The sequence below is a fragment of the Onychostoma macrolepis genome, chromosome 12 (genome assembly GCF_012432095.1).
Source record: "Onychostoma macrolepis isolate SWU-2019 chromosome 12, ASM1243209v1, whole genome shotgun sequence".
Taxonomy (NCBI): domain Eukaryota; kingdom Metazoa; phylum Chordata; class Actinopteri; order Cypriniformes; family Cyprinidae; genus Onychostoma; species Onychostoma macrolepis.
This window is the reverse complement of record NC_081166.1, coordinates 14,661,864-14,910,524: the sequence shown is the minus strand read 5'-3', so window position 1 is coordinate 14,910,524 and position 248,661 is coordinate 14,661,864. Positions and strand designations below refer to the sequence as shown.

The 248,661-nt window shown below is 37.4% G+C and overlaps 3 protein-coding genes across 4 annotated transcripts; 2 read left to right on the top strand and 1 right to left on the bottom strand.

The window, feature by feature from the left end:
• Positions 1–13,980: 13,980 nt before the first annotated feature.
• Positions 13,981–155,658, bottom strand: mpp7a (MAGUK p55 scaffold protein 7a). Of its 2 annotated transcripts, XM_058793296.1 has the most exons (17): positions 155,426–155,658; positions 103,520–103,679; positions 93,235–93,353; positions 84,158–84,235; positions 79,797–79,877; positions 73,934–74,065; positions 57,640–57,721; positions 57,384–57,469; positions 55,613–55,687; positions 53,552–53,748; positions 52,496–52,560; positions 34,597–34,767; positions 30,468–30,548; positions 24,128–24,221; positions 21,068–21,176; positions 19,233–19,376; positions 13,981–14,677 (listed from the first exon to the last, which is right to left on the bottom strand). In XM_058793296.1, exons 2-17 carry the CDS (start codon positions 103,554–103,556, stop codon positions 14,498–14,500), a joined length of 1,731 nt encoding a protein of 576 aa, XP_058649279.1. In that variant the 5' UTR covers positions 103,557–103,679; positions 155,426–155,658; the 3' UTR covers positions 13,981–14,497. The 2 variants fall into 2 exon arrangements, with proteins under 2 accessions (XP_058649279.1, XP_058649280.1); XM_058793297.1 differs by lacking the exon at positions 73,934–74,065.
• Positions 155,659–159,858: 4,200 nt separating this feature from the next.
• Positions 159,859–196,507, top strand: waca (WW domain containing adaptor with coiled-coil a). The gene is made up of 13 exons (XM_058793292.1): positions 159,859–160,094; positions 160,274–160,307; positions 161,102–161,288; positions 169,399–169,490; positions 176,462–176,577; positions 178,897–179,012; positions 182,787–183,038; positions 187,702–187,824; positions 191,566–191,714; positions 191,794–191,909; positions 193,438–193,678; positions 194,785–194,912; positions 195,012–196,507. Exons 1-13 carry the CDS (start codon positions 160,054–160,056, stop codon positions 195,079–195,081), a joined length of 1,665 nt encoding a protein of 554 aa, XP_058649275.1. The 5' UTR covers positions 159,859–160,053; the 3' UTR covers positions 195,082–196,507.
• Positions 196,508–201,813: 5,306 nt separating this feature from the next.
• bambia (BMP and activin membrane-bound inhibitor (Xenopus laevis) homolog a) lies at positions 201,814–207,249 on the top strand. The gene is made up of 3 exons (XM_058793643.1): positions 201,814–202,332; positions 204,135–204,416; positions 205,335–207,249. Exons 1-3 carry the CDS (start codon positions 202,257–202,259, stop codon positions 205,760–205,762), a joined length of 786 nt encoding a protein of 261 aa, XP_058649626.1. The 5' UTR covers positions 201,814–202,256; the 3' UTR covers positions 205,763–207,249.
• The last annotated feature ends 41,412 nt before the right edge of the window (positions 207,250–248,661 follow it).

Genomic DNA, 248,661 nt, shown 5'->3' with positions numbered 1-248,661 from the left:
TTAGATCAAAAGGGTGCTTCTACTAAATACTGAGCAAAGGGTCTGAATACTTAGGACCATGTGATATTTCAGTTTTTCTTTTTTTAAAAATCTGCAAAAATGTCAACAATTGTGTTTTTCTGTCAATATGGGGTGCTGTGTGTACATTGAGGAAAAAAAAAAAAATTAACAAATGATTTTAGCAAATGACTGCAATATAACAAAGAGTGAAAAATTTAAGGGGGTCTGAATACTTTCCGTACCCACTGTATAAAGCTCAGAACCACACAGTATTAGTGAATGTTTTAGTGAGCAATACATCAGCTTGTTAAGGTTGACAAGGTTCAGTATATCATTTTGATCTTTAATATAGACAAATTATGAAAGAAATACAATCAATTCTAAAATGATAGTGTACATCATTTACACATACACTGCTATTCAAAATTTTGGGGTTGGTGTGATTTTCTTTTTTAAAGAAGTCTCTTTGCTCACCAAGGCTGCATTTATTTGATTAAAAACAGCAATATTGTGAAATATTATTACAATTTAAAAAAAATTATATTTTAATATATTTCAAAATGTTATTTATACTAGTGATGGCAAAGCTGAATTTCCATTAAACATTACTCCAGCTTTGTCACATAATGCTTCAGAAATCATTCTAATATGTTGAAAACATTTGTGTTGCTTAACTTTGTGGAAATTGTGATGCATTTTTTTCCCCAGGATTTTTTGATGAATAGAAAGTTCAAAAGAACAGCATGTGTGTGAAATAGAAATCTTCTGGAACAATGTCTTTGCGCCTTAATTATGTCTTTACTGTCACTTTTGATCAATTTAATGTGTCCTTGCGGATTAAAATGATTAATTTAAGAAATATTAGTTATAATAATCTGATTCATAAAAGGAGAATCGGTGTCCAACATATACTGGTCAAGAGCTAAGTGAGCTAAAAGTCACTCTTGAATAAACACCCACACAACCACACACACACACACCTGGGCCAAAAACGAACCCACACAACCCACTGAAATTCTCCTATGAGGCTACAGTGGCCAATTTAGGCAAAGTGTATGTTATGTCAAAACTGAGGAGCCTGCTTAATCACAAGTTTGTACATAAGCTTGCTGAGTGTGTCAGTTTGTATGTGCGCACATAAGCTGCAGGGGAATATTTGTTGGTTGATGATGATTGCGACTGTCACAGTTTCCTTCAGCGCTGCCATGTCAGAATCTGAGGATAGACAGTCTCAGCCAGTGAACACTGTACCTAATGAGTGTGTGTGTTTTAGTCTGGAGACCAATCTTGAATCATTGTCTTCTCACTCAAGCTGAGAAAACACAGTCCTACAGTCTCATCAAGCTTATAAACACTTCCATTGTACAAATTCTTCCTTCTCCTACGTGGAAAAAAACAGAAATGAAAATGGTTAGTAAAAACTATACAGTATATTCTGTTCACAGGTTTGGAGTCAGTAAGACTGTAAGTAAGTCTCTTATGCTCACCAAGACTGTTATTTATGATCACAAATATAGTAAAATAGCAATATTGTGAAATATTCAAATTTAAAAGAACTGTTTTCTATTTGAATGTATTTTAAAATGTAATTTATTCCTGTGATGGCAAAACTCAATTTTCAGAAACCATTACTCCAGGCTTCAATGTCACACGATCCTTTAGAAATCATTCTAATATGCCGATTTGCAGCCAGATTTATAAAGAACAGGGCAAACTAGCAATTAAAGTGCAAATGGAAGCGGAAAGTTATGCAGGAGATCTACTGACAAGACGCAGATTATAGAATACACACAGCCAGCTCATTTCTATTAATGATCAACGCAATCTACCAAGAGCAGTGCAAATTAGAAAATATCACAGCCATGTCAAATGCAGAGTGGGGTAAGATGTGCTTTTTTTGGCTGTTAAAGGGATAGTTGACCCAAAAAGGAAAATTCTGTCATTAATTACTCGCCCTCATGTTGTTCCACACCCATAAGACCTTCGATCATCTTCAGAACATAAATTAAGATATTCATAATGAAATCAGAGAGCTTTCTGACCCTGCATAGACAGCAACACAACGGACACGTTCAAGACCCAGAAAGGTAGTAAGGACATGGTTAAAATAGTCCATGTGACATCAATGGTTCAACCGTAATTTTATGAAGCTACTAGAGCTACTTTTTGTATGCAAAGAAAACAAAAATAACAACTTCATTCAACAATTTCGTCAGTCTTCGATGCACGTTCACAAGAGCACCATGACACATGCGTGTGGTGCTGCTGACACAGGAGCCGGCGTTGTGATATAGAACATCCATCTCTCTTAGTTCATCATCTGTATACTCTGGTTAAAAAAAAATTGCAAGTCATCCTCTCCGTCAGAATCTTCAGATGTATTTACAAAGACTGTTTTATGTACAGCATGCATCTTCTTCTGCCGCCTTCTGCCTGCGTCAGCAGCACCACACGCATACATTGTGGTACTTTCATGAACACGTGGCAAAGACTGAGACAGAATAGAAGAAACTGATGAATGAAGCCTTTATTTTTGTTTTCTTTGTGCACAAAAAGTGTTCTCGTAGCTTTCATAAAATTACACTGATGTCACATGGACTATTTTAATGATGTCCTTGCTACCTTTCTGGCCCTTGAATATCTATGCAGGGTCAGAAAGCTCTCGGATTTCATTATGAATATCTTAATTTATGTTCTGAAGATGATCGAAGGTCTTATGAGTTTGGAACAACATGAGAGTGAGTAATTAATGATAGAATGTTAATTTTTGGGTGAATATCCCTTTAAACTCTGGCACAAGTACAATTAAATTGACTATCGCGATGCATATGCAAAAAGGTGGTGTACAGATACATTTCTAATTATTCCTAATATTTTTGTGGAAACCATGATACATTTTTTTCAGATTCTTTGATGAATACAAAGTACAAATGAACAGCATTTATCTGAAACCAGACTTTTGTAACATTATTGTGTCTTAGTTACTGAAAACAGAGTAATTTCTTGAATGAATGAATGAATGAATGAATGCATAAAATAAACGACCATCAAACTAATATAAAATATATAAAAATAAGCTTTAGCATTCCTAATAATATAAATATAAAATAAAAATATAATACAATAAATGATTTGATGACAAAACACATTAAATATACAGGTACATCTCAAATTAGAACGTCGTGGAAAAGTTCGTTTATTTCAGTAATTCAACAAATTGTGAAACTCGTGTATTAAATAAATTCAATGCACACAGACTGAAGTAGTTTAAGTCTTTGGTTCTTTTAATTGTGATGATTTTGGCTCACATTTAACAAAAAACCACCAATTCACTATCTCAACAAATTAGAATACTTCATAAGACCAATAAAAAAACATTTTTAGTGAATTGTTGGCCTTCTGGAAAGTATGTTCATTTACTGTATATGTACTCAATACTTGGTAGGGGCTCCTTTTGCTTTAATTACTGCCTCAATTCGGCGTGGCATGGAGGTGATCAGTTTGTGGCACTGCTGAGGTGGTATGGAAGCCCAGGTTTCTTTGACAGTGGCCTTCAGCTCATCTGCATTTTTTGGTCTCTTGTTTCTCATTTTCCTCTTGACAATACCAGTTTGCTGGCCAGTCAAGCACACCAACACCATGGTCATTTAACCAACTTTTGGTGCTTTTGGCAGTGTGGGGAGGTGCCAAATCCTGCTGGAAAATGAAATCAGCATCTTTAAAAAGCTGGTCAGCAGAAGGAAGCATGAAGTGCTCCAAAATTTCTTGGTAAATGGGTGCAGTGACTTTGGTTTTCAAAAAACACAATGGACCAACACCAGCAGATGACATTGCACCCCAAATCATCACAGACTGTGGAAACTTAACACTGGACTTCAAGCAACTTGGGCTATGAGCTTCTCCACCCTTCCTCCAGACTAGGACCTTGGTTTCCAAATGAAATACAAAACTTGCTCTCATCTGAAAAGAGGACTTTGGACCACTGGGCAACAGTCCAGTTCTTCTTCTCCTTAGCCCAGGTAAGACGCCTCTGACGTTGTCTGTGGTTCAGGAGTGGCTTAACAAGAGGAATACAAGAGGAATACGACGTCTGTCTGTGTGTGGTGGCTCTTGATGCCTTGACCCCAGCCTCAGTCCATTCCTTGTGAAGTTCACCCAAATTCTTGAATCGATTTTGCTTGATAATCCTCATAAGGCTGTGGTTCTCTCGGTTGGTTGTGCATCTTTTCTTCCACACTTTTCCTTCCACTCAACTTTCTGTTAACATGCTTGGATACAGCACTCTGTGAACAGCCAGCTTCTTTGGCAATGAATGTTTGTGGCTTACCCTCCTTGTGAAGGGTGCCAATGATTGTCTTCTGGACAACTGTCAGATCAGCAGTCTTCCCCATGATTGTGTAGCCTAGTGAACCAAACTGAGAGACCATTTTGAAGGCTCAGGAAACCTTTGCAGGTGTTTTGAGTTGATTAGCTGATTGGCATGTCACCATATTCTAATTTGTTGAGATTGGTGGGTTTTTGTTAAATGTGAGCCAAAATCATCACAATTAAAAGAACCAAAGACTTAAACTACTTCAGTCTGTGTGCATTGAATTTATTTAATACACGAGTTTCACAATTTGAGTTGAATTACTGAAATAAATGAACTTTTCCACGACATTCTAATTTATTGATATGCACCTGTATATAATAATAAAAAAAAAATATATATAAAATAAACAGTAACTTCCCCCATGCATGCACTTTTTTTCCCATTTCACAATTCATTCAGATGATTTAGCTCCTGACACCCACTCAACTCTCTGTTAACTATGAGTGTGGTTGTTCTGGTCATGTAATTAGTATAATGTTAGGACTGAAGGGGCTTCACTGAGAACAGTGAGGGGGAGTTTAAGAAAACAAGGGGGGCCTTTTCTTAGTAGCCTATGGGTTACCCCGACATTCTCAAGACTCAGCCAAATTGTTCTGCAAACACTGTCGATACATTCCCTAAACATTTTCATTGATTTCCCTAAACAGCCCATGTGTAGCCGTAGAAGTCAATGCATTCCATCAGTCCGCCTTTACACCGTCAGTGGTCCCTCTGCATATTGTCTACACATTGTCAGCATAATGCCTCAAAATTACTCATTTGTTCCTGTTGTCATTATGTTTTTAGCAGACAGGTTCCTGAACTGAGTTTCAACTCTGCATACATCAGTTGGATTGCAACAGTGCTCAAATCAAATGAAGTACATTAACCTTCGACCTCCAAACTGCTTTTAGATTGCATGATTATGCACATAGTGGTGACTTCACTGTTACACATTAAATTCATATCTGCATATTTTGATTAAGAGGAGCAACTCAAGGTTACGCAGACCTGCAAGAGTCTATTGATCTCAGACGTGAAGTAATGTACAGTTAATACAAGAGAAAGCCCATTCTTCACTTCTGTACCCACTCCACCACCATTTGTCTTGTATGGCTTTCCTCTTTGTCTCCTGTTACCCTTTTCTCTGTCTCTCTAAGGTCAGATGAGAAAACCAGAGTGGACTGAGAGCCAAAGCAGACAAACAGCATGAGGACAAAGTATTAACAAGCCAGACAGTAAAGTGTCACATCGCAAGGACTTATGTGTTCAAATCCAGCCAGGATGGGGACAGAAAGAGGAGATATGTACTGTTGTGAGTGAAAAAGCGAGTGATAATGCTTGAATTATGGGTCAAAGAAGACAAGAGGAAAGTGTGGAGAGATTAAAGTTTGGGAATAGTGAGAATCTAAGCACGAGAGAGATTGCTTCTCCCTCCAGAGTGTCTTTTTGGACGAATATCAAACTTCAGTAGTAGTAGTAGAGAGACCCCCTAACCCCAGTGACCCACCCACGCATCCACCTCCACTTCTGCTCTGTGTAACTCATCCAGTCCAGTGAAGAATACTAAGGCTTACACCACATCCACAGGAGAGAGGGGTCAGGATCAGGAAGAAGGGGCCAGACAACCTCACATTGGCCTTTAAATCAAAATGATTGGAGTGTATATCAGGAAGGAGGCCTCGTCACTTACCTCTAATAGTCTACACAGCAGGAGGGAAACACTGCAGAAACGTTTCAGACACCAGGATTGGATGGCTTGCTCTGTGGTTCTCACTCCACGACTCTGTGGTCCCTGGACAAAGAGCCTGATTAATAGAGTGCTGCAGGATTACTTATTTTTGTAGAAACAAGTCAATATTTTAGAACTTCCGTTTGCATCATTCTGAAGTCAATGGGTTTTTGGTTGAATGCGTGAAATAAGGTCAATGTATTATTCTACAACATAAAATACACAATACCCTTTTGTGATTTAAAAAAAAACAAAAAAAAACGTACTAGTAAATTTTTACAATTAAGTTACAAAGACATGGTAAGACATTAACCGTGAATTAATTGGACGACTGAAATAGTATTTGCTTGTAAGGATTACAACTTCAAAAAATGATTTTTTACAGTGTACAGAGGTTGTTGGGGTCATTAAACATTATGCTGAACAGGTAAACTTATCTACTCAGTTTATTAAATCGCACTCCTGCAAACTATTCTTACAAACTTTAAGGGATTTAAAAAAAAAAATTCTCATTCTTTTAATAAAGACTGAAAGTTGTTGGAAGCTTAATGGTGGTGACACTGAAGTCATATGGCTGTGGCATAATTTGTTTATAGGCCACATTTAGATATTTATTTCTCGATTGTATTTCAGCTTTAAATTTGATAAAAGTTGTGTTCATATTTGTGATGATCATGATGAGCAGAAAATGTAAGAATCAAACTTTTGTTGGCCACAGAGCTTATTTTCTGCAATACTCCAAAAGCCAATGGAAAACAAGGGAACCAGGGTGATGTTAACCTGTGGGTTGGCCTACAAAAATACGTCATCACCACAACACTCTACAGAGATTTATGTAGAGGAGAGGCATGAAAATTTGGATAAAAGAAAGAGACCTTTAAGGATTTACTAAACGGTTCACTTTAAAACAAAGTGGAAAATGGAGCTTTCATTTTAGCCTTGCTCTTCTGACTCCCCCACCTTCATATTGAGTCACGTTGTGGTTCAGAGAAGTTTAGGATGATTTCATTCCCTGGAGAGGGCATGCAGAATGGAAAGATAATGTATATAATCTTCAATCAACATCATTGACATTTAGTGAATATAACCGTCTGCAAAAGAGTTGTGGTGGGAAATAACAGAACAAGAGGGAGAGACTGACTGAAACGGGGAACTTGGTCCTTTCATTCAAATGAAGATGTGTCAGTGGTAATGGTCGCGTTCCTCTCCGGAGCTGCTTGATTATTAATGACAGTGTGGCAGAAACCTAATCTGACTACATGCTTTCCTGTCTGCTCTGATCTCAGCTACGGGAGAACACCAAACAGGCTGATGCAAGACTGAAAGCGTAGAAAGGAACACGCACAAAGGGTTTGTCAAACATACTGAACACTGATTCTTCATCTGATATCCTCATGCTTGAGGAGCTGAAGTTGGTGCAAGCAGAAGAGTCATGCCTTATTAAACTGATGGATCAAGCATACCCTCAGATTTCAGAGCCAAGTGGATTTTAAAAGAAACTTACAAAAAAATTATAACTGTAGGTAAAAATAAATACAAATTACACACGCACACATGTTGCTCAAACTTTTTCCTCATGAAACACTAAAGTGTTAAATGTTAAAAGTTTTTGTTTGCATAATATGTGTGTTCTGTGTATATTTATGTATATATAAATACACACAGAGTATATATTTTGAAAATATTTACATGTCTATATTTATACTCATAATTTATTTTATAAATAAATATTTCATATAAGCATAACATTTTTCTGAAATATATACATGCATGTACAGTGGGGCAAAAAAGTATTTAGTCAGCCACCAATTGTGCAAGTTCTCCCACTTAAAAAGATGAGAGAGGCCTGTAATTTTCATCATAGGTATACCTCAACTATGAGAGACAAAATGAGAAAAAAAAATCCAGAAAATCACATTGTAGGATTTTTTAAGAATTAATTGGTAAATTCCTCGGTAAAATAAGTATTTGTCACCTACAAACAAGCAAGATTTCTGGCTCTCACAGACCTGTAACTTCTTTAAGAGGCTCCTCTGTCCTCCACTCGTTGCCTGTATTAATGGCATCTGTTTGAACTCGTTATCAGTATAAAAGACACCTGTCCACAACCTCAAACAGTCCAACTCCAAACTCCACCATGGCCAAGACCAAAGAGCTGTCAAAGGACACCAGAAACAAAATTGTAGACCTGCACCAGGCTGTGAAGACTGAATCTGCAATAGGTAAGCAGCTTGGTGTGAAGAAATCAACTGTGGGAGCAATTATTAGAAAATGGAAGACATACAAGACCACTGATAGTCTCCCTCGATCTGGGGCTCCACGCAAGATCTCACCCCGTGGGGTCAAAATGATCACAAGAACTGTGAGCAAAAATCCCAGAACCACACGGGGGGACCTAGTGAATGACCTGCAGAGAGCTGGGACCAAAGAAACAAAGGCTACCATCAGTAACACACTGCGCCGCCAGGGACTCAATGCCAGACGTATCCCCCTGCTTAAGCCAGTACATGTCCGGGCCCGTCTGAAGTTTGCTAGAGAGCATTTGGATGATCCAGAAGAGGATTGGGAGAATGTCATATGGTCAGATGAAACCAAAATAGAACTTTTTGGTAAAAACTCAACTTTTCGTGTTTGGAGGAGAAAGAATGCTGAGTTGCATCCAAAGAACACCATACCTACTGTGAAGCATGGGGGTGGAAACATCATGCTTTGGGGCTGTTTTTCTGCAAAGGGACCAGGACGACTGATCCGTGTAAACAAAAGAATGAATGGGGACATGTATCGTGAGATTTTGAGTGAAAACCTCCTTCCATCAGCAAGGGCATTGAAGATGAAACGTGGCGGAGTCTTTCAGCATGACAATGATCCCAAACACACCGCCCGGGCAACGGAGGAGGAGTGACTTCGTAAGAAGCATTTCAAGGTCCTGGAGTGGCCTAGCCAGTCTCTAGAGCTCAACCCCATCGAAAAGCTTTAGAGGGAGTTGAAAGTCCGTGTTGCCCAGCGACAGCCCCAAAACATTACTGCTCTAGAGGAGATCTGCATGGAGGAATGGGCCAAAATACCAGCAACAGTGTGTGAAAACCTTGTGAAGACTTACAGAAAACGTTTGACCTCTGTCATTGCCAACAAAGGGTATATAACGAAGTATTGAGATGAAATTTTGTTATTGACCAAATACTTATTTTCCACCATAATTTGCAAATAAATTCTTTAAAAATCCTACAATGTGATTTTCTGGATTTTTTTTTCTCATTTTGTCTCTCATAGTTGAGGTATACCTATGATGAAAATTACAGGCCTCTCTCATCTTTTTAAGTGGGAGAACTTGCACAATTGGTGGCTGACTAAATACTTTTTTGCCTCACTGTATGTGTATTTATATATACATAAATATACACAACACGCATACATCTATTATGTAAATAAACACTTATTTTGGATGTGATTAATTGTTTGACAGCACTAGTTTATTTATTAAATAATGATAATATTAATAAATGATAAGATATAACATCAAAAGTAGCATCAAATACTTTTAAATAGATAGATAAATAAATAAATGGAATAAAATAAATGCTGTTCTTTTAAACTTTATTTATCAAAGAATCCTGAAAACAGGTATCATATTTTCCCCAAAAATATTAAGCAGCACAACTGTTTTAACATTTTAATAATAGCAATAAAAAATGTTTGAGCACCAAATCAGCATATTAGAATGATTTCTGAAGTACTATATGACACCGAAGACTCGAAAAGTAAGCTTGGCCATCACAGAAATAAATTACATTTTAAAATATATTAAAATGGAAATCTGTTTATTTAAAATTACTAATATTTTACAATCAATATTTATTTGATAAATTTGATCAGCCTTGAGGATCCTTTCAACAATATTTAAAAAAAAAAAAAAAAAAAAAATAAAAACTCACAGACCTCAAAGTTGTGAACAATATATATATATATATATATATATATATATATATATATATATATATATATATATATATATATATATATATATATATATATATATATATATATATATATATATATATATATATATATATATATATATATATATATATATATATATATATATAAAAAAAGTATAAACTATACTGCAATTTAAAAAAAAGTAACAAAAATATGTCCTTGATGCCACTGGATGCATGAGTTTCTCTCAAAAACAAACGCCACACATTAGTTTGTTTGATGGACACCTCATGAACACGACCTTGAGACATAAAGACGCTCATTCCTCCCTCCTCCTGAGAGCGTCTCGCTTACATACTACACACAACCTTTCCTAATGAAACAGACCATCATTCATCCACACCGTTTGCACGGTTTAACTAAGAATGAAAAGCCAAGCATGGCACCATCTCAAGAGCCCTGGGAACTCAGAGAATCCTGAGAACCTCTGACACATGGAGAAAACAAACAAAAATGGAGGTACCTAAATTAATCTCCACAAAGACTAAACGAATAGAGAACAGACAAACTAAGTGGGGCTGCTGGACTTTTCACCCCAGGATCTGCCTCAAAGAGATCAGGAGGTGTGCTAAGTGAGCAAGGCATCAAAACGTTTCCAACACAATGGCCACAGCTTCAGACAGACAAGTGCTAAGGCGCGGCGGCACCAGTGCTGATTAAGTTTAAAGTAGACGGTCTGTTTTTTCCCCCTCCGGCCCGGCTCGCTCTCTCATTTCCTCATTTTACTCCTGCCAAACCTGCTGAGCTCCGTCATGGCTGTAAGTGGCACTGGCTTTCTGACAGGCCTGTTGCGACAAAGATGGTAATCAGAGGAGGTTGGTATAATGGTCTCTACCTGACACACACAAACACATCCTTATTATTATTATAACAGCATTACAACATCTCAGCATTCCCACGCTTCACCAGATCAGCAGTCCTGTGACACACTTCCTGTGTTTGACAGTCTAAAGGAAAAGAAGCGAGGGGGGAAATGGATGGAAAAGAGTAAGGACATGCTCAAGCATGTTTTAACACTGACATTTTGCACTCTTTCCTCTGTCCAGTTTTTTTTTTCTGGTTCTTGATTTTATTCATAATTTAGAAAAAAAATATATATATATATATTTTAACATTGTATGTTGAAAGGAATAGTTCAATTTAGTCATCATTTACTCACCTTGTCATCACAAATCCATGACTTAATTTTTTCACGTAATGAAAAAAAAAAAATTTGATTACTGTACTCTTTGCCTTTTTTCCAATTTAAATAAATGGACACTACACTTCAAAAAGACACAAAAGCATGACCTGTGCACTATATTGCAAGTCTGTGAGAAACTTCAAATTTAAAGGCAAAATTCAAATCAAAATGTCAACGTTTACTCATCCGCATGTCATTCCAAATCTGCAAGATTTACCATACTTTCTTCTGCTGAACAAAAACGATATTTCGAGAAAAGTGACAGAATTTAAATTTTTTGGTGAACTATCCCTTTAAATTTTTATTCACCAATTACCTTCTTCAGCCAGTTGTTAACTGCTGTGTAACTTTGAGTCATTGAACTTGAACTCGATTCATGAACAAATGATTCAAACCTGTTTTGTGAATCTGGTGAACAGATTCATTAAAAAGATTCAACTCAAAAGAATGGTTCATTTATGAATCCGAGATTGCCATTTCTCTCAAAAAATATTGATGTCAAGATCTTTAAATTTCACAAATCGATCTATTGTATGACTTTAGAACACTTGGTAAACATTGCACAAAAATCATATAGACCACTTTTATGGTTATGTTGTTCTGGAGCCAAAATAAAACTTTAAATAATTCACGTTTTGTGTTCCACAGAAGAAATGGAGTAGTTTGGGTGAACTCTCCCTTTACTAATACTAAGAACAAGGGTGAAAACAAAGAAAATAGTGACACATGAAGTGGGCTTCTATCAATCTTGAAAAACATGGTTACCTCTTTCCTGGCCAGCTACACTCAACCCCTGTTCATCTTCCTGTCTCATGTCATCAGTCACATTCAATCAGCTCACTATCAGCTCTGAGCGGCAGCGGCAGGACTGTGTGATGGAGAGGGAGCTGGAGGATTATGGGTCGCTGTGTTGGCTGCTGGTTTGTTTTGGCATTTCATCAGACAGCGAGATCTCAGTAGTGAACGAGTCCTGAGCGATGAGTCTGTCCCACTGGCCCTTTGTGTCTGAATGTGAATGAACTATTAAAGGAAACACTGGTTATTAATTATGGGACTCTCCTCACAACCCTGCTGAATAAAAAGTGTACAGAACATAACTGATTGACAGATTTAATGTCCATTTGGAGGAGATGTTTTATAACAGCACAGGTTGTAAACTCACGATCATTGACAGAACGAAACAATACAGGTAAATGAATTGTTGTTCAGATGAGGCTTCCACAAAATTCATCTGAGACCACTTGGCAGAGGACAGACAACCAGATACAGAGGTATATCACTAAAATACAGGATCCAATATTCACTTTGCATATTTCATTTAAGAAAGACTTTGAAGCTTGACAAAAGGTTTGAATCTGTTTTGTATGAAAATAAAAACAGAAATATATGGAAAAACAAGGCAAGGACAAACATAACAGTGAAGCAAATGAACAAACGTCAGTGCACCTTGAGTTTGATTTGCGTTTATGTGGACTGCAGGACTAAACTAAATACACTAACAGTACAGAGTGAGAGATTGACACTGTTTGATTGCAAACCAATGTATTAAAAGAAGAAAATGACAACAAAAACATATTGAGTGACATATCTTTATCCCTTTAATGTCTGAAAAGACTTCACCTAGTTCTCCCAATAAATTACGATTCTGTCGACATTTACGCACCCTCATGTTGTTACTAGTTTTTTAACAATAAGACTGAAAAATTAAAAATTAAATTTGTCATTTAGTTGAAATTTTAAATTTTAGAGCACCACTAGTGGTTACAAATCCATATGACATTCTTTCTATGTACGTGTTACACACAAGTTCAATTGGAAGGGGACTGTTGAGCACCAAAAATAATAAAGTACCATTGAAGTCCTCTAAGTTATACAATAGAACTGAATTACGACAGAATGTTCATTTTTGGGTGAACTAATCCTGTCTGAAATGCCTTGTAACATTCAAGGTTACCATTTCACATCAATTTGACTGAGATTCAATTGTGGAAGTGCTGCTGTTAGGCTTCCAAGACTCTTGACTAATCAGCTCAGACTGAGTACATTCCCTCATATGTCCTTTCCAAATGCCTGCCCCTCAACAACAGCTAGTCCTTGTGGACGGGGCAATAAAGGAAAATCAAAATGGAAAGAAAAGAGAATAGAGAAAAACAGATAGATGGAACTGAAAGAAAGAAGTCAGCTTCTGCACACATCGGGTTATACTGTACATTAATAAAAGCTCTGTCTACAGGGACCCTGAGGCATTGATCAGCCATGAGCACTTACTAAAAAGGCTAAATAAATTCTCACAGCTCTGATTTTAATTTAAAAATCTCAACAGGGAACGGGCTAAAAAAGTAAAAGTCCAAAAAATATCAAAATATATTAATTTTCTATTTAAATAAAACCACTTTGGGCCCACTGATGCCTCACTTGATGCCGCAAACCCCCCTTCCCTCCCCCTCTAGGGCTGGACGATATATCGCAGTTGTCATGCGCATCTCATCAGTAAAGCCGGTTCCGTGATTAGCGGTAAACCTCCATCACCTGCTTTCAAATGGGGCGGCATTTAATACACAGAGCCGTAGTTCACTGACAAGCTACACAATATCGCGTTCATTATCGAAGGCGATTCATCTGCGATAATGCGTAGCTTGTCAGTGATCTACGGCTCGGTGTATTAAATGCCACTCCATTTGAAAGCAGGTGATGGAGGTTTACCGCTAATCACGGAACCGGCTTTACTGATGAGATGCGCATGACAACTGCGATATATCGCAAAGCCCCCCCCATATATATTGTTAATGCTGTGTTGATTAAACTAGCTGCTTGAGTAACAGGCCAATGGACTACAAGTTCAGAAATAGAAAAATGTGTACTTTGAGCACAGAAAAATAATAATCATCCCTTTGGTTTCTATAAACTAATGTTAAAAATACACTAAGGAGTGGCCAACGCCACCAGACCACTTGATTGGCAGTCTGAGACACTCTCAGCGGCGGCTAAACAATCAGGCGTTTGCTGACTTTCTGAGTGCAGTTACACCCGTTCAGCTATATCCGCCACGATTTCCACTTTAGTCTCCAAAAACAGATAAACCACTTCAGATGTGTTAAGACAACTAAAATATTTCCCTGTCACCATCTACAGCCAAAAATAAAAATCTTTCACAGTTCTTAAAGTCCTTCCCTTAGTTCCCTCCAAATTTGATGCCTTGTTCCCTTGTTCTTTTTGTCCTGTTTTGTGCTGACACTCAGGAATGAGTCCAGCTGACGGGCACCCAGTGAGCTTCTGTCTCCACTTTCCTGAGCGCCTGCTTGAGCTCGTTGAAGGCAATCGTGAGGTCATCGTTCACAATGACCTTTTCAAAGAGGTGACCGTACTGGTTTTCCATCATCTGAGCGGTACTGAACATCTCCTGGAAGTCGTCCTCCTAAACAACAAACAAATTCAGTCAAAGTTATTTTTAAAGACATAAAAAATGCCCCCCAAAAAGTCCAAAACACACTTTCCCACAGTATTAAAAAAAAACAGCTTCCAAAAATTACTTTCATAGATGCCCTCAACATTGACTTAATTAAAAAGTACTTTTTTTTTTTTTTTTTTTTTGGTTTACAATAAAACTGCTTTTGATGCAGAAATGCAAAAATATCAACATGTGATAAAAGATAAAACTATAAACCGATATTTAATGTTCTACACAGAGTTATAGTTTGAGGTCTGGATCTCCAGTGGTTTTGAGCACAGGAACAGTGGAGTGAATAAACAGACCACAATTTTATACCCTGGCATGTGTTACACACTGGTGCTTAAAAGCCCAAGAAAATGATGAAGAGTCATTATTCATTAAATATTTTTACCGTTCAAAACAAACTGACAAGCTAAAATCAGACCTACTTTATAACAAACACATCAACCACCACTAAGAACTCTTTTCATGACATTACAGTCCCGGTATAGGCTAGTTATGGACTTTCTAGCATAGCCTTTGACCTTTCTGGGCTTGTGGGTCCTAAATAAGTGTTTATGTGGGCAATCTTGGCATTTGGTGCCAGTCTCAAAGAACATGGCAGGGTTTGAGTGGCTTTACTAATATAGACTCAACTTTTACAACACATAAATATGGAACCCATACTGAGAGTGATATGACGCTATAAAACATATTGCCACTCTAAATCAGAAGCTTTTGACCAGATTTAAAACATTTTACATTTTGCTGAGAAGCTAATTAAGCACATAGTAAGTATAGAAATGTTGGAATTTGGCATTAGCATACAAGACAGTGGCAAGCTTAAAGCCATGGCGCATGGCCATTGTCAGACGGCAACTTCCCCTCCCACTCTCTGTTGAAGCCTTCCCATCTTTCCTGATCAAGAGTTGAGATTTAGTCAACATTTCTGTTTCATTTGGGTCACAGAGCTGCTGGCGTTCTGAAAATTACAGCAGTCTCTCAATCTGACAGTTATTGGCAGAACGCATCAACAGTCGCAGTTCATTGACTTAGTCATGGCTTTAATAAAGCTCTAGTTCAACGTGGTGGATTAGCTTGTATTTGGCCTAAATAGTCAAAGGTTTGGCCCAAGGTCTGAAGATATTTTTTCTTCATTCTGTCATCAAATAAAAACCTCATGCTAATTGAGGTATAACAGATGTTGTGCCTCCAGGGGAGTGTTATTACCAAATCTGATCAGTTTCAAGGGTTTAAATCTATTTTTCCTCTGCATTTCTTTCCGATTGTTTATTTCCCAAAGGTTCTAATGCGCTCTCTCACTTAAAATGCAGGTCTTCCCTCTTCAAAAACTGAAGAATTTCTTCAGTATTAAGCTGCCTCTCGCTCTCCCCCTCCACAGTCAGCGTAAGGTCTGCTTATCTCTCAATCCTTGCCGGAAAATCGATTTTTATTGGATCATATAAAGTGCACCTGCCCTTATCATTAAACCAGTTCAAAAAGGACATCTCTGGGTCGTCAAGAGGTCCCTGTTTTTATATTCCCAAAGTAAAGGCACTTCATCTGTGGACTGGGCTAACTTTCACTGAGCACAGGACAAAAAAAAAGAAAAAAAAAAGAAAAAACCATCCTCCAATTTTAGCTTATGTTTCCATTCCTCATTATGACGATTTAACGGCAGACAATGAAACCCTCTGCTCTTCCACCTCTGATGACATTTTTATGAAATTCCAAGGTTTTTTTTTTTTGCTACTCCTAAAAAGAGAATGAGTGATATTTTGATCTTCTACACATTAATGTTATACAAGCGATACTAAAAGGGAGAACAATAGAGTGGAAGACTGGATTCACAGAAACAAAGGGATGCCTGTTTTCTTGCACAGAGCCGACAGAGCTCAAGTTCATGGTTCTAACAGACGCAGCGTCTCTCTCTGGGAAAGAAATACTGCAAAGTCCTGGATAAAATATGTCTGTGACATTTCATCAAACACAATTTTTCTTACGTACCTATAATAGGCTGAATCTGGGTGCCTTTAACACTGTCAGGGTCTATAATGCACTTTTGCTAAGTTTTGCCAGCTATGAAGGCTTTCTTTTTCCCTTTACTAGTACCCACAGTGACCTGTTGAAAGCAGGCAGACGTTGCTGAGGATTGTGTGGACAGCCTTTGGTACAGTTCCTCTTATAACAGAGATAGCCAGGGCAACATTCCCACTGACAACGGCATAATCCTTGAGCTTTCGGGGAATTTAAAACTTTGGGGAGTACGGTGTGGTCTAATCACACATTCAGTGGTTTGAATTAATGTTACCAGCATCTATTCAGCTTCAAAGTTGCTGAAATAAGAATAATGAAATACGCTTCTAGTATAAATTTGTGAGCATGTGTATTAGTGCTGCACAATGTCAAAATAAAATGGATATCGGGATATGGTTTAACGTGATGGCAAATCGTGAAGGCTGTGATTTATTTAAATAAACGTGCACTGCTGATATCAAGAGTGAAGCTCGGCATTGTTCATGTACACGCAAGCAGCTCATGATACAGAGTTTCAGCGTCTCAAAGTTAAGCAATTATTATTATAAATACTTCATTTTACAGTACAACAGTACTCTTGCAATATATTTCTTATACTTCAAAGTCATATAGTCATAATGAAAATAATCATATCCCACCGTCAAAAACAGTGGAAACATGGCCTCTTAAAGCTCAAGTGGAAAGAAATCTTTTTTTTCTTTCTTTTTTCCATTTATGGTTACTGAAAGAGGTTTCTGTTGGTTCCTGTAAAAATTTTCTCATGTTTTTCCAATTTGTTAAACCCTAAAATGATGATTTGCACTCAAATAAAAATCAATTTCACAGCTTTTATTTATTTATTACCATTTTATATGCATACCCCAACAAAATCGCCACCAATAAAATTCCTCCCAAATGTAGCTATTCAAGTTATCTGGTGAAAATTCCTGTAACTCTTTATACAGGGTCCTATGATTTCCGCGATGAGGAAAACATGGACAGAATCGTAGAATACAGTCAAAAAAAAAAAGTGAATGAATGGCGAGTGAATAAATTTTGTTTTCTACACACATTCTGAAGCGTGTGCGACACTCGCAGTGTTTTTAGCCTCGCCTTAAAACACGAGGACATGAATTAATACATAAACATAATCTGTAGAACTGCTCTGAGAGTCACTTCATGAGCATTTTACCATTTCTTTTGAAAAAAACTATCGTCATACAAACAGACACTTAAAAGGTCTTCCCTGCAAGCTGCCAAAATGAAAGTTTATTTTAACTTGAAGAAACTATGACAGAAATGCATCACTTAATGTAATGATAGTTCTACTACTAATAATAAAATCATTATTAATAAAACTAAATCACAATATTTACCGGAAAAAATTATTTACCAGAAAAATGTATTTCTGGTTTAATTTAACCAATAACACACACTAGAAAAATTAAAATGGGAAAAAAACATAATCCAGAAAAAAAAACAAAGAAAGAAGAAAAAAAATACGGATTTGCAAAATAATCACAATGTCATTTTTTGACATTGAACAGCCCTACCATGTATCCATGTATCACACTGCAGCCTAGATGAACTGTGGGCACACGTATGACTGGAAGAAGTTGCTTCTATGAAATCAAAATGTAGAAACAGACCAAAGCTGATGTGTTAAAATGATTAGTGTTGGCACCGATACTGTCTCACTACTGTCCTATCCTAATAAAAGGCATAAAAAAGCCCATAAAAATAACTTTAAAATGATTAGCATCCAGTTGAACCCTTGTGCAAAATTGCCATGAGTGACTGTTGCTGGTCTGTGTTGTGCAAAAGATGGAAAAATAGTATGTATTGCATTTGAACACTTGTTGGGTCAACAGGTTGACAGGTGAGCACGTGTTTGGAGCTCCTAACTGCATTTGACATAGAAAGTTTCCGCGGTAACAATCGGCATCAAGCCATCTCTGCGTGTGGTGGAGTCAGGTTCCTGGGGTCACTTATCCTGTAGCAAGCACGCTTGGCCCCGGTGCAGACACACAGCGAGATACACAGGCAAGAGCTGAACTCTGGGAAAGTCATTATATACCCCGCGTATTCAACACTATATCGCACACACACATAGCACAAACTAACGGCAGGACAGGGTAAGGGTCTGGTGTACGTGTTAATTTATTTCATGTGTTTTCTTTGAGTGCAGTCATACAGGTGTAGTGTGAGCTCATGGGTCTCATATCAGGTTGATGCTCAGGGGAGCGGTTACACAAACACATACACGCGAGGTGCACACACACACTTTAAAGCACTAAACCAGGATTTGTTTGCAAGGTCCAAAAGGAAAATGACTATAATAAATGATGTGGATGTTGCCAGGAAGTGATGAAATCTATTTCTTATTTCACCAAGAACTATGTGAGATAGTGGAATGAAAACTCGGTGAACATGACCTAAAACCCACAATGACCTATTGAGAGAGAGAAAAGAGATCCAATCAGGATGAGAGAGGATGATAGAAGCTGTGTGTGGTGAATATTACCGAGAAGGGTTTGGACGAGTTCTTATCATCTTTGCATGAGATGACTTTTGCGCTCTTCCTGGTCTCTCTCAAACGCTCGATGGATGGAGGCTTCACAAACACCACATAGGGCTTGAACTCAGCTGTGCGAAGATGCTTTAGCGTCTGATGGAGAGAGAATGTGGAAAAAAGGGGAGAAAGATAAAGAGAGCAGGGTGAACCGCAGTCATTAAAGCAGCATCACTCATGCCATCATGATTTAGTTTGACATTGATACTTCTGTACATTATTACTGTTAGTCACAGTTACATTTTGACAGAAAACAGAGCAGCTGATTCACACTGAGCTCAACTGATCTGACTCCATGTGTGAAAATAAAGCTCTTTGGTCAGACACATTACACTTCAGGTAGTCGAGATCCTGATGAAATCTTCAAAACAATCAGACCGCTGAACTTTACCACATTTTTTGTTTGGAGATTTTTCAACTGACTGAATTAATCATTGGCTTTCAGGCATATTGTAAAGTTCTATAGCATTTTTGCACAATGGCTGTGATCTAGTTTTGAAAATCACCATCATTTCCTAGTCCTATAATTAAACAGCCTGTTTTTGCCACTGGGGATCATTCGTTCAAAATTTAAACATGTCAACATCATTTACTGTAGCAAAAAGTGACCAAGGGCTGTTAAGCTGTATAATGGCAAAAAAGCAACATAAATTTAATCAAAGTATTCCACACTTTTTGAAATCATATCATACAGCATATTTGAATTGGCTGTTGTTGTATTTAAGATTATTGCCACATCAGATTTATGCTTCAACTTGGAGAAAAAAATAATTTTCTATATAAATTACCCTGAATTCTTAAAATTGTAAATTTGTCTGGTTCCATCTTCCAACTGAGATTAGAGAGCTATGCTGGATATAGATTTGGTAAATTTAGTCTCTTCTTCAAACAAAGCTATCATAAGGTTTCATAAGAATAATAAGATTATAAATGTACACACAGTCTATGAATTGTATAGGCAAAATATAATACTTTTAAAATTTTATTTATTTATTTATTTTTTGTTTGATAGCCATGGTCACTTAGAAATGTTTCTGTAGAGGAGCACGGACCTTTTTTAAAATTCTCTTTGTATTCCGTGGGCTAAAATAACAGCATAAGGATTTGAAACGACATCTCTGGAAAGAGTAAATAATAATTTTAATTTTCACAAATATCTTACTCCATTGAAGGTGTCTGTGCCATTGAGATGAATGGGAATGCTAACAGATACAGCTCTCTCCTGGTTTTACAGACTTGCCACACTGTGTGAAATATATGTAAGAGATAAAATATATAGAAAAACAAGAACCAGAGGCCAAGGAGAGGTTCTTCACACTAAGAATGTGTTTCATAATACAGATAACCATGTCCTTGGCTTATTCTCTCTCTCTCTCACTACTCCAAGAGAGAAGCCAGGCTCAGAGCACCAAGGTAAGATGTCTGAGGCAGAGGTGATGGAGGTCTTTCGCTGACTTCAATGTGGACACTGATACAGTTCTACCAACTAAATAATTTTCCCCTACACTACTCTCTCAGAATAACATAAAGCCTGAGGAAATCTTCAAATGTGGGACAATTAGTAGAGATAACATTAGATCTCCTGCCCGACCTGAAGACCAAAAGGATGAGTGCAAACTCAAACACACAAACACACCACACTGATCTCAGAAGATCCAGGTGGAATAGTGTGGAATGTCACACCTGTGAAAGGGGGGAAAATAAATCTGGAACAGAGACTGAAGAATGGAGTGACGCAGAGGGAGGTAAAATGGAGAGGTAGAATGTGTATCTGAGGAGTTACTCACATGTGGCTGTATGTCTAGAAGGCACACCTTGTTCTTGGACAGGACTGAACGTACAGAGTCGAAGCTCGTCCCATAGTAGTTTCCCTTATACTCTCCATGTTCAATGAACCTGGAAAAGACAGAAAAAACAGGAGAGGTTTGATGTAATGATTGATGGCTCTAAATGCAAAAGCAATGCCCATGGGTCTACGTGACCCCACCCTAGAATACAAAGAAAAGCCAATGGACAGGATAATGGCAGGAAACTCATAACCCATTATTTACTCCCAGCCTGTCCTGATGCTTTCAGTGTAAAAGGCTGCTTAGACATGCACGGTGTGTTCACCATCACTCGCATTCTTCCCCACATGGCGATTCCAGACAGTCTGACACAAGGCTCTTTTATATAATCTTCTATGTTACAGTTTAAATCAGTAACACCTGTTTCCTTGCAGCACAGTCAGGCTTGAATGCCAACAGCAAGAGTAACTTGACTTCCTGAGAAGACAAAGACAAACAAACACTTTTCCAGTATTTAATCTGCCTCTCGTTCAATCCAATCCATTGATTTTTTCCCCCCTGATCAGCGTCACAGAACACCGGTGTGTATTTTTAGGACATCCATCTTAGCAAGAAATGTGGAAGAATATGGAAAGTATTCCAGAAGAACGAAAGAGTCTTACGACAGCACGGTGTTGTAATATTCCGTGAATATATTTGGTTATGCAACTCAGGCCACTAAAATTACCACTACTGGAACTACTGGTGAAATGTTCTTTACACTGTATGTACAGGCTTATTTATTGTTCCCTAAGTATCAATCCAAATGTCAACAAGTCTTTGAAGTAAAAACTATAAACGCGCTCACAGTTTTGGGCCCATGCTGTCTAACAGCAACCTGTGATTGGGCGATCATTTTTAGAAGCTAACGTGACTACCTGCCACTCTTCTCCTGCTAGACATGTTTTAAAAGCCTGCACACTCTTTCATTGAAGGCATTTTGCTGGTGAGCCAAGTTGATTTAGTTGGGTGCTAAGAGGTGGTTTGCTGGTGTTAATGTGACATGTAGGGTTACCAGGAATTCCTAAAGTGACTACATTTTAATTTAAAGGCAGATGTGCTCAAACAGGGCTTATGTGTCATGGTATTTGTTGTCATGATGTGGTGCATGTTTTGGATGGCGGGGTGGAGGCTGCTTCTGTGGTTTTTGGGTTCATTTAAATGCTGTTTTTAGGCCCGAGTAGGGTTTTCCAAGGGAACACCAATGTCGTGTTTACACATGAGAATGGGCATTTTCTCACTGGAAGGCAGAATAATGAACAACTGGTCAAATACAACTGTCTGGTTTAAAATGTTCTTAGAAATGTACTCTTCATATTCATATTGGTTTCATATGGTTTTCGAAAACATTTAAATCATTTTCAGGAAATGTAATGACTGTCAAAATGTTACATTGAGTGTAATCAATTTAAAAACAATTATTTTCACATGTTGGTTCCACATGGTTTTTCCATAACATTTTCATGTATTGGTTTCATATAGGTTTCATAATCATTCATACCATTTTCAAGAAAAGTTCAAATTGAATGACTTTCAAAATGTCATATGGCATAACCAAACAGAATATATTTTCCTTGAATTTTGAACGCACGTGAGTGTACAAATCTTACAGTCAATAAACAAAAATCGGCACACTGCCAGTACTGCTCTCAAAAATTTATTAAAATCACGTTTCAACCCTAAGGTCTTTGAAGACCTTAGGGTCGAAACGTTGTGTTTATTGACTGTGAAGTGTTTCATATGATTGAGTACCTGCCCAAAGTTTTTGGACGTGTGCACATTTAAAAAAAAAAAAAACAGAAAGTATTTTAACATTTCACAAAGCAGTTTTGCGAAGATATTGTTTCCCCAAGTAATGATAACATATGCCAACTACGTAATAATGACTTGTATTTTACATAATAACATATAGCATGATATTATGTGTGTGTAATGTGTATGTATACACACACACACACGTATACATATAACACCTAACATAATCAAAATGAATGATTATTTACTAAAAATGACAACAAATGATGATAATATAAGTCTTTGTATTTGTGAGTTGCACATTTAATGTATTTTTAAATAAATGAATAGATCCGGACAGATTTAAAAAGAAGAAAAAATGCTGACAGAAGGGGGAAAAAAAAGAAGAAAAAAAGTCTTTCCAGCCCTGTTGCAGTTCCTCGTGCCCACCTGCTTGAGCTCGCTCGTTCTCAACATTGATAATTGTGGTTTACTCAATTTGATGTTCATTTCACCACAGAACAAGCCACTACTTGTTTTTTCCACCACAAGGCAGTTAAAATCCCCAGTTTGCTGGCGAGGTGACATTCTATACGCGTTCCTGTTGTGTTGTTTTATCCTCTGATGAGGGGCTGCAGAAAAACATCTATCACCAGGCCATCCATACAAATCTGAGCTTATGAACCACTGGGTAAAAAGAGTCTGATCCCCCTCTCTCGTTCACACACACACAGAAACAGACCACCTGTCAACACCCTCTCACTCTCGCTTACAGAGACGGGATCTGAGCCCACATCATGCTGCTACACAAGTAGCACACACTCACACACACACAATTCGCTTGAAGGAAATGGAGTGGAAAAATGAAAGAATAGTGGGCAGCTGAAAGGCAGAGCTGGTGAATGTTTGCCATAGCATCTGAGACAGACGACATCAGTGAAAATTGTTGTTCAGTGTTTTGACTGGGGTGCTGATTTACTTAAGTTCAGGCAGGACTCTGGACGATGTGTTGAATACTAACTGGCCACGGAGGCTCCGTCTCTCAGATTTATATCTCTCCCACTGTGGAGTGTTTGTGTCAGGGTTACGGTTGACATAATTACAATCCTGAGAATAAAGGAAGCGGTCCACTAAACTTCAATGATTAATACTGACTATTTGATCTCCACGGTAAACTTTCACATCCCAAATCCAAATCACAGAAGAAACGTTCATATGCTTGTTCCAAATAATACACACTAGCAGTGTGTTTCAATCTAAGCGAGACTGTGTCGGATGGTAACTTACTTGTTGTTCTGAACGTCTGCCTCAAAAAGGTGTTTGGAGATAAAATGATACTCCACTCCATCGCTTTCCTGATGTCGCTTCGATCGAGATGTGTCTGGGAAAGATAAGGGAAAGTAATTAAGGCAAAGTATTTTGTATAGTTTCACACTTAAAGATCGAATAGAAAATGCTACATGACTTTTCAAATCTGAAAAGATTTTAAAACAGGACATCATGCACTTGCCGATTTTGCAAATGGTTACAGAAAAAAAACTGCACTACGTGTTCTAAAATCCCCTCTTAAAATTGAATTGGCAATTGAAATTGGGGCAAAAATCTGGGCAAAAGCTGTAGTGAATTCTAGCTTTTACGAAACACAAGCCCATCCACATAAAATTGTAGCACATCCACATTACTGGAGAAAAAACAACAACTCTACTACAGCTTCAGAAAACTTAAATATATAATGGCATTAGGGCTGGATATCTTAAATCGATTGTGAGTAACCAGCTCATGATTCAGAAGAGTAAAAGATATTTACAAGAACTGGCTCAAGAGAGTCAATTGTTTTGGGAATTGGGCTAAACTGGTCACAGTGCATGTTTTGGATTCACTAAACAGAACTGGTTCACAAGAGTCAACTGTTCTTGAATTGAACTACACTGGTAACACTATACAGTATCTTCTGCATGAACAATGAGGAAAGTACAGGTACAGGACAGGAGGTGCTTTACAAATTTTCACATAGCCACTAAAAATAGGTATTAATGTAAAAGCTCAATCATAAGATTTTTACAATCTATACTGGGATTATTCACAGAGTATGATTAAGAAGATTACAATTAATCTGAAAAACAATATTCTACCCAGCCCTAAGTGGCATTAGATACTGTTTCCCTGAAAGAAAACAGTGGATTCCCAGCAGGGTTTCGTAGAGCACTGTGGTGGAATAACTTAATGGTTAAAGGTGCTTCAAGAAGAACATGTGAAGAAATGTTCATTACAGACATTTCTTTGATTAAAGGGAGTTTCCCCGTGGGCACTTTATTTCCCACTTTATTTTATTTAAAGTAAACCACCTCTCCAAGGTCTGACGCCACACCCACCGCGTCTGTCTTGGCTCACCTCACCACAAGGCTTCTAAAGGGCAGTGTGAGTGTAACGCTGCTTGTAAAGCCCCAGGAGCACACTGTATAGTACCAGCACTGAGTTTACTCTGTCCCTCATTAGCCTCGTTCCTGCTTTCAGCTGCTTATAAACTCCTGTCTTTAAATCAGTCGGCGCGTGCCAGTCCAGCCAGCACGGCTCCGCCGGGTACAGCCAGGGTCAGAGTTTGCCGTGTGGAGAGACACAGCGGTGTGCTTAACGAGTGTCGGGGAGGTCAAAGGTCACTGTAGAACACACCTCCGACAAATCGTCTGCAAGCCGCCAGCAGCTCCAAAACAAACTATTAAACTTTATCACCATTCCAACTCGCCTTGTTCCAGGTTTTTTCTTCCACTGCTTTTTTCCTTCTGCTTTTTCAAGGCCCCTATTGAATGGTCTCTATCGCTCTATCTATTTATCCTGACATGTATGGGTAATTTTCCAGTATTTTTAAAATATATATATATATATATATATATATATATACACATACATGCATTACATGTCAGAATTATTTTTTTTTTTAAGAAACTAATACTTTCATTCAGCAGGAATGAATTAAGTTGATCAAAATCGATGGTCAAGTGTAAAGACATTTATAATATTATGAAAAAAATGCTCATCTTTGAACTTTCTATTTAACGAATCCTGAAAAAAGGTTTTCAACATAATTTCAAGCAGAACAATCATTCTCAACTATCATAAACCCTGTTTCTTGAGCACCAAATCAGCATATTAGAATAATTTTTGAATGACCACGCGACACTTGCAATATTATTTTTCCATTATTACTATTTGCTGTATTTTTGATCAAATAAATGCATCCTTGGTAAGCATTAGAGACTCCTTTAAAAAAAATGCAGACAAAAATCTTTCAGCAGTAGTGTACGATTGGTCATAAAATGAATGGACAAGCGGCAGTCTAATTTGCTCATTTTAGTTTTGTCAGTGGACACCTATTCCTACAGATAAAAACAGAGGGAGAGAGACAAGAGAGAAAGTATGGTTTGGGTGGGATGGGAGTAAATTATTAGTTGCCCTCAACCCATCACATATTTGATGAAGAGGCATCCCCCTTTCATGATGACAGCCCACCACAGACATAAGATAACATGTTATTATACCTCCAACTGCTGGTGCTCACAAAACAAAGAAAAAAGTTATTCCCTTGTACTGCTGAAAGAAATAGAATATATTTCATCTGGCATTAGCTCTGTGGCATAGGAAATGTTTTTGGTGTGGCAAAAGAATTAGAATTTCATTCTAAGATCATGGAAAATAGCAGTAAAAGTTGGAGAGGAGACAAAATGTTCAAGTGCTCCCAACTAATCGTATTCTACAATCTCGCTAGCGTTGCTGCCATGACTGGTTTGCATTTTAAAAGACCCAGTTGTTGGAAATGTGAAGCAATCGTTCACGTTGGTCGTCTTTAGAGAAATGAAACAGAAATATTCAATGTTTAATCACTCCATATTAACAATGAGAGTTAGAGCTGGCAGGATTGAAATAAAAGGGGAAAGATGACCAAAAAGCACTTTCAAAAAAGTCACTTTCCAAGAATCCATCCCTTTAATCTAAATCCTTCGTAAGGTCTGAGAGGAGCCAGGCTACATAATACAGACTAATGCAGGGGTCACATTTGTGAGCAATTAGGCAGCATTAAGGCAAAAAGCTTTGGATGGAATTTTAATACCAGTGGCATTTCAAAGTGTCAGAGCCTGAATCAGACACATCTATTAAAGCCAAACTCAAATGTAACAAACATCCAACTGTTATATCAACAGTCATGGGTTTTCTGGCCACCGTCTCCAACTCCTTCAAACTTTCAAGCTCTGTTTCTCACTTTCCTGCCTCTAAATATGCAATTTCTCCACAGCGTCTGCCTGTTTAAATACATAAATCACAGGCTTATATGTCCCAAAAATATCTGCTCTGGTGTATTTCCCTGGATTGTGTGTTTCTGGATGCTGGAGGGAGGGAAGGAGCGCTGCTGCTGGGGACAGAGGAATGTGTCAAGTAGAGCTTAGGGCTGTGCGATTAATTGAAATCGAACCGCAATCGCAATTCGAGACGTTGCGATTTACTAATCGCAAAGCCTGCGATGTGGACGCGATATTCTCTGTTCCAGAGCAAACACAAATGCATGACTGCCAGCCTTGAGTGGCAGTCTTACTAACCAACTGAGTGAGCGCACCTCCGTTTTCCCCAATCACCACTGCTTTAGCCAACTGCATAACGCATAAAAAAACAAAAACAAAAAAAACAAATAGAAAGCGCACACGAGAGCGAGCGGGATCATGGCATCTACTACAGAAAAATGTATGTAATATGAGATTACTTCGGCTTCGAAATGACAGACACCGAACAAAAAAGGTAATTTGCAAGAGCTGTGCCACAATGCATAAGAGCTCCCTTATCGGTTCTGCTTTTAGTACTGGAGAATAAAAGATACATTCTTAGATGTTTTTATTAGTACAGTGGGTACGGAAAGTATTCAGACCCCCTTAAATTTTTCACTCTTTGTTATATTGCAGCCATTTGCTAAGATCATTTAAGTTAATTTTTTTCCTCAATGTACACACAGCACCCCATATTGACAGAAAAACACAGAATTGCTGACATTTTTGCAGATTTATTAAAAAAGAAAAACTGAAATATCACATGGTCCTAAGTATTCAGACCCTTTGCTGTGACACTCATATATTTAACTCAGGTGCTGTCCATTTCTTCTGATCATCCTTGAGATGGTTCTACACCTTCATTTGAGTCCAGCTGTGTTTGATTATACTGAATGGACTTGATTAGGAAAGCCACACACCTGTCTATGTAAGACCTTACAGCTCACAGTGCATGTCAGAGCAAATGAGAATCATGAGGTCAAAGGAACTGAAAATTTCTGCTGCACTTAAGGTTCCTAAGAGCACAGTGGCCTCCATAATCCATAAATGGAAGATGTTTGGGACGACCAGAACCCTTCCTAGAGCTGGCCGTCCGACCAATCTGAGCTATCGGGGGAGAAGAGCCTTGGTGAGAGAGGTAAAGAAGAACCCAAAGATCACTGTGGTTGAGCTCCAGAGATGCAGTCGGGAGATGGGAGAAAGTTGTAGAAAGTCAACCATCACTGCAGCCCTCCACCAGTCGGGGCTTTATGGCAGAGTGGCCCGACGGAAGCCTCTCCTCAGTGCAAGACACATGAAAGCCTGCATGGAGTTTTCTAAAAAACACCTGAATAAGATTCTCTGGTCTGATGAGACCAAGATAGAACTTTTTGGCCTTAATTCTAAGCTGTATGTGTGGAGAAAACCAGGCACTGCTCATCACCTGTCCAATACAGTCCCAACAGTGAAGCATGGTGGTGGCAGCATCATGCTGTGGGGTGTTTTTCAGCTGCAGGTACAGGACCACTGGTTACAATCGAGGGAAAGATGAATGCGGCCAAGTACAGGGATATCCTGGACGAAAACCTTCTCCAGAGTGCTCAGGACCTCGGACTGGGCCGAGGGTTTACCTTCCAACAAGACAATGACCCTAAGCACACAGCTAAAATAAAGAAGGAGTGGCTTCACAACAACTCCGTGACTGTTCTTGAATGGCCCAGCCAGAGCCCTGACTTAAACCCAATTGAGCATCTCTGGAGAGACCTAAAATGGCTGTCCACCAACGCTACCATCCAACCTGACAGAACTGGAGAGGATCTGCAAGGAGGAATGTCAGAGGATCCCCAAATCCAGGTGTGAAAAACTTGTTGCGTCTTTCCCAAAAAGACTCATGGCTGTATTAGATCAAAAGGGTGCTTCTACTAAATACTGAGCAAAGGGTCTGAATACTTAGGACCATGTGATATTTCAGTTTTTCTTTTTTAATAAATCTGCAAAATGTCAACAATTCTGTGTTTTTCTATCAATATGGGGTGCTGTGTGTACATTGAGGAAAAAAAAAAAAAATGATTTTAGCAAATGGCTACAATATAACAAAGAGTGAAAAATTTAAGGGGGTCTGAATACTTTCCGTACCCACTGTACATGAACGTTATCTTACACATTTTATCTTCCCAACAGATTTTAATTTGAAATAAGTTTATAATGCATGTTCGCTATTCCCAATTCAGAAGACTGCACACACAGCCCGTGTCTCTGAAGGCTTCTCATACTCCTCTCTGCCCCACACTGCACGTATCCTGAGTCTCACGGATGAGCCGTTTACACTTGTCGCACACACGCAGCCTGTTTCATGATGCTCGTTTATACTAGCGCCCGGATCCACTCCGCAAGTGTCTAAAAGCGCATCTGGCAGTATGTACGAGGCTTGACGCAAGCACGCAACCTGTGTCAACTCGCGCCTGGCTCTGCGTTTAAATAAATGTAAATTCAGTCTAACTGCTTGCTAATTTCACTCGGATGAAATGAAACATTCAGCACATTTTCCACTTGATCTTAAAATCCAAAATACTTAAAAATGAACAAATCAGCCTTTGTAACCTAAGTAATACTTTAATAATTGACTAAAGTAATACAGTTCTTTAATTTACACAAAACAAACAAATCTTTCTGGTGAAGTTTAGTTAAGTAAATTCTGTAATAGTAGTAATACCATTATAATCTTCCCTGCTGAAAAAAGCAATAGAACCCCCTCCCAAAACGCATTCAAATTTAATGGATTTAAGAGTTATAATGGGAATTATATCGGTTTTAATATAATGGTTTCTACTGGAATTTGATGGATTCTATTGGTGGGATGTAATCTGGCAGATGGGAACCAATAGAACATCAGTAATTCCTATTGAAATAATGCCCAAAACACACTATAAAAAGGAATTTTGTAATGGTTTTGATGGAAACCATAAGAATTTCTGTGATGGTTTCTATTGTTTTTTTCAGCAGGGTAACGATGTCCATACTGTGCTGCACAATATTGAGCTGAAGCTTGACTTGCAAAATGTAAAAAAAACAACAACAAAATCTCAAAATCTGTTCCAAAAAAAATAAAATAAAATAAAATAAAATAATAATAATAATAATAATAATAATAATAATAATTCGCAATTAGATATTTTCCCCAAACCGCACAGCCCTACTAGAGCTGTCACTGATGAAGTGAGAGAATCATTGTCACAAAGGTAACCTACAGTATTGTGAAGGGTATGATACACACGCACACAAAAAATCAGTCTCATACTCTCACACAAACGGAAACACACACATAAGCAAGGACTTACGTGGGATTGTGACACTAAAATGTTGTGGATCGGATATCAACAACTTCCTTTTGAGCTCATTCAAACCAACACCAGTAGGACCTAGATGAGCAAAACAGAGAGAGACACAGAAACAGAAAGTCCATTAATATCTTGCTAAACTTTTATTTTAGCATGTTGCTTTTTTTTCTTCTATTGTATCATTTCTATTTTTGTCAAAAAACACAGGCAAAAAAAGGATACTTTTTATGAATTAAATGTTTTATTAAAAACACACTACTGTCCAAAAGTTTGAGGCAAGACATTAATACTTATAAAGACTTTAACATTGTTACAAAACATTTCTGTCAAATAAATGCTGTTCTTTTGAACTTCATATTAAAGATTCCTGAAAAAAAATGTATCAAATTTTCCACAAAAATATTAATCAATACAAGTGTTTTAAATACCGATAAGAATACATTTTTCTTGAGCACCAATGTTACATTTTTCTTTTCTTTTTTCTTTGATCAAATAGATGCTGCCTTGGTGAGAATAAGCTGATCTGACCCCAAACCTTTGACAGGCCGTGTAGACAAAAAGTGTAAAGTACAAAATTAAATTGGATTACAAATTTAATTTACTGTAGTAAAAAAAGAGTTTACAAAAATTACAGCTAATTAAAACAGGATTTTGCACTGTTAGATTGATTATTTTATTGACTTTATATTTAGATTTTACTTTATGCACTATATTCAAACATTCAAATATAATACATTAAACATAATATATAAATAAACAAATATTACTTTAAAAAAATGTTTTTCACTGTACAATCACAGTCCAAGCATAGTGAACACAGTGAAAACTTCAAGTCATCCATTTCTCCTCCTTGCATCTCTTTTTCACTACAAGCCCCATGTTGTTCTTTCTACAGAGTCTGAGCCACATTTGCAGCAAAAATACACAGCAACAGAGATTTGATCCCTCCATGCATGTCAAAGCCCTGTTAAAGACAGGCCAAGATTCAGACTGTATAATGCAGAGAGTCAAGCGAGGTTTTTCTATTAGCCATTAATGATTGCTGAGACATGCACAGATCAAAATCTATATGTTAGAGAACACAAAACAGATGTTTTTCCTACTAGCTGAGAGAATACACATTTTCATTTGATGCATCATACATTTTCCAACACACACATGACATCATGAGAAGCCCATGACGATGCAAAACGTGCTATCCTTATTCCACTGTGATAGAGGAGACGAGCAAGATGCTGATTTATTACAGTGAGGAAACAGGAGATTATTTCTTGTGTTTCAGGGTCACTGAGTAATGTGGAGCTCCTGTTTGAGAGCCATATGTAAAAACTGTTTATGCGTGTGTGTATACATATATATATATATATACATATACATACACATACACATATATATACATATACATACGCATATATATATATATATATATAGGTGGAAAAGGAAAAAAGTACACTGCAATACATGTTTCCAACCAGCCATATTTCATACACAAATGCTCCTTCCCCTTAAAAGGACCCACAAACTCAAACAGTCTTTATTTTCAGGGGATGTTAATCTCCAGACCCCACTAGGCCCTGTCTGCCTGCCACTTTAGAAACCTTGTCAAAGGGAAGACGGATGGTCCATAGTCCCTTGGCCATTCTATTCACTCATCATGTGCACTAAATGAGTTTAAAGCCCTCAGTCACTCATCTCTGCAGTGGCTCGCCCTATCTCTGATGTATAGCCGCTTGTGTGCAAAAAGCCACAAACAGTATTAAAACATGCAGTCTGAGTTCAAGCACTGAGCAGCCAGCCAGCCAGCCTTCAAAATGGGACAGTGGTGTATCAGAGAGCTTAACTGACTTGCCTTTGTGTATTTTTTTCCTGATTATTCTGTTCATTGTCATACGCTTTATTGACCCAAACAAAAACTAGCCCTTTACTCGTCAACAGCCCCAATAAAATAACACATTTGAGTAATTGTTTTTCAATCCAAGTGTATGCACGCACTCACTGGGGCAGGTTGCAGCGGTCGTAAAAGTGTCAGTAGTCATTAGGGCGCTCATTAGGGGAGAAGGCTAATACGAAAGGCTTAATAACTTCCAGGCCAAGCACGGAGCAGATGCAGTTAACCTAGAGGAGCTGCTAGGCTGGCTGAACGTGGGGGGCCGCTGTCCAACCTTCTCTCAACGCTCCTTAAAACACTGTCATCATGTCCTCATATTATCAGCATCAACATATTCCACCAAGTGTGTCCGATAAATAACCTTTCTTCACAGTTCTATATACGATTAGTTCACAATTAAAGCTTTTTTGGCGAGATTTTAAGCTGGGCACTATGCTACTTGTACAGCACCCTGCCAACTGCTCAGATGTGTAAAAATTATACTTGATAGTTCTAGGAAGAAACAACACAATGCAGCCCAAACTGTAATGTTCAATTACAAAAGCCCAGACAGAGATGTTTGGAAAGAGAAGCAAAATTCTGATATAAAAGGAAATAAAGAATCTGATCCGTCGTTTGAACCGACAGCTCTTTTAGATCATCATTTTCCTCAATGGCCATTCTTCTGTTCCACCGTTATTCTGTCTGGGTCTATATAAACTCAAACATGTAGAAAAAAACAGATCATTTGCTATGTTAAATAATCAGGTTTCAGTTAAAACACTACGGTGGGCTTGCAAAGCTGCGCATATGTTAAATATGTTGACTTTGGCCGCTCGATTAATATGTATCCAAACAGATAAGATCTTGATTCGTCTGGAAAGTCGTTTGAAACCCAACCGCAAATCGTGGGTCAGTTGTGTTAGAGAAAGCAAAGGGAAATAAGACCATTTTGTTCTGGGGTGATTTTGCTTGACCCTGTTGTCCGCAGACAGGGGTAAACACCTAATGGGAGTGTAAAAGTTTAATGTGCTTTCAAATGAATCACTTTCATTCACAATAGCAAGAAAACACAAATCAAAGAGTACAAAGAGCGACGTGTGGGGAAAAAGATTCAAATGGCATCATTAATGGCAGCATTATTAAATACAATAAAACAACTGGCAATGAGCATGACAAAGACAGACAAGAAAAAAAAAAAATAATAAAAAGTGCAGGCCAGGAAAAGTTAATGACCTCAAGGGACAGAATAACAGTTCAGAGAAAAAACACAGCAGACCCTTTTTCTACATTCTTGGGTTTGTCACAACTGATACATCCATGAAGCTGGCCCTCCACCTTATGAGACAAAACTGAAAATATATGTGTTAGTTTCACTGTATGAGTTGCAAATTACCAGAGGGGCATCCTGACAGTAGGAAAATCTTGATTAATTAAACAGACCACCTTATGCACTCGGTCACACAGGCATGTGAACACACACCCCATTAATTACATGCACCAACAAAACTGTGATAGAATCCATATGCCGTGTTGCGTTCACAAACACACGGCCTAGTCTAATGCGGTGAACCGTGACCCTGTGCTACCTCTCACAGGTTTGTATGTGAAATATTTTATACACCTGGTCAACATTACTTGTCGGTATATGAGGACATTTTCACAACAACCACCCTTTACACTGGGAAAAACAAATTATGAACTTGATTTAGAGTGGAGGAGGTCAATGAGAAGTGGTTAATGCAGCATTTCAACATTATAAAAAACTAAAAGAAAAGAAAGGAACCTGAAACCCACAAGCTATCTGTCATACAAATCTAAATGACTTTTTATTCACACTTTTATGAAACACTTAATTCATTGTTCGGGCCTCTATATCCTCTGTCCAGAATTTCTGGCAAACAAACATCAAATCTGACATTCGAAAATCTAATATCATTTCAAGGTTTTTTCACTTTGTAAAGCTGACGTCTCACTGCGGTTTTGCCCTCGCTGTTCCCTTGAAAATAAGTGTTAACAATTCTTTGGTGAATAATATTAAGAAGGAATAAAATGTTCCAACAGAACACCAGCGCTGCGAATGAAGTGTCACAAAGATGAATTAATCCTCAACCGGTCCCGTCAGCTCTAGGGGTCTTCAGAGGGCCGGGTTGAGTGAGAGTCCCATAGCAGAACAAGATTTATAGGTTACAGTCAAGTGCAGCAAAAAAACAAAAACAAAAAACAAACACACATTTTATATTCCAAAGCTGTTACACTTACCAACCAACACGACAAGTCTGTGCCTGTCTCCGTGTTTTCTGCGGTAGGCCGTCACCTCTTCATAAGTGGGCACATCAGCTGTGTCGTACTGCTCACTTCTCTTACATTCATACATGGACTTATTTGTCTTCTTATCCCTTCTGCTGAGACGAAAACTCCTCCGTAGACCCGCTGGAGAGGAAGAGAGAAACAAATAAAGACACAAGAACAACAAGCTTGTCTTAATTTCTTGTGTGAATTTGAGAATGAGGATATAAGTTGGATCTTAACACACTCCTACATTTACTCATTCTTTCTTAAGACATTCACAAGCCTTTCACCCTGCCTCCGGCACCTGTAATGGTTTGAGGTTGTGGTCAGTGCTTAATTAGTCTCGTTTGGCGTCACAGCATCTTCGTTTACAGGTGGAACGTTAAAGAACGCGACACACACGTCTCCCGGAAATCCTGTATAATTCAACCAATCCGACGACGACTTCAAAACTCCTGAAGTGTTTCCACTTTTGTGTGCCATATGCATCAGATGTTTAGCCTACGTTCCATGGTCGTGACGTCTGAGGCTGAGACTAGTGCTTAACATGCTTTTCGGAAGAAGGCCTGATATAAAAAAAAAAAAACGTATTTGGGGAACAATATTTCTCACTTAAATGTTGAAAACAGTTACCTAATCTTTTTTGGGGGGTGGGCCATGCTCTACATATCATTCGTTCTCTATGTGTTCATTCATCAGATATTTTGGTGCATTGGTTTCTCTTTCATCTGTCAAGTGTTTAGGTCTATTAGTTCCATATACCACATTTTACCATATCTAAACCCATTCCACTGATTTTCCCCAAAAAAACAGCATGGAAAATACGAAAAACGTCCGCAGATTCTGTCTGGGCCCGATCATAACAAATTTTCCTGTGCACCATCATATGAACCGACTTGTGGTTCTTTCATCCGCGTCCAGGTAACAAAACGACCAGACCGAAATATCTGAGGCTACGAATTTCATGGGGACACGGTAGGAGGTGGGCTATTTCAGGACACGGTCATAGCTACGGGTGGTTTTTTCATGCCCTAAAAGGTTGTTAAGAACCTCACCACAAAACTTCCTGTCTGATTACTCTGGACAGCACCAGTCTGTCTTTAATGACCCCAGACTGTATCAAAACTCAAAATGTACCCCTCATTTAAGCAGCACGGTTTTATATTCATGACAGATGCTAGTTAGACTAGCACAGCCCCAAACCAGAGACACCTAATACCCCATCTCTGCACAAGGCATTTTCCCCTCCCGCCTCTACGGCGTTTTGTTTTTTTAAACTGTGATTAATGAACGCAGGGATATGATGCAAGATGCCCAAGCAAGATTACGGCAGTAAGAAAATTATGGACTGAGAAGGGGAATGAAAAAAAAAGCCCTGATCCAGTCCCCCTTTAATACTTTCCACAGCACCGAGAGACCGCGGAGCGCAGATGTGCGGCCGTGGACAGATCCTGCATTCTTTACAGCTTGTTCTTTTCCACACAGTCACCTAATAAGGGCTGGTGGGGACCTACGCTGGGATACAAATGAAACACACCGTAAGTCAAGCGCCCGCTGTACCACAACACAAGTGTTTGTGTGGTTCCACAGTGAGGATTTGGTTACAAGCTTTTAGGACAGAGCATTCTTCCACTCAGGCTAACCTGTGGTCTCTGCTGCTCGTGCCACTTGACGTGTTGCCATCACGCTAAAACTCAACCCTGACTGGAGCAAAAACATCAAGAACTGCATTATTACAACCAGGTAAGCATACAAATATGATTATCTGACAAATATCAACATTATTCGATGGGGAAAATGTACCAGGTGCCAAATCATTCCTTTCGAGAGGATATGAGGGTGACCTTTAGTAAGCTGAAACACTGAGTGGCTTGTTCCATTCAATTTTCGTACCCTTCAGTTTCGATAGTCGATTAGCTCTGGCATCAGGAATCTCCATTTTCCCAAACACAGAGCAGGTGCAAAGCTTTTATTACGGCTGCTCGGCTGTGGCTAGTCAGTGCAAATTGCGGTTTACTGTCTGAAGAGGATTCGTAATCGGGACCCTTCAAAATCACTAAAACAGGATAGACAGCCCCATCCAAATAGCTGAAATATTGCTTTCCATCTCAATGAGGATAAATAAATCAAGGCTCAGAAAGCAAGCAACTCTACCCGCCTCTTGAACCCCAGTCTCCGTAACTGATTGAGGCCGAATAAGAAAAAGAAAAAAAAAACACAATGAAAATTAATCCATTCCATTCTGAGCAGAAATGTTGGGCTTGCTTCTCCTTAATTCTCTCTTTTTCCAAAGGATGCAGCTTTGTGAGACAAATCTATATGTGGGGTGACAGAAGGCAGCTTGAGTATATTAGAAATGCTCAGCCAAGGACCTTCTGGTTTGGGGACGAAGATAAATATAAAAAGAGAAAGCCAGCCAGCCATGGACGGTCATAAAATTCCTTCCATTTCCCTTCCAGTATGACAGTACAGGCTAGAAGACCGACACGTGCCCGCTGTAGAGGCCCAAACATGCACCTCTACTAATGGCGTGCACTGTGGCGTGACGAGTTAATTGGACCTCAGAGCTACGCAACCTACCATCACCAACTAGCAGTTCACAAATCAAACCTGTTCTTCCACAGAGACATGGAAGGAAAAACAATGAAAAGGTCCAAATTCAGTGTAAACACAGAAAGACACGCGCTGCCGCCGCACACACAATCGCCTGAGAGCTGCTGTGGCTCCCGAATGCCCATTTTCCACAGCAATAATATCTTACAGCCGTGGAATAAATTTAGTAGATGTGTGAGGTGAAAGCCCTGAGGGATTCAAAAACGTCAAGGATGATGAGGGTTGTAACCTTCAAAACACATTAACTCCCTGTATGGATATGGAATGATGCACATTCACATTTATCAAAAAGATAAGGGAACCAGAAAAAGGTCAAAAAGGGGAATCATAACACACTGTAGAGTGATCAATCAAACAGAAAATGATTTCATAGAAAGAGCTACCCTAGTTTTCCATCATCTTTTGGTTTACAACCTGCGACTAATTCTTTTATCCATTATTTTGGAATGGATAATCCTTGTCCTGTGCTTGTAAGTCATAGTTAATCATGTATTATATTTTCCCAAGAATGCTGCTTTTTACAGATTGAGAGAGTTAAGGTGGATACGGTTGAACAAAGTAAGCTGTAGTTTTTCAAGGCTTCCTGAAAATAGGAAATGAACTCAAATAAAGTTCTCTCTTGTGAAATGCCTCAGCCTACACCTTCCACCCCAAACAAGGTTAATGGAGAGCTGCCTGTCGAGCATGTGAATGATCCATTCAGATGGACAGGCATATGGCCTTCACTCCCTCCCACCCTCTTTTACGGTCATCTGCGGAAAGGTTTAGCGGTATTGTACAGGCCCCTTGGGTGGTGTCAGGGAGACCCCCAGCATCAAACATTGAGAAGTTTCCGGTGCAAATCGCACGTACCAGAATCGTCTGATCTCATCTCATGTGCACACTAACTATATTCCATCGCTTGTAGGGGAAAATGTGTCTTTCTGTGCACTCAGACAAACGGTTTACCAACTCCAGTTATTGCTCAGCATTCCCACAGATAAGCACGAACCGGCTGCCTGGATCCAGGGGAGAAGATGGATAACCATCACAGGCAACGATTAAAGAAAAACAAGTATTTAGTAGTGCTATTTGAAATATGTATTGGGCACTGCTTTGAATCATGTTGAACTCGTTAAGAATGGCTGTCTAGGGGAAACACGCTGTAGGAGTGGATTCCATTGTGCTGCCTAAGTGGAAAGTCGTGTTCTGCCCAAGTGTTACAGGCTTGTGCTGAATACCGACTCTTCGTTCCTGTTGGCCGGAGGAGAATAGACTTGAATCAAGGAGTGATATTTTTTCTCTGTCCTATTCAAAATTCCAAATTTAGAGAAAGGATTGTTAAGATGTCTTTGAGCCACTATACAGTATATATCATTTTAGAATTATATTTTTTAACACAAAAATGTTTGCGTTAATGCATAAAGTGCTGTTCATGTTAGAAAGAAAATCAAAGGAACCAAACATTCAAACAATAATAATTATTATAATATTTAATAAATGATATAACTTAAATTAATATAGACCTAATTTCAACTCTGAAAATATTATAAATATATATTTTACTCTGTAACGAACTCCTCCTAGAGATTTAATGACATGAACATTATATTTAGCAAGTCTAGTCTAAAGGCCTTTGCAATGTTAAATTGTGAAGATCTTGAGTTTTCATTAAAGGGCGTGTCCGTGGCAGCCTCATAAAGTTCGATGTTTCGCCATGGGAATAGAAGTTGATGTATCTCAGCTATACAATGTCCGATCTGCCTCAAACTTCACACGTTTGATAAGAGACCAGGCCAGAACACATCTAAACACTAATATTCCATAATAATCATAGCGCCACCTGCTGGCAACAGGAAATTACTTGTTTTACACCAACTTAAACATGCAATGTACAATCTGCACCAAACTTCATATGTTTGGTAAGAGTCCTAGCCTGAAGACATCTAAAGGCCAATATTCGGTTATAGACTCAGACGAACACCAAATTTGGTCAGTCTAATCTAAAGGCCTTTGCGATGTTAAATTGCGAAGATCTAGAGTTTTCGTTGAAGGTTTGTGGTGGCATGACGAATTTCGATGTTTAGCCATGAAACAGGAAGTTATAACTCAGGCATGCAATGTCTGACCTGCTCCAAACTTCACATGTTTGATAAGACTCCTGACCTGAAGAGATCTCTGTGACCATATTCAGTTAAAGCCATAGCACCACCTGCTGGTAACAGGAAGTGACATGTTTTACTCTGTAACGAACACATACACACATATACATATATAGTGCTGGGCAACAATTACATTTTTTTTTTTTAATCGCGATTAAATCGCATTATGCACAATATTCAATAATGAATTTAAAAAGTAGTGTATTGTGCACTTTTTCATTTAAAAGTACTGCTATATGAACAAAAGTGCAATAACATTTGGTTTGCAAACACTTTAAACAAATAAGGTGCTTTTTTTTTTACAGCAGTATTCCTTTTACATAGTAGCAGTTAAAACATTTCTTGTAAATCTCAACTTATTACATTAATGTAATCAAATTAAATATAAAACCAAAGCTATTTGCCACTGCCAGGGCATTAACATTTTTATAGGAAATATTTTGTTATAGAAAAACAAGTTATGCTCAGAGTCCAGAGCCTCGATCATAACATTATAGCAGGCACGTTCTGAGTAGAGAGCTGCACTATTGCGGGACCCAACGCAACAAGTGCGGCACGGGATAACACTTGATAGGTGAGTGCAAGAGCGGGCGGGTAGAGACTCGTGTGTGCAGGATGTGGGAGAATAAGGGTGTACTCACACTAGTCAATCTTAACCGTGCCCAAGCAGTTGGTTTAGCCGGGCCTGGCTCGGTTGGAGGAGGTGGGCCAGAGCAGCAGTTTGGCTCGGGTGCACAACGCATGTAGTTCCGGAGCGCGGAACTTATGATACGTGCAGCATTATTGCGTGTATATATATATATATATATATATATATATATATATAGTGAGAGGGCCGTGTGTCACTGCGTCCCAAGCAACTAAAAACAATAAACCACAAAGTTAACAAAATGATGCACTCCACTGTGCTGAGCAAGAGTGCTTCTTTGCTGTCTTCACGTGCCATCAGAAACTTTCCCACTAATGAAGTCATGATTATGGGCACGTTGCATCCTTTTCTGTTAAAATTAACAATGAACAGTTTATTAAAAATCCTACAATGTGATTTTCTATTTTTTTTTATATAAATAAAAATAAGTGCTGTCAAACAATTAATGGCATCCAAAATAAGTTTTGGTTTATATAATATATGTACTGTGTGTGTGTGTGTGTGTGTGTGTGTGTGTGTGTGTGTGTATATATATAAAAATTATATAAATATATATACAAATACACATACATGCACATTTATATTTAAGAAAAAAATTATGAAAATATTAAATGTTTTTATATTAAATTATATGAATATAAATATAAACACGTAAATATGTAAATATTTTCAAAATATATACTGAATGTGTTTGTATTTATATACAGGTGTATCTCAAATTAGAATGTCGTGGAAAAGTTCATTTATTTCCTGTACATAATAAATATACAGTACAAACACATGTAAACAAAAACTTTTATTTTGGATTCAATTAATCGTTTGACGGCACTAATATATACAGGTGCATCTCAAATTAGAATGTCGTGGAAAAGTTTATTTCAGTAATTCAACTCAAATTGTGAAATTCGTATTAAATAAATTCAGTGCACACAGACTGAAGTAGTTTAAGTCTTTGGTTCTTTTAATTGTGGTGATTTTGGCTCACATTTAAGAAAAAACCACCAATTCACTATCTCAACAAATTAGAATACTTCATAAGACCAAAAAAACATTTTTAGTGAATTATTGGCCTTCTGGAAAGTATGTTAATTTACTGTATATGTACTCAATACTTGGTAGGGGCTCCTTTTGTTTTAATTACTGCCTCAATTCGGCGTGGCATGGAGGTGATCAGTTTGTGGCACTGCTGAGGTGGTATGGAAGCCCAGGTTTCTTTGACAGTGGCCTTCAGCTCATCTGCATTTTTTGGTCTCTTGTTTCTCATTCAAAACCGCAACCCACGGCTCTGTAATTTTTCCCACGACTGTATTTTCAAAATAGCCCACTTGTGCCGTGACCCTGGCAACACTGGTTCGCTGCTGTACGTTACCCTACGTTTACATGCAACCAAATAATCCGTTTGCAATCGGATTGACGGCTCAATCGGACAGAAAAGGCTTCATGTAAACACCTTAATCGATCCGATTGAGCTCGATTGGAATGAAATTTCGATCGGATTGAAGGGGGTGGTTTATTCCTTTTCTAATCCAATTGAGAGTGCATGTAAACACTTGATCCGATTGAAAACCGAAACTGAAAGGACTGCACATGTGCAATGACGTGGAAATAGCATAATGACATATGACGCGCAGAACGAGCTGGTCATTCTTTTGAATAAAATGTTGTATAAATGCGTGTCCTGACATTATAAAACTCTCCTTTCACTCAGCAACTGTGAAGTGGAGCAGGACAAACTCCCACCAGTCCTTGTTTCAGACTCTCATCCACAGGCAACCCGTTTTGTGCACGGGGAGGGGCATTTTTCGGCATGATAAATATGAGCAGCACGGCACTGCGGTTTATATGTATATTTGTCCAGAAATGGAAAAATATTAATTCTGCTGTTAAAAACAAATAAATAAAGAAACCGAGAGTAGTTATTATGTGCAAACAGTGTGAGAAACTCTATATTTGTGCAGTGTGCGCATGTCCAAAAAAACCAAAACAAAAAACAAAAACACAATTACGATTTGAAGCTTGTGACATAAACGCGCACATCAACCCGGTCTCTTTATTTCAATCGGAATGAATTCAGTCCGATTGAACCAAAAATTGTGCATGTAAACGTAGCCATTTAGATAACCTTCCGCGCTGAGATGACGGGAAGAAGTTGGGGTCAAACCTTATCAAACGATTAATTTGCGTAAAAAAAAAAAATATTAAACGCGTTAACATTTTTAGATTAATCACATGCGTTAACACGTTACCGTTGACACCCCTAATATATATAGTTAGATGCAAAAGCCTCTAAGTGCCATCTGAAATTTAATCTAAAATGAGCATTTTTATCAGGCTCCTATGTTTAGGTTCAGTAATTGTACTCTAATGGCAATGCATAGGTCCATTTCTATGCAATTAAAGTGGAAATATTTTAAATACAGGAGCCTGATAAAATGCTCATTTTAGAAGAAAATTTCAGACAGCACTTAGAGGCTTTTGCATCTGAACTCTTCATATGTATATATATGTATATATATGTATATATATATATATATGTATATATATATATATATATATATATATATATATATATATATATATATATATATATATATATATATATATATATATATATATATATATATATATATATATATATATATATATATATATAAATAAAACCACAAGCATTTATAAATATTTAATGTATAGAATTTTGAAATAGAATAAATATTAATAATAATAATAATAATAATAATAATAATAGACAAATAAAACTCTTGTGAGAGGTACGTGTTTACAATTCTTAAGTTTACATTTCTTATGGGAGTGAGATGGAAAAAACTGGTACAGTTTTTCCTTATAAAGACAACGTCTCGATATATGAACTACAAAAGCATGGGAACACTGCTTGATGCATCAGTGGAGACACATATACACAAGTCTAACTCGCAGACAAACAGAGTGGGCTGCCAGGTCAAGCCGGTGCAGTCATCACTAGCAGGTTTAGTAAGCATCTGAACTACAAATCCAATAGGCTAGCTGGAGGAAAAAGTCCTGCTGTTAGTCTCATCAATCACCTGTTCCTTCCATCAGAGATATGAAACACCCACACGCAAACATCAACAGACACAAAACCTATTCACTGAACCGCTGCAAAGTCTGGCCATTACTGACCCCCACAGACGAATGGCCAAACACTGAGTAAAGGACATTGAGACTATAATCATCCACTACTGGCTACAAATCAGACGAACAGATGCCCATTTGCTCTCCATGTCCGTGGATAATTCAACTCTGGTCTACCATACATACAAAATTAGAGACACTGCCAAACGACCCCTCCAAATTAAAATCCCAGTGACTTCAGCCGATTATACTAAAGTGTATCCACCTGAGCCGGGGTCAGTGTGGGGAAAAGACTGGTAATCGAAAGCTGCGCACAGCTACAGGCCTCGAGGCTTCTGGCCCCGGTGCTCCTCCTCCAGGAGTGAACCTGTGGACAGATGAGATAAACTCATTTTGGAAATGGAGCGTTTTTTATTTCAGTCTAAAACACGTCTCCATTTTTCCATAACTCCTGCCTTAATTGGATTCCGGGGGCTAATGGCTTTCCCAGCTTTAGCTTCTCCCCCCCAAATGTTTTCATTTTTTTGTTCTTTCTTCTGACTCCCGGTGACTTTCTTCCCCGTTTCTACTTCTCCTAAATTGTGGTCGCCCTCAGCCTGCAGAAAGGTCATTAGGATTAGCCGATCACTGCAATCCTGTCTTCATCATATCACATCACATACTTTATGCAAAATAATGGTTCGGAATGGTTTCGGAAATGTTTGATATTTTGAACTGATTTTAAAAATATCTTGCTTTCATCTGTTATGTATTTGTTGTGTTTGAAGCAAGTTGAAAATCTATTAGTATGTAATTCTCAGTCATTTAATGTATGATGTAACCATTTTAACACCCATCAAGTGTATGGCATAGTGTATTGTACTTTATTTTGCACATTTTAGAAATCTTATTCACATGAATACTGTATGTTCCAAAATTAGCATAAAAATGTTTCCCATTTTAATATATTTCAAAACGTAATTTCTTCCTGCGATGGATCAGCAGCCATTACACCAGTCTTCAGTGTCACATTACCCTTCAGAAATCATTCTAATATGCTGAATTGATGCTCATAAAAAATAAATTACTTAAAAAAAAAATGCTACTGACCCCAAACTTTAACATGTATGGAAACCCCACTATTATAGTTGTTAAATGTTAGTTCCGTCTACCAAAGCAATACAGAACTTTTCTGACATCTCACACACATACTGTATATGCACAAACACATGTGCACTGGTTCAGCTGAAAACCGTACTGCTGACATACATGAATGGATGGCACACTTGGGATTAAGACGAATATTGCTTGCTCGCCTGACACTCCTTCATCCTAGTGACACAGGGGGAGCAGAACTAGCAATGCATCCTTGTTATAAAGTCTTACATTACTACAACACCAGGCTCAAACCATAACAGCGAATTAGACCGTAGGCTTTAAAGAGGTCAATGTTTTCTCCTTCAAAAACTTCTCCTGTTACATGGAATATGTAATGCATGGCAGGGCACGGAAGCTGGAAGGAGCTGCCCTGGGACCAGCCCTTGAGGTGCTTTGGCCGCTGGGAGGAAGAGGAGAGGCTGAGGTCAGAAGGCCAGTAATGAAAGCGTGGAAGAAAACAGGAGGGCAGAGAAAAAAAAAAACTAAGCGAGAGGCACAGCGTTGAAAAGGTTATCCCTATTGAATGACGGTGCTTGATTGAGCTTGGCAGACAAGACTGTGCGGCTTTATTTATAAACTTTCTACCCACAGGATCGCCTGTGAAATCAAAAGAGTTTAAATGAGTGGCCAGCGGCTTAGGGTTTACACAAACAGACTAATGTCTACTAGTGGGAGAGAGAGAGAAAAGAGCCAGAGAGACACAAACAAGAGACAAAAAAATAAAAAATAAAATAAAAACAAGCAAAAGAGAAAGAAGGAAATCAATTTGGGCGACTGACAGAGGAAAAAAGTTTGTGAAACAAGTAGCAAACAAGAACCCGAAAAACAGCAGCGGAACACACTGTACACTGGCCCCATAAAGAAAACATTATCTTATAAAGAAAAGAACCTCTTAGAAAAGAAAAATCGAATTAATATTCTGTACATATATACAATATATATATACACAGTACCGTTCAAAAGTTTGGGGTGAGTAAGAAATTTAAATGAATACTGTTAATCAGCAAGGTTGCATTAAATAGACAAAAAATGAGGAGCTTATAACACTGCATTGCCATAATATTTCACAATAATACTGTTTCACTGCATTTTGATCAAATAAATGCAGCCTTGGTGAGCATAAGACATTTCTTTGAAAGTGTCCCTTAATCTTACCCTTAACTTTTGAACAGCAAAGTAGCTATACAAATAAACATTTAAATTCATATTATACTGACAGATTCATTGAAATTGAAGAACAAAATAACTGATTTGCACAAATTGGTGAACAGGAAATGGAAAACCTGGAGTAGATCTAGAATGGAATGATTACAGAACACTGAGGGGAAATTGCCGTGAACTGAAACCGAAGACTCTTGCAAATGATAAATGATTTTTGTACTATTTGAGATATTTAATACTTAAGGATCCACTGAAACACTGTACTTTTTGCGGCCACTGAACAGAGCTGTCCCAGACGGGCATACTGTACAACAGAGTACATGAGTCTGTGCGGTGACAGATAATGAGAGCGCAACAGCACACTCATTTTCCACACACTGACGCTAGAGATGGAAACCAGACTAAGGCCCGACTGAGACCTGGCCTTCAAACAGCCCAATGTCCAACACACACCACATCAAGAGCCTGCCGGACCTCCACCACAAAGCCTGGAATTGAACCAGTGCCTTTAACTGCAATATGTTTAACATTCACGAAGAGCTATTTAAACTAAAAACACTGCCAACACGCAGGAAAACCAGAAAGTACAGCTGCTCAGGGCGATTGTATGAGGAACTAGCGCACATTTGCCTCTTTTTTTAACCATAGGACTGTAGAGATTACTTTGATTTCACTGATATCAGATATTTCAGATTTAATCCTCCACTTCGTATTGTGAATGAGACTGAACAACAATCAGGAATTGCTACTAACAATAACAAAGTCAATCTTAGATAAAACATACAAAGCACATGGTAATGACCGTGGCAACTACCGCAGGGAAACAAAAAAACCAAAAACAAATACAGACTGAAAATGCAGACTGCTACCACTTATAAATGATGAGATACGTGAAGCCAGAAGGAAGCTAGACAATGATACTATAGGACATGCAACAGCGTGCAGCCACATGTCAAAAAAGATTTTTGTCCACAGACACACACAGAGAAGGAGAGAGAGAGGGAGGAGATTGAGAGCTAACAGCACATGAAACTGTTAGGAGAGAATGACACAGAACGGGATACACAAACTCTTCATCAATAATATGAATCAGACAGAAGAGAGAGGAATGATATGGGACAGAGTACAAACACATAAATCAAGCATAATCAAAAAGAGCTCACCAATATGGAGTCCACTTAAATAGGAGGCAAACTCAGTGTCCTCTTCAAATTATGAAAGGCAGAAGGAATCAGGACAGATTTATATTAGAGAGAGGTTAGGAAACACTACTACATACTGAAAGATGAGCAAAACAAAAGATTGTCAATTTGGCCTATAGGTATAAAAATAAAACTGACAATGACCACAGTACCATTTAAAGGTTTGGGATCAGTAAGATTTAAAATATAAATAAATTACTACATTTATTCAGCCAGGAGGATACATTACATCGATCAAAAGTGACCTTAAAGACTTTTACACTGTTAAACAAAATAATTCTGTTCATCAAAGAATCCTGGGAAAAACTGCCACTCTCAGGAAAAAAAAAAAAAAAAAAAGTACTTAATCTTTCAAAATGTACTAATTTGTATCATAATAAGGTACTAATATGCAGCCTTTAGGTACTAATATGTACCTTCAAGGTACTTAGGGTGTACCTTTGAAAAAGTACCACCCCAGTGACAGCTTTCATGTCTTTTTTTTTTCCTGAGAGTGTGGTTTCCACAAAAATATTAATCCGCACAACTGGTTTCAGCACTGATAATAAACAGAAATCTTAGAAATTTCTGTTTCCAGCATTTCTGAATGATCGTGTGACAGTGATGACTGGAATAATGGCTGCTAAAAATTCAGCTTTGCCATCAGGAACAAAAGATATTTTAAAACACATTAAAGTAGAAAACAGTTATATTTGTAATCGTAATGAAATTGTTTTACTGTATTTTTGACCAAACAAATGCAACTTCGATAAGCATGAGACTTTTTTCAAAAACATTACAGACTCCAAACTTTTGAACCGCTGTGTATTTTACAGACAAACACAACTATCATATTTCTTCATCAGCTGATCCTCTACAGCTGAACCAGGTGGACAGATCTATTGGCAGCATTCACAACTTTCCATGTGGGCCATAAACTTAAGATTTCTTTTGTCTATTAGACACAACTCATAATGCATTCAATACATATCTTACAGATGGGATAAAAGAAGTTATTCAAAACATCTTTTGAATCTTACACAACAATAAGACTATGAAATACTGAGGGAAACATTCACGTTCAAACTCACATTCACACGGTCTTTCATGAAGAAAGACTAAAATGGATGGGATTCATCTGAGCACTCACAGTAATATCACTTAACGGGTAAGGCGTAGTTGGAAAGGCAAAAATGGATGTATTGTGTGCCTGTGACTGTATGTCTTTGTGTATGAGAGAGATACAGTATAGTGAACTCTTGGCCCCTTTACACACTCTGCTACGCTCCATTAGGTGGTTGTGGTCCAATGAATGCTAATCAACCGTGTCTTCATTGTTTGGGTACTCTGTTACCACATACAGGGGTCCCCAGCCAATGATCTAATGGCTATGACATCTAATAGGCGAATCAGAGTTAGTCTGAAAGGTGTACCTTCAATGTCCTCCACTGGGAAAGCAAAGAAAGGAATATGATAAACATAAAAAAAAGATTAAGAACAGATCAAGAGAGGGATGAGGAGAGCAAAAGAATGGAGGAAGAAGAAACTGACCTACCACATTCAACCGTCTCATCATCTTATGAAGAGAAAAAATAAACAAAAAAGAAAGATATAGTCATGTGACCGGAAGCACACATTACAAACATTTGAAATACACTGAAATATACAAATTTTAAAGGGACAGTTCAACAAAACCTGTTTTACTTTCATCTGCTGTTTTAATGAAAGTCTGTGAGACCCAATGTGTTTTGTTCTTCAAAAAGTATTCTTTTTCACAAAAGAAAGTGAGTCATACAGGTTTGGAAGAACATGAGGGTGATGAATTGATCACGGTTTTCAATTTTGGGTGAACTATCCCTTTAAATGTCAAACTAATGTAAAACTGTATGTTTGTTTTCTATGAAAAGTCTTTAGTATGCTACTAAGTGGTAAACCATGGCTTACCTCATAGGAAACTGAAACTACCGAACAACTAACACAGTTCATAACAGCAGAGAAAGTGTTTTTGAGTGTGCATGTGCAGGCCTGAAGACATGAGAACATTTGGAGTCATTTTAAAAGCTTCCTCCAGTTCATGTGGTCTCAATTCTACTAAACAAGCTTAAATCAAAACACACACGAGCAAAGGGCAGCATCTACACAGCCTGCCATACACATCCACACAGTCCTGCCAAAAAAGCAATACCATGAAGAGAAGGATGGAGGGCAGTAAAATCTTTTGTGTGCTATCAGTCAAGTGAATCCTTAGGCATCTGCCTTGTCGGTGTGACCCAAAGGACCAGCAAGACAAAATTTATTAAAATGAAAATGAATAGCAGATCTAAGGGCATGCTTAAAGTCTGAGACGAAGTGAGGCCACTAAGCTTAGGATAAGAAAAAAATATATACAAAGTAAATGGGTATGATTTACAGGTGAAAATGGATAACTGTCACATATGTCATAATTACTGACATTTCAGAGAATGTAAATCAAAAAAGAACTTTTCAGTAAAATGTGTCCCCAGAATCCATTTTTGGATTTGCCAGGCGTTTAGTCAAAGTTCCATAAAAGATATAAATTGGACCAAGCAAATATGAAAACAAGATTATTGAAATTATGCCATTTCTACATGACAATAATTCCAAAAAGATAACAGATGCCTTTTGCCTACAACAATTCATAAATTAATCTAGAACAGATGATTAATACAAATAAGTGAGGATGGTGACTGTAGATTAAAGGGATGCTTAAATTGTTTCCATATCAACAATGACGACAGAACAATTGGAATGAAAGCAAGTATATCTGGTCAAACAAACAGAGGGCACAAACTAGAGTATGTGAAGAGGCAGGATAGACCTACCAACTCACTATGTTTACACACACAGATTTAAATCAATCCCACTGTAGATTCCACATGTACTGTTTATATGCACCCTATGTAAATATATCAGTTGACATGTGCATATATCCCAAAGAAAATTGTTCCAAGTGCAATGTGTCAACACTACAATAACAAAAAGAAACTTGTGATCAGTGGTCCTGAAGATGTTAAGGTTACTAACTGATATTAGGTTGCATGAGGATTATTAACTGAAATTAGGTTGCAAGCAAATGCAGCGAGAGAAAGAGAGAAAAGTTCATCATAAAAGATGATAAGATGTATTATGAGGAATCTACTTGTAAACAATATAAACAGACATTGACTAAAAGTTTATAGAAAACACAATATTATAGGGTTGGTAACTAGAAGGTTGCAGATTTGACATTTCTGTGTAAAAGGGAATATTAAATAAGAAAAAAAAAAAAAAAAATGTATAGTACAGAGACAGGTTCTGTCAGTTGTTGACTGGATGGAGGCAGACCTGAATACAAGCTTGTAATCTATTATAACAAAGTCTGCGTCACTGGAAGATTGACTTATTACATTTCAAGAAAAAAAAAAATGCATGGATGAATTGTTCACAATTCAATTCAAAATTTATATTATTGATATATATATAAAACAAACCTTGCTACGTGTATTGCGTTAGACTAACCGAGACTTGTTGGTTTTGATTGCTTCTATTGTCCTCATTTGCAAGTCGCTTCGGATAGACGCATCTGCTTAGTGACTAAATGTAATGTAGAATGTAAAGATAATTAATATTCATTTAAACAAAACAACGAGTTAATTTCCATTTCAAGTCAACTATAATTACCTTGCTCAAGGATATAATGGCGCTCCTTCCTTGTGAGGACTGAACCAGCACCTTCTAGTTATTATTCCTTAACATTAATCTATATAGTGTAAAGTACAGTGTTCCCAGCCCTTTTAACCCCTTATTAGAGCAATTCATGAGCATCTACTGGATAATGGCTATTTTTTAATCCCTAAAAATACTTTTGCCAACAAAATACTTTTGAACTATGAACAACTGTGAAAAACAAACTGGTAAATCCATTATTTTTAAGATTAATTTCCATGCTTGAAAACCATGATTTGTAAATGATTTAAAACACAGTTTTACTTTCTATACCTGTTCAGGGGTGTGTAGTTTGTAATGGATATGACATACAGCCTCAACTAGTGATCATACTGTTCTGATAATAAGGCTTTATGTGAGTGCACATATCTGCAGCTCAAAGTACTAGCGTGTGTTCAGTCATCCAAAGAGAGCCCCTCATCTCTGCTCTTTGAAATATGGGCTAACGTCACCGCACTGCAGGCCAGTGGACAGATGGTCTTACTCTTAAAGCACACGCTCACGCAGTTTCAAACAAACAAACCTCTTTCTTCGAAGCACACTTCTACGCATCTATACCTGTGTGAGAACACATTTGGATTGGTATTGTATATGGTCTGTTTCTGGTCAAGTCATACACGGAGCTTTCAGTTTTTCTTACAAATTCCCATATATGACGTGATTCTGAAGAATTCTACACATGAAAAGTTGAATAAAAGCAGCACTTTAATATTACTTATGCTTATTTGTTATAAAGACTCTGCAAAGACGACAGCAGTTTCACGACTCCTGGGGTGGTCCTGGAAAACTCATCAAGAACCGATACCTCAGTGACATGCACATCAACTTTTCCTTCTCATTGTTTTAAGCAGCTGATAGAGTGATGGAGAATAATGGAAGAGGTGGGAGGCCGAGCATGTGGCATGGGGGATAAGAATCCAGAATGGCTGTATTATTCAATCAAGTGTGTGTGGAGCTGTCCGGATGACGGCAACATGTCGAGAGTGTTGCTTTGCGTCTGTCTCGTGGTGAGTCTTAAGTGTGCCCATGTGTAGAGAGTAACCCAGCACAGCTCCGTAAAGACCCCTGCTGTCAGCCAGTGGGAGAGATTAGAGCTGTGGTGTACAAATACACGCACACACGCATGCAATAATCAGACATGAGACATTAATGGAAACCAGGAGAGGAAGCTTATGTCCAGGCGTGCATTAACGCACATGTACATGAATACACATGTGTGCAGATATCTGCCTGGCACCAATCAGGGGAGTCTGGCTCCCTGACCACATTCACCTTGCACTTCCCAACCTTCCCTCCCTCTCATCTAATCTTTTCCGGTTGCTGTTCCTACTATTCTTCTTTTTTTTTCTAGCCATAGCTCTACTTAAAGAGTCACGTCAGAGCATCTGCAATACATGGGCCTTTTGCATATGACAGTTTAAAGATCATTACTGCAGTAGTCCAGGAACAAAAAGATGAGTATATACAGGGCTCAACAATAAGGTATATATATATATATATAAAATTAGTATTAGACTTTTATATACAAATCTATTAGATTTTTTCAAATATGTATACTAATAAGAATTTATTCATTTAAAATACTTTAAGCTTTGAAGTCATCCTTCAGTGTCTCTGAAGGTTTGTTGAGGCCCTCTGGTGGGCCCCGGACCACTGGTTGAGAACCACTGTTTCAGTGATTTTATCAACACTGTTTTTGCAAATTATAATGATTTGTCTTCAAAATAATGTCTAGCCATGGGTAAGATTTTGCCAAATACTAAAATGATTTGTGACAGTCTTGAAAGTACCAGTAAAAATGTTGAAAACTACAATGTAATGTAATGTTTTGCATGATATGCTATAATTTTCTAGCAAAAGTGTTTATGAAGGTTATATTACAGCTGTATAGGTTCCAACTTTTTGCAAAATTCACGTTTGTAAATAAAAATGAAAACTTAAGTTTAAAAGAGAAATACAAATATTATACCTAAAAATAAAATGATAATAAAAATCAAGTATTTTTTCATAGTGGGGCCACAACTAATAGCCTGACTAGACTAGCACAAAAGAAGAAACAAAACAAAAAAAAAAACTTATTGTTGAGCCCTGCTGTGTATGTGCGTGTTTCAGTGGTTGTTTTAGTTGCTGCATGATTGTAGTGTGGTCCTTACAAAATCTTTTGCTGGGGGTTCTCTGAAGAGTCGTGACGGTCATGGGTCTCCAGGTTGCCAACCTCCTGAAAGAATTGAGAGAGAAAGATAAAAAGCTAGAGAGGCAAATAAATAATCTACACACACAAAGTCAATGTTTGCAACTGACATGTATTTACTGGCTGATACGAGTGAGAAGCAATTTAAGAAGCAAATCTGAATCAACCGACGACAGCGAGTGCTGAAAATGTAAGGGAGTCCGTTTGACCATCTAATACATTTGTCACACTCGTTTATAACCAAAATGTGTCAAATGTAACTTAATTACAAATTTACCATTCGGAACCAGACTGACAAATCTATTCTGTTGCTGTGAGTGTAGCCATACAGAGACATGCAATAAAACCATCAGATTTCACGACCGTATGGGGATTACTAAACACTTCACTACAATGCAGAGCTACCTGCCTAAGTATCCATTAGTGAGTGAGTGTGTGTGAGCGAGAGAAAGAATGGTCAGCCAGAAACAGCACTTGCTACTGTACATTTGACAGGTTCAAAAATATGTTTTACAATTGAAAGTTACTTTTTTCAAGAGAAATAGAGCAAAGAAACTATTTCCTAAGGCAGCGCACATGTGCATGCACGTCAGAGTCCACTTTACAAAGAACGCTACTGATGTGCAATTTTCCGTGTGTGGACGTCCAAAGTGGATGTGAACCAGTGCTATCATTGTCTGTCATTACTCATTCCAGCCCAGACAGCCACGGAAATCCAAAGTATTTTGGCCGAGCCCTCTTGCACAAAAAGGGAAAAAAATGATGAGGAAGACAAAAAAAAAAAAGAGTCAGAAAAGCCATTCCTTTCATAGTAGGGAGTGAAAGTCAGGTTGTAATGGAGTGGAAGAAGTCTGGAATGATCGAGAGACAGAGAGATGGATGCATGACAGGAGAATATGATATATGAGGGGGCTGGACAGAGGGCGGACAGGATGATGGAGTCATGGAGTGCTGTAGAATTTAAAACTGGTGATAGTGGGAGGAAAGGAGCAGGGAAGAGAGAAAAGCATTGGCTAACCTCTCCTGAAAGTGTTTGGATGGGATGAGTCCTGCACGCAGGTTGCCATCACCCTCCAGTTTGGCTTGCCACCAGGTGGCATCGTCCTGGCTCATAACCTGCAGGATATCTCCCTTCCTGAATGCCAAGCCTGCCTCCTTGCAAGGGATCGCTTTATCCTCAGCTGGATTGTAGTCAAAAAGCGCCTTTACAAACATCTGAAGAGTAAGAGAGAGAGAAACAGCTTTAAAATGAACAACATTAAATGGATTAAAATGAAATTAGAGAAGGATGAGATTCAAATCACATCAGCTCCGTCCCTCTCTCTAAACCATGACCAAATAAAGATGTATTTTGGGTAGCAGGCAGGCTTACTTTCCACACATATGCACTACAACTATGCGATTCTCATTAGAGCTTCTCTCTAACAAAGAAGATCATGAGGTATTTAAAGGATTGGAGTGATGGTGCTGACATATCAAATAAATAAAAAAGACAAATAAAAAAGGCTATTGAGAGCAAACAGAGATAACAAAGTTCCCAAAGCGCAGAGCAGTGGCTTGTGTTGATTTAGAGAGCTGCATGTGCCATACAGAAAAACGATGTTACAGAGGAGAACGTTCCCCACAAACACACCAATACATCCTGAGGGAACGCTTCATCTCTGTCTAGCACTCCATCATTTTTTTTATCCCTCTTACACATGTGCAGCCAATTAGCAGCACTTCAACATATTCATTACACGTGCGGAAAACAGTAAACTACGGTCACTGGATAACACACACACACACACACACACACACACACACACACACACGCGGGTTATGACTAAATTCAAAACTGAAACATATTTAAACCATTACAGCACTGTAAAAGGAATATAACAGACCCGCATAGAAATGGTACAGTGCTCATTTACAAAACAACACCCAAAAGATTGGGGTCAGTAAGACTTTTAAATTTTTGTAATTTTTTTTTTTTTTTTTTTAAGAAATTCACTTTCATATTCAACATGGATACATTAAATATACATAAAAACTGACAGTTGAGACATTTATAATGTTAAAAAATGTTTCCACGTTTTAAAAATAAATGCTATTCTTTTGATAAAAATAAATGCTTTTTTTCATTGCGTTTTTGATAGTAATAAGAAATTATAAATGACACTTGAACACCAAATCAGCATATTAAAATGTTATTTTGAAGGATTATGTGACACTGAAGACTGGAATAATGGCTGCTGAAAATTCAAGCTTTGCCATCACAGGAAAATAACATTTTCAAATATATTAAATAGAAAACAGTTATTTTAAATTCTGACAATATTTCACATTATTGCTGTTTTTGCTTTATTGTTGACTAAATAAATTCAGCCATACAAACATTTAAAAAAATAAAACCTTACAGACTCTAAACGTTTGAATGGTTGTATATTTAATCTTAAAACACTGACTTGTCCACTAAGGGAACATTTTTTGGCACGTTCATGATGTTAATTTACATGTATGTTTTGACTGAAATTTCAGTCGGCATTTCATTTATTTTTCCACGGACAAAGCAATCTCAGAATGCATTGCAAAATTTTTGCTAAAAAGTAGACGACTACCACCAAAATGAATTAATTTTACCTAATATTGTGTATGCAATCTATGTTTAGTCTTTAATTGCATCATATCTTTAGCTTAGAAACATGGTCTTAATTCTACTGGAATCAATCAGGAGTAAATGGTTCTGACTGAAGTTTCTAGCAGGCTTCACATGAAGAGTGCTATTTGTGCGATGCGAGTGAGTAACTACTAAGAGTAGCTGCATATATACAGCATTTCAAATCAGTCATTATTGAGGTTTCATGTAGACAGCAGGCTGTGTGGCAGCTCTCTTGGTTTAGGAACAGATCGACAGAGAATGTTTGTAAGCTTCACGGGAGCTGAGAGGTTTAGTGCAAATCACTTGTGTTGAAGATGAATAGGAACAAAAGCTTATCCATCAAACTCCCCCACTGTTTGAGTAGAACTTCACATATAGGCCAACTCTTTTTCCTGTTCATCATGTCTGATCGGCAATAGTGAGGATGAATTGTACCTTGGGCTCTTTGCTTTGTGCCTCCTCTTTGATGCCTGGGACCACTTTGAACGTGATGGCACCTTGTGACTGGGACTATAAACAGTCAAAAGACAACATATCAACCACCTTTTAAGCATTTAAAAAAAAAGACCAAATTAATGCACCAGTGCACATTTATTCATTTGATTTTATATCCTATCTATTTCAATTTAAACTTCTACTAGCTCTTTTTAATTTCTTCTGAAATAGCCTGGGGAATTATTTTAAACACTTTCAACTTCCAACTTCTTAGCCTATAATGTTTCATACAATAACAGTCAAAACATTTCCCTTTGGATAAAATCCCTTTTTCACTTTCCCTTTTTTGTTGTTATACAACCTGAATTCCAGAAATGTTGGGACGTTTTTTAAAATTGAATAGAATGAAAACTAAAAGACTTTCAAATCACATGAGCCAATATTTTATTCACAATAGACCAGAGAACATAACAAATGTTTAAACAGAGAAATTTTACACTTATCCACTAAATTAGCTAATTTCAAATTTGATGCCTGCTACAGGTCTCAAAAAAGTTGGCACAGGGGCAACAAAGGGCTGAAAAAGCAAGAAATTTTGAACAGATTCAGCTGGGAGAACATCTAGCAACTAATTAAGTTAATTGACATCAGGTCTCCAACCTGTGAAAGAGTGCGTAAAAAGATTGTGGAATACATCAAATTGCAAAGGCTTTGCAAATCTCATCATCTACAGTGCATAACATCATCAAAAGATTCAGAGAAACTGGATAAATCTCTGTGCGTAAGGGGCAAGACCTTTGCTGGATGCCCGTGGTCTTCGGGCCCTCAGACGACACTGCATTGACATTACTAAATGGGCCCAGGAATACTTCCAGAAACCACTGTCAGTAAACACAATCCGCCGTGCCACCTGCAGATGCCAAATAAAGCTCTATCATGCAAAAAGGAAACAATATGTGAACATGGTCCAGAAGCGCCGCCGTGTCCTCTGGGCTAAAGAGGAGGGAGACCTTCCAGAGTGTCATCAGCGTTCAGTTCAAAAGCCAGCATCTCTGATGGTATGGGGGAGCATAAGTGCATATGGTATGGGCAGCTTGCATGTTTTGGAAGGCACTATGAATGCTGAAAGGTATATAAAGGTTTTAGAGCAACATATGCTCCCCTCCAGACGACGTGTATTTCAGCAGGACAATGCAAAACCACATACTGCAGCTACTACAACAGCATGGCTTCATAGTAGAAGAGTCCGGGTGCTGAATTGGCCTGCCTGCAGTCCAGATCTTTCACCTATAGAGAACATTTGGCGCATCATTAAACGAAAAATATGTCAAAGACGACCATGAACTCTTCAGCAGCTGGAAACCAATATCACGCAAGAATGGGACCAAATTCCAACACCAAAATTCCAGAAACTCATAACCTTGATGCCCAGATGTCTTCAAACTGTTTAGAAAAGAAGAGGAGATGCTACACCATGGTAAACATGCCCCTGTCCCAACTATTTTGAGACCTGAAGCAGGCATCAAATTTGAAATGAGCTCATTTTGTGCATAAAATTGTAAAATTTCTCAGTTTATACATTTATGTTATCTATGTTCTGTTGTGAATAAAATATTGGCTCATGTGATTTGAAAGTCTTTTAGTTTTCATTTTATTCAAATTAAAAAAAAAAAACGTCCCAACATTACCGGAATGCGGGTTGTATTACTACAGTTAAACTTTTTTTAAAAGCTTTTTTTCATGTTGACAGTCCACAGACACACACGCATACCAGGATGCGAATGATTTCCTCAGGCTTTTTGTCATCTACAGGGATACCGTTGACCTCTTTCAGCTCATCTCCGACATGTATCAGCCCTGGTCGTAACAAAGAGGAGTGGATAAAAAGAGAAGTTAAGAGACCACATACAGCACTTCAGCAGTTTATTCGGTGTAATAAACCATCTCAGGCTTCATGTAAACAAACTAAAAATCTGGGTGCTGAGTGCATTTGTGTACAGAGAAAAAAAAGGTACATTAGCACCCACCACTTCTGTCTGCTGCCCCGCCTCTCATGATGCGTGCCACTATGATTGCTCCACTGTGTTCATCCTTCTTTATGGTGGCACCCTGTAACACACATACAAAATGTCAATCACATTTACCCAAAGAAAACATGCAATTAACGTTGCACAGGTTTATATGCACACGTTAATTACACTTCAAATTTTCTGAGACATTAATCACTTTTGTTGCTGAACGAATGAGCAATTTTTAACAAATTGGTTAAATGAATGATTCAATGATTTTGAACGAACCAGCTGAAAGATTCAATGACTCACTAATGAGTTACTTTTTAAATTCTTGAATGAATCAGTGTTTTTGAGAAAACTGATTGAATGAATGAATCAGCGACTCACTGATGAATACAGTCAATGCATCCAATATGCATAACATCCATCCTAAATAGTATGTGAGATTAGAGTAAGTATGTCCCAAAGCTTAGGATTTTGAAAGAATATGCCAAAAGTCTCCAGGTGGTCTACTATTCTGCCAGATTTTTGAAGAGTGGATCTTTGCACACTCTAATGGCTAATATTGTCCATAACCCATCATATTTTGGAGGAGGATTCAGTTCAGTACTACAAACACAAACAAAAAGAACTACAAACATGGCTGATGTTCATGAGATTAATGGTTGAGGAGAGAAACACTATTAATAACTCAAACGGGTTTCAGTTACTAATGAATAATTTTTCATGTTATTTGTTTTATATTTCATTTGCAACAACATTGTAAACCTTCAACATGCAAGCAGCATAACAGCAAAACATATGTTTGGCAGATCAACGTGCTACTTGTTTTCTCTCCAATAAGGTAGGAGGAATTCTTTGTTTAGTTATTTAATTTAATTTAATACAATATGAATTGTGTATATAAGGATGTTAACAGTGACAGGATGAGTGAAAGGCCTGTTTACACTGACAGAATGAACATAACTATGCAACAGAGTACAATTTTATGACATAATTTGTCTTCAAAATTTAGCCAACTCTTCTACTACATGCTCAAATGTATTGACTTTCTATTTACAAAAAGACTACATACTTTTTAGGGCACAGTATATGTAGGTGAAATGGGACACAGTAAGTCACTTGTTTCATTCCTGAATCAATGTTTATAAATGCATGTTAAATTAACGATTCACAGATGAAGAGCGTTATAGGGATGTAACGATTACCGATTTGATGATAAATCATGATAAAATTCCCCACGGTTAGTAATAAAGTTTCACATTTTTATTATCATTAAAACCGTATTCGATTACCGCGATTTGAACAACTCACGATAAATAAATACTGTCCAGCATAAAGCACAGTTTTAAGTAACAGTCTCATGTGCGCACAGCACTCAGAGTAGTTTCGTTTTGAGTGAAAATAGGGCGGAAAAGCTGGGAGGTTTTAAAACAGTGCTAAGAGAATTATACAAATGAATATGAATTAATTAATTCTATGAATGTACCTCTGAAGGTTCTGACTGTCTTCAGAAACGATTTGATGGCATTGTGTTTTCATCTTTGCTCAATATAATACCTAAAAGAAGCGTTCTTAAAAATCGCAATGCTGCTTTGTCCACGCAGTTTATGGAAACAACTGTAATTCAGCTTTTCCATCAGCGCCATCTAGTGTCAGAGAGTGGATTTACAGAGACTTATATTTACATTCAGCCTGTGTGCAGTTTCTGTCTGGCCAAAAACTGATTGAATTCGCATGCCCTGCTGTAAATTTTGACCGGTTGATGAAAAACAAGCTTATGTGGATTCTACACATTTAAACAATTCAGATAAGTTATCTAGAATTATTTATGGAGCAGATAAAATACATATAATCATTTATTAATCAATTATCATTTTGACTTAACCCTTTTCTTTAAAAGGCTGAAATGTGAGGTTTACCTTTTTATGAAACTTTTTCAAAGCTTTGTTTGAACATTTACATTAGACATTTGAACATGCTATTAAACTGTTGTCAGTCAAGTTGTCATTTAAAATCCGAACATCATTTGATTTAGTGATTATGCAAACAAAGAGTCATTTTATTTGTTGTTTGTTGATTTTTAAATATAAAACTTGAAGTGATTTATGTGTCGGTATTTGTTGAACATCTCCAGCACATTTTAACAATACCGTGATAATACTGATAACTGTGATAATTTTGGTCACTATAATCCTGATAAGACATTTTCAAACAGTTACATCCCTAGAGCGTTACTCATTTAATTCCTGAATAAATCCCATTTTGAAAAACATCACTTGAAATTTTTTTAAAATTTCTCACTGATGAAGTCACTTATTTCATTCAGCCACCAGAGGGCCCCCAAGAGTAGCCTACAGTTTATTTTATTTTAACTCGTGATATATTATGTCAATGGACAGTGGTAATTATACGAAAGCGCAATATTAAATAATTAAATAATCTATACAAATAACTTTATTATTTCCATAGCAACGTGTCATGCAGGCACAATAATGACCATGTTGATAATATTTATGCACTGGACGCTGCCGTGTGGATCTGTTGGATTAACATCACGTAAATTCACCTATTTCTCCCGAAATACATGAAAGTAAGTGTCCAGTGTGGTAGAAAAACAGAGTAAACTTTATACTAACCTACACAATGTGTATATTTAATAGGAATAAAACACGTAGTCCATTAATTGAAAGGATTATTATTGACGCTTTCTATAGAAATCAGTGTGTAGCCTATTTAACAAACTAAATATATTTTTTTTTACTTAATTGAAGCGTTTTTAAATGTCTGAAACCTAAAATAAACTTTATTCGGTTGAACACTGAACAGTTATGAAATGTTCTTTTTTCTGAGCTTGTCTTTCTCTGGCTCAGCGCCAGCCAAAGCGCGGCGCGTCTAAGGGTTGAAATCGATCACGATTTGCGGGTGGAGGGGGGACAAATTAAACATGGGGGTTTTGTGGCACAAATCAGGGGTGCATTTCTCAAAACCTTCGTTAGCTAACTATGGTCGTTATTTCCATTGAACTCTATTGGTAACGACAGAACTTGCGATCATAGTTTGGGAAACGCACCCCTGATCAGATCATATGTATAAAGACCCACTGACATTCTGTGCGGTTGTGAATAGGAAAGTAAGTGCTCTGAGACTATGGAGTATGGCTAGATACAGACAACCATTAATGGCTTAAATGGACAGCTATGACCGCCAAAAACACAAGCAGCAATGCAAAAGCACAAGCCATCCATGACACTGGTCTGCCAACGATATGCCAGCTCTGTGTCATCTTGCCGCCATACATACTCATGTGCTACTGCAACAGAGACACATGTGGACAGATGCTCACAGCATAGGCTTTCACCACACACACACAAACACACGGCGAAATTAGACAGCGACACTAAGACGGCAAGACTCCTAGCAGGGAGCATGGCTATTCACCCACAAACATGTCAGAGCTTGAGCTTCAGTCTGCCTACTTTCGCCCTCTGTTTTCTGCATCAGTGTCTCTAAGGCTGTTATTATTTCTGAAGCATCCGTGACAGTGGATGAAGGTGCAGAGCGGTTCCTTCAGTGTGCATGCGTGTTTAGAAAACCTATTGCCGTTTTCACCTCATCTCATTTCAGGTGTCTAAAAGAGGTGAAAAAACGACCTTGACAAACTTGTTCCATTGGCACATCAATAGGATCTTTAAAACTCAAGAAAAAAAACACAGAAGATACACACACACACACACACACACACGTTCCTCTTCTATCTGCCTTACCTCAGTAAGACCAATAATCTGCTGTCAAAGCCGTTTTGATAACTTGGTCACCTGTAATCATTCTGCGATGTCATCGCCATGACTAATACATTAGCTCAAGGTCCTCCTATGATGTGTTAAACACAGCTTTTAAGATGGAAAGAGCAGCCGTTTCTTGATGCTCCCTTCAGAAGTCTTTGAATATTTCCTGTTGATCAAATAATTGGAACAATTTGGTGACCTGGGAGGACAAGGCAGCGATTGGCCCAGAGCTTTGGGAGGTGACAGAAACCAGTGATCAGCTTAGCTGTTACATCTCAATGTGAGATAAAACAGAGGTGTTTATGACACACATGAGGGAGATTGAGAGAGAAAGGGAGTAAAGAAAGAGAATTGGACCAGATATACCATTTAATTTGGTAAAATGTGATAAAGTGAATGGTAGAGCCAGTCCAAAGCCTTTCCTTTTTAATCAAAACATTAATAATTTCAAACAAAACTATCACTGAACTGAAGTTACAGTAGTCTGTTTAATTGAGTGTGGAAGGAGTTTTTTTTCCAGTGTGTTGGAACAGATCATTATTCACTCAACGAGGTTATTATTCATATCAATACATCATTACACACTCAACACTCTCCGGCTCATTGTCCAAGGCAAAGACTTTTTAGATATACATAATGCTTTCATAAATGATAAAGGCAAAACAAAAACTAAGACAAAGATATGTCACATCCAATTAATAGAAAGGATATTTCTCATATTATTCTAATTCATCTATTTTCTCTTATTAAAGCAAATAAAATCTTTATTGTCATTTACCCATGCAAATGACTGAAGTCCATTTTTTTTCTTTCTTGGTGTGAGAGCATGAGCTGATTTTATTCAGGTGCAAGTTTGTCCTCTCTGCCTCGGACATAACTGACTTCCTCCAAATCACACATACCGCTGAGAGAGCCATGTTACACTAGGCTGACTAACCAAACTCATCATGCAGGCACGATTTACCCATCAGGAACTCCAGCTCTGTTAGTCATCCTCGCAATCACGCTTGCACGATCCTTGCGAGTGCAACTTCATTCTCGCAGTAAGGTCACTTGTAATAGGCAGCCGGAGGAAATGAGCAGATTCTCTGATTGAGCATTTTCAAGGTTTTCTTATTTCCTCTTGTTGCTGAGGTCTGCCTATTAAAACACGCTCTATAAATAGACTTTAATGAAAATTTTTCCTCTGAACGTTGAGAGAGCGAGAGAAAGCAGAAACTGAGATGGAAGAAAAATTAAGCACGTTAGAATAAGAGGCCGCGGCTCCCTAAATTACTCATCAGTAACGTGACCCACGGCTGCCAGTTGTGAAGGTGATCAGCTCCATATGCTGAGACTCTTAGCACATAAATGCTTATGACTGTTATTATAAGGCCAGCCAAAAGTGGATGGCTTAATCTGTGCAGAGTTCAGAGCACCGAGACAAAAGTCATTCTTCAGAGACAGTTCATCCATTGACAGATTGACAGACGCAAAAATCAAATGCACGTCACCGCCGCTCATGACTGTGTGACAGTAACTGCTCATGTGTACGCTTACTCTCACGACAGAGGAATTAGATGAAGACAATGAAGAAAATATTTTCTTTTATACAAACACACAAAGACGATCTACAAGCACATTAGATGTTAAACAGATGTTATGGGTGCCAATGGGTCAAGGGTTGAGCCTGGTTAGGAAGGCCCAATTAGCCCCTGCTGGTTAATTTCTATGCCATTCGGCTGCCAAAATCCACGATTTATTTCTTTATAACAAAATAGCTGTACATTTTTATATTTTAATTAGTTGTGAATATATGTTCACACACAACTGTTCAAAAGTTTGGGGTTGGTAAGATTTTAAAGTTTATTAAGCTTATAGAGCCTGCATTTATTTGATCAAAAATACAATAAAAACAGTAATTTTGTGATATAATATTGCGCTTAAAAATAGTTGTATTTATATATAATTATATATAATATTTGAATACATTTTAAATGTCACTTATTATATTATTATACTTATTACTGTGCTGGCAAAGCTGAATTTTCAGAAGTCATTACTCCAGTCTTCAGTGTCACATGATCCTTCAGAAATCATTCAAATAGACTGATTTGGTGATAGGTAATATTTCTTATTATTATCTACTGTATGTTGAAAACAGCGACACTGCTTAATATTTTTTGTGGAAACCATGATACATTTTTACAGGATTCTTTGATGAATAGAAATAAAGCATTTATTTGAAATACAAATGTTTTATAACATTTCCTGTCAATTTTGATAAATTTAGTGCATCCTTATGATGTATGTGCGTGTGTGTATAATTTGCAGGTCTTTAACTTGTGGTGGGTCCACCTGTGCCAGCTAAGTAATGACCATTTAGATTAATGCGAAACCGATAGATTTCTTGAGGTATTAGAGACAGGGGTGCACATAACTGGTCCGCAGGTCCGCATGCGCGACCAAAATTAAAAATGCGTTGTATAAATGAGTTCTGACAGCGCATTTGCGTATGGACATGGTTGACAGCTGTTAATGCACAATTACCATTTTAGATCGACAAACTGTACTGTATCTATGCAAAGTGAAAGCATAATCTAGGCTACCCGCTGCCGTTTTCAAAGCAAAACTGTCTGTGACATTTCGTTCACTGACGCAATTCCATCAGCAGCGCTAAACCCGGAAGCGCATAATACTTATTTGCCGGCAACCCGCCAAAATAAAAGCTCGCTGATTTTACGTTTGAAAATTAAAATGAAAATAATGCTAATAATAAAATATCAACATTTTATTTTTAAGTTTACTATAAAATAATTACATTTGTATGTAATACTGCCTTTTTATTTTAAAATAAAATAGTATTATAACACTTGATTATTTAGTTTATTATTTTTAGTTATACATATACACACACACACACATATATATATACACATATATACAGTGGGTACGGAAAGTATTCAGACCCCCTTAAATTTTTCACTCTTTGTTATATTGCAACCATTTGCTAAAATCATTTAAGTTCATTTTTTTTCCTCAATGTACACACAGCACCCCATATTGACAGACAAGCACAGAATTGTTGACATTTTTGCAGATTTATAAAAAAAAAAAAACTGAAATATCACATGGTCTTAAGTATTCAGACCCTTTGCTCAGTATTTAGTAGACGCACCCTTTTGATCTAATACAGCCATGAGTCTTTTTGGGAAAGATGCAACAAGTCTTTCACACCTGGATTTGGGGATCCTCTGCCATTCCTCCTTGCAGATCCTCTCCAGTTCTGTCAGGTTGGATGGTAGCGTTGGTGGACAGCCATTTTAGGTCTCTCCAGAGATGCTCAATTGGGTTTAAGTCAGGGCTCTGGCTGGGCCATTCAAGAACAGTCACGGAGTTGTTGTGAAGCCACTCCTTCTTTATTTTAGCTGTGTGCTTAGGGTCATTGTCTTGTTGGAAGGTAAACCTTCGGCCCAGTCTGAGGTCCTGAGCACTCTAGAGAAGGTTTTCGTCCAGGATATCCCTGTACTTGGCCGCATTCATCTTTCCCTCGATTGCAACCAGTCGTCCTGTCCCTGCAGCTGAAAAACACCCCCACAGCATGATGCTGCCACCACCATGCTTCACTGTTGGGACTGTATTGGACAGGTGATGAGCAGTGCCTGGTTTTCTCCACACATACTGCTTAGAATTAAGGCCAAAAAGTTCTATCTTGGTCTCATCAGACCAGAGAATCTTATTCAGGTGTTTTTTAGCAAACTCCATGCGGGCTTTCATGTGTCTTGCACTGAGGAGAGGCTTCCATCGGGCCACTCTACCATAAAGCCCCGACTGGTGGAGGGCTGCAGTGATGGTTGACTTTCTACAACTTTCTCCCATCTCCCGACTGCATCTCTGGAGCTCAGCCACAGTGATCTTTGGGTTCTTCTTTACCTCTCTCACCAAGGCTCTTCTCCCCCGATAGCTCAGTTTGGCCGGACGGCCAGCTCTAGGAAGGGTTCTGGTCGTCCCAAACATCTTCCATTTAAGGATTATGGAGGCCACTGTGCTCTTAGGAACCTTAAGTGCAGCAGAATTTTTTTTGTAACCTTGGCCAGATCTGTGCCTTGCCCCAATTCTGTCTCTGAGCTCTTCAGGCAGTTCCTTTGACCTCATGATTCTCATTTGCTCTGACATGCACTGTGAGCTGTAAGGTCTTACATAGACAGGTGTGTGGCTTTCCTAATCAAGTCCATTCAGTATAATCAAACACAGCTGGACTCAAATGAAGGTGTAGAACCATCTCAAGGATGATCAGAAGAAATGGACAGCACCTGAGTTAAATATATGAGTGTCACAGCAAAGGGTCTGAATACTTAGGACCATGTGATATTTCAGTTTTCTTTTTAATAAATCTGCAAAATGTCAACAATTCTGTGTTTTCTGTCAATATGGGGTGCTGTGTGTACATTGAGGAAAAAAATGAACTTAAATGATTTTAGCAAACGGCTGCAATATAACAAAGAGTGAAAAATTTAAGGGGTCTGAATACTTTCCGTACCCACTGTGTGTGTGTGCGTGTATATATATTATATATACACATACATACATACATATACATACACACACACACATACATATATACACATACATACATAGATATATATATATATATAAATAAAACACTATTATCACACTAGTTAGTTATTTATATATACATATCACTATTATTAATTAATTTTTTTATATTTATATTTTATGGGTCACACTACATGCCATGGCCCATGTGAGGACCAAACCAAATCTTCAGGTTCTCATATGAGAACCAGGCTGAAAAACTTATGTGCACCCCTGATTATAGATCTCCTTGGTGCATAGTACCAACAAATTAAGGTTTTTCGAACACTCTCTCTGACATCATAACATAACTTTTTCAAACGTCATTACAAAAAGAGTCTGAGGTTCAGATCATTTCAGCAGAACCTAAGCTCTAGCCATCAAGGCAGACCTGAAAAAACAAACACAAAGACCCGGGCCATGACAGAGCGAGTGTTTGACACAAAGTCACTTAAACTGGCATGAAGACAAACAACGATACACACTCTCTTCAACTCGCCACTCTGATGAACATAAATTAGAGAGAACCAAATGGCTGTGTTTGCTGTAGATTTGGCAAGGAGAAAGCTGGGGAGGAAAGACAGCAAAAAGAACAACAGCAAGGTCATTAAAACACAATTAGCCACAATTATCACTAGCAGAAGATACGTTCAGATACGTACAGGTTAACACTGTTATTAAACTTTCAAATTATAAATGCACACATACAAACACAGTGAGACTCAAAACAAACACGGAGTCCTTTATTATAACCCTTTACATATTCTGACTGTTATACTGACCCTTCAATGACCTGCTCAGTAAACACTCAATGTTGCTTTAACCCTGTTGCATTACAGTTCCATCATTAACAGGTATTATGTTGAAAAAGGAAAATTGGGTCTCATTAAGGTAATAATGGCTGAGGAATGCCAGGGTATGTGCTGAAAACAGGACAGGCCTGACTTGAATGGAAATAAATAAGAATGACAGGAAGGTAAATGGGAATGGGTGGAGGTAAAAAGGGAATGGACGGGAGAGGGAAGTCGAGGCCTGGGATAAAACGCTGGATACAATCGTTCATGTCTCCTGCAGTATGACCCTGAAGGCTAGAAATGGTCATTTTATATCCAATGGGAAAACACTCCAAAGCAGGTTTCCAACATCAAGTGATTTTTCCATCCAAGCTGAAACCTAAATACTGCACAAAGCAACTAAAAATGGGGTAACACTTTAATATAGGGACCAATTCTCACTATTAACTAGTTGCTTATTAGCAAGCATATTATTAACATGCTGGTTGTTTATTAGTACTTATAAAGCATTTATTCTGCATGACCATATTCTAATCTCTAATCCTACCCAATATCTAAACTTAACAACTACCTTATTAACTATTAATAAGCAGCAAATTAAGAGTTTGAGGCAAAAGTCATAGTTACTGGTTTGTTAATAGTGAGAATTGGACCTTAAAATAAAGTGTGACCAAAAATGGCAGCTAATCAGAACCAATTTTAATTTTATTATTATTTAATATGGGCTTTTGGACTAATGATTCATCAGTGGTTGAGGCTACTGAGTAGTAACCCAAAAAAAGAAACAACGATTTTTTGAATGCTTTTGCGATCGATCATGTTCAGGCCAAAACTTAGACAAAGAAAGTGTTTATAAGTATCAAAGACTGAACTCGATGTGTGTGTCTGGTTTCACACACTGGATTATCCATAGGTTGTCTTATAAGTGTTGCCTGTGTACCTCACTAAGGAAACATCACTTTCAGAAGTCAGATCTTGTTCCTTCACCTACATGAGGAAATGCCTTCAAAAAGACAAGCAGACCTTACTACACAAAGAACATAGTGTGTGCTAATGTGTGCACTCGAGCACCTCCTGTGCACTCTGTAACAGGATATAGACAGGAACATGGATACTTGGGAAAATCAGAGCACACTATGCAGAGGAAGGAATGAAAGATTAGAAAAACAGTAAAAGGTGAGGAGAGAGGGCTGAACCCCACACTGACATAATGACCAGTGACAAACTCTAACCCTAATAAATCTGCATTTCAAATAATCTTTAAATGAATCAATCATTTGTCTATTAATAAATGTATTCATTATAAAATTATTTAAAATAAATTAAATGCTTATTCTGTTGACAAGGCTGTAGGAATGTATGAAGGAACCTTGTATGAACAGTCTAAAATTTTACTGTATCAGTCTATTACTGATCTCTGCAGGTAACGTGGGAGATGAGTGACATTAGCTCTCAGGTCAACATTACCCTCTGATGGTGCATGTCAGTGTCTGTCCTCAATATCTCACTAGAGAGAACGTTCTATTCCATTCGGAGCCATCAGGGCCATAATATATTTCTCCTGAGCACACAGATGTATCGCAAAAGCGCCATCATGTGTGCTCCCGTCTTTCACCCTAACCTAATTTATGCGTCCATTATTTCTAGAAAGTGACATTACCTTAGTGCTTGGCTTTTCATCACTAACCCACACGGATGACCTTATAATCTTCTATATGCTTCAAAAGAAAAGAAAGAACAGATGAAAACCTTAAGCAGCAAAGGCTAACTTCAAATTAAAGATAGAAATAGATACTATTTGGTTAAGTCTATCAAGCAATTCAATTTTTATATCCAATGAATTTTATGATGTACCGAATAATGTAATTAATTGCAAGTTAATCTCACATCAATTTTTGGCTGAGAATTTCTTTTAGTCCTCATATCTTGAATATTAGGGGCATTTAAATTTCATTTCATTTCAATTGCACACAATGTAAGATGACAAAGTTGGGTTATGTGTGTTAAATGCGTTAAACATGTTATTTTTTCATAATTATTTGAAGCAAATTAACATGTTAAATTGACAGTAGTTATATAGTAATTTGTCTTCCTGTATAAATCCAGGGCAGTCTACAATTATACCCTTTCTGCATGTCATTTACATACAAGTTTTCATATCACATATATAAACCCTATTGATATCAAGCAGCAAAAACTGCCATTCGGAAATATTCAGCATCAAAATAGATGTCAAAATATACATAAAAGGTTTCTAATGAAGCTGCTGGAGAGGAAACATTAATGAAGCCTTGTGTCATCAACCAATGAGAGGTCAAAGAGGAAACGAGAACAGTGTGAACTTTTATAGTACAGAATGTCTGTTGGCTGTGCTTGTGTTCCAAGGCTCAACATGAAAAATCTAAGCTCAGACATTCAAAAACATGCCCCCCCCCCTTCACAGTCTCTGAGACTTGGTCCTCTACCACTGTATAGATTTCATTGCCATGAACATTCAACAGCAATACGCCAAAAAAAACAAGTGTTCGAGGATGTTCCGCTTGCTTCACTGACATTGTCCTGGGGTACTGAAACTGAGGAGAAACACACAAACTATGGTCATTCACTTCGGCCCCTTCACTTTCTTTACAAAAAAAAAAAAAAAAAGATTATGTACTGCACAACACATTTAACAAGCCTAGAGTTGGATTCTCAAAAATCGTAAAAGTTGTAAAAAAAAAAAAAAAAAAGAACATAAAAAGAAAAAATGTCTTAAAAATAAAACCACAGGCTTTGTTGCTATTTGATTGTGTGGTGGTTTTTGCTGAAGACTTGATCATCTCCAAGTAATACTGAATACAGTAATATCTATTACCGTTATAATGGCTGATGGGGAGTTCAGCACTAGGAGACCCATTTTTTTTAATGTGCTGTGTATTTTAAGAGTTATTTTTATAGAGCATGTCTCAAAATGGATCGGTCTGTTGCGCTCATTTGAGCGCCATTTTTCTTGCACGCTCTCAAGAATGAATGCATCATGTGAATTTGTGCGTGTGAGTATATTCCATGCTGTTGGAAAAAATGTTGTAATTATAAAATTAAAAACGAAATCCCTGTTTGACTAAAAAGTCACAGGATCATGACTTGTCATTTTTACATTATCTATCAGTGGTGTCAGATGAAATATAGAGAATTTTATTCTTAAGAATGTTATGTGAATCCTGAATTCTGGATTCTCGAGTCTAAACACATGGAATTTAAAAGACGAGATATTGATTAGGACTGTACAATCCCTCCTGAGATCTACCCTGGCAGAGATCATATTAGGAAAAAAAAAAATACAGTTGCATAATAATTACTTCAATCATTTCTCTAATTTCTTTAAATGCACAGCAAAAGCAAATTTGTAAAAATTCAATAAACACTTTCCTGCTGACTTTTGCATTAAACTTCACTTGTTGAACTTCGATCAATCATATTTACATTTAATCATATAAAGAATCAAATGATTTCCAGGTTTGATTCATAAATAAGAATATCTTTGCCTATTTAATGAGAAACGTGTTCCACAACAGACCTCGAAGGCTACGTTTACACTAGTGTGTTTTCGCATAACTTTTGCTCTGGTGTTTTCGATGGTGATTTTCGACTTTTGAAAATGCTGAAAACCCTGTTTTAGATCGAAAACTCCTGGGTTGCTTTTCAGTGTAAACGGAGACTTTTGAAAACGATGGCGTGGCTGCCCACATTCGCTCTGCGTATCCTCGACTAACGTGTAAACAATAACATCATGCTCATTGTTGTACCCATAGATATGTATAGGTAGATGCCACACTTGACCGCTCCAAGCACGTAGACACGTCCGCCATCTAAATAATAGGGAATCTACCCATACATGCATTTTCGGTTGTGTAGTGTGGACGGAGATCATTTCTAAAATGCAGTGAAAACGCCAGTGTAGACGAGGATCATTTTCATTTTAAAACGAAAACGCACTAGTGTAAGCAGGGCCTAACTGAGTGTTTGTGTGAGATAAATGAAGATAGAGACACACTTGTGCTGCTGTCATTAAAGAAAAAGGTGGATATACCAAATTTGTGTCAACTTTTCACTCAAACTGTTATACTGACAAAATAATTTGTGATTAAAAAAATATATTCAAACAGAACAGAAGCCAGAGGAGGTCCTCGTTTTGGAGAAGGTGAGGGGGTAGATTACTACAGCCCTCAGGATGAGCAACACGGAGATTAAAGAAGACTACTACATCAAAAGACAAATTGTATAGTTAGGGATGAAATATTTTGTTGGGCAGGCTCCATCTTAAAAGTGCAATAAGCACCTAGATGAGAATATGCTCGCCAAAACAAACAGTGCAATGAAGAGTGTGCACACAATCTATAGCCAAATCATCTTATTGGCAAATGTCTGTTCTGTCTACTCTTCTCCTATTACTCAGTCTGAAAATTTGGATAGAATATACACGCTTTATCTATCCAACAAACACATAACCATACACACACTCTTTTGCCTTCCTATAGACCTTTCAGTAACCTTATCCAAAACGACACATTCTTTCAATAAAATCCACCACTGAGCTCACTTCTGTTGCTGTTGCCGTCACCCCACATGTATGCTGATCCAAGCCCAATTATTTCAGCATCCTGCCATTGCTGCTAATAAATCAGCAGGTTAAAGTTACCAAATAGAACGGAGAGCATTTGAGGATTTGGGTCCCATCCCCGAAGTGCTTGAACCCCCTCCACTTTCTCCTCATTACTCCCCTCACTAAAATACGCATGATGTCATGGGCTGAAAAATGATAGCAATTAATCAGAGCTACTGAATCCTACCCATTCGACTAATCACAATTATACAAACCAATGAATCATCCACAGAGGCCTGCTAACTACCACACACCAGAGGAAGAAAGAGAAATTAAAGTTCAACTTTGCAGTACTTTTGTCATAATAACTGCACAGGCTGTCTGCACCTGATATATACAATTTCAAGTTCAAATCAGAGGAAAAAAGGAAAGAAAGAAAGAATTGACAGTTGACTTCTTGTCTGAAAAACAGCTAGAGGTTTTGGAGGGTCAGCCAGCATCTAAAATTGCTGAGGACTTGGGCCACAGGTCAAACTATACCTAACCAAAGCCCAATGTTTATTGAGAGGAAAAGAGAGATTTATTTTGCATTTCATTTCAGTAGGATTTCACTATAAAATCGAATGCTGATCGACTACAGATGTTAAATCTGAATTCGGAAGGCATCTGATCTGGAACGCATTTGAAATCCATTACTAATTGATCTATACACTATATTTCAGGACTTATAAACATAATCCTGTAGGACCATTCACAAAAACTATGGAACTGAACAGGAGGTGTGTTTATCATGCATTGTCTCTCATACATAATGTACTAAACATTTATTATAAATATTTGTGACATCTAGAACTTCAAAAATATCTAAAGAACTTCCTTTTTTTTTTAAAGGCGGCAAACTCCTCAACCACCACCAGTGTGCAGCATCCACCTGGATGGTGTGACGCAATGTGTGTGTCAGAATGCCCACCACACACCTGCTTATTGGTGATTCGATATTAGATAGTGGGCAAATTTGGCCAGGATGCCAAGGTTATACCTCTACCTATAATTATACCTTTCCTGGGAGCTTTTATGACTAAAGAGGTCAGGATCTCGGTTTAACATCTCATCCAAAGGATGGTGCATTTTGACAGTATAATATCCCTATCACTAGAACACAAACAGACCACAGGGTGAGCACCCCCTGCTGGCCTCCCTAGCACCTCTTCCAGCAGCAACTTAGTTTTCCCCAAGTCATCTCCCATCCAAGTAATGAACAGGCTCAACCCTGCTTAGCTTCAGTAGGCAACTAGGTGAGAGCTTTAAAGTACAGTACCATAAAAAAGCCATTATTTTATCAAAAATACAGTAAAACGGTAATACTTTAGTGTAGGGAGTGGGACCAATTCACACCATTAACTAGTAGCTTATTAGCATGCATATTATTAACATATTGGCTGTTTATCATAGTGCTTATAAAGCACATATTCTGCATGACCATATTCTACATCCTTAATCCCATCTAATCATTTTAATATGCTAAATTGGCGCTCAAGATTTTTTAAATAAAAATTGTAAAAAATATTATCAGTGCTAAAAACAATTAATATTTCTGTGGATTTTTTTAAATTTTATTTCAGAACTCTTTCATGATGAGAAAGTTCAAAGAACAGCATTTAAAAAAAAATTTTTTTTGTAACATCAGAAAACGTCTGTCACTTTTGATCAATTTAAAGCATAATTGCTGAAAAAATTACTTACTGACCTCAAACATTTGGTAGTGTAAATATTGTGAATACAACATGCAATTACATAGTGGCAATGCAGTCTATTTAGATTAAATCAAAAACTAGTTAAAAGAAATTAGAAAGGAATGTTATGCTACACTACCACCTACAATAATTTTTTCTTCCCACAAGAACTTTAGTCCAGCATATTTGTTATGTAGTAAAAGAAATCTAATACATTGGCAAACCACCCAACAACTGCTCAGCTAAATAAAAATATTTAATATGTCATTCTGGGATTCTCGAAACTCAAGAATGCCAATAGATGTCAATGCTCATTCATTGTCACTTTCAAGTCCAGTACAGCCTCAAGCTTGAATCCAAACAGGTTTGGGTAACCGATGACTATACGAGTAAACAGAGGTCTTGATTCTGACAGCTCATAGAGAAACGAGATGAAATGGAGGAGCGAAAGTTGGCCAGAAATATAGCCTAGAGAGAGCTGCGAACGACACGTAAGGGAAAGAGGAACAGACACATACATCTAAATGCCGCAGGAGACCACTGGACATAGAGCGGGTGAGAGCATCTGTAAGGTAATGCGGAATGTGGCTTGTGTCATGTTTAGATGGAGGATATGTGGTCACTCAGGAACAAGAGGATAAGGGTGAACAGGGAGTGCGAGCCAAACACATCACTGACACTATAGCGCGAGTGCGCTTGTATTTATGTGCTTCATGTTCACAAGAGTGTTTTCCACTACGTGAGCTTGAATTATGGCAACCCCTGTGTGTCTGGCTTTGACAGCATGTGGAAATTTGCATGTGTTTGTAAGTGTGTGTGAGAAGGAAGTTCTCTCACCAAAGGCTCTTTATTCTTGACCAGTCGAATGATCTTGACAGAATCTTCTTCATCATCAATGTCGTCTGGCAGAGGAGGAAGTTCTGGATCGTAACTCTTCCTGGCCACGGTATCATGAACAGACAACAAACTCTGCAACGAGAATGAGTTGTACACATAAAAGTCCACAGAAGCTCACACAGTAAGACAAACAGTAGTCGTTTGACTGATTTTGTGTAGCTACTCGTTTTGGCTAATCATTCCAGCCTTCATACTCCAAGCATCGGCTTGAATCCTATAGTATAAATCATGGAGCTTTAGAGGTCTGCTTTAGATTACTACCTCCTACTGACAAATAAAGCTGCTTTTGAATTGATTACAGTCACCATTTCACTACAACCCTCTTTGGCAATGTTGTTTGTTAAAGTGTCTCCAGCAGGAAAAAAAAAAAAAAAAAGAACTGAATCAAAACCAAGACTAATCATATTGTCATCTTTCATTTGATAAGATTATTATGAGTATTACGAGTATCCCGCTGGGAATACGGCAATATTGCTGTGAGCTTCCAAGGGGTGAGGACACTTTATGGCAGATGGATGGACAAAAAGCAATGAAGTTCTCAGCCATTTCAGATATTTCACACCTCAGCTCTCAGAGAACGAGGTATAGCAAAAGAATGACGGCATTCAGAGATTCATTACTGAACTGTTTTAACGATGCTGTGTGTCAAATACAGCTGGAAACACTTTTTCTTTTGCTCCTTTTCTCCCTCGCATATCCAATATAAAACCATCTTCCAGTTGTGTGCCAGAGATAAAAAAAATGGGAGGGAAGAGAAAAGAAAAAAGAGAGAGAAAAGAGACAAGACAGAGAGGAGAAGAAAAGTGTCTGTTTTATGACATGGGATTAAGCTCCAGAACAACACTCAACATGTGGCTAAAGCAGAACAGATGGGAGAGAGAGTGAGCGAGAGGGGAAACAAACAGGGAGAGAAAGTGAGTCATGTGTCTAGCAAGCGGGTCAATTTCAAATCCAGCGTTTTACTGAAAATTACATATTAGATATTAGAAATATCTGATCATTCATTTGTTTCTGTCAAAACACTTCAGTGTTCATAGATAATTTAATTAAAAAAATAAGTTGAATCTGAATCACTCAGTCAGTCTACACCAACGCTGCTGAATTCCCTTTTTACCAGAAAGTGAGTTTGCAAGTCCACATTTATCATAAAAAGACTGCGAAAATAAAGACAAGAAAACTTCTGAGTTTTTTCTCATAAATTGCACTATATTTATATATAAAAAAAAACAACAAAAAAAAAAAACAACATACAGTGTTTTAAAACAGATCTGGATTGTGATCCGAACCCTGGACAAATGACTCTAATCAGCCGATTCACTAGAAAATGGGACATTTCAATCATTTACTGTATGTGACTCACTTCCTGAACTGCAAATTAGCATTAATTTCTGTCATGTACATCTTGAAATTAATCAAGAAGTTCTCAGATACATAAAATCAGTATTATGGACTAGCTCATCATTTGACAATATGTAGTAAAAGATACACATTTGCAACAGTCTACTTATTTAATAAATGAAATGAAGACCTACAAATTTGGCTCTCATTATAAAGCAAACCTCATTTCTAACTGGACTATACACCTGCCAATCAAACATATCCACACACTATGTTTAGAGATAAGCAGTATATTATGAGATGTGAACAACTTGGAACAACCACAGACACACAAAAAAAGGTTTTCACAATCCCTGTAGGGTACATTGTTGTTTGCGTCTACACTAAACACAGCTCTGCAGATTAAATTGAATGGCGCAGTTGTTTTAAGCAAACTTGAAATGGAACGTTTTTAATTGCAACTGAGTTGCCATGCATTTCTTCTGTCCAAGTCCTCCTCCAGAAGACAAACAGACACACACATTGTGACCTGGATTCTTCCAGATGACCAGATGTATTCTCTCACCAAGTAAAAAAAAAAGCACACACACACACACACACAAAAAAAAAAAAACATATTGTGTTACGCTTGGACTTGAATAAAATGTCACAATATAAATATTATTAAAGCGTCAAGGCATTAACCATCTGCAACCATTTTTTTACCATTACTCTTTCTTTGTCTTCCTTTTCTAAAGGCCAAAATTAATGGCGTTGCATTTCAGCTTTCTTAAAACACAAGTGCAGCTTGCTATCCCAACACAAAGACACAAGAAGGAATGCACATGCATGCAGAGCTGAAGATTTATTTGTACATGGATGTGACAATTCAAACACACACAACATGGCTGAGACATCCTACACTGTAAAAAAATTTCCACAAAATTTCTGGTAAAAAAAACGGCAGCTGTGGTTGCCGGAAATACGGTAGCAACATTTTAGGTATTACGGTTTTAACTTAAAGGGATAGTTCACCCAAAAATGAAAATTCTGTCATCATTTATTCACCCTCAAGTAGTTCCAAACCTGTATGAATGTCTTTGTTCTGCTGGACACAAAGGAAGATATTCTGAAGAATTGCCTTCCATAGTATTTGTTTCCTACTATGGAAGTCAAGTCAATGGTGCCCCAAAACAGCCTGGTTACAAACTTTCTTCAAAATATCTTCCTTTGTGTTCGGCAGAACAAAGAAATTCATACAGGTTTGGAACTACTTGAGCCCGATTGAGACGCAGATGATATTAGTGAAGAGGATCGCGCAGAACCTGTGCAAGCACGGCTCTTAATGATATGTTTGTTGTCTCATACTTTTAGATACGCTGTTATTATGCTACTGCTTATGTTAGCTTTTAATATACGGTTTTATTCTGATTAAAGCTTTAATACAGTACGGCAAGAGAGAGAGAGAGAGAGAGAGAGAGAGAGAGAGATGCAGAGCAGGGGACACGAGGAACAGTATTAAGAACCGATGCTTTAGAACATTAATTTTGAAACTTGTGAATCCATTAGAATCGTTAGAAGACAGAATCGCGATTCATATATGAATCGATTTTTACGTGCACCCCTAGTTTTCTCTTCCTCTTCTCTAAAGCAGCACAGCATGGCCTCGCCCCCTTCCTTACATGTTCCCGAGGGCAGGGTTTATCTGGGTCAGTGACGTAGCAGACCCGGGAAGTAGTTCATTGTAGTCCCTTACCAGCCGTTTTTGTAGGCATTAAACTTCCAGAATTTTAAAAGACGATATCTCTGTTTGCATTGAACTTTCAGCGCTGCAACTTTGCAGATATTGTTTATGCTCAAACAGCAACATTACACACTAACTAACGTTAAAAAAGTGAAATTGCAATCAACCACCCCTTTAATTTAACAACATTAGATGTAAAATACAACCCTAATAAACATAACTGTTTCTTCTTAGTTTTTTCTTATCAGTTATTTCAAAGAAAAAACATCGAATTCAAACAAAATTTGAAATGCAACGCAGGGAATTCTGGGAACGTCAATTTACGTTTTTCCCTGTAAATTTTACATTCTTTTTCATTTCCAAAAACCGTTGACCATTTAACAGGTTTTTACTGTAGCATTTTCACAGTTTTTTACCGTTAAAATTACGGTCATTTTTTACAGTGTACGAAATGTCTACATCACTTATCTCAATACTGGATACTTAATTGTTTGTGCTCATTTCTACAATTTAGACTACCTTTGCTGATCCTCATCTAATACTCACTTAAAGTAAATCATTGAAAACACTAATGTATCCATTTTTCATACTGGCACTATAATGTTGTGATGTCACAACATGAAAATAATTATCATCTGTATCAGCCAAGCTTGAACTTCAAGAACAGTGCATCCCTGATATTGTGCAGCACATAGCAACTGCTAAAAGATTAATAAAAAAAAAAAAAACACTTTAGCAGCTGCATAGTAATGCCATTGAAAAGGAATCTAGTCTCTAACCACAAATTCACTGGATAAATACATGATAAACAGTTCAAAATATTTAAACAATTCTTCCTATGTATAGAGGTCACAAGAAACCAATGAGTCAAACCTTCAACCGATGAGTCAAAATATATTTTTGGATTTTCCAGGAACACCACAAAAAAAAAAAAGAAAAAAAAAAAAAGGCTTCTTCCATTCTTCCATGAATTGAATTGTGTGCAAAAAGGTTTTGTTTTTTTCAAGCAGACATTTCACTGACATATAAACCTTATTTTGACACATTTTAAACCTGCCATTAAACATCAATATGTATTGAATATATGAATATGTACTAAAAACTGGAAATGGATTGGCATTTTTTACAGCTTTGAAAAAAAAAAAAGGCTGCTCACTGAAATCTGACTTTGCTACTATCTGTTCATGGAAAGGATTATTTCAGGAAAATTGTAGCTTTTCCCTGCCTCTTCCATTTGATTAGTCCAATCTAAAACACTGGTCTTCGCATTTCCCTGATGAGTGAAATTGTAAGGCAGCGTAATAGCTTCACTCTGTTCCCACAGGATCTGTCTACAGTCCAACAACTCAGTCTAAATTCACTATCCTGCCATGCATAACACACTCAAACACAGACACGCACACAGACAGAGGTATAAAGGGTGTTTTGTGGAGCTAAACTCTCTCCTGAGGTTTGAGGAATAGGGTCAACATCAGGCCAGGTGGCAAAAGAGTGAATTGAGGGTCAAAATCAGTAACTCATTTCTTCAGGTACTCTTGCCGTGAGTCTGTGTGTGAGCATGTTAATTAGTTATACTGGGCCTCTTACAATAACAAATTGCTGAACTTGTTCAAATAAAGTCTGGGAAATGTAACTGGGCATGCAGCTCTCATTAGGAAAGAGTTTGTCATCCGAACAGTCATTATTCAACCTGCTGAACTAACTACCCATACACATGCCTGCACAAAATCTACACACAGATGCGAAAGAAAAAAAGGGCGAAGTATTACACTTCTATCTATTTTCCTACACAAACTGAAAGCCACTCATCTCCTCTTTCTCGCTCAGACCAGAGCAGCTCTTTCTTTCCGCAACACGCGGCTTGCCGTAATTGCCACTTTCATCAATGTCTATATAAGTCTGTAAGCGGGTCTAATATGAGTAAAATGTGTTTTTTTGATGTGTGAAGCATACAGAAGGGAGGAGGGAAGAGATAATTTAATAGGTTCTGATTTATATCTGGTCGAAGGGAATGGATCATTTCAACAGTAATTGAGAGTGATACAGTTACTATCGTACAGAGATGCCTTTCTAGTCCCCAGAAGCCATCTGCTAGCGCTTTACACAGCACCAACAGACACTGGGTTATAAGAAAATGAGACCAAAGAAAAGAAAAATATAGAAAGAAGAGCAGAAAGTACAATGATGGTGTAGTCAGACAAGTTCAGATTAAAGGCTATTAACACTACTGTTCAAAAGTATGGTGTTAGTACTTTTTTTTTTTTTTTATAAGAAATTAATATTTTGAACATTTTACATAGTGTTTAATTGAAGTATTCAATAATAGAAATGTTACATTGAATTAATTAAATTATAAAAAGAAATCATGGTTTCAACAAAAATATTAAGCGGTCACAACATTGATTAAAAAAAAATAAACAAACACTTATTTAAAGAATAAATAAATAAATAAATAAATAAATAAATAAATAAATAAATAAATAAATAAATAGGTTTTTATATATTGCATTCAAGTTAAACCAAAGTAATTTTATAGAAATCATGTATAATTTCCTTAACTTTTAATTATTTGTGAGTTATATTTCAAAGATGTGTTACTTGATAGTTTAGACGACTAATATTACTCAAAAATGTTGAAAATAGTAATATTAAAGAATGAGTAGATGGCCAAATTTTGACTGGTACTGTAACAACATTTAATGGTATATCTGTCATTTTGTGTGGTTTTGTTTACTCACTTACCTTTATATGTGGTTTGGACAGTAGCTTGACAAGCTCTCTGATCTCATTGCTTGCAATTCTTCCATGAAGTTCCTCCGTCAACTAACAGAAACAGACCAGAAGTATAGCGAGAGAGAGAAACAGAAACCAGAGAGTGAGAGAAAATGAGCATCGATAACATCCGTGAACACATGCATTGGTCATACAGACATGAACACACATATATTATGAATAATTGGAGTATAAATGTCTCCCTTGCGGCAGGTAGCAGGTGGAGAGTGTGTGTATGTTTTAGAGATTGAGAGATTTATAGCAGCGCAGACGCACACTAAATGAGGCACAGAGACACGTTGCTGTTTCTCAGAGTGAAGAAAGAGACAGAAAGAGATGGGCTTGTTCCCCAGATCCATTTGATGGGTTACTCCTGGGCCACAACCTTATTATTGACCCCACTCACTCTGGTTCTGGGTGTATGTGTGGAGCGAGTCTGCTGAAATGCTGTAATCAGTGTTTAAAGAATCACTCCCTTAGGATGTCAGTAGACTTTTCCAGTAACCAGCCAAATGGGAGGTGACGTACAACTGAGTAATGGTGACAGTGACCCTTAGTGAGACACGCACACACAAATTGCATCATGTGTACAATAGATACATACCATCCACTGCAGCTGATGTCATAGCAAGCAGAGGTCACATATGGAGAAAAACAGCTTGTGCAGATCCGGGATCAATCTTTTAGGACTATGGACAATTAGTGCACACTTAAAATGTACACATATTTGTAATTTAAGTCTATAAATCAAGTCTTTGAATATCTAATAATCATTTAACCATGAACCTCACAAATGCTAGCAAATCCAGCTGTTAGAGCTTCATTGTATACTACATAAAAACATGTGTACTCGCACACAGATGGCGTGACGGTCCATCTGTGTGAATTGGAAGCAAACAGGACAGTTGTGCAGTCACTGGACAAGCATAAAAGATAAATTTTAAAATGCCTGATTTCAAATTATGCTGCACTATTTCCAGTTTTCCACTATGTCATATTTGTATAATATTTATTGTGTGCTGAATGTAAAAACAGTATTCTGGTCATTGAGAAAATATGATTCCCAGTTCAGACTTACCAGATTACTGAGTGCACTGTTGATTCACCTGCATCTTACCCATGTTTTTAACAGTTTATTTATCAGTGAAAAAATATTGTGATAGGATTAAAATAAAAAAAATCAAGAAGCTGCTGTTTAAAGTATGAATCTATTTATTTTACAGTTTATTTTTTAACAATAATTTATTTTTTAACAATAACTATTTAGTGAATATTATATAAAATGAACAAATGTCACTGCAGAAATTGTTACGCATGTGTTTAAACTGTATTATTATATAATCAGATTTATATTTTAAAAATCCCCATCAGATAACCAGTACAAAATATCCATGTATCATTATTTTAAAGAAAACACTTCACAAAAACTTCAGTTTAAATTTATAAAACAATATACTGTTTAAGATTAATTAAAAAAAAAATCTTCATATTTTGTATCAAAAGTGCCATTAAGTGTCTCAACACTGGAAACTATCTACTGACAATTGTGTTTCAGTAGTTAATCAAATCAAAAATTAAATCTCTTTCAAAACAGTTTCTTGATTTTTGATAATACAAAATCAATACAAAGATAATACAAAGGGGCCTGATTCCGTCTTATAACAAAATAAATCTTTTCGGATCTGCAACTTTTTTTTTTTCCCAGACAGCAAAAAAAAAAACCACAGCACATCTGGCTTATGACATCTGTATTGTGTGTGGCAATAGAATGATCATCTAAAATAACTCTACAAGCGGTTTCTATTAATCAATCAGGGACATCGTTTCACTGCTATGGTGTAATCTGACAGTTATGCATTTGCTTGACTGACGTCTCCAGAACAGACTTCTGCAACAGAGGTATGAGCGGAGTGGAGTCTCATCCAGCAGGCTCTGCAGCGCTCCATTTTTCCACAGTCTAATCGAAGACACCCGGGACGCAAAGAAGACTGTAATCTGTTGATTGTTTTTATTCAGACTGAGACCTGCTTGTGGAAGTAGCATTCTTTACTGCCTACCTGTGGACAGAATGAGAACTGCAACCCTGCTACTTAACTTCATACTGTTGTGTGGATTTAATCTCTGCGGAAATGTGTGTGAGGTGCTTGCCTGCTGCGTCAGTGCTAGACAGCATCTCGGGCCAGGCGGAGGTTAAAATGGCATTTTATGCTACACTATAAATTAAAGCTCCATTAGCGAAACTTTACACTCGAATGAGCGGCAGCGGCAAACCCGCTACAGCGTTCAAAACAGCAGCACGCCGTATATTCCTCACAGCAACGGATGAAAACGATACGTCTGAAAAAACACAGGAGGGGGCTCTGAGTAATTTGGTTGCTTTGGCTGTTCGACCCTTTGATGGACCTCATCCGCACGCACACGCAGATATTGGGTTCTCCGTGTGTGGGACCTTTAGGGACACCGAAGGAAAGTGTAAATCTTAGAATTTTTTTAGGCGGATCTGAGCTGCAGGTTGAGAAGGTCCTGTAACGGAAGTCGAGATTTATGGAAACCCAAGATGGCTGGTTGCCACCGCCCACTGAGACATGAGTGAACAGGAAACGGTTGTGGCTAGAAGGTTATACAGCTCCGACCGGAAATTAACAATGAAATTAATTTTCTACCTATTAAGACTGTGTTTTATTAACATCTACACCTAACCCAACACTAAACCTACCCCTTACAAGAATGAAAAAAATAGTAATTATTGTTGTACAGTGTGACAAAAATTACACTGTGTTGTAGTGTTGTCAAAAGACCCGGTACTTCGGTACCAAGCCGGTCGAAAACGTCACGGTACCAGGTTTTTTTAAGTACCGGTGGTACCGAGTACCCGGTCAACCCGGTTCTCGACGCGTAGGCCCTACGCCCCTATGATTTCCGCGATGCAGAAAACGCGGACGGAATAGCGGGACCTAGTTTAAAAACGGAATTTACAGTTAAACACTGAATGTCATGAAATTTGTCAAAGTAGGTCATTACACTTAAATCAAATCGGGATATGGACTAGTATCTGTAAATATTAAGCCGCAAAAGTCGATTCAAATATGAATCCCGCAGTCCCGCGTGTTCTGCGAGTCTCAGTGTGAATGAATGAATGGCAGAGACGCGCGGTTTTGTTACATACGCTGTCGAGGTAAATTCAGCGTCTGCTGTCTAAATGAGGACATAAATACATAAACATCACCAGAACTGCTCTGAGAGTCACTTCACGACACAAATTTTACCGTTTCATTTGAGTAAAACCAGCGTCATGTATCATATATACACACAAAAAGGTAAAGGTATTCACGGCAACCCGTCAAAATAAAAGTTCGGTTTAGACATTGTGCCAGAAATATATTAGGCTACTATTAGTAGAATGTATGTGATACTACTACTACTACTACTACTACTGGCATTGATTTTTGTACATTTTATTTTTGTTTGACTTATAGTGTGAAATAGTGTGTTTTTTAATTAGCATGTTTTTGTGTATTGCTTTGGTACCGAAATTGGTACCGAGAACCGTGGATTTTAACTGGTATCGGTACCGAATACAGAAATTTTGGTACCGTGACAACACTACTGTGTTGATGTGCGCATGCCCAGTAGCGCCATACGCATCCCTTCTAGCCTTAACCACAGGAAACGGACGTGTATCAAAGCTGATTAGCTCTTCTAGGATGTAGATTTGAGCACAGAAACACAGTTTAAACAGAAGTGGCATCTTTTATTGCAAAAATGCTTTGAATATCCAGACTATTCCAAGTACATTTTTGCCCATCATAAAGTCAGTGATGACCCGAGATGCTCTTCCCTGAATCGCCTGTGTTCTTTCCTTCTGTCTTTCCTCTCTGTGATCATATCCAGAGTAAACTCTTCAAAGTTTACATAGGTTTGTGTGTGTGTGTGTGTCTATGCGGCCATGTTGATATAGTAGTCAGTTTACATTATGCAAGCCGTTGAGAGTTTAAACGTTGAGTGTTTTATAATACTGATGACTAATGTCTTATACAGAGACACACACACACACACAATACTCCACGCCTCATCTCGCACTCTCATCTGCAGCCCATCTACTAGTGTTCTCTGCCCCAGACATCCATCCATCTTTTTTCTTTCCTTTAATGACAAGTTCCTCCTGGAGTCAGTCTTAAAGCTAGACATGCTGGGAGACGTCTGTGTATGTGTTTTCACAGGCACACATTGTGCATGTGTGCGTGTGTTTATCCATGCAGAAGTGTGTAAAGTTTATGAGCATAAAAGTGTTTTGGTTTTTAACAGGAAGTGTGTGCATGTGGTTCACTCACGTCTTGAGCCAATGAGCCGGCGCTGTCCAGTACTGGAGTCGGAGCACGGTCTTCATAACACTGTAACTTCTCATGGATCTAATAGGCAGTGAAACAGGAAACAGAGTGATCACTTAAAGTCATTGTGGAATCTAAACTGACCTCGTTTACTTTCCTAATGTTTACTTTCCAATGTGCACTTTCCAATGTTCCTAGTCTTATTGTGAACCATTCATTTTTTACCTAAATAACCAATGTAATTTTTAACAATCTTTATACAAATTCAGACAACAAATTACTTTTCCACTCACATCACACAGATATCAGACAAATGTTAACCAATAGTCAAATCAAGGACTTACCATTTCAATTCTACATGACACTGTTGAACTAATAATTATTTTCATTGGTCGGTCAATAAACAGATGTTTAACAATGTTAAAATTCTATATAATTTTCTATAAAATTCTAAATATATTAAAAATAAAACACTAAAAATCTATTTCAGTTTTATTAAATTTAGACATTACAACATTATAATGTACAGCATGAAAATGTGATATTTATTTTGATATTTGCCAAATATTACATTTAGAAGTATTATTAAATTCATGATTTATTATTCAATTATTTAAATCTCTCTTTTTAAGGTTAACCAAGGTAAGGCAATAATTGACAAAGGTAATTTAAAATGTATAAGCAGTACAAATAAGCATCCACAACTAAATAAAATAACAAAAAATAAAATAAAAATAAACATCTCTAATGCCAAATAACAGTTTCTTCATGATGCGATGGATACAACCCACCCAACTTCATGTATTTTTAATTGAATATCCTGTATGTATGATGTACACATCATAAGCAGGTTAAATACTGACGATTAACATACAAAATAAAAGTAGAATACGTGAAAGGATCAAAGTATTCTGACAAAAATTAAAAAAGGCAAAGATCTTTTTTTAACAGCTGTGTATAGTACTGGTGGTGTAATACCTGTTCAACCATTTCATTCTTGCTGAAATTGTGGTAGCAGGACAACATAATGGTCGGGAGCCCTGCAGAAGCTACCAGCACGTTTAGACTGGAATTTGTCCTGTGAAATATTATGTAACAGCACACAGCAGTGAAAGAGAAATTCAACTGCTACCAAGGGGACTAAATATTTATCAAGAAAAGACAAACGACTCCGCCACCGTGCTGAAGCGTAAAGGGAAGGGAACGCTATGAGCTTGGATCAACTGGGTCCGAGAGAGCCAAAGATGCAATTTTTCTGGATCTCCTTCTCCAGAATCGTTTGTGATGCGGCAAAGCTTGGCCATGGTAAGAACTGTTGCCGGGACCCGTGACAAACAATCTGTGCTTTCTTCGTCACTCCATTTGCAACCCTCAAAACGTACTGAACTCCGAATGGGGTCACCGTCTGTTACTACAGCAGTGGTGTAGAAGTGGAATCTCTCGAACACCGGCAAACACGCTCGCAGGCGAAGAAAAGAGACATAATATTTCTTATCCACTCAGACACACACACAGACTCATACACACTTGGTGGAGGAGGAATGGAATGTGGGATCTGGTGAAGGATGGAACGTAACTGTCCGGTTCCTTAGCATTCCAGGGAGCGACATCTGTTTAGGCCGTCTGAGCCGTGGCGGAGCGGTTTTGCTCTGTACAGTTTAGATTCCATCAGAGGCTGAGTGAGATTCAATGCCTTTATTTACAGCTCGGGCCGTTCTCCAGATACCTGCCTGTCCACACAGGAGCGCCAGAGAGCAGATATTTAAAATCCATTACAGAGCCCTTACACCGATCATAGCTCACGTTCCACAGTAAAGAGAGGGCAGGAAATGAGAGCAATGAATCAGAGTAATACCTTCAAGCATTAGTGCACCATTATTCCACTACATCACAGAGACCTTGCAGACCGATAAACAATCCCTTCATTTTTCAGACTTGAAAATTGCACAGTCGGATGAAGAACAACGTGAATCGGTCATGGCTGTAAGGCTAGTTGACGAGTCGATTAGTGAGGTTTACCTCACTGAATTGACCACATGGGTAAACGTACTTATTAAGCACACTTCCATTTTTGAGATCAAGATTATAAAAAGAAAAAAAAAATGTATTATCCTACTTGATGATGTCTTAACCAATTGATATGTTTGTTACTATATACCTCCTATAATCAGATCATTGCACTCTGAGATATGGGTCTCCATGTGTTCACACTGTCTTGCAGCCATTTTGAAAGCGGTCTAAAAAGTTTCACCAAAAGAGGAGCCCCTTAAATGTGCGGGTTTTTATATTATATATATATATATATATATATGCCTTTATTTTGGGTAAGTTTCACTACTTATTGTAAAATGAAGAGATTAATGTTCAGACTTTTGCATATTATAACCTGGAACTTGGATGTAGCAACAGACTAGCTGTATAAGATTGCGTGCTACGTTAACATATTACTTCACAGGCATTACTGGCTTGTACTTTTACATCCATAATATTATAAATTGAGTTTATTGCTGGTCTGTCGTTTTAAAGTGCTGTAATTTTTAAAGATTTCATATTATTTTAAGGTGAGCTTAAGGGTGCACTACTATGAAAATCACACAGCTTCAGTGTGACATCAATAAGAAAAAGTATAATTTCATAGATATTGTTAATAATAGTCGTTCATATTAAAATATGTATGAACTTAATACATGACCTAGACTATTTATTTAGCAAAAATCCTGTCATTTTAATAAATATTACATGAAATGTATTAAAAATTGTTGCTGCTCCAATTAAGCTCAGTGTGCTCTCTTTAAGCTCGTTCACATTGAACGTCTATGTAAATACTTCATAAACAGACTTTAAATATTAACTGATGGTTGTCACCAAGTTAAGTTAATCGATTTTCTATGGATTCTGTCAAATCAAATCTACAGACTGGCTCTGATCTTTGGCAACTAGCATCAACTTCTCCAGACTGTAAATCTGTGGAAAATCGGGACAAAAATCATGTAGTGTATTCCAGCCTTAAGAGACTATAGATAAGTTGACATCCATTTAATAAGAGGTTTATAATGCGGCTCGTTTCGGTGTTCATCCCCATGAAGAAAATGTTTTATTGGTTTGTTTTATCTGATTTTTGTATGTGTTACTTGGTTGAACGTGAACTAGCCTAGATGTTGCAATGTGCTTAAATGACACTTCACTATGAATATATAACTGATCAAATTGAATGATTTGTTGCTTGATTTTAGTGTTCTGTTTTTTTGTGATTGACTTTGTACCTTCAAAAAAATAAATTTTTACAAATTATTCTTTTAAAATTTTCCTTAAAATAAACAAGAATTTTTAATAAAACATGATGAGAGCTTAATGGGACCAGGGGTGTGCTTAAAGGGTACAAAAATTTACCCATTAAGCACAGCCGGACTTTTTGAATGATGTTTATCTTAATTGAAATGCTTTTGTCATTTAAAATAAAATTAAATATTTTTGTGTGAGAGACTAACATTTTATTTTAACAGCTTTTTGTACTGAAACAAATATCTTGTGCACTAAAAATGTCTCAATGTAGATTTTGGTGAGCTTAATAGGTACGTTTACCCAAGCTTCAATATTTTTATGCTTTAAAAAAAGATGAATTTAGAGACAACAATATGTAACTAAAAACTAATACAACTAAATATAAGTTAAAACTGCTACGAGATACTTGCAAATAGTAGCATTCTGTCCAACTGTTTTTGATCGGAATAATGCATCTGATGTGAACACCCCCTAAAACACAACATATAGGGCTTCCTTTGACTAGCCATCATAAAATGGTGTCATTTTTACTTATCTCTGGCTTGACACTTTAGTAATTAGTATTAAAACATATGAATAAACAAAGCAATGCTTTGGTAAACATACTATGTTTTGTGGTCAAGGTTCAGATCACATGCTACAATGGAGCAGTGTCTAAATCCTCTTGGACCAGACATTAAATACCCACAGGCCCTTGACAAAACACAAGCGGAGAACATAAGCAGGTGAGAGAAACGGCAGCCAGTCTGGCCTCCAGGTCCTCCAAGAGCATTCTGCAGCCAAACAAACACAGCTTTAAACATAATTACACTGAACGCTGACAGATACGGAGGAGAGGAAACTTGATGTGGAATTCAAGGAATATGACAACGGAGAGAGAAAAAGGGCAAAGAAGGGGGAGACGAGTATAGAAAGCATCAAAGAAAAAGGCTCAGTTAATGAGCGGTCTTGCTGGGTACTACCTACATAAGCAGCTGCCTTCTAAGACAGCATTCTAGGTGAAAGGAAACCTTATTTGTGACTGATTTGGAACAATTACCCTAACGTTCAATAGTTTGGGGCCAGTTAAATTTTTTTGAAAAAGGTTTCATATGCTTATCCAGGGTGCTTTTATTTAGCAAAAAAAATCTGTAAAAATAGTAATATTGTTAAATATTTCATTATTAGAATTTAAAATAGTTCTATATGGTTCTATTTTAATATAATTTAAAATGTAATTTATTCCTTAATAGCAAAGCTGAATTTAAAGCAGCCATTTGTCCATTCTTTAGTGTCACATGAAATCATCCTTTGATTTGGTGCTCGAGAAACATTGTTTTTTTATTATATATATTGAAAATAGCTGTGCTGCTTCATATTTTTGTGGAAACTGGGTACATTGGTCTCGGTTAACATTACAAATGTCTTTTCTACCTCTGTAATAAACAAAAATTAAAAATACAAATATGATCGCATGATGATGGTACAGTTAAAATGCTACAGTAAAAACCTGTAAAATTATTTAAAAGCAAGTTCCCCTCACACTGTTAAAAATTGCTGTAGTTTCTACAGCAAAATTTTACAGAATTTTACTGTTTAAACATTTTGTAAACAAGATGTAGCTGTAATTCGCAATGCATTATGGGTCAAATAAGGTTAAGAGTGACGCAGGACTGCAGAAGCCGAGCAGTGGCACACACTCCAACAGATGTATATTCAAACTTGACCAGTAAACAGGGCGTTATAGCATTCATTATATGGGACAAAGTAAACTGAAAATGCTGAACTTCTCACCATAGAAAGTGACAGTCTATATGGCCCTTAGCCAGAGCGATGTTCCATCATGAACACTGTTGGCCTTGCTGTCCGACTAATTCAACAATAACTGAACAGTTTCATAAAGCATATACTGTCATTCATTTCAACAATGTAGTGCTTGCAGCAGCATGATGGCTTAGCGGTTAGTCCTGCCACCTCACAGCAAGATGTTTTTCTATAATACAAAAGACATGCATATTTGACAAATTAAGGATTCTAAATCGTCCATATTTGAACATGTGTTTTGCACACATTGCATGCTGGGATACATTCCAGTACTTTCAGGCCCTTTTCCAAATGTTCTGCTTTTTCTAGTTTCAAATGTCTCTGGGGTTTCTCTCAAATACTCCAAATAAATGCATATTCTGATCAGATAACATATAATGCTCGTATGACATGAGTGTGTTTGTGAAAGCTGATGGGTGAATTTTGGAGAGTTTGAGGCTGTAAAAAAAAAGTGTGCTTTTCTCATCTCTATTCAAAATTTCCTTTGTAAAGCAATTTGAAATCAACTGGTGTGTGGTTCAAACTGGTTTCAGGCAGAGGCCTGAAAGTTTCAACCTGGACAGCAGTGCAGCTTTGTACTCTTAAAAACAGACTAGGTGTTTCTACGATTTTGAATGTAAAAATACCTAAACATAAAACTAATAAGATTGACTTTAAAAATGACAAAGAAGAATATTAAACTGTTAGATACACCTTTAATATAATGAGCTACATATTTATATTTACAGATAACTTTTCATACATTTTACATACACTGAACAAAATTAGAAATGCAACACTTGTTTTTGCCCCATTTTTCATGAGCTGAATTCATCATTGTTCACAAATCTGTCTAAATCTGTGTTAGTGAGCACTTCTCCTTTGCCGAGATGGTATGTATTTGCAGTATAGTATAGTTCTGCTCTGGGCTAGTGCTAACATCTGTAATGTTGAAATGATATTGACCTCTTCTCTTCCGCATGTCTCTAAGTGCCCAGAGCAGCTGGATCATGTAACCCTGAAGGTCCGATGCATGGCCCAAAACCACACCAGCGGCCCTACTGCACCTCATCACCTCACACTTAAACTGATCGCAGACCTTCAAAGAGCAAGACAGGAAAGGCCTGCAGACAGATGGGCTTGACTGTGAGATGCCTGTCAAAGAGCGATGTTTACACAAACCCCACCATACAGGACAGGTGCGACACACACCTTTTTAATCTTTATGAAAAGTTCAACAAATAAACTGGTTAATGTTCTGGTAAAAGCTATATGTCAGAACTTAAACTTCAATAACATTACCATTTAAACCAGTATATCTGTTCCAGAAATGAAGGGCAAACATCTTTGCAGTGATGTGTGGCATTCCCCATTTCTAATATCCAGTTTCACAACTCATAAAACAGAAGGAATGGCACTTTTTTATGGTACGTGCGGCACTTGAAATGTACTATTTTAGATTTATGAAAGCTACAGCAATGTGAACACAGCAGAAAGATCCAAAATCGGGAGACAGAGTCCTTATGAAAGAAGAGGAAAAAAAGGTGCCTGTCATGTAAAAGCAGTATATGATCTCACATTGGCTTGTATGAGAAATGCTCCAACATTCCTCAGATGAGGTCTTGCCCTTGCCCCTTGTGTCTGTAACCAAGCATTAGTGCTCTAATTGTGAGTATAATGTAATACGTCAGTGGCTTTATGGATTAAACATATACTACATATGTCTGCATTCCATCCCAAGCACATTTAGTATTCCTGACAAACGCACATGTGCGCGCACATTAAAAAAACACACAGTCTCACTCAAGCATATGTGTGTATGTGTGCACAGAGATATGCATTTGTTGACTCTGGAGCTTGCCGAGTCCAGACACTGAATGCAGAAGGCTTGTATTACTCTGGGAATTTATTTTGGATGCAGAATACGGATTATAAAGAATCGGAATCAGACACCAGCTGCTCTTTAAGAGACTTCACAAACATTAATATGGTGGCTCGGTGTTAAGTAGGAAAATGTATAGCCGTAACTGCCAGCGTCTGGGACTCCAACAAATACATTTTCAGCGTCTCAGATTCAACAGTCAGGCAGACATATATCCGTCTGTGCTATAAACTGATAAGTAGATAAGTGTGAGATTTAAACTGCCTGACTCTATATGGAAAGCTTTAATATGGTTAGAGTAGAACTTTTTTTTTTGACTGGGCTTGCCAAGGTCAAGTGAAATGGGGAAAATAAAAAAATAAGAAAAAAAATCAGCTAAAGCCATACCTACATGCCAAAGTTCTCAGGTAGCCCTTTTTCCATGTTTCCATGGACCTCATAGCGGACTCTGATACTAAGCTGTTACTATATTACCTTCCTGTAAACAAATATCCCACATCATTCCAATATGCCGATTTGGTGCTCATGAAACATCTCTTACTATAATCAATGTTGAAAACAGCTACTTAATATTTTTGTGGAAACATTTTTAGTTTATGATAGTCCATGATACTCAAAACCAGAAATCTGATCTAATCAAAAGGTAATTTAACTATTTTAGGTGGTGAGGACAGTATCCCTCTCCTTGGCCACCGATGTTACTGGATTATGGTTAAAGGGGCCATTTTTCAGGTCCAGAACCACCTTTTCCATGGGGAAAATTAATGAAACAAGGCAATATTGGGCACTTCGTACATGCGGTCAGTGGAAAAGCAGGTAAGAGTAATCATTTGTGCTCCATTACGTCTGCTTTAGTAAATAAAAGAGCAGACTATGGCAGGCCTAAACCTCAGACTCCTCAGAGGGGGTCACCTTTCCCCATCGCCCCACAGGTGCATGCCTTGTTCCCTTGAGGGCTGAATACAGGAGTCTGTGCTGAATCTGGTTTCCTCTTGTAATAACAAATACAGAAATGAACAAAAGGTAAAAACCGCAGACTTAAGCATCTGATCTCACAGCTGGGTTAAGTTTACGATCCGAGGATTAGGTGGTGGAGGTGGTGGTGGTGGGAAATAGTGAAATAAAATAAAAATAAATCTGATCAAACTTTATAGTAAAGACTAAAAACTTTTGGGAAAGAACTGTTTACATCTCACTAGAACTATTTTATAGGAAAATGTCCAGATTATTACTCACTCACTCATTCACTCTCTCTCTCTCTCTCTCTCTCTCACACACACACACACACACACACACACACAAACCTAACCTAGGTGGAAATTATAGATTGTGTCAGATTTCCTGTAAGGCTCTTTGGAGTGGCAACTTGGCAGAGGAACAGAGTGCAGCTGGACATGTGTGAAACCCTGCTTTAATTGCATAGAGAGAAGAGAGCAGAGGTCTTTGGCTCAGACTGCGGTCCGCTGTCCTGCCTGTCAGACCTCCTCTGCCTCTGCAGGTAGACGGTTATGTAGAGCACTTCTGAAGCACAGGCCAGCTCAGTCCACAACAAATCCAGTGTACATCGGGACATATCGCTAGTGAACTTAATGTATTGAAAATGGGCCCATGTACCATAGTATCAATGACATCAGTGATTGACCATTAAAACACTGTGTGTGACAAAAAGAATGAGGGGTAGAAAAATGGACAAATCAAAAGGAATTGAAAGAAAAAACAAGTGAAAGCTGATAAGCACAGGCACAGCACAACCTGACTAAACGTATTTCCTACAAGTGGCATGTTAAAACTTCAACACTCAAAAGGAACAAGCCGGATAATAAAACTAAATAAGCGGAGAGAGAAGAATTAAAATGACAAATACAATTAAAACTGGCCTTTACCACAGATGTAGATTTATCATCAACATGGCATACGGCCTACATGCTGTTTGAAGTCCGAAAAAAGCTCACATTCAATATAAATCTCCAATTTACTACAATTTTTTTTGGATATGCCTTTAGATCACCGCTTCTTAGACCAACCAACTATACAAACACCACAACACTCTCCCTAAAAAGCACAATCACAGATGCAATAAAATGAGAGATTTAGTGACCTATTGTGTCTCTCACACACACACACACACTCTCACCTTGACCAATGAATGTAGACTCCTCTCCCCAAACATAGCGTGTAGAAAAGAGTGGTCATCTGCACTCTCAACATGAGGCTGCAACTGAGACGGCAGTACAGACAACAGCTCATACAGACCTGCAGAGGAAATACAGGAAACACATTATACACCCAGACACACACACAGCCAAAGAGAAAATATAAACAAATATATACAAGACCCAGAAAATCTGAATCAACACAGACACCTGAGGCATGTCAGATGGGCTATAAAGATTATTCTCCAGTGAAACCTTCTAACATGATGTGACATTATTATAGCCCTAAAACATCAGTACACTAATAAAATAATGACAACATCATGGTTTATTTTAGCATGCTCAATGGGTCAAACTGAGGGTTGTAAAAATGGTCCTCTCCCAGGCTGCACCTCACTTCCTCCCTTTGTTGGCTACTTCCTGTTTTTCTAGGAATCACAACTGGAACTGTGAATCAAATCCCTAAAGTTTCATTAGTATGTCTGTGATGTTTAAACGAGCATAAACACCATAATATCTTTGACATGCTTATATACATGCAAAAAACACAGCAAACGGTAGATATGATGACCATTAAAGGGATAGTTCACCCAAAAATGAAAATTTGATGTTTATCTGCTTACCCCCAGGGCATCCAAGATGTAGGTGACTTTGTTTCTTCAGTAGAACACAAACGAAGATTTTCAACTCAAACAGTTGCAGTCTGTTAGTCATATAATGTCAGTCAGTCAATGGTACCCATGGCTTTGAGAGAAAAAACAAACACGGACAAAACCAAATTAAACCCTGCGGCTCGTGACGATGCATTGAGGTCTTTAGACCCGAAACAGTCGGTCTGTGCAAGAAACTGAACAGTATTTATCGTTTTTTAACCTAGTTTCTTGCACAGACCAACCGTTTCGTGTCTAAAGACCTCAATGTATCGTCACGAGCCTCAGGGTTTAATTTGGTTTTGTCCGTGTTTGTTTTTTTCTCTCAAAGCCTTGGGTACCATTGACTGACATTATAACACTGACATCATATTCGTTTGTGTTCTACTGAAGAAACAAAGTCACCTACATCTTGGATGCCCTTGGAGTAAGCAGATTTTTCATTTTTGGGTGAACAATCCCTTTAAGAGCTCTTGTCATATTCAGGCACCAACACAACTGAGCTTAAAGTGCAAGATGACCTCGCTGGGTGTTATTCACTAGTGGCATGGATTTAGTTTTTGTATGAACAGAAGAACATAAAAATTTGCCTAATTCACAACTAATGTTCTAATGTTAGTGAACTGCATAAACACGCCTAAACCATCTCTATATAAGGGCTTTCTTCACAAATTTGTGAAGCCTTTACAGCCTTTATTCACTCTCAGCAACAAGACATTCTTGCTTGAGAATTTGCACAGCAAGATCTTCCAGCTATAGCAAGCATGCTGTCCACAAAACCATTTCAAACACCTCTCATTAGCCAGCTGTACATATACTTGAGTTGATATTCAGGGAAAACCCATTATTATTATACTGAATAAGCTTATATGGAATAAGCTTGCATAAAGTTTCATGGTTAAAGAAATGTGCATTTTTACTCTGGTATTTCAGTGTTTTACCTTACATATGCTTGACAAATGCATCATTTATGCAGATTGAAATACAGTACATTTTAGAAAGCTCGTGTATGAAATGGATGCTCATGTGCACTTTGTGTGTGTTTGTTCTGAAGCACACGCATGGTGCATTTCTTGGATCTCCAAGTACTTTTATGATGCAAAATTCATGTAAAACAAGGGATGTCCTGAGCCGATCAAGCAATTTTTTACGATTATATAGCCGTAGGCCATCAAGAGTATGTACTTTTTGTGGTTTCAGTTGTTCCTACAATTTTTTCCATTAATTTAGAATAAATGTTAGTTTGTGAACCATTTGTTATAAAAACGTTCATACATAAATTTCACCAAAAATTTTGTGGATACACATGCTTAGTGACTGAGACCCATTTTCTTTTCTAATGTTCTTGTTCACTTCCCCTCCTAAAATACCTCTAATTTTATGTAGTTAAATTGTAAATCAAGCCAAAAAAAAAACACTAAAGGTGCATTTAAAACAAAGTCTACATAATTTTAACACGTTGTAAGTGCCATTTATGTGCAAAAGTGAATACTGAATACTACTGTAAGTATAACTTTAAGGAGACAATATATTTTTGGAAATGTGCAATATTTTTAAGATATATATAAAATGTATATGACAATATTACAAACAAGGTATCGAAATCATAAATTTACACTTTAAAACAGAAAATTACTAATCTTCCCCTAAATCATAACAACAGTTTAAAACGGTCACAAACAGCCGTCTTTAAACAAAGGTTCTACTACAAAGACGTGTAAAATGCTGCACAATGACAACAGTTCCATGAATCATAAATCTGGGAATCTTTTTTTTTTATAGCAGTTCTTTTACAGTAACTGTTTGAATAGATTCACTAAGCAAATTTGATTATGGCCACAGCTCACTCAGCTGCAATGTGACATTAAAAACAGCACTGTCTCTCACTTAACCACTTGTTGGACAAAGCAGCTTGTTACTGGAAACACAACAAGGAACACTGCTTTGCGAAGAACTGAGATGCTGTCACGCTACACACGATGTTAAGCGAGTAGTGTCACTACTTTTAGTCAGTCACTCTACAACACTGTTCTTCCGACCGCTGACCATCTAGTCACAGGCTGAGTTTAACAGTCAACATCTAACCTTATGTCCCAGCAGCCTATAAAAGGATCCGTGTAAACTGGCCATTATTGGCTGCCAGGCCAAATATACCAGACGGGATGTGAAAGAATGCTGTGCCAAGCAGTGTTTCCTTTTCACACGCCTACACTTCCCAGCGGCCTCCAGAAAATAACAGCGTTCTTTATACATCAATGGCGGAGCAGAAGGCCTTGCTTCTCAAATTCGCAACATTATGGGTCAGAAGCGCAGGGCATGGAGAGCAGCTTTAATTACACAGGCTGTCAGGAAAACAGCGAGGTCATCCAAACTGTCTGGAGTTAACACAACACGAACAGATGCGCCCAAACCTTTAAGTGCACATGCACGCAAACATGGTGGTTTTCTGGAACAACACAGATATTTTAGGGCGCTCACACACGGACCTGTAAAAAGAAACAAGGATAGCACATGCAAACACACAAAAGCATGCCACAAGAGAGGCTGTCCACATGGGAAATATGCTCCGTTGGCTCCCTGTCTGGCTCCTGTCGGCCTCACACTAGCCAGGAAGAGGACAACTGGCAGAAAAAAGGACCAGATAGATTTACAACACAGGCCACGTTTTGAAAACAGAAAAATGGCTCTCTTTAAATGTCTTGTTTGGATGAGTTCAAGAGTCAATAGTGCAAAAAGATTCACACACACTCGGCTCAGTGAGCTGTGTGGCAGGAAATGAACACTGGGCCGTGCTTCTCTCCTTCGAGCGCTGAGAGACCGACTCTGTGAAGCAATATATATGTCAGGCAAACACACGCTCATGCATAAGACCACCTCAGGGGTCAGTATTTCAGGTGCTACTCGGAGAACATGGTTCATGCCTGTCTGTGAGAAAACCGAGTGAGTGCATGGAAAAATGAAAACAAGAACAGCTGCACTCTGCGTACTTCCATTCATTTTCTCTTTGATTTACCACCTAAAACAGAAAAACTACATCCACAGAGAGTAAGGGAGACCCTCAAGAGCTGACAAATTATAGTAGAGGAGAGAGAGTGAGAAAGAGAGCGAAATATAGATACATCTAGCCAGCTACATATCTGTTAAGTTGTAACCTTTGATCTGTTCTTGGGGTATCGGTGTGTCTTAACGGCTGATATGCATGAAGCACACAAAAATGCATGCTCTTTTGGCAGTCTGAGTCCATTTTAGGGTTTCATCGCTCTGTTCTCAGCTCCAGTCTCCTAAACCACAACACCACATCAGAGCTCTTGCCCAAGATCTCACAGATCTGCTTGCATGTTCTGGGCCATCTTCTCCAGTCATACACACACATAGCCACACACTAAATGGCGTCTAGTCCTATACATCAGTACTGTATACACTGCATCTCCTATTATCCTTCTAATCGTTTTTAGCAATAAACCCCATAATTTATACTGTTTTGCCCTCGTAAATGGTTGCAAATTTGACAAAATATATAAATTTGTGGCAGTAATTAAAATTCTGTCATTAATTACTCACCGCCATGTTGTTCCAAAGATGAACGAAGGTCTTACAGTTTTGGAACAACATGACGGTGAGTAATTAATGACAGATATTTTTGATGTAATCTGAGCGCTTTCTCACCCTGAATAGAAAGCAACGCAACAGACACGTTCAAGGGCCAGAAAGCTAAGGCCATCGTTAAAATAGTGACATCAGTGGATCAACCGTAATGTTATGAAGCTACGAGAATACGTTTTGAGCGCAAAAAACCCCCAAAATAACGACTTGATTCAACAATTTCTTCTCTTCATTTTAAAGGAATAGTTCACCCAAAAATGAAAATGTGATGTTTATCTGCTTACCCCCAGGGCATCCAAGATGTAGGTGACTTTGTTTCTTCAGTAGAACACAAACAAAGATTTTTTAACTCAAACCGTTGCAGTCTGTCAGTCATATAATGCCCATCAATGGGCACACAATCTTTGGGAGAAAAATAACATGCAAACACAAATCCAAATTAAACCTTGCAGCTTGTGACAATACATTGATGTCCTAAGACACGAAATGATCGGTTTGTGCAAGAAACTGAACAGTATTTATATCATTTTTTACCTCTGATACACACAATGTCCAACCATCCTGAGCTCATCCACAACATCCGGCGTGTGATGCGTCAACGGCTCTGGAACATAGATGTATATACACACATAGATCCTTATGTATAGCGGCCCATAGAAACCGTCGCTAATAAGGCATCTATTTATATTATCTATCTATCTATATGTGCCAGAGCAGGTTGACATGTCACGCAGCGGATGTTGTGACAGTCGGACATTGAGGTTTATCAGAGGTAAAAAAATGATATAAATACTGTTCAGTTTCTCGCACAAACCGATCGTTTCGTGTCTTAGGACATCAATGTATTGTCATGAGCCGCAAGGTTTAATTTGAATTTGTCTGTGCATGTTTTTTTTTTTCTCCCAACGATTGTGTGCCCAATCTTCTCTTCCGTGTCAGAATTTGTTCACAAGGGTACCACGATGCATGAATGAATGCTTGAATGAATTAATGCATGCATGAATGGATGAATGAAGGCATAAATGAATGAATGGATGTATTTATATAGTGCTTTGTGTATTGCTGTACTCCCAAATCACTTCACAATTATGTGGGGGGGGTCTCCTCAACCACCACCAGTGGGCAGCATCCACCTGGATGATGTGACGGCAGTCACAGTACAACGGTGCCAGTGCGCTCACCACACACCAGCTACAGGTGGAGAGGAGAGAGAGATAGAGCCAAATAAATGGATGGGGATTATTATTAGGAGGCCATGATTGACAAGGAACAGTGAAGGAAATTTGGCCAGGACACCAGGGTAACACCCCTACTCTTTACAAGAAAGGATTTTTAATGACCACAGAGAGTCAGGACCTCGGTTTAACATCTCATCAGAAAGACATTCTTCTCTTTGCAAACAAGTCACAGGCATGCAGGTTAAATGTCAGAACACCGGCTCCTGCATCAGTACTCATGTGAACACGCGTCAAAGACTGACATCGAATCAAGTCATTATTTGTGTTTTCTTTGTGCACAAAAAGTATTTTCGTAGCTTCATAAAATTACAGTTGAACCGCTGATGTCACATGGACTATTTTAACGATGCCCTAGTTTTCTGGCCCTTGAACATGCCAGTTGCGTTGCAGTCTAAGCAGGGTCAGAAAGCACTTGTGTTTCATCAAAATATCTTAATTTGTGTTCCGAAGTAAATAATGACAGAATTTTTATTTTTAGGTGAACCATCCCTTTAAAATCAAAATCACCATTGGTGATGGACATTTATATGTGGCAATATACTAAAGACCGTGTAAACAGGCTTTCATAAACTTTATCTGCACTACCATTCAAAACTTTGGGCTCAGTAAGGTTTTATGTTTTTGAAAACATCTCCTACGCTCACCAAGATGGCATTTATTTGATTTTTAAAAAAATACAGTAAAACCAGAATATTGTAAAATTACAATTTAAAATAGCATTTTTATTTTAATGCATTTTAAAATTCCATTTATTCCTTTGATGGCTAATCTGAATTTTCAGCAGCCATCACTCTAGTCTCCAGTTACACATGATCCTTCAGAAATTATGCTGATTTGGTGCTCAACTCACGCAATATTATAAATGTCTTAACTGGCGTGTTTGCTCAATTTAATGCATCCTTGCTGCATAGAACAAAATATTTATTTTGAATGACAAAGCATATTGTGCAATTCTGTTCATTTGGTTCCTAAAATCCTAAGTCAGTCATTCCGGGGTCTTTTTTTCTCATTTCGGAGCCATGAAGTGCTTGTCAACATGTGGACACTTTTTTGCTTTTTTTCTGATCTAGCTGCACAGTAGCCAAGGTCGAACAATCCCTCAACACGAGCATCTCTGGAGCCCAGAATATCTGTTATTTTACTGCGATTAGACAGAACAGGAGGGAATGTGATCCTGAAGCAGCCATCTGAACACCTGTAGAAAAGATTTGGTCCAATCACACACTGATTCCTTGTGACAGTACACATTTCATGTCTATATCAGAGCTCAATCATAGCAGAAAAACAGAGGACTACAACTGACAAGTCTGAATTTAAAGTTGGGTTTTTGAAACTATAGCTATTACACTGAAGAAGGGACAGGTTCCATATGTGGCCAAAATATCACATGACACTGGCCTCTTTTGACTAGGGCTAATATGTCTGTACTGTAAGTACTGTGATAAAGACTTCTGCATACCTACGAAAATAAAGTTTTTGTTGCAGCAGTGTATAAATATGTTGAGACGCTTTTTACATTACAGCAACCAATATACCAGATATTCAGATCCGTATGCATTCTCCTCGTCAACATCGACAGATATCTTTATCCTCTGAAAATAGACATATACAAATAAATGAAATTCCTTGTCCTTCTGCTTTTCTCCCTCTCCTTTCTCCTGCATTTGGTAAAATGAAGTGGAAATTTTCATTCTGATGTAATTGGAAACAGGGAGCTATTCCAGTGGCAACAAATCCTTGTGTTACAGTTCTGTATCCCTGTGGCAGTAGAGAGAGAGAGAAAGAGGAAAGATGGAAAAGAGGAGGATAAATGGCTGGAAATCGATAAAGTGCTCCCAAAGCGCATGCTGCTGCCGCTACTAACGTTCCTCTCTCCCTCCCTCTCTTTCGTTCTGTCCTCTGCTCCCAGATGCTCTGCATTCTTGACATCAGAATGGAAAAATTTACTGTTAGCCGAGAAGAAATTTAATATGGCCATTCCTGTCATATCCCTCATTGCAGCCATATTCTGCTGAAGCCATAAGAGAGACTCAGCACCTGAACGATAAGCAATATGGAGCTTAATATGGATCTCGTTATGCACAATAGCATCATTACACCATACACTTGTTTCTGAACAGGACTTATGGAAATAAGCGTATCCACTCACACTAATCAAAAAACAATTCCAGTTTCAAGTAGAATACCTGCACAGATAGCTTCATGCATAAAACCTGTCACACATCAATTCATCTTCATTAGAGGAGGCTGATCTGCTAAGAACTTCTGTCCTAAAAATTTCCCACGTGTCCCTTTTTGTCTCTCTCGAGCCTACATGGCGCTCTTCTCTTTTTAGTGACGCCTTGGGGAGCGTTATCATAATTGGACGAGCAGGCCAGCCCAGAATAACACAGTAAAACTTCATATGGCTCATAAAAACCTGGTAGGGGGCTATGATGCTCCAATCAAAGGGCAGATTCAAAGTGATCAGGCTAACAGACTGTGGGGAAGGCAGGTGGGAGTGCAGCTCTGAGGACCAAACTGCTCACTGAATGAACTTTCCTTTCACTGCGGCAGAACTGAGAGAGAAAACAATGACAACTGACCCGTCTGAACAATCACTCCTGCTTCTGAAAATAATAAATTAAATGACATTATATAAAAATAATATATAAGTGATAAAAATGAATGAATAAAAATCAAATTTAGAAAAATAAATACAAACTCATTTTAAATTGATTCATTCATTTTAAATGCATGTCTGTTTGTTTTAAATATCTCAAATAAATAAATATTTAAAATTAAAATAACAAACAATACAAAATAAATGTAATAAAGTTACAACACATTATACAAATAAATGCAAAATCTATAAAAACATGACTGCAAAGGTTTTTTTTTTTTATGGGTATGAGCGTATAACTGCAGACTGTGAGTTGAAGTGCACAGGATGATTGAGTTTGCAGTTGATGCAAGAGGAATTACAGTAATTTATCATATGACATCAACACCAGATTCTCATTCTCTCACATACACATTTTACAGGTAGTGGGTGGATGGGTCTGTCAGCCCAAGGACACCCAAAGGTAGTGAAATCAAATGCAACCAGGAAGCAAAACACCCACACAAAAAAACAGGATACATATGATGGGGTAAAAGAACAGCATTTTGTGTCCATACAGAGGAACGAGAACAGAACAGACACTGTGTGATGGAGAGTTTCAATGAGAGAGAACCAGAACAGAATAAAAAGTAAATAAAAATCCAGACCCAGAGGAGCCAGAAACAAGCTAATAACTTAGTGGCAATCATCCTTGATCAATTTATAGTGGGCTTTGGTGATTAAATCACAATTTCCTGCCTTATGAATGAAACATTAGTGTGCAAGTGTGTGTGTGTGTGTGTGTGTGTGTGTGTGTGTGTGTGTGTGTGTGTGTGTGTGTGTGAGAGAGAGAGAGAGAGAGAGAGAATACTGTGCAAGTCATGCCAATAAAATTCAGTTCAAATGAGCTGAGAGGGAGAGGGGGAGAATCCCTTATCTTATTTTATTTTTTTATTTCCAGTTTATATACTTACATTAGTAATTTATTTTGCACTACATACTTAATACTTTTATATATTATTATAATTATTAATTATTCTTTTTCTTTCTGTTAGTCCATGTGCGCACTATTTGTAAGCAGCCCAGCTGCAATTGCTTTGGCAATACAAATGTATAGTTTTTGTCATGCCAATAAAGCACACTCGAATTGAATAGAATAGAATAGAGAGAGGGTTATGTCAGGTGTCCAACAACAGCATAGTAGCCAATAACACATCAAGAGCAGTGGCATAATGTTCTGGGCACAAGAGCCCTTGCGCACATCTTGACATGAAGTATGTAATGGTTCAAATCTATCAGATCCACAGTGGCTTACTTGGGCTTTCAAAGTGTTCATTAAAAACCTGTTGGGCATCGTGCACAGCAGACGTAACCTAACCATACCAAATGTCTCCCAGCAACCTTGTGCTCGTCCATCAGACTTTTATACCCCAACTAGGCATTAGTTTCTAATGGATTATATTCACTTGGCAATCCCTTCTTTATTAAGGAAATGAGACAGTGAAAAAAGAAAAGAGAGACAAAGTGTGCATCTAAGTTACAAAATATATAGCAGTATGGTCTCCAAAAACCAAAAACACAAATTGGGGTCAGGTTTTTTTTTTTTGGGAGGAACTACTTTTATTCAGCAAGGACGGATTAAATTGATCAAAAGTGACAGAAAAGACATTTATGAATGCTACAAAAGATTTTCAGTTCATACAAATTCTGTTCTTGTGAATTTTCCATTTAAAGACTCTTTAAAACATTATCAGTTTCCAAAAAATATTAAGCAGCACAACTGTTTTCAACATTGTTAATAATTACTAAATGTTTCTTGTGCACCAAATCAGCATATTAGAATGATTTGAGAAACATATGGCACTGAAGACTGGAGTAATGGCTGCTGAAAATTCAGCTGTCATCACAGGAATAAATTACATTTTAAAATATATATTCAAATAGAAAACAGTTATTTTCAATTGTAATATTTCGCAATATTAGCATTTTTACTGTATTTTTGATCAAATAAATACAGTCTTGATAAGCATAAGAGGTTTCTTCTAAAAATATTTAAAAACAAATAAAATTTTTCACGAAGAGTTGAAATACATTAGATGCGTGACTGAAGACACAATTTTACACTTATTAAATCATAAGCTATCATTTGGCCCTAACTGCCGTACAATGAGGTATGAGGTGTAGGATGAGGTACCTATCTCACTGCCGGTTCTGGTGGAGAGGGCTGGCATGGTGACTGGCAAATCTGCTTCCTTTCAACTTCACAACGTTACTACAAAAATCCAGCAGCGTCGGGGCTCGCCGACTCGACCCCAGGAAGAGTCTGCAAATCCTTGGTTATGTCATTGGCAAATCTATAAAAGATAATAAAAAGACATTTATTAAATGATAACATATGACCAGGCTATATTAAAATACAGAGGTTTCATTTAAGAATGCATGTACAAATAAAAAGGTTTAAACAAGACAAGCCCTTCAAACCAAGCTTATGCTGTAATATCTGTGATATATAATGAGATCAAAGATGGAAGATGTGAGGCAAAGGAACCGAGGAAGCAGAAAAGACAGATGCATTAGCCCCAAATGTTCCTGAAATCAATTCCAAATTCTGCTTTTTCCGTCCAGGGGCCCTGTGCCTGCCCTGATCCGTGCTGCGGCACCAAAAGCACCTGAAACCTTTATGTCACCCCAAAGACCTGTAACCAGTGGCCCGAAAGAACAAATGAAAAACTGAGAGATGGAAAGAGGAAGGTGGGGGCAACCATACTTGCTCTGCCTCTATATAGATCACACAGTATCAGGTTTGTGGAACAAGAAACCGTATGGAGAGGAGAGAATAAAAAAATAAAAATAAAAAAACACCTGATCGCAATGAACAGTATGCTGGGGATTCAATCTTATGCTGCTATGCGATAATCATAAAGCGCACTGCTGCCATCTAGTGGTGACATTACAGCTAATTACAGTTTACAAAGTGCAGACATCAGGTGGATCTGCAATTTGAACCAAAAAGGACAGAAGAGGAGAATTGAGCATAGAGACTTGTTTAACAGGTAAAGTGATTTTACACAAATTAAAAAAAAAAAACCACAGACATGCTCTCCAGAAAACTGGCAAGTGCACTGTAGAGATCAGAAGCTACACACATCACAAGTCCCCGCAAGATCAGAGAGAGTTCAGAGAGACAATACACAAAAAAACAAAAACTTGAGGTCAGTTTGATACATTTCCCTCTCTATTGTTTATTACATTATCCTTCACTCTCTATTTCCTCTGCAGACCCTTCTCTGTCAATCTCTGTCTCCCTGCACTCTTGTAACTCCTGCCTGCGACTGGCTCATGGCAGTCGTGCTGTCATTAAACGCATGGCGTGTCATTGGTTTGCACATGCTGTTTTAAGAGCACAAGCGCCTCGCTATTCCAATGTGCACAAGTGTGTTTATATGTCTGTAAACTTCATACAGCGAGAGAAAAAAAAAAAAAAAAAAAAAAGTTTAGTATTCCAGTCAATAAAACACTTGGACTAATATTAATGCCGTGCTGCTTCTGACAGAATAAGCAAACCACTAACACACTTTTGTACTTGTACACAAGTCAAGGGCAAGGTGAGGATGAGGGGACTTGTTATCACAAAGTAGGAACTACATCAAGCTATTACGTTCAATATATATTAACAATATATTTTTATTTTAAAGAAATTTTCCAAGTTCAAGTTATCCTGTAACAATAGCAATTGCCCCAATGAAAAAATACACAACTTGCAGTAAAATAAATGAATAAATAAATAAATAATTAATAGTATAACACTTACACTGGACGTAAATTTCAAAGATTTTAAAGCAGAAATGTGAAAATATGGGAGTATGTGAGTATTATGAGTATGTGTGAGTGTTATTTACAGTTTAGTGTTTATGGCACTGCACTGTCACAGACACAGAAAAGGTTAACATGCATCTTGTGGCTGTACTATTAAAAAAGTTTACAGACTAGACCCAAATCCAAAACAGTACCCCTGTTCTGAGTTAAAAAAAAATTTTTATTTTAAAATAAATAAAGTCTATTTATTTTTTTGTGGCAAACAAGATTATGCCAAAAATGCTTTCAATTGAGCTTAACTTGTATTGAACCCAGAGCATCAGTAGGTGCGTTTACATGGAGCATTGTAATCGGTTTAAAAGTCCAATCCGAATGAAAATGCTCCATATAAACACCTCAATCGGAATAAAAATGCCCAAACCGAATGAAATTGTAATCGGTTTGAGAGGGGTGGGATAAACCTTTCTATAAACCGAACAAAATTAAAATCCTGCCATGTAAACACTTTAAACCGATTACTTTGCGTCTACGTCATCACGTCCAGAGGTCGGGTCGTCAGAACGTGATGATGTCGGCAACGGTACATTCTGTGATTTGGGGACACCGACACTACAGTAGAGACTGGGTAATAGTGGAGGTATGAAGTTAAAATTTCCATTATACAGTTAAAAACACATTAGAAAGGAGAACGCTTGCTGTGTGACGGACTATCTGCTCTCATGTCCGGAGTGAAAAACGGATCTGAAATGAAGCGCAATTTTCTGCTTTTCAGCTTAGAAACAACACAGCTGATAGTGAAAGTAGCTCAATGAAAATAAACAACTTGACCAAAAGTTGCCTTTGTCATTTGTATTTGTATAGATGACAGATTCATAATTTCCGATCTGCTTGAATTTATACGTGCTCACGCCACGAATATTGTACGAAACACGATTGTGATAAAGCAATGCTCCTTTGATTCATTGTTCAGCAACTCTTGGTAAGAAATCGTGTATTTGTTCCATTTAAGTACAGTACAACTTTGTAGTATCAGAATACAATTAATCTCAGCTGCATTACATAGGGACAAATGATTTCTATGATCGCGTTCTGATCATATGACTGAGCGCTCGAATGAACGCAAGGGATTCAAATATTAACCGTTTATTCTAAGCAAGTGCAAACAGATATTAAAAATATTAACGTAAATATGGGCGTTTTTTCCTCTGGTGACTTGTTTTTGTTGTCACTGTAGGCTATTAGCATATCCTAAAATCGAAAGCACAGGCACATGTAAACACCATATCGGATTAGATAACGTCTCATGTAAACAGTTCATCGAATCTTTCAATCGGAATGATTTTAATCGGAATGACAAAAAAGTGTACATGTAAACGCACCTAATGTGTTATACATATGGCAAGAGAGAAATTGTCATTTTGCCTTTAAGCTACTTTTATTACTGGCATGTAGCTGTGCAGCCATTCCCCACAGAACACAAGAGAAGTGTCAGGACTTTTTACATTTTATACAAAAAAATTAGAGTAATTATTTTAGGTAATTGATATGGGCTCTAATATACTTGAGCATCACTGCTTCAAAGAGAATACGTGAATCACTAAATCAAGGGCACCAGGAGATCACTGAATCATCTGCAGGTGCATTAAGAGTCTTATAGATCAGTAAATCAAGAGAATTACAGCATTTATGTTGGACTGAATGAGCCTCTAAAGCTCTAAAGATGATGTACTGGAAAAATGAATTATGACGAAGGGCTACTGGAAACGTGTGCAACGTCAGTGCTGTAATAAGAGCAGGTAAAGGCTAAATTCAGCTGTGCTGACTCATTGGTTGCATTTTTACTGCTGAAATGGCATTTGAATAGACCCATATATTGTGTATATTCTGCATTTTGTGGTATGTATATTTAGAACTTAAACCTTGTTTTTTATGTTTTTCACACACAACCTTTCTCACTGTTTATCTCATGCTCACACACATCAGGTTTGCTGCAATGAAGGTCATAAAGGCCTAGTAGAACTTTATCCATAAAACACACATACCTGTTTTATATGGAAAACTACAAAACGCTTCCCTGACTTCATACAATGAACAATTGGGAACACAAATTGCCACGTGCCAGTAATGCATCATAAGGCACTCTGACTGTGAGTGTGTCTGCTAAAACAATAATAAAATGAAGTCACTTGGATGGGAGCTTATCTGTCGCTATGTTGGGCTCAAGGGGTCAGTAGTTGGCTGGTTAGAATCAGCAGTTATCCCCTGCTGGAAGTTCTTACACCATTATGCTGGCAAACAGCATATTTAACTACTGACTTATCAAAACAAGTATGAGTGTATTCCGTATATAATAGTATATACACTGAACAAAATTATAAACGCAACACTTTTGTTTTTGCCCCCATTTTTCATGAGCTGAATGCAAAGATCTACAGTGGGTACGGAAAGTATTCAGACCCCCTTAAATTTTTCACTCTTTGTTATATTGCAGCCATTTGCTAAATTCATTTAAGTTCTTTTCCCCCTCAATGTACACACAGCACCCCATATTGACAGAAAAACACAGAATTGTTGACATTTTTGCAGATTTATTAAAAAACTAAAACTGAAATATCACATGGTCCTAAGTATTCAGACCCTTTGCTGTGACACTCATATTTAACTCAGGTGCTGTCCATTTCTTCTGATCATCCTTGAGATGGTTCTACACCTTCATTTGAGTCCAGCTGTGTTTGATTATACTGATTGGACTTGATTAGGAAAGCCACACACCTGTCTATATAAGACCTTACAGCTCACAGTGCATGTCAGAGCAAATGAGAATCATGAGGTCAAAGGAACTGCCTGAAGAGCTCAGAGACAGAATTGTGGCAAGGCACAGATCTGGCCAAGGTTACAAAAAAAAATTTCTGCTGCACTTAAGGTTCCTGGCCTCCATAATCCTTAAATGGAAGACGTTTGGGACGACCAGGACCCTTCCTAGAGCTGGCCGTCCGGCCAAACTGAGCTATCAGGGGAGAAGAGCCTTGGTGAGAGAGGTAAAGAAGAACCCAAAGATCACTGTGGCTGAGCTCCAGAGATGCAGTCGGGAGATGGGAGAAAGTTGTAGAACGTCAACCATCACTGCAGCCCTCCACCAGTCGGGGCTTTATGGCAGAGTGGCCCGACAGAAGCCTCTCCTCAGTGCAAGACACATGAAAGCCTGCATGGAGTTTGCTAAAAAACACCTGAATAAGATTCTCTGGTCTGATGAGACCAAGATAGAACTTTTTGGCCTCAATTCTAAGCTGTATGTGTGGAGAAAACCAGGCACTGCTCATCACCTGTCCAATACAGTCCCAACAGTGAAGCATGGTGGTGGCAGCATCATGCTGTGGGGGTGTTTTTCAGCTGCAGGGACAGGACGACTGGTTGCAATCGAGGGAAAGATGAATGCGGCCAAGTACAGGGATATCCTGGACGAAAACCTTCTCCAGAGTGCTCAGGACCTCAGACTGGGCTGAGGGTTTACCTTCCAACAAGACAATGACCCTAAGCACACAGCTAAAATAACGAAGGAGTGGCTTCACAACAACTCCGTGACTGTTCTTGAATGGCCCAGCCAGAGCCCTGACTTAAACCCAATTGAGCATCTCTGGAGAGACCTAAAATTGGCTGTCCACCAACTGGCTGTTTACCATCCAACCTGACAGAACTGGAGAGGATCTGCAAGGAGGAATGGCAGAGGATCCCCAAATCCAGGTGTGAAAAACTTGTTGCATCTTTCCCAAAAAGACTCATGGCTGTATTAGATCAAAAGGGTGCTTCTACTAAATACTGAGCAAAGGGTCTGAATACTTAGGACCATGTGATATTTCAGTTTTTCTTTTTTAATAAATCTGCAAAAATGTCAACAATTCTGTGTTTTTCTGTCAATATGGGGTGCTGTGTGTACATTAATGAGGAAAAAAAATTAACTTAAATGATTTTAGCAAATGGCTGCAATATAACAGAGTGAAAAATTTAAGGGGGTCTGAATACTTTCCGTACCCACTGTAAGACTTTTTCTATGTACACAAAAGGCCTATTTCTCTCAAATACTTGTTTGGGATGCTCTGGATCGGCGTATACAACAGCGTGTACCAGTTCCTGCCGATATCCAACAACTTCACACAGCCATTGAAGAGGAGTGGACCAACATTCCACAGGCCACAATCAACTCTATGTGAAGGAGATGTCTTGCACTGCGTGAGGCAAATGGTGGTCACACCAGATACGGACTGGTTTTCGGACCCCTCCGATACAGTAAAACTGCACATTTTAGAGTGGCCTTTTATTGTGGCCAGCCTAAGGCACACCTGTGCAATAATCATGCTGTCTAATCAGCATCTTGATATGCCACACCTGTGAGGTGGATGCAGTATCTCGGCAAAGGAGAAGTGCTCACTAAAGGGGCTTTCACATTGCACGATTTCACAATAGGAAGAATCGCCGACAACTCTGTCTGATCCGCAAACTACGTTTCACAACAAAACACACGCGAGAAGTGATAAGGAAATAACGCGAGAACCTGCGTCAGCCCGTTGTTCTCGAGCTAGACTGGAAGTATTAAAACAATATAGCCCGCAAATGGTCTGTGTGCTGATTTCCAGCTACAAAAACAAAAACAGATTATGCAGGAGGGAGATGCAGGGAACAGGGATTGTGTTCTGCAAAGAGTGGTAAATAATAATTTTGCAGTAACTGTTATGCTGATGTTGCGGCTGGTCAAGCGTTTGTGCTTGTTTCTGTATGATATAATTGTACAAATTAAAATACTGATATGATAACTCCACACGGAACTTCCCTCTGCCCTGTATCTTTGTCTCTCATTGGCTGAAGGTCATAGTGATGTAGTTTTCAGTCAGAAATCATTGCACACAGCGTGATGACAGATATGCCAAATATTTCACGGGTGTCGGCGATTCCCTCAGATCGCGTCTTTGGTAATTCACACTGCGCGATTGTCACTCGCGTGAACGAGCTCCGATTTGCCTCCGATTTCGGGCATTTGTCGGCGATTTAATCAAAACCTGTTGGCGAGTGAAAAATCGGGCCAAAATCGTGCAGTGTGAACTCGGCATAACACAGATTTAGACAGATTTGTGAACAATATTTGAGAGAAATAGGCCTTGTGTGTACATAGAAAAAGGCTTAGATCTTTGAGTTCAGCTCATGAAAAATGGGGGTAAAAACAAAAGTGTTGCATTTATAATTTTGTTCAGTGTAAATCGGAAAAAACATCAAGTGGATGTATAAACAGTTAGTTTTTTTTGTAGATTTTAACAGTGTGAAACAGACTTGTATCTTTGCTTGTCTGCTGCAGTGGGTTCATTTGAATGAGGTCGAGGTTTGTCTGGTTAGCATGGCCCTATTAGCCATCTTTCTCATCTTTATTATTAGGCATCTTTCTCTATTGCAGGCTGTTTACAATTAGCTATCTATTCTGAAATACACCTCTACAGTACAGTAAAAAGTTGCACCTGCTCCTAACAATGTTTTGAGAACGTCAAAAAGCCACAGTTTTTACACTCTTCTGGGTGGTTTAATTATAGCTCTCTTTGAATATGAAGTGAAAATAGGAGAAAGTGCATTAACATCAAAAAATGTAACATCAGCTTTGTTTCTAAATCTGCTTTCATACATTAATTCAGTCTGCACATGCTGCATGTATCAGCTCACAACTTAACACCTGCCTACTGACAACACACACACACACACACACACACCCACCCACGCATACACACCCACATACCTGAACAACAAGAATAACGTGTTTCTACAAGTGGGTTTTTTTTTTTTTTCAGTCGCAACAATCTGATAAGAGCAAAAGATAGGGGGGAAAAAAATAATTAAAAAATTAAAAAATTGAAAATTAGTGAATCATTTTCAGCACAGCAATGCAATTATTTTTTTTTTTTAATGAAAATTAAATTTTTAAAAATATGTATACCATAAAATTATAAAGTTTTTTTTATATATAATGTTTTTGTTGTTGTTGTGGAGTGGAGTTTCTGGCAGGGAAATAAAATATATATTTTTAAAATTTAAAATAAAATAATAAAATAAAATAAAACAACCAAAGCAGAAGAAGAATCCTTAACTTCCGAGTCCTATAAAACAAAGATATATGCTTACACATTGTAACCACCAGGTGGAGATATAGCATAAATCTACATTTACAGATCATGCACTCAAACACAAATTGTACCACATAGTTGAAGAGAAGTTAGCATGGGTTCATTAATTTAACAAAACCTTTAAAATGTCATACAAAAAAAAAAAAATACAAATATCAAAACCTCATTCTAGAGAGCATGTACGAATGTGCTGTTTTGTAGCCAAATCAATCACTTTCAAGTTATTCTATAAACAAACACACTGAAGGTCAATCAAAGTCTAAACGAAGAAATGGTTCAATAGTTTCAGCTAGCTCAAAGTTCATTTCTACAAGGCCTGTGCACATGGTTAGGTGTGTGCACGAGAGAGAGAGAGAGAGAGAGAGAGTGAGTGTGTGAGAGTGTGAGATCAAAGGTGCATGTGAGATTTGGAGCATTGTAAGAGTCATTAAGGTGATGATTGGGGGTGTTTGTGTGAGAACAACAGCCCCATTCCTTCAATGAGAGTTGGGTTGAATATCGTGTGTGACCGTCTCTATGGGCCCTCAGAGGCTGTGTGGAGTCATTAGGAGATGAATGATTTATTTAGGGCTCTTTTTGGAGGACAGCTTCCAGAGGCACTCTGCCACCCCACCACACATCAGCGCTTACTCTATTCATTCAATTTGGATTGGCACAGACACACAGACGGTACACCACATGTGAATGAAAGCTTGAAGCACACACCGTTGTTGGGAGAGTTACAATAACATTAAAAGAGAAGCAGTGACCCACGTGATTGAGCACATTTGACTTGAGGGAATCAGCTACTTTGGCTGATTATTAAAACACTCCACACTACCTCATCTGATTATCACCACAAGCATGCTGTGTAATGATTTGGAAAAAGGTGGCATGCAGGTGGAAAGCATGTTACAACACCGCTGTTGACACGTTTTTTTGTTTTGTTTTTTTGGCAAAAGGGCAAAAGTTTGGGGTCAATAAGGTTTTTTGTTGTTTTTAAAATTTAAATTGAATTTTTGAAAGATGTCTCATCCACAATATGGCAGTGTTTAAGCCCAATTCAGACTACACGATTTTAGCCCAATTTTGACACAATCTGCATGACGTGGGGGGTGTCATGGGGATTCGTAAGCGTCGGGATGCAAGATTCAATCCTTCATCTTGTGTACTGTGTCATAGTGGACGACAACCGATGTGACACTTCACTGTGTCAACACAGACTAGCATGTTTAATTTTTTTCCATCCTCTACGATGAGATCTGTCATATCTGTGAGACAGGCCTATAGGAGCAGAGAAGCGCCTTCATACATGCTTTCAAAGAAGCCGAAAGAGAGACAACAGCATCGGTCCTGCTAGGTGGAATTTTACAATGGAGAATTTAAATGTTTGTGGCGCTAATGCAATAATACTCTTGCATTTATGATGTTTCCTCGAGTGACTATTGCAACAGAGTGAAAAAAACCAAAAAAACTTTTATCTCAGTTCTCTTTGACAGTGCATGCTGTCCTCTTCACGCAATCCAGATTTGTGTCCACTGTCAGGTTCGCTTTCTTTTTTGGGCTTTTCTGACAACAAGATGGAGCAAAACACGCTGTTTGCAAGCCATTATTTGCTAACGCTCATGTCTCTTGTCTAGTCCCGCCGTATCGATGCCAGCACACACATCGTTAAAGACAGTAAGTGATGAACAGTCTGGTGGCAACATGTAGTCTGACGCGTTTATCGTTCACAGCACAAGATTTTTGGAGTCAAAAATAGCATAATCCGCCACAGTGACTGCCATAACTGACAAAATTGTTTACTTAATCAAAAAATGAATATCACTTCATCTGTTTATTTTGTATATAACTGGCCATGTACATGCAGTAAAGTGACAACTGCTAAAAACTGCTTCTGTGTCACACATGCTTAAAATCCTCTACTTTTGACCAAAGTAATATTACATCAATTTTTATCTAAACCACCATCAACAAAGACATCGTATTCATGTTTGGAGGACTGCTTTGCAGAGCACACTCTTGATGTGTAGCCATGTCCACTTATTATAGGCAACAATTAAGCATCTTTGGGCTTGTTGTTTGGGCTTGGCTCATAAAGTTCCAAACTCTAGTTTACGGAGTTAATAAAGTAGGCAGGTGCAGATTGATATTTGGTATGTCGCTTAGCCTATTTCCAAGAGAAAGCGTTTGAACTGAAATTAATCAAGGGGTTGTTCTTATTTGCTGTATTTGTTTCTAGCAAATCTGTATCTGTCAAAACTGAGTCAAGACATACCTCAGTTTTACATGAATAAACCTTTTTTTGTTTTTAAATCACAAACTATCACAGGTCAATGTGACTTATGTTTGCAGCATGTCAGTATCTTGCTGTTATAAGGCAGGACATAATTTTGATGGCAGAAACACAGATGGCTGCGACATGTGTGGACGAAACACAAGGGAGCAGCAGGATGGATGGAATTAGTGGGTTTCTACAGCTGTTTTGTGACTAACAGAGCTGCCACACAACTTTTGGACCTTTTATTACTATTAGGATGGATATATGTGACCCTGGACCACAAAACCAGTCTTAAAGGGGTCATCGGATGCGAAATTCAATTTACAAGTTGTTTGAACATAAATGTGTGTTGGAAGTGTGTGTACACATCCATCCTATAATGATAAAAATCCACACAGTGTTTTTTTTTTTTTTTTTTAAATCGCTATTTTAAAAATCCCCTCTCTCAAATCAGGCTGTTCTGAGATTCCTGTCAGAATGACGAAGTTCTGTACAGGTCCCTCCCACGATAGTTGATTAACAAGGCCGTCTTACCTTAGACCCGCCCTGAGTGAGCTGTCATCAGTCCACCATTGTGTCGACTCCGGTGCAGGGGAAGACAAGATGTCCCTGATTAAGCGATTGAGGTGTTTTGTTGTTGGATGTAATAATGAATATAGCAGTCGTCAGTTACTGAGACGCAGAGGATTAAGGTTACTTTCGTTTTGAATGGAATGCGCTGATCTCCGATTTGCCTAAATGCATCTACGTTCGCGCAAATCATTCGTGATCCAGCTTCATCTACAGAAGTAGTGAGTATAACGTTTTTTTTATGAATCTTTACAAATCGCCTTTCCTAAGAATGTGTTAGTTAGCCAGTTTCACGGCTGAAGTTTACAGCGGCTGCTCGTCACTCCACAGAAGAGAGGGGCGGGGTCAGCCGAGCTCATTAGCATTTAAAGCAAAAAAGGTGTTTTTTACACTACCATTGAGAAATTTTAACCAGAGTATGTTATAGACTTTTCATTATGACCCTAAAGAATCATATCAACTTGTGGAAAATGGGCATCCGATGACTCCTTTAAGTCACTGGGGTATATTTGTAGCAATAGCCAAAAATACATTGTATGGGTCAAAATTATTGATTTTTCTTTTATGCCAAAAATCATTAGGATATTAAGTAAAGATCATGTTCCATGAAGATATTTTGTAAATTTCCTACTGTAAATATCAAAACTTAATTGCTAAGAACTTCATTTGGACAACTTTAAAAGGTGATTTTCTCGGGCCGACAATTATTTTAAAAATCACACATTAACAGTTTTTATTATTATTATTTTGAAAGTCCGTTGATCACTGGGCTCTGAATACACATACAGACAAGCAGTGTTGGGCAGTAACTAGTTACTAGTAATTTAGTTACTGTAATAAGATTACTTTTTGCAGTAACTAGTAGTGTAACTAATTACTAATAAGATTTCAGTAATAATATTACAGTTACTTTCCATAAAACAGCTTAGTTACTTAGTTACTTTTGATGTCTCAACCCCGCTGATTTAAAATCTAACAATCAAATAATTCCTAGATTTATTTTCATAATTTTCATGACTCGCACATGCATGTTATGTCCCTGGTGCATCAGGCGAGCTTGGAATATGGAAAAGCTTACATTCAGCAGATAGAAATATTGCATTATATTGATTTTGTCAAGAAAAAAGATGATCTGAACACTGTTGTGTAAGTTGTGGCTTTACTTTACTCTGGCATTACATCCCTCTGATCAGCATGTGGTACATTATATTACTATAATTAAAAGTATGGAAAATTAAAGTTTCTTACCAACTCATGTGATTTGATAAAATTCATAACGAAATTTAATCGCATATGGGTAACGGAAAAATTACTTCAAGCTACACATGACAATTAATGAGATGAATACAACACTTCTACTTGAATGCCACTATCAATCACTACTGAGTGTTTGTAATAACTTCTGACTGCGATCCAACGTGGATTTTGGTCAAATGATGAGGCAGAAATATGTTGTTAGTAACATTCTAGAAGAATTTTATCTGGAAGATACACAGTTACTTCTGTGGGGCGTGAAGAAAACGTAATGTAACTAGTAGTGTAACTAATTACTGGTGCCAGAAAGTAATACGTTAAGTAACAATATTACTTTTGAAAGGAGTAACTAGTAGTGAGTAATATTACATTCTTTGAGTAACTAGCCCAACACTGCAGACAAGTCATGGGTCACAGGAGGGGTGGGATGTTGATCAGTACTGGCTTGGGATGGGTGTCATCACGAGCCTCAACCAATGAGAGCATTTGGGGTGGGCCTAAGACTGCAGCAGCGCTCACATGAAAGGTGCTCCCGATAAAATTATTTAGGTTAAACATCAACATTCACAAACCACTGTTCACTGTTATTTTTAACAAAAGAACGCAATGTGCCCAAAATCATGACTTCATTAGTGGGAAACAGCAAATTTCTGATAGCACGTGAAGACAGCAGAGAAGCGCTCTCGCTCAGCACAGTGGAGTGCATCGTTTTGTTAACTTTGTGGTTTATTATTTTGAGTTGTTTGGAACACTGTGACACACGGCCCACTCACAATATATTGCTTTACAGATCTATCACTTTTGCTGCTCAGGAATGTTCATGCAATCATGCTGAACGTATCAGAAGTTCAGTGCTCCAACACTACGTGTGTCCTGCACCCAAGCCCAACTCAACCGAGCTCTGGCCCACCTCCTCCAACACAGACAGGGACGGCTAAATGAACTGCGCCCGAGCGTGGCACGGAGTGATCACACTAGTCAAACACGCTCGACCACGGTTAATATTGCCTAGTGTGAGTACACCCTTATTCTCCTGCATCCCGCACACGAGTATCTACCCGCCCTCACCCCCATCAAGTGTTCGGTCCCGCAGGTCTCTACTCGGAAGGTGCCTGTTATAATCTTATGATCGAGGCTCTGGACTCTGAGCATAACGTGTCTTTTCTATAAGAAACTATCAAATATTTTCTATAAAAACGTTAATGCCTTGACAGTGGCAAATTGCGTAGCTTTTATATTTAATTTTAATTACATGAATGTTTAAGTTGAGATTTACAAGAAATATTTTAACTGCTACGTAAAAGGACCTTAAAAAAAAAAAAGCACCTTATTTGTTTGAAGTCTTTGCAAACCAAATATTATTGCACTTTTGTTCATATAGCAGTACTTTTAAATGAAAAAAAAAGAAGAAGTACACAATATACTACTTTTGAATTCATTATTGAATTTTGTGCATAATGCAATTAGTTGTGGAAAAATCACGCGATTAAAAATTGTAATCGTTGCCCAGCACTAATAAATAAAAAATATAATTTTTTTATTATTATTATTATTATTATTATTATTATTTTATTTTTTCTTCTCTTTCCTGTGGGTCACCTGGGTACCGCTCACACTTAACGACTATTCAGAAGTAGAGTGTGCATGTCATGTAATTAGTAAATGAAACATGACGTTTGCAGGGATTCTCTTTAACCTCAAGTTAATACTGTGAGCTCAACAGTCATTTCCCATCACACACACACAAGAGCCCTCAGACTAATCCACATGCTAAGCCTCTTAGCATGAAAACAAACAATGGCAGCAGGCCATGTGGAGAACTTTCTCAGGACGAATGTAAGACCCTCTCTCTGATCGATGAGATGATCCATGAGATGAATGAAACATTTTTGAACTCAAGTTCGACACCAAAGTTTGTCTCATTACTTCTCATTTTACTTTTCTCATTGCTTCTTTACAAGTCCTTCTATATTGAATCTCTTATCTTCAGTTCCTGGGTTTTAATAGAGCTGCTGTCCTCAACCAAGGAGGCGGGACTCCGTATGGGGGCCCAGCAAACTTCCGTAGCCACAGGATGGTTTTAAGTATTTGAATTAATAAAATTATTATATTATAATAATCCAACTCTTATCCAAACTAAAATACTAAAAGACAAAAAGTCAGTTTATTTTTTTTACCTTCATAGCCATACTGCAAGCAACAATGCATAATTTTCCTCAGATCACATGAACACTAAACCTGTCTGTGATCAAGTGAATAAAGAAGAATATTCCATGAGAAAGATTGCAATCAATCACTCAGCATGTATTTTTAATCCTTTTTAAGTGGTTTAAGAATTATAATTAGATTTTGTACTTATGTATTCCATTGTGAGTGCCTGAGAAAGTGCTTGCCTATATTTTGACTGATTGTGATGTTTGTCTTCTGACTTCAGGTATTGTAATAGAAAAATGTTGTATGTCATAGAAACAAATTGTTGTAATAGAAATTCAAATATGAAACAATTAATTAATGCTAAAGGCTGTTAATTCACATTAAAGTACATTGTTATGCTAAAAGTCATCCCTTGCAGAACAATAGATGTAGATGTGTAGATGGCAGGCACAAAGAAACACCGCACTGCATTACACATGGACCACAGAAATTCAAATGGTTATTTAACTCTACCAGCACTGGCCTTCTTTTCCTTTTCCTACAGGCAGAGGGACAATGAAGAGAGCTCAATGCAACAGGCATTTCTCAAAGTATCCTATAAAGACAAACATCTAATCAGGAACAGTCTTTATAAATAAGCACCTCTCTTCTCAATACAGCTGTCAACGTTGATTTTAACTGGAACTGTCTAAAAGGCATTAAACTTCCACAACTATACGGTCTTCCTATGGTTACTATGGTACTAAAAAGAGAGTGAAAACAACATACTGTAAATCTAAAAATAAATACATTTACTCACAATTCAATGCAATTTGAATTTTGCACACATTTGTAGTCATGCAGTGTTTCCTGATTTCCTGAAATCGAAACAGGGATGATAATAGGTGAGCAGCAGCTAATGAGATTGTTGTTTGCTCATTAGTTCCGCCCAATACCAGAGAACCCGGCAATTCTTAAAATCCTATTTTGACAGGAAAATACAAAGAATATCGTTTCCATGTAGCGTGTCAATTCTGCATGGTATGTAAGACTCTCTCGCTCTCTCTCTTTGCGTGTGTGAGACAAAGCGACGGCGAGGTGTGCACCTTTACACTAGAGTTTACGGTACGTCAAATACAGGTGCGCTGCGCATTCATTCAAAAGAAACTGAAAAATAGCACAGATCGCTTGACAGAGTGAAACTCTGAAGCGCTCAGTCAGAGTGTTTGGCGAGTGAAAATATATCTGTGCTAAACTTATACTGAGCCTTCAATTCACACACTAGCGAGTAAAATCAGAGAATTTATTAGCCAGTGGCTAATATTAGATATCATTTAGTCGCCCAGAGTGAAGATGCAGTCGCATATGCGAGTGATTTACTCACAATGTAGAGGGTTGAATGCTGCTGTCTGTGTCATTATTGTTAACCAAAAAAAACAAAAAGACGAACTTTGAATAACTTTGGTATCTTTAATAAGAATCAGTTCATATTTGATTCATCAGGTGAAGACTATGCAGTGTTTTAGTTTTAAACTAAAATCTTTAATTTCATTAGTGCTTCTTACTACATGTTAAATAGACCTAATGTAGCTGAAAAACTTTTGTTTGCATCCGTTTAATTGTTTGTTCTATTCTATTTGCAATTTACTTCTTTAAAAATAAATAAATTAAATATCCAATATCATGAAATAAGGTCAGGTGCTAGTTTAGGCAGATATTAAGTGTTTGTACCAAAAGGTTGCTTTTAAATGATAATAGACTATAATTAATTACTTCATTATTACTGAAATTATCATAATTTCAGTCATTTTGACCCTTTAAAAAAAAAACCTTGCCACTGGAAATGGGTATGTCATTTCATAACTACAAAGTGATTAAGCTAAAGCCATCAGACATTGATCTCCACCTTTTTAGAGAGCAGCAGTTTATTGAGTTTATGGATTGGCCTTTTCAGCAGTACAGCAGCACTTCATATGGAACAAACATTAGTGCATCTGAACTAAAGCCAGCAACTGTTTATAGAAACACCAACACTAGAGTTTGGTTGCAAGTGTATGTGTGAGAGAAGGAGATACCACTCAGCACCCAATACAGAAACAACAACAACATACAGTTTCCAAATAATTAGGCAAGATCAGACAAGATGTCTGATGACTAGTCACCTCATCTTAGCTCAAAACTGACACACACAGTAAAGACAAGAGGTGGTTTGTTCAAAAGTCAACAAGCAACCCAATAATAAGGTTAGTGACATCATGCCAAAAATTGCTTCACAGTTTCGCTGAACTACTACACACCTTTACTCGTCTTCGGAATAACATGCAATGATCATCACAAATCAGTAAGACAAATGTAAATGTAAACCGCAGCAATTTTGATTTCGTGTTGACTTTAAAAATTGTGCAAAGAAAAAAAGTGGAAGATACACTTTAGATAACTAAAAATGGAATGAAAACGATGAAATCCACAAGCTTTCTATCATAGTTGTGCACAACAATAAACTGGTCTACAGTGAAAGAGGGACGCAATTTAGTTTCAGACCCTCTGAGGGCTTAAACTGGAACTCAGCACTCATGTACCATGGGAAAAGCCCACAATAGTTCAGAATGCATAAATGAGGTCAAAACAGCTACATAACCTCTCTGACGTTGTAAACTGGGACAGCAGTCTATAGTGCGCTCTTATTAGGTGACTGTTTGAGAGCCTCATTGTCTAAACTATGAGACAGGAAGGGAGCAATAGATATGTGTGTGTGTGTGTGTGTGTGTGTGTGTGTGTGTGTGTGTGTTAGTCCCTCGTCTTTATAATGGGCTCCTTTGTCTCAGAGAGGTTTAAACAAAGCGAGCACTGGCTGCAGGGAGTTTCAGGGCCACTGTCTTTTTTTTTGAATGAGAACTACTCACCCAAATCTGAGTGGAAGAGAGTAACACAATCAGAGCTTCTCTTCAGCTTCACTTCCTTTCCCTCTCTCGCTATCCTCTCATTTCTATCGATTTTAATCTGCTTTTACAAGTATAGCATTGTCTTCTAGCAATTCATCCTTGTCCCCCGATCAGAGGGCCTGGCCTTCCTCACACCCATACTATCATTACACCACAATCACATTCATGCCTTCCTTCTCTACATATGCATGTGGGGTTTGGTGCCAATAAACCTCTAGACCACTTACATAAACTCCATGTTCATAGGAAACATTCATGCTCCACTCAACCAAACCCAAAACTTCTTAGAGCTTTTTGGTTCAGACAGAAATCGGAGTATGGTTGATGTGAACTTGTAAATTTTGTCGTAATTTCAAAGCATCAAAAACATGAATAAAATACTAAAGATATGAACTTCTAGAGTCATAACCTGTTGCAGCAGTGAAAAGCAGTCGCTAGTGTTCATGGTGGCACTCATGTTGTTGACTTCGAATAGAAATATTACCAAACGTTATAATTAGACACTTTGACAGTATGCCGGTGATCATAGCAAAGAGAAAACGATCCAACCGCATGTCGGCGAACGTGATTATCCACTCACGTGTGACGCGCCCATATCGCTAGGCGCCGTTCACACAAAAATTGGACGGAATGCCAAAGATGCGACGCGGGCAGCGGAATAGAAAAAAAAGAAAATGCAAGATGGGAGTTGGATTTCTCTTAACTTGAGCGCCGCGTTTTTAGAATGCCATTTCATGAATGAGACGCTGAAACAGACGTGAGTACAACAGTCAAACGGGTCCATGTTTACATAGAAAAAACAATGGAAAAGCATCGCAATTGAATAAAAAAAAAAAAATCTGTAAAGAACTACTACTGTACGTCTAATATTTCATGTTTGCATCATGGTGACAGGTTGTACGCTGCTGTTCATTGTTTTCACAGAACATTTATTGTTAATAGTCTACTGGTGTTATACCTTCAGAAGTCAGAAAGAGCTATTACTAAGTATGTTTACACACACAAGGAATTTGACTTGGTGACAGGAGCTTCCAGTACAGAAGAAAAGTATGGATATAGTGCAAACTAGTGCAGCAGACATTGGAATTACACATTAGAGATGGAGTATAACACTAACTTAAGAAAAACAGAAAATTAAATGATGCACAGAAGCAGAAATAAAGAGAAATGTAACCGTTTAAATGAATGTACAGATATATTTAAAGTGTGCAGTTTATAAATGTGCAATTTTCGGATTCTGTGTATTAAGTCAGTCATTTTGAATTTGAATTACATTGACTGTTGAGAATTGTTTTGATGCATTTTCATTGTAGCCTATTATTATGTAGCCTACAAATTTGTACAGGACGTAATTGTAGTTCATGCATCTTTTCTGCAAAGATGTTTAACAAGTGATTTGTTTAACATTTATTTCATGTTGACAACATGTGTGGTGCACTTGGAATAGAATTTTCTTTATCTAGAGGGTTAATAAAGAAAAGGTTATTTGAATTATGTTACATTTTTAAATTGACTAGTTAAAAATCATAAATAAAAAATAATTAAAAAATTAAATTTTTTTGCCAAATCGCCCAGCCCTACTTTAGACCAAACAATTGAATCCAGTGTGAAAACACCCTTAAACAGGTCCAACAGAAGAATTTGGCAAGATGTGTTACAATCAAGGATGTTATGTTTACTATTGTAGGAGTGATGCCTTTACATGGTCAAAACAAGCAAAGAGAGTGAGGGGAACACTAATCCTGTTGTAGTGTAAAGGGATATTCAATGCTCAGCATGCCCCATGGAGTCCAGACTTCACACCTCAATGGAAAGCAAAGAGATCACTCTGTGGAATTAGAATCACAGTTTACTCGCAGCTCATTTGACATAGCTGGTTGTTGCTTTAGAACTCTTATCTGGGTTCAATCTCTACAAGAACATCTTCAACTGAAATCAAAATAGGTGAAATAAGTAAAAATGAAGAGAGTTCAGAAATGCAACCAATAAAACAGACTTTGGGGCAATACTGCTATCATAATAGTGCATAGAACATAACTTATTCTGTGGGACTGAAAGTTGCTCATATTAAAACAGCAGAAACTTGCAACCATTTAAGAGTATTTTAAATGTATGGCACAAACTTAAATGATACACTGCAACCCTCTACACACATCCTGGCAATAGAATCACCATTGGGTAATACTTTTCTTAAGCTTTCTTACTACTACTACTACTACTACTACTACTACTACTACTACTACTACTTAAGGTCAAATGAGCTGCTGGATTAATTATTTATCATGTCTGTGTTTGCTAAAACTGATTTGCTGAAATCAAAACATGGACGGTAATAGGCGAGCATTAGCCAATGGGATTGCCATGTGCACAATATTCCCGCCAACTACTGAAGGAACTGGCAATGGCTTCTACTTGTTCTTAAATGCTGGATAATTCTAAACAAACTCAGTTATTTTGACAGGAAAACTTGAGAAAGAAAAACATTTACATGTAGCGCATCAATTGTGGTAGGTGATCGTAAAACTCTCGTTTACTCTTACTTTACATGTGCATGAATAATGCACTGTAAAGGCGGATTATATATACTGTGAAAAATATATTGTGCTTCCCTTTCACACCAAGGACTATAACAGAGGAATGATATCACTGGATCACTTTCAGAATGATTTTTTTTTATCCTACTGATGAATGATGAAAACACTGACACCCAATCAGAATCCATCCTGCTTTGAAGAGCTTCTGCACTGCAGTGCATGCTTATAATAAACAGAACGTTATTGTGCGCTGCCATGGATGCTGTTGTTTTAATTACCTTTACAGTTATCGTTCTTGGTGTAAACGGGCCTTAATGCTAACAAATCATGCCTTTTGTTGCCTGTGCCATTGTTACCCGAGACTTGAGTACTAGAGTGTCCTGAAATTACCTCAGCACCCATGAGGCACCTATAGAGATAGATTTCCATGTATTAATGACTGTAGCACTCCATGAAGGGCCCTGACGAGATTAAACCCTGTGAACGGATATCCGACTGGGGAAACCCTGCCAGGCCTTTCCCTTGTCCTCTCCACAAACTAGGGTTACCTGGTTACACAATCAGCTGAAAGAATCCTTTCCCTAACAAAAGCTAAACTGAATCAAATTTAAGGTCATTAACATTCCAGGTGAAGTCACAGTTTAGTTTAATAACTCATTAGGCCAGAAACCAAAGAATTGCAACCCTCAGCACAGCCAGTGTGTGACGTGTAAAGTTGACCATGACACAAAAATCAGGAACAGTTTACAAAATAAAACATCACGCCTGGGCAGAGTTTAATAACACTTAAAATCACTCAGAACAACGGATCATTTATGATCTGGAATTATCCTAGAAGATTCACAAAAAGAAACTTAAATAGCTGCCAAAGACTAATCTAAGTCTGATCCAATTAGCTCTGCTCTCTCGAAGACCAGGAGTAGAATTATCAGGATCAGTTAGTAAGGTGCTTACCAGGAAGGAATTAGCAGCTGAATGCTCCTCCCATGCTTACATCAGCAATAGCCAAAACATGCCAACAGACATATAAAGGGGTTAGACTCCGGCCTTTTTTAGGACATGTCCTGTGTCCAAATATGTCTCTGCTAAATGGAAGGTGAAAATAACTGACGCTGTAGGTCACGACAATGACATGAGGATATAGTACGTCTGGGGTTAATTTCATAGTATATAGAACATAACTTTTTTTAACAGTCATAAAGTTCATTCCTCATCAAATGCAGTAGCTACTCTGTATGTAATTTAGTGAGAATGTCAGAACAAACTCCCAATTCCAGCCAACTGACCTATCGGTAAGCCCCGCCCCCCTTAGTTACTGTTGCTCCCTCGGACAAACAAATGGAGTTGCTCACCGTCTGTCTTTCAATGATAGCTACAGTGTGAAATGTTGTCACACAATGTTTTTGCACAATTTTGGACACAGAAGGCCACCAAAAGGGAATTAAATATTCCATGGAGGGATTTATAAAATATTTAAAAATAAATACGGTGGGTAACTCGAAGCGAGGGTTTACAGATCACAATGTAAGCGGGAGAAGTCTCATATTACGGTCGGTCATCACGATCGCGGATGACAACATGCAGGATCAACACTGTTCATGTATCGCAGGGTACGATTAAATTAATGTACATTTAACCAGTTTAATATGGAGAGGCACTGAAATGTAGACGTTTGTGTGTTTTTGACCTACACTGTACAAGACGCGAGAACAGACCGCTATTTAGGTTTGTACATTAGCATGGACTCACTAACTTTAACGTTAGCTAGTTTTAGCCAGAGATACCTTGCTAAAGCACAAGATAACATTAACGTTCTGCTTGAGCAGATGAAAACTGTAACTTAATGTATGACAACTAGAAAATTAACGTTTTTGTCTTCATTTGTATTGGGGTGAATACTGTTTTGTTTGGATTCAGGAAATGTAATAAAATAAATTATATTGCCCATCCTCTCAGGATACCTGAAATCAGTGTTACAAGTACCCCAGGCACATAGCTTTTCCATTTTTGCAACATAAACCCCATAAAACCAATGCGAGCTTCAGATCTTCCAATGTTTCTCTATGGCGCTGAAACCTAAAGATGTCCGAGTTCCGCTCCCCGTGCAACTGATACTCGACTGCCATTGGCTAGTCTGCATTCGAGGGGAAGGCTTACCGATAGGTCAATTAGAATCTTTCTCACTTCAAAGAGCTTAAGCATTTAAGGCAACTATAGTTTTATTTTTGTTGTTGTTTTTTTTTAAACCTTGAATATTCTGATGGTGCACTGCCTTAAGGCAAAAGTCTTCTGTTTCTTAGCCACACTCCCCAGACACATCTGTTTTGGAGTGTTAGTTTGGCTAGCAGTAAAAATTCTGTGAAAAAAGTGGATTGCTTTAAGGAAGCAAAAAATGCAAGTATTCACTGCAATTCCACTCACCTAACTGCTGAGGTGCTCCAAAGTCGCAAAAATACACACAGCTACATGCAGTTGTTTTAAAGCAGCAGATGACGTAACTGCAGCATGCAATTATACAGGATGTTATCATAGATTGGTGTGCACGCTAATACAGTTATAGGTAGGGTTGTTCCGATTCCGATACTAGTATCGGAAATTCCACCGATACCACAAAAAATTCTGGCATCGGTATCGGCGAGTACTTGAACCCATGTACCGATCCGATACCATTTTTAAACAAGACCTATAGTTATGCGCGCTAGCTTTGCTTAACGCTGCAAATCGGAAATCAATTCTTCTTCGCTGCTCAGAATGCAAAGACAGGAATGCTAGCACATTGCCAGTATGTTAAATCACTCGCATATGCGACTAAATCTTCACCCTGGGCAACTAAGTGATGTCTAATATTAGCCACTGGCTAATAAATGATCAGATTTTACTGGGAGGCTATGTATAAGTTTAGCACAGATATATTGTCACTCGCTGAACACTCTGAGCGCTTCAGAGTTTCTCTCTCCGTCAAGCGATATATTTTTCAGATCATCTGAATGAATGCGCAGCGCAGCTGTATTTGACGTACCGTAAGCTCTAGTGTGAAGCGCATGCCTCGCCGTCGCTTTGCTTTTTTCCTCACACGCAGAGAGAGAGAGAGAGAGAGGGAGAGGGAGCGAGGGAGTCTTACATGTAGCCTGTCAATTCTGCATGGTATGTAAACGTTATTCTTTGTTGTATTTTTCTGTCAAAATAACGGAGTTCCTTTGCGATTCTTCAGCTTAACTGCCGGGTTCTCCGGTAGTAGGCGGAGCTAATGCGCAAACGACAATCTCATTGGCTGGCGTTCACCTATTATCGTCCCTGTTTTGATTTCAGCAAATCCATTCGAGCCAATGCAGACAACGGGATTAATATTCATGAATCCAGCAGCTCGTTAATCCTTAGTGCGTTTTATATTGTTCTTAGTAGAATTCATAGTATGATTATTATCTTATCAGTATTATTGATAGTTTTTCCCCATTTTTACAGAAACACTGAATGACCAAAAAAGCACCACCACCGGTCCTAAATTCAGTTAAAATCTATCTATCTATCTGTCTGTCTGTCTGTCTGTCTGTCTGTCTATCTATCTATCTATCTATCTATCGTGAAGCACACCCTAAAATAATTGTATCAATTCATACAGGGCTAGTAGTACATACAACTGTATAACCAGATACACACCCGGGTATCGGATCAGTACTCGGTATCGGCCGATACCCTGAGCCTAGGTATCGGAATCGGTATCGGGAAGGGAAAAAGGGTATCGGAACATCTCTAGTTATAGGCTAGTTATCATTCTTGGTGCGAATGGGCCTTAGAGCAGGGCTTTGGTTTGTAAGGAACCTGAATAGCAGGGGCACACACACACATACTGTTCGCCATCCACATTAACTGCTATAACCCTTTCTAGTTTTTATAATACAATAGAGTCCCTTTGTCTGAGATGCATAAAAGGAGAGCATATTTTTGCATGCACCTGGCAAGAGTGAACCAGAAACATTACCATAAAAGCAAGTAAACTAGAAAGGGCATGAAAACAAATCATATGATTCACGCTCACACATAATGGCTGAACCTTTCAGAACAGAAATAAAAGATGATTTATTAAAAAAAAAAAAAAAAAAAGTGCACATTACCAGTCACTGTCAAGCCTTTATGTTACAATTAATCCTATAGTGTTTGTCAGTCACAAACACATGTGTGTACAAACACACCTGCAAACTATTAGGCATAAATGTTGACTTTAAAACATCAAATTCTCTGAAAAGCTCAGTAAACAAACAAACAACTTGGCTCATTCAAATCCTAAACTGTATTCAAATGCATAACCAGACAACCATTAGTGGGCATGTGTCCAGTATTTCCAACCATTTCATCCCATGACATTTTCTGCAGTTTGAATTATAATAGCAACAAGTCAAAAATCTATTGATGTTTATTTGTAGAATTAAAGTCAAAATGCTGTACTCTGTTTATGGTAACACACACACACACACACTTAAAAATAAAAAGATTTCATCTACAAATATGTAGATGAAACATCATGCAAACTAATCTAAAGAAATCCTTAAGAGTCCAGCTGAGAAACAAGTCGTGCTAAAGAATTAAACAATCTGCAAAGTATGGCTAAATACACAACTAAATGCCTGTTTAACAAAGTAACAGTAGTACCTGGATTAAACTGCTCGATTCATATGGATTCATTTTATGATGCCTTTATAACTTCTTTGGATCTTTTAAAGGGGTCATTGGATGCCCATTTTCCACAAATTGATATGATTCTTTAGGGTCTTAACACTAGAACCGCCACGGGGTAAATTTTGCCCGTGACTGTTTTTCAAATGTACATAAATAATAATAAAAAAAAATATTTATTTTGATAAATCCAGATCAAAAAACAGAGCATTTATACCTATAAGCGCAGCGCAGGTCAAATTTACCCGCTATATAATGCATGTATTTTTGCGATGTCATTTTCTTGCCGCTCGTGTTTTAACATTGTACATTTCTAGGCAACGCCTTTCACTCACCGATTTAGCGGTTATCAGTTTCATAAAGTCAAAATGACAAAAAAACAAAAAAAACAAAAGGCGATTTGTGGAAGGTCGGTATTAGAAACACTAAATACCATGAGTGATGGAGACCGGTAAGTTATGCGTCCTGGGTCGGCTCAGCATCTGACAGTGATCCAGACATCATATTTAGATGTTTTAGCCTAACGTTACTCATAATTGGTCAAACTTTGGGTTTTATAATTTCATTTTGCCATATCGTTTATTGTTCGCTATGGTGCTGCTATTTATTCTAGGAGCCGTTTCCTGAAGAAAAAAAATCCGATCTATGATGTAATGAATAATTTTTTTTTTTTTGATTACCCAAAGTTTATTGTTGTTCTCTCATTCAAATTATAAATTATATAACTAAACAAATTAATAATTGGGCCTAGGTGAAGCTGTGCGCTTGAATATTGTCATAGCATCATCCTATGCAGTGTGGAGAATTATTGTTGCTCATTATTGTCTATTGGCTATTTTAGTAATTTAAATAACATGGGTTATCCTAATATATTGATTAATGACAATGTATTGTAATATTACACCACCCAAATATTTACTACCTTCTAATTTTCGTTGTCAGTGCAGGCTTTTTTTTTTTTTTAGCTTACTGACCATTATGGATTAGTGTAGGCTGCATTAAAAAGTCTTGAACATAAAACAACAGGGTAAAAATATAGTTGACGACTAGACATAAGCATTTCATGACTCTAGACACTCCTTTGTGAAGACAGTGGCATAATACAGTGAATTAATATGTTCTTTAGCTATATAAAAACACTTGCCATGCGTGCGGGTAAAATTTACCCGCTGGCGCTTTTAGGTATACAGCGACCTCTGGCGGTTCTAGTGTTAATGAAAAGTCTAAAACATACTTTGGTTAAAATTTCTCAATGGTAGTGTAAAAAAAACACCCATTTACCTTGTCAAAATCAGCTCTGTTCTGAGCAAGCCATTTTAGTCCATGTTGCTTTAAATGCTAATGTGTAATGCTAATCTCTTCTGTGGAGTAATGAACGGACTGTAAACATCAGCTGCGAAACCTACTAACTAGCACATATTTGGAAGCAATTTACAAAGATTCATAAAAAACCTTTATACTCACTTCTTCTGTAGGTGAAGCTGGATCAAGAATGATCTGCGCGAACAAACGCATTTAGGCAGATCGGTCATCGGCGCATTCCCTTCAAAAACGAAAGTAACATTAATCCTCTGTGTCTTCAGTGGCTCAGATGTCGGGAGTAAATGACAACTGCTATGCTCAGTCTTCCCCTGCACCAGAGTCAACAATGGTGGACAGCTCTCAGCTCACATTTAGGGCAGGTATAAGGTAAGACGGCCTTGTCAATCAACTATCGTGAGAGGGGCCTGTGGAGAACTAGCAGAGTTCACTCGTCTAACTTTTAAGGACCTCATGAAGTCGTTTCTGTTGGGTTTGGGCCAGTATATAGCCAGATTTCTTCAGATGTTTAGAGCAAAAGATAAGCAGCATTTCACAATTGGAAAGTCTTCTCAGCAAGATTGACAGTGATGCGAGTATTTTAGTTTTGTGCTTGTTCAAATTAAAACATTTGTTGTGTTTTTTTTAAGTTGTTTGGATTTGTAGAGTCGCACATCACACAGAGCTTACATGTCATTTTATGCCCACTGTTCCATTTCCTTTTCTCCCGATCTTTATAAAACCCAAAATGTGTCCAAATATCATCTTTTAAGGCGTTAACTGCGCACAGGCTCCTGCTCTCCCTCTGCTTTGCTATAAAAATGATCTGTGGGGTATTTTGAGCTAAAACTTCACATACACACTCTGGAGGACTTCAGAGACTTATTTTACATCTTGTAAAAAGGGATATAATAGGTCCCCTTTAAGTCCAGAGATTGACTTTTTTTTGGAATCGGTTGAAGTTTCCTTTTCAGTATGTTTTGGATTGTTGTCCTGCTGGAAGGTCCATCTGCGTCTCATCCTTCAATAACATGGATTCTGACAGTACCGTGTTAAAGTCGGCATGAAACGGAAGTAGCGATTGTCTTTTTTTCCTCTACTGTGACGTCTATCCGAGTGAAACGGAATCTGAAATGAGAGGGCGGGACTTGATTTCATCCTTTGAGAATTGATTGGATCGTTGGAAGTTGGGGCGTTGCTAACAAAATGGAGGCAGATCTGAATGCCAGTTTGCAGTTAGTTGTGGGGGGATTTCTCTCCACTGGATTCACCGCTGACACCCTAGCATGAAGAATTATTTATTTATTTATTTATTTATTTATTAAGGATGACGGTGACGAGGACGATCAACGGCACAAAACATTCCTAACAGCACGCGCGTGAGCGAGAGAAAGACTGCCTGAATGACTGAGCCCGTCCTCCATCAGGTTAAGTCATATTCATAAAAAATTAATAGTTTGCGATGTCCTAAGAGTAATGTTGTGGTAATATCCTTTCAACTTTTAAGAGTAGTGTACTCCCCCATGGCTCGCGTCAACTGGTCAATGCATTTATTTCTATAAAGTGAAGCATCAGCTTTAGCTTTACCCCCTGTCGCTTATCCCAGCGTTTACCCCTTACGTCACTGGCTCCGCCCTTGCGCCATCGCATGTGACCGGAAGAGAAGAGGAGTCATTTTGAGGGGGAGGGGAGGTTAACATTTTTGATTAAAGATTACAAAAGGCACATGAAGTGCACGGATACATTATTTATAATAAACACTACAGTATTCCACAAAAAAATAAGAAATTTTCAATTTTGATTTCATGCCGACTTTAAGAGAAACTCCCCCCACACTATGCTGCTTCCACTTCCAAAGTTTACTGTTGGTATGGAATCAAGTTGAATTTGGAACACGTTGAGTTTGGCGGAAAAAAAAGGGCTGCTCAAAATTTGAATGGTCCTATTAAATGCTGAATAGGGCAGATCCTCCGCCTACGTCCAGCATGACCTTTTCAATGTGATTTCGTAATGCATGAGGTCGGAGATTACATAATGCATATCGCAGAGCCAGATCTAGGTGAGTATTATTAATTAAAAAGTATATAAATAGTATACAAGTATATAAATAACTTGTTTCAAAAGACAAGATCCATGTTTGTCTACTGGAATCATGTAAAGCAATTATAAGCTGCAATGAAACCATATTTTAGGACCCTCATATACTGCTACACTTAGACTAGAGACAGTTATAAAGCAGTTGCATTTTTGTCAGCCTTACCCTAAATCAATCTAATCATTTTTTCTTTTATTTAAGAATTCCATGTCAATGAAAAGGGCCGTTGTTCTTCAGGGACTTCCACATTGCCTCAGTGAGGATCCATTAGATTTCTTTAAGTCAGCAGAGGTAGACTTGCATGTTAATATTGTACCTTTGCTTAAAATAATGGTCTGTATATACGTTTAATCATGACCCTGTCTGTGAAATCTAGGATAGTTTCATAATCTAATTATGATAACGAAAGCCAAAGTTTGATTTTAGCTGTTAATTTCACTGTGACTTTTAGTCTTTTGACATGGCCTTGGTCAGTATTAAAGATATCAAGGTTATATTGTCATAGAATCCTCTTTACATTATGAATGATGATTTAAATGTAGAAAACACTAAATTACAAAAAAAGACTTCAGCATTTTGCAAGCAGGGTCTCATAATTAAGATACTTATACCTACATAATTTTCTGCAAAAATATTGAATAAATAATTCAATAAATTCTGAGTAAATATTTTGATAATGCAATTATTGTAGGATACCATCATTGACGACCGTGTGACAGCAAGAATGGATGTGGACGTTCTCGATGCCTGATGGAGATGATGCCTTTGACTATGTGGTAATGATTTTTCCGTTTAATCTTTAAGAATAAGAATTATATTGTTTGTTTGATGCTAATAATACAAGTAGTCATATCAGATATGTATTTTTATTACAGAAATAAATTATAGAAAATGCCGATCCATGATGTGTGAGATCATATAAAATGTAATAAATATATAATATAATAAATTAAACATTACCTTGTCATAAGTGTTTTAAAATTTATACAGATAAATATTATATATGCCAATAATATAAATATAGTAACCATATTAAAATAACATTACCTTATACTTACTGCTTTATAATTAACATACACACATATATATATATATCTCTATCTATCATGTATGATATGGCATGGGACGATAACCGGTTTCAAGGTATACCGCGGTTTGGAAATTTCACGGTTTCAAAACCACTAAAATTTTCTGTTATACCGTTCCTGCGGTATGCGCAGTTTTTTACGTGTCGTCAAAGACGTAAAGTGCCGGACTCCCTCAGTTGTGAGCAGTGAAGAGCGTAACGAGTCACACGACTCCTCCTCCTCCGGACAGCAGTCAGTGAGAGTAACCTGTGTGTAGGATGATGGCCGCGTGAGGTGAATCCCTGGAACTTTTTCCCCCGCGATATATCTGTGTCGTCTTCATTTCTCCCTCTTTCACCCTCAATCAAGACAGAGACCCATTCGCCGGTTGTTTCAGTGTTGAAATAAATACTATTTTGCTTGCTACCGAGGCAGATAACATACCTAATTAACTAGCTAACGTCAACTAGTTTCCTCCCTCACGTTACTTCACAGAGCGGGGAATAGCAGACTAAAGTACTACGTTTCTGCGATTTAGTACAATAAATTTAGCTGGTATCACGTCTATAATTTTAAGCCTCCTGCCATTGTTTACATCTGTTCAAAATCACGTCATTTAAAAAAGAAACAAACTGCTGGCTCAGGTGTCTTTGCCACTGTTTGCGTGTTATATGGAGAGAGACCGTATGTATGTGTGTGTGTGTGTGTGTGTGTGTGTGTGTGTGTAAGACACAATCGCACACTCTCCTAATGTGTATGTGCACACATCTTTGTACCTCACCGCTCATAACTTGGACTGAAAGATGAATGTGTAGAAAGTGAGCATATCTCCAAAAACATTGTTGAGCTGCAGGTTTAATGACTGCATTTTTTATTTTTTACAGAAATTGTTTTGATTTATGTTTTTGATTATTGAGCTATAGGTTTAGGTTAAGTGACTGCATTTTCAATTTTTCATTTTCAATTTTTTTTTTTTTTTTTTTTTTGCAGAAAATAATTTATGTTCTGATTATTGTTGAGCTGCAGGTTTAGGCTCACTTAAGTGACAGCACGTAATTTAATTAACAAGAATTCAATTATTTATATTAATTATTTAGCTTGACATGTTTACCATTCCAAAATGTTCTATATGTTTCTTAAAAATAAAATGTATTGTGTTCAGTGGAAAAAACGTTGTTGTTTTTTACCCAGACATTTAAAAATAACATATTTTAGAGCTATAGTCGCAATACCATGATATTTTTTAGCTAAGGTTATCATACCGTCAGAATCTCATACCGGCCCATGTCTAATATATATATATATATATATATATATATATATATATATATATATATATATATATATATACACACACACGTGTATATGTATATGTATCTGTGTGTGTGTTGGGCGATATGCTCAATTTTCATATCGTCAGCCTGTGAGATCGCCAATACACGCTAATTTATTTACCGTATTGACCCGAATACAAGACGATGTTTTTTCCTTGGAAATACATCTGAAAAAACGTGGTCGTCTTATATTCAGGGTCTAGACTTTGACATGTCAATAACACCCAAAACAATAGGTGGCGCCAAAAACGCATAAAACGAGTGTGCCATGAAATATGTAATGTAATGTGTGTTGTAAAGATCGCGAATGAAAACAAATGAAAAAGAAAAGCTTACAGCAGCATGATCGTGACTGTCATGTTAGCCTGATGGGACCAAACTTCCTCTGTAAGTGATTTTAAAACATAAGACTGTACCCAGATTTGAAGACTACAATAAGATTTCACGTCTACTGATAATAACATTTTGGTAGGCTACTATGAGTTATAGACTATAGGATAGCCTAATTGTTATATAATTCAGATGGGCTACCTGTTATTTCAATGGTATATCAAAATTTTCCAATATCATTGTTGGTACAGTACATTTTACCAGTATTTACCATACTTTCAAAACAAATTAGAATTTGAAAAATATGCAATATGAAAATTGCATACAACAAGATTTGGTTTTCAAAAAGCCTTTTTCCAACAGGTACATCTGGAAAAAGGGGGGGTCGTCTTATAATCAGGGTCGTCTTATATTCGGGACAATACGGTACTTCGTTTCATTGCTGGAAAGTGAACCAACTCCAGCGTAAGGCTAAAAGCAGCCTAATGTTTTTAATATGACTGAATTTGTATTTAACATGATAACAAATTAATAGAAACATCTTAAGTTACTAATTATAATGCTTACATTTCCTCAGTTATTCAAAAAGCAGCTACAGAAAACAAGCAAAGAACATTACATTACCAAAGAACAAGCTCGGCCTAGCGCAAGTTTATGCACTTTAAAAACACTCCCGTTATAATCAGTGAATCTTCACTGTATGATGAATAAATCTCTTATACTTACGTCGCACATACATCTGCACTTTGTTGTTTATGATGAGTTTAACTCACAAGTCAGAATTCAGTCAGCGCGCGCTGAACAACGGAACTCCGCTGTTCCAACGATGGCTCGTCTGAACGCCTCTGATTGGCCATTGCAATCATAAACTCAGCATAATCGTGTGATTGATTATAATAATGCGCAACAGTAAAAAATGCAGAAAAAGAATTAAAATGCAACAAATAAGCCCTAATATTAATTAGATAGTATTACTAGCCTGATAATAATAGTCTTGCTATCGTCAAAGGTATCATCCACAGGCCATATCTATGACCATCGTCTATACACGATACAATCGTCTATCGGCACAACCCTAGTGTGCATGAACTGTATGTACGCGTGCGTGTGCGCACATACACACACGAGGAAAAAAATTATTTGATCCACTGCTGATTTTGTATGTTTGCCCACTGATAAAGAAATTATCAGTTTATAATTGCAAGTTTATTTTAACAGTGAGACAGAATTTTAAAAACAAAAACGCATTTCAAAAAGTTTCAATGATCGTGAGAACGGTCAGGAATCAGCCCAGAACTACACGGGAGGATCTAGTCAATGATCTCAAGGCACCTGGGACCATAGTCACCAAGAAAACAATTGGTAACACTACGCCGTGAAAGACTAAAATCCTGCAGCACCTGCAAGGTCCCCCTGCTCAAGAAAGCACATGTGCCGGCCCGTCTGAAGTTTGCCAATGAACATGGGTGAAAGTGTTGTGGTCAGCCTCGAAACCTTAATGACTTGGAGAGGATCTGCAAAGAGGAGTGGGACAAAATCCCTCCTGAGATGTGTATAAACCTGGTGACCAACTACAAGAAACATCTGACCTCTGTGATTGCCAACAAGGGTTTTGCCATCAAATACTAAGACATGTTTTGTGAAGGGGTCAAATACTTATTTCACTCATTAAAATGCAAATCAATTTATAACTTTGAAATGCGTTTTTCTTGATTTTGTTGTTGTTATTCTGTCACACTGTTCAAATAAACCTACCATTAAAATTATATATTGATCATTTCTTTGTCAGTGGGCAAACATACAAAATCAGCAGGGGATCAAATAATTTTTTTCCCCTCACTGTGATCGATAGATAGATAGCTAGGTGTGTGTGTGTGTGTGTGTGTGTGTTATATACACACACACACACACACACAGCCGCTCAAAAGTTTGGGTCAGTAAGATTTTTCAGATTTTTTTTTAAAATCAGTAAGATTTTTAATGTTTTTTAAAAGAACTTTCTTCTGCTCATCAAGGCTGTATCCATTTGATCAAAAATACAGAAAAACAAAACAAAAACAAAAAAATTGTGAAATATTGCAATTTAAAAATAAGTTTTCTATTTTAATATACTTTAAAATATAATTTATTTCTGTGATCAAAGCTGAATTTTCAGCATCATTACTCCAGTCTTCAGTGTCACATGATCCTTCAGAAATCATTCTAATATGCGGATTTATAATCAATGTTGGAAACCGTTGCTGCTTCATATTTATTTTAGGATTCTCTGATTAATAAAAAGAACAGCATTTATTTAAAATGAAATTTTGTGTTACAATATACAATGCTATTCAAAAGTTTGGGGTTATTTATATTAGTATATTACATAACTATTGTAATGAAATATAATATTGTGCGCAATCCATCACGCCCACTGAAGTCTTGTCAGTAGGTCACGCATGCACAGCGTTGAAGTAAGCTAACCCTGAAACATAACCTACTCCGGAGCAGGTTATGTACAGACTCAGAGAATAAGTTGCTACGGCTACTTACAAACTCTGAAAGTTACCTCCATTTTTGGAACCGAAAGCGGAGTTTATCCACTTACTTACCTTAAACACACCCAGGTATGTCACATAATCCTGATTTCTGGAATACCCCCGACTTTCAATGGAGGGACAGAAACTCTACTGAATTGGAATCTAATAAATGATGGATTTGGAATGCTCTACATTAGGTAGCAACTCTGTTTCTCATGTAAATATAGCTCTGCATGCAAAGTGCACAACTTAATTGTTTTCAATAGAGTTTGTCATTAGCATGCAGCTAACAAAGTGAAACTAAAGCATAAAACTGCACACAAAATATCTGTTAAAAAAAAGAAAAGAAAAGTGCATTTTAAATAGATATGACTTTAGCGACTTCTCAGTACCATCTCTAATTTTCATGAACATGTAGTATATTGTGGGATTGCATTCTCAGCAAATAATACATACATTTACCATTTTATTAAAGATACAATGCATCTTTATAATTTGGGGTCTCTTACAAAGCAGGATAATTGTGTGTCAGGTGCACACCTAAGATGACTAAAAATGCTGCCTATATAAAGCATAACAGGATTTTTAAGCAGTCTAAGACTGGTAAAAATTATGTTCTTCATATGCTCCCGTTTCATGGTACTGCAGTCTCAAGCACTTTATGTACTACAGGAATTATTATGGGAAGATATAAAAAAAAAGCTATAGTACAAGTCTATCTGTCATTAATATAGCACATCTGTTAACCAGAGACTCTAAAGACGTTATGGATTCGTGGATGTTTTCAGCCAACAAGCCATAAACGGCATCTAAAAACAGGGTGATGGGATAAAACTAGTTTCAAATTACGCTGTGGCTCAACATTTTCAGCCTCTTCTCGGAACAGAGAGGAGCCATTTGTGCTCCCAGTCCTGAAGGAAGCTCAAATATCACATAAATAAAGCATTACTCTTCTTTATATTTTTGGAAGGGAAGGTGGAAAATGGTTCAGACCAGATGATAAACTGCTCAAAGAATCTGGAAAATATAAACTTTGGTGTATTTGTGGGCTTGACAAGACATTTTGTCTCTCAACACCTTCTGGCTACAATTCTAAGTTATCTTGAAGCATTTGTGCTGCTTGTCAACTTTTATTAGAATAGCAATGGAACAAAAATTGGCTTATCAAATCAGATAAACTGATTCAGATTAATAAACTAATTAATCAAATAAACCAATCGGCTTTAGAGCCACTGACACTGGAGTAGTAAGCTAATGAGAAATTCCCAATCTTGTGGACTCTATTTACTATTTAACTATTTAAAAAAAAAAAAAAAAAAAAAAAATAATAATAATAATAATAATAATAATAATTCACTGAACAACGGTAAATGTGACCACACCTTATAATGCTGCAATATCTCACAGTGAGAGGATACATTTGTGTGCCATTTCATATTTTACGCAATCACATTATCAAAGAAGTACATTACATGTGGAAACGATGCAAGAAATAATTCAGTATCACCTTAAGAAATCACCAGCTGAATCACTTTGACATCATAAGCAAGTCATTGGTATGTCTACATAATTGACCCTAAATGCCAAGGCCACCCTCACAAAGCTTAACAATCCTGTAACGCACACCAACAATCCCTCATTTCCTCTCGCAGATGCCATGCTCATTAATTCACAAACAAACAAATAACACAATGTAGGCATCATGTGGAAAACAGCGAGAAATTTGGCAGCAGCAGACCGAGGGTCTACAGCACTGTTTTCGGCCTGGGGGTTTGGCTACTGTTGAACTCAAACCTGGGGTCTAGGGTGGGGGGTCTGGAGTGAGCCCCAGTGTTTTGAGTGAGATCTTAAAGAGCTGAGGCCACAGCCAAGAACCACTTCAGACAGCTGCTTATAACGAGAGGATTACTGACTGGCAGACAGAAAGGCACACACTAATTGCACAAACTTCCATACAGGCACATACACAAAAGACACAAGACACACACACACACTGACAGCATGTCTAAAGATTCAGAACATGAAAAGACCCAGCAGACCACAGACATGGATGAGAAGAATAAGACAACGTTGCCAGTATTCCAAAGTAAGCGCAAAGGCAGCCTGCAACCTTTAGTTGTGCAGGGATAATGGTTGAAGACCGAAGAAGCTAAAAAGTACAGATTTACATGCACCATTTTTACATCACAATTTAAGTCAATTCAACTTGAGGCAATTCTAACAGCAATAGAATCTACCAAGTCAATGCAAGTTGTCAACCATCCTGATCATATGCATACATTGTTTCTGCCAGTTAAAGGGTGGGTACAAACACTTTTTACACACAGCATATTTTAGGTGTTCTAATAATTAGATGATTGAAGAAAGTGATAATCAAGTTACATTTTACAAAAACAAACCTGTTGAACATTAAATTAAATACAACATAACTAAAAGGGGTCATTTTGCAGTGTAAGTGAACATAAATATTACATTAGGTCATTAAACTGCAGCACAAAATTGAAAATCTTGATCCACTTCTTACAGTCTCCTGGTCCATGGACATTGCTTTCATTCAATATACATTTATCCCAGAGTTTCCCCTGCCATTATATTATATTATTATATATAGGGCTGCACGATAAATCGCACGCGAATGTCATGCACATCTTGTCAGTAAAGCTGGTTCTGTGATTAGTAGTAAATCTCCATCATGTGCTTTCAGATGGAGCGGCATGTAAAACACAGAGCCGTAGTTCACTGACAAGCTACGCAATATTGCGTTCACAATCGAAGGCGATTCATCTGCGATTATTAACACGATATTGCGTAGCTTGTCAGTGAACAACGGCTCTGTATTTTACATACCGCTCCATCTGAAAGCACATGATGGAGATTTACAGAACCGGCTTTACTGACAAGATGCACATGCGATTTATTGTGCAGCCCTAATTTATTTATATATATATATAAGTGGGCATAGATTAATTTTTTTAATCTAGATTAATCTCACTGTAATCTTGGAATTAATCTAGATTAATCTAGATTAAAATGGCTCATTTAAATTCTGCCAAGTAGATCAGAATAAGTTCACTACTAGTAGTAAACAACTAGCAGTCATCAAGAATTTAATATTGATAATAACATTGAAGACATTGTATGATTATTCCTTAAAGATAAGGTTTTAATAGTTTTAGTAGTAGTAGCCTATTGCGTTCTGCCCAATGTCTTCAAGTGAAACCGAACTTTTATTTTGACCGGTTGCCGTGAGGATAGTTTTTCTCAAATGAAACGCTTGAGTGCTCATGAAGTGACTCTCAGAGCAGTTCTGGAGATGTTGTTCATGTATTTATGTCCTCATTTAGTGACACGACAGACATTATATCGCCGCAAGTGTCACGCGGGCTTCTGTATGAGTAGTGAACAAACCCGTGCGTCTGCGCCATACATTAACACAGAGACACACAGAAGTCATATTTAAATAGACGTTTTGCGGCTTAATATTTACAAATAGGAGTGGGAGTGTGCTCACTTGTGTGTGCGCGCTTACGTTTGTTTGTGTGTGTGTGTGTGTGTGTGTGTGTGTGTGCGAACCGGGGCGGAACTCTGCTGTGCGCGCGATACAGAGAGCGCGACCATGTAACAGAGATAGAAATGACTTGCCGATTTCCATTGGGAAGCTTCTTAAAAATAAATTTTCCCTGAAGCAAACCCGGCGGCTTCATAGCTGCATCCATGTTAGCACACATACACACAGGTTCGAAGACTCGTTCTCGCCCCCTACAGTGCAATTCGGCTAGGTATACATCCGCGCTAAAATATCGAGGTGAAAGTCATCATAGCTTGCGTAGTATAGACCCAGCTCCCAACCCAACTTTGAGAATAGATTAACGGCGATATTTTTTTTAATCGCCCGATAAGTGTCTCACGTTAACGCAGCACGTTAACGCCGATAACGCCCACCACTAATATATATATATATATATATATATATATATATATATATATATATATATATAGGCTTTGCCTATGCTCTTTCCATTTAAAATGAGACAACCACTGCATTTTAATCACGATCAGCAAACAATGCTGCTGCATACATGCAGCATGAGAGGTTTATCTAAATTAGAATGTATAATTTGAATCAAAAACCCAATGGTCTGATTTTAGTTTTGTGAAACTAAACTACATAACATATCTGAACAAAAACAGTAGACGGGCTGAATGAGATGCAAATTCACTCTCTGACAGCAGGTGGCACTTATGGAACAGCAGTGATACAGCATTTCCTTGGATACCACTCTAAACAAAGCAGTGCTGTGCTTATGAACACTTCTTTAATTATGCATTATGTGGAGGTAAGATGAAAAGAAAATACCAAAACTTTTCTGAGGATAGTTCTCTCAGAGATTCATTCATATAAACTCCTTCCCCCAATTGCATTGTGACTCGTTTAACATCTTAAAGGGGTCATCGGATGCAAATGTCACTTTATAAGTTGTTTGAACATAAATGTGTGTTGGAAGTGTGTACACATCCATCCTATAATGATAAAAATCCACCCAGTGGTTGTTTCTAAAATTCCCATTTTAAAATCCCCTCTCAAATCAGGCTGTTCTGCGATTCCTGTCAGAGTGATGGAGTTCTGCACAGGCGATATCCCACGATAGTTGATTGACAAAGCCGTCTTACCTTAGACCCGCCCTGAATGATCTGTGAACAGTCCGTCATTGTGTTGACTCTGATACAGGGGAAGACAAGATGTCTCTGATTAAGCGACTGAGGTGTTTTGTTGTTCAATGTAATAATGAACATAGCAGTCATCATGAATTTCGGGCGGGGTCAGCAGAGCTCATTAGCATTTAAAGCAACGTGGACTAAAAAACATCTTGCTGAAAACGGAGCTTATTTTGACAGGGTAAAAGCATGTTATATACTTTTCATTAACCCCTTAACTGTCACTCACAGTTTTGAACATAGACATTAAAGTGCACTATCCAAACTTAAGACCCTAAAGAATTATCAACTTATGGAAAATGGGCATCCGATGACCTCTTTAACTCTTTCCCCGCCAGCATTTTTTTTTTTTTTTTTTTTTTAAAGTTGCCAGCCACCACCAGCATTTTTGATGATTTTCACCTAACTTTGACAGCCCCCAGAATATTTTCTGCTATGAATATATGAACATATTATACGTATATATCAAAATAAAGAACCGAGCCTCTGCTTTTAAATGAAAAAAAACTATTTTATTCTATCTTCATGTGTTCATGTTTCATCACCACTTGAATGCAGATAGGTTACATCAGAAATACAACATTTAAGACAAAAGAAAAAAAAAAAGAAAAATGCATTTATAATCAAAAGTAGTGCATTTTCAAGAAAAATACATTCAGATGTCATTCTTTCATAAATATAACCTTCAAAAATACATAAACATTGAAAATAAATTAAATTGTAAACTTAAATAAAATTTAGGCACTGTAGTAGGCACTTGCAGTAGAACGAGGTCTCACTTCGCAAATAGTTACGTGCACAAACCCTGTATCTTCTCGTCGGGTGCTGCTTTTTGGAAGTGGACGCAATCAGAACAAGTGCATGAACTGCAAAAAGGTCATTCACCCCATTTCTAGGGTCAGTGTTGTATGGTGCTCTAGGAGTGTTTTCAGTTGGAGGATCATCTCTTTCTTCCCCACCACCAGCCTGTTCTTGGCTAGTCCATGATTTTATAACACTCCGGATGAAAGAGAGGAGAGTTTTACAATTACCTTGTAGGTATTTTGCTTTGTAAACGACAAAAGCATTGAACAAGCTGATCTGCAACAGATGTGAGACAAACTTCTTTGTCCACTTGTGTGACTTCCTGACAAAAGGGTAGTACCCAATGTTTTGCTCTCAGTGTCTACCGTAATACACCTAGAACACAGATTGCCGTAAAAACTCATCTTTGGCAGGGAAGCGTTGACTCTTAATTGACGAGATATCTCGTCAATGGCGGGCAAAGAGTTAAGTGATTTGGGTCAACCGGCTCGAGGTGCATCCCTACTAATGGAAGATCGTCATCAGAAGTGCTTAAAATTTAAAAGGTTTAGTTAAAGGTGCACCAAGCGATTTTTGAAAAATGCTTCTGACCACAGCATTGGACCGAGTCCCAAAACACTTATAGTCAATCAGCAGTAAGGGAGAGTGTCTTGCAATGATAGAGAGAAGAGAGCGCTCAATTTGAGTGCACAGGACGGATATTAGCAGATTGACTATAGACAGAGAGATGGCAGATAATTTTTTTTTTTTTAAAAAAGGACCCACGTAAATATCGGAGCAGCTTTCCAGCGGTGGAAAGAACTCAAGGAACAGGAAGGCATGGAATTGGACCCAGAGGTTGCGTTGTTTCTTCTTGATAGGCGAGTAACGTTGATTTTGCTTTGTTTCACACAACTTATCCGTGTTGGCTTTTGCTTGAAAATGCTTGTGTATCATCTTCACTTGTTTCAGCAATCGTCGTTGCCATGGTTGTGTACGTACATGTGGGGCGGAGATTTAAAAATGGCGGCGAGGTCCTGTTGGGGTATGGGCATGTTTGTTTTGGTGCTTTCAAATCTGAACATTGTTTGGTAAAAATCGCTTGGTGCACCTTTAAAGGAATAAATTTAAAAATTTTCAACTTGGTCAAAAACACTCATTATATTGAGACATTTCTCAATTTCTTCATTTATGTTCCACAGAAGAAAGTCATACAGTTTTAGAATGACACGAGGATGATTAAATGATAATATGTGTTTTTGGGTGAACTATTCCTTTAGGCCCTCCTATAAACACAGAAACGTAGGTTTACAGAGTAACTGGGTTATTTTAGTCTTGTTCCTCCATACTTCATCACTAAATTATTAAAAGTAGTGCTGAGCAGAGAGGAGGTTGGTTATGATGTATGAACCAGTCCATGGGAAATCTCTCATCAATAAAACAAACTGGGATACAACCACATGAGAGATCTCCACCAGTGTTACACAAGCCCGTCCAAACATGCCAAACTCTCCAAAAGCTTCAACTTCCTGCAGAAAATGGTCTTGAACTTGACAATGAGAAGAATGATCTTCAGAGGCTTCACAATATACTGCTTTCCTTTTCAAGAACTTATGGATTGTATGAGTTGCATCAGCCTCCATGTCTCAAAAAGCACCTTCTTTACAGCATGCATGGGCTCAGCTTTCACAGGAAGTGCTGGAGGCAAAGACATGACCGGTCCGCAGTCCAGAAGTATATATATCAAGTCAAGTTCTAGTGAAGACCTTATAAGAGGTGAATTTTGTATGTACGCTGGGTATTTTCTTGCTCTCAGTGTTTGAGCTGACAGTGATCAATCTGAAATGGCTGTTAAACAGCAATGGCAGCACAACTTTTTATGATATGCAAGTCTTAGTGTACAATAAATAACAGACATAGGATGGCCAGATGGGGAATACACAGCAGATCTGTGGTATAATGTACATGTCAGCAGAACTGAACCACTGATTCAGATGCTGTATAATCTAAAAGCAGCAGCGCTCTTTGAAATGAACACCTGAGCTTTGATAAACTGCAAGTTATAATGATGACAAATGTATTATTGCTAACAGTGCTCGGCTGAGTATGACCTTCACATCACATTGTTTTAAATGACTGAACTGCTCACTTACTTCCCCCTGAGTTAATGATGGGGAACCAAGGCAACCGTATTTAAAATTTAAAACTTCCTTTAATAAAGCACCAAAATTCAAAGAATTAGACCTTAACATTTTTCAGGCAAAATCAAAGCATGAGTTGATATCTAATTTTAGGAATAATTCATAAACAAACCAAAAAAAAAGGAAAAAAGAAATATAATAGAAAATATAAAATGTTTTATAAAATAAAACTGTGTTTTATAATGCTGCATATTAAATATATTGATAATAAAAAATTTCAATGATAAGAAATTGCCTGAAAAGACACACACATTTGAAGGTTTTCTAGGTTTGATATTTCTAGGTTTTCTGGGAGCATGCAAATGGTTAAACAAGATTTTCATTTTTGTAAATCTATCCAAAAAAACTGTTAATCTGTTAATCTGAATTTGCCTGAAAAATAATAAATATATACTTATACATTTAAAAATAAGAAATATAATAGAACTAGAAATATCTATCTATCTATCTATCTATCGATATATCTATATCTATATCTATCTATATATCTCTATCTCTATCTATATCTATATCTCTATCTATCTATCTATTTTTTTTAATTATGTATATTAAATATGAATATATATTGCATATAAAATTAGATCAATATTATTTCCATAACTTTTACAGGCCTGAAAAAAGACACTCTTGACATTCCTTGATATTTCTAGGGTTTCCAGGACCATGGAAACTTTAAACTCACATTTATTTTGATTTTCGTAAATCTATCCATGAAAAACAGTACAAACTGCCGTTTAAAGTGGACGATAATTACCGTATTTGCTGCAGCTCAAAACTTCTCACATCACATTCCAAGACCTCTCTTCCCTCAGCTTCGACCTCACCATTACAGAAACAACAGCACTGGAATGCCAGTAATGCCAGGCCACACACTGTGCCAGCTAACACCCAGACATTAGACACCTGTTCTACCACTGCAGTTTAGAATGACCCCCTGCACAAACACACATACACGCACACAGACAGCAGTTAACTTAACAGACTAATGAAACTGGTTACTACCGACTTCTGCCAGCAACATTTACTGCATCAATATGCAATCCTTCCTCTGCTTCATCTTTTATTTTGCACAGAGTAGGTTGTCTGAAAACCTCATTAAATTAGCTAGTCCTGTTGTTCATGCTCTGCCTCTAAAAGTTGAGAAGCCACATGGTTAAACCAAGCTGCATGTTCAACTTGTTCAAGGACAGTTCAATCCTTATTTTGATTTAATTTATTTAAAAAAAAAAAAAAAAAAGATTTCTTCATTTCCTCAATGCTTCTTTGGCAAATACACAGTATGTTACTAATAGCAAAACATCAAAAACAGCCTGTATGTTACATCTCTGCAAAAAGAATATAAATTTAATCAGCTATTCCCATGTTACATGCAAATAGGGTAAACGTACCTATTAAACTCACCAAAATCTACATTAGGGCCTTTCGCACTGCTTTAGTTCCAGAACTAAAAGTACAATACTAAAGTATTGTAACGATTTTGCGTGAACTATTTCCTAGTACCATTTAAAGGGTTGCATTCGCACCAACAGTGGGTACTAAGAAGTGACCTAAACCGGTCGATAGTCATTTGTTCGCAACGTTCAACAACATAAACAAAGAAGAACAACGTTAACAGGGGCCCATTCTTCGCACGTCGCTTATTACATCTGAGATGATTTTAAAGATTCCAGAGCTTCTAATCCTGATAACTGATCTCTGGCTAATTTGGTTCTTCAAACGAATTTGCGTATTAGATTAAAATATCTGGATTAAGTTGTCTAAGATTACTGCGCGTTCTCGTGTTCCCCGGAAAGGGCAGATGTATCGATCCTCGAAACCACGATCAGCAATGCAGCGATTGGCTGGCGGCAAGACAGCAAAGTAATGACTAGAGGTCAACCGATTCATCAGTTTTGCCGATTTATAGTTTTCTGTTAAGTTACATTATATTTGTTCCAAATCGTTGTAAATGTACATAACGACTTCACCCTAGGCTATAAATTATGTATTGTGCATTTTTCAGCAAAACGTTTGTCTTTCTGTGGCTCTAATAAAGTCTGTATGCTTCATATAGAGAGCTGTAATACAGATCGCACGTTCTCCACTTGCTCTGTTTTTTTAAACACCGAACTTCAAACTCATTTATGCCACATTGCTCATTCTTGAAGCAAACTTATGTCCGTTTGGGGACTAAATAAATAGTTTTAGACTGCCACTTGAATTGAACGCAAAGCGTCTGGTGGGTGTGTGTGTGTGTGTGTGTGTGTGTGTGTGTGTGTGTGATACCTCCGAGTTCTCCTAGACGCAGCGCTGCGCTTTTGCCCGGTGTGTGACTAATTTTAGAAAAAATAGAAAAATAGAAGCATATAAAGTATGTGAGTACACATACAATATCCATATCAGGGCTCGCAAAATTTCAAAATCCCTGGTAGCCCTTCGGGCAGGTACTCTTCAGATTTTGGTAGCCCGAAAATTAATTAACTAGCCCGAATTAAAAAATTACTATTTTCTTTTCTTTTCTTTCTTTCAATATAGAAAAATCAGATAGGAGTTTAAATGTCAATCAAAAATATTTTCAATACACAAATATCAACAAATATGAAGGCAGGAATTTTATTTCACTATTTACAGGGTATCTGCAGAATTTTTTTTAAATATATTTAATTTATGACCCATTTTAAGAGCTGCACAAGTAAAATGAACACAGAATGAGCGGGGTTGGACAATGTCTATGGTAACATACAGTTTTGAGCCATAAAATTACATGATTTACAGTTCAGATACAGGTTTCCACAAAAACAAAAATCTTATACAACAGCGTTTCAGGCTATAGACCGTTTTTATGAAAAGGGATCAATCAAGCATATAAATTGTTAATTTAAAACGTATAAATATTACTGTCTTAATTGTTTAGATTTTTAGAAGGCACATTAACTTCTCTCATTTACAACCATGTGTTTGTTGCGTAAAAACATGAGTTGATATCTGCATTGATCTGACCATAAACAGTAAGAAAGGCTTATTGGAAATGCAGATTTATTCTCTGCCACGAGGTGGCGCTTTAGGAGCGCTGAAATATTGCGGTTTCCCCGGAAACGCTGTACACAAAGCAGCGCAGCGCTCATAAACGCTGCTTTATCAGGAATTATAGGTAAAATGAAATTAAAATGCCAACGACACGTTTCTGAGGACAGTCGGTTCCCTTCAGATACATTCACATAAAGACAACCGCTCAGCGTTTTGACTTGAAACATGCAGAGCTCATATTTATTCAATGACATCATTGCCTTTTGAAGTTTAAGCCTGCCGTATCGCGACTCTTGTCTTTCCGTCCCCAACTGTAAGACCTCTTGAAATTATAATTAAGACATTTCTTACACCATTTAACATTTAAAACTTTTTATGGCCTTAATTTTGATACAACTCACTTTCAGAGTTTTTAAGGACCCGCGGGAGATCTGTATTTAAGGAGCCTGTCGGGCAGGCAGTGATACATTTTGGTAGCCCGACTGGAAAACACAATAGCCCCGGGATGTCGGGCTAGCGATTTTGCGAGCCCTGAATATGTATGTAATTTTAATGCTATGGTCTTGTGTAGATATTTAAAGATGGCCATCTTTAAGCATGATTGTTGAAATTAAATGGTAACACTTAACAATAAGAGTCCATTTGTAGCATTAATGAAAACTGTAGACGTATTGTTCCTTGTTAGAGTGTGTGTTCTATTAGCTACTAATAGGCTACATTTTTTAAATGTTCTTTTAACATTAGAAAACTATGAAATAACTTTAATGATCAATATAGTAAATAATATTAATATTTTTATTCATTTACAATGTATGGTTCAGTACTGTTATTGCTTTTTTTTTTTTTTTAAAGAGTAAAGCACTAGCTTTCTTTCAATATCCATTTTGAAAACTATTGGTTGATTAATCGGTATCGGCCGGTGTGGTCCAACCTAGCTATCGGTCGACCTCTAGTAATGACATCATATAATGAAAAATAAAAAAAGACACCTGACGAAAAACTTGTCAAATATCTGGTCCTTTATAAGGAAACAGCCAAGCGAACAAAACTACATAAATGTTATAACAGATAAATGAAATTTGCACTGTTTTTAATTTTTTTACATGATTCCCAATTCATTTTCTAGTATTTGTACAGGCTTTACATTTTTATGTCAATGTTGTAATTAGCAATTCATTTAATTTTCTCTTTGAAGCAAATTTCATGTGACAGCATTAATTAAAGTTTCTTAGAGATCCATCTGTATCTCCGGCACTCCACCAAGCCACTCCCATAATATCTGTCATCACTCAAATTAACGATTCAGAATTTATTATTTCATCACTAATAAATCTTTCAATGAGTAAAACTGGCTGTGTCTATAGTATTATAGACTACACAACATCATTATATTATTTTCAAATTAATTGTTTTATTATTATTATTTTAATTATTGTCCCTGGACCAGTAGGGTACTCTTGTAATAAAGTAGCGGTGGCTAGGACAGCTTTTAAGTATCAATTCTGCTTAAAAAGATGCAATCTAATCCGGTTTACATTAAATAAACCTGCTCCCGAGCAGGTTTAAGCTTACGGACCCGTTACTATGACAGCAAGTCTAGGATGAGCTTTGAAGAACCAAAATGATCCAAGATCAAGCGAAATCTCAACAATCAAATCCAGCTAACCGAGTTAGCGACATACGAAGAACGGACCCCAGGAGGATGGAGGATGCTGTAATCGGAGCTGTGTTTTTGTTACGTCTCGCGGGTTTCACAATAATTCGACATATACGTCAAGCGATTAAATGAACGGAAAGGAGGACGTCAAATCTCCAACAACAACTTGCAGTGCTACATTTCATTGAGGCTGATAGAAGCACAAAACGCCGTAGACAAAGTCTTCAGGTAAATGCCGTTTATAAATGAGCTCAGTATGATACAATGTTTATATAGTATGTGTTTACACAGTGTTTTAAATCATGGCGGGTGAGGGCGTTTCCGTACGCGTTTAGCCAATCGGCGTACACTTACGTCACGGATAGTTCCTAGAACCGTTTTAGACCCAACTCTGAAGTAGGAGCTAATTTAGTTCCTCCAAACGGAGTTCCTGGAACTAAAACCGTTCCTAGTTCCCACGGTGTGAACACGCCAAAAGTTCCACAATTAGTTTGGGTACTATGGAAAGGTTCCTGCGGTGCGAAAGGCCCTAATTAGACATTTTTAGTGCACAAGATATTGGTTTCAGTACAAAAAGTTATGTTAAAATAAAATATAAAATTTCTCACAAAAATATTAAAATTTTATTTTAAATGAAAAAGCATTTCAATTAAGACATACACCATTAAATTCAAAAAGTCTGGCTGTGCTTAATGGGTACATTTTTGTACCCTTTAAGCATACCCCTGTTGCCATTAAGCTCACATCATGTTTTATTAAAAATGTTTGTTTATTTTAAGGAAAAGTTTTAAAGAATAATTGTAAAAATATTTTTTTTTGAAGGTACAAAGTCAAATCACAAAAAAAAAATAATAAATTAAAAAACAAAAACAAATAGAACACTAAAATCAAGCAACAAATCATTCAATTTGATCAGTTATATATTCATAGTGAAGTGTCGTTTAAGCTCATTGCAACATCTAGGCTAGTTCACGTTCAACTAAGTAACATTCAAAAATCAAATAAAACAAACCAATAAAATATTTCATTCATGGTGATGAACACAGAAAATAGCCTCATTATGAAACCTCTTTTTAAAATGGATGTCAACTTATCTATAGTCTCTTAAGGCTGGATTACACTACACGATTTTTGGCCCGATTTTCCACAGATTTACAGTCTGGAAAAGTTGATGCTAGTTACCAAAGGTCAGAGCCAGTCTGTAGATTTGAGTTGACAGAATCCATAGAAAATTGATTTAACTTAACTTAAAGTGACAACCATCAGTTAATATTTAAAGTCTGTTTATGAAGTATTTAAATAATGTGGAAAACGTTCAATGTGGAAAAGCCTAAAGTCCGTGTAAAGTCAATATTAAATGTGTGTTCTGAGTTTGTAACACCACAGAAAAAATGTGTTATTAACCACCCAGCCAAATTTGAAAAAAAAAAAACAACAACTGCCAAGTAAATAAAATAAGGTATCAAAATCTTGAAAAAATAAGCAGTATTCTCTGCTCTCAAACGCTGGGGGCGTGTCCACTGGCGGCGCTGAAACCACGCCCACTCGCGGAAAAGCTGCAGACTGATCGGTCTACAGCTCTGCTTCAAGTCAAACACACCTAATAACTAGAGCACGGTGGCTCGATTGAGTCATCAAGTCATGATTTAGCCTCGCTCAAAAAAAAAAAATCCTGATCACGAAAATGTGAAAAACTGTTCAACGGTCTAACTCCACAATTAATTACTACATAGTTCACAGTCTTTGTAACATTAACATAACTTTTATAATGCGTTTACAAACAATTCTCAGAATTGACTTTATACAGACTTTAAAGAGAGCACACTGAGCTTAATTGGAGCAGCAACAATTTTTAATAAATTTCATGAAATATTTATTAAAATGACAGGATTTTACTAAATAAATAGTCTAGGTCATGTATTAAGTTCATACATATTTTAATATGAACAACTATTATTGAACAATATCTATGAAATTATACTTTTTCTTATTGATGTCACACTGAAGCTGTGATTTTCATAGTAGTGTACCCTTAAGCTCACCTTAAAATAATATGAAATCTTTAAAAATTACAGCACTTTAAAACGACAGACCAGCAATAAACTGTCAATTTATAATATTATGGACGTAAAAGTACAAGCCAGTAATGCAATATGTTAACGTAGCACACAATCTTATACAGCTAGTCTATGTTGCTAAAACTATCTTTTGGATCTAATGTAATTATTTCCCACATCCAAGTTCCAGGTTATAATATGCAAAAGTCTGAACATTAATCTCTTCATTTTACAATAAGTAGTGAAACTTACCCAAAATAAAGGCTTAAGCATCTAAAAAAAAAAACGCACATTTATGGGGCTCCTCTTTCGGTGAAAGTTTTTAGACAGCTTTCATGGCCGCCAGACAGTGTGAACACATGGAGACCCAAATCTCAGAGTGCAATGATCTGATTGACTTGAATTATAGGAGGTATATTGTAACAAACATATCAATTGGTTAAGACATCAAGTAGGATAATAAATTATTTTTTCTTTTTATAATCTGATCTCAAAAATGAAAGTGTGCTTAATGGGTACGTTTACCCTATATTAGAGTTCAAGTCTATCATAGAGCCAGTGCAAGGCAGCAAAATGTTCTGTTGAATGCTCTCTTTTGCTTGCAGTTTTCTTAAATTTCCGTATGCTGACAATTGTTAAAATGTATCTAACCTAAACAGCCAGATGCACTTACACTTGGCTGAGCCACATCTTGTACGAGTTTCAAACCACCTCCTGATGTTTTCTACGCTCAAATGCATCTTGGAGGGCATTTAAACATGGTTACGATAGCTACCCAATCAGTAAAAATGCATCAAGCACCCAAATGTAAATATCCCCTGAGTGTATGTTTGTATTAAAAGCCATGTGATCACAGTCTGACGATTACAGTGAGGCCAGTTCATGCGTTTACAAGACATGAGCTTTATTTTAGACCCAACAGGTAATGACCTGAAATGGTCTAATCACAATCACATCACCTCAGTTCAACCCACCCGTGATTTCTTCTCCACTTCAAATTGGTATGTTCAGTATCTCATATTTCACTAATCCCACAGGACCTCCAAATACATTCCCTACTGTCAGTACACATTAGACATGGAATTCAAAGGGATGCAGGGAATTCTCTGCATTCTAATCTCAGAAAAGAGCTATGATAACTGACCTCTGAGGACTTTAGTTAAAACCACACATAAGGCATTGTGTTCCCTCTCTTGTGTTTAATTACTTGCACTCTAAAAGGTTACAGCCGTCAAAAGAGGGAATGATCAGGACATGGATCGTAACATCAGCCTGTCAAATGACACTGCGAGACGACGAGTGAGTGTGAGTGTGTGCGTGTAAAGAGGTCAAGAAGAGGGGAGTCAGAGAGAGTGCAGACAGGGCACTTCTGAGCAGTGATATCTGACACAGCAGATCACAAGTCTCAAAACAAACCACTGTCTCCAGAGTTTCCCACAGGGCAGCAGGACTGCGAAAACTCTCAGTACCTATTTGAATGAAGGTTAGAGTGCATTCATAATCATTTCATTACTTGAATACTTTGATTTCACCAAAACATATTTGCCCTGGGTTAGAGTATAAACTATCACACTGCATTTACATTTCAATGGGCTGTTGCTAAGGAAGATCCCAGAGGGCTGAACCCATCGAAGCCTCAAGGCCAAGTTATAAAAACATGCCATGAAATGCATAAAAGTTTATTCCAGTTTCCACTAGGGATGTTCATTTCGGTTATTTTTCCTGACCGACAACCGACGCTCGTTAACCGATTATTAACCGTTAACCGACAAGATTATTTTAAATTAGAACTCAAATTTAATTAGAAAGAATAAGAGTGTCTGTGACCCGTTAACAATACTAACATTTGTTTTCCGGGGATTAATTTTACATGCGCAAAAAGCAGCAAACAACCCTCTTACAATTCCGATTATCTTCATGACTAAAAGGAGTAGCCTGTTTACAGTGTTTATTATAATATTTGTAATTCGCATCTGCCTTATTTCTGAATGAAATAATAAAATGCGACTTATAGGCGATTTATTATTATTTATTTTTTTATACGCGCTTATTTTAACCATGCATTAAACCTTTTAAAATATCTTGATAAATTACTGAAAAAAATAAATAAATAAGTGACTTTAAACCGTTTAACTGATTGTATTAATTGGTCAAAATTCTTATCGGTCGGTTAACGGTTAAAATGAACATCCCTAGTTTCCACCATTTCTCAGTTTTGCCAAGAGGCCTTATCAGCTAGGGTCAAGAAATGTTACAGACCACAGCATGTCCAATACTAACCATATGCACATGATCAGGAATTGCAAACCATACAATAACATCTAAATTTTACTTGCGTATAAAATGTATTTTCGCTACACAGGGATATGGTAACGTATGATATGCAAAATAAATAAAATAGATTTGAATAAATAAAAACATGTAATTTAATTAACATTAAAAATTTACTTTGTTTTTTATTGAATGTTTTATGAGTTCATTTGCGAAAAATTTTTTTTTGCGCATTCCAAGCAACAATCAAACTGCAGTTGTGTTGTTTTGTTTGGTAATTTACAAAATTAAACTTCATTGAAAGTACGTTTTTTACACATATTACAAGTTTGTTTTATAGCAAAGGCAGATAACTCCAACAGTCGTTTCTTGCCAAAAGCAGATAACACCACGTTTCATGTTTTAGAGTTTAAAAAAAACCAACAACACTCGTTTAATCTTTGTAATCTCCTCAGATGACAATGTAGATGCCTGACAAAGGTTGTTGTTGTGATCAGACTGTATGGATGTGATTACACGCAATACATGGAGATTTTCCCTCACCATTGTAACGCGCTGCTTTTGCAAGGTTCCGTGAAAACGTTTCTGCTTTTATTTTCCTTTACGCCTGAAGATGATATCACAGGTTCATCAAGTTCGTCAAAATTATCCATCCTCAATCACTTTTAGTCAGCTTTGACGAAACTCCTCTCAGTTAGCACGTCTTTTCAACGTAGCCTTGCCACCTGACCTGAATACACCGGAATACAGCGCGCTGATTCGCTAAAATGGACTTATCGGCTTCTGTTCACAAACTACAACGCTTGTCGGCTTCTACAATAAAACGTGAACTCGCGATGCCTTGAAAGTGGGCAATACCGGCTTTTTTGACAAAACGTGTTTAGGGTTCAGATCACGTGGAGAATAATGCACGGCAATCAGCTCTTTTTTTTTTTTAAGTGCCGTTTATCGGTTTTTGCAAATTAACTCTTCATACATACATGCATATAGGCCTTACATATATAGGCTACACACACACACATACATACATACATACATACATACATACATATAAATATGTGTGTGTGTGTGTGTGTGTGTGTGTATATGCATATTTGTATATGTAGGGCCTACATATGTGTGTGTGTGTGTGTATACGGAGTGTCTATTTACACTAAGTGCAAATAGCCCGCCTTGTTGGCCAAAGCTTTTTACACTAACGCCGCCCACCAACGGGTGATTGGGATATTCAACACTGCAAAAAGACGATCGCTCAACATCAGAAAGGCATTTATTTTCAATGAAAAAAAAAATGAAAGAAATAATCAAAGTTGAAAGTATCGGGCAGGGTTAGGGTAGGTGTAGGGAGGGCTTTATTGTCCCAATAAGGTGGCATCCATTTAGTAGCCTAATTTGAATTAAAACTATAATTTACACTCAATACATTATTGCGTACCGTTTTATAATGTACTATAATACTGAGGTGCCGATAACTGCCACTATTTGCAATAAGTAGCATAAATAGCAGAAAATATTGCTATTTTAACAGTGTAAATGGCATCCATCACTATTTGCACAGTGTAAATATTGCTAAGAAATTATGCTATTTGCACTTAGTGTAAATAGAATCTAATTGTAATTTACACACACACGCACACACATACATGTGTATATGCATGTGTGTGTGTGTGTATAACCATTTTGGTGTTTATGTAAATAAATTACAGTGAGGGAGAGAGAAATGTATAAACACTTACAAACTTTATAAAATAAATACATATACACATTTATAAAATTAATAAATAAAACAGACAATGGGACACAAATTACATAATAGTTTATCTAACATGCCTAATAGGTCTCACAACAAAAAAGCCATAGGTCATAGGACGTAGAGTAGTTGCAGCAAATACAGCGGAGACCAGCACAAGACTTCACTAGCTGTCAGCCCAGAAGCAGCAGCACTAGGTGAAATTAAATAAACGATCGAATACACAGTCACTTTATTTTACTTAATTGAGCATGTCAAGCCAACCCTAACAGTTGAGCACTTGCGATGACTGATGAGTCTGCCCTGTTGCTCAGGGCGAACCCACCCGGTGATGTCAGTGTCAAGCTCCGCGTCAACACACTGCTGAAATAAAGCCGATCCCTTCCATGCATCGAGGATAGCAGCTCGTTTCAGTGTTTGTTTGTCCAGTTTAGCTCAACTGTCGGGTGCACTTGACACGGAGAGCTCGCGCTGTCAAGTGCACCGACCGTTGGCTCGAGCAAAACAGGACACACAAAAACAATGAAAGAAGTCAATACTCGAGTTTTCAAAAGAACTTCCTTTGACACTCCCGTCAGAGACTAAACGTTTAAGATTTTTAGACATGTTTATGTATAAACAACGCGGTAAATGTTTTGCTTGCGGTCTAAGAAGAGAAATAAGTTGTTATTACTCACACGGGCAGTTTATTGTGTTTGGGAAGTCCAGTCAAGATGCCTTGGGGTTCTTGGGCAGTCACTCTTGAGAAAAAGTTACCTCCGCTTTGCTTTTAAAAGGCAAAAATGATTAATTTTAAGTACAATATTCCAGGCTTGGTGTAGGTCTTCGCGTCCAAACTGTTTTTCTATTCAGGCAAAACGCGTAGTTCAATCTGCGTTCAACGAGGCAGGCGGGCGGAAGTAATCTTATACTTGATTGGACAGTTAACTAAAGTAGGGCGGGATCAAAGTGTAATCCTAAAATACCATTGGCGGTTACATAATCAATCATATGCCACACCTGCCCCTATTCTACGAAATTACGCTTTATTATAAGAGGTCTACCGGGAGACTGTGCATGCGTAAATAAATCATAATGACACTTTTCATTGTTGTTGCGAATAAAATGTTATTTTCTAAGGGGTAAAGTTTCCAGAAATGAATGAATCGTTCCTCTCTAGAGTTCAGACGACAGAACACCTGTCTTTCCTGTTCTAGAAGCACATGACAGCCAGGTTTTTTTCTATTTGAATATCTTGCCTATTTATCTCTAGTAACTTGATTTGATCCGTCTCGACACGCTAACGTTAGTCCTTGTTGTCTCACTCAGTGGTTTTCTTCAGTGAGGAAATTTATATGGCAGACTGGTTTGACAAGTTTGATTTAGACAATGCTTCATGACTGCAACTAAGGTTCAGTTTCTACACAACAAAATTAAAAATGTTCAGTTGAACTGTTCAGAACAAAGAACTATAGACATTTTATAGGCAGTGGTAAGTTAGAAAGAAAGAAAGAAGCAATTGTTTGCCACTTGACAAACAGGCAGTGAGCCAGAGCTGCTCTTCATTCTGACATGCGTACAGGGCCCAACTCTCAAACATAAATAATATACAATGTCGATTTAACGCTTAAGTAATTAGGAAACAACGCAACACCATTCCATTAAGAACTATTACTACAGCACCCCCTCGTGGTCGACATACGAGATTGAAGACAATTGCACTGCTCAAAAGAACTACACAATATTTTTAAGTAAGGTTTGGTAAGTGGTCATTTCTACTTGTCCTTCATAACATAATTTAGGTCCAACCATGAAATTCTATTGAAATCAAATTAAATAATAATAACAGCACATCCGCTTGCAATTTACAAGGGCAGATGTGCTGTTATTATTATTTGATTTGATTTACAAAGATGTAAATGAGTTTGTTTCTTCATCAAAAGAGCTTTTGTGAAATGTACTATTGCATTACTTGTTCACCAATGGATCCACTGCAATGAAATGGGTGCCGTCAGATTGAGAGTCTAAACAGCTGATAAAAGCATCATCCACAAGTAATCCACACAACTCCAGTCCATCATTGTCTTGTAAAGTGAAAATCTGTGTTTGTAATAAGCAAATCCATTATTAAGATTTTTTTTGCTTCAAACTGTTTCTACCGGCTACAATATTTGTCCTCTATTCATAATATTGCTTTCTTTGGTGAATAAAAGTCTCATCTGAATCAGGAGAGAACTATGCACAGATCAAGCACCATTTACAAGCAAAAACAATCCAAGAAATTTGTAAACAAATATATCAGAGGATTTTGATGTGAGAGGACAACAGGGGCTTGTATTATAAGCTTGTATTTCGGACAGAAGCAATGGTTTAAAGATAAAACTTTAATGATGGATTTGTTTCTTACAAACATGCAGCCTTTCACTTCACAAGACATTAATTGATGGACTGAGTCAGATGGATTACTTGTGGATTATTATGATGCTTTTATCAGCTGTTTGACTGTGAACTCTCATTCTGATGGCACCCATTCACTGCAGTGTATCTGCATTGCTGAACAAGTGATGTAATGCTAAATTTCTCAAAATCTGTTCTGATAAAGAAACAAATTTATCTACATCTTAGATGGTCTGAGGGTGAGTACATTTTCACCATTTTTTTTTTTTTTACACTATTACTGTTGTTGGTCCAAATAAAACATATATGAGTGATTCTCAGCATATATAGCAAAACCCTCTGAAGAATCAATCATACTAAACTGCTCCAAACGGCAGGGGTTTGTTTTCACCCATGGCATCTGATTTAGTCCCATAAAATGTTGAATATTATATCAAAGATCAGTTTGCATAATTTTCTTCTAATCTTTTGGAAGCCTTTGTAATACTTTCAGCAGATCTTTCAGCAAATTGTTCATTTTTATTCCTTTAATCAAAGATTTATTGGTAATATTTTAGAATAGCCTATTACAGTAATAGTCTGACTTGTTGCATTTGCACTATTGCACAGGTAAATGAGTGAACTGATTCTGGAAAATGTAAAAAGCCACCAACAGTGCTCATAGGATAAAGGCCACAGACAATCACTGTGCTGATGCACCTGTTTCCATTGTTAGAATAAACAGTGTGTCTTCAACAAGTGAATTAGCATGACATTAAAAGCTGAGAGGTCATGTAAAAGGTTTTTCCAGAGCATTAACAGAGTCCAAAAAGCTTGTGGATATTTCTTGTATAATTTAACTTATCATCTAATCATAAGTAGAGTCGGATTGCATTATGTCTTTTCTTCTTTTAAGTGGAAAGTGAAATAAATAACTGAAATGACAACTATTAAATTTAATTCATTAGCAAGGTAATGTGTTCATATAAATGCACCTCTGGTTAATCACTTAAATACACAATAACTTAATAAAGGTAACTCAGGTCTCCCAACTAAAATCAGTGCATTTCTGCTTGACCAACATGAAGACCAGTATGCTGCTTTAAAAACTTTAGGCAAAAAAAAATAAAAAAAATAAAAATAAAAATAAAATAATAATACACTTTTTATTTAGTTTTGTCATATGGGGAGAACAACTAAAGACCAACATTATGTCATTATGTCATTGAGGATCTCAAAGTTGAGCTCTTTGGCCTTTAAAAGCACAGAACAATAGGACATTCACCCAAAGCACAAGCAAATGCTTTACATTAATAAAATTTAGGGGCTTAAAATAATAAACATTGATAAAAAAATAAAAAATAATAATATATATACAGTGTATATATATATATATATATATATATATATATATATATATATATATATATATTGATTTGATTATACTGATATTATCATGAGAACTGAGCTGAATAATGACACTGTTGTCTTCTGTAGAGCTTCCTATAGTCATTTCATAATTGAACATCTTTGCAACATGGACAAATTGAACTGAACTGAATCAACATTGACCTATTGAGCTGAATAATTATATTATTGTCTTCTGTAGAGCTGCTTTATAGTTGAATTTAATTCATTTAGGAATTGATGAACTTTGCAACACTTTCATTGAATTAAAGATGAACAATGATACTATTGTCCTCTCTAGATCTGCTTTATCTGCTGAATGTTTCAGCTAAATTAAAATTGAATCAAAACTGAACTAAACTGAGCTGAATAATGAAAATTATATTCTGTAGAGCTGCTTTAAAGATTAAATTGAAGTTATTTCATATTTTAAAATTTTTGCTCGAATATTCAATCTTAGTTTCATGTTTACCTCTGTGATGCTGCTTTGAAACAACCGGTATTGCATATAAAGTGCTATGCAAATATATGTGACTTGACAGGCTTTGAAATCTGGAATAACTCAGATTTTAATGCAACTGAAAATATGTATGACCTGCATACAGACTGCTGTCCACCACACTCTCCATCACATTTGGCAGAGCTGGCACAAATTTGCATACAAAACCAGACAAGAATCCGGTCTAAATGTGGAGAGACATACCCCCACCCCCAAAAATCCCCACAGCTGCAATTGCTGCATGCTAACTTCGTTTTATGTTAGATGAACAAAACATGGAATTTGTACCATTTTAACAAAACATTTTTCAGTTAGGCGGCCTATGTAGCCTATCAACCGAAGAGAAGGCTCTGTTTTTCTGAAGGTTCCACTGAATAGTGTTCTGTTATCTTGGCCATTCAAAAAGTGCGCGCACAAGTATCTTTTCCCAGAATTCCCCAGACTCACTTGTTTCAGTGAGTCATACTGCATCAGGTCCTTTCTGCATTCATCTCAGTGACATGCACATGCACTGGCTCCACATGTCCAGTAGATGTCAGTAGATGATTGGTTTTAAATTCCAGCCACTGAAATGCAATATTTCTCAACAGCTGGAGTAAAGCGCGAAGTGAGAATTGTAAATCAGATCTTTTCTGTGAGTACGTCAAGCACAATGTATTTTTACTCAAAAAAGAAGAAGAAAAAAAAACTGTCAACATTCACAAAGATCCCTACTTCATGCACTACCTCAAACCAATACAAACCAGTGGCCGGAATGACCCGACTGTAGCCGAGTCGAGCCGAAGCGAGCCCCGGAGTAACCCGGATTGAGGTGTGTGAGGAAGGCTGAGCTTCGCTGCTCTGTAGATAGGGGCAGAGTTTTGGTGTATGTGTGAGTGGGAGATGGACCGAGGGCGCTCTACTGACTAGCAGAGGCGAAGAGCGACTCCAATAGCCCAGAACTATTGAAATAATATACGCGATCGGGTCGTCGATAGCCCACTCCAAATACAAAATAAGTCGCCCGTCTTTCACATCTACTTCACACACACTAACACGGCATTGATGGTAATGTATGCAAGGAAACAACCGAGACTCGGCGATGGGTAAAGAGCTCTATTTTATACTCCGATTTTCCTTCTCCGCTTTGACAATCCGCCATTTTTAGTCAAACCAAAATAAGTAGAAACTTAAGGAAGCCGATTCAGCTGTTGCAATTTCTACAACTATCCGTGCAGATGGTTTTAACTGTTCCTCTGTCTCTTTTTCTTGTTTTATTTTGTAGGTGCACCGACCGAAGGGATTCTCAGCCCTATCAGGTAGATCTGAAACAAATAAGATTAAAATGGGGTAAATCTAGTGCAGGCTTTTGAAGCAAGTTAGGCCTCTGTGCGTAAAACACAGCGAAAAGTGCCTCATTATCACCAGGTTCGGCTTAAAATGACACACAAATTTACATTACACTGTAAACATTAATTTGTGCTGTCATAAGTCGCCTACCCGTCGAATTAAATTTTTTTAATGCGCTCAGTGCGCTAGCGACTTTAACAGGCTAACGTTAGCTCGCTAGCGGCTACATCACAGGCCTGTGTCCACAGCGATTTACTTCGAAATTACCAACATAATAACGTTTATAATCATCAATTTAAGGTTTAAATTATGCTACTTTAAAGTAACGGTTGTATACGTAAATACGAATTTAGTGGTACGAGGTTGTTTATAAACAGTCGTCTTGATAGTTGCCAGAGTGCAACCAAATCCCAATAAAACGTTTCTAATTAAAATCAAGAACATCAAGAGATGCTAAATTATATGTAGGACTGTAAGAATAATGCTTATAGGCTTTCCTGTGCTCTGTTTAGTCTTGAAGTAATGTACAAAGTATGTTATGACAAACATTATCGTGTTATGAAGTATTGTCGTGTTTTGGAACATGTTAGAAGATTGCTAGCTGGTCAATAGCTGGCATATAATCTTAGACCAGCAATAAATGAACTGGTCAGGTAGCTAACGACCATTGTAGACCATCTTTAAACCAGCTCCCATGTACACTGCATGTGAGAGAAAGTAATTGTGCAGCAGAGTTCAATGTAGGAATGTCATGTTTTGACAGACTCTTAAGTACTCATCCAAGAGTCATCCTGATCACCGACATGAGAAGATGCGTGACAGCAACGACGCCACTCCACCGTGCAAAATGCTGCGGCGATCAGACAGTCCAGAAAACAAACACATGGACAGCACTGGCCATGGCAGAGCAAAAGCCATCCATCCACACCGGGGGAGAGACAGAGAAGGAGGTAAGAGGGGAGACCTGGAGTCATATTGATCATTTGATAAGAGGCACAGATCTGAGGCTGATACTGATGCTTAGATCGATAATGCAAATCTTATCACAGTCTTAATTAGTCCATAAGTGTTTCTGTGTAAACGCTATTCAGATAAATTCTGTATAAAGTGACCAGATTGCTGTCTTTAGGGTAAAAAGACATTAAATGAAATCACACTTCCGGTAGTGGCACCAGCGTCAACCATTTACAAGCACCCTTTAATTCAACCTTATGAAATATGCCATTTCAGAGAGGAAAATATAATGCTTGGTCTGTGAGCAGAGTGTGATTTTATCTCTCTTCATGTTCAGGTTCTATACATTTTTTTTTTTTTTTTTCAGATCAGGTACATGCATGAACTTTTTTGCTTTCTACATCTGAAGACCGTTTTATTGTTCAGAAAAGATGAGCAGGCTTAAAAGACCACAAACTTCTGAAATCAGAAATTGTGCTAGATCAAGAATGATTTCCATATCATTAAAATAGCTGTTGTTCAGAATTGTTTTTGCTTCTGTAGCAAGATCTACCGAATGTTATTGGTAATGGCAACATTATAAGGACATATTTTTTTCAGTTTTGCTAGATTGATTGTTTAGTTTGTTAAATATTTAGACATATTTATGAACGAAAATTCTGATTTACTCACCCTCAAGTTGTTCCAAACCTGTATTTTTCTTCTTCAGCAGAGCACAAAAGATAGTATTTTGAAATATTTTGCTGGGAACCAAATATTTGTGGTCAACATTGACGTTTGTTTTATGGACAAAAAACACAGAGACCTTTTTCAAAGTATCTTTTTATGTTTTGGGTTCCTTATCCGTGTAAAACTCAAGCTTAGAGTCTTATAGGCCCTGCTTGTAAGATTGATTTTGCAGTAAGATTAGCTGTAAATAGAAAATATGGTCATAAGATTTACCCACGCTACCTCATATTTTTACCAAATGTTGAGATGTTGACATCAACAAACTAATGTATGAGAATTGCCAGAAGAAGCCTAAGTTGTATTTGACAAGGTTTCAGTAAAAAATTAAGGTAAACTCTGTGCCACCAAATTTAAAGTAAGATAACTATATTAGTGTACACACCAACAAACGATAACATTCTGTATATTATAAGCAAGCACTGCAGTTATGTTGTCTGCTGCTTTAAATATTTGAGCTTGTCAAAGTCAGATGGGCTCTGATTGGCCATATTCATTGTTCATCAGTTGTTAACAAATAATTTTGAATTGATTGCAACAATATTGTTCCTGTGCCATTATTGTTATTTTTATATTGTCATTAGCCAGGTTTCCATCCAAAGTTGCGAATTTAACTTATGCGCCAAATAGAAATTTGCGATTAAGCACCGTTTCCATCCAAAATCGTCACTTCCTGGTAGACTGGCACTATATATCCCTAAGCAAAGTAGGAGAAGCCACTGAATATAATAATTTTCAGATATAATAAATTACTTGTGCCTCAGAGTGAGCAGACGAAACAAAACAAATTCCGGTCATTGCTTTCGGTGGTGGAAGCCTGCTTTTTGGGAACGCAGTCGTGGAACAGTTCTGGGAGGCAATTATACAGAAATACTTTAATAGACTTCTGCTCATGCATTGCAAAATGACCATAACAACATTTCAGATGCTGTGGAAAAAGATCAGTCTTCTGGTTAGTCAGGTTTTGCCGTCCCATCGTGCAAAGTCAAATGACTTTTTATGCGCATGGAGGAATTTACTCGGCAAATGCGTTTCCATCTTCCATTATTCGCATTAAACCTTTTTCGATTAAGTCAGAAACCACCTCAAGCGAATTAAGGGATTTTTATTCTAAATTTGGCATTATCACTTGTTTCTGATGCAATACTTCAAAATGCGCATAAAAACAGGATGATGGAAACATCTGTTGTCATTAACATTCTTTATAGTTATCGTTCCTTGTGTTAACCTGTTTTTAGTCCTGCCTGATATTGTCACTTCAGATAAAACATTGTCATTCCTTTTCAGTCAATCTATTAGTTTTTATCTACTTGCATCACAAGACGTCTTGACCAGATACTGCTACTACATATAAAAGCAGTTGAATCTAATCACTACATGCTGATTTGCTACTCTTATCTAGATACCGAGTAGATAATGAGATTGCTGCCAAATAAATGCATCCTCTAACTGAACAGTGACAGCAGCATACGTCGAATTGAATCAGAAAGTTGTGGAAGCTGTACACTGCTTCAGATCTCACTGAACTAGGGACTCTAGCCTATTTAAAATTTAGATGTTGTACAAGGGAAGTTGCATTAGTTAGGAGAATGCTATTCTCTGTTTTGAAGTTTTTCAAAAAGACTTGGATTTTATTCTTCAAAAGTGATGAATCTACTTCATTTGATGCCTGGCTCTTTGCCGTTATAGAATGTTTTCATTATTTTTTAGTACTACATCTTATGAATCTTGGTGGTGTAAAAGATTTGTATCCATCATTCATATTTACCAGATCTGTTATATAGGTCAAGTCTTGCATCTTGTTAAAGAGCCACTCGAAGCGGTTAAAAAGGATAACTGTTGTATAGAAGTATGCTGACAGCGTAATTAATTAGTTAGATGTTATATATGCATTTTCAATAAGCATAAATGTTAAAAGCAGCTGAGCCATGTCTCCAACTTGAATATATTGTTCTTTCAGTTCAGTTTAGCCCTTTTATTCAATTGAATATAGATTTATTTGGATGTTTCAGGTACATTTCTTAAGGAAAATCTCTCATCTTTTGCTATAAATTACACTATAGTTATATTAAAAGTTAAAATCGACAACAGAGCCCAGATTATTACATTTAATTGCTGTGTAATTTTATGTGCAACATTCAACGCTAAAATAACTCAAACATTGTATACAAACACTTACGTTGCACATACAATTTTTGTATCACCTTTCTAATGATATAATTGTTTCTTCTCCAATTTGTTGTTGAAATAATCATTTAAACAGTGGCTGTCAAATAGTTCTGTTGACAGATTTAATCAAACATACGTTTAATATTAATCATTTCTGAGGCCTCACCAACGGGCAAAAATGTAGTGAATATACAATATAGTGTATAGATGTTTAATGTTTGTCTGTAGCACTATTTTTCTAGCTTATGAGGTATGGACATTGAACTACTTTCTTGATGTAAATGTAGCGTTAGGTGACTTGTTCACAGGATGTTTTGTTGATGTCTTTTTGTGGTTGAAACGCAGTGACATGAGAAATTATGCATTTCAGTGAGTTCCGTATCTTTTCTAATACCTTCTCTCGTTACATTTAAGAAAGTCAAAATATTTGTTGAAATTAGTTTGAATTAGGTGATAAAATTGGCAGAATTTGAAAGCGGAGTCTGTTTATTAAAAGTAACAAATCACAGAGCTCTTCCAATTATTGTATGGGAGGTGCTCGACAAATAATGTTTAGTGTTTTATTCACACAACAGCTGAAAATGGCATAAAGGTTTGATCTTGAGATCTACAAATTGATATTGGTAAGATTGAAATCCAGCCCAGTGGATGGAATGGAGTTTTAGGTGAATATGATTTGTTCATGTAAGTTAAGCAGTATGAATAACCTACAAAAAAAAAAAAAATGCATCATTACATTGATTAATTTGATCAAAACCAGAAAGAAGCAAGATTATGAATATTCTTAAACTTTTGTCATGCATACCTAAAGCAATCGCAAAACAAGGTTTTCTGGTTCCTCCATAAAGGCTAATGTAAACAGTAGCTAGTTCAGACTTGTTCTACCACTCCAAAGTTTTGTTTTTGAGTGTGTACGTGTCAAATAGCTTCTCACAATTTTTTTTTTTTTTTTGTAAATAAATTCTTGATGAAAAGGAAAGCAGTGTTCAGGATGTATTTCTTATTCACAGGAAGTATGGGTGGGACTTAAGGAAATATCAGTGTGCTTTTTCCCCACCATTTTTCTTAATAGATGAAAGGTTTGCTACATGCTCATCAGCTGCAGGTGTTATTTAGGGGAGGGGACAGTCTGTTTATAAAGACTATCTGATTGGACAAAAAATCGTAGCGAGTCATCCATATATTGTTGTTTATGTTCCTGGATCAGAGAGTCTGTTTTTTTTTTTGTGCCTATATCTAAAACATTCTGTGTCCATGTTAAGGAGCACATAAACTCAAAACTAACGTGAATGGACCAAAAGCCCAAAAAATTTAATTTTTGATTTCATTGAATTTTTAAATGTATATCGAGACAGTATGTCAGTTGAGTGTTTTCCACGTTCACAGTGACTTTATACTCTTGTTCCTGGAACACATTAGACACATCTTCTCTGAGGCAGTGAGGACTGTCTGTACCCTAAAGGCTGTCTGTATGTAGTCTGAGAGCACAGCTAAAATGCCCCGGTGAGGGTTTGTGTTTTGGTAGGGGTGATTGCAGGTCACTTAGGGCTTGCTGTGTGAATTTCTTGACCTTGTACATTGAAACACTATGGGCCTGTTGACACCTGGTCACTTCATGCGTTTTCTCTGATCAGAGAGTTATCCGATCGTGAAAAGACCAGGTGTAAATAGGGCTGGGCGATAAATCGGTAACGATAATTATTGCTATATAATTGTCCTCTGTAAAACAATATGAAGAGTTCGATATAAAGTGCTTGAATTCGGTGATGAACACAAATGACTCAGTGATTTAAAATAGTTTAAAGCCAGATGAAACGGCATTGACAAACAGGAGAAACACTGTGCCCAACTGAATATAGTCAGAAGGCTTTTCAATCTATAAATTGCCATCGTTTACCATGGATTTACTGTAGGAACTGCACCATGGTATTGTACGAAATGAGGGATATTTATACTGAATTTTATTTTAGGAGTAATGGAATATAATTATAGTATTTTTCTGTGATTAAGCTATAGCATATGTGCATTTATTATATTAAATGTTATTAGACTGCTGTTATTCACACAAATACCTAAAAACCATGTAGTTATATTTTTACCATGGTATTGAGGTGTGCTATATGTGTGGTTTTAACTGCGTTTATCATGATTTAAATGTATGCTACTATGGGAGACCAATGGTTAATTTAGAAAAACAAAAAACTTGGTCAGAATTAAATTATTTTCACCGTATAAAAATGAGGTTGCTACAATTTTTACAGATGTTACCGGTTTTGATAATGAACAAAAATTGACATCTGCATCCTAACTCAAGCTACTACTATCAAATGTGCATTTCTAAGAGACAAAATTAATATTATTATTAATATTATCAGGCAACACAAACCTGTTTCTTAATTTGAAGCAATATCACTCATTAGATTAGAACATTCAGAAACTAAGAAATTTATTTTTCTATTAAGATATTTATTTTGTTAAGGAAAATTAATGGTCTGGTTTCTGCAACTTTCACATTGGAACAAAAATCTGGCTTTAAACTTGAAGGAAATAAAGTTTGGACGTTTATCGTTATGATTATCGATATTGACTGATATTTTAAAAAAAAATTATAATTTTTTTTTGGCCATATTGCCCAGCCCTAGATGTAAATGCCTTCCGAAACGCTTTCGATACGGATTTAAAGCTGATCGCTCAAACCCTTCAGGAGGTGGTCTGAGACACATTCCAGACGAAACTGGACAAGTGTAAATGCATCTGGTTGTTGAAACCCCATGTGTAAATTTTACTCCTACCAAAATGTTAAAATAATAAACGTGTGAGAGCATGTTATAGCCAGATATCACAGCGCTACTGCAACGCACATCGCCGCGGATGAGTAGCTGAGTTTTTCTTCAGCAAGCTGATGTGCAAACTGCCACAAATGAAACTGAAAGTAAATCACAGACGCTCAACACACAATCATTCATTAAAAGTAGTAAAACTAACTTATCTTTCCAGTGCTCCTGTTGAGGTCTTTGATTTTGAAATTAGCTGATGAAAAAAATGTAGTGCATATCTGTTGATTTCATTGATGTGAACTGTTGAATTTGCATATAGCGCAGGAATTTAAGATTGGATTTTATATCCATTTTGCGGAAACATATTTATGTGGCCAAGTGTAAATGGAGCTGTTTTACCAAATATGATATCTATCCGATTAGATATCATATTTGGTAAAACAGACTATCTTTTCTACCTGAAGTGAGTAAAGGTAATTACCTATAATAAAAATAAAAACTATTAAACATTATCTGAAGTTATTAGTGTACTGTGTTAGATCATCAAAGACATATTACTCCTAGAGTAATCTGGTAGCCAGCGGTCTGTGGGTTTCGCCTAAATGCTGCAGTATCATAATAGTCAGATTCTCATCGAACTGGTCATCAGTTAAAACCTAGTATGTGTTTGTTTACCATGAGTAATCTTTTGTGGGTAGTTACTGATTTATGAGTGTGCCGGAGATATCGTTAAGAGTTTGAGTCTGGTGTATTATAAAATCATTATGCTGTTCTTCATCCCTCCCCAGCTCTGCTGATTATTAGGTTTTTGTCAAAATGAGTAATATTACTGAACACTTCAATTCATCTGAAAACACTCCTATTTCACTGTTTTTTTTACTTCAGAACGTGGTAAGACCTTTTAGTTCACACTCTTCTGGGTGCATTATAAAGAACTGACCTCGCTGGATATTTAAACAGTGCTGTAAAACTCATTTAATGATAAAATTCATTCAAGTGCTAAAGATCATTTAATTGTTTCTTTTTGAAAAATATTTTCCCCCATCGCTTCACAATATGTCTGTCACAGTATATTCGGCATCTCTTTTATTTTTTTTGGCATTGAAATCATGCTATATGAACACTTGCCAGATGAGTCTTTGAGGGCTTGTATTGTCTGTGAAATCAAGTTTGTGCAGATCAAACTGAAATGACTCTAATGAATCAAAGTAATCCAGGAACAGATAGAAAGGCCCAGAAGTGTTCATGTCTCCGGCATCTTTCAGCCATGAAAAGCTTAAGTGCTGTAAGCTTCATTGATATACATACTTCATTTTGCAGAAAGTGGAAATTGCAGTGAATTATGGGCTCATTGTCTATGAAGCTTTATAGTTGCAGGTCGCAGTGGAATAGCAAGGTGTCCGCGGGTCCTTAAGTCTTAAAATGTCTTAAATAATGTTTTCCTAATAAAAGGCCTTAAAAAGTCTTAATGTCTTAAACTCAGATTCAATGAGTCTTAAATATTTTTGGACACATTACAGCTAAAATATATTTATATATTATACAGAACGAAGATTTTTTTTTCTACCCCCGCACGTAGTTACTGCGTCATGAGAGAGAAGTGCAGAAGCAGAATTCAGTCGAACTACCTTCTTTTATATAATGTTCTCAATAATATTGGTCGAGCTACAGCTAGCTGACCAGCCTTTTAGCTAGTTTTCTACTACTGTTTTTAAGCTACTGGTGGTTCAGTACGTTTAAAAATATGCAAACATTTCTTATTTGTATATCCAAAAAGTTAAAATATTAATCTCATAACATAATTTATGGCAGTTGTAATTTTGCAGGGTAAATTATTTAATCTGACTGGTAACAGCCCTGTAGTATATATTGAATGTATTGATTAATTGTAGTAATATTGACATGAAAGACGCATACATTTAAAAAGGTTGAAAAAGGCCTTTGTAAATGTAAATAAAATATGCAGATTTTAGTATGTAAAATCTGATAGAACACTGATGAAAATAATACTTCAGAATAAATTGTTTACACCACCAAAACTCTCGGTGATGCAGTACTTTTGTGGGGATATTTTGTATGGAATATTGTCTGCTGATATGAAAAGTTAACAGTATATCATTGTAATATAATTTATGACCGCAATGATATTTTGTTTTCTTTTACATTAAACAGATCAAATATTACATGTATGTAATGTGTATTTCCATTACAGGTTTAGGTCTTAAATTTCATTTAAGGTGGTATTATAAAGGTCTTAAGTCTTAAATTTAACTTGTTCATATCTGCAGAAACCCTGAATATTCTAGTAGAGTTGTTTTGATCAACCAGATGTGGTAATAAATCTTTTAGACATGTATAGATTGTCCTCCACTAATTTTAAGAAATAACCCTGACTGGTTTATATGTTCACGTTCAATATTTTTCTTTTTTTCAGGGACCAGTATATCCCCTCAAGAGAACTCCCATAACCACAGTTCTCTGCACAGCTCCAACTCTCATTCAAATCCCAACAAATCATCAGACACGGTAAGTCCCATAGTCTCTAACTTGTCTGCACCTTGAAATGAGGTAGCGATCAGCGCACACACACCAGACCACCTCATTTATATACAACAATAAGCATTTGCCCCTTTGGCACAAACAGGCTGTTATTGAATGAATCAGACAATTTTATGATAATCTAATAGCTATATGTGCTATTAGTTTTGCATAAATCATCTTGAATAACTGCCTTACTGGAAGTAGCAATTAAGATGCTTTAATTTAGCACCAATACAGTCAAAATGGAAAACATTTACCTTGGCAGATCTGCTAAACTATTTCAGACTTCTAATAAGTGGTGTGTTATTTTATGGGCCATTATTTGGGTCTGACAAAATTATCCCTGGCTGAAATTCGTCTTTGCTGTTAAATGTGTTGTCTGGTTGTGTGGCAACCCTCCTGTGTGCAGACCATCTGTCCCCTTGCTGTAGATAATAAGAGCTCTTTTGGGAGATGCAAGGCACAGCTTACCTTTACCAGAATACAGAAAGGAGAGCTTTTGCTGCCTTCAGCATTACATCATTCATTTAAGGCATTGAGTCATTGATGTCTTATGGTTTGATTTCTGTACAATTGTGATTTAAAAAATAGTTGCAGCATTGCAAATCATTTACAGACTGCCAAGCCATAGTCATATGAGTGGTCATTTTGTGAGTTATGTTGGAAAGTATTTAGCTCATTTCGACAAACTTGATGAATGGATCTTAATTTATGTGCCATTAGCTATCTTTATAAATCCAAGATAATTTTGGTGAGCCAGCATAAAATTGAAATCTTTTAGTATTGAAATGGCACAGAAACTAAACTTTTATCACTGTCCTTGTGCCACTGTTGGTGTAAATTGGCCTTTTATGCTGTATGTTACGGGTCACTTTGGATATGCTTTGTAAAATCTCTTCCACACTTTGAAGATGGTGAGATGCTCCACCTGCTTTATGAACTTATTCATCAAACCCTTTTCATCTGCTCAATTACCTTTCCCAAGATTTTATGTTTTGTATTAAACCTTATAATTATGTTGAAGGCGAGAACTAGCTGTCGGCAGGCATACAGAGGTGAATTTCTTCATGGTTTGAAATATGTACTACTTAATTGCGGTGTCTTCAAGGACAGAGTTTAGTGTGCAGTGAAGTGAACATAGTTCTGCAATGAACATCATTGTATTCTATGAGTCACATTTAAGAGATTGAGTACCATTCAAAAGCTTGTGCTCGGTAAGATTTTTTAAATGTTTTTATGCTCGGTCTCTTATGCTCACCCATGCTGCATAGTTAAAAAAAAAAAAATATTAATGTAATTTTTTTTCTCTGATGGCATGAATTTTCAGCAGCCATTACTCCAGTCTTCAGTGTCACACGATCCTTCAGAAATAATTCCAATATGCTGATTTGATGCTCAAGAAATATGTCTAATTATCAGTGTTTAAATCAGTGTTGTCCATAGTTCTTAAAAAAAAAAATAAATAAAAAAAAAAAATTTAAAAATCAGTTTCCACAGAAATTAAGTTTTAAAATATTTTTGTGGCATTGTACTGACACTTCATATCATTTTAATGCATCCTTGCTGAATAAAAGCATTAATTTCTACAAAAATAAATAAAATAAAAATAATAATAATAAAAAACTCTTGGACCCCAAAACTTTGAATGGTAGTCCATATAATATATTGACTGTCCAGGTCTAGATTATTTATGTTTTTTAAACTAAAAGTGCTATCTATCTACAGGGTTTCCCATACATTGATATTTGTGGTAACCCGCCACTGTATCCACATTGACCGCCACAAATATCCACCACCCCCTGCAATCAGCTCCCGCGTATCAAACACACGAGCATGAATTTAGCACTATATTTAGCAACTTTCAGACCCTTTTAGCATCTTTTTTTCCCCATAAAAGGTACATAAAAACCTAGCGACTTTTTTTGGATTAACCTTAGCTATCGTTCAGTTGGATGATGTCACCAGTACTGCTTTACCGGCGCAGTGTCCCCTCTCTCAGCGTCTATTCTGTACAGTGAGAAGCAGCAGGCCGTACTGCAGCCGACTCGTCAGTAAATAAGTACAAAACTGTCACTTACTGACTGTTTGGATTTAAATATGAACATAGTTCATCTGTTAATATGCACAGTTTGTTACTCAGACGCATGCAGTGCACAGCATGTGATGGAGTAATATAGCCAAAACCACCGCAGACAGCTGCTCTTTAGTGTAGATGTTGATTTTATCAGATGATGTAGCAATTATAAATCAGGATTTAAAGGGATAGTTCATCCAAAAAGGAAAATTCTGCCATTAATTACTCACCTTCATGTCGTTCCAAACCTATAAGACCTTCACTCATCTCCGGAACACAAATTAAGATATTTTTGATGCATTCTGAGAGCTCTCTGACCCTCCCATAGCCAGCAAGTATACTTACACGATCAAGGCTCAGAAAAGTAGCGAGGAGATTGTTAAAATAATCCATGTGACATCAGTTGTTCAACTGAAAACAAATAACGACTTTATTCAACAATTTGTCTCCTCCGTGTCACCCTATAGCGGCATTTTGGAGAGTATCACATACATGAACAATGTTCTGTTCTGTGTCGGCAGCACCGTACGTGAATACACGGTTTACATTTTTTACGCTTTGATCTAACCGTAAACAATGTATCCACTTGCATACATTGCATATGTTTTTTATGTATGTGATACTTTCCAGAATGGCTCTATAGGGTGACGCAGAGGAGACAAATTGTTGAATAAAGTACTTATTTTTGTTTTCTTTGCACACAAAAAGTATTGTCATGGATTCGTAAAATTACGGTTGAACCACTGATGTCACAGATTATTTTAACGATCTCCTTTCTACATTTCTGAGCCTTGATCGTGTTAGGATCCTTGCTGTCTATGGGAGGATCAGGGAGCTCTCGGAATGCATCAAAAATTTCTTAATTTGTGTTCCGTGTGAGTAATTAATGACATTTTTGGGTGAACTATCCCTTCAAGGGGTATAGTGAGAGTGACTCCTTGTTAATGTGTAGTATTAATAGGTCGTGTTTAGTCACTATTTATACTATCTGTTGCTGTTAGTTTCAAGGGTGCAAACTTATCACCTTTCGGCAAAATTCGCTGTTTTCACCTTGAAATAGGTCATTTACGTGAATCGTGTAGATCTGTAAAAAAAAAATGGGGGGGGGGGGGTCGTATCTGCGCGTCATCTGTGTCACGTCACCTGTAGCGTTTTTTCCCCCTGTTGGCAAAGGAATGGCCCCGCCCTACTCTGCCTCTGATTGGCTTACCTTAATGTTCTTTCCCTCAACCAACCAATCTCACTCCTGAAGCATAACTTTTAGACGCTGCAGGCAACTGTCCGTATTTCCAGAGGCTATGTAAAATGTGAAGGAACAAGCTAACGGCAAGCAACTTATTTTTGAAGTAATTGGGCTATGTTGGTGGTTAGATTAGCCTGTTTGTAGCTAGCTAAATTAAGTTCACTGTAGAGCAGGACGGAATGCATTTGTATCTGCTGTAAATTATGGTGTTCCAGTATAAATGGTGATTACCGCGTGAGGCTGCTGGGGTTTTTTTTTTTTTTTTTTGCATGAGGCTGCTGTTGCAATAGCTATGAAGATTGTAAGTTACGTTGTCGCTGCATTAGTTCGCTACCCTTTGCAAAATGCTCCTCAGTCTCATTCGTCTCGCATATCAGCTATTACTCTGACATGAAGTCGATTTGAGAACAGTTCGACCTAGTGCTGGGCGGTATGACCAAAAATGTATATCACGGTATTTTTCATAATTATACGGTTTCACGGTATATTGCGGTATTTTATTTTTTTTTCATGCATGACCGGGTGTTAACCACATTTTCTACTGATTGAGGGAGGAAAAACTGCAGTAGATTGACTTAGAATGCCCTATTTTACTGTCATGATGAGCGAATATTGTAGAAAAATTCCACACTAAATAGTGACTAAACACGACCCATTAATACATGTTAACCAGGAGTCACTCTCATTTATAATCGCAACATCGTCTGATAAAATCAACATGCATCTAACGTTACACTAAAGAGCGGCTATGCAGCGCACTGCCTGCGTCTGAATAACAAAATAAAAAATAAACAAAACAAAAAGTGCTTAATATTAACAGACAAACTATGCTCATATTTATAATTCCAAACAGTCAGTTAGCGGCAAGTGCTTGGAAACGCTGTTTTGTACTCATTTACTGATGAGTCTGCGGCAGTACGGCCAGCTGAATGCGGTGCTTCTCTGCCGCTCGCTGCACAGAACAGACGCAGAGAGACACGACACTGCATCGGGAGAGTCAGACCTCACGCTCGCGGGGCAGCACTGGCGATATCTTCCAACTTAACCATAGCTAAGGTTTATCCAAAAATGTTGCTAGGTTTGTCAGTTTGTATATTCTATGGAAAAAAAGCCGCTAAAAGGGTCTAAAAATTGCTAAATATAGTGCTAAAGTCGCGCTCGTGAGTGTGAGACGCGAGAGCTGATGGCAGGGGGCGGTGCATATTGTGGATGAGTTCTTCTGTGTCATCACGTTCTACAGCTTCAGAACTTTCACGCTTAGTAACACCAAAGACTATAGGTAACACATACAGCTGTGTTCTTGCCACAATGCAATAGTGAAAAGAGACCCCTCTCAAACAGTGTTGCGTTCCGAATGTTATTTAAATAATACCGGTATTGCGGTATTTTAAAAATTCATATAAGAAAAATAAACACCGGTATTCGGTATGAACCGGTATACCGCCCAGCACTAGTTCGACCTACAAGTAAAGCATACTGTTTAATGTACAGTAATATTAGTATCACTCAGTTCAAGTGGCGGCAGCGCTAAGCTAGGGCTGGACAATAATTCAATATCAATATGTGTCACGATATAATTTTTTTTCAATAACGGTGATATGATTTTTAAACACATTTCCGATATTTCGATATACATTACCAGTGTTTCCCATACATTGATTTATTTGTGGCGTTTGACTTCGTTGAATAAACATGAGCACTGCACGTTTCAAAAAGCGGGTGATTTATATGAATGTATCTCTGAAGGGAACATACTGTCTTCAGAATAGTTTTGATGTTATTTTAATTTTATCTGATAAAGTAGCGTTCATGAGTGGAGCTGCTTAGATTACAGCCGTTACCGGGGAAACCGCTAGTTCTACCCTGGTTCTACCGCTCTCAAAGCGCCTCCTACTGGCAGAGAATCAGATTCTACTCTGCTGTTTTCGACATAATAATAAATGTTTTTTTGAGCAGCAAATCAGAATATTAGAATGATTTCTGAAGGATCATGTGACTGGAATAATGATGCTAAAAATTCAGCTTAGAAATCACAAGAACAACTAGCATTTTAAAACATTTTCAAATAGAAAAGTTATTTTATGATAAATATTTCAAAATGTTACTGTTTTTGCTGTATTTTGGATCAAATAAATGCAGGCTTGGTGAGCAGAAGAGAATTCTTTAAACTAAAATCTTCCTGTTCAAAAACCTTTGACTGGTAGTGTATGTTAGCCTATAGTTTGAAGTTAAATATATTAATATTAATAAGGTGAGTCTGAGATGTTTATTTGACAGTGATTTCACAATTCTTGTTTGTATGAAGGCTAAATACAAATAAAAGGTGAACATTAATTTATTTGTGCTGTCTAAGTTCATGTAACATCTTAACAACAATCCTTGTTGATTGCAGACCGTAGTTGTCGCTCAGACGTCTTTTAATAATATAAAGGTGTTTATCCTTGAATGGTGCACTGCACTTCCTACTTAGTTTTTGTCTTGTTTCTAGTCCAAATATCTAAAAATTCTTAAATCAATAAGCATTTTCTAGACATGTAAAAATTGTCTTGTTTTCAGAAAAAACAAAGTCAAAATTGAGTTTTTCCTTAAAACAAGCAAAATAATCCTGTTTCAAACCGAAAACAAGATTATTTTGACTTTTGACAAATATTTTGAAAAATTATTTGATTTAAGAATTATTAGATATTTGGACTGAAAACAAGACAAAAAAATGTAAGAAGCATTTTCAGCAGTGTGCAACATTTTCTCTCTATAAAGCACTTCGATTTGCCATTGTGTGTGAAATGTGTGTGTTGCGGGGGGGTAGTTTGGTTTGTCACCTTTTTCACCCCTGACGAGTTTGCACCCCTGTAGTTTGGGCTGGGACACTCTGTTTGTTCCAACTGATTTAACAGGCTCTAACAACTGGACAGAAATACCCATTAACATTCTGGTAAAGGACCCTGATAAATGCGTTGCTAGCAAAAATTAAGTCAGACTACATGTCTTATTTTGAATGACTATCAAAGGGAGAAAGATTTTGTCTCTAGGGAGGCGTTAGCTAGGCCATGCTAACCAACCGTACTGTGACCCTTTGGCCGACGAAGGAAGCGTTCAAGAAAACTGTCATTATTTTTGCAATTCCGGATGGTGACGCTAGTGTCACAGAAATTGCACACTTCAGCTTTAATGATCGGTACTGTGGTGTGCTGCTGTGAGGATTTGACAGTCAGACTGCTAGTAGGTGGAGGGTGGACTCGGGCAGATTAAAGAAGCATCCTGCAGGGGCGATGCGCAGAGATCCACCTCATCAAATATTACACACGCTTGCATCAGGATTCAGCTTTCTCTCTCTCCCTTGCACGCTCCGTCTGTCTGTCTCTCTAATGTTCCCATTCCTTCTCTTTTCTTCCAAATCTTATTCTACATTTTTAACTTCCTCATGCTGTTGCTCTGTGTAGCCTTTCCTTATGTCAGAAGAAAAACAACAAACACCTGGATTGTCTTCCTTTTTTTCTCCCTTTCAGGTCTTTCCTTTTGTTGTTGCTCTACCCCTCTCCTTTTTATCTTCCTTCCTCTAGCTTTTCCTCTCTCATGCTTTTAACAGCTCCTGTCTCTTTAAATGTCAGCGTTCACACCTGTTGTTTTTATTTTTTTCAGCCATATGAGCCGGCAGATGATTGGTCTGAACACATCAGTTCTTCAGGGAAGAAGTACTACTACAACTGCAGGACGGAGGTGTCTCAGTGGGAGAAACCTAAAGAGTGGCTGGAGAGGTATTAAACGCACGCTTTCACCCCTGTGCTCAGACTCATAGTACTTAATTATATGCTTATAATACACTAATCCATACACGTTGCTGGTGAAACATCAGGTGATCCGTGCAGGTGGAAAGTTTAATCTAGCATGTTTCCACAGAAGAAACATTCCCAGCAATAATAGGAAAACTCTTTTTAGCTTCTCCTTGCTTTCTGCAAAAATGGAGTATTTTGCAGTCTTAGGCCTGTTTCACACATCTTGCAGCACTTTAGCGAAGCCGTAGTGTGATGGAAACTGCATCACACTTTGAGCTTTCACACTGACAGAGAGCTTTCATCAAAGACCATTTATGACCTTTCAAAGCTCCACATTTGCTGTGCTTGTTTGATGAACTGCACAAATTGACCAAAGCATTTGTGACTTATTTAACAATTACTATAAAGTAATGACTATTATTAGAATTAATTTTTAAATAAAAATATTAAACCAATGAGAAATTTAATATTCTAGTAATTCACTATAAAATAAGTTACCAAAAATGTAAAAAAAAAATATATATATATTTTAGGGTACGACTGTAAAATCCATAAATACTATTTTTGTAATATCTTAATTTATTCATTTTCAAGACTTAAGATTTTCGATTTTTTTTTTTTTTATCATGTTGATTTAAAAAATATTGCAATATAATTGCAACTCCATTATTCCTTCTCAGTTTTTGCCATGAGATAGACTAGATGCTGACATGGCAATAAAAATGAATAACTACAACTACTACTTCTTCTACTCTTCATTTTCAAACCATCAAACTTTTATTTTGGAGGAAAACAAGCCCTTAAAAAAACCTTCAAAGCTTCTTTTGTTGACAACAGATGGTTTATAAGTGCTTCTCATTACAGTTTTGGAAGATCATGTTGCATTCCCATATGTATGTTAAGGGTGCTTTCACACTTGGTTCGATTGCCTGGTCCAAACCAGAGTTCGATTGCCCCCCCTCCCCCTGCTGGACTGTGTTCATATTATTTTATTTGGGTCAGAACCGCTGTTCGTTTGTGTCATCAAGCCAGCAGCTGTTTACCCCATTGCTTAGTAACGAGGGCGCAGGAGAAGGCAGCAAAATGCATAGTAGTTCTCTCTTATTTTTATATATTTGTTTTTGAACCATTGGTCTCGTTTCCAAAGCACCAAAAGTGCTAGTGTGAAAGCACCCTAAGTGACCTCAAACTCACTGAACATGCAGAGATGTAGCAGCATGTAGCAACCAAGCTGCTCTGAGACACTGAAAACACAGGATCATGAGCTGCTCTCACAGTGCAGTGCTACACTTTGAATGCATATGTAATGAAATTGCAATCTTTGTGATTTGATAATCACACTGTCATATCACGATATAGTTAATGATACATAATGAATACTTGAACCATTTATATGTGCGCTTAAATTAAAATGTGCTCCAAATGCAAAATGAAATGGGCCTAATTCCACTTATCAAATGACTTGCGGAAAGTTGAGACGGCTAGTCTTATTGTGAGGCTTTTTTCTGCTGGTCGTGTGTAAAGCTGATGTGGTTTTGTTGTCTTTTAAATGCCAGTACCATTTGGCTACGTTCACACTGTCAGTTTTTGGGATTGACAACCGCATTTTCTTTACAGGTGTGAGTCTCAATGTCTCGTTCACACAGCAGCTTACAGTTGTGTTTAGTATACTGTCTGTATGAACGTGCAATGGGAGTCAAGCCCGAATTCCTTACCACTAACCATAGCGACACTGACCAAAGTAAAATCAAAGATGGCGACGTCTATAATACTGAAAGTTTTATCACTTCTAACATGTCAAGAGTCCAACCGAGCCGCGGGTTCTTCTGTCAAATCCTTCAATAACCGACAGCAGCTTTTAAATTTGGGTAGAGAGCGGAGCATATTTCTGTCGTGCGCAGAACACAAAACTGATGGGAGCAGCTCCGGTGGAAAACGTACTGGATCTAAACTTTAAGATGACACGCAGCTCATTTCTCCGTCACTGTAATTTACCGAAACCACACATGAAATCATGTAACATGAGCGTTTGTGCGGCAGAGAGTCTCTCTTGCGCTGTATGACGTGACCGACAACTAGTTGTCCAGTCCTGTTCCGTTCACACAGTGCGTGTGTTCCGAGAATGTGGTTGTGAGTCCTGAAAATTCACTGGTGTGAGTTAGGTTACAGAATACGGTTGTCATGCCCGTAAATAATCGTACTGTGTGTGAACGTAACCGAATTAAGGACTCAAATACAGGATTGACAACCGTATTCTGCTGCTGTGTGAACATGGCCTTTGTGAATGCCTTCCTGTTTCAGAGAGCAAAGGCAGAAGGAGGCAACCAAGATGGCTGCAGTGGTCAACAGTTTCCCTAAAGACAGGGACTACAGGCGTGAAGCCATGCAAGCTGCGCCCGCCAGCTTCTCCAGCACTAGTAAGTGTCAGTGTCTGAAAACCCACATTATTTAGCTCTATAAAGTGGCGGTAAAAGTTAAGTGAATGCAATCCAGTTTACTTGGGTAGTCTTAATGTATAAAGCATCTTTAGAACCAGCATTTACTTAATCTTGGTAAACCATGGAAATACTTTGTGATCTGAATCAAAGGCAAGGATTGATATTTACTGACTCTGTCTTAAAAGGGGTCATGAAATGCATTTTTAGGTCTTTTATATTATGTTTCTGAAAAAGAAAAAAAATTCAACATCAAGGAACGTAACAAGGGACAGTCTTACTCGACACCAATATCACTATTTTTGACATACACACAAATTTAAAGGGGTCATATGATGCGATTTCAAGTTTTCCTTTCTCTTTGGAGTGTTACAAGCTGCATAGATAAGATCCCTGAAGTTGCAAAGACTAAAGTCTCAAAATCAAAGAGATATTCTTTATCAAAGTTAAGACTCTGCCACGCCCACCTAAAATGGCTCATTCAAACACGCCCCCACATGTCTACGTCACAATGTGGAAATATTTGCGTAATGCCGCCCAACTGTGCACGCGAGGAAAGCAGGCATGGTTTCAGTAACCGCAGTAGTGTTGATGCAGCTGTGTCAGGGAGACGCTGTGTGCTTCTGTGTGAAAGCAAAAGCACTTTATTTGGCACTTTATAAAGTAGATGCATTTAGTAATCATTAAGGTTACTTGAAACAGAACAGTACAACCCAGATGTTATCACAACGCATTTTATGGATGACCGTGAACCTAGGAGAGGAGGCAATTCTGACTTTGCTATGACAATCTGGCGCTTCTGAATCAGCGACTGCAAGTATGTTTTGTTGTTTAAGTATTTGCTATTGACTGTTCAAATGCGGAGTTTTGCGTGTCGTGTGTGTGTGTGTGTGAGTGAGAGTGAGAGTGAGAGAGAGAGAGAGAGAGAGACTGTCGCATCACAGTGGAGTCAGCTGTCTTAATCGCGGCTTGTGTGCAAACACATACAAGCATCATCACTGTGTCGGTCACGCGACTGTTCCCCTTTCGGGCTTGAACTGATGGTAAAACTAAGAACATTATTAACTGTCTGCACTTTTATTTTGAAAGCTGAAGCTCGCAATTATAGAAAGGGGCTTTACATTTCCGACGAGTGCTTGTGGTGTTCGGCCAATCACAATGCACTGTGCCAATTGGCCAATCAGAGCAGACTGCGCTTGTCGGAAGGATTGACTTTGTAGAAAACGAAGCGTTTGAGAGAGGCGTTTTTAAAAAAAAAGCATCATATGACCCCTTTAAGGTATGTGTGCGTAGAGGAAAAATAGTGTGCTGTAACATTGATCTCTGCAAGCTGTAGATCCTTAGTTATAGTTTAGTTGACCTGTCTTTGCTAACCCAACACAAAGAATGTAGTTTCCAGGCCTGAAAAAGTTTAAAAACTAGAAAGCTATCTATTATTTTGGTAGACAGAGTTACAAATATTGCAGTAGCAGATGATACTGGACATATTTGTGATCTATATTAGTGCGAGGAAAAGTTAATGCCACTTAATTTGCAGTTGCAGAGTCATAACTGACATACTGTTTAATCGAGCCACATAGCCGTTTTTCACAGACCATCACCGATTGGATTTGTATTTATAGAATGACAACATTTAGAGCTTTTGCAATGTTTTTATGTCTCAAACTTCTGCTTATCCACACCACCCACGTAAGCAGTGGTGGGGTCTGCTTGTCCATGCTGGTAGGAGGCAGTAGCAAGTCTTTGCCTTATGCAGCATGACGTGTTAATGCTCTTTAACACTCCTGTGCTGCATGCTGCTATTTTTCTTCATTTATTTTCCAGTCATCACAGCAGTTTACTTCTATTTGAGTACAGTTTTCAATGCTTGACTATATCAAGGCAGTCGAAGGGTTGCAGGTGCTAAGCAGCAGGTTTAAGGCACAGGGTTCCTTCCCACTGTCCTTGAAAACCTCAGAATATCATGGAGTTTTAAAGTTATTTTTCCAGGCCTGGAAAAAATGTCAACTTTCTTGAGTCATGGAAATTTCTATATTGAATAGTACATTTTGTTGGTATGCTCTGTTCTAAAGTATTTCATCACTTAGATATGACTCTTGGAGAAGTAAAAATTGCTTCAAAGCCAAAATGTATGATTTTGTGTGACTTAGTATTGAGTCTTTCTTTCCATTGAATGAGCCAAACCAGAACACAGACTGGTGGGAATGATTGATTTAGCGAATTGTTGAATGGATTTGAATGATTCTTAGAAGTCATTAAGTCATACAAATGACTGGAAAGCAATTCGTTATTTGTCATTTGTTAAAAAATGTGGGAGCCCTGAGGGCAGTCAATCATTTTGCTGGTCTTCTGTCTAGAATTGTAATCATTCAATGTTTAATGCACACAGCATTGTGAATGGGGAGAAAAGCTTGAAGAAGAGATTTTGTGAAAGGAGGTGTAATAGTGTGAATGGTTTTCCTGAAGTAAATATGGCCAGACTGTCAAAATGGGGGGGGGGGGGGGGAGCAATGACCAGTACAATTCAAATGAATGAATGCAGATTAGATTGTTTATTAAAGGGTTAGTTCACCCTAAAATGAAAATTCTGTCATTAATTACTCACCCTCCTGTCGTTCCAAACCTGTAAGACCTTCGTTCATCTTCGGAACCCAAATAGGTTGTTTGCAATCACGTGATTCTGATGACGCGCGAAATGCAGCTGGAGGGCAGGAAGTGATTTTTCTGTCACATGGATTATTTTACCGATGTCCTTGCTATGTTTCTGGACCTTGATCATGTTAATTACATTGCTGTCTATGTGAAGGTCAGAGAGCTCGCAGAATTCATCAAAAAAATCTTAATTTGTGTTCCGAAGTTCAACGGAGGTCTTACGGGTTTGGAACGACATGAGGGTGAGTAACTATTTCTTTAACATAGGTGCTCAGGAGCCAACAACTCAAATTTCTCAACAAGAACAGAAATTCAATAAGTGTCTCATGATGTGATGTCAAGGAATTATACGGTTGTGCTGAAATTGTGTTTTATGAGAAGAGAATGTCCCTTATCACTATAAAAATTAACAGCTGTGTTAAAAAATATGGAGATTGTTTCTCTAATTGAAAATATTCCAATATGCATTATGCATCACAGAACAAAAAAAAAAAATCAGATTTGCAGAGATGAGCCTGTAATGGCCTGATTTTATATCTTTAAGTATCATGCTGTGTTTTCATGAGGAACTGTGCGCGCAGTCTCTTAATTGTTGTTCTAGCTGCTCAGTGCGCTTGTTCTGAGGGCACCTGTTAAGAAATGTTCACGTCTCGCCACGTTGCCAGCCTTGGGAATTGTGGGCTATTTTTAGATCCTGGCGTCTTCAGCAGCTATTAAACAATGAAAATTCGTACAGTTTAACTGCTCCATTTGTACGCTTATCATGTGTTTCACTCTAGGTGCTTAAGTGAAACTGCTTATTCTGAATGCATGTCGTATGAACATGCTCTCATTTCCAGTTTTTGAACAGACTATCTCTCTAAGGTCTTTGAGATTTTTCAGGTGACATTTTGGCTGTAGATGATTTGGGTGAATCTTCAGGCAAAATCTGACATTGCTGAGACACTTTCAATAAGTTAGTTAGGGTTGAAGTTTGTGGATCTTTTTGCTGTTAAATTGAGGTTTTATTTACATCAGTCTTAAGAGGCCCACTACTGTCACTAAACATTAAACTCTCGTTTGATTTTTTTTTTTTTTTTTTGACTCTTTCACCCCTATAAACAGAGTCTTCGATTGCCACAGAGAAGCCTTCCTCACTCACACCCTCCTCTTCCTCTGCTGCCGTGTCTGGCTTAAGTGTGGCCAACTCTGCCAGCGCCGCCTCAGGCTCTACAGTTCCAGTTTCTCCGGTGATGCAGTCTCCTGCCCCGCCCACTCTTCTCCAAGACCCCTCCCTCTTACGTCAACTCCTCCCTGCTCTGCAAACAGCCCTGCAGCTTAACAACGCCAGTGTAGACATGGCCAAGATCAATGAAGGTAAGTGTATTGAATCTTAGTGAATAGAATCAGTCGTGGACCACTGTTATGCCAAGTTCACACTGCACGATTTTAGCCCGATTTTTCACTCGCTGACAGGTTTTGCAAAATTGCCGACAAATGCCCAAAATCGGAGGCAAATCGCTGATGCGTCACCGACACCCGTGAAATATTTGGCATGCTAAATATCTGGAGTTGTCTGCGATTCACAATCCTGCTGTGTGAATGAGTTCTGACTGAAAAATACATCGGCGATGACCTACAGCCAATGAGAGATCAATATACAGGGCAGCAGGAAGTTCGGGGAGGACTTTTAAAAAAAAATATATATATATTATTTTTTTTTTACAAAGCAATTAACGTTAGCCATTTATGAACAACGTGCCTACATTTTTGCATTAGAATATACAGAACAGGTAGGCGACATGAAGATGAAGAAGGGACTAGGATTTTTCCTGTAAATAATATTCTTCTGTAAAGGACAAAAGATTTACTGCACTTTTTCTTTTTCATCACTTTGAGGGCTTTTATAGGCTATAAGAAATAAACTCATTATAAAACGCACATCACATTGGTTTCACTTTCAAGTAGGCTACTTAGATTTGTGTATATATTGTGTATATAAATTTCCCAGCAGAAGTATGTTTAAGTCATCTTTGTTAATTATTGTGTGTTTGGGGAAGACTTATGGACCATAATATCAGCGTGATCTTGCGTTATTACCTTATCACTTCTCGTGTGTGTTTGGCTGTAGTTTGCAGAGCAGACAGAGTTGTCGGCGATTCTTTCTATTGTAAAGTCATGCAGTGTGTAACCTCCTGTCGCCGATCCATCGTGCAATGTGAACACAGCAGCGACTGAATGCTACCCCAGATAGTCGTGTAGTGTGAAAACAACGGTGATCCGATGACTTTGAAAATCGTGCAGTGTGAACTTGCCATTAGCAGATGTTTTTATCCAAAACATTACAGGGAAAGTCCCACTTGAGGTACCCGAGGTTAAATCCTTGTTCTGCGGTAATGGCGGTTACCACCTTTGAACCATACTACACCACTATAACTTTATTGTGGTGTTAGCAAGCATTCGGTTTGCTGTTTTATTCTATTTGGGTTTCTTGTACCACTCAAGCGGGGATATAATTGCCTGTTATGTACTTGTGCATGCTGGGCTAGCGTCAGCTTTCCTCTCTTTAACTTCACATCTCAGGCATGAATCATAGCTTTGCTGCCTCCTGAACATGGCCTGTGTGAATTGCCATTTTTGAGCGTGTCATTGCTTCTTACTTTCCATCACTGGCTGCATTTGCAAACTATGATGCACAGTTACAAACTGATTCTCCTAGCCAGATCCAGGGTGAACGAGAATTGTCTGAATGGATTTTGGCCAGTCTGCTCTTGTACCACTGCATATGGCAGATGTGTGTAAACGGTGAAATGCAAAAGTTTGCATGATCCAGGGCTGCTGCATCATTCTTTTAAGTGCATTAATATTGGATTCAAACTAGTTGCAGGGAACGTTTCCTCTGGTTTAGGCTCTGGTATAAAGTGCTTTGCTTAAAGGTGTTTGAGTTTTCAAGTAGATCATGAATGTTGTCTTAAAGGGGACATCGGATGCCCATTTTCCACAAGTTATGATTCTTTAGGGTCAGTGGTAGTGTAAAACAACACCCTTTTTACCTTGTCAAAAAGAGCTCCGTTCACAGCGACCCCTTTCGGTGCATGTCCCTTTAAATGATATAGAGCAACTGCTCACCCTGCTCCTCCATTCTTATTCAAGCTGTTATAACTGCTCAGAAACAATTTAAAATGCATTTGTAAACGACTCGTTAACAAACACACACCTCAGTCGCTTGGGAAACAATCTTAACACCTGCTGTGGCGTTGAAACAATGGCGGACTGTTGACAGTTCATTCAGAGCAGGTCTATGCTTAAATGCCAGTGTCAGTCAACAACCTGTGGGAGGAATCGGTGAACGGCTTGATCTAAGAAAGTGCTTATGATTTGTGGGGGGAAAAAAGCACTGGGTGGATTTTTATCATTATAGGGTAGTTGTGTGTACACACATTAAAGTTCAAACGCCACGTAAAAGTGAATTTTGCATCCGATGTCCCCTTTAATGATGCTCAAGTTCTAAATCGCTCCACTTGAGGTTGATTGCAACATTGTTTGACCTAGTATTGTAACACATACACACACAAATGCTGCTGAAGAAGTTTAAATACACTGTTGAAAAGTTTAGGGTAATATTAATATTTGGTAACGCTTTATTTTAGGGTCTCTTAACTAGTTGCTTATTAGCATGCATATTACTAGAATATTAGCCATTTATTAGTAGTAATTAAGCACAAATTAATGCCTTATTCTGCATGATCTTATTCTACATCCCTAATCCTACCCAATACCTAAACTTAACTACCTTAGTAACTGTTAATAAGCAGCAAATTAGAAATTTATTGAGGGAAAAGTCATAGTTAATAGTGAATAAGTGTTCCCTATCTTAAAGTGTTACCTAATATTTATTTTTTCCAGAAAATATGCATTGTTAAACAAAAGTAGCAGTAAAGACTTGCATTGTTACAGAAAATCTATTTTCTATTACAGGAATAAATTTTAAATGGAGAAATTTGATCTTACATTACAAATAGAGAAGTTATTTTAGGTTAGTTATATTGCACAATATTACTCTATAGTTTACTGTATTTTAGATCTAAAAAAATGCAGTCTTTGTGACTTCTCAAAAACGTCTGAAAAATCTTGTTGAATATTTGAATGTTAGTACAGATATTTAAATAAGGTTGTAGCTGTAAAGTATTTCTCAATGAAGTAAATATTGCTTCAAGTTTTTCCAACTAATTTTTAAATGAACAGTCTGTAGTAAAATAATCTGTTATTTAAAGGGGTGGTTTACTGCGATTTTTCACTTTTTTCATTTTAAACAGTGTGTAATGTTGCTGTTGGTGCATGAACAGTATCCGCAAAGTTGCTGCGCTGAAAGTTCAACGTAAGCGGAGATGTCTTTTAAAAATCAGGAAGTTTAATGCCTACAAAAACGACTCATATGGGACTACGACGAGATACTTCCCGGGTTGCATACGTAAAAAAACCCATAAATTTGCATCAACCCCTCCCTCCGGAACATGCCAAAGTGGGGGCAAGGCCATGTTCTGTGGCTTTGTCGAAGAGGAAGAGTTATAGTGGAGAGTTGTAGCCATGCCGTCGAAACGGTGTTATTTTCACCCAGCTGTCAGGTCTTCTGTGTTCGGGCTTCCTATGGACGCTGTAGTTCGTCAGCAATGGTTAAAATTTATGTTTGATTATGTTCCTGACAATTACAATCCTAATTTAGCTCTCTGTGCTGCGCATTTTACGGAAGACAGCCTCCAGAATCAATGCTGGATTCACACAGAAACTATTACTAAAACATGGAGCAGTTCCAACTTTAAAACCAGAGGCAGCAGTTGTTGGGCCACAACCTGTAAGTAAGATTTCATAATTTTAAATGTATTTGCATCTATAAATTCAGACGTAATGTTTTAGTTTTATCAAGGACGTAAACAAATGCCAACGCTGGCTTTAGCCAGTTAGTTAAATGCTATTTCGTGTGTCTTTGACAAACGCGTACAAACATTTTGGACCCGAATTTGTAATTATGTACTAATTTTGTAAATGTATTTTCCATGTATACTTTATGACATAATTTTTCGATTTGATCAAGAACGTAAACAAGCCAACGCTGTTTGGTTATAGTAGCCAGTTAGTTCGATGCTATTTTGTGTCTATAAGACAAACGTGTACAAACTTAAAAAAAAAATGTAATCACAACAGCAAACTTCATTCAGAAACGTTTTGTAAGAGCCATGCTTGCGGAAGTTCTGCTTGACTCTCTTCATTACCGCTTTCTGGGTCTGATTCTGGCTCAAACTGATACGGCAATATTGACACCATTATTTACATTTGACCGGAGCACATGCAACTGTCGCCCGTGAAGGTAATGGGCGTGAAGTTTCCGGACAATGTGCAGTACACAGTTTAGCCAATCACAACACACCGGCCCAACTAACCAATATGAGCCCATTGCCTGTTTCTGAGGGAGTGGTTTCATAGAATCAGGAAGTCAACCGGTCGTTCAAATGACAGAGGAGAAAGCGGCTTACAATAAAGGTGAAATATATGAAAAATAAGGCGTTTTTTAACAAACGAAACACGAAGACATGTTATATTGCACCCCATAAACACAATCAAGCAAAGAAAAAAAGCAGTAAACCACCCCTTTAATGATCCAGTATTTTGACAGGTGATTTGGGATGTGCAAAATCAACTAGTCAGTACATTATCTGAAAGACTAGTCTGCTAATTGGTCTTATTTCTTTTATATTTATATCATATGGACTAATTTCAGCCCCAATCAGACTCGTTTCTATGTTGGTGGACACTTGCACTGAGATACTCATCTTTTCAGAGAAATCTTGCAGATTTTCTAACTGCTCACCAGTGACTGAAAAGACAAGCTCTTAATGTTACCAAAGCATTTAGTAAAGAAAGGGTTTTTCTTGCAGACTCTGATTTCAATGTTAGGTTTTTTCTTTTCTTTTTTTTTTCTTCATGTCTTCACCTTTTTGTCCTTGCTTTCTTGCTTCATTCTGTGTTCTCTGTGTCTCTGTAGTTCTCACAGCTGCAGTAACTCAGGCTTCGCTGCAGTCCATGCTCCATAAGATCCTGACTGCTGGTCCGTCTGCCTTCAACATCACAACTCTGCTCTCCCAGGCTACTCAACTGTCCAGCCAAGGTACATACACGCACTCTGCTCTCTCTCTCATGTACTACCTTTTACTTTCAAACCTGCTGTATTTTTTATTTGTGCTACAATGCCATCCAAATTATGTCTGACACATGTGGTTTTAAGGTTGGCTGTGTTTTGTGACCTGATCTTGAACTTCATAACTTGAGCTCATGGTTTTGATTTGTTTTTGGCGTGAGGTTGTGTTGCCGACTCATGTCAGCTGTGGGGTTCTGAGTCAGCTTCCTTGAGTTAGCAGATGGGGTTGGTAGCTTAGCACACACACACACACAGACTTGGCTGCTGCTGTCTGAGCAGATAATGGTGGGCCACGTGGGCCTCAAAAATGATTTCTGGTTTGAACACAAGTAGCTCTGTATATGGATTTGTCATGCAGCATCTGTTATTTGGCAGCATCTAAGTCACATGTTTAATTGCATGTTCACAGTAAATGATAGGTTGTATCTTCATAACCAGTAGCTTTTATGTAAATACTTGGCAAGACAGGCATTTTGACTCATTTGTGTAGTTGACCATTCAAGCGTAGTAATCCTTGAAAGAGAACTCAATTCTTTTTTTTTTTTCTTCTTTTGGATATCAAGTCAGTGTTTTCCATAGGATTTTTGTGAGACTGTGGTGGGTGAATCTCAGACCATCAAGATTTAGTAAAAAAATTGTTCTTTTTAAGTTAAATGCACCAGTTTGGTACACTTTAAGAGCAAAATTAACAACTCCAACCCTTTTTCAGTCACCAAAGTAAACAGATTAAAAAAAAAAAAAAAAATCTGCATTGATTTGTGCCTGGACATTAAAGTGTACTCTAACCTCTTTAGTTGTGATGATTTCTCAGTCCAAATTACATTTACACTGGTGTTTTTAGAAAGCAAAACAATTTGAATGAAATAATTGATATTTATTATTATTAAAAACACTGCAAAGTTACTAGGATATTAATAGGAAGCTCTCTCCCCTCCCCCTTTTTTTTGGTTCTTTGATTTGCTGTGGCAGTTTTTAGTACTCTGCTGCATTGATAAATTTGCATGCTGCAATATAGATGATATATCAAAGTCTTATCGAATGACACTTCATATTGTTTCAACAGTGTGTGAATTTTATATGAAATGGGATCAGACCTATTCTGGCATTAATTTTCAGATATTGCATATTGTAGTCTAAGGATGAAATTGTTTTATAAACTAGAAGAAACTAGGAGACAGTTTTTCTGTGCTTTGAGGAAGTTGGTGTTTCTATAGTCCTCTATAGCAGAAATAAAAAGGTGTGAAAAGTAATCAACAACTTTTCTTACTAATGCACATGAAAGTAATGTGTACACAACTCTGCAAGGCTTTTGTTTTGCACCCAATTTTATACAGTGATGTCCAAAATTATTAGAACACTAGTATTTTCGCCAGCTAAAAAATGGTTTTGTATCAGTAGGAAATATCACACAGAGATCTGGGGTCAGTTGCATAAACCTATCCTCCATGTTAAGACATTGTCTTAAAAACTAATCTGACCAACTAGCAGTTAGTCAAGGGGTGATCAGTCTTACTTTTTGGATTCAACTTTGACTAATCTGTGTTTTTACTAGGGGTGTCAACGTTAACGCATGCGATTTAATCAAAAATTACCGCGTTAATATTTTTTTAACACAAATTAATCGCTTGATAAGTTTTGACCCCAACTTCCCGTCATCGCAGTGCGGAAGGTTATCTATCATTGTGTGATAAGAGTACAGCAAACCAGTGTTACCAGGGTAACGGCACAAGTGGGCTATTTTGAAAATACGGTCACGGTATTTCGGCGGCCGCGGTATTTGTACCGCGGCCGCCGAAAGTGTATATAGACAAGTAAAAATTAAAATGGATCCTTTAACTAATGTGTATTATACTTGGAATGTATACCTGACGACTTAAGAACGGAGAGGCGGTAACATCACAAACAACGTGAGTTTCAGCCAGAGCATAACTTACATGTTAAGGCTTTTACACAGCAGAAATAAACATGACAACAGCCACTATAGATTATATAAGATAATAAACATACGATTACGATAGGATATGGTCTGTATGTGTTTTTTTTTTTAGATGAATGTGTACATTTGAAATGCTAATTTGTGCAGCGACATAAAAGGCTATAAATAGCATATTTTAACAACAGTAAACGACCAAATTCCACATGTGATCGCAAAAGGAAGTTATTACAAACACTCGGTGGTGGTTTGAAGTGAGTTCTGAGTAAAAATGTACTATTAATCTCATAAATTGTTTTATGTAGCATGTTAGCTCTAATGCAGCTGCAGAACAGGTCCAATTCTTCTTTATAATGCATTTTGTCATAATATTTCACGTAAGGTCGCAATAAATGTTTTGTTGTATTTATTTAGAAATACTTTTGATAATAGTTGGGTAAATGTATACTGGGATTGAAGCGATGTGGCTTGGTAAACGTTTTATTGCCAGTATAAAGGCTGATAATGGCTAAATAAAAACAAAAGAATAAGATAAAAGAATAATAAGGATTATGTCTCATAGCTGGCGGAAGTGTGAAAGGTTCTGTTTCCTTAAACTAGTTTGTCATGCATTTCTTTTTCAACACATTTACAGGGAAATCCTAATATTTTAAATTTGTGATTAATCATGATTAATCACAGTCCACGACTGTGATTAACGCGATTTAAAAAAAATTTAATCGATTGACAGCTCTAGTTTTTACATAACTAAATAAAAATCCTTTTATGCAACTGGCCCCATATCTCATTATCATCCAGTCAGAAACAACAAACTGAGACAGACGAAGTCCAGAAGAACTGTGGCAACGTCTCCAAGATGCTTCAAGAGACCTACCTGCAAAACTATGCGCAAGTGCACCTAGAGCAAAAGCTACGAAGCTACAGTACTGTTAAAAGTTTTAGGCACTTGTATAAAAATGCTGTAAAATGAGGGTGCTGCCAAAAATAATGTCATAAATAGATTTTCTATATCAATTAACTTCTATTAATTAAATTAAATCAACATTTGGTGTGACCATCCTTTGTGTTTAAAGCAGCTTTTGCTCTAGGTGCACTAGCGCATAGTTTTTCAGTTAGCTTTGCAGGTAGGGTTCTTGAAGCACCTTGAAGACGTTGCCACAGTTCTTCTGGATTTAGTCTGTCTCAGTTTATTCTGTTTCTTTGTGTCATTTCAGACAGACTGGATGAAGACGAGATCAGATCTCTGTGTGGAGCACTGGCTGTTGTCAGACTCCTTGTGTAAACAAATCTCACTGGATTATTACAAATAATGGCAAAATGAATGTTTGGAAATGTAAACAGATATTTCCTACTGACACACTACAGCAAAAGGTAGAAATAACTGACTTGAAACCATTTTTTTAGCTGGTGAAAATACCAGTGTTCTAATAATTTTGGCCACAACTGTATATAGGAGAACGGTAGGTCAGAGTGAGCTTCTTACTGTTAATGGCCTCAGTGAGATGGATGGATAGATAGATATTAGTGTAAATATTAGTTCAACAACTTTTCATTTAGTTGCCAAGGCATCATTTCAAAAGTTTATATTTTAATTTTCTAATATAGATTTTATTTCAGCTTAATTTTAGTGTTTCGAATAGATTAACGTTAACAACACAAACTATAGATTGAAATCGGAGCCAGAACCGCATTTGTTAACCAAGTACATGCCTGTTGTGATTAGACACCATCTCTTGACCTCATCTCAGTCTTCTCTCTTGTTTTGTCCTGTGGAGTAGCCCAGCAGTCCAGCCAGTCTCCGATGTCTCTGACGTCAGACGCTTCCTCTCCTCGGTCGTATGTGTCTCCTAGAATCAGCACACCACAGACCAACACAGCCTCCCTCAAACCCCCCCTCAGCACCACGCCAGTCTCCTCACAGACCAAGGTATACTGCTGTCAAATGAGATGACAGATGTCACAAATGAAAGTATAGCTTTGTAACACTTTCTCCCCATCTTTCTCAGATAAACGCTATGACAGTTAAGTCCAGTTCTCTCCCTCCACCATCGTCCCAGCAGTCCCTCCCCACAGACAAACATCACGACAACGGCAACTCTCCACGGACACTGCAGAGACAGAGGTAACTCCAGACATTTGAAAATAACTGAACTTATTCATCAAAACATTCTAAAAAAAAAAAAAAAACAATTGTGCAAAGTAAGTTTAATATAGGCTTATGGGTACTGAACTGCTCAAAGTATGCTTCAGCAGCCATATTTGTAGCTCAAAGTGGCTTGTTTTATGGTGTTTGACTGCCATCTTCTGGCTGTTTGTGATGGTGCTGATTTTGATGTTCTAGGAAGAGCCCTGCACGGGCCTAAAATTTAGGCCCTAGCCTGGCCCTGGCCCGAGACGCTCAGGCCCTAGCCCGGCCCGTGTCCGACAGCTCATCAGAATTCTCGGCCCGAGTCCGACCCGAGCCCGTCTTTTTTTCCCCTTCTCCCAAAACAGCTTATCTACTACTGTTTCAGCTATTAAAATAGTTCAGTTTTGTATGAAATGGCAAAGTGATTGTATTTCGTTTCGTTATTTTAAGTTAATTTAGAAAAACGTTTGGAGCATTTTTTTTTTATTCGTTAAATGTAAGTTTTTGTTTTTTAAAGTTACGACCAAGCGGCCAGCGGCAGACAGCGAGTTGATCATAGCCTATGTTTGATCAATTTAGCTTTCTCAAATCATCACGACTTCTCTAAAATTAAATCTATACTTATAAAACAGCTCCACAATGTTAGTTTAAACGCTTGAGCTAGATAAATGTGCTGATGCATATCCAGTAGTTTGTGCGGAGAGTGGAAGCTGAAGCATTACTGAACGCGCAAGAACCATCACTTGCATTGAAAACATTTCAAAATACGCTGTCATTTTTGCTCATAAAGGTAAGAGTAAAAGGCTACGTTGTTCGGAACTGTAAATGGTCTACTTGTATTTGTGTGCACTCACAATATCAACAAAACGTGCTTTTATAAAAAAATAAATAAAAACAAGAAGCAGTTTCGGTTTTGAGCAAGCAGAGCGCTTCTGAAAAACCGAAACACAGCATATAGCCTACTTGCCTCACTGACTTGATAAATATAGTATTTATAGAAAGCTTTTAATTACTATTTTAAAACGAAATAATTCGAATCGAAAACAAAAATTCTTTCATTATAAAATCCCTAAAGATGCATTTCTCTCTAAAGAAAGTCAGGATCATCATCAAATGTATGGCTGATCAAAAATGCAGCTTTTCCCGAAGCATTGGGAACTTTTTGTAACTCCACGCTCCAACTTCTTCCTGATGCTCTGCATGGTCACCTGTATGCTAATGTGTGCGTATGCGTTGCATATTGCTTAGGCGATGTATAATATTTATAATATAATCAGTATTTAATTAGCCATGTGTGCTCTGCGCGTATATGGGCACAATAAAAGGAGAGAAGCTAAATGAGCCCGAGCCCGATCTGTAAAAAAAAAAAATGGCCCGAGCCCGGCCCGAATGGACTCAGCGTGACGGGCTTGCAGACCTCTAGTTCTAGGTAGGATCACTTTAAATGATTGGATTTGCACGTAAAAGTAGCTGTTTCTTAAATCAGGTAGACATTAACCCATCCACTGTTTGTGTTTTGCAGCAGTCAGAGAAGTCCGTCTCCAGGTCCAAACCACATGGGCAGTAACAGCAGCAGTAATAATGGTGGTGGTGGTGGTCAAGGACCAGGTGTAGTCAGCGGAGCAATGCCCCCGGGCTCAGTACCTGCTGGCACAGCTCCAGGCAGGGCAACGTGTTCCTTTACACCCACGCTGGCCGCACACTTCAATGAGAACCTCATCAAACATGTGCAAGGGTGGCCCGCGGAGCACGCGGAGAAACAGGTATGGAAACAAATGTTTTTTTGTGAATAATTCATACTTTTATTCAGCAAGGATGCAATAAGTTGATCAAACGTGACAGAGACTTTTATAATAAAGATTTCTATTTAAAATAAATGCTGTTCTTTTGAACTTTCTATTCATTAAAATCCTGACAAAAAGCATCCCACTCTATACTGTGGCTTTAACTACTTACATTTACATTAGTAATTTGGGACAGTGCACTTATTGTGTAAATGTATGTTTTTACATTGTACTTATTTAAAAAAGAAATACCTCCATGCAATTAGATCTATAATTAATTTCTGTAATTACAGTTATAATTACACTGATGACCCATCCCTTCCACCTTAACCCACCCTTAAACCTACCCATACCACCAAACCTGTCCCTAACGTTACCCGTCTCCCACCTCAGTAGCAGCAGAAATGTTTTGCATTTCAATATGAACACAATAAGTACATTGTACTTATTTTTTTGATGTGAAGTACATAGTAGTTAAGGCCACTTAATATAAAGTGGGACCAAAGAAAGTTGTACAGGCTTGACACATGAAGCAGCAAAGTTTTCAACATTGATAACAAAAATGTTTTTTCTTGAGCAGCAAATCAACATATTAGAATGATTGAGGATCATGTGACACTGAAGACTGAAATAATGGCTGCTGAAAAGTCAGCTTTGCTGTCACAGGAATATGAGATTGTAAAATATAAAAAGTTATTTCAAATTGTAATTTTACAATATTGCTGTTTTTACTGTATCTTTAATCAAATAAATAATACCTTGACGGCTATAAGAGACTTCAAAAGCATTAATAAAATCTTGCCGACTATTATCGTTTACGGCTCAAACAGTGAAAAAGCAAATAAAGAAACTGTGGAAAACAAAATGCGGAGTTTCTAGTTCTCTTAGTACTGACCATCTGATAACTATTACCAGGGTCTTAGAAGACATTTCAGGAAAAGGTTAGCACCATATACAGCCTCAGTGGACAAAAACACACAGCATTGGGCTGCTGAACACAAATCATTGGCATCCACCTGTCTGCTGCCGAAATACAGAGATTTTTGTTGCATTGCTAACAATTTGCATACGGCTCTCCCTTCCAGGCCTCGCGGTTACGTGAAGAGGCTCACACCATGGGCAGCATCTACATGTCCGAGAACTGCACAGAGCTGAAGAACCTGCGCTCACTGGTGCGAGTGTGCGAGATCCAGGCCACATTGCGCGAGCAGAGGTCAACGCATTTCACTTTCTCATATACCAGAGCATGTGACTCCCATGTACTAACATATACAATGTACTAACTTGACTCTCCCTTTGTTTTTCTTGACAGGATACTGTTTTTGAGACAACAAATTAAAGAACTTGAAAAGTTGAAGAATCAAAATTCCTTCATGGTTTGAGGAACTCTGGGTTTGCGATGTGGTCTTGAAACAGGAGGAGAGAGGGGTAGGTGAATGAGTGGGCAGAACCCATTTCGTGCGCGCGGAACCCTGGAGAACCAAAGTTCTGTTGCGTTCTGCTCTGGGCCCAGTCTTACATTAAACGAGCTGCAGCGAGGTCTTGCTTTGGACCGAGGTTGGGTGGGTGGGGGTGGGGGAGAGGGGGGCGGAGAGGTTTTCGGAGGAGCTGCCCTCGCCCCGTCCCTGTACATGTAGATTATTTGTAGATGTTATTTCCATGTTGTAAATATATTTTGTAGATGAAGCCATGGGAAGCCATGCCTATCAAAGCTTTTGACATCCAAACGTTAAACTAATCAGCACCAAGGCAGACTGGGATCTCAAGTGCCCTCATTGCCACCATATGTAGAACTCTTGACTGCAGATTTTTAAATGACATGATTAAAAAAAAAAAAAAAAAACAACAAAAAAAAGAAAACAAACGCTCTTCAGATATACGATCGGTGAACCATTGCCTTGAGCATGTACCAGACCTGCATGGAAAAGGTGGACTAGTCGACCGGGACATTTAACAAGGACGATGACGTACACAACTCTTTGTCTTCTCACAACTGTGCACACGTATCCACCGGTTCATTTTTCTCTCGCTACATATGAAAAATTGTAGTAATGCTACATGGTTTATTGGTTAGTTTACCTATTTCTTTCTCTGGTTGCACTATAATGGTTTCATTCCCTCACCCCATGCCTTTTGAGGGGGTTTACATCATGTTTGTCCACAATGGTTCAGTGGTCTCCTACCTGCCCCCAATGGCCCAGCGATATGCCCATGGTCAACACCAGTGCCTGCTTACGTGATGGAGTGAATGTGAGCAAAAATGAAAGGAGAGAAAGAGAATCATTCCTGCAGCTCAGCCCATGTCGTTCCCCTCCCTCACCTCCTTTAGCAGGAGATGAAAACTGGTTGTCACCCAGAATTCCCTTTTTCTTTTCTCTTAATCTTTCCAGGTTTTTTTTTTTTTTCATTTCTTTTCTGTACCCTTTTTGTTTAAAAAAAGAAGAAAAAAAAAGAAAACTGTACTTTAAAAAAAGAAAAAGGAAAAAATGAACAAGTTGCTGTGGCAACTTGCATTAAAAACCAGAGTTCATTCCTATGTACAGTTGCTAAGTAATAATGAAGTTAAAGTTTTATTAAAGTTGCAGTGATTACTAGTCTATCAGATATGTTGTATTCATAAATTATTACCACACATTTTCCTTTGTACCCTGATTGGATGGAATGGGGGAAAAGTGCTACTGGAAAACCGAGGGTCAGCCAAGGACTGGACATCACCAACCCTGTTACAACAGGGTGAGGGCAGGGTCACCTGGGGTCAGAAGGTCAAATGTGAAATGTATGTATTGTAATAAACATTCTAAACTAAAATTTTGTTTTTGTTTGTTTGTTAGTATTCTCTTAGTATATCTTGGTTTCTTCTATGAGTTTACTACAAAACATTTAAATTAGGCCAAAAATTAGCATAAAAGCTAGGTTGTACACTGGTTGGAGGACATTAAGTATATCACTTGGTTGTCAGTTGATATTGGATATTTGGTAACACTTTACAATAAGGTTCATTAGTTAACATTAGTTAACAACATTAGTAAACATGAACTAAGAATGAACAATACTTTTACAGCATTTATTAATCGTAGTTAATGTTAATTTCATGCATTATTAAAATCACAAGTTGTGTTTGATAACATTAGTTAATGCACTGTGAACTAACATGAATAAACAATGAACAACTGTATTTTCATTAACTAACATTAACAAAGATTAATAAATAGTGTAATGAATGCATTGTTCATTGTTTGTTCATGTTAGTTAATACATTAACTAATTTTAACAAATGACACCTTATTGTAAAGTGTTACCGGATATTTTAAATGTTCTGTACCCCTATTTCCACATTTAGATTGTTTGCTGTCATCTACGACTCTTCATCTTTAAAAATAATTTAATAGCACTTTAAAAGCAATCTCAAAAGGAATATTTATTGTTCATACAGTGTTGACGACGACAACTGTTAAAAATTATTTAATTGAAATAAAATATATGAAAGACTGCTAGGCACAAACTTCAATATTAAAATGACTAAAGCTGACATGTAAATAAATCGAGGCTAAATAGAAATGGAGAAAACAAGTAAATATGACAAGCCTGTAACCAAGTTAATAAAACGTAAACTAAAAAGTTAATTCTAAATGTTAATACTATAAATAATACAGGAATAACGTATACTATCAATTATGTTGTGATACCTCGCTTCACTTGTGGCCTTTAACATGAAAAAATTAAGGTGTTAATTTATCTAGATAAAATAGTAAATACAAATAAAACGTACAAGATTTTAATAAATACTTTTGGGGGGAGTTTCCCCCTGTCATGACCACTAGGAGTCAGTGTTTGCACATTACAAGTTTGTGAATATTTGTTTTTTTGTCCTGACAGGATGGATTTCTTTCAGATCAGATCTGGACAGAAGTTACCTAAGGCCTGTTATACGTCTGTCCTGATATTTCATCTCTGAAGGTCTAGCCGTGGATTCAAAAAATAAATAAATCAGATTATACTTTAACCCATAAGAACCCGGACCAATTTCTCCTTATAGGACAATTATGGGGCATATAAAACAGACCAAATTGACCACTTATAACATGTTTCTGCAGTTGTTTTTAAAATACAACCCCTCCTTGTGAAAGATCTGTAATGTTACACGTATGTCACATTGGGCGTTTATGATACATTTTTTATCTTACATATGTGTCACATTGGGCGTTTATTTCTCAATTGAAAAAAATTATTTTATCTCTTTTTTTGTTGCTAAATAACAGTTTTTTTCCCCGTTTATTTGCTTTTCCACAACATATCAAAATGATTACATTTCTGGTACAATAAAACAAAAACCTTTTTCAGAAGTAATACAGTTTTTGCATTTTATTTGCTTTGCCATAACATATTTCAAAACCACATAACAGTGACCATTAAATGTTACAACAACTCTTTTGTAACATATCAAAATTAAACCTTTTCAGGTATATGGTTTAACCAGAAATTAATTTTTAGATTTTTTGATTGTTTTTTTTCACATCTCGAAAATGTGCAAACTGAATAAAATGCTTTCACAATGCTTTGAAATGAGCAGCAGGAAATGTATAACACTAAAATAATTGAATCAGCTAAATTAATTGAGCAGCTCATTACCATTTTTCTTAATGTGACAAATGCGTCACATCAAAATTCCAACTACTTTTATAAGGTTAAGAGCCCGATGTGACAAATGTGTCACCACAATATCTTTGTAACTTGTTTTATATCAATTTGTTCAAGAAATGTATTAAAATCAGGTTAAGAGTAATCTAGGATATGTTATTAAAACATTATAATTGTTGCATGGGTTGAAACTTACCTTTAGTAACAAAAACAAGCATTTTAAAAATTGCTGATACTGCAACATATGCTAACCAGACAGGACACCATTTTGGAAATGTTGCCATGGCAACAAAAATGCACACATTGTCACATGACTAAACCTGGATGTTCATTATATGTCACTTAGGGACTTCCTGAGTTGAAAGTGAGGGATAATGCGAGATGGTCCTCACTGCAGAACACAAGATCCAGGGGGTGTGGTTGGATCTAGATCCAACTCCTCCCACCTTACATTTACCTAAACCTACCCGTCTCCACCCCTTGATCCCTAAACCTACCCATCCCCACCCCTAAACCTATCAATCTCCACCCCCTGGATGTGGATCCAACCCCGCCCCCTGGATCTTTGTTCTGCAGTGAGGGGCTACTGGATAATGCTTTAAAAAGACCTTTTCAGATAATCGCCAGTGTTTGTGACACTCGCGTCACCGTGGGTTTCTTATGGGTTAAAATACAAAAACATACCGTAAATTCATCCAAAAAAATTTAAAAGTCATACTGATTTTTTGCGAAGTGGACTGGTGAACGAGAAGCGAGGAGTTGGAACATGGATATGGCCTTTAAATGCCTCTCGACTAATAGCACATCAACCGCATGTGTGCCATCATTTAAAAGCAGTTCAAAGCCGAGTTCCCCTATAGGACTCAGATGTGCCTCAGCTTGAGGTCTTGAGATGTGAACAGTAGGTTATGCTAGCATGCTGAGTAACTCGACATCACATGTATGATTTCAGAAACATATTTATAATTCTTCTTTAAAGCATGACAAGGTTGGTGAAAGTCTAAAAATACGCTGATGATAGTTTGCTAGCTATTCTACTGCCATTCAAGAACAAAAGCAGAATAGCATGTGCTAATAAACTTAATTTAACTGTAAAGGGAGAAAAACGCATGGCATTTGGCATTTGTTTGTATTCCTTTTTATTGGTGTAGTGTATAATTTAAGGGTTGGGCCATTTCTATTTTATCAGCTGAGCCAAATTAGCATAAAGTGGCCCCTGTAATCATGGATAAATGATCCTTTCATGTGCTAGCAAATGTCAGTACAGTTTCTTCACCAATTCTCTCTGCTTTGGTAAGTGATTGCTTTGGAACCCTGACATGGACATAAAAAGTGGACATTTTCACAAGTGGACACAAGAGGGCAGCACATGATCATTATATGCAGTTTGAACTGTTAATTAACGGATATGTTATTTGACACGAAGTTGGACAACCATGTTTGCCTAAAAAAGGTTGGTGGCCGACTTAACTACCTTAACTACTCCACGAAAAACGTCCCATTTGCTAAATTATTGTAATGTGCATGAGAACATTTAGGCTTATGATGAAAGTCATGATTACTGTATTCCAGATCATCTTGTGATTCCTCATAATTAGGAGAATAAACTGTTCTTTGGAGTGAATTACTGCTGAATAGTCATTATTCATAGCGAAATTACTAAACATTAATGGTAATGTTCTGAATTAGCTAGGTGGGTCAAATGAAGAATGATAGAAAAATGTAGCTGCTTCTTCAGACAGCTCACCGGGGCAGTAGGAGTATCGGCAGTGATGTTTCGTTGGGCAGTTTCTCAGATGAGTCCGTGGAGGTGTGAAGCTCGCCATTTGAAGGGAGGACTGGTTTTGAACTGGCGCCTCTGTGAAATTACCAACAATTAGGATAATTGCTGTCAATCCGGTAATTTCTGTAGGTCTCTGAATGTGTCCCCTGAAGCGGAATGGCTTGTCTTTAGCCTTTGACACTGAATCGATGGCCGTCTATCAGATGTGAGCGTCTCCCAGTCTGTCTCTCATCATCAAACACTTCCCTATCTACTGAGCCACTGCCGTCCGTCACTATACCTTTAGCTATAATAAACCACAGCACACACACACACACACACACACACTATATATATATATATATATATATATATATATATATATATAACACACACACACACATATATATATATATATATATATATATATATATATAACACACACACACACACACTATATATATATATATATATATATACACACACACACACACTATATATATATAGTGTGTGTGTGTGTGTGTAATGTTATAACCTAATGTTATAGATCTGGCGATTTTTAAAATGAATGTTGTGAATTTTTTAGACAGATTAAAAATCATAAACGCCAGTTTTATTTAAAAGAAAAGGGTGTAGGGGCAAAAATTGTAACCCAAAAATGGTGACATCTAAATTATTATTATTTTTTATTCAAGTAAATTAACCCTTTAACCCCCTTTTCACTTTAAAAAAATTTTTAATAAATAAATAAAGAGAGAGAGAGAGAGAGATACGCAAAATATATACGCAACAAAATAGTTAAATGCACAAAAGGTAGGCTAAATAAACCGTATTAGCCTGTAGCCTCACAGATTTTCAGGCAGATTTTTCAAATCAACGACATATGACTTTTTTTTTTTTTTTTTTTACCAAAAAGTGGTTTAATTAGCCTATACTAATTATGAATTTTGTTTTATTTTAAAATAATTAAAATAAAAGACAGTGTTGCCTATGTTTGATGGGTGGGTCTAAATGTTTGTATAAATAGCCTACTGCATCACTATACTTGGTTATATTTGTAGAACATTTATTTGTTTATTTATGGTTCAAGGTTGACCAAAATGCCTTCAATTGTGAAGCACATGCCCTGACCAAAGTGCTCAACACATTAGGGCGGGTAGGGCAGTTGAGATATCGATCGTTGTGCTCTGTGTGTTTTGCATGGGATTGTCTGGGGGGTAATTGAGTGTCACTGTCTGTCTGTGTCGTCTCGCTGGCGCCATGTGCCTCTTTGGATTGCTAATTTCTCTAACCGACCCGCCTACATCCACTCTCTAGTGCAGGCAAGCAGTATCCACCTCCAGCAGCCTGGGAAACACTGTCATATGGCTGACAAAGCACTGAAACAGGGTTTAACGCGATTCTCAAAAAAATAAAATTAAAAAATAAAATTAAAAATAAAAATAAATAAAATCCATTATTATTTCTGTCCTTAGGGACAAACATTAAGATCTTAATGGTTTTAATAGGGGTCTTCAAATCTCGAGGATACAATATATTAGGTTTCTGTTTCGTAATCAGCCACACCAGCTCCCATTTTAATAACCATTATGCTATTATTATTATTTTTTTCCTTGCTACCTGCCTCATCATGCGATTCTGTCTCAGCATCTGTAGGCGGAAAGACAAATTGTATGACCGCTGTGTGAACCAATACCAATGCCAATAGGACGGTGTATGCAAATGAACCAACACAGCAGACCAATGACCGTTCGAGTGGGCGTGGCTACACTGCTCCCAAAAGTGATCCAGTGAAATTTCCCCGGCCAGTGAGCCGCTGCTCCGTGATCGAGGATAGTTGTCCAAATCTAATTTCTTTTGGATTTTTCTTTGTATTATTTCACTAATCCGTTTTGCGTGTATATATTCGGCTTTCTTGCGTATGACGGATTGGTTTGGTTACGCGCGAGGAATGTTTTTGTAGTTCGGATCTCAGCAGGTCGGCATTGGTCTCTGATGGAACAAGACACAGCCTTTCTGTTCCCGTTTGTTTTTGGATACAGCGCAGTTCACGGATCCCTGGGAATGCAATAATCAATGTAGGACATATGTAACAAGTCCTCAAACTATTCGGAGGGTCTTGCCACGGGGTATCAAGACAAGGAAAAGCAGTTGTAAATGGATCGCCATTCCAGCCTTGTTTCTCTCTGGTTTCAGCTGGAACTTTGTGCGATGGCTGTTCTTCTCACGAAAGGTAAGACTGAGATTATGTACGTTAGTCGTTTCTAAAAGCGCTCAAACACAAAAAGTCCTTATATACATTTCTCAATTAACTTACTGTCCTTGTTTGCTGAAGAAAAAACCCCATCTCAACGCGGGGCTAACGTACAATTTGTATTAGTGGTACAAGTTAAACTTGTTAACAGTATGTAAACAATTCATTATAAAATGTTCATATTATTAATTACAACTGTGCACTAACTACTTTTATAACTTTATCTGCATTTGGCTTAAGTCGTCCATTTTCAAATCTAGCGTTTCATAAATCGTTTCAGTAGGAAAAAAACAACATGCGATCTAAAGCCTGTTCCAGTTTAAAATGTGCTGCTAAAGTCTGGTTGACCCGCTAACATGTTCCAAAAACCATCTTAATCTATTTTGGCTGTTCTAATAATGCTTTATAAACCAGCTACTATGCTCCAAAACACAGCTATATAATTTTCTGGGCATTTGTTAAACTGTGATTTGCAACACTCGCCAAGAACAGAGTGCTATGGTTCGTTTCTATGCACTATTAAATAAGCACCACCATCAGAGATAAAATAAATAATAAACCCATTTAGCCTAACTGATAAGAAGAACTCGAGCGATAATGAGATGACATGTAACTCCAGCTTTGGACAGTGTACACAAGCAGCTTACAACAACACAAAGGCCGTGTTTATTTGTGTTCGTGTCATGGTGTGTGTTTAGTGTTCTGTTTCACATCCACGCGCAGTGGTAGTTTGGCGGTAGGTAATAATGATGAACTGACTGACCACTGAAATATCCTGCAGTTTAACCGTAATATACAAACGCGAAATGTTAAACAATCAATACTTTGTGTGGTCTTTCACGTTTTTAATCTGTATGACTTTTTTTGGCGGACAGAATTACATGTTAAGTAGAGTGACAGTTTCAGTCACCATTCGCCTTCATTGTATTGATTTAAAAAAAAAATGCAATAAAAATGAACCGCGACTGATGCTGTCGGTCCTCAACATCTCCTTTTTGTGTTCTACAGATAAAAGAAGGTCATATAGTTATAAAACAACACTAGTGCGAGTAAATGAAAGAATTTCCATTTTTGGGTGAACTGTCCCTTTAAAAGTTACCCTCCGACTTAATGCCAGGTTTGACCACAAGTGAGTTTGCGTGCTAACTAAAAAAGGAGTCCTGCTCTCACCCCCCTTTACAAGTTTCCATTTGGGTTGAAAGAAATTGACTTTGGCAAACAAACCACTAATTATAAGCTACACGGTTCCTGTTTTATAAAAGGATCCCTTGCATGAAAAGCCATGACAGAGTTACAGTGTTGAACAGAAATTGCCACATATTAGTGTTCTGACACAAACACTAGTCACAGCGCTGTTAGTCCTGTCTCTTTTTGCCTTCCTCTAGCATAACATGTAAGTTGTTCAGTTTTAGTTGCTCATTTTCCGTAACATCGTCTTTGGTAAAGTGAAGAATGCTATCCTGGTAATAAAAAGTTAGCCACTGCTTGAAATCTTAGTAATAAGGCACAGTTTAATTCTCTAATAAAATGCTCAGTTTCTGTTGGAATGGATGTGATGGGAATTTCAGTGTTCCCACGCAACACCGGGCAAATTTTCAGTTGCAGTTGTTGGTGCTGGTCTAAAATGTTAACAGAATTAGTGTCAAGAATCCTTGGCAAGTTCAGAGTTTCCTGGAAGTACATCAGGACAGTTGATTTAATGATTTAATATATCCAAGATGGTGCATTAATGTCAGTGATATCAGTTATTACATACCTTTTCTGACTTTTCTGTTTTGCAGGAGAGATCAGGTGCTACTGTGACGCACCACACTGCGTTGCCACTGGATACATGTGTAAATCGGAGCTCAATGCTTGCTTCACCAAGGTCCTGGACCCACTAAACACAAACTCACCTCTAACACACGGCTGTGTAGATTCGCTATTAAACTCAGCAGATGTGTGCTCCAGCAAAAACGTGGATGTTTCCAGCGGAAGCTCCTCTCCTGTCGAGTGTTGCCATGATGATATGTGTAACTACAGAGGTTTGCATGACCTCACGCACCCTCGAGGTGATTCAACAGGTAAGATACACAAATTTGACTAAAAGGAAATGCTGTATGAGTAGATCGTACTGTATGTTAGCTGTTTGTTTTACATTTTAAAGAGATAGATCACCCAAAAATGAAAACATTTTACTTGTCATTCCAATCTGTAGGTCTGACTTTCCTCTGTGGAACATAAACATATTTTTTAAAATATCTTTTTTGGTCCTAACAATGAAAGTCAGTGGAGCCTTTTCATTGTATAGGCAAAAGCAGTTGAAACCTTCTTCAAAATATATTCTTCTTGTTCTACAGAAGACAGTTGGAAGGACTTGAGGGTGAATAAATGATCAAATAAATGGTCACAGAATTTTCATTTTTGGGTAAATTGTCCTGTTAACCTTTATAAGTTTTCCTATTTTAGGACATACTGTCTGGCATTGAATAGGGCACAGTGATTCCTTTTATGTGTTGATATTTTTTATCTAATCGAAGTAGGTTACTATCTTTACTGATGTCTGACGTCAATCCTGTGCAAACATGGACCCTTGTGACACATACATTAGTATCAGACATACACATGCACACACATTGACTTTTACTGTTCTCACGGCTCCAAACTGCAGGCTGATATTTAATGGTTTCCAGTGCAGCGCGAGTTTGCGGGTAACTGGCAGTTTACCTTTTAGCACTTGGATTCAGATCACATACTTTTTATTGCACGTGGATCATGAAACGTTCCCACTGTGCTGGAATGTGCTTCTCACAGTGTCCTTTGACAGACGGCTCAAAGCACATAAATATAATCCTGTTTAATGAAAAAGGTGCGCTGAGATATTAAAAAGAGTGGAACAAGTATAAACGTAACACGTTAGCGTTGAACCTCATGCTGTTTTTTCATTCCCTAAGCTCCAAATCTCACTTTGTTCTCACCATGCTCTCTCTCTCTCTATCTAGACCGATACTACAGCTCCAATCAGAACTTGATCACAAGGGTGCAAGAGTTAGCATCTGCTAAAGAGGTGTGGTTCCGGGCGGCAGTGATAGCGGTTCCCATCGCGGGTGGGCTTATCCTGGTTCTGCTGATTATGCTGGCCTTGCGAATGCTTCGTAGCGAAAACAAGCGTCTCCAGGCCCAGCGCCAACAGATGCTGTCTCGCCTGCATTACAGTTTTCATGGACACCACCACGCCAAGAAAGGCCACGTGGCCAAGTTGGACTTGGAGTGCATGGTGCCGGTAACAGGACATGAGAACTGCTGTCTGGGCTGCGATAAGCTGCGGCAGACGGAGTTGTGCACGGGAGGAGGAAGCGGAGGCGAACGTCTCCTATCTCTTGTGCACTGGGGGATGTACACGGGACATGGCAAGCTGGAGTTCGTATGACTACTCGGAGCTTCCTTTTTAGGGCACAAATGGGTAACTGTGTAGTTTGTTGTCGTAATTTTATTATCGTCCCGCCCGGCGTGTTATTTTATTGTCTCCATGGAGAGCGAAGAAATTTCAAGGACGCAAATCTTTGTGTTTTCTCAAAAGAGCACTTTACTTGAATTAGAATGGCCGGTCACTGTGGGGCTGTGGTGAATATGAAAGGGGCGGAGCTAAGGACTGCAAGCCCCGCCCCTTCCCCACCGAGCCGTGTCCTGTGGATCCTGGAATGACACTGAAGACTGAAGGATTCGTAAAGACGGTCTTATTTTGCACATTTGTATAAAACGGACTAGATGACTATGGGATGGTTGGAAAGTTGCATTCGAAGCAGCTTTTTTGAAGAATTTTACACTGACACCAGGGTACAAATAAGATTTGTTGTAGTCAAATTGTATGAATAAAGGAACCAATCTTGACTGTAACAAATCACATGCCTCTGCTTATGATTTCATTATCAAACACATTTGTGTAATTGTGTTTTTACCACTATTTAGCTCTGTGTGTGTGTGTGTTTGAGTTAGGAAGGTCAGTCAGTAGCAGGGAAACTGACACAGGGGCCTTGTTCTAAAGTAGTGCCCTTCATCTGACTGCGTCATCTCTGAAACCCCTCCAAAAGGGACACATTACATCTCTCTGGCTCTCTCGGCTGCTCTCTTGGGATTAATACTGGAGGTAGAGCGAGTATTTATTTAGTCAGTGAGGGAATGTCGGTAAGCTGTGAGTTCAGAGTCCTTCGCCTGCACTCGCTGAACACAGTAATTCCCTTGTATGCACTCTGGCTTGACTTTACAATCCACAAATCACAGGCAGATTTGAGAACTGTGAAACTTTTTTGACCTACTTTGAAAATACGTGTGCAGCTTTACACACTAAAGTGTCCTTAAGACCAGCAGCAATTGCTAACATTCCTCTGTGATATTGTGCATTGCAGTAGACGTTTACAGCATAGGCTCCTTCTCTTATTCAGAGGACTGTTGGTCAAATCGACTCCTCGAGATGGATAAGAAACAAATAACGTTCTTAAAATAATATTTTCACCCTTGTGCTGAAAATCCTTAACCTATTATGGTGTTCCGAGTCTTGTTAATCTCCAAATCTTGGATTCAGTCTCTTTGTCAACATATTTTCTTTTAATTAGCTCAGATTTTATATAATTTTTGGAACTGACTGATCATAGGCTTCATTGATATGAGCTTATGCACTTCAGTTTTGAGTAAAAAAAGCTTTATTTGTGGATAATTTTGGCAATGTTTACTACTGTCAACAAGGGTTGCGATCAATCAGTTATAAATTATCTGTCAAAAATTATACTTTTTTGGGGGAAGTTGTACCATATGTGAGCAAAGTCATTAGGTTTTGTTCCAATGTAATAATGTTAATAATTTGTTCAAAAATAAATCTTCTCTAGGTCAAAATGACCACAAAACACAGCATAAGGGTTAAAAGTTCTTTAAGTTCTAAAAAAAAAAGAGAAGTGCTGTAGGGATATATAAAGTGGCCGCAGAGAGTATTTAAAAATTAAGACACATGTAATGTCTGAATGCATTATACAAGCAAAATACAAGCACTGTTTTTAAGCAAAACACTTAAAGAAGTTTAAATTAGAGGTACGACAATAGAAATAATGTTCAAAAATTAAGACAAAGAAATTGTGACACTTTCTGGTTGTAAAACATTAGTGGCACATGTGCATAGTTAATGTGATAAATGACACCTGGAAACACTTGGAAATAGTTTAGTTAAAAGGCATTGCAATATTGGCTTTGAAAAGTGAACTTAGTTCTAAGAAAAAAAATTTGAGGTCACAGTATATGAACAGTTCCAAATGTGCGGGCTGAAAATTAATTTGCTGAATCACAGAACTTGAGTTTAACTCAGTATATTTCCTTAATTTTGAAGATCTAGATGTATGATGTTCAAGTCAAGTTCAAAGCATTACAGAAAGCTATATTATAATAGAAAGCTAGACTGTAGTATTAACAAGTTGAAACAAAAGATTGAAAACACATTCCTTTGAAAAGCTCTATAGCAAAGCCATAAAGACATGATAATATAATACACTGAACTGAATTAATTGAATTGTTTCCATTATTACCCTGTCCCTAACTAAAGCATGTTGTCCTGCAGCTTCCTCTCACGTCTGTTCTCTCTCTTTCTCTCTCCCACGTGTCTTAGCTGACCTTGCTGTATATCAGTACCCCAGGAAGACGCCATTAGCTGGCAGACCACTTAACAGGCGCTAGCATTAGTGAGCTTAGCCTCCCCCTGGACTATTAGCGCTCGGTTAATGATAACAAAAGCCTGAGAGTTTGGACGAGCTAATGATCTCATAGTGTTCTCAGCTTCACTCTGGCCAATCACCTGCTTCTGAGATGAAAAGTGCTTTACTTAAATGTTACTCACTTATTGAATTATCTTTTTTTTTACTTTATTTTTTGTTTTTAGTAATTGCAGTCATCTGGCTGTATTTACATTCTATTAAATGAAGAAGCAGTTAATACATGTTGTTTTGAATGAGATGCTGTAATGCAGTTTGTAAAAAAAAAAAAACCAAAAACATAAAAGCAGCATGAGGTGTGTTTGCATCACTCATTGCCGTGGCAGTAGTCAGCCTTTGTATTGACATGCAAATTTAACAAGGGCACTGGCTGAGCCTCCTTTACAAGCTTAATTTGTTTTGAATTGACTTCAAACTGCCATTGCTTTCTTCTTATTCAGCAGTGCAGTTTTATTGAGGCCCCCTCCCCATGTAGCCTCTGGACATGGTTCCTTTATTCCATTTTAAAATGTAAATTATTTTGTGACCTCGAGCCATTGTTAGAAACAATCTGATAGTTACTGTATGTCATTAGCCAATCAAGTTAATTGCTCATTTGATTACATCAAGTACATCCGTCAAACGCATGCATTTTCTTTGTCTTTGGAATTGTTCTAGATTGTCATAACCATCAGATCACTTCTCATATTCACATATTTATACTGTACGGCTTTAAAAAAAAAAAATAGTCCAGCTGAAGATCTTCTCCTTACCTCGTTTGATTATTTATTAGTTCTACCAATGAAATAAACCAGGCCACTCCCAACAAACAAACACAACATGTCATCCCACGTTGCTTATTTGCGTAAGCAGAATTTGGAAGAAACCAGTTGTCATGGAAAGTCAAGTGACAGTCATGTACTGGACACAGAACCTAAATATTTGAACAACTCAAAGAGCCGAGAGACACGCTTTGAAGTTCACAAAACACAAACCGGAAAGATGTCCTCATCTACCTCTCAACTCTAAACATTTACACAAATGTCAAGACTAGGTTTACATCTAAAAATAATAATGCAAATGTTTATATCTATCTATCTGTCTGTCTGTCTGTCCATCCGTCCGTCTTCTTTTCTAATGATCCCTCTTATTTTTCTTTACAAAAAGCTTTCTAAAGATGGCAGTGACCCCACTCAGCGTCTCTGGACTAACGGACCCAGGTTAATCTCAGTCAAGTTTAAGGGGGAGATTTTGGCCCCTGGGATCGAGTGTGTGGTGATGTTGAAGAGACTGTGGAAGAAAATCCTTCAGAAATCCCTATAGATGAGATTGCACAAATGTAACTTTCTCATATGATCTTCACTCAAGTTATGAGTGTAAATGAAACTAACACCTTGCTCTAGTTTAACTCTGAACACAAAGATCTGACCTCACTTGGATTTTAAGTCGGGATGTTTTATTCAATCAGGTTGTTGTGAAGATTTGGCAATACTGTGTAGGCTATCGTGTCTTTATAAATGTAGACACACTGCCAAAATGGTTGAAATGTCCTCTAATGAATTTGAGTGGGAGGGAGGAAGGAAAATCATCAAAACAAAGGTGAGAATGGAAGAAAGAGTTCGAGAAAAAAAGCTAAAGGTTGCGTGCATGCTCGAGACTAATAATGGATTTCACAGACAGAATTGGCTCCTGGCCCGAAAAGCCTCTTATCTTTTTTTTTTCTTCTCTTCTTTTTAAACTGTGACACACACCCTGATTTGGCAGCCGTAGCCTGAGGCCTCCTGCAGAGATATAATGTGTGCGTATTGTGAGTGCAGAGCCCTGGATTACAGCACTGAAAGAAGAGCAGTCTGTGTCTCTCAGTCTTCTGTCTTTGCTACGCTGCCACTGAAAAGCGCCGACATTGATGCACCCCAGCGCTTCCTTTAGCCTTTCCTTTCAATACAAGAGGTGTATTGAAAGGAAAATTGACTAAGTCTATTGACTAGGCTCGTTAACCATTAATATATTTTTATATTATCAGCAAGGGTGCATTAATGTGATCGAACAAGACAGCAAAGACATTCATACAAAACATTTTTAGTCCAATTTTATTCTTTTATACTTTCTATTAATCAAAGAATCCTGAAAAAATCGTCACGTTTTCCACAAATATTTTAAAGGGATAGTTCACTCGAAAATGAAAATTCAGTTATCATTTACCCTCAGGCTGTTCCAAACATGTAAGAGTTTCTTTCTTTTGAAAAATGTTTGGAACCAAACAATTGCCGGTATCCATTGGCTTTTCAAAAATGCCATGAAAGTCAACGGCTGCCAAAAACTGTTTGGTTACCAACATTATTTAAAATATACGGTACACTGTAAAAAGTGCTAAGTTGACTTAACTTAAAAAAAATTGAGGAAACCTGTTGCCTTAAAATGATTAAGTAAATAATAATAATAAAAAAAAAAGTTTAGTGAACTTGACAATTCACTTAACTTATTTTTTTAATTACCATTTACTTAAAAAATTTAAGGCAACAGGTTTCCTCAATGTTTTTAATTTGTCAACTTAGCACTTTTTACAGTGTATATATTTATATTTTTTGTGTTGAACAGAATAGAGGGTTTTTAACAACACGAGGATGAGTTAATTATGACAAATTTTCAGTTTTAGATGAACTGTCCCTTCAAGCAGCACAACAGTTTTCAACACTGATCATTTATAAGACATGTTTCTTGAGAACCAAATCAGCGAATTAAATTATGTGCTGAAAATTCAGCTTTGCCATCACAGGAATAAATTACGGTAACACTTTAATATAAGGACCAATTCTCACAACGAACTAGTTGCTTATTAGCATAACATATTGGCTGTTTATTAGTGCTTATAAAGCACATATCCTTCATGACCATATTCTACATCCCTAATCTTAACCAATGCCTAAACATAACAACTACGGCCCTTACTAACTATCAATAAGCAACAAATTAGGGGTTTATCGAAGCAAAAATCATAGTTAATGGTTTGTTAATGGCAAGAATTGGACCTTAAAATAAAATGTGACCTAAATTACATATTAAAATATATTAGATTAGAAAACATATGTAATAATAATTCACAAAATTACTGTTTTTACTATATTTTTCATTGAATAATGTTGCCTTGGTGAGCATGAGACTTCTTTCAAAAACATTAAAAAATCTTACCAACCACAAACGTATGAATGGTAGCGTATATGTAGTGTCAGGTGTAATGGTTTCACTAAAAAGGGCTTCAGTCAGCAGCTCAGTATGTATCTGCATTTTATTCTGTGCCAGCTCTTGGTTTTGCTCAAGATGAAAGCCCATGTTCCTGTGGACGTGACCTTTCATGTGTGTCTTATCGAAACACTCTGCCAGAACTGTATATTACAGGTTGTAAAGGCAATTATCTCTTAGTCAGGCTGGTGATAACTGAAGAATGCCATGGGCCACACCTGTAACCACACCTCCTGAGCAATTATTTAAAGGGTGTGGTTACAGAGCGCCCTATATGACAATGAGTCTGCTGGCAACAGCTCCACTTCTGAGAGACATGTTTGCTGAAGTATTATGTCTTTTGAGAAGGACTTAAAATCACTACGTTTTCATCATTGTGTTCAGCCCTGCTTTGAAAATAAATTGATAGCGTAACACCTTCGCCAGGTGTTTTGAGTAGTCAGACTGAAAATTCAGCTTCAAACAGCACATAGAAACCGACTATTCAAAATGAAATACACATGACCATTCAAACATTTGTGGTCAGTATGACTGGTGTTTTTGGGAAGAGAAAAAAAAGGAAACTTTTATTCAGCAGGCATGCATTAAAATGATCAAAAGTGACATTAAAAACATTTATAATGTTACAAAAGATTTCTATTTTAAATAAATGCTGTTCTTTTCAACTTTCTAGTCATCAAAGAAAACCTTCGCCAGGTGTTTAAGTAGTCAGGCTTCACAGGTAGAGACAGAAAAAGCCAATATATTTTCTTAAAAATCATGTCTTTTTTAAATTATTATTTTAAATGCATTAGAAAGGTGAAATATTGTATATATAGAGAGAAGGTTGTGCATGGTAGAAGAATCACTAAGCACTAAATCTCATCTCTCATCCGACTGACAAAATGAATTCATGTGTTTGTTTATTTTGGAGAACAACATCATTGCCACCACGTGTTGAGCATCATCTGCTGAGAGGGAAGTGAATTATGACAGTCGCTCTGCTTCGGTCCAAAACACAAGGGTTAAATGCTTGGTAATTATTCTTTTGAGATGTTTTATGGCAGTTCTCTGGCTAATGTTAAACGACAGGGATTGTTTGAAAGCAGAGTCGGGCTCAAGAGGAGCAGGGCAGACGCCCTGAGAGAGAATGAGTAATTGAACTAAATGCTGTAGCACAGATAGACACACAACAATATGACAAGACAATGTAATACATTTAACTTCCTAAATCAAAGATGAAATGCAGGCTCTATTGTGCTTATAATACAATGATGTAGAATTGCTAACATTTAAATACTGATGACAAATTTGGGCCAGAGTTTTAAAAGGAGAAGGATAGGGTGAGGCGAGTCCAAAAAAGCAGAGGAAGTGAGATAGGAAGAAATAGGAAGGACTGAAAGAAAGGTACCATGGGGAGTGGAGCTGTTTACTGCAAGGTCAAGGTCCTAGTGACATGTTTACGAGTTCTCTTCGAGCAGCTATTGCTGTTAAACTTATAACTTCACCTTCTCCCTACCACACACACACACACACACACACACACACAGACACACAGAGTGTAAAGACTGCTGCTCAAGGGCTTTTGAAGAGGTTTCATTTTTCATACATTTTTGACCTGTGTGGCTTTGTTGGGGTGATTTAAAGGAACGTTACAAATGTCTGCTGAACATTAGACAGACTTTCTCCAGTGTGTGTGTACATGTGCATATACATACATGTTTTATTGCATGCTGCCTTTAAAATTATGTATTTAAAATATTTGTTTATCATAAAAAAGCACACAAATTGTCATTTAGGAGACAAAATTAATAATATGATGTATTATATTGTTCTAAAACCAGCTAGGGGTCCATAAACATACTGGGGGTCCATGGACAGATTTTTAAAACATATACTAAAGCCAGAATTGAATAAATCTGAGAATCTAATAAAGTACAAAATAAAATGAAAATTTTAGGTTTCCAAATATTTCAGATATATTTTGGCATTGATTTCTTTCATATTATTTTAATAATTATTCAGTTGCTCCTGTAAAGGGTAAAACCACCAACCAAATAGAAATAAATTCAATAAATACTGTAAATATAAGTTAGCAGCAAGTTTGTATTATTATTAGTATTATTTGTAAATACTGTATTTGTAAATATGGTTAATTTTGTCCATAGTTGATTGAATTTTATTTAAAATAAATTACATTAAGGGGTGAACATACAGAGACAGTATAATCTAATAAAGAGAAAAGTAAAAACAATCTCTCTCTCTCTCTCTCTCTATTTCTCAGCACAGTATCTGAGCTCAAAGTGGCTTTTATAGAGAAAGGCTGATGGGAGATGACGTGATATTCTTCTATGACACTTGGTGCTAGAGGTGAGACCACATCAGACACAAGCTTATTCTGACAGCTTTATTAATAAAAGAAATGATAAAGTGTCTGTTTGCCAAAGGGTACGAGAAGTTTAAAATCCTTTGAATGCATTGTACAAAGAAATCACAAAGAACAAAAAACACAAATCTGTTTGCATTTCCTTGCATTAGCTAACTTTTATTCAAAACAAATGGTTTTATTTATTAATAACTAATATATTGTGAGGACAAATGTCATCAATACAACAGATATCAAACAGCTTATGTTGTGTGTGTTTGAAACAGACTCAGCTCGCAGGACCCAGCTTATTATACTATCATGTTGCAGCCAAGGGAGGACACTCATAAAAAAATTAATCCTTTTCCTGTCTATTCTTCTTTACAGTTTCATTGTTTCCCTGTGTTCCTTTGCTACTTACTTGCCTTTCATGTTGTAACCCATGTTCCACCTTAAATAATTCGGTAATATTCGGTTCTGAAGAACTCAGTCTGTAAAATATAATTTCTGTTAGTTTTTCTAGGTCAACTGTATGTGATGTTAACGCAATGAGGGAGCGTTTAGGAACAGCAGTGACTAAAACAGAAGGCCATGTAAAGTCACAGAACATGACTTGCTATTCCAGCATGACTATGCACCAGTGCACAGAGCAAAGTCCATAAATACCTGGTTGGATGAGTTTGGTGTGGAAGTGAAATTAATTGATTGAGAACCATAGTATTGATGTGATAATGCTTTGCAAAGAACAAGCCAGTTTAAAGCCATAAGCAAAATTTCACTTAGCACCTTGTTCTATCATTCCAACCAAACCACACTTTGATAGACTGTGTCTTCACATGCCTCACTATCATGCCTTATTACTGAAGTATGGTAAGTGGTGTAAACTTGCTACCCAATTACACAAACCAAGGAACTCAGCAGCAGGGAGCTGGCATCATTTATATTGAGTGACAGATGAAATGAGCTCTCTTTGCAACCAAAGCTTTGCAGCACCCCTCAGAGAAACCAAACTTTAACAAGCTATAAGCTGAGACTGTTAGACGTTCACTGGTAGTCAATGTTCAGCAGCGAGGGCTGATAGTTTCACTCGGCTGATGGAAAAACAGCCACTGATGAGGTGAAATGAAGAAAGAGTGTAAGAACTTTCTTAACAGTGACCACAAGTGCTCAAGAAGCAGACGGACCACACAGTAGGAGCATTTTATAGAGAGGGAACCATATTCGTGCTATTTTTTTTTTTTTTTTAATTCTCATTTACTGTACATTTACTGCTGATGTACATCTGGTGCAAAACAGGAGTTATTGCCTTTTTCTATGTTCTCCTGCCCAGCACCTGAACTTACACATTTACAGTTCTTCCTGAGAGAGAATGTTGTAGCTCAACCAAATCTAATAATGTTCATGTTTATGAGATGCATTTGGTGTTTTGGATTTAACCCTAAATTAAAGTGAGACCTCATGGAGCCAGTTTCTCAAACCCTGGTCTGCTGCATGGTTTGCCATAGAAAAAGTAAACAAGGCTTGTCAATCTAAAATAAAATGCTCATATGCATGCACGTGTAAGTTATCATGGTTATGTGTGTGTGTGTGTATATATGATTAAAAAAAAAAAAAATCTCTATATATAATTTAATCATATCTACTTACTAAGATATCTAATTATGGTCCCACTTTATATTAGGTGGCCTTAACTACTATGTAATTACATTTAAATTAATCATTTGGTTCAATGAACTTATATACATGTTTTTACATTGTACTTATATTTTTTAAAATATCTATATGTAATTACATCTGTAATTAATTTCTGTACTTACATTTATAATTACACTGTTGACACATCCCTTACACCTTAACCCACCCTTAAACCTACCCAGACCACCAAACCTGTCCCTAACCTTACCCGTATCCCACCTCAATAGCAGCAAAAGTGTTTTGCAATACAGTATGACCACAATAAGTACATTGTACTTATTTTTTGATGCAAGTACATAGTAGTTAAGGCTGCTTAATATAAAGTGTGACCCTAATTATTATAAGCCTCTTATACAAAACACAGTATTTTATAATTATATGTTATAAAATGTATATATTTTATAATTGGTATAATTAAAATATACACACATACATACAACTGTTATATATAACAATTATATGTACTCATATACATGTAGACATTAAAAGGATCATAAATGACAGGAAAGACAATGTAAAGTTATAATGTAAACATATATAATATTTATATTTTAAATAAAAGCTGTTGTTTTGAACTTTATATTCATAAAATAATCTTCAATATATATATATATATATAAAAGGTTTTGTCATCACAGGAAACTTTTGGAAAGCAGCGTAGAAGGACTGAAACATATTGATGCCAATAACTGTAACATAAATTTAAGAGCTGTACAATTTCAGATCTGTACCCCTGTACAATCTGTTTTGAATGTGAGTTCAAACTAAATTTTTCCCCAGGTTTGATTTCATGGCATCATGCCAAGTTGTAAAATGACCATACATGATACGGTATCAGTACATTGCTAGGGAAATATGACGTACAAGTTTGATGAAATCATCTCACAGCATTTCCCTTATCATTCGCTCATTGAATGATAATACAAATAACTCCTTGGACTGCAGTGAGACTGGGAGCGTGTTTTCTCTCCCATGTGAATGTTTTCCAGAGTTTGTAAATACCACAGACAGAATGTTAACATGCACCTGGAAAGTTCTCAGAAAGGACAGTTCTCAAAGTCGACAGGCTCACATAATCACACACCTGCTCGAGGAAGAACAGCTGTTTAATTACTATGTTTGTGCCACTGTAATCTCTCCTTCTCCCTGTTCTGTGCTGCGTGGAGGCTGAACCTGTGGCTGTATGACCACAACACATGGAATCTTGACTCACTGACATTCATTATGATGCTCACAACCTGAACAGCATTTGTGGACCTAAAATGGCGTTCGACATAAACTTTTTTTTTTTATTATTAGTATAATTATCAGTAATTATCAAATATTTTATCACACATGTCCACAATTAATTCAAGTAAGTCTGACACTACACAAATATTTACCTTATGTATGTCTTCATTGACTTATCTGAGCTAACGTCTTGTGTTTTCAGAGTGCACTTATCCATTTAATTACCAGCGACAAACACGGGCAGGTCAGAGTTTACTGTAAGCTCCAAACACACTTTGTAGTCTTTAAGTCGGAGTATATGTGTGTGTGTCTGATTGTGAGGGAGAGGCCATTATTTATGCAGTGTTTACATTGGCTGCAGGGAATTACCCCTCGGGATGCGGAGGAGACCTTTGGAGTAAATCTCAGACTGATCCAACAGAAAGTCCTCTAGAAGCACACACAAGATCAGCAGCACCAGCACCAACACCAACCAGACATACACAGGTGCATTTGTATGCTACAGCACCAAAACAAAGACTGACACATGTTCAGACTCCAAACTCACTACAGATCATTTCTACCATACATAAGTTACATGTACACAACTGTTCAAAAGTTTTTGATGTCAGTAAGATTTTTGAATGTTTCTGAATAAGGCTGCAAATAGGCCTTTGAGCATTTAACCGAAAATGCACAAACCAAACAGTGATCTGATGTATTCATGGTAGCATATTGTATCCTTCATTGGTTATAGAAGAAACAGTGTTTAACATAATCTTAATTTAATTGGACTCATCTGGTACTTAATTAGCATACTGAATTAATTAGCCAGACCCTTTATATTAGAAGAGTGTTTGTGTTTATAAAAGAGCAGATACGTGTGAAAACCAACACCATTCAGTATCAAACCGTTGGCTTTAGGTAACAGGTCTCATTAACCTCTGCCTATAAACTGAAATTATTAGATCAGAGACATATGTTGTAGGGGTATAGGCTGGTTTCAGCCATGTTTTAAAATCCACCTGCGTTTTAAATTTAGTGTTACTTGGATGCCTGAGAGTTAGATGCTCCAGAAATCATTTTTAGGACCCAATATTCAAATATAAATAATCAAATAATGTTTGTCATGGTGATTATATTGTGTTAACACTAGTTTTAAGTTGCACATATGTAGGCCTATATTCAAGTTTTTAAAGTGAGGGGATTTTCACAGGATGTCCAGAGTGACCAGTCTGATAAAACAGATTATTTGTCAAGGGCTCCACCCAGAACAAACATATACATACATACACACAGGTTGTGGTGTGTGATAGTTTACATCACCCCTTGAGCTCATTATCTCTCTGGCCCTTCCTGTCTGGAGATAAGAAACTCTTCCAAGCCAAAAATCCCCTCTCCACCCCTCTCTCACCCTCCTGTGTCCATGCTTCCTGCACCAACCTCACATTCACCCTTTTCTCTATTGAGCTGAACACTGTCCCTTTTCCATCTCTGTCTTTTCTTTTTGTGTCATTAAATCAACACAGTCTCATTTACTCTCAGAAAAAAAAGGTACAAAATCTGTCACTGGGGCGGTAAACCCTTTCAAAAGGTACTAATATATACAATTTAGGTACTATGTACATTTTAGAGACCAATATTTACTTTTAAGGCACCAGTTTGCACCGTTTAGGTGTAAATATGGTACAAAGATGTACCTTTTGCAAAGGTACTGCCCCAGGGCCAGCTTTTCTACCTTTTTTTTTCTCTCTCTGAGAGTGTAAGGAAGCATCACTCCACTTACTTTTATCCTACACCATCAAAAAGCCTTTCTTCTACTGTATTCAAATAATTTTTAGACATCCCTCTGCTGCTGCATTTAACTTGTCTAGGATCTCTAATTAACCAAGGTAAAAAAAAAACATAAATGCATTCCATACATGCAGAAAAATATTTTGTGAGGAATGGACTAATATTTAAGTTCTTCACTGTAGCTCTTAAATCTAAAACAAAAATCTGTGTAAAAATAATTCCAACGATAACCTTCTTTGTGTTGTTATAATCATAGCTGTGGTGTGGGCTTCACAATGCTCATAAAATTAGAATGAACACCTCAAATTGAAGGACTAAAATTACTAAAACTGAAATAAAAATAAAAATAAAATAAATCGAAATGAAAATACTTTTAAAAACAAAAAGTAAAATAACAAAACTTAATAAAATTCTAAAATGATAAATAACAAATAATAATAAAAATTACAAAACTTAAAAGCTAATTAAAAATATCAATAAATACTACATTAGTAAATTCCTTGTTTTTATTGTTGTGAATTTTTTATGATGATTTTAATTCCTTTTATGTAAAGCATTTTGAATTACCATTGTGTATGAAATGTGCTATATAAATAAACTTGCCTTGCCTTGCCTAGTACTAAAATACCTGATCCAAAACCTGTGGTGGAAAGAATGGTTTCTCAAGTTCAACTCACTGACCAGATATACTGTATGAATCATATAGACTATTCAAACATAGTTTATCTATATCCGTCTTTTAAGACACATGCCCTGCATTTAGCAGACTGCTATCATTCCAGTAAGGATTAGCATTTGGTGATATCTAAAACTCATCAGTGTTCGTTAGCCAGCCTGTCCTTCATCAGTAATCTACAGTATTCACTCAACCCATCAAAAGTTTGATCTAAATATAGACCCATCTGAGCCAGTTTGAAGTTTCCTTGTGTTTAAACTGCAACATCCTTCTCTGATATTTATAGTTTTTTTTGCAAAACAGGCCATTCAGCAAGCAATAGACCAAACAAAAACACTCTCAGACAAGGCGAACTTTGGAAAATAGAGGAAAGAATGTTTGTTCAGCGATATCAAAAGATTAACTCTCATCTCTCGAAAGGAAAAAGCGGGAACATGAATTGGGCCTTTGGCTTCACAGGAATTCATGACATTCTCTTCTCTATTAGGCCTATTTATCTACTAAAGAAAATATTATGAAGACCCCTTAGACAGGGATAAGGCTTTTTGAGTAAAAGCAAATGTCTAAAACCGTTTGGATGAAAATCCACAGTTTAAACCTGAATATCATATCCAGAAAGCACAAAGAATAGAGAAGACTGACCACTCATTCTCTCAATAGCATCGAGGGCCAGTTCTGCTCCACTGACCTCTGTTTCACCTCTCTACTGTGTGTGCGTGTGTGTGTGTGTGTGTGTGTGTGTGTGTGTGTGTGTTTGTGTGTGCCTTGGACTCAGAGAGAGTAATGAGATCATTACCACTAGTTAATTAAATGCGATGTGTCTTCTCAAAAGTTTTCTCGTTTCACATTGTGTCCTAACAATCGCCTCCCTTGTGGACCTCTGAGGATGAAAGAGGGGGAAGGCGAATGGAGGAGAGTGCCTATTGTCCTCCTCCTGAGAAAATATCCATCCCTTGCTTTTTCCTCTCTATAATCTCATTGTGTTTTTCTCTCTCTTTTCATTTTTTCATCCGGGATTGGACCGGAGATTGTGTGAGGAGGTAGAAAGCATGGGCAGATCAGAAAATGAAAGAACGAGTGGATGGAAAAAGAGAGATTTAAAATATTTAAGAAGGATCAAGAACATAAACCATTTCATACAAGTTTACATAAATTTATAGTTTACAAATACATTTTTACTTACCCTCATGTTGTTCCAAAATGGTATGACTGACTTTCTTCTGTGGGAGGCAAAAAAAGATATTTAGTAGAATGTTCGTGCTGCTCTTTTTCATTCAATGAAAGTGAATGGTGACCAGGGCTGTAAACTGCACAAATGACCCAAATGCACAGTAAAAGTACCATAAAACCCTAAACTTTTAGGGTATTTTATAAATCTTCTAAAGTCATTCAATAGTTTTGCAAAAGATTGCCTGAGGAAGTAGAAAGGATGGGCAGATCAGAGATTGAAAGAAAGAGCAGATGGAAAAAGAGATATTTTAAATATTTAAAGAAGGATCTAGATTCAGCAATATAAATGTTACATGTTACAAGTTGTTATATAATCTCATAGTTTATAGTTACATCTTTATTGACCCCCATGTTGTTCCAAAATGGTATGACTGTTTTTCAGTGGGAAGCAAAAGAAGATATTTAGTAGAATGTTCATGCATCCATTCAATGTAAGGCAATGGTGACCAAGGCTCTACACTACAAAAAAAAAAAAAAAAACACACAAAAAAGACACAAATGCACAGTAAAAGTACCATAAAAGTAGTTAAAACAGTTTTTAGTGTATATAAGTCTTCTAAAGTCATATGATAGCTTTGTGTGTAAAAAAACCCTGAATTCATACAAATACAATTCACTCAAAATTCAAAATTCAGTTGTTATTTACTCACCCTCATGTTGTTCCAAATCTGTATGACTTTCTTTCTTCTACTGAACATAAAAGAAAGTATTCAAAAGGCTCATTGTTGGTTTTTTTTTTTTTTTTTCATACAACAGAAATTAGTTACCAAATCTATTTGTTATAAACATTCTTTAAAATATGTGACCCTGGACCACAAAACCAGTCTTAAGTGTAAATTTTTCGAAATTGAGATTTATACATAATCTGAAAGCCGAATAAATAAGCTTTCCATTGATGTATGGTTTGTTAGGATCGGACAATATTGGCCGAGATACAACTATTTGAAAATCTGGAATCTGAGGGTGCAACAAAATCAAAATATTGAGAAAATGGCCTTTAAAGTTGTCCAAATGAAGTTCTTAGCAATGCATATTACTAATCAAAAATTAAGTTTTGATATATTTACGGTAAGAAATTTACAAAATATCTTCATGGAACATGATCTTTATTTAATATACTAATGATTTTTGGCATAAATTTTTTTTTATAATTTTGACCCATACAATGTATTTTTGGCTATTGCTACAAATATACCCCAGTGACTTAAGACTGGTTTTGTGGTCCAGGGTCACATATCTTCATTATTCACACACAATTTTCCCTTCCTGTTTCCCTTCCCACAAAAATGTCATGAAGGACAGTAAATAATTTTTTTCTGTCAGTCTTAAGAAAACACTTGCTTTAATGGACACAATGTCCATTGAGAAATATGCAGTGATAAGCAAATGAACATTGTCTTTCTTTTGTCTTTCCTTTTTCCTGTCCTTGGATAACAAGGAATAATAGATGACGTACCACAAACTCCTTAATCATACGTGTGTTAAATCCAAGAAAAATAAAACCCAGACAAGTATGCATAGATATCAGTTTGTCCAGTATCATGCATTTATCTCTGAAGAAAATACTGTCTGCAACCATGCCTGTGTGTGTGTGAGCGAGTCTAAATATGGGACATTGTCTAATTTCAGTGGTTACAAGAATAGAACAAAGGACAAAAGCATTAGTAAAAGATAAATATATTACAGAACTTGCGAAAGACCATCAAGTCAAGAAGACTTTTTCAAGCATAGCCATACAAATAATCACCCCATCACAAAAAAACTAACAAAAAAATTCTGTCAGTAGTTTGCTAAGCTTCTGATATGCTTCAAAGTCTCTTCAGTACGTTCACAATGAAGAGAAACACTGGACATTGAACAAGAACCAAAGAAAACAGTTTAGTAATGAGATTTTAGGATGAATAAAACAAATGTCTTATGACATTTGCAGTTTTCACAGAAAATGAATTACACTATGAGCGAGTTACAAAACCAAAAACAAAACAAATGGGCAGAGAAGAAAATATATAATCAGGAAACCATCCATTGGGCCTTTTGGATATGAACTAGAAGTTATTTTTTTATTGCCTTTTTTTGCCATTAAAGCCATCTCCGTTCCCGAATCTCCATTTTGCCCTGCGTGGAATCGTCCAGCCGCTCTGTATAATCACACACACACACACACAAAATAAGCAGCATCTCTGTCTTTGTCATAACCACTGTGAGCATGTCGGTTGATATTTTAAAGACTATCATTTCCTCTCTCTTTGGGAACTTCCCAATGTGAAGAAGGCCTTTGAAAGCCTTCCAGTGAATCTTATTAAAGAAATGTCATATAATTCAATTCTTTTTTCCCCTTTTTCTCTTAGCAAGCTTGGTCTGGTCATAGATCTCCGCTCCCTGGTTGGCGGGAACATCTGGTTGTAATGTGCATTGATGCTGGGCACTCTTTTTTGCTGTCTGTTTTTTAGGGCAGACTCACAGAAAAAGAAACAGAGAGAAAACGTTTGTGCTCTGGAGACATAAATATAAATCTCTCAAGCATGAACTCTGGGGCAATATCAGCTTCTCCCCGTTTCTATCTTTAGGACTTCTGTCAGAGAAAAAGCAATGACGCCTTTGTTCCGAGTCTAGAGAAGTCTTCATTTTTTCCCCAATAACATTGTATAATAAGAATGCAAATGACAATGTATTTATAACCCTTATAAATTAAGAATGAACTGCCTTTTGACCAGCTTTTTAAAGGATAGTTCATCTAAATACGAAAATGATGAAAAGATTCTCATGTTGTTCCAAACCTGTATGACTTACTTTTTTCCATGGAAATTCTGTTTTCTTTCTCTCTCTTTCTCTTTTCCTTTTTGCCTGTTTGTTTAATAGACAGATTTGCATGACATTGGTCATACTGTAAACACTGAGTTTGTTCAGGGTGGTTGGTGAATATGACACTGTACCCTCTGGTGTGGATTATGCTGTCTTTGTGATTTCACAGTGTGATTCATTACGGACTTAGTGAGTGGAACAGAGGATTTAATGTGTTTCACTCATATAAACAGATACAATGAACAAACCTCTGGCTCTCCTACCATAGAAAAAAAAAGTAAACTGGACAACTGGTTTCTCTTGGGAATGTAAATAAACTTTGTAAATTGGAATTGACAGTTGTCCAGAGTCCGGCAAGTCAGTGTCACTGTTAAAAAATAACCTGTTTCCCAGAATGCCAGAGTCTACCTGTCTGACTGCCTGAGAGAACACTGACAAAACGGGTTATACTCCATCAGGTCTGCAATGAAAAACATTTTTTTCCATGTCTTTCACTCACAGTAATCATACAGCTACAGGCCATGAACTATTATGACTTATAGGATAATTCTTCAACTAGGGGCCCGTTTGACTACTGTTCATCTGCATTAAAACATCAGATCATGGCTTTGTGGCTTTGATCATTTATATCTATACACACACAGTATATTAATTACTGCAATGAGAAACAATAAAACGTTAAATCTATTATATCCTGTACAGCTAGAGAGTACAACAAAACTTTAAAGCATTTACATTTAATAGCAGATGCTCCTATCCAAAGCGATTTACAATTGAAGTGATGATGAATACAACATTCACTTTAAAATGATCCTATATAGCATAAACATTTCCCTAATTGAAGATTTATCCATATAGGAAAACAGACACAGATAAATAAGGCTAGAAACTGTAAAAAACGTAAATAATGAGGAGATAAGCAACAAAGACAGAGACGTAGAATGAAGTTGTTATCTGCTGATTCTGCCCATTTGTTGATGGTGAGGTAAACCAGTTTCACTGGAACGGCAGAGACACTGAGGCTACATGGTAATGTCCCTGGCTGGGGTAATGAGTGCCCTCAGGTCAGTCTAGAGCACTGGCACCATTGTCCACACACACAAATACGCACACATGTTTTTCTCCCCCTCTCGTGAGCTCAGGTAATAACCGTAAGTAGTCAGGCTGTGATTATGTTGCAGAAAGACTCTAAATTAAAGGATAGGGAGCAGCAGGCATTCATGACAGGCTCTTTTTATGTACTCCTATAGAGGACTGCCTTTACAGTTGCCCTTACATTAAAGCCTTTCTGATAACAATGATACAACTGGTGCCATTGGGCTCCTCTGACATTTCAGCCACATTTAGTAGACTACAAGACAAAAAAAAAGCCATTCTTTGATAATCATAACCGTGCTAATTAGCTTTTAATATCTTCACTATCTTTAATGTGAACATACAAATTGCGATATGTTCTTTTTTCAATTTTTACTTGTATTTGACACATTCGAAAAAGCCGACCTTAGTATGCTGAGTCACATGCATATGCAAATAAGATATTAAGGGGTTGCCAAATACTGTTTAAAAGTGTATCAATATTGCAGATATTGTATCAAGCTTAAGTGAGTAGCAAGAAGGAGTAAGCTATAATTTACTCCCCAAATCTAACTTCTCTACAACCTCAGTTTATGGAAAGGGGACATGAAAAAATAGTAGGGTGTGTCATTTGAACTAGATTATGGCTGAGGAAGATTATAGGCTCTTCTGAAGCAGACGGAAAGATATAGACAGTGGAAGATGAGGCAAAAGAGAAAGGAAGCAAAAAAGAGTGATAGACAGATAGCGAAGTGGGAAAAGTAAAAACACTGAACATTTGTGTTTGTGCCAAATGCGAAGGATTTTAAAAAGAATTTGAGGAATTAAACCATAGCTCTCTGCTTGCTTATTCATGTTCAGCGTTATTATCGTGGCATGAGAGTTGACGGCATGATGAGAGGGATTTCCCCTTGAGCACACACACACACACACACACACACACACACACACACATTTGTTTTTGTGAAAAGTGGGGACATCCCATAGGCGTAATGGTTTTTATACTGTACAAACTGTATGTGCTATTGCCCTACACCAACCCTACACCTAACCCTACCCCTTACAAGAAACTTTGTGCTATTTCATATTTTCAATCCACTCCATTCTGTGTGATTTATAAGCATTTTGAAAAGTGGGGACATGGGGTAATGTCCTGAAAAGTCACCTTCTCCTTGTAATACTTGTCATACCCTTGTCATTATACAAATTTATGTCCTCACTTGTCACAAAAACGCGTGCACACACACACACACACACACACACACACACACACAGTGTGGGTAATAACAGGCAGACTACGCCTTATCTATGGGACAGTTTGACGCCTGTGTGTCTCTTGGTCATTGTTTTGATGAGCTCACTCGCACTTAGGTGATACAATGGCACAGAAATTTCACTCAAACACTCAGAAACAACCATGCACACACCTGCAGGCCTGTCTCATCCACATAATAGACAAGCCATTTACAGGTATATATAGGGCTTGATTCCATACTGACAGTAATTTCCGTCCATCAGAGCCAGTTGCTGTCAAAAGCACGTCTTTTGTTTCTGAGAATCATGTGGTTTCCTCCTCTTTAAATGTGAGATAGCATTTAAAATAAGAAATAAAGTTATATTGTGAGATATAAAGTCAGAATTGCCAAAAAAAAAAAAAAAAAAAAGGAAAAGCTTTAACTCAGAGATATTAATTCATATAGTGAAATAAAGTTATAATTACAAGAAATAACGTAAATGGGAGCTATAAAATCACAATTACAAGACTATGTCACAATTATGAGAAATCACGTTTTTTAAATTTTTTTTATTTGGTAACAGAAATGGTTTTTCGGTAACACTTTAGAATAGGGAACACTTAATAACTATTAACTACGACTTTTCCCTCAATAAATTCCTAATTGGCTGCTTATTAATAGTTAGTAAGGTAGTTGTTAAGTTTAGGTATTGGGTAGGATTAGGGATGTAGAATAAGGTCATGTAGAATAAGGCATTAATATGTGCTTAATTACTACTAATAAATGGCTAATATTCTATTAATATGCACGCTAATTAGCAACTAGTTAAGAGACCTTAAAATAAAGTGTTACCGGTTTTTCATATAGAAACAACACAGAGACACTGTCTTAGAGAGAACGGTCAAACTTTATTTTAAGGACCAGTTCTCACTATTAACAAACCATTAACTACGACTTTTGCTTCAATAAACTCCTAATTTGCTGCTTATTAATAGTTAGTAAGGTAGCTATTAAGTTAAGGTATTAGGGATGTAGAATATGGTCGTGCAGAATATGTGCTTTATAAGTACTAATAATACAGACCAATATGTTAATAATAGACATGCTAATAAGCAACAAGTCAATGGTGAAAATTGGTCCCTATACTACAGTGTTACTGAAAGAACCAATCAATATTCAGATATTATGATGACATCATCATTTACGTCTTGTAAATTTACAGTAAAGCTTTAAGATGACATAGTTACTTACTATAGTAATAACAGTAAATTATGCATAATTACAAGTATCTAACCCCTAAACAAACCCTAACTTTGACTCTTCAGTAAGTACATATAGTTTACATAAATCATTCAGTACCTATTTGTGTAATTACACTGTAACAGTGTCACCTTATAATAAAGTGTTACCAAATTTAATCTTTAATATCTAAAAAATTATAATGTTTACAAAAACCAAAAGTAGCTCACCAAATGCTGAAATCATCTACAAAGCTAGAAGCTAAATACTTAGGGTTAGGACTTTAGAATAAACCCAAACCAGAATGTTTGAGGAATATCAATATACCAAAGCACCACTTTTCATACAGTTCTACCAGGTGGAGTCTTGGTATTTGTGGATGCATGTATCAAAGTAATTATTATACAGTCTAGACTCAGTAAAACTTTGATCCAAACAGGAAGACATTGAACATGACATTTTTTTCAGAAGTGAAATCAAAGGCATTTAGATGAGGTGATTTGACTGCTACATGATGCTAATAGCAGTTAAAAACATTGTTTAGCTGTTTTACTATCATTTAGCAGTGAACTGTAAATGCTGGTTAAGATGGCTGTGACACTTTAACAGAGGTGAGAGAAGGAGGTTAAAAGCTTGAGGCTGACTGCTTGGGTAATTTATGAAGAAGTTGAGCATTTCCAGGCATAGTTAAAGACACCTCTCTTCAGACTTGACCAGTGGCGTCTCTCCTGTCATGTGTATGCAGGGCCCTGAGGATCACATAGGTACAGAACATCAATCGACTACAATTGGCAGCATGACAAACACAGAAAAAAAAACTGGCGTAGGTAAGATGTTTTTGAAAGAAGTCTGCTCACTCAGGCTGCATTGATTTGATCAAAATACATTATAACATTATATATTGCATTATATCATTTTAACATGCTGATTTGGTGCTTGGTGTCATATTATGATATTCTTATTATCATCAACGTTGAAAAGTTGTGCTGCATAATTTTTTTTGTGTAAACCGTGATACATATATATATATATATATATATATATATTAAGATTGTTTAAAGAACATGTATAGAAGTGTATATACCATGCATATATATAAATGTAGTATGTATGCATGTGTGCATGAGAGAGAGTGAATGGATGAATAAAGCGGGGTAGTGTGAGTGGTCTAAGGTTTGAGTTAGACCAGATGTCTTGACCTTTGGTTATAAGATACAGCTCTACTCCCTACAGGAAGACAGAGATGGATAAGGTGAGCTCAGAGCCACACACAAACACACACTATTTTGGAGCACGTTTGAGCTCTTTCATCCGCTGTGCTCCCACCATTACATATTCTAATGACTCTCTTTAGCAGTGATGCTGAGGGATGAAAATTTTTTTTAATTTTTTTTTATCTCATATCAATCTTTAACCTCCTTACCAAAGTTCCTGGTATGACTTTGATGTCTGTTTTCCATAGATCAGTGAGAATGATAGGCAGACAGACATGCTGTTTTAGTAATATACTATTTATGATGATCATTTATGTTTTATCCACTGCTGCTTCAAACAAAGAACTCTATATTTAGCTCTTATGATCTGAACAGAGTACTCATAGTAGCTTGCTTTCCCAGCACACTTGCAAAGTTTAAACCTATCATTTGGTTATGGTTACCTTGAAAGGCAAATTCATTACAGAGTGGGATGGAGGAGTTTGATGGACAAAGGCTCTAAACACAGTGTGTGTGGTACGTGTATTACCACTGGCCCACGGAGTTCCTCCAGGTGGTTTATTTCTTATTCTGGATCAGTTTTTTTTTATACAGCTTTGTGCATCTAATCATTACCGTGTAGTCCGAGTGAAACTTCATAATTTTCATTCATCATTTGTGTTTAATAAACACCAACATCCAAAAAAAAAAAAAAAAAAGACAGCATAGAAAAGCACTTATGGATCGAAGACTAAATTTTTTTTTTGAAAAACCAGTTGGTTTAAGGCATTTTTGTTGATAACAGGTCCAAGTTCATTTAAGGCAAGTCAGCATATGTTGTATATATAGTGTATAATGGATAGAACTGGTCTCTTATTTTCACTAAATATTTTTATAGCATCTTCCTGTGTCTAAGCCTCACAGCAAGATTAGTAAAACCAAGGTCCTTTCATTTGTTATCATGCTAGAACAGTTAGTTTTTTTTTTTACAAATAAAACATAAAAACTATAATCTCTGCTACTCTGAATACAGTGTTTAGAAATGCAATGTTTATGGCAGGCCTATGTTTATGTGATTATAATGCTATATGTTTCAAATGACTGATGGGAGTATAATTGTGTACCAGTCCACTGTGGTCGATCTGATTAAAAATGAAGATTTTGGGCTAACGGGCAACGTTGGTGGTTGCTTGAGCATTTCTATGTGTTTGCAAACTATATTTTTTGCTGTTGTTTGTTATTATTTAGAATTCTTATGAGATGCACTTTTTTTTAAAACTTTAACTTGTTTTAAAAAGGCAAAGTAGTAAATTTATTACAAAATTTTCTGCAATAATCCAAAAGCTAATGGAAAAATCGTAATGGGTTCCTGTCAGGGTGCTAACTTCCTGTTTGGAGTATAAAATACATCATCCCTGCAGCACTCTATTGTCTATGAAGCAAATTCAATCATCCTAAATACGAACTAAAGAAAGATCTGTTTAAATTGCTTTAAACAGAAAGGTTAGAGGCTATTTAAAAAAATTTAAAACACTAGATATCAGATATTTGGGAAATGTGCCACAGGGATTATGTACAACTTGTTATATTGTTCTATTTAATGTGTTGGTAGTCTGGTCTTCATTCTTGTGTTTATCCTGTCAATACAACATTAAAAAAAATTACAACTGTAAAGTACAAATGCATAAACAAACACATTACACAAACACATTATCTTGTTGCTAAGCTCTTAGGGCTTTCCTATTTCCTTTCATTCCTAACTATTATCCAATCTGAACATTAGATTCCCACTCCCGCAGACCGTACGCCACCCCCAGATGGGAGTTACTTACTCAGTAGGTCCATATTACTGTTATTTTTAGTATACTATGTGCTATCCTCTATGGCCTAACCATTGTTCATTCTTTTAAACAACACATTATATCAATCATGAAGAACATTCAGTAAACATGGCTGTCAGCTCCCTGAACATTTTTGACTGTTGTAAAACTGAAGCAAGTTGTCCCACAATCCCATAATATACAGTCATTACAATCATTACATTTATAAATCAGTAGACAATTACTGTATCATTGATGGATATTTTATTTTAATCTTCAGTTACCTGGAGGAGCTGGCAGAAACTGGACAAATCAAAGGAGCTAACGCTGAAGAGGCATCTGATGCTGCCGAATCCAAAATGGTACAAAAATGGACGTGTATGAAAAATGGTGTATGTTTGGTTCCACCTGATAAAAGCACATAATTGCCAGATTTGGATGGTAATTGGTTATCATGGGGACGCAAGCCATTTTCAACATTTACAGGGGTTAGTCTGTGATTTTATTGCCATCTGAATCCAGAATGTCAGTGTTTTTCTCCCACCATCCCTGTAAAAATCCCAGCCGAATTAACAAGGTCATGTGGTTATTTAATTGCTGTCCGAATCCATATCTCTGAGAAGAAATTGATTCAAAATTAACTGTTTAAATCCTTTTTGACCACCATTTAACACTATGTACTAACTGTTGTACTTTGCATGCATATTAATTACTGAAAAAAAAAATACTGAAATGCTAGAAAGTATTTACAAGAACAATATTTCATAACTGCTCCACCAGAACGATTGAGTACTGTTAAGAACAAATAGACCAGAAAGCATGTAAACATTTGCAATGGGTCATTATTATGGCAGTAACAGGTATATAATACAACTTTAAAATATGTATAGGCCTACAATTACATACATAAAAATGTAAACCAAGCAACTTTGTTTACCTCATGTAAACAAGAGGTTGCATTAACTTATATCTGCTAATCTCCACATTTTTAATGACACCCATCATTTTGAGAGAGAATTTAAGAAAACCATTTCAACTATAGTGGGTCTATTTTCCTATTTTTAAACCAGAGATTTAAATAAATAATGAATAGTATATTACATTTAAATTTATTTATTGTTCCAAGCATATGGCATTTTATTTATAGCAGACAACCATGCGACTCAGCAAAACCTATCATTCCTAGGTTCATATGATCACACATCTTGCTTCTCCACTGTGAATAAAGCGTCAAATCCATGAATTATCACTGAGGTGCCATGTAAATACATTTTTACATATGTTCACATGAGAAACAATTACAGTCTGGTAGGACTTCTCTCAGAGTTGACTTGGTGATACATAAATATGATTGCAAAAGATCCCAGTGTCAATCTACAGTATGTGCAACCACTTAATGTTCTCATAGTCTATTGCAGAGAAATTAAGACTTGTAATTTAAAAAATAGCCAAAATGGTTAGTATTTTTTTTTCTTCTCCGTGCTGTTAATGTTGTTTCATTTCACAACAAAAAGTTATAGCAGGTGTCATCTCATAGGTCGCCTTGCCAGATATCTTCTCAAAGTCTCCAGACGTGTTTGCAACGTCTTCCTGCATTTGAAATGCATAATCTGGTTGACAAGATTCGTGACAAGATTTGTGTCATTAAGAAATTTGACAATTTCTTAATGACATGAAATACATCCTTAAACCCTGCCATTCCTAGAGCCTACTGTACTCTGTTTGGCCTCAGCTACAACTACAGTGATTGAGGGCAGATTAGAGTAGACGTTTGAGGGACAACCGATGAAGTCGGCTGGCATTATGCAAACAGGCATTTGGTAACAGGAAGTGAGACTGGAGTTTCTGACACTCATTTCAGCACAACAGTTCAGAATCAATTCTTACTTTTTGGAGACAAAACTTTATTTGTCATGCAATTTGAACTTTAAACCTTTGCAGACCTTTTACATTTACAAACAGCTATTTTACAATGCATGAAAGGTGATATTTGGGGGAAAACATAATATGGGCACTTCAAATATCAACAAGATCCTCAACTAAAACTAGAGGAACTTACAAAGAAAGTCCAGAGATTCCCTTACTCCAAGTATGGACCAGTGATGGCTTCTGCTTTTTCAAGAATGTTATTCTGCAAAGAGACGAAAAACTACATTACAGTCACAGTCACAGTTACAAACTACTACAGTCACATTCAATGACAGGTTTGTTGTCATTATAAGCAAAAGTAGTTTCTTGAATCTACAATGCAGCATACAGTGCATTTGTCAGTTCTCCAGGACTATAGACAGAAACAATTATGAATAATATACAGAAAACAGATACCTTCTCTATATTGTCACGGATTGGCCAGGCCCGACCTTCCACCAATCACAATGCTCCACCTCACCTGAATACTGATCACGTCCACCTGCACCTCATCAACTCATCACCAGCACTCAAGATATAAACACCATCTCCACACACACTCACCGTCCGATCGCGTCGACACGACCTGGACTCCTCTTCAGCTACCTGTTGAGACAAAGAACAATATCCTTTAAATTTATACCTACCTCGAAAGTCTTACCTTCTGTGTCTGCTCCTTGTGTTCCTCTCATCTTCCTAGATCGTTCTCCCCTGGATCCGTCTGTCTGTCAAGCCCCGGTCTCCGCTCCTGGAACAAGATATAGTGTGTGTGGATTCAAGATCATCTCTACCTCCTTGCCTTTTCCTCTAAAACTCATTGTGTCTAATAAATCTATATTTTTATATACTCATCCCGTGTCCGACCCATACTGTGACATATATGAAGTTACCAGTGCATATCGAATAAGATAACAAATATACAGTACATTGTAGTTTTTGGTAAACCATCTGCACTTCATTGTAATAGAACTACCATACTACTCTCTATACATCTACTAAGAAATACTACAACTAATTCATAGAAAACATATAACGTGGAAAAAGTACTGTGGCAAAAGTTAATAAAGTTGTACAAATATGAATTGCAATAGAAACCAATTATTTTTCTTTCTTTTTCTTTTCTTTTTTTTTTTTTTTTTTTTAAATTGACCTCATCAGGAAGCTGCTGATACAAAGGGAATATAATCCAGATTTTTTTCTTTTTTTCTGCCCAATTCTGGTCTCACTGTCCTGATAAAACATAAAACATAAATGTGTGGGTACAGAGCATTATTATTATTATCATATTTTAGTTATAATCATATTTTCTTAGACTACCTACATACAGTGTAAACCAGGAGTGCCCAGTCCTGTTCCTGGAGATCTACCTTCCTGCAGAGTTCAGCTCCAATCCTGATCCAGATTCTGGTCTGTAAAGTGCACTTGAAGATCTTAATTAGCTGGTTCTTATTTGTTTGATTAAGGCTGGAGCTGAATTTTGCAGGAAGGTAGATATCCAGGAACAGGATTAGCAAGGGTTTTAAAATCGTTCCTGGAGTCTTTCAAGGTAATCCAAGGAATAAGGAAAACATTAAAAATGTACAATGCTGTCGACTGGGGAGGCTCCAGGAAAAAAATTAAAATAAAATTGCTCGAGGTGGTTTTTGGCTTGTGTGATTAAGAGTAAATGCAAATAATGTGAGATGTAAATGCAATTGCTGCATAAATTCCTCTATGCACATCAAAAAAGTCATGTAACTTTACGCAACAGGGCGGCATAACCTGACTATAACCAGTGTACCAATCTTATTGCACAGCATCGAAAATGTAGTTAAGGTCATTCTTAAATGCCCATGCAAAGTATAGTCATACAGAAATACTTTGATGAGAGTAGAGCATAGTACACTAAAAGTAACAGTGATATGAACCTATTGAGTACTCCTGCCCTGAGCGCAGCACATAGTTCAGTGTAAAAAAAACAAAAAAAAACGGTAATATAAATATTGAGTATTGATGCCCTGAGAGCAGTGCATAGTTCAGTACAAATCACAGTAATAAGAATATTGAGTACTCCTGCCCTGAGAGCAGCACATAAAATAACAGTGATTTGAATATTGAGTACTCCTGCCCAGAGAGCAGCGCATAGTTCACTAAAAATAATAGTAATACAGACCTACTGAGTACTCCTGCCCTGAGAGCAGCGCATATTCATATTACTGTTATGTGCTGCTCTCAGGGCAGGAGTACTCAATATTCATGTCACCGTTATTTTATGTGCTGCTCTCAGGGTGTGCAGTGCATAGTTCAGTAAAATTAACAGTAATATGAATATTGAGTACTCCTGCCCTGAGAGCAGCACATAGTTCCATAGAAATCACAGTAATATGAATATTGAGTACTCCTGCCCTGAGAGCAGCACATAGTTCAGTAAAAATAACAGTGATATAAATATTGAGTACTCCTGCCCCGAGAGCAGTGCATAGTACAATAAAAAGAACAACAAAAAAAGAACAATCTTCTGGACAATGACCAATCTTGCTTCAGAAGAGGCCACGCTACTGAGACTGCCCTACTCTCGGTTACAGAAGCCCTGAGACTGGCAAGAGCGGCTTCCAAATCCTCTGTACTCATCTTGCTGGACCTGTCTGCTGCTTTTGACATAGTTAACCACCAGATCCTCCTATCCACCCTCAGAAAGATGGGCATCTCAGGAACCACGCTCCTGTGGTTCGAGTCTTACCTCTCAGATAGGTCCTTCAGGGTGTCTTGGAGGGGTGAGGTTTCGAGGTCACAACTTCTTGCTACTGGAGTTCCTCAAGGCTCAGTGCTTGGACCACTTCTCTTCTCCATCTACATGTCATCATTAGGATCGGTAATTCAGAAGCATGGCTTTACTTATCACTGCTATGCTGATGACACTCAACTCTACTTCTCATTCCAACCAGATGATCCGACGGTAGCTGCTTGCATTGCAGCCTGTCTGAGTAACATTTCTAGCTGGATGAAGGACCATCACCTTCAACTCAACCTTGCTAAGACAGAACTGCTCGTGGTCTCAGCCAACCCATCACTTCACCACAACTTCTTTATACAGCTGGGTTTATCAACCATAACTCCTTCCAGGACAGCCAGGAACCTTGGAGTTGTGATCGATGATCAGTTAAGCTTCACAGACCATATTGTTACAACGGCCTGGTTCTGCAGATTTGCCTTATACAACATTAGGAAGATTAGACCCTTTCTGTCAGAGCAAGCCACACAACTCCTTGTCCAAGCTCTTGTTCTCTCCAGACTGGACTATTGTAATGCTCTCTTGGCGGGCCTTCCCGCTGGTACTATCAAGCCTCTGCAACTGATGAAGAATGCAGCAGCCAAATTGGTCTTTAATAAACCGAAAAAAGCTCACGTTACCCCTCTCTTCATCAGGTTACACTGGCTACAAGACAACAACTAGCACTGCACCAATGTATCTAAACACACTAGTTCAAACTTATGCACCCTCCACCCTCCATGGACCTTTTCCTGGACTGTGCCCAGCTGGTGGAATCACCCCCGATCTCAATTCGAACAGCTGAGTCTTTAACCACTTTCAAAAATCATCTAAAGACACATCTTTTTCGCCAGCACCTGACCAACTAATACTAACACTTTCCTATTCTATTTATTAAAAAAAAAAATAGCTACATGTACTGTGCTAGACTAACTGAGACTTGTCATGGCACTCGTATACTGCTGCACTCTCGATGGTCTGATTGCTTCTATTTTTCTCATTTGTACGTCGCTTTGGATAAAAGCGTCTGCTAAATGATTAAATGTAAATGTAAATGTAAAAATAACAGTGATATGAATATTGAGAACTCCTGCCCGAGAGCAGCGCATAGTTCAGTAAAAATAACAGTAATATGAATATTGAGTACTCCTGCCCCAAGAGCAGTGCATAGTTCAGTAAAAATAATAGTAATACGGACCTACTGAGTACTCCTGCCCTGAGAGCAGTGCATAAAATAACAGTAATATGAATATTGAGTACTCCTGCCCTGAGAGCAGCGCATAGTTCAGTAAAAATAACAGTAATATGAATATTAAGTACTCCTGCCCTGAGAGCAGCACATAGTTCAGTACAAATAACAGTAATATGAATATTAAGTACTCCTGCCCTGAGAGCAGCACATAGTTCAGTAAAAATAACAGTAATATGAATATTAAGTACTCCTGCCATGAGAGCAGTGCTAATGCTAATGCTAACACTAACTGAGAAGATGAAATGTCAGGAGATTTGAACGAGTTCTGTTGTCGCTCATATCGGTTTCACAGACAGCGCGGTAGCATTGGAAAAGAATGTTTTACTCCAGTTACCTCATTAGCAGTTTTGGTGCGATCGACTGATGAAGCAGTCTAATGAAAATGCATACTATATAATATATTTAGTCGATGATTATTTGTTCTGTGCATCTTTGTTCGCTAATTATCTCACTAAACCTTAGAGATTTTTTTTTTTTCTTCAGGAAAATACATGGTAAATTCACTCACCTTGCAATAAATGCCTCCCACGAAGCATCAGTAACGTATCTGTTCTAAGTATTCGCTCCAAACATTCAAATTTCTTGATCTCATCTGCTTCAATTTCATTAGTTGAATCTGTAAACCAATCATTTTCTTTTCTGCCCTCAGAACATGTTTGAGTAAGTAAAACTCCCATCTGCGTACACACCCCCTTCATCCCTCAAACCCCGTCCCCTCAGCCCTACATTCCAGCATTTCACAGCCATAAACAACTATCAAGTTAATGGTTAAAAAAATCATTAAAAAGAGAACATCTGGGTAACACAGGCAACCAATCAGAAAGGAAGGGTGGGAGTGAAGCCCCGAACCGTGACCTGTGATTGGTCAGGCCCGGGCCTCGCACCTTGTTAAGTCAGTTCCTCTCATGTGCATGGGCTTTATGGAGCATTTAGAGAGGGTAAGAACCAGCGGGACGCGGATGGAAGGAGGGGGAAATGCGAGTGAGGGCTACAGGCCCTCTCAAACACACACGCACACACACACAAACAGATGGTAACAGTTAGCCGCGCAGTGGTAGCAGCAGTCGGCTTCTCTGTTCTTCAGTTCTTTATGTTCTAAATCAGAAGCAGCCTGTAGCCTGACCCTTAATTTGGAGCTCGCTACAGTTTTAAGATGTCACTGGAAATTGAGGTGGAAAAATTGTTTAGAAAATGAACTGAGGGAATAGGCTGCGGTGCAGGAAAAATTGCATAATTAAAGGAGAAGAAGAGTCTGGCCTTTTTCAATCAGCATCCTTCATTCTCTCTCTCTTGCTCTGTCTGTGTCGCTGTCTATTCCTCTCCCTCCCCCTCCCGTATTTAACTTTTCCAAATGTATGAATGTGGCTATTGAACTAGAGGGGTATGAGAGATAAAGCTGTCGAAAGCTTTCAGATGAAATGAATCTTTAGAGCTGGACTGAATGAGTGTGTCTTACAGCTGGCATTTTTTCCGGCATGACAGAAGATTCACTCAGGCATTAGAGTGGCTTCATATGTCCCATTTAGTGCTTTTAACCTCAAGTGCATTTTGACACCTGTTGCTATGTTTAAAGGCATTTCTAAAAGACTAAACAAAATAGTTTGCTAGCACATTCACACATACACACTTAATGTGACAAAGTTAGTTTTAAAAAGACCATTTCATGCCGCTCCAACTATTGAATAGTATCTTTAATTAAGCACAAAATTTTGAGTTGAACACACACACATATACTGTATATATATATATATATATATACACAGTGGGGCAAAAAAGTATTTAGTCAGCCACCAATTGTGCAAGTTCTCCCACTTAAAAAGATGAGAGAGGCCTGTAATTTTCATCATAGGTATACCTCAACTATGAGAGACAAAATGAGAAAAAAAAATCCAGAAAATCACATTGTAGGATTTTTAAAGAATTAATTGGTAAATTCCTTGGTAAAATAAGTATTTGGTTACCTACAAACAAGCAAGATTTCTGGCTCTCACAGACCTGTAACTTCTTCTTTAAGAGGCTCCTCTGTTCTCCACTCGTTACCTGTATTAATGGCATCTGTTTGAACTCGTTATCAGTATAAAAGACACCTGTCCACAACCTCAAACAGTCCATCTCCAAACTCCACCATGGCCAAGACCAAAGAGCTGTCAAAGGACACCAGAAACAAAATTGTAGACCTGCACCAGGCTGGGAAGACTGAATCTGCAATAGGTAAGCAGCTTGGTGTGAAGAAATCAACTGTGGGAGCAATTATTAGAAAATGGAAGACATACAAGACCACTGATAATCTCCCTCGATCTGGGGCTCCACGCAAGATCTCACCTCGTGGGGTCAAAATGATCACAAGAACTGTGAGCAAAAATCCCAGAACCACACGGGGGGACCTAGTGAATGACCTGCAGAGAGCTGGGACCAAAGTAACAAAGGCTACCATCAGTAACACACTGCGCCGCCAGGGACTCAAATCCTGCAGTGCCAGACGTGTCCCCCTGCTTAAGCCAGTACATGTCCGGGGCCGTCTGAAGTTTGCTAGAGAGCATTTGGATGATCCAGAAGAGGATTGGGAGAATCAGATGAAACCAAAATAGAACTTTTTGGTAAAAACTCAACTTGTCGTGTTTGGAGGAGAAAGAATGCTGAGTTGCATCCAAAGAACACCATACCTACTGTGAAGCATGGGGGTGGAAACATCATGCTTTGGGGCTGTTTTTCTGCAAAGGGACCAGGACGACTGATCCGTGTAAACGAAAGAATGAATGGGGCCATGTATCGTGAGATTTTGAGTGAAAACCTCCTTCCATCAGCAAGGGCATTGAAGATGAAACGTGGCTGGGTCTTTCAGCATGACAATGATCCCAAACACACCGCCTGGCAACGAAGGAGTGGCTTCAAGAAGCATTTCAAGGTCCTGGAGTGGACTAGCCAGTCTCCAGATCTCAACCTCATCGAAAATCTTTGGAGTCAGTGTTGCCCAGCGACAGCCCCAAAACATTACTGCTCTAGAGGAGATTTGCATGGAGGAATGGGCCAAAATACCAGCAACAGTGCGTGAAAACCTTGTGAAGACTTACAGAAAACGTTTGACCTCTGTCATTGCCAACAAAGGGTATATAACAAAGTATTGAGATGAAATTTTGTTATTGACCAAATACTTATTTTCCACCATAATTTGCAAATAAATTCTTTAAAAATCCTACAATGTGATTTTTCTGGTTTTTTTTTTTTTCTCATTTTGTCTCTCATAGTTGAGGTATACCTATGATGAAAATTACAGGCCTCTCTCATCTTTTTAAGTGGGAGAACTTGCACAATTGGTGGCTGACTAAATACTTTTTTGCCCCACTGTGTATATATATAGCTTAGGTCCTCTTATAATGTGATACTTCCTCACCCTATAGAATTAAATGTCGTCTTTAATAAAATTTCTTAATTGCGTTGTGCGACATGTCTAAAAAAACTATTTTCAAATTGAACTTTAGACAAGAAATCAATGGAGAAGATTATTAGAGAATAAAGGCTTATATTGTGCCTGTTCCTTATACAAAATTTATCATAGAAGACTGGTATACTACTATTATATTTATATTATAATAAAATTGGACTACTTTTATGATACTCTTATAGTGCTTTTTCCTTAAAGCAATATAGCAGCATAAATCAGCATCCTTTTTGAATGGAAAAGAGCAGCTTGGATATTCTACGTATAGTATAACATCTTATTTTGGGTTTCAAGTCAGAAGGAAAATAAGTACAGCGTCATAAATTCTAGTAAATAATGGCAACATATAATGACGTATACTTTGATACTTTAGCTGTGTAAATATTTGAGTGTAAACGTCTATGGATTTGTGTATGTTTGCATTGTACATAGCTTTGTGTGTATGGTTAGGTAAAATATTATTTTACAATTAAAGAGCTGCTAGTGAAATGTTGAATCACAGTCATGGATGAAAAACGGGTCCCAGTGACATTTCAGACTGCTTCAATCATTATACCCTGTCTCTCCTTTTACTTATTTCTCGCATTGCCATATATTTTGAAAAATGAAATATACACAGATCTTCATTTGTGTAGGGCATTCTATACGCTACAGTAATAAGTGTGTATACAGTATAATGTGTGTAAAACAGTGAATGGAGCCCACTCACCTCCTCAGTAACTGGATGAATGTTTGGTGGGCTTTGTGTTCATAGCTGAATGGAACCTATGCTGCCAGGAGTAATTATGGGTAATTGGTGACACAATGAAGTGTTGACAGCTGTGGGGCTACACACACACACACACACACACACACACACACACACACACACTACTGTGGAAATGCAAAGGACAAAATTGAATATTGAGTTCCTCTGACTGGTCACTGACCTGCACTGCAGAGAGTCACTTAGGGGACACAATAAACCCATTTTTGAACCTTTACCTGCAAACCCATAGAAATGCATACACTTACTACATAACATGAATGTGCATTGTAAAATACCTGTCAAACTTAAAGGCATAGTTCACCTAAAAATGAAAATCTGGTCAACATTTCACACTCAAGTTGTTGAAAATTTGTGTAACTTATGTTCTTCTGCAGAACACAAAAGAAGATACTTTGAAAAATGCTTGCAACTAAACTTGTAAGTACTTTTGTGATGTTTTGTTCTTGTTGCATTCTTTTTTTGTGGCATTTTGTGTACATTGATGTTTCTAGTTATCACACTAAATTAATATGTAACAGCCCTAATTAACAGCCTATTGTTCTTCCACTGGTGTCTTTTCAAAAAAGTCCTGAGGTTCTAGTAGGTTCAGTAATTAGCTACTGCCTCTGATTATTAAGTAAAGAAGAATGTAACCATGTATTCCCAAAAACACAGGCTTTACAGACATGTTTTGAATCCCTTTAGAAATGTGAATGAACTCAAACATCTTGACAAGCTGGGGGACCTTTCAGCACAAACTTTGAACACACGCACACTTTTGAGGTCAGGCATGGTTGGTTCAGAGTTATCTGTGGCTGTCTGAATTCAGTGTTCAAAGATGTCTGTGGGAAAAAGACAGCAGTTGATGTGGGAATGACCCCTACGCTACCACACACTTTACTTACAGATAAGGTCTGCATGCACTAACACACACACACACACACACACACGCACGCACTAACATATACACACAAACAATAAGAAAAAGAAAACGAAAGAATTATTTCTGGGGCAGTTGATAAAACAGTGGGCCTGGTTGTCACACTTTCGTATTCAAGGTGGAATATTTTAAGATTTTCAGATAAATCTACAAGAAAACAGCAAAAAAATTCAAATGTAGCATATAAAAATTAAACTATTATTTATTTTGTTTATTTTATACATATAGCATTACAACTAATATTATCTTTATTTATTTATTATTTAATGTATTTATTTATTTTATTATTATTTTTATTGTAATTTAAATCCATTGTTGTAAAGCACATTGCACAACTTATGTTGTTTAATGGTTCTTTAAAAAGAAATGTTAACCTGATATAATTGTCAAGACTTGTAACTTGCCACAAGTGAACTCTTGTCTGTCAGTTTACCTGCATTAAATAGTTGACCCTATCTGTTTTATTGTCTTAATTTATGTATCCAATGATTAAAAAAGATAATAAAATTTTACTTTGGAGGCTAAACTAATTAAAGGGGTTTTGAAGCCAATATACAAAAACCACTGAAAACAATCATTTGTGCCAAAAAAGTCAAGACCAAACCCGGCATCCAGCATTTTCCTACACAAGTGCTTTCACAACTCTTGTATAACAAGAGCAAATACAAGCACTGAGCAAATGTGAATAAGAAGGGGCGGGGGGGTATGGGTTGAAGGGGGAGAGAAAGAGCGTCAGAGGGGAAGAAAGCTGGAGAGAGGGAGAGAAAGACAAAAAAGAGAGAGGCCAGTGCTTGTCTTTCGAAACTTTGCACTCAACAATCATCCAATTGTTCTGGAGAACACAGTAACAAAACAGCCATAATTAGCAAGCCGTAACAGTCAGAAACGCCACATGCTGTTAATGTAGACGAGAGGAGACAGGGAGCGAATGAGGAAGAGAGAAAGAGGAAAAGCTGCGGGAGGAAGAGGAAAAAGCCATATCGAAAAATCGAGGGCGGGAAGAAAGGGTAATGTATCTTACTTCACTCACACTCTTGTTGTTTTTTATTTCATCTCTGTATCTCTTATGTGCAAGTATGTGTGTTTACAAATGTTCATAAATGACAAAACACATACACGCATACAGTCGTACACACGGCTACTCTGCTCGGCTTTCTTGTGTGTGTCCTGTTTCACACGGCTGAATGAGCAGTGCGTTAACCATCTAATGGGGCCAAAGGACGTGTCCACTGAACTACACTGAATACACACACACACTCCTCACTCACACTACACCTGAATGAGCACTGAGTTAACCATCTAATGAGGCCAAAGGACGTGTCTACTGAACTGAACACTCACACACACACTGGCCCATTCTCCCTTGACATGTTCCTCCTCATAAAGCATCTGCTGATCCCTTTCAGACTTTAAAAGCATGGATTTGACATACATTTGTATTTCTAATCATTGTCTTTTTTTTTTGAGTAATCCAAAGCAAGAGTTTTGTGGCATAACACTTTCTATGGAGCCTACTTATAATGCATTACAAAAATACTGTTTAAATACTGTGTTAAAGGGTTCACTCAAAAATGAAAAACTCACCTTCATGTTTTTGTTCCTCCACTGAAAGTTAGGTAACCAAAACTCGAAGGTTATAAAGACTGTCATTAAAAAAAATAAATAAATAAAAATCCATATGAATCAAGCAGTTTACTGAACATTTGATGAACAGGTTTAATTTAAGCTTAAACGTGCATGTGTGATGTGCGAGAACCAATGAGGTTTGTTCTAGCATGTGATGCACACAAGCTTCCACGTTCGCCATATGTGATGCACTCCATGTGTGTTTATATGTGCTAAATCTGTTCATTATATAAAACAATTATATCTCTTAACAAGACTTGGATTAAACCACTTGATTCATGTGGATTCATTTTCTTTAATTTTACAATAATCCACCTCACATTAAAACTTAAAAACAGAAATTTAATGGGACTTTTCAAGACACATCTTTCCTAAAAAAAACCCTAAAACTGTATTTGAATTAATTTGATTAAAAACCTTCTCAAATGTATCAACAGAATAAAACAATTCTCAGAGTATAAATATTACGGTCCAATAAAATATGTTAAAACATCACAAATGTAGAACGAAAAAGCAGGAGTTGTGATTTTGCCTGAAGTAGCTGGCCTTTTTAATACTACAGATTGTCAGATTCAATTTTATTTCTCAATTTACCTGCCGATGGCAAAATATGTTCACCATCCCACACATTACAGTGCATTATGCTCTTTAAAGGAGTTGCAATAAACAGGTATTATACATATTATAATGCATTATAAATTAGTTTATACTTACACTAGCATTATATAATGGATTTTAAAGTGCATTATAACACATTATGAATACCTTCATGGCGCATTATCTACAAGCTACATCGAATGTTTCCATTTACTGAACAGATTCAATCTGACGCTGCTATGTTGTGTATACGTATAGATAAAACCTAAAGATGAAGATGGGGCACCTGAGAGAGACTGCGTCTTCTGAATGAAAGGCCATGAGCGGGGGTGAGATGACCCACTCAGATTAGCTTCATATGCACAGAGGCCTCTGCTGAAAGGCTCTGATCAGACTCTGCCCCCAGACTTCAGACAGACACAGAGGCCTGGGCTAGACTGACCTGGGAATGGCATAGACGGACAGAGGAGGGAGAGAATGAGATAACGGGAGTGGAATGGAGGGATGGTTGTTGAGGGATGGACCAGCTTGAATTGCACACAGCGTGTATGTGAGCTGAGCTCTTTACCTTGAACGAAATGAATGACTGAACTATAATCACAATGAACCCAATAAATTTTGCTGATTAAACTACTGTGAGGAAATGAAACACTACAGAATGTTGTTTGGCACATTAAATGCCCAAACTATTCACAGGATCATTTATTGTAGATTCTCTGTTGTAATTTTCACTGTGATTAAAATGTTTAAATGTTAAAATGGTTAAAATGTTAAAATATTTGATACTTCTAGCATTGAGGTTTAACCCTGATGTAAACACACAAAGTGTGCTTATGTAGATGCATGTGTGTGTGTGTGTGTGTGTGTTTAATAGCACGAGTAGGGCAGGAGATCGGTGTTGGCTATAAAATATCTCATTAAAGCTGTCAGGGCTACAGTTCAAATCAACTACAGCTGTGCTGTGTCTGCCTGTTGAACTGCCTAACTGAACACTTCCCCAACAAACACACACACACACACACACACACACACACACACACACACACAGAGGTGCTTGACAATTCAGCATTTATCAGAAAGGATAAACTGACATTATTGCGTCTTTTAGAATGTGTAAGTTCTCAAATGAAGCTAGATCTGCCTCTTTCTGCAGATAGTGGCATTCAGACCAACAGTGTGATAGCAAGTGTGGCATTGCTTTTATAAAACAGTTCAATAAACAAGGTTAAAAAGAAATAACTTACATTTTAGACACAATATTAACAGTTGTTTCTGTATTCAGTATGTTTAAATTTTGCACTATGAAAGTAGGCCTACATAATAACTTATAGGTTATTAAATTAGCTAACATGCTAAAGCTAATGGCAACAGCAAATGAGAGGAAGTAAAAAAAGAAAAACAAGTCACTTCACTCCCTTTACCTCCTGATCACAATTCCTACAGAATCATGATAGTTTGAACTGCTATAAAGACCTTTAATGTATTTTAGTTAGCTTAAATACTAGCATAGTAAACAGATAGGCCTACCAGATTAGCCTGATATATTAGCTTATAGTACACCACACATTTGCACTTACCCTACATGTATTCACAATCTTTAATGTAATTACTTGTTTAATTTAGTGTTAAGGGTCCAGTTATTTCAGTTATTGTTTGCGTATACTTGGTATAGTAACTATTAACTGATAGTTGATGAAAACCTGATGTTGATTGACGACCCGATTTGTCTAATTCACTTACTCATTTTCATTCACCCTTTCAGTGGACCATATTGGAGTAATGCTGTGAATTGTGAATGAAGGTATAGGGGTTTTCTTATACAGTCATAGTCTAGATAGCAAAATACTTAGAACAAAATTTGTGACACATTAATCTAGTAATCTGTCAGTTGTTTAATTACTAGTCATTAAACTCTCTAACTGAGTCTGATGTGCCAACTTTCCTCCGGTCATCCCATAACAATTATTTTTCTCCTTCCCAGTCCATTTATCCAGTGCTAACACCTTGTGGGCCACAGAGCATTTAGGAAGGAGGTGAGGATCATGGATGCTTAATAGACAGGATGCCTCCCCTTTGACCTTAACCTGTAAAGCGAAATGGGAGAAATGCGTCAGTTACTTCTCATCCATATAAAAAGCCGTTGCTCATATCAACACAATAGCAATGGAGAAGAAAAGAGAGGAAGGGGGAATGAAGCGTTTTGTTCTTTGTTACACTCTGTAGCTGATTGCAGACTGGGCTAGGGTGTCACATGACTTGAGTGATTCGCTCTCTTCTAACAACCATGGCCCCCCTTCCCATCACCCCACCGTGGCCCTCATCAGGTCATGTCAGCTCGAGTTTGTTGCTCCTGTAGTTTTTAATTCTGTCTGATAGCTGGACAAAAGCAGAGTGGAGGAACAGAGGGGGAAAGAGGGGAATGGTGGTGCATTGTGGGTAATAATAAAGAATAAGAAGCATGTAGCAGGGAAAAATGGGGAACAAAAGCATTTTGTTATTTTTTTTTTTTTATAACCCACCATTATTGCATTCTTTTTCAGTTTCTTTCTTCTGTCCTCTTTCTTGTCTTGACTGAATGTATGTTGGTCCTTGTGGTTTTATTTTTTTTTCCTGCTACCCATTCATACAACAAGACAAATGATGTTTTCCCAAAATCCAGAAACTAGTAAGATCAGATTTCTTGACTCTGGATTCTCTCCAGTTTCTGCTAATAGCAGAATAGCACTTAGCTTTGACCCAAGGCCCTCTATGAATGACAGAAGCAAATGAAAAAAGACAGAGGGGGAGGGGGAAAAGCGACCACACCAGCCTACAGCAGGACCATTACGTTTGATGAATCTGGCCACCGGTATGTGTCATTTTGAAGTGTTCTGAAGGGGATGTATGCTTTACATATTAAGCGAGAGGTTGGCCAAAAGTTGTTCGGAGCCCAAGGAGCTTGTGTGAAGACTGTGGGAGAAACACAGATTGTGAAGAGAGAAGCAACCCTGTCTCTCTTTCTCTTTCTCACTCTCTTTCCCACACGATAGAAAGAGCTCCCTCTGCTGAACTTACAAGAGGTCTGTCTCTCTTTCTCTCTGTGGCAATCTACTCTAGGGCTGGTTGTCACAAGGGCCCTATCACAGTACCTAAAAGGTCTAATAAATAAAAAGAGCAGTGTTTGTTTTACATTTGCAAATGTTATGCATTTTGTATTATGTATAATCACATTATTTGTTGGAGGTATAGGTCCCAGGTCCCACTAGGGGGCCAAAGCAAACTTCCAATGGGAAGAATAAAAATTGGACAAAATTGAAACAGCTACAGAATCAACAACTAATAGAGATTTAATAGAATTTCCACTGTCTTGAAATCATTGAATATATGAGATATCCTAATTTTTAAGTGTGGTTTATACACATAGAGTAGTCATATAAATGAATAAAATCTTATTGCACCACGGGTGTTTTTATTATTCATATTTTTCTAGCTGCCAGCTCTGCAATATTTTATTGGGTAGAGATTTTAAATTAGAGATTTAAAAATTCTTATCCTTAATAGGGTTAGGTTTAGGTTCAATCACAAAAAAACGGAGAAGTCATTAGGCCTTTTAATATTGTTGAGGACAATGAGTGGCCTTGGAGTCAAAAAGTTTGAGACTCACTGCTCTACTGTGTACACCAATACAGAAATTAACTTCTAAAATAAACCTTGAGTCAAAAGGTTTCAAAAGACTCATGGAGCTCAGAAAAGGCCTAAACTATTTTCTGTCACACTTCACTCAGATTTAAGTCTGAGAGGAAAATGGATGCTTGGATTAACATGGGATTTTGACACAAAGGCTTTGTCATAATGAACCCAAAACACCTCAGCCTCAGGCATCCATAGACAGTCTCACAGTCGAGAGGTCAGGACCCCCAAAACCCTCTAAAAAGGCACTTCAACCAATAAATAAGTGCTCTCATTATTCAAGACCATAACCTGTCGGTTAGTCCAACTTTCAGAAAATTGACTCATTTAATCGGTCTTAAGTGTTTGAATGACATTTAAAAAAAATAATTATTGATTTAGTACAACTAAAATCACATTTTCAAAGTGCATGTGAATGCACTTAATGTCTCTACCCCGGTGCCACTGACTAGCAAGTAGTTTCATGGTTGTGAAGTAACAAAAGTCTATATTAGCTATTTGATTCCTTTTGTTTCGCTGAAATGTTGTTTCAACACAGGAAAGAAAACAGTACTTGTCTAGTAATTTCATGGGACTTTAACACACAACATCGGCATTATAGCAGACGCCAAGTAGTCTCTCTGAATGAATGAGTAGGGGGTGTTCTGTTCTCCCAGCCCACAGCTTCTTCATGAATCTCACAACTACAAAACAGAGGAGGAAAAGCTAAACCACAGAGACATTTTCATGATATGTGGTTTGCTACTGCTACAGTGGCCGGCCAGTAACCAAACTTAACCTGTGCAATTAGAGCATGTTACACTGTCTGAGGAGTCGCTTTGAAGCTGTCGGCACCAGACATAGATAATGAAGGGCTGCGCTTTGAACTGGTCAGATGAGGACTATTTAAATTGAAACTGTCATGCCTCAACATCTTCTGTCCCATGACATTAAGTGGTTGGTTACTTCTATAATTTGTGTTTTTGTCAGACAGTGAGAACAAGGCCTCAACCAGTGCAAAATGAATCTAACTGTCATTGAACAGACATTACAAAAAAAAAAAATAAATAAATAAATAAATAAAAAAAAATTTTTGACACTTCACGCAAAAACATTTTTCCAGCTATTAGTCAATTGAACTTTTTCATGTAATTTATCTTTACTTTTTTTGACTTTGTAATCATTAATCAAAATAATATCTCTCTGGTGACATACGGTGAACATCTCCAGTCATTTAATATTGACTGTAACACACATCTCAAAATCTAGTCGACAACAGTGTTTAGAACCAAGTCCCTGCCCTACATTTTTTCTTTTCCAATAAACCGCTACATTCGCATGTACATCATAATATAGAGCAAAAGATCTGTCACTACTTCCTTTAAGCTTAATCAACAGCATTTGTGACATAATGTTGATTACCACAAAAACAACTGAAATGAAAGTTAATGAAGACAATTTTTGGGAAGGTTTAAAAGCAGTTCTGTCATGACAACTCTCAGAAGATTTCAGCATGGTAATGGATATTACAATGTTAATGTATTTGGTCTTGGTGGAATAGATCTGCTGCGCTGCTGCTGCTGTTAGTTATTGCTGTTGTTATAGTTAACTGCTGCTGATGCAAGCAAGTACAGGATCTACTGCCAATACATACGCTGATATGGTGCTGTGAGTATTTAAGACATACTGCTGCTGCACAAGTAGCATATATAATAACCCATAGCAGATTTATACAGGTGGAGCTGGGGAGGTGGAGGTTTTCAGAGGAAATGCTCTAGTGAACGATAACCAACCATTTAAATGTAAAGCAGCAAGCTCATTGGCTCTGTATGCAGCACGAAACAATCAGCTTGTGCCAAGTTTAACGCTGTGAATATCATCAATTTGTATTAACAGCCCATCAGCCTGTGCCATCTAGAGTTTCATGACAGAACTTGGCAGAAATGTGAAGCTTATAGTTTTGTGAAAGCACAGTAATTCTTCTGTTAACTTAGGTATGGACCCTTTTCACAAACTGTGATGACGTGTTTCAGCAGTCATCAGCATCGCATTGTTCCTTTTCTGATTTCCATTATCAATCTCTCTTTCTATTTTTAAAATATATATTTGATGTAGTCTCCCGTTTACCTCTATAGAAGT

Excerpts from the sequence above, each read along its gene's own strand:
- mpp7a (XM_058793296.1), bottom strand. The coding sequence starts at position 103,556 with ATGCCAGCCCTCTCCACCAGAACCGGCAGTGAGATAG. Across the intron at positions 84,236-93,234 it reads GTCTACATTCATTGGTCAAG|ATCCATGAGAAGTTACAGTG; the intron begins GTGAGAGTGTGT and ends ACTGCCTATTAG. Across the intron at positions 74,066-79,796 it reads TGTCCAAACCACATATAAAG|AGTTTGTTGTCTGTTCATGA; the intron begins GTAAGTGAGTAA and ends TTCTCGTTGCAG.
- waca (XM_058793292.1), top strand. The coding sequence starts at position 160,054 with ATGGTAATGTATGCAAGGAAACAACCGAGACTCGGCGATGG. Across the intron at positions 169,491-176,461 it reads CCAACAAATCATCAGACACG|CCATATGAGCCGGCAGATGA; the intron begins GTAAGTCCCATA and ends TATTTTTTTCAG. Across the intron at positions 193,679-194,784 it reads CGGAGCACGCGGAGAAACAG|GCCTCGCGGTTACGTGAAGA; the intron begins GTATGGAAACAA and ends TCTCCCTTCCAG.
- bambia (XM_058793643.1), top strand. The coding sequence starts at position 202,257 with ATGGATCGCCATTCCAGCCTTGTTTCTCTCTGGTTTCAGCTGGAACTT. Across the intron at positions 202,333-204,134 it reads GGCTGTTCTTCTCACGAAAG|GAGAGATCAGGTGCTACTGT; the intron begins GTAAGACTGAGA and ends TCTGTTTTGCAG. Across the intron at positions 204,417-205,334 it reads CCCTCGAGGTGATTCAACAG|ACCGATACTACAGCTCCAAT; the intron begins GTAAGATACACA and ends CTCTCTATCTAG.